Source organism: Triturus cristatus, chromosome 2_2 (assembly GCF_964204655.1).
Source record: "Triturus cristatus chromosome 2_2, aTriCri1.1, whole genome shotgun sequence".
Classification (NCBI taxonomy): Eukaryota; Metazoa; Chordata; class Amphibia; order Caudata; family Salamandridae; genus Triturus; species Triturus cristatus.
Window position 1 is genome coordinate 1,260,584,457 of NC_140582.1, and position 288,358 is coordinate 1,260,872,814.

Sequence of the window (288,358 nt, forward strand, 5' to 3'; positions counted from 1 at the left end):
AGCAGGTACGTCGGTGTAAACACAATATCCGACAGCCTTGTACCTCCCGGTTCCTCCCTTTATAGGGCGTGTTTTCCTTGAGTTATGTAACAGCTCTCCTGTTTACATAAGGGCGTGTTTCCCTTGAGTTATGTAACAGCTCTCCTGTTTACATAAGGGCGTGTTTCCCTTGAGTTATGTAACAGCTCTCCTGTTTACATAAGGGCGTGTTTCCCTTGAGTTATGTAACAGCTCTCCTGTTTACATAACCTCTCAACCGCTAAGCATCCTGGGAGATGTAGTCCGTTTTCGCTGGTTACCGTTTTCCTCCCCTCGTATGACAGGAATTCTTGACAGAACTTGAATTTTGGATTTTGAACACCATTTTCTAGAGGAGACTCCCCAGAAGTTTCCACAAAGCTAAACTTTGATCTAAGTCAGAACCCGTTTGATCAATTAAGTCCACTAGGTGGTGAAGCGGTTGAACATGTATTCTGGCTCGCATAAGATCTTGGACAATAACATAAAGCAAAAATAAGAGAGCTAGATAAGAAGCAAATAGATGTATAGTGACTGTAATTTTTCAATCTCTTATGTGCATCACGATAATATGTATCAGCTTAATACTACATGCTATTTTTCCTCCTATTGCCTCACTCTTATACTCCTCCACTAATGATACCATAAAGCACACATTTAGTGATCTGCCATCCTATGAGCTATCATATCGACTTGCCTTACGCAACAATACCTTTATTCAGATGCTGCACCATTCACATCAGACTAGCAATGCTACAGACTGCTGGGTCTGTGGCCGACTCCCCCCCTATCAGAACTATAAGGGAGTTTTGCCCCTCTTTCTCTATCCGTTCACACACAATGGCTCCTGTGGAGCATGGTTTAGTTTGATTAATTCCCTAGATTCGAATTCCGCAGTTTATCAAGACAACTGGGTATGGGGAAACCTGAACTTAGTTTTGCTTAAAGTCTGCTACCCTAACAAGGAGGGACTTCCCAAAAGAACAGGAACTGATCTAAGAAATGAAGTATATGGATTAGGTAATTTTACACTCAACCTCATGATCCTGAACGTTGAATCTGAAGCTACACCAATCTTGCCCGCCATGTCCGTATTCCCAGTAAAAGGGGAATTATGTATAAGAAAGAATGGCTCCATACACATGGGCCATAGTAAATGCACCACTGTAATAAAATTCAGTGATCAAGGCAAGTCTACATTTAGAGCTTCTCGTCATTCCTACTTTATATGTGGCCAGACCGCATATATACGCCTACCTCTAGATTGGGATGGTACCTGTTACATAGCATTCCTCCTACCACCTGTTTTCCTAGCTCCTCCTGATTATCATAGAAATACTCATTTAGTACACAATAGACAGCAGAGAGATCTCCCAATTGTCGATTACACTGAAACAGCATGGGAAAAATACACAGATTTCAATAAAGGTTTCTTTCCCTATATAGGTACAGTTACCAATAGTAAGCTGATACGTAGATTAACCAGAACCCTTGAAGCAGTAGTGAACGAAACTATTTCCGCCTTAGGCAATTTAACAGAAGAGCAGTCTGCTATGCGGATTGTTGTGCTTCAAAATAGTCTTGTCCTTGACGTTATCCTGGCCGATAGGGGCGGAGCTTGTAGGGTCATCAAATCAAGCTGTTGCATTTTTCATACCAGAAAATTCGCCATCTGTATATAAAGCCATAACTCGCCTTCATAAGATTGTAAGCCAGATACACCAGAATCCAGGCACCTGGACTTGGTCCGGTTGGTTTTGGAGTGTATTATCTACCTTTGGATGGAAGGTCCTATCTTTCCTAGGTATTGGCCTTCTCATACTATTCAGTTGCTGTCTATGTCTACAATGTGGACCAGCGATCTGTGGTCTGTGTGCCACATCGTGCATTCCACATCAAGATTTTCATTCAAGATCCCGGAAGAAGAAAGAAGAACAAATGATGCTATATGAACAGATCAATGGATTAATGAAGATTGATATCTCTTGACGGGCAAGTAGGGGACAAGGAGGGAATGTGGAAATATGGATTTTTCTGATCAGTTATGTCCCCTATCTTGGACCCCAACGGTTTCATGTATGAATCACAAGTACATGTATGTTCCCTCCAGTTCCAGTTATGAAGACGCAAACACATGTGCGTCCACCGTCAACATGTCCTCTGTCAGATCCGCCATGAATAGGCCGGATATTCCATTCCTAAGTATGAAAGGCCACCGGCTTTATATGGTTCACTTATGCCATTTTACCATCCAGGCAAGTAGGCCCTGATTCTGTCATCGAACTCTTCTTGCCTTCTGCCTCTGAAAGCTCCAGTCTGAGCCTGCATCTGTGACCATGAACTTTGTCTCATTCTCTGCGCGGCTCACGAAGCCTGACATCAGCCTATTCTCTGCCAAGAACTGTATTTCACCTTCGAATTATCTGCTTCCCCCTCAGCCGATGCATTCCTGCCTAGTAGTTTAAGTAAACATTCTTTCCAGTTACCGAGCAAAAGGCCCGACTTCTCTGTCTTTATGCAAGTAATTCATAGCCCTGTTACCATGGAATATTCCTACCCCCTCGCATTTAGTGTAGACACTTAGACGCTTGTACACGCACTCACAGTCAGTATAGAATAGATTTTGTCCGAGAGCCCTTCCCTTGTGGATAACATAGTTCTTTAAACATAGGATGTTAGATATGATTTGGGATTAGGTTGACTTGACCCCCCAGACTTTTTGTCTCCACATGTAGAGCTAAATGTCAAGTCCCCTTCACCCTCTAGTTGCGCGTCAATCACACGTCATGCTGCTGCGCGCGCATCTCTGCCAAGTATTTCTGCTGACATTGCGAAATCATCTCCAGGTATCCACCCACACATGACAAATTACCCATTATCATCAAGTGGACGCCCACATGGACGCCCACCTTCACGCCTACTTACACGCCCACATGCTCTTATCTCATTCTCTCTTGCTCTTTTGCTTACGTACAATTGAGAAATGTATATATACTGTACTCTGTGAATAATGTTTTGAGAATATTGAGAATACTTTTCAGCCCCGTCCAGATCCAATTTTGGTGATGGAAATATTCTCCCTTTGACTCGAGTTATTGGAATAAAGCCCTTTATGAATCTGATACCACAGACTCAGCCTCTTGCTTTATGCATGATCTTATTGATATCTGAAAAATTATGACAGCGTGATATTTTATTTACCACAAGGTTGTTAGAAGACTGCATGCATAGTGGATAGGGGTTTGAAGCAGTCCATGTGCTAAGGCCTGGGTCACTCGATGCGTATTTGGGGACTGACTAAATGATTAGACTACTGCAAGGAGAGTGCCGAGGTTAATTTATAAGTGTTTGGGTTTTGGCGCAGTGAATGGATTAGTACATGGTGCTGAATGGGTCACTAGAGGAGTGCAAGGGGAGTGACAGGGTGTTTTCTGGAAGTGTATATATACTGACTGGGGAATTGAAAGTGTGAAAGACAAGTGTGTAGGTGGTTAGAGGACTGCATGCATAGTGGATAGTTGTTTGAAGCAGTCCATGTGCTAAGACCTGGCTCAGTGCATGAGTACTTGGGTACTGACTGAATGATTAGAGTACTGCAAGGAGAGTGCCTGGGTGAATTTATAAGTGTTTGGTTTTGGCGCAGTGAATGGATTAGTACATGGTGCTGAATGGGTCACTAGAGGAGTGCAAGGAGAGTGACAGGGTGATTGCTGGAAGTATATGTATGCTGACTGGAGCATTGAAGGTATGTACCTAGTGGACTACTTGGACCCTAGGGACACTCAGGATTGAAGTGGAATTATTTCCCCATCTTAAAACCCACCACAAGGCATGTTTGCACACATCACCTCAGGCCCCATCTGTGAGAAAGTGCCATCTTTCTTGTATAGTATGCCCCCACTTTTTTCTGATTTGCTGATATGCTTTGACTGAGTGTGCCCAGGGCCTGTGTTCCTTCCCTAAAACTGTATTGAAGCTAAAACCCAATTGGCATCTCTGGCCACATCGGTACAAAAGGGGGTGGTGATGGACGGAGCATCAGAACCAATCAAACACTCACACCCAGTCAACAGATCTGGGTTTGATCCATCACCGTTCTTTAGCCCACTCTGCAACCCCAGTTCAGACATGGCCATATGCAAATCAGTCTGACCCTGTGCCTCATGGGAACAGTCCAGCCCGAACTGCCAAGCCATGCCTTCCCTGGACCGGAAAAAAGCTTCCTAGGACCGGTTTCTGGCATTTCAGCCGTCTTCAGCCAGGCTTGCTTGAATCCAGTGGCAAAGTGAGCAAGGGACTCACGTCTGAGCATACCCTGCCAACTTATGGCGAACAAAGCGGTACAAAAGGGGGTGGTGATGGACGGAGCATCAGAACCAATCAAACACTCACACCCAGTCAACAGATCTGGGTTTGATCCATCACCGTTCTTTAGCCCACTCTGCAACCCCAGTTCAGACATGGCCATATGCAAATCAGTCTGACTCTGTGCCTCATGGGAACAGTCCAGCCCGAACTGCCAAGCCATGCCTTCTCTGGACCGGAAAAAAGCTTCCTAGGACCGGTTTCTGGCATTTCAGCCATCTTCAGCCAGGCTTGCTTGAATCCAGTGGCAAAGTGAGCAAAGGACTCACGTCTGAGCATACCCTGCCAACTTATGGCGAACAAAGCGGTACAAAAGGGGGTGGTGATGGACGGAGCATCAGAACCAATCAAACACTCACACCCAGTCAACAGATCTGGGTTTGATCCATCACCGTTCTTTAGCCCACTCTGCCACCCCAGTTCAGACATGGCCATATGCAAATCAGTCTGACCCTGTGCCTCATGGGAACAGTCCAGCCCGAACTGCCAAGCCATCCCTTCCCTGGACCGGAAAAAAGCTTCCTAGGACCGGTTTCTGGCATTTCAGCCGTCTTCAGCCAGGCTTGCTTGAATCCAGTGGCAAAGTGAGCAAGGGACTCACGTCTGAGCATACCCTGCCAACTTATGGCGAACAAAGCGGTACAAAAGGGGGTGGTGATGGACGGAGCATCAGAACCAATCAAACACTCACACCCAGTCAACAGATCTGGGTTTGATCCATCACCGTTCTTTAGCCCACTCTGCCACTGCAGTTCAGACATGGTCATATGCAAATCAGTCTGACCCTGTGCCTCATGGGAACAGTCCAGCCCGAACTGCCAAGCTATGCCTTCCCTGGACCGGAAAAAAGCTTCCTAGGACCGGTTTCTGGCATTTCAGCCGTCTTCAGCCAGGCTTGCTTGAATCCAGTGGCAAAGTGAGCAAGGGACTCACGTCTGAGCATACCCTGCCAACTTATGGCGAACAAAGCGGTACAAAAGGGGGTGGTGATGGACAGAGCATCAGAACCAATCAAACACTCACACCCAGTCAACAGATCTGGATTTGATCCATCACCGTTCTTTAGCCCACTCTGCCACCCCAGTTCAGACATGGCCATATGCAAATCAGTCTGACCCTGTTCCTCATGGGAACAGTCCAGCCCGAACTGCCAAGCCATGCCTTCCCTGGACCGGAAAAAAGCTTCCTAGGACCGGTTTCTGGCATTTCAGCCGTCTTCAGCCAGGCTTGCTTGAATCCAGTGGCAAAGTGAGCAAGGGACTCATGTCTGAGCATTCCCTGCCAACTTATGGCGAACAAAGCGGTACAAAAGGGGGTGGTGATGGACGGAGCATCAGAACCAATCGAACGCTCACACCCAGTCAACAGATCTGGGTTTGATCCATCACCGTTCTTTTGCCCACTCTGCCACCCCAGCTCAGACATGGCCATATGCAAATCAGTCTGACCCTGTGCCTCATGGGAACAGTCCAGCCCGAACTGCCAAGCCATGCCTTCCCTGGACCGGAAAAAAGCTTCCTAGGACCGGTTTCTGGCATTTCAGCCGTCTTCAGCCAGGCTTGCTTGAATCCAGTGGCAAAGTGAGCAAGGGACTCACGTCTGAGCATACCCTGCCAACTTATGGCGAACAAAGCGGTACAAAAGGGGGTGGTGATGGACGGAGCATCAGAACCAATCAAACACTCACACCCAGTCAACAGATCTGGGTTTGATCCATCACCGTTCTTTAGCCCACTCTGCCACTGCAGTTCAGACATGGTCATATGCAAATCAGTCTGACCCTGTGCCTTATGGGAACAGTCCAGCCCGAACTGCCAAGCCATGCCTTCCCTGGACCGGAAAAAAGCTTCCTAGGACCGGTTTCTGGCATTTCAGCCGTCTTCAGCCAGGCTTGCTTGAATCCAGTGGCAAAGTGAGCAAGGGACTCACGTCTGAGCATACCCTGCCAACTTATGGCGAACAAAGCGGTACAAAAGGGGGTGGTGATGGACAGAGCATCAGAACCAATCAAACACTCACACCCAGTCAACAGATCTGGATTTGATCCATCACCGTTCTTTAGCCCACTCTGCCACCCCAGTTCAGACATGGCCATATGCAAATCAGTCTGACCCTGTTCCTCATGGGAACAGTCCAGCCCGAACTGCCAAGCCATGCCTTCCCTGGACCGGAAAAAAGCTTCCTAGGACCGGTTTCTGGCATTTCAGCCGTCTTCAGCCAGGCTTGCTTGAATCCAGTGGCAAAGTGAGCAAGGGACTCATGTCTGAGCATTCCCTGCCAACTTATGGCGAACAAAGCGGTACAAAAGGGGGTGGTGATGGACGGAGCATCAGAACCAATCGAACGCTCACACCCAGTCAACAGATCTGGGTTTGATCCATCACCGTTCTTTTGCCCACTCTGCCACCCCAGCTCAGACATGGCCATATGCAAATCAGTCTGACCCTGTGCCTCATGGGAACAGTCCAGCCCGAACTGCCAAGCCACGCCTTCCCTGGACCGGAAAAAAGCTTCCTAGGACCGGTTTCTGGCATTTCAGCCGTCTTCAGCCAGGCTTGCTTGAATCCAGTGGCAAAGTGAGCAAGGGACTCACGTCTGAGCATACCCTGCCAACTTATGGCGAACAAAGCGGTAGAAAAGGGGGTGGTGATGGACGGAGCATCAGAACCAATCAAACACTCACACCCAGTCAACTGATCTGGGTTTGATCCATCACCGTTCTTTAGCCCACTCTGCCACCCCAGTTCAGACATGGCCATATGCAAATCAGTCTGACCCTGTGCCTCATGGGAACAGTCCAGCCCGAACTGCCAAGCCATGCCTTCCCTGGACCGGAAAAAAGCTTCTTAGGACCGGTTTCTGGAATTTCAGCCGTCTTCAGCCAGGCTTGCTTGAATCCAGTGGCAAAGTGAGCAAGGGACTCACGTCTGAGTATACCCTGCCAACTTATGGCGAATAAAGTGGTACAAAAGGGGGTGGTGATGGACGGAGCATCAGAACCAATCAAACACTCACACCCAGTCAACTGATCTGGGTTTGATCCATCACCATTCTTTAGCCCACTCTGCCACCCCAGTTCAGACATGGCCATATGAAAATCAGTCTGACCCTATGCCTCATGGGAACAGTCCAGCCCGAACTGCCAAGCCATGCCCTCCCTGGACCGGAAAAAAGCTTCCTAGGACCGGTTTCTGGCATTTCAGCCGTCTTCAGCCAGGCTTGCTTGAATCCAGTGGCAAAGTGAGCAAGGGAATCACGTCTGAGCATACCCTGCCAACTTATGGCGAACAAAGCGGTACAAAAGGGGGTGGTGATGGACGGAGCATCAGAACCAATCAAACACTCACACCCAGTCAACAGATCTGGGTTTGATCCATCACCGTTCTTTAGACCACTCTGCCACCCCAGTTCAGACATGGCCATATGCAAATCAGTCTGACCCTGTGCCTCATGGGAACAGTCCAGCCCGAACTGCCAAGCCATGCCTTCCCTGGACCGGAAAAAAGCTTCCTAGGACCGGTTTCTGGCATTTCAGCCGTCTTCAGCCAGGCTTGCTTGAATCCAGTGGCAAAGTGAGCAAGGGACTCACGTCTGAGCATACCCTGCCAACTTATGGCGAACAAAGCGGTACAAAAGGGGGTGGTGATGGACGGAGCATCAGAACCAATCAAACACTCACACCCAGTCAACAGATCTGGGTTTGATCCATCACCGTTCTTTAGCCCACTCTGCCACCCCAGTTCAGACATGGCCATATGCAAATCAGTCTGACCCTGTCCCTCATGGGAACAGTCCAGCCCGAACTGCCAAGCCATGCCTTCCCTGGACCGGAAAAAAGCTTCTTAGGACCGTTCTCTGGCATTTCAGCCATCTTCAGCCAGGCTTGCTTGAATCCAGTGGCAAAGTGAGCAAGGGACTCATGTCTGAGCATTCCCTGCCAACTTATGGCGAACAAAGCGGTACAAAAGGGGGTGGTGATGGACGGAGCATCAGAACCAATCAAACACTCACACCCAGTCAACAGATCTGGGTTTGATCCATCACCGTTCTTTAGCCCACTCTGCCACCCCAGTTCAGAAATGGCCATATGCAAATCAGTCTGACCCTGTGCCTCATGGGAACAGTCCAGCCCGAACTGCCAAACCATGCCTTCCCTGGACCGGAAAAAAGCTTCCTAGGACCGGTTTCTGTCATTTCAGCCGTCTTCAGCCAGGCTTGCTTGAATCCAGTGGCAAAGTGAGCAAGGGACTCACGTCTGAGCATACCCTGCCAACTCATGGATTCAAGCATGTTCACAGAAGTACTATTAAACAGGGTGCTTCATCCACGAGCTCGTCAGCTCAATAACTCATGGGAGTACTATTAAACAGGAACAGGGGTGGGAGCACACTGCTTCACCTCCCAGCAAAGTTCGCCCCTGGCATTGTGGTAAATGAAGTTCCAGTTACTTGCTTGCTTCAAGAGTGTTCAAGTATTTCGCCACAGTTGGCACAGATAGTGCTGATCTCTAGACACGCGTTTCTGGTTCTTTAACCGTCATCAGTAGACATTACAGTCTTTGAAATTTTGGGTTTGCTGAGTAGGCTGCCAACCTCTTTCTCAGGTCAGGTACCTCTCACAGGCATGCAGGTGCTTCACCCACAAGCTCGTCAGCTAAATGACTCAAGGGAGTACTATTAAACAGGAACAGGGGTGGGAGCCCACCGCTTCACCTCTCAGCAAGGTTCGCCCCTGGCATTGTGGTAAATGTAGTTTCAGTTGCTTGCTTCAAGAGTGTTCGAGTGTTTCGCCACAGTTGACACAGATAGTGCTGATCTCTAGACACGTGTTTCTGGTTCTTTAACTGTCATCAGTAGAGAATACAGTCTTTCAAATTAGGGGTTTGGTGAGGAGCCTGCTGTTGGACTTGGCCCTTTTTGCATTGTCATCCATGAACGTTTTGCCTTCCTCCTATATTTGTTCTGACCTGTTGTTGGCTGTTTCAGCCAGGCTTGCTTGAATCCAGTGGCAAAGTGAGCAAGGGACTCATGTCTGAGCATTCCCTGCCAACTTATGGCGAACAAAGCGGTACAAAAGGGGGTGGTGATGGACGGAGCATCAGAACCAATCGAACGCTCACACCCAGTCAACAGATCTGGGTTTGATCCATCACCGTTCTTTTGCCCACCCTGCCACCCCAGCTCAGACATGGCCATATGCAAATCAGTCTGACCCTGTGCCTCATGGGAACAGTCCAGCCCGAACTGCCAAGCCACGCCTTCCCTGGACCGGAAAAAAGCTTCCTAGGACCGGTTTCTGGCATTTCAGCCGTCTTCAGCCAGGCTTGCTTGAATCCAGTGGCAAAGTGAGCAAGGGACTCACGTCTGAGCATACCCTGCCAACTTATGGCGAACAAAGCGGTAGAAAAGGGGGTGGTGATGGACGGAGCATCAGAACCAATCAAACACTCACACCCAGTCAACTGATCTGGGTTTGATCCATCACCGTTCTTTAGCCCACTCTGCCACCCCAGTTCAGACATGGCCATATGCAAATCAGTCTGACCCTGTGCCTCATGGGAACAGTCCAGCCCGAACTGCCAAGCCATGCCTTCCCTGGACCGGAAAAAAGCTTCTTAGGACCGGTTTCTGGAATTTCAGCCGTCTTCAGCCAGGCTTGCTTGAATCCAGTGGCAAAGTGAGCAAGGGACTCACGTCTGAGTATACCCTGCCAACTTATGGCGAATAAAGTGGTACAAAAGGGGGTGGTGATGGACGGAGCATCAGAACCAATCAAACACTCACACCCAGTCAACTGATCTGGGTTTGATCCATCACCATTCTTTAGCCCACTCTGCCACCCCAGTTCAGACATGGCCATATGAAAATCAGTCTGACCCTATGCCTCATGGGAACAGTCCAGCCCGAACTGCCAAGCCATGCCCTCCCTGGACCGGAAAAAAGCTTCCTAGGACCGGTTTCTGGCATTTCAGCCGTCTTCAGCCAGGCTTGCTTGAATCCAGTGGCAAAGTGAGCAAGGGAATCACGTCTGAGCATACCCTGCCAACTTATGGCGAACAAAGCGGTACAAAAGGGGGTGGTGATGGACGGAGCATCAGAACCAATCAAACACTCACACCCAGTCAACAGATCTGGGTTTGATCCATCACCGTTCTTTAGACCACTCTGCCACCCCAGTTCAGACATGGCCATATGCAAATCAGTCTGACCCTGTGCCTCATGGGAACAGTCCAGCCCGAACTGCCAAGCCATGCCTTCCCTGGACCGGAAAAAAGCTTCCTAGGACCGGTTTCTGGCATTTCAGCCGTCTTCAGCCAGGCTTGCTTGAATCCAGTGGCAAAGTGAGCAAGGGACTCACGTCTGAGCATACCCTGCCAACTTATGGCGAACAAAGCGGTACAAAAGGGGGTGGTGATGGACGGAGCATCAGAACCAATCAAACACTCACACCCAGTCAACAGATCTGGGTTTGATCCATCACCGTTCTTTAGCCCACTCTGCCACCCCAGTTCAGACATGGCCATATGCAAATCAGTCTGACCCTGTCCCTCATGGGAACAGTCCAGCCCGAACTGCCAAGCCATGCCTTCCCTGGACCGGAAAAAAGCTTCTTAGGACCGTTCTCTGGCATTTCAGCCATCTTCAGCCAGGCTTGCTTGAATCCAGTGGCAAAGTGAGCAAGGGACTCATGTCTGAGCATTCCCTGCCAACTTATGGCGAACAAAGCGGTACAAAAGGGGGTGGTGATGGACGGAGCATCAGAACCAATCAAACACTCACACCCAGTCAACAGATCTGGGTTTGATCCATCACCGTTCTTTAGCCCACTCTGCCACCCCAGTTCAGAAATGGCCATATGCAAATCAGTCTGACCCTGTGCCTCATGGGAACAGTCCAGCCCGAACTGCCAAACCATGCCTTCCCTGGACCGGAAAAAAGCTTCCTAGGACCGGTTTCTGTCATTTCAGCCGTCTTCAGCCAGGCTTGCTTGAATCCAGTGGCAAAGTGAGCAAGGGACTCACGTCTGAGCATACCCTGCCAACTCATGGATTCAAGCATGTTCACAGAAGTACTATTAAACAGGGTGCTTCATCCACGAGCTCGTCAGCTCAATAACTCATGGGAGTACTATTAAACAGGAACAGGGGTGGGAGCACACTGCTTCACCTCCCAGCAAAGTTCGCCCCTGGCATTGTGGTAAATGAAGTTCCAGTTACTTGCTTGCTTCAAGAGTGTTCAAGTATTTCGCCACAGTTGGCACAGATAGTGCTGATCTCTAGACACGCGTTTCTGGTTCTTTAACCGTCATCAGTAGACATTACAGTCTTTGAAATTTTGGGTTTGCTGAGTAGGCTGCCAACCTCTTTCTCAGGTCAGGTACCTCTCACAGGCATGCAGGTGCTTCACCCACAAGCTCGTCAGCTAAATGACTCAAGGGAGTACTATTAAACAGGAACAGGGGTGGGAGCCCACCGCTTCACCTCTCAGCAAGGTTCGCCCCTGGCATTGTGGTAAATGTAGTTTCAGTTGCTTGCTTCAAGAGTGTTCGAGTGTTTCGCCACAGTTGACACAGATAGTGCTGATCTCTAGACACGTGTTTCTGGTTCTTTAACTGTCATCAGTAGAGAATACAGTCTTTCAAATTAGGGGTTTGGTGAGGAGCCTGCTGTTGGACTTGGCCCTTTTTGCATTGTCATCCATGAACGTTTTGCCTTCCTCCTATATTTGTTCTGACCTGTTGTTGGCTGTTTCAGCCAGGCTTGCTTGAATCCAGTGGCAAAGTGAGCAAGGGACTCATGTCTGAGCATTCCCTGCCAACTTATGGCGAACAAAGCGGTACAAAAGGGGGTGGTGATGGACGGAGCATCAGAACCAATCGAACGCTCACACCCAGTCAACAGATCTGGGTTTGATCCATCACCGTTCTTTAGCCCACTCTGCCACCCCAGTTCAGACATGGCCATATGCAAATCAGTCTGACCCTGTGCCTCATGGGAACAGTCCAGCCCGAACTGCCAAGCCATGCCTTCCCTGGACCGGAAAAAAGCTTCTTAGGACCGGTTTCTGGAATTTCAGCCGTCTTCAGCCAGGCTTGCTTGAATCCAGTGGCAAAGTGAGCAAGGGACTCACGTCTGAGTATACCCTGCCAACTTATGGCGAATAAAGTGGTACAAAAGGGGGTGGTGATGGACGGAGCATCAGAACCAATCAAACACTCACACCCAGTCAACTGATCTGGGTTTGATCCATCACCATTCTTCAGCCCACTCTGCCACCCCAGTTCAGACATGGCCATATGAAAATCAGTCTGACCCTATGCCTCATGGGAACAGTCCAGCCCGAACTGCCAAGCCATGCCCTCCCTGGACCGGAAAAAAGCTTCCTAGGACCGGTTTCTGGCATTTCAGCCGTCTTCAGCCAGGCTTGCTTGAATCCAGTGGCAAAGTGAGCAAGGGAATCACGTCTGAGCATACCCTGCCAACTTATGGCGAACAAAGCGGTACAAAAGGGGGTGGTGATGGACGGAGCATCAGAACCAATCAAACACTCACACCCAGTCAACAGATCTGGGTTTGATCCATCACCGTTCTTTAGACCACTCTGCCACCCCAGTTCAGACATGGCCATATGCAAATCAGTCTGACCCTGTGCCTCATGGGAACAGTCCAGCCCGAACTGCCAAGCCATGCCTTCCCTGGACCGGAAAAAAGCTTCCTAGGACCGGTTTCTGGCATTTCAGCCGTCTTCAGCCAGGCTTGCTTGAATCCAGTGGCAAAGTGAGCAAGGGACTCACGTCTGAGCATACCCTGCCAACTTATGGCGAACAAAGCGGTACAAAAGGGGGTGGTGATGGACGGAGCATCAGAACCAATCAAACACTCACACCCAGTCAACAGATCTGGGTTTGATCCATCACCGTTCTTTAGCCCACTCTGCCACCCCAGTTCAGACATGGCCATATGCAAATCAGTCTGACCCTGTCCCTCATGGGAACAGTCCAGCCCGAACTGCCAAGCCATGCCTTCCCTGGACCGGAAAAAAGCTTCTTAGGACCGTTCTCTGGCATTTCAGCCATCTTCAGCCAGGCTTGCTTGAATCCAGTGGCAAAGTGAGCAAGGGACTCATGTCTGAGCATTCCCTGCCAACTTATGGCGAACAAAGCGGTACAAAAGGGGGTGGTGATGGACGGAGCATCAGAACCAATCAAACACTCACACCCAGTCAACAGATCTGGGTTTGATCCATCACCGTTCTTTAGCCCACTCTGCCACCCCAGTTCAGAAATGGCCATATGCAAATCAGTCTGACCCTGTGCCTCATGGGAACAGTCCAGCCCGAACTGCCAAACCATGCCTTCCCTGGACCGGAAAAAAGCTTCCTAGGACCGGTTTCTGTCATTTCAGCCGTCTTCAGCCAGGCTTGCTTGAATCCAGTGGCAAAGTGAGCAAGGGACTCACGTCTGAGCATACCCTGCCAACTCATGGATTCAAGCATGTTCACAGAAGTACTATTAAACAGGGTGCTTCATCCACGAGCTCGTCAGCTCAATAACTCATGGGAGTACTATTAAACAGGAACAGGGGTGGGAGCACACTGCTTCACCTCCCAGCAAAGTTCGCCCCTGGCATTGTGGTAAATGAAGTTCCAGTTACTTGCTTGCTTCAAGAGTGTTCAAGTATTTCGCCACAGTTGGCACAGATAGTGCTGATCTCTAGACACGCGTTTCTGGTTCTTTAACCGTCATCAGTAGACATTACAGTCTTTGAAATTTTGGGTTTGCTGAGTAGGCTGCCAACCTCTTTCTCAGGTCAGGTACCTCTCACAGGCATGCAGGTGCTTCACCCACAAGCTCGTCAGCTAAATGACTCAAGGGAGTACTATTAAACAGGAACAGGGGTGGGAGCCCACCGCTTCACCTCTCAGCAAGGTTCGCCCCTGGCATTGTGGTAAATGTAGTTTCAGTTGCTTGCTTCAAGAGTGTTCGAGTGTTTCGCCACAGTTGGCACAGATAGTGCTGATCTCTAGACACGTGTTTCTGGTTCTTTAACTGTCATCAGTAGAGAATACAGTCTTTCAAATTAGGGGTTTGGTGAGGAGCCTGCTGTTGGACTTGGCCCTTTTTGCATTGTCATCCATGAACGTTTTGCCTTCCTCCTATATTTGTTCTGACCTGTTGTTGGCTGTTTTATGACTCTGGGCACTTTACCACTGCTGATGAGTGCTAAAGTGAATATGCTCTCCCTATTGTAAATTGATGTATAATTTGTGATTCCATGATTGGTTGGTTTGGTTTAGTTGTCAGACCCTAGTACAGTGCACCAGGAGTGCCCAGGGCTTGTAATCCAAATGCTGCTGGTGGGTTTGCAGCACTAGTTGTGCCACCCACAGAAGCAGCCTTTAAAAATGTGTCTAAGTTCTGCCATTGCAGAGCCTGCATGCAGTCTGGTACTTTCATGCTGACTGGGCAAGTGCACCCACTTGCCAGTCCCAAAACCATCCCTTTTCTTCATATCAGACACCCCTATGGTAGGCCCAAGGACAGGGTGCATTGTAAGGATAAGGTAGGACATGCCCTGGTGTGTGTGGCATGTTCTAATGGTGAATTACAGCCATTTTTCGTTTTTTACTATTGCAAGGCTACCTGTTCTCCATAGGCCAGAATGGGCAGATTGGTTATCACATTTTATAATCCTAACTGACTCAGAGAACATGGTAGAAATTCGAATTTAGTATGCCAGAACTCAGGATGATAAAATACATCTTTTAGTGAAGTTGGTTTTAACATTTTGTGTTTGAAAATGCCACTTTTAGAAAGTAGGCATTTTTTTGTCAATCCATTCAAATCTGCCTCTGCTAGGCTGTGTGTATTCCTTTGTCTGGAGTTTGAGTGACAGGGATGGGGAATTCCAAGAGGCAGGGTGAGGTGCCCCTGTGGTGAATAGAGAGATCTGCATCTAGATGGGTGGGAGGAGTTGCACCTAGGACCTGAATAGGGCTGTGTCTGCCTTCCACAATGCCGGCTCCACCTCCTGGGGAGCGGCTGATGTCTCTGCCCTGCACAGTGAATGAAGAGAAGGAATCCTGTATACAAAGTGCTCCAGAGCTGTACTTGCCTTCCACAATGCTGGCTCCATCTCCTGTGGGGCGTCTAATGTTTATGCCCTGCACTGTGAAAGGAAAGGAGAAGTCTGGTAAACAGAGTGCTCAGGAACTAGTTTGGACTGGGCAAAGGCCCCTCTGCCTTCAGAGGACAAAGGATTTCTGGGTATAAATATTGGGACCCTGATCCCAAGAATTTAGATCACTTTGGAAAAACAAGAAGAACCTCTGCTGAGGGAGGAACCAGAAGAAGCTGAGGAGGAAACTATCCCTGAACCTGGGGGATTGGCCTGCAGTGGTTGCCTTACTGCCAAAGAGAGGAGAAAGGAACTTTGTGTGTACTTTTGCTCAACTTATGAAGGATCTCCAAGGGTTTGGAAAAGAGCTTGCCTCCTGCTGAAGTCTCAGGAACAACAGACTTCACCCCCCAGCTCCACATAGTTCTTTGGAAGTGCCTGCTGCTGTTGTTGGGCCTTCTGAGGGACTGCGTGTCACAAGGATCTGGTAGCGCGACTCAAGAGGGAGAAGCATTCCGTCGTCGGAGCTGTTGTCATCGCATCTCGCAAAGTGTGTCGCCGCTGCAGCATTGCATCGAGCAGAAGCATCTCGCATCATCCAGGAAGTGTCTCGCAACGCCGAAGAAGCGTGTCGCCATCGCAGCCATCGTAGCTGATGCATTGCACCGCATCAAGAGAAGAGTCTCGCATCGAGGAAGAAGCGTGTCGCCATCGCAGTCATCGTAGTTGGCGCATTGCACCACATCAAGAAAAGCGCCTCGCATCCCCGGAGAAGCGTACAACCGTCGGAGCTGCTGTCGTCGCATTGCGTAAAGGGGTGTCGCCGCTGCAACATCACATCGAGTGGAAGCATCTCGCAAACGTCGGAGAAGAGTGCCGCTGCCAAGGCCACTGTCACCAAAGGGTGACGTCGCTGTAGCTGAAGCATCGAGTCGAGTCTTCTCGCAACATCGGAGAAGCGTATCGCATCTGGAAGATCTTCACATCTTTATTTCTTTGCACCATAACTTCATTGCATCAACATCGTTGCAATACTTTCATTGCCCTGCGTGTCGCATCTAAGAGGTACATTGACTTAAAGTGTCGCATTTAAGAACTTAAGAGAGCTAAGCAAAATTCTACCATCTAAAGTAACAGTATTGTGTGTTTTTGGCATTTAATGGTCTTGTGGTAAATCTATATAAAGAATACTTATTTTTAATATAAAACCTGTGTGGTGTCCATCTGTAGTGTTGTCACTTGGTTACTGTATGTGTTCACAAATGCTTTACACACTGCCTCTGAGATAAGCCTGTCTGCTCGTGCCAAGCTACCAAGGGGGTGAGCAGGGGTTATTTTAGGAGTGTACCACCTTACCATGACTAGAGGAGAGGGTCCCTATTTATCACAAGTGCATACCTGTGCCAACTAGAGATCCCCAAGTCTAACAGCTTCCAACATCTTTCTCAAGTTAGCTACCTCTCAAAGGCATGCAGGTGCTTCATCCACGAGCTCGTCAGCTCAATGACTCACGGCAGTACTATTAAACAGGAACAGGGGTGGGAGCACACCGCTTCACCTCCCAGCAAGGTTCGCCCCTGGCATTGTGGTAAATGCAGTTTCAGTTACTTGCTTACATCAAGAGTGTTCTAGTGTTTCGCCAGATGGTGCTGATCTTTACACACGTGTTTCTGGTTCTTTAACAGACATCAGTAGAGATTACAGTCTTTGAAATTTGGGGTTTGCTGAGTAGGCTGCCAACATCTTTGTCAGGTCAGGTACCTATCACAGGCATGGGGGTGCTTCATCCACGAGCTCGTCAGCTCAATGACTCACGGGAGTACTATTAAACAGGAACATGGATGGGAAGACACCGCTTCACCACCCAGCAATGTTCGCCCCTGGCATTGTGGTAAATACGGTTTCGAATACTTGCTTGCTTCAAGAGTGTTCGAGTGTTTCGCCAAAGTTGGTGCAGATAGTGCTGATCTCTAGACACGTGTTTCTGGTTCTTTAACAGACATCAGTAGAGATTACAGTCTTTGAAATTTGGGGTTTGCTGAGTAGGCTGCCAACATCTTTGTCAGGACAGGTGCCTATCACAGGCATGCGGGTGCTTCATCCACGAGCTCCTCAGCCAGCGGCGTCACTATGGGGGTGCGGGGGGTGCGGACCTCACCGGGTGACACCCTCACATGGGGTGACACCAACAGGGCCGGTGTGCGCAGAGCAACCTAACCTTTTAGGAGGAGGAGGTGCCTGTGCGCAGTGCGCACTGTCTCCTCTCCTTTCTTTTATTTGCTTCCCTGTGAAATGGATCCAAAAAAGAAAAGCACTTTTGCTGGAAATCAATGTCATATTTTTCTGACATTTAATTCCAAATTCAGCATCGGGAATAAAAGTTTAAAAAAATGAAAAATAAATAACTAAATAAAGTAATACAGAGTGGTAGAAAACTGTCCAGATTGATTTTATTCACACCCAAACACATTAGCGCCACTTTTACAGAGTTTGCCAGTGAAGCGCTATTTTTGTTGTCTTGGCTTTGTTTTCCCTGGGCTTGGAACTAGTGCACCAATCCTGGAGGTACTGCAATGTGAGGATTGAAAAACAAAATTTGTACTGCTGCTCTGTATCTAGGGATGTTGTCTTTTTTTACCATACTGCTTACGTTTTGTAAGGATATAAGCAATGGCCATTGAAATGGGTCCATTCAGGGCCCTGTTGTCATGTCCTTAACTTTTCAGGCAAAAGCACTCACTGATTTCAGAACAGTGAGTGTAAAAGTGTTAAGGTAACCATGTTGTTCCTGCTTACATTTCACATGGTTTGCAAAATTTTGCATTCCCCATGATTGTTTGCTTTTTCCAGGATGCTGTCACTTTTTTTTGTAGGCCACACATTGCTCTTGCCCAGTGCGTAATTTAAATTGAGCCGCATCCAGATGCTTATAGCTGGCAACAATTGGGTTGTAGTTGAAGGCAGTCTGAGTTTTTCTCAGTGGGGCAGTATGGTGTTCAGTGGGGGAGAGGATGTGGCACTATGGCCAGAGATGCTGAATTTGGAACTGGGGAACCAGGTTCAGCCTTAATAACCAGTCTGCCAGACCACTCTCCTGAGAGAGCACTATCTCATGCTAGACCTTAGAAGGCTTCGCAAGACATTAGAAGCCCCGGTGTCGTAGCACCAGCAGGTGGATCCTAGCATGACAAGTGTAGGTTAACCTTCAAGGCTTGTCCACCACTATTCATACTGAAGTTCACCTCCAGTCTTGCGGGCAGGTCTATGAAGCAGTACACCCTAGAACAGTGACCCTGTCACTGAGATCACAGGACCCTTGAGAAGGGCCAGCTCTAGGGCGGTGCAACCGGTGTGACCGCACCAGGTGCTCACTTTAGCTGGAGGCATCATTTTTGCAAGTATATTATGGTTCTAAAAGCGCTTGCTGCCTCCTTCCTGGCCTCCAGTAATTTTCGGTAACAATAAAAATGTCATGATGATGCTGGTGATTAATGTTCTTCCTAGAGAGAGATCGGAATTTTGTCTTATGGAAGATTTGACTCATGGAAAGGTAGCTCAGAGGGTTAATGTACCTGCTGCAAATAACGTGTACCATGCAGATCACAAAGTGCACATAGTGTAAATAGGCCAGTGGGCTACGGCTTTTGTCAGAGAGATCCCTTTGTTACTTGCAGTTTATAAGTTAAAATCCTAACATAGAACATTGAGCTATTAACTGTCATCTACTCTGCAGCAACACAAGTCACATTTTTTAATAACTTTTGATACGTTTGAGCTACAAACAATTTATTAGTTTAAATGGTCAGATCATGCTGCAGATCTTGCATTATGAGGCAAATATGGCAGAGCCATTATTATTTAGAAAACATTTGCAAACTAGGATTTTTAGCCATTCATGTTTGAAGTGCTGTTTTGGAAAAGGGAGAAGTGCTGATGACAGAAACTCCATGGCTCGGAGACAAATGGCTTGTGCTTCCACATTTTATCGTATTTGGGGACATTCTGTGATTAGAAGCATATCCCACTTTGTGAACACATTTTACTGTCAATAACTCATTATAATTTTAAATAATCATGTGTATCCATTGGTTGATAAAACTGGGCAGTGAAACCAAACAAATACAAAAAATTGGGATGTTTGCGCATTCTGGCCACGCCTCTGGCTCTGCCCACTGATCCAACCCTTGGGTTATTCCCGCCCTCTGATTCTCCGCCCAAAGTTCCCCTACTTTTATTCCCCCACTTCGACCACTGATATATCGTGTTGCTGGAGAGTGGGAACACCACACCAGTAAAAAGTACCATACCTATGATATTATAAATTCCAATAAACTGTTGACTAGCAGGTAGCCCACTGTACAACCTGATTAATGAATCATTATCACACTGTTGTTAACAGGCACATTTTGTAAATATAGGACCTACATTTACAAACGTTACTAAGGATTCTGTATGGTCCCGTTATTTGCCAACTGTGTCCACTGGCGGACTCGGGCGGAGGAGGTCCATGCGGTAAGTCGTGAGGGGGTGACACCATGAGTTACCCGCACCGGGTGACACCAACCCTAGTGACGCCACTGTCCTCAGCTCAATGACTCACGGGAGTACTATTAAACAGGAACAGGGGTGGGAGCACACCGCTTCAACTCCCAGCATGGTTCACCCCTGGCATTGTGGTAAATGCAGGTTCAGTTACTTGCTTGCTTCAAGAGTGTTTGAGTGTTTCGCCCCAGTTGGCGCAGATAGTGCTGATCTCTAGACATGTGTTTCTGGTTCTTTAACTGTCATCAGTAGAGATTACAGTATTCCAAATGTGAGGTTTGCTGGGTAGGCTGCCAACATCTTTGTCAGGTCAGGTACCTCTCACAGGCATGCGGATGCTTCATCCACAAGATCGTCAGCTCAATGATTCACGGGAGTACTATTAAACAGGAACAGAGGTGGGAGCACACCGCTTCCCCTCCAGCAAGGTTCGCCCCTGGAATTGTGGTAAATCTAATTTATTTACTTGCTTGCTTCAAGAGTGTTCGAGTGTTTCGCCACAGTTGGCGCAGATAGTGCTGATCTCTAGACATGTGTTTCTGGTTCTTTAACCATCATCAGTAGAGATTACAGTCTTTGAAATTTGGAGTTTGCTGAGTAGGCTGCCAACATCTTTCTCAGGTCAGGTACCTCTCACAGGCATGCTGGTGCTTCATTCATGATCTCGTCAGCTCAACGACTCACGGGAGTACTATTAAACAGAAACAGGGGTGGGAGCACACCGCTTCACCTCCCAGCAAGGCTCGCCCCTGGCATTGTTGTAAATGCAGTTTCAGTTACTTGCTTGCTTCAAGAGTGCTTGAGTATTTCGCCACAGTTGGCGCAGATAGTGCTGATCTCTAGACATGTGTTTCTGGTTCTTTAATTGTCATCAGTAGAGATTACAGAGTTTGAAATTTTGGTTTTGCTGAGTAGGCTGCCAACATCTTTCTCAGGTCAGGTACCTCTCACATGCATGCAGGTGCTTCATCCACAAGCTCGTCAGCTCAATGACTCACGGGAGTACAATTAAACAGGAACAGAGGTGGGAGCACACCGCTTCAGCTCCCAGCATGGTTCACCCCTGGCATTGTGGTAAATGCAGTTTCAGTTACTTGCATGATTCAAGAGTGTTTGAGTGTTTTGCCACAGTTGACGCAGATAGTGTTGATCTCTAGAAACATGTTTCTGGTTCTTTAACCGTCATCAGTAGAGATTACAGTCTTACAAATGTGGGGTTTGCTGAGTAGGCTGTCAACATCTTTCTCAGGTCAGGTACCTCTCACAGGCATGCGGGTGCTTCATCCACGAGCTCGTCAGCTCAATGATTCACGGGAGTACTATTAAACAGGAACAGGAGTGGGAGCACACCGCTTTCCCTCCCAGCAAGGTTCGCCCCTGGCACTGTGGTAAATGCAGTTTTAGTTACTTGCTTGCTTCAAGAGTGTGTGAGTGTTTCACCACAGTTGGCGCAGATAGCGCTGATCTCTAGACACGTGTTTCTGGTTCTTTAACCGTCACCAGTAAAGATTACAGTGTTTGACATTTAGGATTTGCTGAGTAGGCTGCCAACATCTTTCTCAGGTCAGGTACCTCTCACATGCATGCGGGTGCTTCACCCACAAGCTCGTCAGCTCAGTGACTCACGGGAGTACTATTAAACAGGAACAGGTGTGGGAGCACAGCGCTTCAGCTCCCAGCATGGTTCACCCCTGGCATTGTGGTAAATGAAGTTTCAGTTACTTGCTTGCTTCAAGAGTGTTTGAGTGTTTCGCCACAGTTGGCGCAAATAGTGCTGATCTCTAGACATGTGTTTCTGGTTCTTTAACCGTCATCAGTAGAGATTACAGTATTCCAAATGTGAGGTTTGCTGGGTAGGCTGCCAACATCTTTGTCAGGTCAGATACCTATCACAGGCATGCGGGTGCTTCATTCACGATCTCGTCAGCTCAGTGACTCACGGGAGTACTATTAAACAGAAACAGGGGTGGGAGCACACCGCTTCACCTCCCAGCAAGGTTCGCCCCTGGCATTGTTGTAAATGCAGTTTCAGTTACTTGCTTGCTTCAAGAGTGTTCGAGTGTTTCGCCACAGTTGGCGCAGATAGTGCTGATCTCTAGACATGTGTTTCTGGTTCTTTAATTGTCATCAGTAGAGATTACAGTATTTCAAATTTGGGGGTTGCTGAGTAGGCTACCAACATATTTCTCAGGTCAGGTACCTCTCACAGGCATGCGGGTGCTTCATCCACAAGATCGTCAGCTCAATGATTCACGGGAGTACTATTAAACAGGAACAGAGGTGGGAGCACACCGCTTTTCCTCCCAGCAAGGTTCGCCCCTGGCATTGTGGTAAATCTAGTTTTAGTTACTTGCTTGCTTCAAGAGTGTTCGAGTGTTTCACCACAGTTGGCGCAGATAGTGCTGATCTCTAGACACGTGTTTCTGGTTCTTTAACCGTCATCAGTAGAGATTACAGTGTTTGAAATTTGGGTTTTCCTGAGTTGGCTACCAACATCTTTCTCAGGTCAGGTACCTCTCACATGCATGCGGGTGCTTCATCCACGAGTTCGTCAGCTCAATGACTCACAGGAGTACTATTAAACAGGAACAGGGGTGGGAGCACACCGCTTCAGCTCCCAGCATGGTTCACCCGTGGCATTGTGGTAAATGCGGTTTCAGTTACTTGCATGATTCAAGAGTGTTTGAGTGTTTTGCCACAGTTGACGCAGATAGTGTTGATCTCTAGACACGTGTTTCTGGTTCGTTAACCGTCATCAGTAGAGATTACAGTCTTTGAAATCTGGGGTTTGCTGAGTAGGCTGCCAACATCTTTCTCAGGTCAGTTACCTCTCAAAGGCATGCGGGTGCTTTATCCACGAGCTTGTCATCTCAATCACTCACGGGAGTACTATTAAATAGGAACAGGGTCGGGAGCACACCGCTTCACCTCCCAGCAAGGTTCGCCCCTGGCATTGTGGTAAATGCGGTTTCGGTTACTTGCTTGCTTTAAGAGTGTTTGAGTGTTTCGCCACAGTTGGCACAGATAGTGCTGATCTGTAGACAAGTGTTTCTGGTTCTTTAACCATCGTCAGTAGAGATTATAGTCTTTCAAATTTGGGGTTTGCTGAGTATGCTGCCAACATCTTTGTCAGGTCAGGTACCTCTCACAGGCATGCGGGTGCTTCATTCACGATCTCGTCAGCTCAATGACTCACGGGAGTACTATTAAACAGGTATAGTCGCTAATATATTCCTAGGCAATCACATAAGGATGAATATCACAATAGATGTATTTTTCAAAAAACAGAAAACAAAAATGATCTAATAAAGCACAGTGTACCACTTAATGATTATAAATAAGCTTTTTTCTTTATTATAAAGAAGAACTAATTTGTTATATAAAAAAACATTAGACCATTTATAATCACAGGTTAAAAAAAGGAACACATTTTTCCAATACATCAAATAAATAAATCTAATTTTCTCTGGTTATTTCCTAAATGGTTGAATTCATACACCATATATTGTGTGTATAATAACCACAAAAAATGAAATACATATACAATAAAACAATATAGATCAACAATTCATTAAAATCCAATGCGGCAGTGAATCATCTTCGACGCGCGTTTCGGCGCACTAGCGCCTTCGTCAGGAAAGCCACACAATTTTTCCTGAAATTAAGAGGTAGACTGGATTTGTATTTGCATTACCATAATCTTTTGATTTACAACAACATATTTAAGATAAAATCAGCTCTTCCAAGAACAACAACAACACTTTTCAGCTATATCTGACGATGATAAGGTAGAAGGAATAAAGAGAGAAGATAGTGGCCTCTACAATAGACCTTATACCACAGAAAAAATATATGAAAGATATAGACCCTTTACATAGGAATTAACGGAAACAGTATATACACCGTGAAAAAAGGGGGGGTACAAATGATAAGTAAAAAGCAGAAATACACAAGAAAGATATATTGAAACAAGAATTGAAAGAAGAAAAGTGAAGAATAAAGATTAAACACCTAGAAGATGAACACGAATGATTCTTTGACTTACTGGTAACTGAAGAGTAAATACTTGTATTTATGAAGAATTCTATTAAGAAAATGTGTATAATCACTAAAAAGAAAAAAGAAAAAAGATGAATAAATTGATGAATTATGATTTATAAGTTCATAAAAATAAGGCCTCCAAATAGATACCTTATGATAGCATAATTATTTGCCGATCATCCTTGGCGTATGCGATTTTATATTTATAGAGGGAACCGATGAGGCGGCGAAAAGGACCAATATTGTCTAAAAGATATACATATAATATATAAGTAACTTGAAAAATGTATTATTCATTTTATTGGTCATCATCAAAGATTATATTTAATCTATGGAATTCGGACTGATAAAAAAGTGCACAATATTACCTACCTAACTATAATGTCAATGGATTTGACATAAATTCATAATAATCTTTTCTTGGATTGATAGGAGAGGAGTTTTATTCTTTTCCTCGATTTAAGTCTGTCGATTATAAAACAGAGAAGCATCATATACATTTCGAAATTATTGATTACGATTAGTTTAAAAGCAAATTACAAAACATTCAACTCAAGTGAACGATTACATGGGCAGACTCCTAGTATTTTAGCATTGAAGTTTAAACTCTTTCACTGGTGAATTCAGTTAACTTATTCCCTACATCTAAACACGTCTCAAAGTCTTCAAACGTGGTGAGCAATCATAATTAGATGCGTTGTTAGTGCAATAATAGAGGGTAGCAGTTTGTGTTTACCAACCTAATGATAAAAGACCACCGTACAGAAAGGGCGCGCCTCAATGTTCTCTTCTGTTCCTGAAAGATTTCCTCAAAACGTTGGTACCCGCGCTACCGTGCGGATTTAAATCATTGTGTGCGTACGTAAACTGGTCATGTGTTACTACGCGATGACGCAGATACGTGTAGAAAGACAGAACGTAATTGACGCGCATCACGTGTTGCTATGCTGACGTGAAGAGGAGATATTTCACGTAAGGGTGAAGCTTTTTTTGTATCCAAATGAAACTTTATTGTTTTACTTCTACAAATACGAATGTTTTATATACTGACAAAATTGAAAATCTCCCGTTATATGTGTCATGAAGGAAAGTATATTAAAATAAAATAAAACTGTATTGTTTTACTTCTATAAGCTTGAATTCTTTGTATTGACATTATTAAGAGCCTCCCCTTATACATTCCAAAAAGGAAAATATAAACTAACATATTTCAGGACCCATTCATATCAATATGCAATGGATGTTTTTCTTTAAAAGTATACAATTTCTGAATCCATGGTGTCCACCGATATTTATTTATGTGATATGGTTATAATAAGGAATATATATGGGTCCAGAAAAAATGAGTATCCTCTACTTACAGATGGCATATCAGAGAGCATTCTCCCATGGCAGTTCGTTGTTTAGCCCACAGTGGAATGTGTTAAGGACAAAAATCCCAAAAACTTCTCTTTTTTTGCGGACTTTACATCCACCATTATTTTCTGCAATATGGATTTTCTCAAGCACGCGCCACTGGATATCTTCTGGCTTGTGCCCCACATCCAAATAATGTTTAACTAGAGGTGCAGACATTTTTGCCATACAGATGGCAGAACGATGTTCTGCCATTCGAGTATGTACTGCTCTAGATGTCTCGCCAACATAACCTAATTTGCATGGACACAAGATAAGATAGATAACGTTCTGTGTCTTGCGATTCCATAGCTGTTGCGCTTGGATAGCGTAGCCATTATGTATAAGGGTTTCACCTTCTAAAACTTGATCACATGATTTACAAGCAGAACATCTAACCGTACCTTTAATGGGCTTTTACTATTAAACAGGAACAGGGGTGGGAGCACACCGCTTCACCTCCCAGCAAGGTTTGCCCCTGGCATTGTGGTAAATGCAGGTTCAGTTACTTGCTTACTTCAAGAGTGTTTGAGTGTTTCGCCACAGTTGACGCAGATAGTGCTGATCTCTAGACACGTGTTTCTGGTTCTTTAACCGTCATCAGTAGAGATTACAGTCTTTCAAATTTGGGGGTTGCTGAGTAGGCTACCAACATATTTCTGAGGTCAGATACCTCTCACAGGCATGCGGGTGCTTCATCCATGAGCTCGTCAGCTCAATGACTCACAGGAGTACTATTACTCAGGAACAGGGGTGGGAGCACACCACTTCACCTCCCAGCAAGGTTTGCCCCTGGCATTGTGGTAAATGCAGTTTCAGTTACTTGCTTGCTTGAAGAGTGTTTGAGTGTTTCGCCAAAGTTGGCGCAGATAGTGCTGATCTCTAGACACGTGTTTCTGGTTCTTTAACCGTCATCAGTAGAGATTACAGTCTTTCAAATTTGGGGATTGCTGAGTAGGCTACTGTGAGAAGTTGGCCTGGCATATGCTCTCTCCTAGTTATAGGGGACACCTGGCACCAGTCCAATATAGGTGATAGGTTAAAGACAACCTTTAAAGAAAGCTATCCTAGTGGTAGCTGTGGAGAGCAGCCTTCAGGCTAAGTCTTGAAGGAGTGTTAAGCATATTGTTTTACCATAGATAACCTCTTGAATGACCAAATGAAAGAGTAGTCCACACAAGTATATATATAAAATATATGTATTTATTCTAGACAGAATCCCACAAGTCTCTTTATGAGGCTAGAGGTAAAGTTACAATTCAAACAAGAATTTATAGATACAATAAATAGCACTGGAATCACAGGGCCCCAGGGGGGGACCAAACCATATACTAAAAAAGTGGTATAACAACCACGACAATTCTACAGACAATGCCTAGGGCATTTAGGATCGCTGGCCCCTTTAGAATCCACCCCAGGTTATAAGGAAGGGGACCCATGGGAGGCGCGTGCAGTGCAAATAGCTGCTATCGGGATCTCTATTATAGCCTATGGAGAATGTCGCGGTTTGATTTTAAAAGATCAAGGACACTTCTAGCAGGAGTTCAAAGTCAAGGGCTTAGAGTTAAGCTTTTGAGGAGCCCACTACCACGCGAGTACCGAGGTACCACTGTTACCTGCCCCAGGGAAGCCGGGTGCATAGGTCGTTTTCGATGTCGGGTCGCGGGCTGATTTTCAATGGGAAAATGTACAAAACTGCTGCTAGCCAAAAGCGTTGATGATGTTGTGAAGAATGAAGTTGTAGATCTTGTAGAGAAGAACCTGAAAGCAGAGGGGACAGAGTCTGGGTCACGGCACAGTGAGGATCCGTGTTCGGGCCGTTTTTTCGTTTGTTTCCAAACCGCGTACCCTCTACAAGTTGGCGGGCATTCGTACGTAAACTGACCTTATCCCTGAGGCGATGACAGCCTTGCATTTACCACGTAGCTAAGCCATGTTAACTCTAATTACAAGAGTTTCTTGCTCGTAGCTCATCAGACCGTGGGGCAGCTGCACCTATTTGGATTTCTCTGATCCCCCTGAAGTGACGATCATTGCGCATTTGCTACATGATTTAGCTCCGCTTATGATATGGGCTTGCTCATTCCCCATCCAGGATCAGCCATTTTTCTTTACTCCACCCCGTTATATCTTCGTAATCTGCAGTCACTGTCGAAGCTGCCCCTTAGGAGTATCTCCTTAACTGGCTCCGTTACTTTTTGTCCCTACCAACTGGTCCCTTGGAATTTTGATAGCTACTCTCCTGCCCAGCGGAAGCCGTCTGAGTTTGCTCTGGGTTGCCAAGAAGCCCTGTCTCTAAGCCCTGTTTTCAACGTGGTCTTAATGTACTAAAAAGACTCTATTGATGAGAACATAGATCACTGTTCTGTTTATCTTCTATTGTGCCCTGACGAAGGATTTAGTGGACTTTGTGGTCCACCCCGAAACGCGGGTCGGCGCTTGTGGTGTTCTTATTATTGATATGTATAACTTGTGCTACTTTTGAGATTTGTTTTTTTCTTTTCAGGTGGCTTGTCTTTATGTTGTTTTTTGTATATGTCTCATATGTAGTATTGTGATATATGAAGTGCACTTTGTGCCATTTTTATACTATAACATTTTTTTTCTTGGTCCCATCATTGTTCTCTGTGGGCTCGACTTGGCATTTTGTCAGTGCTAAATATTGAAACTATGTTCATTGTACTAGTCTCTTTTTTACATTTTTGCTTATATAAAAATAAAATTGTTTAAAAAGTTATTTCTCTATGGTTCTGTGATTGAATGAGGCATTAATTATTGGTGGGAGTTGTTACCGACTAAGAAACATATGGGGGAGGTTCTGTTATTTCTAATGTTGATTTTCCCCTGCCTTCCTCCCCTATCATTTAGCTTTTCAGGGGCCCTCTAATGTTTATTCTTTGTTCACCACTGTTACCTGCCCCAGGTCAGCCGGGTGCATGGGTCGTTTTCGATGTCGGGTCGCGGGCTGATTTTCAATGGGAAAATGTACAAAACTGCTGCTAGCCAAAAGCGTCCATGATGTCGTGAAGAATGAAGTTGTAGATCTTGTAGAGAAGAACCTGAAAGCAGAGGGGACAGAGTCTGGGTCACAGTGACCAGGGAGCTCAAAGGAAAGAGCACTTCAATGTCGGGTGCTTCAAGTGGAAAGAGGTGTAGCTTGGATCTGCAGCCACGGGCTCCGGGAGGCTTCAAGGAAGGCCAGCTTCTGAAGGGCAACTTTCCCATGTCGGATGAGGGTCGCTGCGGTGTTAGTGTCCGTATTGGATCCAGTAAGCCTTGGCAACCGCAACCCACGCAAGATAAACAAATCAGCTACTGGTGCAGACCCACGAGGTCTATGAGAGGTCTCCTTTGGAGAGACTATAGAGCAGGCCTAGAGCAACCAGGGGAACTCTTAAATGTTGAGATTGACCTCTGCTAGGGTCCACAAGTCAAGAGACAAGGGACTGCGGGAGGCAGCAAATTGGAGTGCATAAAAGGGAGCCCACGGGCCACCGGAGGGGACTAGGGCACTGATCTGTGGCACAATTGCTGCTTGGTTGTTGGCTCAATAATGGGCCAAAGCACAACTTCCCCACTGGTTAGGGTCATGTGCTATGCAAGAGGTGGCTGGTGTCCTGGGGTATTGGGGATCTCGGCACCCACACGGTCCACAGTGCTCAGACTTGCTGTGCACACTCACTGGCCTCTGGGATGCTTAGGAAACTCACCACAATGTTGCTGGAAGTCGACGAAGTCCATAGGAGCAGCGAAGTTCCAACCGGGTCACTTGCAGTGTTTCAGGTGCCTGCCAAGCAGGGGGATAACTCCTTTATCCCAAGGGAGATATCTTCAGTCACCTGGGCAGCAGCTCATTGAAGGTGAAGTCTATAAAGTCCAAGATTAATCTGAGGCTCTGGGGACACACTATTCACCTTTATCCCCAAGATTAGGGGAGGGTCCAGATCGGAGCCTACCAATGAGAGTTGAGGCGGGAAAGGGTGGCTACACCCACTCCCATTTGTGTGTTTCCCGCCTGGGCACGGGGCAGGATGCCCCTGAACCAGTTCCAGGTAGTGTATGCAGAATGTAGGCACTGTAGCAGCCTACGTGCAACTCTGAAAGGCAACATATGGTGCACCCACCCAGTTCCAATCCACATATCCTGTCTGGGGAGGTACTAGCACCTCCCTGCCACAGGAGCCCTATTGTCCAGCTGGCGAGGCTGGGATTTTCCCAGCAACAGCCAGCCAGAGTCATGTGGGTGGCGGGTAGTAGCCATTTTGTACTACGTGTGCACTTTTAAATTGGTGTCTAAATGTTGCCGCTTTTCCCATATCGCCCCTCTAGCAGGGGGAATCGTGCCCTCATGCCCATGGCTGGACTGGGGGTATGATTCCTACATGTTTGAAACCAAACACAATATGGTTCTGTGTAGCCATTATCAAGTTATCACGCTATCGCGATATACTTATAATGCGGTTAAGAGTATATGGTATGGCTACACTACAAACAACCCAGCAATGATTTTACGAAGGTTGCAGAGGGGCCCTACTCAGGTAGGTGTCCCCCCTCACACATACCTCAGCACCCTGCCTTGTAGGATTAGCAAGGCCTGCTATAGGGGTGACCTATGAGAGTATATGTGTTGTAATGGGGTGGGATATAGGGTACCTATATCCCTGTAAGGGGTGCTAGCACCACCTTACCCAGACTACAGTAGTGGCCTGGTGGTGTCAGTTTGTATGGCTGTCCCTGGGTGGCACAATAAGTGCTGCAGCCCTGGTAGGCCTACTGAGGGACCCATGTCCTGGGTACCTAGGGTACCATCTACAAGGGACTGTCAGGGCATCCTCAGCATCCAATTGGTTTGGACCTAGGGTACTCACATCGATTAAGAGAGAAAGCAGATAGGCTGGGGTCCTGGATAGCAGGGCCACAGCCTGGCTAGAGTCATAAAACAGTCAAAACATCAGCAAAAAGTTGGGGGCAACTATGCAGTCGATGCCACTCTCCTACAGCTACCAACATATTTCTCAGGTCAGGTACCTCTCACAGGCATGCGAGTGCTTCATCCACGAGCTCGTCAGCTCAATTACTAAAGGGAGTACTATTACTCAGGAACAGGGGTGGGAGCCCACCGCTTCACCTCCCAGCAAGGTTTGCCCCTGGCATTGTGGTAAATGCAGTTTCAGTTACTTGCTTGCTTCAAGAGTGTTCGAATGTTTCGCCAAAGTTGGTGCAGATAGTGCTGATCTCTAGACACGTGTTTTTGGAACTTTAACCGTCATCAGTAGAGATGACAGTCTTTGAAAATTGGAGTTTTCTGAGTAGGCTGCCAACATCTTTCTCAGCTCAAGTACCTCTCACAGGCATGCGGGTGCTTCATCCACGAGCTCGTCAGCTCAATGACTCACAGGAGTACTATTAAACAAGAAAAGGGTTCGGAGCACACCGCTTCACCTCCCAGCAAGGTTCGCCCCTGCATTGGGGTAAATGCATGTTTCAGTTAGTTGCTTGCTTCAAGAATGTTCGAGTGTTTCGCCACAGATGGCGCAGATAGTGCTGATCTCTAGACATGTGTTTCTGGTTCTTTAACCGTCATCAGTTGAGATTACAGTCTTTGAAATTTGGGGTTTGCTGAGTAGGCTGCCAACATCTTTCTCAGGTCAGGTACCTCTCACAGGCATGTGGGTGCTTCATCCACGAGCTTGTAAGCTCAATGACTCAAGCAGTACTATTAAACAGGAACAGGGGTTTGTGCACACCGCATCACATCTCAGCAAGTTTCAACCCTGGCATTGTGGTCAATGCAGTTTCAGTTGCTTGCTTGCTTCAAGAGTATTCAAGTGTTTCGCCACAGTTGGCGCAGATAGTGCTGATCTCTAGAAACGTGTTTCTGGTTCTTTAACCGTTATCAGTAGAGATTACTGTCTTTCAAATGTGGGGTTTACTGAGTAGGCTGCCAACATCTTTGTCCGGTCGGTTAACTCTCACAGGCATGTGGGTGCTTCATCCACGAGCTTGTCAGCTCAATGACTCACAGGAGTACTATTGTCAGAGCTCACCTTCAGCTTCTCGCTGGTACTGTTGTCTTGCACAGGAACAGAAGCTGCTAGCTTCCCGACTCCCACTACTAATCACTCAGCCCCAAGAAATGTCTTTGGCTCTAACTAATCAGCAAGGGGGAAGGGGGAAATTGGATAAAATAACAAACGAGAGAAGAGACTGGTTCTGGACCTTCTGGTTTTCCTATCTGGAATTCTTCTTCAGCTATCACTCTGCTACTGAAGATTCCTGAGGTAACTAAGCACACAACATAATTATTATTCCTCCTCTACTCTACTCTGTCTCTTTTTCTTCTCTTCTCTAATGGTGTTTTCTACCTACCCAGTATCCTGAACTCTGTGCCTCTCTTCTTGTTCAACTCTGCTTTTTTGTCTTTCTTGTTATTGATGTCACTAATTATCTGTAAAACATATATTCGTTTAATTATACCTATTTATCTTTGTAGTTTTTATATCTTCTAACTCTTTCTCTTTTAACCTACCATCAATCTTTCGATAGTTGCCTTCTCTTTCTTCTCGTGGTTTCTCTTCTTTCTTTTCTTGCTTCTAGCTATACTATAACTGTTGTCTTTTAGATGATTCTCTTGTGCTTTAACTACTCCAGTTGCTTTCTCTCCTTAGGTTACTGCGAACCGTTTATAGCTCAGGCAAGTCTTTCTCCTTACTTTCCTATTTGACTGTTCTTATTGTCTTTTTATTTTTTCCCTTAGTAACCTCTTCAGTATATACTACAATATACTTCTTTTCTTCTACAGGACTCGGTATGCTGGGCTCTGCTGACCCTGGTAAGTCTTTCCTTATTGCGTCACCCAACACTACATATCATTTTAATGTGACCTTAAAAATCTATCAGTAATTCACTTAGCTTTCTTCTGTCTTCTTTTCAGGTGCTGCAGAAGTCGTATCTCGTTTCCTGGAATGACGAGGAAAAACTCCGAACTCGACTCTCAGTAAGTTGCCTCTACGGACTCTGCGGCTTTTTCTGTCCTCCACAGTGAGTATCGGTTCCTAAACTCTACACAACTCTCTTGCGTTACTCTGGAAAACTTCTTACACGTGATATTCTCTTCAGAACTGGGAACTCTCTCGAACACGTCTTCTCTGAGGAAAAGTCTTGGTGAAGTGCGCACTACCTCAGGCGCGAGCGCGTCACATCGTCTCTCTCTGGATCTGTTAGCAACTAGACCGCCGACCCCAGCGTCTGCGCGGCCATCTTGGAAATGCGGGCATGCCACAAACATGACCATTGAAACCCATTCAAGACTGAAACGCCCATTGAACTTAATTCCTTGCGCTTCGTTTTGGAACTAACATTAGGAATACTTACAACTATTAAACAGGAACAGGGATGGGAGTACACCGCTTTACCAACCACCAATGTTCGCCCCTGGCATTGTGGTAAATACGGTTTTGGTTACTTGCATGCTTCAAGAGTGTTTGAGTGTTTCGCCAAAGTTGGTGCAGATAGTGCTGATCTCTAGACATGTGTTTCTGGTTCTTTAACCATCATCAGTAGAGATTACACTCTTTGAAATTTGGAGTTTGCTGAGTAAGCTGCCAAAATCTTTCTCAGGTCAGGTACCTCTCACAGGCATGCGGGTGCTTCATTCACGATCTCGTCAGCTCAATGACTCACGGGAGTACTATTAAACAGAAACAGGGGTGGGAGCACACCACTTCACCTCCCAGCAAGGTTCGCCCCTGGCATTGTGATAAATGCAGTTTCAGTTACTTGCTTGCTTCAAGAGTGATCGAGTGTTTCGGCCACAGTTGGAGCAGATAGTGCTGATCTCTAGACATGTGTTTCTGGTTCTTTAACCGTCATCAGTTGAGATTACAGTCTTTGAAATTTGGGGTTTGCTGAGTAGGCTGCCAACATCTTTCTCAGGTCAGGTACCTCTCACAGGCATGTGGGTGCTTCATCCACGAGCTCGTCAGCTCAATGACTCACGCAGTACTAATAAACAGGAACAGTGGTGGGAGCACACCGCATCACAACCTAGCAAGGTTCACCCCTGGCATTGTGATAAATGCAGTTTCAGTTACTTGCTTGCTTCAAGAGTGATCGAGTGTTTCGGCCACAGTTGGCGCAGATAGTGCTGTTCTCTAGACTTGTGTTTCTGGTTCTTTAACTGTCATCAGTTGAGATTACAGTCTTTGAAATTTGGGTTTGGCTGAGTAGGCTGCCAACATCTTTCTCAGGTCAGGTACCTCTCACAGGCATGCGGGTGCTTCATCCACGAGCTCGTCAGCTCAATGACTCAAGCAGTACTATTAAACAGGAACAGGGGTGGGTGCACACCGCATCACATCCCAGCAAGGTTCACCCCTGGCATTGTGGTATATGCAGTTCAGTTACTTGCTTGCTTCGAGAGTGTTCAAGTGTTTCTCCACAGTTAGCGCAGATATTGCTGATCTCTAGACATGTGTTTCTGGTTCTTTAATTGTCATCAGTAAATATTACAGTCTTTCAAATTTGGGGGTTGCTGACTAGGCTACCAACATATTTCTCAGGTCAGGTAACTCTCACAGGCATGCGGGTGCTTCATCCACGAGTTCGTCAGCTCAATGACTCAACGGAGTACTATTAAACAGAAACAGGGGTGGGAGCACACCGCTTCACCTCCCAGCAAGGTTCGCCCCTAGCATTGTGGTAAATGCAGTTTCAGTTACTTGCTTGCTTCAAGAGTGTTTGAGTGTTTCGCCACAGTTGGCACAGAGAGTGCTGATTTATAGACTCGTGTTTCTGGTTCTTTAACTGTCATCAGTTGAGATTACAGTCTTTGAAATTTTGGGTTTGCTGAGTAGGCTTCCAACATCTTTCTCAGGTCAGGTCCCTCTCACAGGCATGCTGGTGCTTCATCCCCGATCTCGTCAGCTCAATGACTCACTGGAGTACTAAAAAACAGAAACAGGGCTGGGAGCACACCGCTTCGTCTCCCAGCAAGGTTCGCCCGTGGCATCGTGGTAAATACAGTTTTGGTTACTTGCTTGCTTCAAGAGTGTTCGAGTGTTTCGCCACAGAGAGTGCTGATTTATAGACTCGTGTTTCTGGTTCTTTAACCATCATCAGAAGAGATTACAGTCTTTGAAATTTGGGGTTTGCTGAGTAGGCTGCAACATCTTTCTCAGGTCAGGTACCTCTCACAGGCATGCGGGTGCTTCATCCTCGAGCTTGTCAGCTCAATAACTCACGCAGAACTATTAAACAGTAACAGGGGTGGTAGCACACCGCTTCACCTCCCAGCAAGGTTCACCCCTGGCATTGTGGTAAATGCAGTTTCAGTTTCTTGCTTGCTTCAAGAGTGCTCGAGTGTTTCGCCACAGTTGGCGCAGATAGTGCTGATCTCTAGACACGTGTTTCTGGTTCTTTAACCATCATCAGTAGAAATTACAGTCTTTCAAATGTGAGGTTCGCTGAGTAGGCTGCCAACATCTTTGTCAGGTCAGGTACCTCTCACAGGCATGTGGTTGCTTCATCCACGAGCTCGTCAGCTCAATGACTCACAGGAGTACTATTAAACAGGAACAGGGGTGGGAGCACACAGCTTCACCTCCCAGCAAGGTTCGCCCCTGGCATTATGGTAAATGCAGTTTCTGTTACTTGCTTGCTTCGAGAGTGTTCAAGTGTTTCGCCACAGTTGGCGCAGATATTGCTGATCTCTAGACATGTGTCTCTGGTTCTTTAATTGTCATCAGTAAATATTACAGTCTTCCAAATTTGGGGGTTGCTGAGTAGACTACCAACATTTTTCTCAGGTCAGGTACCTCTCACAGGCATGCGGGTGCTTCATCCACGAGTTCGTCAGCTCAATGACTCAAGGGAGTACTATTAAACAGGAACAGGGGTGGGAGCACACCACTTCACCTCCCAGCAAGGTTCGCCCCTGTAATTGTGATAAATGCAGTTTCAGTTACTTGCTTGCTTCAAGAGTGTTCGAGTGTTTCGCCACAGTTGGCGCAGATAGTGCTGATCTCTAGACGTGTGTTTCTGGTTCTTTAACCATCATCACAAGAGATTACAGTCTTTGAAATTTGGAGTTTGCTGAGTAGGCTGCCAACATCTTTCTCAGGTCAGGTACCTCTCACAGACATGCGGGTGCTTCATCTACGAGCTCGTCAGCTCAATGACTCACAGGAGTACTAGTAAACAGGAACAGGGGTGGGAGCACACCACTTCACCTCCCAGCAGTGTTCGCCCCTGGCATTGTGGTAAATGCAGTTTCAGTTTCTTGCTTGCTTCAAGAGTGCTCGAGTGTTTCACCACAGTTGGGCAGATAGTGCTGATCTCTAGACACATGTTTCTGGTTCTTTAACCGTCAACAGTAGAGATTAGAGTCTTTGAAATTTGGGGTTTGCTGAGCAGGTTGCCAACATCTTTCTCAGGTCAGGTACCTCTCACAGACATGCGGGTGCTTCATCTACGAGCTCGTCAGCTCAATGACTCACAGGAGTACTAGTAAACAGGAACAGGGGTGGGAGCACACCGCTTCAGCTCTCAGCAAGGTTCACCCCTGGCATTGTGGTAAATGCAGTTTCAGTTACTTGCTTGCATCAAGAGTGTTCGAGTGTTTCGCCACAGTTCAGTTGGTGCAGATAGTGCTGATCTCTAGACATGTGTTTCTGGTTCTTTATCCATCATCAGTAGAAATTACAGTCTTTCAAATGTGAGGTTTGCTGAGTAGGCTGCCAACATCTTTGTCAGGTCAGGTACCTCTCACAGGCATGCGGGTGCTACATCCACGAGCTCGTCAGCTCAATGACTCACAGGAGTACTATTAAACAGGAACAGGGGTGGGAGCAAACCGCTTCACCTCCCAGCAAGGTTCGCCCCTGGCATTGTGGTAAATGCAGTTTCAGTTACTTGCTTGTTTCAAGAGTGTTCAAGTGTTTCGCCACAGTTGGCGCATATGGTGCTGATCTCTAGACACGTGTTTCTGGTTCTTTAACCGTCATCAGTAGAGATAACAGTCTTTGAAATTTGGGGATTGCTGAGTAGGCTGCCAACATCTTTCTCAGGTCGGTACCTCTCACAGGCATGCGGGTGCTTCATTCACGAGCTCGTCAGCCCAATGACTCACAGGAGTACTATTATGCAGGAACAGGGGTGGGAGCACACCGCTTCACCTCCCAGCAGGGTTTGCCCCTGGCATTGTGATAAATTCAGTTTCAGTTACTTGCTTGCTTCAAGAATGTTCGAGTATTTCGCCACAGTTGGCGCAGATAGTGCTGATCTCTAGACACGTGTTTCTGGCTCTTTAACCGTCATCAGTAGAGATTACAGTCTTTCAAATGTGGGGTTTGCTGAGTAGGATGCCAACATCTTTCTCAGGTCAGGTAGCTCTCACTGGCATGCAGGTTCTTCATCCACGAGCTTGTCAGCTCAATGACTCATGGGAGTACTTTTAAACAGGAACAGGGGTGGGAGCACACCGCTTCACCTCCCAGCAAGGTTTACTGCTGGCATTGTGGTAAATGCAGTTTCAGTTACTTACTTGCTTCAAGAGTGTTCGAGTGTTTCGCCACAGTTGGCGCAGATAGTGCTGATCTCTAGATACGTGTTTCTGGTTCTTTAACCATCATCAGTAGAAATTACAGTCTTTCAAATCTGAGGTTTGCTGAGTAGGCTGCCAACATCTTTCTCAGGTCAGGTACCTCTCACAGGCATTAGGGTGCTTCATCTGCCAGCTCGTCAGCTCAATGACTAACGGGAGTACTATTGAACTATTAAACAAGAACAGGGGTGGGAGGCAATGATATCCTATGGAAGGAAACTCAAGTTACGGGTAAGTGCAGTTAGAATTACTTTTCAGGATCAGTACTGGGCTCAAAGATGCAGCGCTGAGGTCTGTCCTGATGACATGTGAGTAAATTGGAATTCGTAGTTCTTCTGATTTTAGATTAATATTTGTAAGTTCCAAAACTCCACACTTAGAAGAATTTCCAAGTGAAACCAGTCAATGTTAGCCTATGGAAGGAAATTCAAGTTACTGTTAAGTACGGTTAGAATTACTTTTCAGGATCAGTACTGGGCTTAAAGATGCAGCACTGAGGTCTCTTGTGATAACAGGTGAGTAAATCGGAATTCGTAGTTCGGCTGATTTTAGAGGAATATTTGTAAATTCCAAAACTCCACACTTAGAAGAATTTCCAAGTGAAACCAGTCAATGTTAGCCTATGGAAGGAGATTCAAGTTACTGGTAAGTACGGATAGAATTACTTTTCAGGATCAGTACTGGCCTTAAATATGCAGCACTGAAGTCTCTCCTGATAACAGGTGAGTAAATCGGAATTCTTAGTTCGGCTGATTTTAGAGGAATATTTGTAAATTCCAAAACTCCACACTTAGAAGAATTTCCAAGTGAAACCAGTCAATGTTAGCCTATTGAAGGAAATTCAAGTTACTGGTAAGTACGGTTAGAATTACTTTTCAGGATCAGTACTGGGCTCAAAGTTGCAGCACTGAGGTCTCTCCTGATAACATGTGAGTAATTCGGAATTCGTAGTTCGGCTGATTTTGGATGAATATTTTAAAGTTCCAAAACTCCACACTTAGAAGAATTTCCAAGTGAAACCAGTCAATGTTAGCCTATGGAAGGAAATTCAAGTTACTGGTAAGTACGGTTATAATTACTTTTCAGGATCAGTACTGAGCTCAAAGATGCAGCACTGAGGTCTCTCCTGATAATAGGTGATTAAATCGGAATTCGTAGTTCGACTGATTTTACTTCGGTCCAGTATATATAGAGCCACTTTCCTACTCCATACCCTCCCTTCACCGCTGTGGCGGTGAAGGGAGGGGGCCCTGTGGCGCATTTTAAGTTGGGGAAATAATTCCCCTTCAATCCTGAGGCTCTGTAGAGTCCAACTAACCCATTAGGTACATCCATAAAGCGCCTCAGAGCTGCGTAGCAGAGAGATGTAAAAAGGCGCACAGCGTGAACCACCTCTCTGCAACGCAGCGCAGTGGCACTTCCTGGAAGCACCTGGTGGGCTACTTGGCCCCCAGGGTCCCTCAGGATTGAAGAGGAATTTTTTTCCCAACTTAAAACGCGCCACAGGGTGTGTTTGCACACGTCACCTCAGGCCCCATCCCCTCGCTTCACCAGTGTGTAAACACGCCCCATGGCGCGTTTTAAGTTGGGAGATTAAGTTCCCTTGAATCGTGAGGGTCTCTAGGGTAAAACTAGCCCACTAGGTACCTCCAGTAAGTGCCACAGATCTGCATTGCAGACAGGTGTAAAAATGGGCGTGGTCTCTGAACACCTCTCTGCAACGCAGCTCCCTGGCGCATACTGGAGGTACCTGATGGGCTAGTTGGCCCCCAGGGACCCTCAAGATTGAAAAGGAATTAATTCCTCAACTTAAAACGCACCACAGGGTGCGTTTGCACAATGGTGAAGGAAGGTGGCCGGCCTGAGGTGACATGTCTGCAAACACGCCCTGTGGCGCGTTTTAAGTTGGGGAATTAATTCCTCTTCAATCCTGAGGTCCCCTGGGGGCCAACTAGCCCACCAGGTACCTCCAGTATGCGCCAGGGAGCTGCATTGCAGAGAGGTGTTCAGAGGCCAAGCCCCTTTTTACAACACTCTGCAACACAGCTCCGTGGCGCTTACTGGAGGTACCTGGTGGGATATTTGGCCCGGGGACCCCATCCCCCGGGGTATGGCTAAATGTTTTAATATTTTATGGAGGGGGGCTGCGTAACCCCCCTCCTCAGGCCACTTAAGGCCCCGGGGACCCCATCCCCATTGTTTTTCTTTATTTTTGTTTTTTTCCTAATGGGGAGGGGGCCGCATGGCCCCCCTCCCGGGCCACTTATGGCCCCGGGGACCCCATCCCCTGGGGCCTGGCCTCTCGTTGGGGGCCGTGGGGGGGTCCCCAATTCCCCCACGGTCCCAGCCGGCTCCCCACCTCCTACGGGAGCCGGCATTTGTTTTCCACATGGGGAGCAGCTAACATGCTGCTCTCCATATGGAAAAGCAATCTGCTTTGCTTCATTGAAGTGAAAGCAGGTTTACTTGCTCTCGCTTCAATGAACCAAAGCAGTTTGCAATGGCAGGGTGGAGCCGCAAGGCTCCCACCCTGCCATTGCAAACAGCAGTGTCCCGGGGTGGGCACCCCGGGACACTGCAGGAGCCGGCCCTAGGTTGTGGTAAATAAAATAAATATTACCGGACTGAATTTCATGCGGAATCTTAAATTAAAGTAAATAGCTCAAAATAACAAGAGGCAGAATCCGTGGTATAAGAGGTTTTCTAATGGGCTTTATTCCATTCAAAATGGCCGACTCGAGTCGCGGCCCTCAGGTTCCGTCACCACGAAGGTTCAGGAAGTGAAGTACAATAATTTATTAACAGACATGTATTTTTATAATAAGTTCATTACAATGAAACGAATGTAGAAGGCGTAACATTTGATAAGAAAAGTGACAAAACAGTGACATAATCGAAACTAGGCGTAATAAGGAATAAAAGAAACATGATTGGTTAGAATTATCAGACATAGGTGGATCTATAAGATAATACTTGGCATAGATGCGCGCGCGGCAGCATGACGTGTAATTGACGTGCAGCTAGGGGGTGAAGGGGACTTGACATTTAGCTCTACATGTGGAGACGAGAAGTCTGGGGTCAAGTCATCCTTATCCCAAATCATATCTAACATCCTATGTTTAAAGAACTATGTTATCCACAAGGAAGAGACTCTCGGACAGAATCTATTCTATACTGACTGTGTGCGTATACAAGCGTCTAAGTGTCTATATGAGATGCGAGGGGCAGAAAACTTTCCATGGCAACAGGGCTATGAATCACTTGCAGGAGGACGGAAAGGCTAAGTCCCTTGCTTGTGAGCTAAAGGAAATGTTTACCTAAATCACTGGACAGGAATGCATCGGCTGAAGAGCAAAATAGATAATTCGAAGGTGAAATACAACTTCTTGGCAGATAGGCGAAAACTGGCCGAGGCAGGCACCGTTAGCTGCACAGGGAGTAGGACAAAGTTCATGGATACAGATGCGAGCTCAAGCTGAAGCTGTCAGAGACAGAGAGCAGGGAAAGGCTTTGAGGACAGAATCGGGCCTACTCGCCTGAACTGTAAAAATGAAGTAACTTAGCCATATAAAGTCGGTGGCCTTTCATACTTAGGAATCGAATATCCAGCCCATTGATGGCGGATCTGACAGAGAACATGTTTGACGGTAGACACACATATGTTTGCGTCTTAGAAACTGGAACTGGAGGGAACATACATGTACTTGTAACATGCATATAGAACCGTTGGGGTCCAAGATAGGGGACATAACTGATCAGGAAAATCCATATTTCCACATTCCCTCCTTGTCCCCTTCTTGCCCTTCACGAGACATCAATCTTCATCATTCCATTGATTTGCTCATGGAGCATCATTTCTTCTTCCTTCTTCTTCCGGTATTTTGAACGAGAATTGTGATATGGAATGCATGATGTGGCACACAGACCACAAATCGCTGGTCCACATTGCAGGCATAGACAACAACTGAAGAGCATAAGAAGGCCAATACCTAGGAAGGATAAAACTCTCCATCCCCAGGCTGATATCACACTCCAAAACCACCCGGACCACGTCCAAGTGCCTGGATTCTCGTGTATCTGGCTTACAATCTTATGAAGGCGTGTTATAGCTTTATATACAGATGGCGAATTCTCTGGTATGAATATACAGCAGCTGGATCCGATGACCCTACAAGCTCCGCCCCTATCGGCCAGGATGACGTCAAGGACAAGACGATTCTGGAGAACAACAATTCTCATCACTGATTGTTCCTCTGTCAGATTGCCTAGGGCGGCTATAGTCTCGTTTACTACAGCTTCAAGAGTCTTGGTGAGTCTGCGTATCAGCTTACTATTTGATATTGTACCTATATAGGGAAAGATACCTTTATTGAAATCTACATACTTGTCCCATGCTGTCTCAGTATAATCGACAACTGGGAGATCTCTTTGCTCTCTATTGTGTACTAAATGAACATCTCGATAATAATCAGGAGGAGCTAGGAAAACAGGTGGCAAAAGGAATGCTATGTAACAGGTACCATCCCAATCTAGAGGCAGACGCATATATGCCGTCTGACCACATATGAAGTAAGAATGGCGAGAAGCTCTAAATGAAGATTTGCCTCGATCACTATATTCTACTGTAGTAACGCATTGGCTATGGCCCATATGTATGGAACCAACTTTTCTTACACATAATTCACCCTTAACTGGAAATACTGACATAGTGGGCAGAATTAGTTCAACTTCGGATTTGACATTCAGAATCATAAGATTAGGCGTAAAATTACCTAATTTATACACTTCATTTTCTAAATCAGTTCCTGTTCTACTGGGGTGACCCTCCTTATTAGGGTGACAGACTTTGAATAAAACTAGATTCAGATTTCCCCATATCCAATGTTGTTGATAAACTGCTGTGTCTGGGTCTATGGAATTTAATAAACTAAACCATGCTCCACAGGAGCCATTGTGTGTGAATGGATGTGGAAAGAAAGGCAGAACTCCTTTGTTATTCTGATAGGGAGGAAGTCGGCCACACACCCAACAATTGGTCGCATTACTAGTCTGATGGGAATGATGTAACATACTAATGAATGTGTTATTGCGCAGCGCAAGTCTATAAGATAATTCATGTGGCGGTAGGTCACTAAAAGAATGTTCATCAGTTATATTGAAAACACGTTTAGAAACAGGATAATACATATGCAACAATATACTTGCAGTAACTATTAAAAAACTCAAGGAAGACAAAATTAATAAAGTCACAATACAGTGGTTACGCAGTAATTTACAATAAGCATGTCGTTTCATTATGATTCTGGACTCTACATGATTCAGACCTAAGGGGTACATGTCGGGACAGATTCAACCGCTTCACCTTGGAGAGGACTTAAACAATCAAATCGTCCGACAGTTTAGATCTGGACCTGAGTTTCTGTTTATAGCACTGAGAGTCATTCTGTTCAACAAAAGGAAGTTTTGAATCAGTCTGTGAGGGAGTGCAGGGCACAGTGTCTATATCTGAAGGTAGTCCATGAAATTTTTTGACGTGACTGGAATGAATCCACCCTTTTCGTCCCTCGATCTTCACGGCTGTTCTTGTGGTCAACAGGACCAACTTGGGTGCTTTCCACCTGGGCTCCAATTGACTTTTCCTGTCGAAGTTTCTCACAAAGACAAGATTACCCGGAACAACGTCATGGGGTTTCGCCTCAGTGTTGTCGGGAAAGGCTGCAGCTACCTGTGAACGAGAAGATTGTAGTGCAGACATCAAGGAAGCCAGGTAATCTGTCAGCATATTACAGTCAACATCAGTTATTTTACGTGGTATAGGCGTCCCCCACATATTCGGTGGTCTACCAAAGATCACCTCATACGGGGATAGCCCTGTTCTAGAGTGTGCTACCATTCTCATGTAAAAGAGTGCAACTGGTAATGCTACTATCCAGTCGACACCTTTCTCTCTACATATTTTGGACAATCTGATTTTCAGTGTCTGGTTATGTCTTTCTACGAGACCTGCTGCCTCGGGATGTCGGACACAGTGGAACTTCCACTGATATCCCAACAAGAGTGAGACATGTTTCATTAATTCGGATGAGAAAGGCTGACCGTTATCTGAATATACAACACGTGGTAAACCGTACCGTGGGAAGAATTCTCGAACTAGCTGCTTGGCAGTAGTCGGGGCAGTGTAATCTGATACGGGATACGCCTCTGTCCAACGGGAGAGAGCGCAGACAACTACGAGGACATATTTGAATCCTCGACAACGTTCCATCTGAATATAATCCATCTGGAGGACTTCAAAAGGATGGTCAGGAGGCTGAAATCCACCCTGCTCTACGGGAACACTCTTTCCTGGATTAAACTGACAACATATCATACAGGTACGAACTTTTTGTTTAGCTGCTGCTCGTAAATGTTTGTTGAACCAAATGTGCTGAATGCTGTCTAGCATAGCCTTCTCTCCTAAATGTGCTGGACTGTGAACTGTAGCTATAATGGCTTGAACCATGGAATCAGGGAGAAACCAAACAGATTTCTCCTTCGTCATCCATCCTTGATCTGTCTGGATCCCTCCTAGTTCAGTCCACTTCTTTATTTCTTCTGCTGTGGCATGTGTCTGTATGTCAATTACGTCAAGTGTGGGATCCTTAATCGTCATACACTGTGTTGGGGTCTGAACTATTGGCTTTGTCATGTCTAATGTGCGATTCTGAGCAGTCTGTTTAGCTGTTCTGTCAGCTAAATCATTGCCTTGAGAAATGGTATCAGTAACCTTCGTGTGTGCTTTACATTTCATAATTGATATAGCAGTGGGTAGATGTATTGCGTCTAACAAGGCATGAATGAGGGGTCCGTGCTGAATGTGGGCACCATGGGACGTTAGATAACCTCTCTCTCGCCACAGCACGCCGAAGTCGTGTACAACTCCGAATGCATAACGTGAGTCAGTGTATACATTAACTTTTTTATTTGTGGCTTGAATACAGGCTTGCGTTAGAGCAATAAGTTCTGCTGCTTGGGCTGACAGAGTATCTATACAATGTGTCTCAATAACTTCAGTGTCTGTTGTGACTGCATACGCGGCCACTAAATCTCCTGTACTTGCTCTCATGCATGATCCGTCTACATACAACGTCAGGTCTGGATCTAACAATGGAACGTCTGTCAAGTCTTGTCTAGGTTTCGTCTTTATTTCAATGATTTCAACACAATCATGAGCTAGTGGGTCTGTTCCAATTACAGGTAATAGTGTAGCAGGATTCAATGTATTACACCGTCGGATCTCTATGTGTGGTTGAAACAATGTTAGTTCATAACCGGTAAGTCTTGCTATGGTCAAGTGTTGTGTTTGTGTTCGGTTCACAAGAACCTCTACTGCATGTGGTACTTGTACTGTCAATGGGTGTCCTAATACTATGGCATCGCTTTGTCTGATTGCTAAAGCTGTCGCTGCCACTGATTTCAGGCACGCAGGCAAAGCCTGAGCTACGGGATCTAATGTACTGGAAAAATAAGCACATGGCTTGCGTGATCCTGCTTGATCCTGAGTGAGTACTGACAAGGCAGTACCTTCGCGTTCTGTAACAAAGAGTGTAAAAGGTTTGCTATAACATGGTGTTGCTAAAACAGGTGCTTGACATAAAGCTTCCTTTAGGCTTTCAAAAGCTTGTGTATGTTCCTGAGTCCAAGGGAGAACAGTCGATGTGACTGCCTCCTGTGTGGTTAACTGAATGAGTGGTTTTGCTAGAAATGCGTACTGAGGGATCCACTGCCTACAATATGAAGTGAGGCCTATGAAAGCCCGCACTTCCTTTTGTGTCTGGGGTATTGACATGTTAGCAATTAACTGGATGCGATCTGGTGTAAGCTGCCTTCCCTCCTTGGACAGCGAGTGACCAAGATAAATAACTCGCTGAACACAGAATTGCAGCTTAGAAGGGGACACCTTGTGCCCCTTGTCGGCTAGGAAATGTAAAACTGTCAGAGAAGCTTTTTCACATTCTGGCTCGCTTCTCGCGGTGATCAGCAGATCATCGACATATTGAAGCAGTGCAGTATTGACTGGCATGTGTATACTGTCAAGTTCTCGTTTCAATGCTTGGCTGTAGATGCTGGGGCTTTCTGTAAATCCTTGGGGAGCGCGTGAGAATTTAAAGCTGCGCCCATTTAAACTGAATCCGAACAAGTATTGGCTTTCCGGATCTATTGGGACGCTGAAAAAGGCATTCTTGAGATCAATTACAGTAAAAAATGTTGCTTCGGAATCAATTGCTGTCAACAATGATGATATATCGGGGACCACAGGGAATTGTGGTACAATACACTTGTTTAGTTCACGCAAATCAATAACCAATCGGTACACTGGTGGAGCAGTAGGATCAGTTCGTTTAAGAATCGGAATTATCGGTGAATTACATACATTGGAGTCTGTTTCTACAACTACTCCCTGGGCAATTAGCTCATCAATGATTTTCAACAAAGCCACTACAGCATCATGCGGTAACTTGTATTGTCGCATCCGTGGTAGTACCACTCCTGCTTTCAATGTAACTCGATAGGGTGTAATGTTCATGCAGCCAACGTCCGTAGGGCCTTGTGCCCATAGATGTACTGGTAAAGTCTGTAGTCGGGGATCCATGTCTCTAGACACATAGTGACCTTTAAAATCACGCAAAAACAACCTTACTCCTTCCGGAGAACAACATATTATGGCTCCTAGTGCTTTCAGAGTTTTAATTCCTAACAGATTTTCTGGGCATGATTTAGTAAGCAATAAATCTGTAGTTCGTGTCAAAGGTCCTATCGTAAGTGGTAGAGGCTGTGATACTTCATTAACAATAGGTTTTCCTGAAAAACCAAGGGAAACATTTTGAGAGCCTGAGAGGGGTGCCCCTGGAACTTCACTACGTTTTATGGTTGTTCGACTTGCCCCTGTATCGAGTAAGAATTTTCTATCTTGACCTAATAATTCACTATGTACATAAGGTCCTTCTTGATCTACCGGAATCTCGATAAGCGGTAAGTCAACTTCCCTCTCTAGGCTGGTTCATGCGTAACGCTGATACTCAGGGTATTCATACTGTGCAGTCTGATACATTTGTTGTGTTGTGGTTTGTGTGGCAGTAGCAGGCAACGGTGGTGCAGCTGGCACAAACTGTATGGGTTGCTGTGAGGCTGGCATAGACTGTTGCTGAACTGGCACGGACTGTCCATGCTGCATAGCTCCTTTTTCATTCTGATCTTGTCTAACTAATCGTGGTCTCTCTTTTGCAATACCTGTAGCTATATTTCGTTTCAGGACTTGACAATCATGTACATAATGGCCTAGTTGTTTACAGTAATTGCAGGTTCCTTTTACAGGAACTGCAGAATCACCAGAATGTGTCACACCCTTTTTGTGACCATCTGCTGGTACTGTCTGAGAAACTAGCATTTTCATTTTTGTATCCTTCATGCGTCTATGCTCGTGTTCTTGTTCATCCCTAATTCTATTGTGATGATACTGTAACATTTGTAGCATTTGCGACGGAGTGTTACTTTGCCAGGTACTCTCGAATTTCAATATTCTATTCTTCACTGGAGGCAATGCATTTTCCACTAATTTTGTCACAAATAAATGTGGATATGAGTCACTACTTGCTTTTATACCACTATTTATACCAAAACATTTTTCAAATCGAGCATAATAATCGCTTGTGTCTTCATCTTGCTTTTGTTTACAGGCTGTGATTGCACCCCAATCTTCCTTTTTTGTAGTTAATAAACGTGGCAGTACCTGTACTAGTAAACCTGGTAATAGTTTAACTTTATCCCCGAGCCCTGAACCTGCAGCTCGGCCCCTTTCTTCCTCTGCTAATGCTGTCCAGTCTATCTTTTGGTCTCCCACTTCCCACTCTTTTTCTTTCAGTTTTTCATATATGCCAGCAGGCAAAAGCACCTTTAATATCGTCATAATATCAGGAAAGGTGTACTCTCCCATCAGTAACATGTCTTTAATTTCTCGGTGGAAACCCGCTGGGTCTTTGTCATGACTAGGTACTACTTTCTTCATTTCTAATAATTCCATTTTTGATATGGGTGTGTAAACAAATACACGGTGAAACTCATTGTCTTCGCCTTTTATTGGGTGCACTTCCCGTAAAGGATTTTGTCTATCCATGTAGTACGGTGCTCTTTCTCTGGGGGGCAGGGAGAGCGAATCTGGATTTACAAAAAGGACGTACTGTTTACGTGACACTAATATCTCTTTAATTAGCTTGTTGCTAGAACCTCTCCATCTGTTCGTGAGTAGTTCCGTTAATATATCAGGTAAAGGACCAGGGTCAGCATGTTGGCTCTTATATAATATGAGGAGTTGCTGAATCATATAGATTCCAGCTAAACGTTGTTCATCTGTACTGAGGTTGAGAAACGTGTGTGCTACGGTCTCATCACCGTATTTTTCAGGACTAACAATCCAGTGAACGGCTGATCTGGCTAATTCTTGCTCATCCATGGAATCGAGGAGGTGGTAACCTCTTCGTTCTCGTAGTATTTTATCTGCGGCTTGAAACGAATGTTCAGGAGACTTCAGATTCATTACAGGCGTCGGATACGTTCTGCTATTATTTGGACATACAGAGTGTATTGGATCAGAAAAACATCTAGTATTTTCACAAGATCTTCCTCTGCCTACATAGGCTATGGTCTCTGACTGTCTTGCAGAATTCCCTGATTCGGACACTTCATCTTGCTCAAACTCGTCTGTTCCCAATCTCTCTTCATGAATACGCTCTATTTCTTTACGTATTTTTCGGCACATGGCTATTATACAATTTTGCTTATCGTGTCTCCCTTCTGATATATTCTGACTCCATCTTGTAAGAATAAGCATTGCATTCCGGTCTACCCCCGGACGATCTTGATTTCTGATCACACAGTTTATGAGGAAACGTAACAGTTCCCCCTGTATTTCTACTTTCTGGAATTCCATAGCTCTGTTAATACATCCTGGATCTCGTCCTGTTTGAACAAAATGATATATGTTATCCAGATGCGTAGTCATCCCTGGTAACCTTGCTAAATACTCTGCGGCTCGTCTGATACGTAATGATGCCAGGACCATTTCGTCCTCTTTACCGACCACGGGGTCATATCTACAATTTACAAGGAGTTCCTTAAGCGTACGTTCATTTACGAACTTAGGTGTACGTGAATGTGCTGACTCTTGAAAAACAAGTTTATTTATTCTAGGTGGTGTGAAAGTACTGCTAGCACCTCCCGTGGCCCCATCTGGGGCGTCGGGTGTGAATGGGTTCGTCGAACGTGACACAGCAACTATGGGTGTCGATACCCCTGTAGAGTCGACTGCGGAGACAGATGCGGAAACAGATGTGATTGCCGATGCTTGTATCGGGACTTGCTGTTGCACGGGGACAGATACCTGATCCTGACGTTGAACCCCTCCGCCAGACGGTCTATGTGGTGCAGCGTTAGCATACTCGGGAGCTGCGTCATCTAGATATGAGGAAAGAAAAACATCTTCTGCGGTTCTGGGATGCCCCTTTGGATGTACCTTAATTGGAAATAACGGGGGTGGCAAGTCTTTTGGTATCTCTGGAGCAGCCTTAGGTAGTCCTTCGGCTAGAAGGGGATACATACCATTCATAAGAGCATTTCTTTGTCTATTCACTTGTTCTGATTTCACTCGGATACCTTCCTCAATTAATAGATTTTCTTGAACTTTCTTTGAACTTTCTTTACTCCTCTCTTCTTGTCTACGTGCTTTTTCTGTTCGTCTATGAGATTCTTTACGCCATAACTCAACAGCGTCTTTCTGTGACTGTCTGACCTTTCTTTTCCATAACTCTTCCTCCACTTTCATGATGCACTCTGCATCCCAGGTTCCCGCTATGGGCCACCTTTGACTTTCCGGTAATCCTTTGGTATAATCTACCCATAGATCAAGAAACAATATGGCGTCTAAGCCATGTTTATGATACATGAAATGTCCTGGAGTGTCTCTAGGAGGAATAGGGACTGCTTCTTCAAGCACCCCTTTTCTGGTAGTAATCTGTCTTAACTTCGAGAAGAGCGGCATATTGACAACTGATCTGATACTTACTCTTGAACTTGCTTAATACGAGAAACACAATAATGAACAGTGAACAATGAACAGTCATTCATACCACAATATGCAAGACATTTTCTGAATACTTTAAACATTAAACATTAAACATTATAACAATGATCGACAATGATGACAGTCTGCTTAACTAATCACCACGCTGAATTCTTGACAATAACTGAATACTTCGGAATACTTGATATACTGCTAAACAGTACATATACACTGCTAAACAGTGCAGACCGGATTTGTGTACCCAAATCCGTCTTGACCGGCACAACCTATGTGCGCGTCAACACGCCTCCTCGGCGATGGTACTCACCGAGTAGCTCCTTGAAACGGAAGGCCTCAGAGAATGGACAGGACTCGATAACTGCGGACATCGGACCCTCTGCACGTCGGGATTTCGGAAAACCTGGTGGGCCTCTGTATACCTCGGATCTTGCTCTCTCAGCTAGGCTCTGGTCGGGATACTTCGCACTTCTCACCGCCTCGTCTGGGTTGATCGCAGCCTCAGTCGCCCCCGCTTGACCGGAGGGAGCTTACAGGAAATCCTGCTGGTACGCGTTTATGGTCCGTCCAGCTGTGGCAGGAGACCGGGCCTGCAACGCACCGCCGGCGCGTGAGATGAGAAAGTGTCCCTGTTCGGGCGCCATTATGTGGTAAATAAAATAAATATTACCGGACTGAATTTCATGCGGAATCTTAAATTAAAGTAAATAGCTCAAAATAACAAGAGGCAGAATCCGTGGTATAAGAGGTTTTCTAATGGGCTTTATTCCATTCAAAATGGCCGACTCGAGTCGCGGCCCTCAGGTTCCGTCACCACGAAGGTTCAGGAAGTGAAGTACAATAATTTATTAACAGACATGTATTTTTATAATAAGTTCATTACAATGAAACGAATGTAGAAGGCGTAACATTTGATAAGAAAAGTGACAAAACAGTGACATAATCGAAACTAGGCGTAATAAGGAATAAAAGAAACATGATTGGTTAGAATTATCAGACATAGGTGGATCTATAAGATAATACTTGGCATAGATGCGCGCGCGGCAGCATGACGTGTAATTGACGTGCAGCTAGGGGGTGAAGGGGACTTGACATTTAGCTCTACATGTGGAGACGAGAAGTCTGGGGTCAAGTCATCCTTTTCCCAAATCATATCTAACATCCTATGTTTAAAGAACTATGTTATCCACAAGGAAGAGACTCTCGGACAGAATCTATTCTATACTGACTGTGTGCGTATACAAGCGTCTAAGTGTCTATATGAGATGCGAGGGGCAGAAAACTTTCCATGGCAACAGGGCTATGAATCACTTGCAGGAGGACGGAAAGGCTAAGTCCCTTGCTTGTGAGCTAAAGGAAATGTTTACCTAAATCACTGGACAGGAATGCATCGGCTGAAGAGCAAAATAGATAATTCGAAGGTGAAATACAACTTCTTGGCAGATAGGCGAAAACTGGCCGAGGCAGGCACCGTTAGCTGCACAGGGAGTAGGACAAAGTTCATGGATACAGATGCGAGCTCAAGCTGAAGCTGTCAGAGACAGAGAGCAGGGAAAGGCTTTGAGGACAGAATCGGGCCTACTCGCCTGAACTGTAAAAATGAAGTAACTTAGCCATATAAAGTCGGTGGCCTTTCATACTTAGGAATCGAATATCCAGCCCATTGATGGCGGATCTGACAGAGAACATGTTTGACGGTAGACACACATATGTTTGCGTCTTAGAAACTGGAACTGGAGGGAACATACATGTACTTGTAACATGCATATAGAACCATTGGGGTCCAAGATAGGGGACATAACTGATCAGGAAAATCCATATTTCCACAAGGTGGTGGCGGTCCCCAGGGCCATCGAGGGCTCCATTAGGGGGGCGACGCGGCCCCCTCCCGCTTAATTTAAAGCCTCGGGTGGTGGTGGTCCCCGGGGCATGGGGGTCCATAACGGACCCACTATTTTAAATAATTAGTGCCCCGGTTAGGTGGCGGTCCCCGGGGCGTGTGAGGGGGCTCAAGCCCCCCCACACAAGTTTTATTTTTTTTAAAAAAAAACACAGGGGGGCTGCAGTCCCCAGGGCTGCGGGGGTGCAGAGAGCCTCCCGCATATATTATCACAAAGCCCCGGGGGGTGGCAGTCCCTCGGGCTTGGGGGGCCTTTGAGCCCCTCCACCCTTGTATATTAAAGCCCCGGGGGATGGTGATCCTTGGAGCTGGGGGGGCTAAGAGCCCCCCCATAATTCAGATAAGCTCCGGGTGGTGGCTGTCCCCGGGGCTGGGGGGCCCCTCTGGGCCCCCCATTATAATATACAAATTGCCCCTGGGACTTGGCTAAATTGAAACAAAGCGCGGGATGCACGGATCCTAAGCGCATCTCGCGATTTAAAAAAAAATATATATATATTTTTGGGCCCCCTGAGCAGGCCTAAGGGGTCAGGGTGTTTTTACCCTGCCCCCTTTTTGCGTTTTTGTGTTTTTTTCACAGCTTTTTTGTGCCTCGGTTACCGAAATTCCATGGGGAAAACATGTTTTGGGACCCCCCTTTTTTCTCAGCCAGCGCTACACGAATCATCCCGAGACTTTCAGGATAGGAGCGGACCGGAGCTGGCCAAATGTTTTGCAAATTTGACGAAGATTCGTCAATCGGCGCCAAAGTTATTCCAAATAGAATGCTGCGGATTTCCTATGGAAAATAGGTCCTAACTATAACTATCTATTGGCCACTGCCAGTAGATAATATATATATATATATTTTTTCTACCTACTGGTGGGCGTCGGTAGGTAGCTATAGATAGGTCATTGTTTGCATAGGAAGAGCATCTTTTCTTTTGCCACTAACTTTGGCACCGTTTGACGAATCCTGGCAAACATTTTAAAATTAGTGTGACGTTCACTTCAGCTACTGACTTGAAAGTATTGGAGTGATCCATCTAGCGGAGGCCGTGAAAAATTGAGGTCCCAAAATGCGTTTGCTCCACGCAATTACACACAGGGATTTTAGACACAGTTACAGCCTGAACTGCTGAAAAGAAATTACAGCAAAATTGGCAGAAAAGGAGCTGTTATTGAAGAAAGTAACCTTTTTGTAAATTGGTGTAAATCCATTCAGCAGTTTGGGAGATATTAAAGAAAAAACTAATTTGTGTATATAGGGACGCGGAGGCTTCGTGAACCACCCCAATCTCATCCTGAGATCTGATTGGCTGCCAACACTTCAACTAGGAAGTTTTGGCAGCCATCTTGGGACTCTGCTTTTTTATAAAGGAAATGGGGGCAGGGTAGGAATACCCTGAACCCCTATATCTGGTCCATGTGCCCATCACAATGCACGGTCGTGGGGAGTTAGATGAAGGGCCTGACCTGGCATTGTGCAGCCCACACAGGCTTGCTGCTCCTGCCACCCTCCTCCTTACCATCTATCTTTTTCCAAGTCCATGTCCCTGCTCCCTAATTATAGCCCAGTGTGGCTGTTGTTTTGCCAACTCCCTTCCCGCCTACCATGAACAGTTATCTTGCTGCCCCATCTACCTCCCTACCATCTGTTTCCTGAGTCACAGCACCAGTCCCCTCCCTTTAGCTTGATGTCCCTGCCCACTTCTCCTGACCTCTTTTGCCCTCCTGCTTAGCCTTTGTGCTTAATTGCTGCTCCAACCCTGTTTCCCCATCCTCCGATGTCTGTGTGCTTGCCCCTGCTCCCTCTTTTCTTCTCATCATGTTCCATGGACCTGTTACTGCCACACCTGTCTTCTCTAAATGTTCTGTTGAGCTGCAACCCCCCTCCCACATGCCTATCATGGTCAGTTAACTGCAGCCTGCCTCTGCCATCTCCTCCCTGCTTGTCCGAGTTCCATTACCCTATCCCCTCCTTCCTGTCCTCCAATGTACATTTTGCTGCCACTCCCTTCTGCCCTCCATGCTCTGTGGTGCTGCACCTCCTCCTCCTCCCTACCTGGTGTGGTCTTTTGTTAAGCTCATTTCCCTGCTCTCTCTTGCCTGTGTCCAGACCCTACCCTCCTGCTGTCCTCCATGATCCTTTGTGCATGCCCCTGCCCCCCCCTCTTGCCCACCATGACCATTGTGCTGCCACTAACCTTCCCACTTTCATGGACTTCTGTGCCAACCACAGCCCCTCCCACCTGCCCTGTGCGGTTAGCTTGCTGCCCCTGACAAATCCCCACTCTCCCACCACCCCTCTGTTGTCTGTGTGTATGCCATTATATTCTCACTGTTGCCCTCCATGGAGTGTTGTGCTTCCAGTGCCCATCCCCCTAGCCCTTCATGGTCAGCTTGCTGCTCCTGCCCTGCCTCCGCCTCTGTCCCTGCTCTCCATTTTCCATGTGGAGACCCCTATCCCCTCCCTCCTGCCTTGCCTGGTACTTTGTTGTGCACCTGCACCCCCCTGTCATTCATGGTCTGTTAGGCTGCAACTGTCCCTCCTGTCTGTCCAGTATGGTCAGCTTGCTACCCTTGCCTCTTTCCCCTCTGCTCTCTGTTGTCAATGTGCATGGCCCTGTCCCCTCCCTGTTGCTTGCTATGATCCGTTGTGCTGCTCTGGCATCCCGCTTTCTCTGTGTGGTGTATTGTGCTGCTGCAACTGCTGACACCTGCCCACTTTCCTCCTGTCCTCTGTTATTCAAGTCCACGTCCCTACCCCATTCCGCTTGCCATCAGTGATCAAATGTACCATACTTGCCAATATTTGAACTTGGTAAGAGGATGATTTTTTAAAACAAACCTGGGGAATTGATTTCTTTCATTGACTTACATTGAAAAGAGGAGATTTTAGGCAGGAACTAAAATGAGGACACATTTTCTGAGATTTCAAATTGCGACAATTCACTTTTAAATTATTTACTATCTCGTTTTTTTATCCAGTTGATCACGTGAGTATATGTTGCACTTAGGGGAGAGAATGTAGCATTATGGCCAGAGCTGCAGACTTTGCAACTAGGGAACCAGGTTGGAATTTGGGCATCAGCTCGACATCCTGTGATTCTGGGCAAATCATTTAATCTCCCAGTGCCTCCGGAACATTACTTTTTGGGATGTTCCGTGGCGCAGAAGCCTGTGTGATATTTATCAGGCAGCACTAAGCCACTTTTTTTGACTTAATTCTGCCTTTCAAATATCAGTCCCTTTAACTCAGTGTTCTGCGTTAAAGGGGCGGGCATTGGGTGTTGCTGGGGGCGTTCCCAGAAACATCCATGGCCTTTTGAAACTGCCCCAGATTTACGAGAAATCGTAAGTCTGAGGCAGTGCCAAAAGCTTACGCCTCCCCAGGGGAGGCGTAAGGGAGGCACAACGAGGAGAAATATGAAAAAAGTCTGTGTGATTATTTTTGTACAGAAAGCCTTCCCTTCCTGTACAAAAATAATCATCCCGCAACGCAGGCACCCTTGCACCATGGTGCAAAGGTGCCTTTGTTGGCGCACGGCAGCCCATTGTGCGCCGGTGCAGGGGAAAAGGACAGGAATGCTCCATATCTTATAGATACGGCGCATTCCTGCCCTTTTCTTGTGCCGTAGGGAAAACTTCATAAATGAGGTCCCCCATGCCTAAAGCACAAAAGGAATGTGTCCTTGAGTGATGTAACTGATGCTCATGCATCCCCAGAGGTGGATTTCCAGACTTCCCCGAGGCTACCCTGAGTCCACAGCAAAGCTGAGGCCCGTGGCTATCGTGGGTGACGTGGAACTGTGACCCCTGAACACCGTGATCTTTTGCTGATCCATCATCTTCCTGGTCTTCCTCGAAGTTGTGCTTTGGGCTCTGAGTAGCCACAGCCTTGAGCACCTCCTGCACCGAAGATTTCTGGCCTCCACTCCACGAGTGAACCGTGGGCCTGTTTCCAGTGCGACCGCTCAAGGCTCCTTTGAAATCGCTAGCCCGTTGGCTAGCAGGTCCCCATGAAGGCAACTCCTCTTCTGGTTGGGCTTTCCTGGTTGCTCCAGACGTGCACCGACTTACCCTCGCTGGGTGAGTCCCCCAGACCTTGCTGGTCTGCACCGACGTCCTTTCTCTGTTTCCAAGTGACTTGCCATTGCAAGGCTTGTTGGGTCCAATCTGGACGCTGACACCGCAGCACTCGACAGACTTCATGGGACAGCTCGAATCCAGCTCCTGGTCATCGTCAACACCTCCTGGACCTCGTGGCTGAAGAGTCAACTCACCTAAAGCACCCGACATATGTGGGCATTGGACTATTGTGCCCTTGGTCACTGGTAAGTGACCCAGACTCTGTCCCCTCTGCTTTCAGGTTCCTTCCATCCTAGATCCAGTCTTGGATCTCTCCAGACACTTCTCCTCTTCACAGCAGCAGCACTTCCTGAGCAGCTTCCATTGAAAACAGCGACGCGACCGAACACCATTTGACACCTATGTCAAATGGTAACTCGAGTACTCCGGTGCTCCCATGGGTGTTGGGCTTAGACACCTCTAAGTCTAAATAGGTTCACTCGTAGTCACCCTCTAAGTGTCCTTAAACTCTTAGGGACATATTAACAAGGACATGCGTTATTTTCCGGGCGTTTGTTTTTTATCTCCGCCTATCGCCTGATAATTGATGGAAGGAATGCTGGACAATGCAAACATACACCCCTAGTCACAAGGATCTGGGTTAAACCCATCATTCTTTTGCTCACCACACCACCCCAGTTTGGACCCAGCCATATACATATCAGTCTTAACGCTGCTCCTTGTGGGAACAGTCCAGCCAGAAGTACCAAGCCAGGTCATCCCTGGGCCGAAAACAAGCATCCTGAGATCAGTTTCAGGGCATCACCCTTCATCAGCCAGGCTAGCTTTAATCCAGTGGAGTATTTTGCACAGGACCCACGTCTGGGCATACCTTTCCCACTTAGGGTGACATATGCAAAAGAAACAATTGATGGACGGAATGCTGGACAATTCAAACATTCACCCCCAGTCACAAGGAACTGGGTTAAATCCATCATATTTTGCTCACCAACCCATCCCAGTTTGGACCCAGCCAAATGCAAATTAGTCTTGACCCTGTTCCTTCTGGGAACAGACCAGCCCGAACTGCCAAGCCAGGTCCTTCCTGGACCAGAAATAAGCAGCCTGGGACTGGGTTCAGGGCATCACCCTTCATCAGCCAGGCTAGCTTGAATCCAGTGGTGTAGTGAGCACGGGACCCACGTCTGGGCATACCCTTCCCACTTAGGGCAGCAAATGCAAAAGAAACAATTGATGGCCGGAATGCTGGACAATGCAAACATTCACCCCCAATCACAAAGATCTGGGTTAAACCCATCATTCTTTTGTTCACCACACCCCCCCCAGTTTCGCCCCAGCAATATGCAAATCAGTCTTGACCCTGTTCCTTGTGGGAACAGTCCAGCACAAACTGCCAAGCCTGGTTGTCCTGGACTGGAAACAAGGAGCCTGGGACTGGGATCAGGGCATCACCCTTCATCAGTCAGTCCAGCTTCAATCCAGTAGGTGGTGTAGTGAGCACAGGACCCACGTCTGGGCAAACCCTTCCCACTTAGGGCAACAAATGCAAAAGAAACAATTGATGGACGGAATGCTGGACAATGCAAATCTTAAAATCCTAACTTAAGTTTAACTTAAGTTTAACTTAAGTTAGGATTTTTTCTTAAGAGCAAAACGTAAGACAAACTTAAAACAAAATGTTAACTGTACTACTCCTAAATGCCTTTTGTGAATACTGAAAGTCGTAAAGTTAGGATTTTGTCTCAGATTACTTTTGTGAATTGGGCCCAATACAGTTGTTCTTTGGTTTTTGGAACTGGAGCGTTTACAACAGCTTGCACATAATTTTGTTTAGACTTGATCCTATTTTTAGAAATGCTGTGTCCACTTCATTGCAATTAAACTTGCATTTAGAAACTCTGAGTGTTAACCCCTTTGTCGCAGCCTTTGAAGAAAAACTCTTAGTTTAGCATTATGATCCTTACCTTCCTTTCCATAAACTAGAATGTCATCTTGAAAAGCTATAGCTCCATACACTCCTTCTAAAGTTTTTTTCGTCAGCTTCTGGAAAACCGACGCAACACTAGCTAATCCGAAAGGCATCCTGCTAAACTGAAACATTACCTCAGGTGTAACGAATACAGTCAGATGACATGATTCTTCCATAAGCTCAATCTGATGCTATGTGCTTGCCAAATCAAGAAAGGAATATACTTTTGTGCCTGACAAAGTAGAAACTAATTCATGTAGATTAAGTAACAGATGTTTCTCTACCCATATTTCATTGTTAATACTTCTAAGGTCAACACATATGGGCCGATTCCGATGGCCGGTCGGACAGCTGTCCATAGCCTTACCCTGCGACCGACACGCACCCAGAGCCGGTCCATCCTGTAGAGTAAGTACGATGCGCATAACTGCCAAAAACACGACCGACATGTAGGCTGTGAATCAAGCCCCATTCTCCGTCCGAGCCGTAACTCCAAAAGAGGAACCGTGTCGCCCGGAAGCAGTATCCATAGCAGTTTCCGGCATGACAAGAACGATGCGTACTTCCTACGCACCAGACGGGTCGTCACGTACTGCACGTCACAGCATCCGGAAAACAAGTATATCAGCTACGATTCGTGCCACAAATCAATACACGGCTACGAGACGGAACAGCTTGCAGCGGGTACGAGACGGAGCAACAAGCAGCGTGTATGACATGAACAAATCATGAATCCCATCGCGCAGGTCATACCAGTACTCTACATCTGTGACCAGATCAGGGACCGACGCCGACGGAGCAGGTGGTAAGTCAGACACCTACCACATAAACAAACGACACGTACCCGCAAAGTGGCACACACACACAGGGGATCTATATCCTGGCCTCTAACAACAGCCCACCATAGGGGTTGCATGGCCAGCACCACTAACACCCCCACCCATAGGGGCCCTGTTGCCCATCACTACTGCCACCCCCACCCATAGGGACTATGTTGCCCATCACCTCTGCCACCCCCAGCCATAGGGTTTATGTTGCCCATCACCCCTGCCACCCCCACTCACAGGGCTTATGTTGCCCATCACCCCTGCCACCCCCACTCACAGGGGACCTGTTGCCCATCACCCCTGCCACCCCCACTCACAGGGCTTATGTTGCCCATCACCCCTGCCATCCCCAGCCATAGGGCTTATGTTGCCCATCACCCCTGCACACCCACTCACAGGGGACCTGTTGCCCATCAACCCTGCTACCCCCACTCACAGGGCTTATGTTGCCCATCACCCCTGCCACCCCCACTCACAGGGCTTATGTTGCCCATCACCCCTGCCACCCCCACTCACAGGGGACCTGTTGCCCATCCACCCTGCCACCCCCACTCACAGGGGACCTGTTGCCCATCACCCCTGCACCCACACTCACAGGGCTTATGTTGCCCATCACCCTGCCACCCCCAACCATAGGGCTTATGTTGCCCATCACCCCTGCCACCCACACCCATAGTGGACCTGTTTCCCATCACCCCTGCACCCCCACTCACAGGGGACCTGTTGTCCATCACCCCTGCCACCCCCACACACAGGGCTTATGTTGCCCATCACCCCTGCCACCCCCACTCACAGGGGACCTGTTGCCCATCACCCCTGCCACCCCCACTCACAGGGGACCTATTTCCCATCACCCCTGCCACCCCCACTCACAGGGCTTATAATGCCCATCACCCCTGCCACCCCTAGCCATAGGGCTTATGTTGCCCATCACCCCTGCCACCCACACCCATAGTGAACCTGTTGCCCATCAACCCTGCCACCCCCACTCACAGGGCTTATGTTGCCCATCACCCCTGCCACCCCCACTCGCAGGGCTGATGTTGCCCATCACTCCTGCCACCCCCACTCACAGGAGACCTGTTGCCCATCACCCCTGCACCCCCACTCACAGGGGACCTGTTGCACATCACCCCTGCCACCCCCACTCACAGGGCTTATGTTGCCCATCACCCCTGCCACCCCCAGCCATAGGGCTTATGTTGCCCATCACCCCTGCCACCCCACTCACAGGGGACCTGTTGCCCATCACCCTTGCCACCCCCACTCACAGGGGACCTGTTGCACATCACCCCTGCCACCCCAGCCATAGGATGGGTGATGCGCAACACATCCAGCATACGCAAACATCAGGTATGTCTGCAAAATACATCCCCCATGACATCATGACAACAGTGTTTAGTCTATGACAAATGCCCACAACAGTGATTATGGCTATGAGCATCCAATGTAAGTAACAGCACATGTGTGACCAACACATGAGTGTGACATGCACAAGGCAAGCATCACCATAGCACTGTGGCAATGTAAAAAGAACACCCCCTCACTGTGTAGAGCAGAAGTTAAGTGGGGGCTCACAAAATGCAGCAGATGTGGAGCATTGTGGTGATGGGGACCAAACCCCCCTCAACACAGTGACCAAAAGGTAAGTGTCATCATGGTCAAAGCTGCAAATAACAAACAGCATGTATGATCCCTGCTCCCAACACATCAAACACTTCTGGGGCAAACTAGTGGTTGTGTCCCATACACACAGAGATGTGGGGAGGCTAACAGTGCTGTGAAAACATAACACTCTCGGTCATGTGCAGACAAGCACCACACATGGGGGCTGACAATGCACACAGCGTGCAGTGACACAACAGCAGAAGTGAGCATCACCACCAATGCACACATCTCGAAAATAGACACACCAATCAAAACAACATGTGTAGACTGTAGGTGTCAGCTCACAAACTCACATTCCATGCCAGCAATGGCACCCAATAACCAGGATGAATGTGTACAAAATGTGAAATGTTTATCTCTTGAGTATGGCAGCTCCATTCCTTGGATAAATTATATTAAGAACTTATCCAGAGAATTAGGTATCCAGAATTATTCGATTTACCTGGCAACTTAACTAAGGGGGACCTAAAATGGGTGAAAGCTGAATACAAACAGCGGATAACTTTAGAAAGAGAAGATAAGGAGCTACTTAAACCTTCAGTCAGGGCTCATCAGATGGTAATTACTTCCAACAGTATTGAACCCTACTTGGTCATTGTTAACAACATGAACCATCGTTTTTTACTGACCAAGTTTAGACTGAACAAATTTCATCTTTTGCTCACCGATTCCCCAGGGTGGTCTAGGGTGAAGGACTTGGGAATCTGTTCTTGTGACGGATTTTCCCTCAAAGATACAGTGCACTTTATCTTCTTTTGTAAACACCTCTCTCCCATTCGCAAAAAACATATCATCCCCCTTATTAAGGAGAAAGGTTTTAGGCAGGTTAAACCTGCCCTTTTATATTTACAATTGCTGGGATCTACGTGGGAGATTTTTAATATTGCCAAATTTTTAGCAATCTCAATGAGACTAAGGAAGAAAATTTCTTGGACATAATAATTATTCGGGTAACTCATGAATTGAAACCAAGTACCTTGTATGCCTTTTTAAATCATTTGTAGTGTTTATTGTTAAATATTATTTATATTGTATGTTTTTCATATTTATATGCTTTTATGGTTTTTGTTATGAACCGAATAAAGTAATTTTGACTGACTGACTGACTCACAGGGACAGCATGCAAAATCACAGAAACAGCATCCAGACCAAGGCCCACAACAGCAATACCAATGCACTGGTGCAGATGAACAAACAGCCAAACTCACACTGTACATCGGACACAACATGTGTGTGTGTGTGTGTCACAGTATCCCCAGGCAACTACACAACACATGAGAGGGGCTGAACCACAGTGACACAGATGTGGACACAGTGCCATACAAAAGTAAACCATCATTGGGACACCCTCAGTGGGTAATCAGGCGTTGGGAGATGAGAGGAAGCACAACAGACACATGTGACACAAGCTGGAATGAACACCAACTAACACATCAAGAGACTGACACACAACACCACTACCCCCAGGGAACAGACGGTGGGGTGACACAAGCATGCATGACACCTCCACTGTGATGACAAAGGCAGATGTCGTACAAACTGGGAAACCCAGACATGTGTCCTGTGCCACAAACGTACATCACACATACACAAACACAAATCACTCAGCATGGCCCCTCATCCATGGACAAACGGGAGCTAGGGGACCATCCATGCAAACATTCACATCAGTCCACCATCAACACCACACACCTGAACTGCAACTATGTGTATCTGTGAAGTCCACATGGACAGGTGACATTGCACATGCACCCATGACAAACACAGGAATGTTGGCAGGAACTAAGGTGCACACACACATCACACAAGGACTGTTTACAACCCTGGGGAATGACAGACACACTGCACAGTATGCGGTACATGGCCATGACCTCAAAGGTCATGTGACCTTCCGAATCCCTGCCACAGTCCCAGGACTATGCAGATGCCAAAGAGGAACACAAGGCCCCCATGCTGACACCTGCCAGCATCGCTGCCGTGATCCCAACAAGTGGGAGCAGTCACACACACATACAAATGTCTCAATCACTGAAAACTACCACCTAGGGACAACTATATGATATTGCGAACAAACAAGTGCCTTGAGGAACCCTGACTGCGTCCCATCTGTGTCTGACAACATCATCAACACTCAGAACTGACAAATCACAATGATGATACACCAATTAACAGTAGTGGGATTAACCCAGTACCACTCAGCAAGCATCAACAACAGGAACATATCAAGGGATCACTGTCTGTGTATGAACAGGGATGTGGACACACACATATGCACATAAAACACACACCATGGGCCCAGGCCATATCACTGGACAACACACTAACTTGAGGGGACACAACTCCTGTGGGAGCCCAGTTGTGCCAAACATATTCCCCGCAAGTCCCACTCATGTCTGCAGAACACTTGGTCAGTCAGCCATCAGTTACCACACAATGAAGGCTCTGGTCACAACAGTCTGGGTATGGGAGTCTCCCCTAAGTCAGCTGCACATACCCCAAACATATGTCTAGCAAGTTGCACAGAGGACCCATTTGCTCCTATTACAATGATGCCCACACCTGTAGGGCCAGTAGTGATGAGCATGAAGTATGTTGAAGAAACAATTTGGACAATGGTAAGCACATCATATGTGCAGGGGTGCGAGCCACAGATGTGACCATGGCAATGAAATGCTCACAGAGAGATGTACACAAATAGTTGATCCAGACACACCCAGGTAGCTGCAAAGGATGACATGGATACCCACCAGAATAGGATACATATCCCATGGACCACAGGGAGTACATCACATCAACACATCAGTATGCAACATTGTAAACCAAGCATTACAGGTGCAAGGGCATGTAAAACAACCTCAACATGATGTACAGCTAAATCAAGTTCACAGGGACAAAGTAAAAAGCTTTATTCAGCATATGAAAAGTGAAACGTCTGTTCCAACAAAAGGCCAATGGCCAGTCCATGTCCAAATGGCAAGGAGTGAACTAGAGTGACAAATTCAGTATATGAAATTCGAAACGTCTGTGCAACCAAAAGGCCAATGGCCAGTCCATGACCAAATGGCAAGAAGTGAACTAGAGTGACAAATTCAGTATCTGAAATTCGAAACGTCTGTGCAACCAAAAGGCCAATGGCCAGTCCATGTCAAAATGCCAAGGAGTGAACTAGAGTGACAACTGTCACACCTTGCTTGCCTGCACTGCTAAGGACCGGGGTCATCCCCTCGGAGTGGCATACATGGGGGCAGGCCAGGCACCACAGGGACAGGATCAGGGCGCAGCCGAAGGAGGCAGTGAAGAGGTGGGGGATGCAGGTGAGACTTTTGCAACTGCAGTGGAGATGACTGAAGTGGTGGGTGCTGTCACAACTGTGGGGCACAAGTCAGATAAGGTGGGTGCCGGCACAACTCCAGTGGGCAGGTCAGATGGAGTGGATTGGCTCACCACTGCAGTGCCCAAGTCAGACGGGGTGGGCGTGGACTCCAAAGCAGTGCCTACATCCATGGGAGCGGAATGGGGGACAGGTGAGGTCTGCAGGGCAGGGGGTGGGGACACAGTCCCCACATCAGTGGCACCAACTGTCTGACCAGGTGTGGAGGAGCAAGTGCTAGGGGGGATGGCCTTAGCATTTTGGGGATGGTGTATCTGTGTGTGGGGGAACCCGGGGCAGGGAGTGGCGGGGGAACCTCTAGAGTGGTGGCCTGGGGGATGGAGGATGGAGACTTTGCCTTGGAGCTGCGTGCTGGTGGGGATCTTGCTCTCCTTGCGCCGGGGGGACTTGCGGTTGGGCGGTTCTGTCTTACCGTGCCTGGGGGAGGGTGACCGGATGTGATGGGCACTCGCTTCTGTGTGTGGGGACTTCCTCTTCCCCTTGTAATCAGGATCTTCTGGGACGGTGGGGAAGAGGCCAAGGTCACAGAGGAAGAGCTTCGGGGGGATGGCGTTGCAGGTGAGGCAAGGGAAGGGAGCTGGGAGGGAGAGGTCTCGGAGGACTGTGGAGTGGTTGTGGATGACTGTGTGTGTCAGCAAACCATCCCCTGTGAGTGTGGAATCAGTCCCCTGCGCTTGCTTGTGTGCACGTCTAGCCCTTGGTTTGGGGGTTTCTGTGCTTTGGACAGGTAGTGTGCTAGGAATCGTGGGTGCTGCAGGGGTACGAGGGGTGTGGGACTGTTGGATGACGGACACTGCTGCCGTCAGGGAGGAGGCCAGCCTCACTAGCTGGTGTTTGGTGGCTGCTGACACCCGCCTCCACAGGGGAGTCATCCTCAGAGCTGCTGTGGCCTTCAGCTGAGGGGGATGGTGCTGACAACTCCTCTGTGTGGCTCAACTCACCGTCCGTGCCACTGGGTCCACCTGACTCCTCTCCTTCTGTCCCTGTAAGGCTCTGTGGCTCCTCCTGGTCCGTGGAGCTGTCCCCTCCTGTGGACGTGGATGTATCTGGATAGGAATAGGAAGTAACAGAACAACATCAGTCACCTGCACCAACTACACACACCACAGTGAGTGCATCACATCACAGGGCAAGCCCTGGCATCATCAGCTGAACACAGCTCAAAGTGCCAACACTGTTTAGGATGAGACAAATGTCATTCTCAATATCAAACATGGCACACATATCTCTCCTTGACTTTCACACATATGTCCGTTGCATGTTGGATGCTAACACACCAATGTGCCAACATGCACCACCCACACATTAGTTGTACATGCAAGTGAACATGTAGGAGTATGTCACTAGACCCACAGCACATCTCTTGCGACTGACTCAGTACAGGTGTCCAGATGAAGGGATGGGCAGAGACTCATGTCACATGCTTGGGATGCATGTCAGCAACACACGCTATGATGTACTCATGTCCTGATGGGCAAGGCCACAATGGGGTGCATGGTGCACACTTGAACACAAAGCAGGCTCACTCATAGCAAGTTCAATGCCGTGGCACTGGGATGCCCTGAAAGTCAGTCAACACTGTCTCCTGTCACAGGGGCAGGGCATCCAGACAACAACAATATGCTCTGACTCACAATCCTAGCTCAGGGGTATATCTGACTCTGCAGATGACCGGCGCACTTTCCCATCCCATGCAAACAACATATCCAGGACCCAGAAGGTCCCACATCATGCAAATCATTCATATGAGTCTCAGCAAACAGAAATCCATGTACATTAACACATTACAGTCTGCCATGCATATAACCCAGCTGCATGAGGGACAGAGTTGCATACACCATTTTGCGCTGTCAGATGATCACACACCTATATGTCACACAGGTCTTGTCTCCCAGAGTCACATTGCAGATGTCATGCTGACCCTCTGAATCATGGACACCCCAGTTGTACGTAGCAACAAGCCACACCCTAATGACACAGAGGCACACACCTGAGGGCACATGTCACAAAGCACAACCTGCAATTTCATACACAGGAGTGGGATTACAGAGTGTTTCTGAATGCCCTTGAGGGGGCAGGACTGGGCAGGACTAAGTGAAACAGTGTTTTGCCCCGGACAGTAGTCAGGTGGCTAAGCAATTGTGGCATACTTGATACACATACTCCTGATGCCCCAAAATTGGAGTCCCCTGCTGCATGGTTTTGTTTTCAACCGGCTTGTGTTTGTTTGTTTTGAATACCCCAGAACCATGTTGCGAGTCAGACCAGCAATTGGTACACATCTTAAGGGCACACACAGTTCACATGTCAGATCTCAGGCATTGTGTAAACAATTTAACCACCCATGAAACACACAACAGAGTCACGGGAACTGATGCTGACTGGTACCTGATACATAGCTGATTGCAGGGACACAGTGCCCTAGTGACACAAGCAAAAGACTGTATTGGCCACACCTGTGGAACAGATGAGGAGGGTGCATCACACAGATGAGGGACGTGATTTTGGGACTACAAGACCTACGTAATGTGGAAGTGTGACCTGGACAAAAGACTGCTATTTGCATGTCAGACATAGTACACAGATCAGGCATGGACTTACCCCCTTTCTGCTGCTGTCTGGCCTTCAGCTGCCTATCTAGGTCCGGGAAGACTACCACCAGTATCCGGAGCATGTGGAGTGTCATGGTCCGGTGTCCGCCCCTCCTGCGTGGAGGTGACAGCTTCAGCTGGACTCTAGCTATCCTCTGGGTCCAGCCCCGAAGGTCCTGCCACCTCTTCTGGCAGTTGCGGATGCAGCGCTTGTAGACCCCCACAGAACGAACAGCCCGGGCAATGATCAGCCATATCTCCTGCTTCTGGTGGGCATCAACCTGTGAGGATGCCAAAGTGAAAATTACATTAACACACATGGGAAATAAATTACACAGGTAGTGCAACCATGGGGGATGAAAACTCACATGCATGTCTGACAGGTTAACAATGCCTGGATAGTTTAAGCTGGCAATAATGCGCTTTAGCAGCAGGAAAACTATTCATTACATGTACCTACACACTTTGGTGGATGAAAGTAGTCATTGAGAATGCTTGCCACTGCTGTACACACTGCTAGTACTGCTAGTCAGACAACATGCATAATTAGGAAGGCAGTGGACAGCACACTCACCTGCTCCCCTGGTGTCCCATAGAGCTTTCTGTACTCTGGAAGGAGCCCGTCCAGCAGGGCCTGGTTCTCCTCCTCAGTGAAGGCAGGGGTCCTCTCCAGTGTACGTGCCATAGCAGGAGCCAGAGGATGCAGAGACAGCAGCAGTGGTAGCAGGGATGTGGTCCAGTAGCATGTAGTGCAGGCAAGTGAGCTCCCTGGGGTCCAGCCAGACCTATATCTGTGCTGCAGATTCAGACTCTGTGCCATGTGTCCCAAGTGATAGGTCCAACACGGTTGCATTCTATGAATCTGGCCAATCCATTTAAAAGTACGACTCGTACATGCCTTCCGCATCGTTCAAATCTTCACCTTCATTGAACACTTGAAATTGCAACATTGTTGTAGGCATCCAACTGAATTTCCAGTGCACAACTCGTACAAGTTTTGAATCCACATCTGTCTCCATGACAGTCCTGAGCCAATGGGTGCGCCCAGCTCGTTCAACTGACTGTACAACGCGTATTTTGAAAATACACATGCACCCGTCTCCATATGATTCAATGGCCAAGGCGTACGCCTGTCTTGGACCATGCCTGTCCGACGCGTATGCATGATAGTCACCCGCGTCGGACCTCATAGCATTCAATGACAAAGCGTCCGCACGGCTCGGACATGGCCCGTGCAATGCATACGCATTGTCACCTGCGTCGGACCTCATTGCATTCAATGACAAAGCGTACGCACGGCTCGGACATGACCCGTTCAATGCGTACGCATTGTCACCCGCATTGGACCTAATTGCATTCAATGACAAAGCGTACGCACGGCTCGGACATGACCCATGCAATGCGTATGCATTGTCACCCGCATCGGACCTCATTGCATTCAATGACAAAGCGTACGCACGGCTCGGACATGACCCGTGCAATACGTACGCATTGTCACCCGCGTCGGACCTCATTGTATTCAATGACAAAGCGTAAGCATGGCTCGGACAAGACCCGTGCAATGCGTACGCATTGTCACCCGCGTCAGACCTTATTGCATTCAATGACAAATCGTACACACGGCTCGGACATGACCCGTGCAATGCGTACGCATTGTCACCCGCGTCGGACCTCATTGCATTCAGTGACACCCCTCAGGAACTCTGTGACACCAGCCGAGCTGCGCTACAATGAGGCACATGGTGGAAGCAGGAGGGTGATTGAGCAGACATTCGGCCTCCTGAAAAGCCGCTTTCGCTGCCTGGACAAGACCGGAGGGGCCCTCCCATATGAGCCTGCAAAGGTGTGCAAAATAATACTGGTCTGCTGCATGCTACACAACATGGCGGTGCGGAAGGAGGTGCCTCTCATCCAGGATGAGGATGACGACGACCAACGTCCGGCACCTGTGGAGGATCCCGGCCTGGGCCAAGATGCCAGTGATGATGAAGATGATGGTAACGTCTGCTCCCAGCTCATCAACAACTTCTTCACCTGAATGTGAGTTTCCAGTGTTGTTATGTGAATGTATGGAGGTAGCCTAGAATGTGTTGAGCCAGCTCTGTTGCTGTCTGAGTGTGTCTGTGTGCCACTTGACTGGATGCGTGCTGTGATGTGTCCATTCAGGTGGTGTGTACTCCACAATAGGGTAGTACTGCTAACTAGTGTTTGTGTAGGTGTTTTGCAACATGTTTTGTGCATGTGTATTGCATTTCTCTCCTGTTCGTCTGTGCTTTTGACTCTATCTTGTCTGTCCTTCCCAGGGTCCTTTGCCTGTTGTGTGGTCAACACTGACCCCCAACACCCAGAAGCCAACACCAGTGTTGAAGTTGACAATTCCCATCAACTGATGTACCACACATCCCTGGACTTCCATTTTCCAACACATTGTGAGCGTGTGTCCACTGTTACATAGAATTACCGTGCAACTATTGTGAAATAAACGTGTTGCTGATGTGTAATAAACCTGTGCAACGCTTTGTTATGTGCATTGTCTGTCTTCCCACATCTGAGTGACATCTGCTTACCTCACCTGTGGACTTGTTACCACTGACTGTGCTTGGTGTTGTGTCTGTGCATGCCAATGTGTTTCAGGTCAACATCATTGTGTGTGATGAGTAACATGGCCATGGTGAGTATGTTTTGTGTTGCCATAGTGGTGTGTCTCCTTCATATGTGTCACATCCCCATGACTCACCTTATGTTGGTCACATTGTTGCAGTATTTGGCATGCACTGTGTTGTGTAGCAGATCGACTTCGCCCTGAACATGACAAGTTGGAATCACAACAGAGGCAAGTATAGTGTACTGGTGGGTTTATTTACAAACATGTGTGAGTGAAGTGCACAGGATGGTGGGTGCTGTACAGTGGTTTGGGAATCCAAAGTTCACATTGGAGTTGGAAGTGCTGGTAGATGAAATGTCCAGAGTAAAGTCCACAGTCGTCTGCTACATTGGCCCAACATGAACCCTCCATGTCATGTGGGTGAGTTGTGTGCGATTGGACAAGGTTAATGGGTTGCGCACAAAGAGCATTGTCCAGAACAGGTTTAGAGGCCCTGGGGGATGTGCTGGGACATCTGCCTCTCACATGTCCTTCTTCGGACGACCCCTCTTCTTCCGGGGGGGGGGGGGATCCTCATGTCCATACCTTCCTGAACATTGTTTCACAGCTATCTCAAACACATCCAAATCGCTTGGATTTTCAAGAGGAGGTAATGTCATAAACACTTTAAGGCCCGCTCCCCTCCCCCTAAAATGTGTTTCAATAGAGCTAACTTCTTTTGAAGGGTACAATTTTCCCCTTCCAGCACATCAACATAAGCTAGAAATACGGGAAACCATAACTCCCATTCCATAGGATGATCTCCTTTGCACTGCAAGAATGAAGTAGGTGGCAAAATACTGGACATGGTGATACCGCCAAACAACTAACTTCCTAGAATGCATGGAAGATATAATGGATAAAAATAATCTAGAGTCACAACTTGCAAGAAGAAGATGCTCACTTAAAGCACATGTAAAAAAATGCAAATGCATGCATTAATATAAATTCCAGACCACACACAGTAGAGAGTTCCATTCTTGATTGTACCAAAATCCCTACTGGTGAGTAGGGGTGGGCGGAATTTGCGTAATCGCGTTACGCAAATCTCCGCGAAACGGTAAAAAATCTCCGCGAACATGCAGAAATTCCGCGAACACGCGGAATTGCATGTTCGCGATGCTTTTTTCCTGTTCACAGTTGCTGTTTGCGTGCTCGGGGAGACATATCTCGCGAACACGCATTTTGAGAACGCGAACAAGAAAAAATGTCGCGAAGTCGCGGAAAAGAGAATTTTGGGCAATTTCGCGTTCTCCGCGGAACGCGAAATTACCGAAATTCCGCAAATTCCGCGAGCGGAACGGAATTTACTGCCCAGGCCTACTGGTGAGTAGGGGTGGGCGGAATTTGCGTAATCGCGTTACGCAAATCTCCGCGAAACGGTAAAAAATCTCCGCGAACACGCAAAAATTCCGCGAACACGCGGAATTGCTTGTTCGCGATACTTTTTTCCTGTTCGCTAACGCTGTTTGCGTGCTCGGGGTGAAATATCTCGCGAACACGCATATTGAGAACGCGAACAAGCAAAAAATTTCGCGAAGTCGCGGAACGCAGATTTTTGGGCAATTTCGCGTTCTCCGCAGAACGCGAAATTACCCAAATTCCGCAAATTCCGCGAACGGAACGGAATTTACCGCCCAGGCTTACTGGTGAGTGTATCACTGTAAAATTAGGGAGGAAACGCTCATGACAGGGAGAATATATCACCGTTTTGGTGTATCCACAGTGAACACACTATAAGAGGTGTATGTATCACCGTGCTGACTATACAACAATGCTGCCAAATTCATTCATTTGCTTGTTCTGCCTGTTTGCGATGCTTTTTTCCTGTTCGCGAACTCTGTTTGCATGATCGGGGAGAAATATCTTGCGAACACGCATTTTTTACAGCGCGAACAAGCAAAAAAATCCGTGAAGCTGCGGTTCGTGGAATGTTTGGCAATTCCGTGTTCTCTCCGCAGAACGTGAAATTACCCAAATTCCGCAAATTCCGCGAGCGGAGCAGAATTTACCGCCCAGGCCTACCTCTCTCCCAGTCATCACCAACAGAATGTAGTAATGAAGCACGTTGGTATGTGAAAACTCATAAAATGTATTCATAAATATAGCAGCTACAATGCACGCAGGCGTGTAATTAACCGGTCTCTCTAACTGGCCCCCTGGCCAAACCACACTTACATTCTAGACTCTACATTCATAGAACATTCTATGACCAAGGAATGATGTAAACACAGCAGCTACCTCCCTGGGGCTAATTACAATTATGTGGGGGGCTCGCGGAACCCACCTGTCCCCGGGGATAGCCACCTCCCCGGAGCTAATTGAAACAGTATGGGGGGGACCTCGTGCAACTCCCATTCCTCGGGGACCGTCACCTCCCCAGGGCTAATTTTAATAATTATGCCACATCCCTGGGCAAAATGCAATAACTAAGGGGGACCAGGGACCTGCAACTCCCTGGGGCAAATGTGAGCAAAGGAAGGGGGCTGCCCCAGGGACTACCACTTGCCAAGGGCCATTTACAATTTTGTGGAGTGGGCCTCATGGACATCACCTACTCTGGAGACCGCTACCTCCCCTGGTTTAATTGAAACAATATGGGGGGCCTCGCAGACCCCGGCTTGCCCCGGGGATGGCCACCTCCCCAGAGCTAATTTCAATAAGAATGGGAGGCCTCAAGGATCCCCCTACCTCTGGGACTGCCACCTCCCCGGAGCACATTTGTTTTTTAAAGTAATGCGGGGGAGGCCGGAAGGTCCCCGGGTACCTCCACCTTCCCGGGGAACATACTTTAATAAAAAAAATACACAAGAGTCCTTGATGTCACTGACCATGTCATGAGTGATGTTACATGTGAGGTCATAAGCAGTGCATTGTAGGCGCGCATGTTATAGTTAGCTCAGCTAACTATAACTGCTGAATTTCTTTGGTTTTGAACAAGTCAAACCGGAACCTAACTATAACGTCTCTGTAACCTTTCGTTTTTCTGTGAATTTCTAATGTTTTTTTAATTCCATTTCCTAACTATAGCGTCTCTGATATATATAAATATATATAGATCACTGAAAAAAACATAGGTTTCAGGCACGGTAAGTTAGAAAATAGCATTCAAAAAACCTTAGAAATTTACTGAAAAAACAATAGGTTTCAGGGACATTATAGTTGGATGGACATTTCACTCGTACAAAACCATAGACATTCCCCTGTTATAGTTAGTTCAGCTAATCACTGATGACATTACTGATGACACTCAAATGACATCACTGATCATGTCATAAATGATTTAATATGTTACATCATCAAAAAAAGAAAAATCTAAACGGGAAGGGGACCGCGTGGGCCCCCCTCCCGTGGCCAATCCCGGCCCTGAAGACCCCATCCCCCGGGGCATGGCCACATTTTCTTTTTATTCAAGGAGAGGCGCTACGAGGCCCCCCTACTGAGGCCTCTATTGGCCCCGGGGACCCCAGCCCATCCACTGGGCCGGCCTTTATTTATTTATTTTTGGGGGGATGGGGGCCACGTGGCCCTCTCCCTGTCACTTCTGGTCCCGGGGACCCCATCCCACGGGGCTGGCCCTATCCGTTGGGGACCATGGGGGGCAAGGCTCAATACCCCCAGGTACCGCCGGCTCCCCACCTCCTGCCCTAGATATCAACATTTTTATTTTTTGAATTTCTCAGCAACTACTGAATGGATTTACACCATTTAAAAAAAGGTCGCTTTCTCATCCAAGCACTACTGATGTGCCAAATGTGGGGTAATTCCGTTCAGTAGTTTCGGCTGTAGGCTTGCCCAAAGTTTTCTATGGGAAATTGATTTTTTGACTCTTATTTTTTGAATGTATCAAAAACTACAGAACAAATTTACACCGTTTAAAAAAAAGGTTGCTTTCTGAACCAAGCTCAACCTTTTTGCCAAATTTGGGGTAATTCCGTTCAGCAGTTCTGGCTGTAGCCCGTCTCCAAATTTCCTATGAAAATTAACATGGAGAAAACGCATTTTGGGACCCCCCTTTTTTTCAGTCCCTGCTTGACGAATCACCCCCTAACTAAATTTCCGTTCCGCTCGCGGAAAATGCGATAATTTGACATTTTCACGTTCCGCGGAGAGCGCGAAAATGTCAAAATTTCCGCATTCCGCAGCTTAGCGATAATTTGTTTCTTGCTCGCGCTGTAAAATAATACATTCTCGCGCGCGCGCAATCGCCTTACCTGAATCCCCGCGTTCGCCAACAAGTTTTCCCCATCCGGTCGAGTTCTCCACAAGATGCTGGATTGTTGGTAGCCATTTGCGCTGTCTCGCGACAGTTCGCGCCCGCAGTAATGTCATTGGTCGCGCGATCACGTCTTTCTTCTCGCGATCATGCACCGCGAGAAGAATGAAAACAAGATGGCCGCGCCCGCGAGCAACCGCATGGGTAAGTTGGCGAGCCGCGACCATGCAGAAAATACCCCGAACAGGCAGGAAAAAAACTTCCACATCTTCGCGATATTTCCGACTGTTTGCGGAGAATTTTAACATTTTCGCGATAATTTGCGAAAGTCACTTTCGCAAATTCCGCCCACCCCTACCCCTAACTTCCAAGACTGGAGCTGACCTGAAAAGTGCAACTTTTTGGAAAATTTAATAAAGATTCGTTAAACGACACCAAAGTTAAAAGCAAATCACAAAAATGCTTTACCTATGGAAACTAGGTTCTAACTATAACTACCTACTGGCGACAACCATGAGGTAATATATATATATATATATATTATCTACTGGCAGTCGCCAGTAGATAGTAATAGTTAGGACCTAGTTTCCACTGGAAAAGCATTTTTTCTTTTCCCAATAACACTGGCACCGGTTGATGAGTCTTTGCGAAATTTTCAAAACTTGTGACCCTCTCCAGTCAGCTCCTATCCTGAAAGTTTCAGGGTGATTCGCCAAGTGGGGGCTGAGAAAAAAAGGGAGGTCCCAAAAAACATGTTTTCTCCATGTTATTTCCCATAGGAAAATTTAGACACGACTACAGACCGAACTGCTGAACGGAATTAGACCAAATTTGGCAAGAAGGTAGTCCTTGGTTCAGAAAGAGACCTTTTTTTAAATGGTGTAAATCCGTTCAGTAGTTCCTGAGAAGTTAAAAAAATAGAGGTCAAAAAATCAATTTCCCGTAGGACAATTCAGACACGGTTACAGCTGAAACTGCTGAACGGAATTACACCAAATTTGTCAAAAAGGTTGTGCTTGGTTCATAAAGTGACTTTTTTTTAAATGGTGTAAATCCATTCAGTAGTTTTCGAGATATTAAAGGAAAAAAATCTTTCAATATCTGGGCGGGACCTAACTACACAAGCACAAGCTTGGCTTTAATCGGCTGCCAACACTTCAATCCAGGAAGTGTTGGCAGCCATCTTGGTGCAATGCTTTTTAGGTCTCGCCTAGCAACGCAGTGCATGCGCTGAACACTGCACGAACACCACAGCACTGACCTAAACCCTACAAAACTACCCCAGCACGACCCCTACACTGCCCGAACACCACTGCACTGCCCTAAACCCTAAAACACTACCCAAGCATGACCCCCTACACTGCCCGAACACCACTGCACTTCCCTAAACCCTGAAACACCACCCCCAGCATGACCCCCTACACTGCACGAACACCACTGCACTGCCCTAAAACCTGATACACCACCCCAGGCATGTCCCCTACACTGCCCGAACACCACTGCACTGCCCTAAACCCTAAAACACAACACCCAGCACCACCCCCTACATTGTCCATATACCACTGCACTGCCCTAAACCCTAAAATACCATCCCCAGCACCACCCCCTACACTACCCGAACAACACTGCACTGCCCTAAACCCTAAAACACTATCCCCAGCGCGACCCCCTTCACTACCCAAACACCACTGCACTACCCTAAACCCTAAAACACTACCCAAAAGCACAACCCCCTACATTACCCAAACACCACTGCACTACTCTAAACCCTAAAACACTCCCCCAGCATGACTCCCTACACTACTCAAACACCACTGCACTACCGTAAACCCTAAATCTATCCCCAGCACGACCCCCTACACTACCCAGACACAACTGCACTACCCTAAACCCTAAATCTACCCCAGCATGACCCCAACACTAACCAAACACCACTGCCTTCCCTAAACCCTAAAACACAACCCCCAGCATGACACCCTACACTACAACAACCCCACTACACTACCCGAAACCCTTAAACACTACCCCAGCACGACCCCCTATACTACCCAAACACCACTGCACTACGCTAAAGCCTATATCACTACCCCCTACACTACACAAACACCACTGCACTGCCCTAAACCCTAAAACACTACCCCCAACACGACCCCCTACACTACACAAACACCACTGCACTACCCTAAACCCTAATTCTACCCCCAGCATGACCCCCTACACTACACAAACATCACTGCACTACCCTAAACCCTAAAACACTACCCCCAGCACCACACCCTACACTACACAAACAACACTGCACTACCCAAAATCCTAAAACACTACCCCAGCACGACCCCCTACACTACACAAACATCACTGCACTACCCTAAACCCTAGAACACTACCCCCAGCACGACCCCCTACACTACACAAACACCACTGCACTACCCAAAATCCTAAAACACTGCACCCAGCACGACCCCTACACTACACAAATACCACTGCACTACCCTAAACCCTAAAGCACTACCCTCAGCATGACCCCCTACGCTACACAAACACCACTGCACTACCCTGAACCCTAAAACACTACCCTCAGCACGACCCCCTAAACTACCCAAACACCACTGCACTACCGTAAACCCAGAAAAGTAACCACCACCCCATGCCCAATCCCCCTTATCCCTCACTCATCGTGGTTCCTGCTTCATGTCGTCTCTTAGGGGCGGTGCACATCGTTGTGAGGAAACGGAACAGCCTCTCTTTCCTTACAACAACGTGGATCGTCTACATTTTTTTATAACTCATGGTCATTTACCATACATACCTTTACAACAAAATTCGTTGTAAAGGCATGCGTGGTAAATGATCATGCGTTCTAAAAAAATGCGTTGTGATGACTTCGCGATGTACAACGCATGTGTGGTAATTCATGCATTGAAATGGTTACGCGAAGTAAAAAAGTCATTGTAATGGCTGTTTACCGATCGAAGCTGGCCCCTGTTCTTCAGTGAATCATTTATTTCATAAATTAGGAGCAAGGAATGTGTTCTTTTTACCAAAAAGTGCATTCCCGGCTGTTGTATTGTGAAAGTGTCCGCGTGGCCTGTTTTCACTTCCGGTGAGAGAGTGGAAGAGTCTGTTTGGTTCTAAAGGGGTTCTGCTGCTGGAAGGGGCCGGCGCGACATGTCATCAGAAAACACAGCTAATGCAAGAAGTGTGGAGCAGTGCCATGAGAGGTCAACGAGTGTGCGTCCCACCACAGTATGACTGTACCGCGTGGCCCATGTGCCACCTCCAGTGTACGGAAGGCAGAAGCGGCATCCATTGCAGGTCCTCTTGAAGACCGTTGTTGCACTAATTCTACATTTTGGAACTAGGGCATTTTAACTTTGTTGTTCCTGCCAAAAACAAAGAGAAGATCCTGTGTTATTCAGTGCCCTCGTTACCTTTTCTGTGGGAAGTGGTGCTTGTCACTTCGCTGCCCCGCCGGTGCACACGACTGGGCTCCCCACCTCGTGTGCCATCTGCAGGGCCTCTGTCCTCGGATCACTGGTTTTTGGTTTCTGGAGTGGCAATATAAACAGTTGCTCCCAAAGGACTAGCCTGAACACTTAGGTTAATATCCCCTGCAGCAGCATTTCGTGGAAATTCTTTCCTTGCTCTCCCACATCGACGACGATGTCATAATAGCAAGGCTCCGCTCGCGACAACGTATGACGTCATAGGAGCCATAAGAGGACCTCGTTGGCATGCTGACTTGAGTTCCACCCATTTTTTCTGTGCCACCGAGGTAAACAGGTGGACCGACACATTTTCACATGTATACATAGTATACTAAATATATATATATATATATAGACAAATGCATAACCAATAAAGGCATAAAGAAATAGCAACAGATCAAGCATTTCTCACTATTAAAACATTAGCATGATTAAGGCATATTAAAAACATTCATGCCAAACAGTAAAAGCATCTTTTTGGTAGAAACAGGTGGGCATCCTAATGTTTTTTTTGTTTTATATTTCTTTTTAATATATTTATATTATTTTCTTTATTGTTTTTTTTCATTTTTTTTTGGGGCGTCACGCGCCCAAAGCTTACCTTTCCCGATCACTGCGCGGAACCTAGCCGGCATTTTGGGATTGTTGTGTAGGATCCGCGTAGGATGTGCGATGGGTGCGTATTTTCATGCGCGAACGCTATGCGACCGGTACGCGACTCCAGGCACATACGTAACACATACGTATTACTTTACGCGACACTCGCTTACTTGCGCATGGAAAGCCCTGGTGGGTGGTGGTCCCTGGGACTTGGGGGGGGCATTTGAGCCCCCAACCCATGAATATTGAAGCCCCGGGGGGTGGCAGTCCCCAGGGCTGGGGGGGCTGTGAGCCCCCATGCATAATTTTATAAAGCCCCGGGGGTGGCAGTCCCCAGGGCTCACATAATAATATTGCCCCTGGGGCTTGGCCCCCCGGGGGCTAATTACCAACTAAATACTTTGTTTTGTTTTTTAATCGGTAGGATCAGCGCACCCTGAGAAAAAGGATTTCTCGTGCCCTGGTTCTACCGAGGCACAAAATGGCTGCCAACTCTTCCTGGTTTGGAGAGTTGACAGCAAGTTGACAGCCAATTAACATGCAGCTCGTGATCGGGAGGATGCGCGCAGTGTGCGCTCAGGGTGCGCAGATCCACCGCGCCCATAGATATATATGTGATTTTACTTTTGATTTTCTCAGGAACTTCTGGACGTATTTACACCTTAACCAAAAGGCATGACTCTGAACCAAGGGCTACCTTTTTGCCAAATTTGGTGTAATTCCGTTCAGCAGTTCGGGCTGTAGCTGCGACTAAAGGTTCCTTGGGAAAATTGCATAGGGAAAACAAGTTTTGGGACCCCCTTTTTTCTCAGCCCCTGCTTGACGAATCACCCCGAGAGTTTCAGTATAGGAGTGGACCGGAGCTGGCCAAAAGTTTTGAAAAATTCTGCAAGATTCGTCAACCGGCACCAAAGTTATTGGGAATAGAATGTTGCGGATTTCCTATGGAAAATAGGTCCTAACTATAACTACCTACTGGCGACCGCCAGTAGGTAATGTATTTGCATGTATATGTGTAACTATTTGTATATGTTATGCCAATATGCCATCAACATAAAGGTTGACAACACACAAGAAGAGCATGTTCTTCATGGTATACATTTTGCACATGGTGTAGGATGATGTGTTTTGTCAATAATTTGCTGAACAACGATACCAATAACTTTCTGATCACTACCAAATGACTGTTGTGAGCAGACACATGCCTACCTAAATAATATTTATACATGTGTTTGTTTTATGTTATAAGGGACAGTTGTACCAAACAGGCCAAAATGTATAATTGTGTCAGGTGTGATGCTCCATCACAATTGTGAATGATGTTACGGTAGCCCTATTACAGGTGACATAGCATAAAATGCATTTATAATACAGTGGATGTTCCAAATGTTACATTTGTGAGTTGGTAACATAAACAAAAAATAGTGAGCATGTGAGCCAAAGTGACTAGAAACAAAGGACAAAATAGCTACTTTTTTGTTAATAACACAAGTGACAGATTTGCATGATGTCTTACTCATTCACAAATGTGCATGTAAGCTAGTCTGTTTTTTTGAAAAATTAATTTGATAGGCATACACTTTTTTTTTTAAAACAGACAGGAATGTAAACACATTGGTGACAGAGTAACACATACCGCAAAACATCTTTTTTATGTCCTTTGTTATTTCAGATTGATAAATTAATATTGATCAAAAATAGATTAAGGAGACTTTTGCAGATGTGATGATCCGTCATGTATATGTTGGAGTATTCCACCTGGAAAACTCCACATGAGGCACAAAAAATGACTCATTATCTAGGACATTTTAGAAATATATCAGGGTTTAATCTTTTTCATAAGGTGATTTTCATTTTTATTTCAAAGAATACATCTAAACCAGGGTCTTTTAAATGTACTGTAATATTGTGCCAAGTTTTTTCACAATGGAAAATGACACTAAAAATAGCTTAAGATATTTTGGAGTCAAATGTGAATTTCTTTTGCTCTGTACTAAAGTGGATTAGAAATGTATAAAGCCCTTTATATGTACTTATGCTGTGGAAGTAATTTGAAAATACCAACAAATTAATTTTTGAATTTCTTCAACAACTTAACCCCTTCAGTGCCACGCCCTTTCCCCCTCCTGTGCCGGGCGTTGCACTAGTGGGTGGGGTTCATGACGAGATAGTCTCGTCATGGGCACAGCGCAACCGTGCTCCATGACGAGACTATCTCGTCATGGGCACTGAAGAGGTTAAGTGAACACTTAGGACGTGATACTTTATTAAGCAACTTAAGTACTTGGGGCCTCATTTATGAAAAGTCACGCATCGCTGTACGAAAACAGCGATGCATCACTTTTCACTGCGTCCTCCCTGCGACACCAATGATGCGTCATATATACAGTATGACGCATCATGTCGCAAGGAGTTACAGATACGTCAGTATTTCTGATGTATCTGTAGGCACAAAAGTGACGCATTGCTGGAGTGTGTCACAAAAGTGACGCAACTCCAGCAATGTGTCCTTTCACATGGGCAAGTCCCATGTTGATAGTGTCTGTGTCAGTCTTACGCCTGCCATGAGGCAGGCGTAAGATATTGACGCATCAGCGTCCAAGCAATGGCGCAGTTAATCATATAGATTTCACTGCGTCACTTCTACGACTCTTTTTTGGCCAAAACGCCCCCCTTGCATACATTATACCTGGCGCAGGTATAATGTGGCGCAGGGGTTTACAAAGTGACACATGTACCTAGATGCGTCACTTTGTAAATATGACGCAACAAGGCGCATTTTTTACGCCGCTGGGGCGTCACAAAAAGTGACGCACCGGCATCGCAAAAGTGATGCAAGGCCTCATAAATAAGGCCCTGGATCCATAAAATTATTTTTAACCCTTGAAAAATACTGAAGTTAGTTGAAGTTAGTGTTGCCATTGTGAAATGCCCAAACAAAATAAACAGGGTTTCAGTTTATACATATATTGGTACAACATTGCAGTAAATATTAACACATGTTGATTCAAATTTTTACTTTTTAAAATAGAAACACATCAACTTTTTTTGCACACACAATGTTCAAAGGAATTTCTGCTTTATATTGACTTCTGTGACATAAGTTCAGTATTCAAAACAACCAAAGCGAACCACTCAGAGGTGTTAAACAGTTCCCAGGGAGAATTGAAAATGATTAGGAGAAATGATCAAAAATAAGATAGGAGCAATAAAGGAAATTACAAAACTGTGACCAAATGGTTTCTGAAGATGTTCCCTACATGCATGAGATAATGATAATATTAAATCAAAGTTTCAAAGCCTTTAAGCAGGTAAAACATGACATTTTGGGAAATGTTTTTGAGAAAAAGTTCACGATCAGTTCTATTTACACAGATACAATAAAACTATTCTATATGTCTTTTCAGCATCTTCAAGAGCAGGTGAACGGGACATTGGCCAAGAAGGCAGGGAGGCAGCTGGGTCCTGTGTTTCAGGTGGTGAGATATCGGACACAGATGGACACAGTGGCATTGAGTTTGAGGGGACTGAAATGGAGGCCACCACCTCGTCATCATCTTTGAAGGCCGCCACAAGCGAACAGTCCCAAGTGGTGATGGATCCTACAGCAACTGTACCAACCACATCTTTGTCTGCCACCCAGAGATCATTTCCACCATCTCTCTTGCTCCCCCCAGTAGGCCAAACCTGACCCCCCAAAAGGGCTGGGATCTCCTTCGCCACAGGCACCTCAACCATTGCCCCTGTCACCCCGGATGTGCTGAGTGAGGAGGCCATTGACCTCTTACGCGGCATCTCTGTAGACCACACTGCAATTGTGAATGACATCCAGGGCCTTAGTTACCAAATGCAATAAATGCTTCCATAGCTGGTCGAAACTCACAGTCCAATGTCTGGAAGGCAGGGATCACTTGCGTAAATAGCCTCCTCACTCACCACAGCCTCCCAAGCAACCCAACCTTGTACACCAACTCAGGTCCCTCCTTCTACCCAAATCTCAAGCCCCATCCCAATCTGAAGTACAACCTTTTTCTTTGCAGACACACATAAACACAGACACACAAAGAAATACACAAGCAACATGCACACACTAGTGATACTGCACTCACCTTCATCAAAACCACCACCACATCCACATCCACCACAATACCCACAAACACCAGCACCCCCACAAGCACCACAACCACCTCCACACCTACAGCCAGTAGCACACCCACAAACACCACAACCACCACAATACCCACAATCCCCACCACATCCCACAACCACACAAACCACCTCAACAGCACACTCATCCAAACCAACACACTCACACAAAAGCACACCTACACGCAAAACAACACAAACCAAACACACTAATTCATCAGAATACCAAACACCAGCCAAACCACACACATCCAAACATACACAACATGCACCAGATCCACATATAACTGCAAAACATACAGACACACGCACTACAACCACACCAACCACCTCAACAGCACACTCATCCCAATTAACATATTCACACTAAAGCACACCTATGTCCAAATCACCCACCAAATTCAAACGCACACACTCTTCCAAAAACCAAACACCAGCCAAAAATTACACATCTAAACATACACCAGACCCACATACAACTGCAAAGCATACAGACACACGCACATCACACACTCCAGCTCCCTCTGCCTCCAAAACACAATCCTCTCCCACCCCTCCTACCTGTATTCCTCCTTTTGAATTCACATCCTACCTGTCCCTAACCCTTGTCAAACCCAAACCCACCCCGCAAAAAAGATCCTCGAAGTCCATTCTCTGTGCCCAATAGCTGCCACTTCTTGAGGAGGTTAACCTTTGGCAGTATATCTACGAGGCATGTTTTGAGCCACACTACAACTGCCTGTTGTGAAGATAAATACTTTTTGTTACCCTTTTATGTAAAATAAATATGAGAGAAGTATCTTATTTGTTAATAAAAAAATTATTTGGCAAAGTTTGTCCTAACATTATTTTTCATTTACAATTTGTTAATTCCTAGAAATGTAATGATAAAAATGTGAATTCCATATTTTTACTTGCAACTATGGGGCACATGCATCAAAAGTAGAAATAGCGATTCCTTCATTGCAAAAAATAAGGATTCACAATGAAAAAATCACTATCTGGAATGCATGAAGGGAATCGGTAAAAATAGCGATCCGCTAATATTCGCTAAAATGATACAGAGGACACAAATGCGACTCGCTAAGCCAGGGAATCGCAAAATGTGAGCTCGCTATTAGCGATTTCGGTATTTGCGAAATCGCTATTAGCAAATTCGCAAATAGCGTGTCACACTGGAAGCAGGCTGATGACATCACAATCAGGAAGTCATCCAGTCCATGCTTCATTCAGTGCCCTGAGGAGCTCAGAGGAGGAGGCAGAGTACTGAAGCTGACCTGAGACACCTAACAATCGGTATCCAACAACTGTTTACAGACCTAGGATGGCCAAACCAACAGCAGGGGAGAGTGCCACGCCCAGGAAAAGGAAGCTGAAGTTGTCAGAGAGGGAACTTGAACATCTGATTGAGAAGGTCAGCAGTACCAGGATAATTTATTTGGGAAACTGTCCCTGAAGGTGCCAGAGGCAGTAAAGCGTAGAATATGGCTGCGCATCAAGGAAAAAGTACATGCTGTGGGAGTCACACACCGCAGCATTAATGATTTGAGGAGAAGGTGGTACGACCTGAGTAAACATGCCAAGGAGCGCATAGCCGAAAGGGTGAAGGAAGCAGGTGGTACAGGAGGGGGACCATCGAATGCACCCACCAACACAGCCCTGGAGGACCTTGTTGAGGCGACCATCAAGCCTGAGGCGGTCGTTGGAGTCACACAATTGGACATATCCGGCACAGAAAGTACCCCACAAGGTAAGATGCATGCAAGCGTTAATCCTTTGCGTACAGTATATTCGTGCACATACCCCCAGACAAATCACAGTGTACAGGTAAAACTCCATGACACATTTCCCCTCATACAAAAAATGCATCATGGGAGTAGTAGTCATGTCAACCAAGTGGGCATTCAAAATCAACAATGGTTAACAAAACATACCAACACTGCATGTCAGCCAGTGTGTTTAAATCTGTCATTTAATCTGAACATAGTATGCCAAATGATAAACAGAAGTAGGATCAAACAAAATTAACACTGCACTGTTTGACATCACAGATGCAGCTGAGGCAGACTCCGAGGATAGTGATCGGCTCCACATCTCAGAGACACCTGCAGAGACGTATGTAGAGACTCCAGTGGTCCCAGCACGCACACCACCCAGACCACCAAAACGCAGGGTACATGTACCCTCACTGCAGCCAATGGAAGCCGAGCTGACTTCAGCACCCACTACAGGCTCCAGCCAGCAACGTGTTGCATCACCAACTCCAACACAAGCACAGGTCCAACCAGGAAAACGGTGCAGATCCAGGGCCCGTATTGCGGAACGTGATGAGCAGACTCCAAATGTGTATGGCAGAGTGGAGTCACAGATGCTCTGCGTGCAGTGTCTGCATGGGAGACACATGGGTACAATAAATATGCAGATCTCAAAGTTGGCTAAGAACATCAGCACAATGGCAGACAGTGTGCGTGAGCTAAAAACAGTGGTTACTGAGGGGAATCGGCAGACAAACTTGAGCCTATAGGAGCTCACACGGGCCGTGCTTGCAGGACAAAGCACTAAGCGGAGAAGGCATCTCCAGAGCTTGATCCACACGTCAGCGAATACAAGGGCCATCAAAAAGCCCAGCAACACCACCGCGCTACTAGCACAGCGCTCCGTGTCAATGCATATTGATCTTGGACATTTATGTGGGGATGTTGCCAGGGCCTTAGAACAAGTGACCACTGCTGTGGAACACATCCATTCCGGGACTGTGAGTGCTATCAACTTGGAAGGGAAGGAGGGGATTAAGGAGGCATCGAGCCTGAGTAGCCTGTCGGTGCCAGTGAACACTACTAGGAGGCGCAGTTCGTACAGCTCCACATACACAGGCACACATCAGGGTGATGTTGCAGAGGCAGGCGACAGGAGTCTGGGGTACGTGGAAAGAGGCGCTAGCCATGCATATTGTCCTTTTTGGCCATGGTGGTGTAACCTAGGTCAATTACAACGTAGTGATTGCCCTCCAGTGATTAGAACTATTTTATTTTGAATTTAGAGCCCAATGCAATCACCTTCCTAATTTGCAAAATAGTCTTCTTTAGTTTGACATGTGCTCATGTTAATAAAACATTGACGTTCAACATTGAGTTGTAATGGCTCATTATTACCTACCTCAGAAATGATGTTGTGTGATGTGCGCACGTCTCCTCTGCCCTTCTGCTGTCGGTGTTGTGAGGGTGGTTGGTCGTCACCATCAGAGTCACTGTCGGACATCTCAATGTGTATGCCTCTTCTGGTGGCAATGTTGTGCAACATGGCACATACAGCCACAATCCTGCAGCAGGTCTCGGAGCTGTACTGCAACGCTCCACCAGTGTTATGAAGAATGCGGAAACGACTTTTGAGTATACCGAAGGTCCGTTCAATCACATTACTGGTGCTTATGTGTGCCGCATTGTACTTCTGCTCCTGTGGTGTGGCTGGGTTGAGGTATGGTGTCAAGATGTATTCACGCACGGCATATGCGCTGTCACCTACAGGGTGGAAAGCAAAGGGTTAGCCACAGTTATGCAATAACATTTGGTTGAATGATGCAGCAAATAGCTATATGTACGTACCAAGTAGGTGTCCTTCGCCAAATGTACCCCCGAGCAGACGCATGTGGATGCCACTGTGGCAGAATATATACGAGTCATGGGTGCTTCCTGGAAATTGTGGCACGATGTCTGGTATTATATGCTTTGCTTTGCACACGGCCTGCACATTGATGGAGTGGTACGACTTCCTGTTCCAGAAGATGTACTTGTTGGCTGCTGGGGGACATATGGGGACATGCGTGCAGTCTATGCATCCGATCACATGGGGGAATTGGGCCACCTGGTAGAACTCCAGTTTTGTCTGATTCTCCTCCTGTGGGGTTGTGGGGAAGGTGATGTGTGTATGGATCCTTGTCATCATGGCATCAAGGAATTTATGGAAGAAGCGTGAGAGTGTGCTTTGGGATACACCACCGGCTATGGCTACTACCCCCTGGAAACTGCCTGACGCTAGTAGGTGCAGGCTACATAGGAGGACCTGTACGTGTGCAGGGGTGGAATGGGGCCTACGGGTCTGGTGCTGCAATAGGGGTCCCAAATCTACAATTAGGCACATGATCATTGCACGGTTCAGCCTGCACTCATCATAGATTTCGTCATCAGTCTGTCCCAGCAATGTTATGTGCACTCAGAATATCCTCTCCTGTATCCTCCTCCTGCGCTGGGCTGCTGCATTGATCCTCATCCTCCTTGCAAGCACGTAGAGGGCTGCCATTGTGAAAGGCTTACGGGGTCTCCTGAGGCATTTTAACGGCTTTCAGATTGCTAGCACCTGTGTTTTGTTTTAAAAAAAATGTTTTTTTAACTTTACCTCCTGGTTGAGATTCCCCTTATTCTGCTCTTGCTAAATAACGATTTTCATGATATTTGCTATTTGCGATTTTACGTGCATTGCATTGCGATACTTTAATTGCTAATCGCTATTTGCGGTTGCAGATTTATGTTTCGCTATTAGGGATTCACTATTTTGCTAATTGCTAATTTTGCGGAAGCTTTTTTTGCGAATTTCATGTATTTTCGGTATTTTGGTTGCTGCATTGGAAAGTGTTGTTTTGCGGTCGCTAACGGGCTATTTTCACGATTTGCAATTTTTGCGAGTGTGTTTTTGCTTGATGCATGTGTCAGTATGAGAGGAAATACAACAGTTTTTTAAACACATTTCTAATGCAAGAGTCCATACACTAGTAAACAAAGAATTTGATGTTTATTAAAATTTTGGTGAAAGCCTTCCTCATGATAATGGACACTTACACCAACAAAAAATATTCATTTTTTTTAAGTGTTAATAAAGGTGCATTTATTTGAACCTGATGCGAGATATAAATAAACACATATGCATTACACCTTAAAAAATAAAATTAACATTTTATAAAATACAGAAAACAAACTAGACATGGGGAAATGTTACATTAATACATATAAAAAATTATTTAAATTTAGGACAAACATTGATTTTACAATTAATTTTAAAAAATCTCCTTGTCTAGTGCAATTTCTACAATATATTAAATGTAATTATTCCAAAAATGTGTAATGCATATGTTTAGAATTTGATAGTTTTCGAAAAATAATGAAACACACTTGTATAAAAAAATCATCTTTGATTGATGTCAATTTTTGTGTAAGTGTCCATTATCATGAAGCCAGCCTGCACCAAATTTGAAAATAAAATTAAATTATACAGTTGTGTTTCTTTAAATTTCTTAAACAACAACATTACACACATATGTATTATACATCAGTAAAACAATACTGTAAGACAGATTTAAAATTGCACGAGTCCAGAGTTAATATAAACAGACAATTCAAAAGGAAACAAACTTACTTTCGATTCTGGCAACTACAGGGTTGATTTGCTTTGTGGTCAAATAGCAGCAGCAAAGGAAGGACTTGTACGATTGGTTTCATGATGGGAAGGGAAGTGGAAAAAAGAAAAAGGTAAGTTTCTGACTAATATTCCTTATGAACCGCCAATCAAGTGTGGATGTCTCCACATCACAGTTCTGTCGGTAGGAAGGCACATCATGATTGGCCGGCAGAAAAACTGCCTGTAGTCGCTCTGACAGCCGCTTTTACCAAGGAGGCCATTAACGCAGGAGGACAAATATGGCAGAGACTGTGTCGCTCAGATAGGCTATCGTCCATCGACCCACCAGCATCTATATAGAGCTGGCGGACCTCCTAATAGGTGGCTAGAGAAGCCAATGGAAAATCGATGATGGGACTAGATCTGCCAATATCTAAATCAGGCCGTGAATCTACACATGTAGAGCTACATCAGTGAATTGGCCCTTAAGCGTCATAGTTTCTCAAAATACTTCAATTGTAGGTGAGAGTCCACACAAGAGTACACTTGGGTTCCTTTAATCGTTTGTAGTGAAAACATGCTTTGTGAAGAGGAATTTTGTTTGGTAGAATTGTTCATCAAAAATATCAAAACATGTTTACTTGGAGGAGATATATAATTCATAGGAGATTCAATATGAGGTAATAACTGAATACTGTGTGTCACACACTGTCTGCTCTCTTTGGTATTTCTGTTCTTAGGTGGTGCTGATAAGATCCGTTTGGTGAATTCTGGAGATGCATGCAGGGGCAGAGTGGAAGTGAAACATGACAATCTATGGGGAGCTATCTGTTTTGATTACTGGGATATAAAGGATGCACAGGTGGTCTGCAGACAGCTGGGATGTGGGTCAACAAAAGGAGCAACCTTTGAAACTGTACGCTTTGGAAAAGGAGAGCTCCCAGTCTTGCTGAGTGATGTAAAATGTACAGGAGAAGAAACCTCACTCTATGATTGTCAGCACTCTTCCTGGGGATTCAGTAGCTGCACGAACAGAAGGGACCCAGGAGTCATCTGTCCAGGTAAGAGATCAATGTGGAATCCTTAGGGGGAGGAGACATGGCCTAAGGGCCAGAGCTTCCAAATTTTGAACTGGCAAACTTGGTTCGAGTCCTGACCATCACTTAATATCCTGTGGATCTAGGTGAATCACTTAAGCCCAGATTTACAAATGCTTTACTAACAAGTGTTGGGGTGGGATGCACTATGCAATGCAAACCAGGGTTTGTGCTATAATTTATTGCAAAGTAGCAAAAGCCAAAAGTGCACCAGCACAGGGGGAGAGACAAAATGTGCCAAGTCCTAATTAATATGGCAGATTTGTCTCTATCCCTTTGACACAAGGCTTCACAGCAATTTAGCTTCAATTGTCAGTAAATATGGACCTTAATCTGCCTGCGCCTAAACAAAGTGTAAAGTAATCTCGTTCTCATGTGAAGTACTACACTGCCCTTGAACCAAGTTTGTATGGTAACAACACCTGCTAAATCCTTGAGATACTTGTGTTATATTGTAATAATATACTTAGGAAGCAACACTGGCTAGCAGTCAATATCCTGTTAGTTCTAAAAGATATTTGGTTATATTCATTTTTTAAGGCATAGAGTTAACTATTAGATGAATGAATGAATGTGAGAAGTTGGCCTGGCATATGCTGGTCACTAGTTATAGTGGCCACCTTGCACCAGTCCAATTCGACTCTTATGGTAGATAGGTTTAAGACAACCTTTTAAGGAAAGCTATCCTAGTGGCAGCTGTGGAGAGCATCCTTAAGGCTAAGTCTCAGAGGAATGTAAAGCAGCTTGTTTTACCTTATAATCTCTTGAATTACCAAATGAAAGGGCACCACACAGGTATATATATCAAATATATATGTATTTATTTCTAGACACACTCTACTAATCTCTTTCTGAGATTAGAAACCAGGTACACATTAAAATTCAACGTTTCTCAATAAATTAAGCACAAATAGGGCTGGGGCCCTAGGTGCGTACCAGACCATATACTAAAAAAGTGGTATAAGAAAGTCGATTTGCAAAATGACATGGCCTAGGGCCTGTAGAATCGCTGGGGCTTCACTACTGCAGTGTAAGCAGGTAAGTAACAGGCCCACGGGAGACGCGTGCAGTGTGTGAACACAACCACGGGTTCCCTATTGATAATAATGGTGCAAGTCACGGTTTGGTTTTTAAAGTTTTAGGGTACTTCGAGGAAGCCTACAAGCAACCCACTTACAAGGTAAGTATTTTGAGGGCCAACACACACTTGAGCACTGGAGTGCACGAGTTACCTCACTCACGGAAGCCGGGTGCATAGATTTCTTTTGGTGTCGGGTCGCGTCGCTGTTTTCTATGGAGACCAGAGAAGACTTGCTGCTTGCGTCGGCTGAAGAAGTGTACGGTGGAATCCGAAGGTGGATTCAAGATGGAGAGGACCTGAAAATTGAGGGTACAGTGTTCAAAGTCACTTGCCAGTGACCGGTGGCCAGGAAGATGGTTGAACACGGATGTTGGGTGATTTCAGGACATCAATGGTGTTTTGACTCTTCACTCACGAGGTCCAGGAGGGATCAATGATGACCAGCAGCTGGATTCTGAGGGTCCCATGATGTCTGCAGCTGACTGCATTGTCAGCCACTGGATTGGAGCCAACAAGCCTTAGCAACTGCAAGTCATGTGTAGACTAAAGAAAGTCAATGGTGCAGACCAGCAAGCTGTGAGGGACTCACTCAGCAAGGGTGAGTGAGGGCAGACCTGGAGCAACCAGGGGAGCCCTTTTAGTTGATAGGAAATCCTTCGGGGGACTCACTAGCTAACAGGCAAGTGATCGCAAAGACGCCTCTTCAGGAAATGCTTCACAGGAGTCCACGGTCACTCGTGACAGGGTAGGCCACTGATTTTCACTGCAAGTCCTGCTGGAGGCTTGGGCCACAAATGGTCCAAAGCACAAGTTCTTAGAATGTTGCGAAGGGATTGCACTTGACAATAGTGCAAGGTCCCTGGGTATTGCTGTTCCTCATCACTCGTGGGATCCACTCGCCTTAGCTCTGCTGAGGACTCACAGTGACTGTCTAGAAGTCAGGAAATCTACTTCTGGGGCAGCAGGGACTTTGAACTCTAGCGGGAGTGGGAAAGTTTGCATCCGTTGATTGAGGTGCCTGCCAAGCAGGGGAGTCACTCCTTCACTCCAAGGGAGATTCTTCTGTCTTCCAAAGGTAGTGGAACGTTGAAGGGCCAGGATTCTTCTTTGTAGAGCGTTGTCCAGGGTTATCTGCTTTGCAATGGCAATGCTTGCAATCTTATAGTGAAGATAGGGGAGGGACTAGCTCTATGACCACTCCTCTAGGAGGGTCAGGGTAGGGGGTGGTTACACCCACTTCCCTTTGTCCAGTTTCATGCCAGAGCAGGGACAGGTAGTCCCTGAACCGGTTTGAGCCGGCATATGCACAGAGGAGCCTACTGCTCCCCCAGTGCAGGACTTCAAAGCACACTAGGAGTGCACCCACCAGCTCCAATACACTAAATCCTGTCTGGAAGTTGGTGACACCTCCCTGTGACAGGATGCCTTTTGTTGGGCTTCCTCCACTGCGAGTTTCAGTCAGCAGCAGGAGGGCAGCCCAGTGTCTGTGCTGGTGGCATCCATTTTGTAATGCCATGGCTCTATAGGATTTCTGTCGTTTTTCATGTCGTCCCCTCTAGAAGTTTGGGATCATGCTCCCACATCATGGACTGATGTGGGGGTATGATTCCAAGTTGTTTGACACCAAACACGACATGTTCTGATGCAGTTATTCCAAAGTTACCATTTTAATACACTTAAGAGTATATGGTTTAACCGCATCCACAAACAGTCATAGAGAATAGACTCTGGTATCTGCAGAGGGGCCCTGCTCATGCAGAGGCACCCCCCCACATTGTAAACGCACCCTGCCATCAGGATTGATAGGGCCTGCCATAGGGGTGGCTGATAGGTTTACATGTGTGTGTATGGTGAGATATAGGAACCTTTATCTCTGTGAGGAGTGCTAACATTACCTCACCCAGGCTGAAGTAGCAGACCTGTGGTGTCAGATTGAGTCTGCTTCCCAGGGGTGGCATAATACATGCTGCAGCCCCTGGTAGGCCTGTGAGGTACCAATACCCTTGGTACCTAAGGTACCATATACTAGGGGCTCATAGGGTACCACAGTATCCAATCACTAGTGCATCTAATATGCACACCAAGTCGTTTAGAGAGAACAGAGAGACTGGGGCCCTGATTAGCAAGGACCCAGCCAGACTATAGCCAGAAACCAGTGTATACATCAGAAAAAAGTGGGGGCAACATATGTGCAGATCCTCCTCTCCTACAATGAATGAATGAATGAATGTACTTTTGTAGTGCACAGTAGAAAGTCCAAGATAGGAGAACTCTGGTGTAGAGACAGCAGACCTAAGAAAAGGCCAAGAAAGTTAACGCGATTTTAAGAGCCACGTTTTCAGCCTCTTGAGAAACATTCTTTCAGATCCGGAATGAAGCAAGCCATGAGGGAGGGTGTTCCATTGTCTGGCTCGCAGGCAGCCAAAGGAGTGACCACCCAATCTAGAAAAGTAGATATGAGGAACCTTTTAAAAATATGAGATGTACAAAGGTGGCATATTATGTGGTGATGCTGGTTAGGCCTCTCTATGTAATACTCTCACAATACCCCAAAGATGGCCATTGGATTCACAATAATAGATCCTTAGCTCAGTCCTGGTAGTGCGGCAAAGAGCAGTCAGTCTTCATTAGAGGAACATGTAGTGCCTAATTTTAGCCGGTGGATTCCGGTGCTCGGCACTAGCACTTAATTGGATTTCGGTGCTTGGCACTGGCACTCAATTGTCAACACCACACTTATTACAGTCTGCCACATGGTGGTGCTGCTCATCAAATTTAGAGATGAACAAAACAACGGTTGTTTATTGAATACAATATACATCAACAATTACTAATACCTGTCTCCCCAGGCATTTCTTTAGGTTTAGGGGCCTGGAATAATCTGCACTGTCGCACTTGCATGCAAGAGAAATGGGCAGTAGTTGTTTTGGTGTCATTGGCAGGGATGGGTGGTGCAAGCTGCAGTGGCCTCCTGGTCAGGGCCCTGGCACTTTTTAATTAGTAAATTAAGCACTGGGAACATGTGTTAAGCATTTTGGAGTACCAACATGGACGATAAGTAATTGACACGACTTGAAGGAAAACCAACACCAATTTATAAATATAAAGCAGATTTTTAAATTTAATTCAGACACCAAAATGAATACAATCAGATGAGTATAACCGGTTTTATTGATTTTAGAAGCAATTGTGAATCAGTGCGATTCTCTAAGGTAAAACGTTACTAATGCGGTGAATGGGAAAAAACACTAGTAACAATCGGTCACTTGCAGGTCGAGTTACCTGGAACCCACGGGAGGTTAAGGTGATGCTGGTCTCAGGACCAAACCACACAGTCAGTTTAATTTGACCTAGCCTGAGAGGCCTGGGTGCAGTGTTGTCCTGGCTATCCTAGGTGATGAAGCAGGAGCCACGGGACCGCATAGACGGTACTGGGGAGGAAATGGATGAAAAAGATCGACAAGGTGGCCACTGCTGTATTTGATTGAATGTGCTGCAAAGATCCCTCATGTTATAGTGTTGAGTAAAGATGGTGGTAATGAGATGGTTACCTACAAGCCACTTTGGCTGTAGAGTCAGCAAGATGATACTTTGATGTGCAGAGGTCCAGGGAAAACAGTAGGTACCTGAAACTTGCTGTAGGTAGGGAGCTTGTTTCCCACAATGCACTGGACCATCTAATCTTGAGCGATCACTCAGGAGGCCAATGGCAAGTGATTCTTTGCTTCTGGGAGCCTGTTCATACCTGCAGGCATCAGGGAACTAGTGCCACTATCCAAGGGAGTCTGGAGTTGCCTTTGGCGCACAAAGGGGTCCCTCTGAGATGGGTAGTCAGTCTTTGGTCCAGGATGAGTTGCAGTCATGCAAGTGAAGGGTGGTCGCCAGAAGTGCAGGTTTTTACGCCTTTGCTTTGCGCAGGTCCTGAAGTCGCAGTCTTGGGTTTCCATGGCGGTAAACGTTTAAAGGGACCTGTCAAAGCAAATACTCTACAAAAGGGGGACTTGCGGACAAGTCAGGCTGAACCCAATGTGGGGATGTGCTCATGGGGACTCCTGGGCCGAAAGGACTCAGGCAGAATTTATGTGCTTGAGCTGTGGGGCTCGGGTGCAGAGGTGCTGGCTGGCTGGCTACCTAGAGTTGGAGGCTATCATGGTTCTTGGTCTACCTGTAGAGGGAGGAAAACCAAAACAGTAGGGTGACTCAGGATATGGAGCTAATCTGTCCTAAAGTCCTTCGACATGTAGTTAAGTTTTAGCACTGTGATGGCCGGACTGGACACTAACAAGCCTTGGTGGGTGCAAATGTCCCGGTAGTCAGGGAATTGGTGAAAGGGAGCTCCTGGAGTGTCTAGCATCCCAAAACTCACCAGAGAGATTGGGCTGACCTCCTAGATCCTTGAGAACCTCCTCCTGTCATACTGCTTCTTTGGTGAGCCAGATGGCCAACAACACAGATTACTGGACAGATGCAGGGGGATGGCTCCTTCACCCCAAGGGAGCTGCTGCTTGGTTGTAGAAGTCCTGGGCAGTCTTCCACAACTTTGGGAGAATGCACAGCTTTTGGATGAGTCAGGTCATACATTTGTCGAGGTTTCAGCAGCAGGGTTTGGTGTCAAGTGGTGGTTAAATCCTCTGTTCTCCCTGTGACTGCTCTTCTTTTACCCTTCTTCATTCTATACAGACAAATATGCATCCTGGAGTCAGGGGACCCCATAAATACTGTGTTTAGGGACGGTTAGGGGAATATAGGGTGGTACCCAATGGGCTACTTACCCCTGGGATAACTACACACCCGACATGACCACTTCCTATGGAGAGTGGTCATAAACCTGACCCAGATATCCTAGTTTCATCAATTTAAAAATGGTGAAAACCCTTTCTTGGTTGTCCACTTCAGGTGTCCCACCTCAGGGGTGTGCCTGGCCTGTAAGTGTACACAAGGAGATGATAGACGGAGTGCTAAAAATTTTCAGACACTCACCCCTAGTCAAAGATCGTGGTAGAATCCATCATCATTCTTTTTCCCACTACGCTACCCCAGTTTGGACCCAGCCATATGCAAATCAGTCCTGACCCTGTGCCTCATGGGAACAGTCCAGCCCGAACTGCCAGACCACGTCCTCCCTGGACCGGAAACAAGCATCCTGGGACCGGTTTCAGGGTAACACCCCTCATCAGCCAGGCTAGCTTGAATCCAGTGGCAAAGTGAGCAAGGGACCCACGCCTGGGCATATCCTGCCAACTTAGGGCGAACAAAGCAAACACAAAGAGATGATGGACGTAGTGCTGAAACTTTTCAGACACTCACCCCCAGTTACAGATCTGGGTTAAATCCATCATAGGTTGATAGCTCACTTCACCACCCTAGTTTGGACCCAGCCATATGCAAATCAGTCGTGATCCTGTGCCTCATGGGAACAGTCCAGCCCGAACTGCCAGGCTAGCTTGAATCCAGTCTCAAAGTGAGCAAGGGACCCACAAGACAATTTGCCAGTACCCTGATGTCAAACTGAAAGTACATAAATTGTACTGATCCCTGCCTGTCAATCCGTTGATCAGCTCTTGGGATAGGGTGTGCATCTGTATTAGGGACAGCATTGAAATCTCTATGGTCCAAAAAGAACCTCAGCTCTGTTTTTCCACCCTTGGAGTGAGGTTTGGGGAGTAAGACCAGTGGGCTAGTCCTGGAACTTTCAGATGGCCAAATCACCTCTAGCTCCATCATCCTGCTGATTTCAGCTCTGCTGCATTCTTTAACTAGGTCAGATTGTCTATAAATGTTCTTTTCAACAGACTGACTGTCCCTAGTGTCCACTTTCAGGGTACACCAGGTTGTCTGACCAGGGGTTAAAGAAAAGAGCTCAGCATACTGCCCGAGGACTGCCTGCAGCCAGGTTCCTGCTGGGCAGAGAGGATGACTGAGAGGACAACTCGTTCAACTGGCCTTTCTTTCGGGTTGTGGGAGAGGAGGTCAGAGAGAGGTTCACCCTCTTCTTCCTGATTCTTATCAGTGACTATCAACATGATCACATTAGCCTTGTCATGAAGAGGTTTTAGGCACCCCCGTTAAGGCGTCTGCAAGTGCCTAGGTCACCCAAGTAGGTGACCTCTCCTTTTCTCTCTAGGATAGGGTAGGGCCACTCCATTAGTCCTGGAGGGCCCTTGGTCTCAAAACTGTACGTCTAAGATTAATCAACTTGGGGCACACACATACTATATGTACTAGAGTTTCCTATGGCCGTCCACAAAATCTACAGTTAGAATCCGGCCAGAGCTTGATCCAAGATTGCGTGCCCTCCTTTGTTGGGTTTATTCCCATACGTAACCTTAAAAACTTATTTTTATACTTTGCTGAAAAGAAAACATTCAGATACGACTCAACACACAGGGATTGGTATGAATTAATCACATACCATGCATAATTTGTCTCTGCTAATGCATTTTTATCCAATTTAAACAATTCAGCTTTGATAAGGTTATTTAAAATTAACTTATAATTGGGCATTTTCAGATCTTGCAGTGAGTGTACTTTGCAGGCCGATATCTCTTAGGGAAGTTCAAATATAAGATCACCATTTAGCCGCATAGACAGACTTGTCTATTTCTTGCCAACAAATATTCCCTAAAGATACAGGGGCTGATGTTGACAATGCGACCATACATTTTAAAAACACTCCTTTTGATACCAGGCTCTGTCTCTGGAGACCAAACTCCAGTCTTAATCCTGTTTGACTCACTGACTTGGCAACCCCAAAAGTTGCTTTGAAGACCTTGACAACCAATAGGGCAAGCACCTTTGCATCTTTCCCTCTAGTAATGTGAGAACCATATATTAGGGTGGGTTGTAACTTGCCTTTGATTACTTTAAGAATAAACTCATATGATTAACAGTTCAGTGATTTTTTTAAACATTTAAAAGCATGGATCAAGGTCACAGCCTTGGCCCTTCGATCCTTAGAATAAAATTTAAAAGACACATGATTGTCAAACATCACCCCTAAGTATCTATACATTTTAACAATGTCAATTGTACCTGCTCTGGCCTTCCAGGAATTAAACTTCTGTTTAACCATGCCAATTGTCATCACTTTGTTTTTTTTGACATTCAGTTTAATGTCATTCTGTTGTATATAGTCATCGAAGGCAGTAATGAGTCTATGTAGGCCGATAGGAGTATGACTCACGAGGATAGTATCATCGGCATACTGGAGGTAACTCATTTGCACCCCCCCATCCTAGGAACATGCCCATTAACAACATCCAAATGCTGAGCAAGATCTGATAAAAATAAATTAAATAAACAGGGGGCAAGGACTCAACCCTGCTTTAGGCCATTATATGTTCTAATCTTCCTTGATAAGGAATTGCCATCATTCAACTTAACTTGAACCCAAGTGTCGGTATACAGAAGAATAATAGCCTTCAACAATTTCCTTGAAATGCCCTGATCTGACAGTTTTCTCCATAACAAGTTTCATGCACAGAGTCGAAGGCTGCCTTAAGATCAATAAAAGCAATATTCAATTTCCAATCTTTATTCAACCAAATTAAAATGATCATAAAAGCACAGGTAAAAAAACATAATTTCTTAAAAGAAGAATTTTCCCCTCTAGTTCATCATAAATTCTAAGATAAAAAGAAGCCTAATACAATAAAATTATCTCATATGTTAAAAATGCTATACAATTGGATTAACATGAAGTAAGCTCAGAGAACTTAACACCCCACCCTTCCTCTTCCTCATGCAGGCCCATAGGAATGTCGCTACCGAATGACAAGTCAACGGATCGGGTAATGATTTTAAAAATTATAGTGCCACCCGACACTGGTTAAAATTCCTTTGTTTTAAAATTGGGGTTCGGTAGTCATTCCTTTCTTTCTTATAGAGCCTGCGGAATAGAACTAAATGTAGCTCTGTTTGTAGTGAGAAATTGTCACATGGGCATATACTTAAGTCTGAGTGATTGTACGTTTTTTCTGGGTACCCTAGCATCAATGGAATCATGTTCAAGTGGAATCTCAGCAATATAAATCTATGTTGCGGCCAAGTAACAATTGCATAATATAAAAACCCCTCCTCTAGGAATGGGGGATTTTGACGGTATAGGCAGAACGCTTGTTTCTCTTTATAATGTTCCTTTCGCTTATACTCAGATATCCATAAAAATATGTTTCCAACCTTTTGTTTGGAGACCTTTCGGCAAGCCAGTGAATTATTAAACAATTCAGGGAGGCCAATCTGCTTCAGAGCAGATTTTACACAGCTGAGCCTTCTTGAAGTCTTCCACTTATCCATGCTTAGACAACTCTTTATAATTGTTTGGGTGAGTGTCAATGTATCTCTCCGCCAGATTGAGTGCCAAAGGAGAATTGGGGCTAGCTGTATGGAATCAGAAATGTAGGGTAAGCCCAAATCCGAATGTAAAATACAGTTTGAAGTCGAAGGAGGAAGGCCCACTATGGATTTGAAAAAACAGTTTTCAGTGGATTGCAATGGTGTCGATGTTACCGTACCACACACCCGCCCCATAGGTCGCTGCTGCCTTTACCTTGGCCTGATAAATATTTTTCATGGGTAGAATAGGTTTAGCGCCCAGTTTCCGAGTGAAAGATTCAACAGCAGCGATGCCACTATCCATTTCCAACTTCGTTCCTTCCATCAACTTTGACCATGAAAGGTCTTTATCAAAGAGGACCCCGAGGTAAGGGAAGGAATCCACCACCTCTATCCTTTTGGCATTCGCTTGCAGATACAGCCTTTTATCTCTTTTTTTTGCCCCCACTTTTATTACAAAGGACTTGGTTTTGTTTACTTTCAATTGAGGTGAATCCATGAAGGAAACATATGCATTTATCAATTGTTGTCAGCCAAGTCCTGTTCTGGTGTTTAACACCGCGCCATCCGCGTAATCCAATTTTGGTAACGGTTGGTAGTCAAAAACAAGGACATCTTGAGAGGCCATAGTGAGTGCTTTCTCGACTTCATTAGTGTATAGGGAAAAGAGGGATGGGGCGAGGACGCAGCCCTGCCTTACTCCCCAAGCAATTATAAAATGGCGTGTACAGTCTCCGTCCTTGGTATAACAGACTGTTGCCACAGCGTTTAGGTACGATTGTCTAATGAAGTCTAGTATGGGTTGGTCAACCCCCATCACCTCCATTATGTTCCATAGCTTAACATGGACCACACAATCGAATGCAGCCGTCAGGTCCATGAAAGCAATAGAAATCCTTTCGCCCTTCATTCTAGTGTATTTTTCTATGATCAGTGCTAAGTTTAAGCACTGTTCCACTGTACCCCTTCCCTGCTGAAATCCATACTGGGCCTGGATCAAGATGTTATTTTCCTTAGCCCACCCCTCTAGCCTAGAGAGGAGGAGGCAGCCCATCAAGTTAGATGTTGTATACAATAAGGAAATCGGTCTATAATTCTTTGGATTATCCCTGTGTCCTTTTTTGTGGATTAGTACAATCACACCTGTTGAGCACAATGGAGGGGGACCTACCAGGGCTATACTATTCATAACATTCGTCAGGAGCGGTGCCCATAAATCTAGATTTTCTTGGAAGAAATCGATTGGGACACCATCTGGTCCTGGAGCCTTTCCCATACTACAAGACTCTAGTCCTACCTTGACTTCGTTGAGTGAGCATGCAAGGGGGATCATACGAGTTTTGCTCTACAGTCATGGAAGTAATTGGAGAATAAGGTTTTAAAGCAAAGATATTCTCAAAATAAGAGACCCATGTTTCCTCATCTATGTTTGTGTCAATTGTGGGGTCACTATCATTTTTGAAGTAAGGTGCATTTACAAGCTTTCAGATATCTTGGCTGTTTCCTGTACTAGTCGCCTTGTCTAGATCTGCCCATAAATCCACCTTAATGGCCCTTTCTCTATTTTTCCATGCCTGTTTATACGAGGCCCATAATGTTTTTATTTCTTCAATCAATCAATCAATCAGTCATTTGTAAAGCGCACTACATACCCGCGAGGGTCTCAAGGCGCTGGGGGAGGGAGCTACTGATCGAACAGCCAGGTCTTGAGCATCTTCCTGAAGGTCAGCAGGTCTTGGGTCTGTCGTAGGCTCAGTGGGAGGGTGTTTCATGTCGTGGCGCTGAGGTGGGAGAAGGATCTCCCGCCTGTGGTTGTTCTTCGGATGCGTGGGACGGTGGCGAGTAAGAGGTCGGCGGAGCGTAGCTGGCGGTTGGGGATGTAGAAGGAGAGCCGTCTGTTGAGGTAGGCTGGGCCTATCTTGTGGAGTGCCTTGTGTGCGTGGATGAGGAGCTTGAAGCATATCCTCTTGCTGACAGGGAGCCAGTTCAGGTCCCTCAGGTGGGGGGTGATGTGGCCATGGCGTAGTATGTCGAGGATCAGTTGTGCCGAAGCGTTTTGGATGCGTTTTAGTTGTTTGATGAGCTTGGTCGGGGCTCCCCCGTAGAGGGTTTTCCGTAGTCGAGTCTGCTGCTGACAAGGGCCTGGGTGACTGTCTTTTATCTGTCGGGATCCATCTGTAGATCTTGCGGAGCATGCAGAGGGTGTTGAAGCAGGAGGAGGAGACGGCGTTGACCTGCTTGGTCATTGAGAGCGTTGAGTCGAGGATGATTCCCAGGTTGTGTGCGTGGTCGTGGGTGTCGGGGCTGCTCCCAGTCTCGTCGGCCACCAGGAGTCGTCCCAGGCTGAAGGGTTGGAGCCGAGGATAAGGACCTCCGTCTTGTCCGAGTTCAGCTTCAGACGGCTGGTCTTCATCCAATTGGCGACGGCCTTCATTCCTTCGTGGAGGTTGGCTTTGGCGGTGATGGGGTCCTTGGTGAGGGAGAGGATCAGTTGAGTGTCGTCGGCGTAGGAGATTATGTTGAGGTCGTGCTGTCGGGCGACGTGTGCGAGCGGGCCATGTAAATGTTGAACAGTGTCGGGCTGAGGGAGGATCCCTGGGGTACGCCGCAGAAGATCTTGGAGGCTTCGGACCGGAATGGGGGAAGGCGGACGCTCTGGGTTCTGTTCGGTAACTCTAGCCCTAAATTTCAGTGTTCATGTCAGTGCCTTCCTTGCTTTAGAGCATGGTGAGTCAAACCAGCCCCTGTCCTTTTCTTTATTCGACTTTGTTTGCGAGTGAGGGCCAGTTTTACCTTCTCTAGGATATCACAAAAAGCCAGCACCACTCCCCTGCATCAGCCCCTGGAGCTAGACACAGTAATATGTTATCTTGTGTATTTGTTATAACATCTGGAATCATCTTTAATCTATCGATGTGTGCCAATTTCGATTGGACTCCATTTTTCCTTGCCACTGTTGGAGTTCCAACTTGCTTATAGTTGTGTATGTCCCATATAGATACTTTCATCTCCATGGATAAAATCGAATGATCACTAAAAGTTGTAAAACAGTTTCCTTCCCTGGAAACCCTTAATCTGAGTGAGGTCGTTAAAAGTATATAATCGATTGTTGACTCCTGCCCGTTTTGGTGGAAAGATCCCCCTGAGTTTTCTGTATCGAGATCTGTATCACAGACTACTTCCATATTTAGAGAGGTTAATGACCTGTTTAGGGAGTTACCATACTCATTTTGAGTAAAATGATATAGGGTTACCACCCATGTCCTCTAGTCCACAGACGGGGAGTGCGTTATAATCGCAGGGGTGTATATTAAAGTCACCCATCCAAATAATATTAACATTCACACCCTTAAGGTTGTGCACGATGCTTTCTATTGCCTTAAGGACCTCAACCACAATTAGGTGCATGTTTGGGCCAAATCTCTTATTATAAAAATGTACTAATAGCCATATCCCTTCCTGTTGTATCTCCAGCATCAGGATATGGAAGTTTGGATTTGTACAGTCACACTTTTTCACATTAACTTTTAGGTTATTTCTAATTAATGTCAAGATGCCTCCCTTTGCCCTCCCCGAAATAGATGGTGTTGCTTTTAGTCTGGAAGGAGTGGTAGCCTTGATGTGCACTGGCCCCACAGCCCATGTTTCCTGGAAACATACTATTTCGTACTCTTGCCATACACTTAGCCAGTTGTTGTAGCTCAGCTTGGAAACATTACCAGCTACGTTCTATGATGCTATTTTTAAGACTGCATCCCCTGTTGTCTTATTGGTGATTGTGGTCTATCACCGGTAACAGGGGCCGAGATGGCCTGGCTCTCTGTGTAATTTGGTTTCACTAGCTGTAGTCAGTCACAAGCTTTTAGGTCAGAGAGGGGTGCAAATCTATTTTCAAGTCTCAAGTCTGTTAACCTAGGGATCAGGTATGAGGCCCCCCCTTGTCTGTATCTCCATATATTGGGAGCAACTCCCTTTTGCTTGTCGGAAGAGTGGTCTAAAGAAAAAACCAAAGGCCACACAGTTATTTTGGAATTTCTATCAAAGTCGATACCCAAATTGTCCAAAAGGAATCTGGCAATAAAACCTTTATTAAAGTTTAGGATCACACAATCTCTCCACATTTCTTTCCTTGTGGGCCCTACCCAAGTAACTCTTCTAGTCATAATCATTTGACTTTGTAGGTTCCCACCCAGACCCCCACCCCCTTTAAATTTTGGACCACCCAATGCATTGCTTTAAACAGTAGTTGAGTTGTTGTGGAGGCACATTTCCCAACACCACCACCAGGGGAGCAGCCGCTGGGGGCAAATTTAAAGACTGAGTTCCATCCATCAATGATCCACAGGCCGGTCTTTCATTCTTCTTGTTAACTCCTAGACTGCCCTTCCCTGGTGATATTCTGCTTTGCCCGGTTGTTGCACTATTGAAGTTATCCATTAATGGATTGATTTTATCAACCGCTTTATTCAGTTCATTAGCACAGGATAGACTCGGGTAGCTTTGGGCAAATTCACTAGATATGTTGGCTGTCAGTATGACAGTCTCATCAGTGCTAGTGGTGGAGTTAGTATCTATGGGGTGTGCCAAATTTTGGGGTACGGTCATCATCCTTTTTGGTTTTGTAGGTTTTGTACTGGGGGCTATTTTGCTTGCCTCTTGGATAATTTGGGGTTCTCCATCTGGCGTTGACCCGTTCCGTACTAATAATGCCTCTAGTGCGATAAAATAGATCTTGGCCTGAGATTCAAGGCTATTTATTTTATCTTCAATACGTCTCAGTCTCAATGTAATGGGGTTTAACATGGTAGAGACCAAGGTTTCTAATCTCTGCCACATAGCCTCATTCGTTGCCGGACATGGGGCAGGGTCCAGTGTTTCCAAGTTGCTTGAGTCACCTAAATCTGGGTCTGTTGTGTCCACTCCCTCTTTTTTATTCGGTCTCGAGGTCTTTGCTGGTTTCGGTCTATGGGCCCCCCCCTCTTTTTCTTTACAGCAGTGTCAGGAATAGATACCGTAGATTTTTATAGTACTGCTGCCCTGGTGGAGGCTCTTTGTGTATTAGAAATCAGTTCCGGTTCGTGGTATAACGATCCCATGAGTGTTTCTGGGTCTGGATCTATTTCTATCATTTTGTCTGAAAGCAAAGATTGGTCAGGGGTAATGTGGTGTGCCATACCCCCCAATGAGGATCTTTTATAGGCAAAATGCTCTAAAGATAGGCGTTTCTCCCTTCTTTCAATCTTGTGTGCAAGAACAGAGGTTGCCCTAGTTAGAATTTGGTCAAGTGTCCCCACAATACTTCCACCTTGGTTGTACACTCTTTCCCTTTCATTTGCTCATCTTGTTACTGGCTGTCTACAGCAAAGTTGGCGTGCAGGAAGTCAATGCCAATACCCCAGAGTTATTAAAGTTAATAGTTAAGGACAGACCACTATACCTTCAGTTAGCGCAGATCACAGGGGGGGGGGCAGCCAAGTCTCCTCAGGGCTCCGACGGGCGTGGACAGGCCCACCCTTTGCTTACATGGAGCGGCTTCGAGGTGCCCCGGGCCGGCATGCTGGTTAAATAGCTTGTCCGCGCGCTAAGGCTGCTGGTCCTTGTGGTTCTGGCAGGGCAAAACTGAGGACGAAAACAGCGAGGTTCCAGGAAGCCGCCAAAATATATAAATGTTGTTTATTTAAGACAACCCTCTCTCCAAGTAGGGTTAGAGCCAACAAGTTTGTAGCAGTGGATTTTCCTTTCTGGAAACCAGTCTGTTCTGGGGATATTAGTTCTTTCAGTCACCATGGTGACACTTGCTCGTGTATCCCTCAGTGCTTCCACGTCATCCCAATTGATCTGCCGCATTTGTCTGTTTTTGTCCAGGTTACTGGGCCAGACAGACAAGATAGCTATATCCACCACGCCCTTTGAGATTAAAATAGCTTTATTGTGCTGTCTGACCTGGCTAGGGCATACCAAGGATACCATCTGGAGACTAACAACCCCTGAACGTTTTGGACTAATTTGACTTGGATGACCCAATGGTCCGCCTTTTTCCACAACTCCCGGGGAGTGTCCAACCCTAGATCCACTAAAGTACTGATGCAATTTAGCAGAATTACATTTACTTAACAGATACTCCTTCATAATCAAATTATAGAGACCCTCATTATCTTGCATCTTAATCCCTTCTAACCAGCCACCTAGTGTTTTCCAGGGCTGACTTGGGTTCTTGTGAGTCTCCCTGAACTATATCCTGTACCTTTCAGTGGTGAGTCCAAAGGCCTCAGTCAGGGTTGACGTCATGAGGTCAGAGGACTCAGCATCATCCTCATCTAGTGTCAGGAGTCTGTCCCTGCACTTTCCTGAGAACAACTCCCAAAGCAGAGAGCCCCAGTATTTCTGCTGTGACATTCTCAATTTACAAGCCCTCTCAAAGGTTGTAAATCACTTGGTAATGTCATCAAATTCAACATATTTGGGGACTATCCCAGAATGGACACAAACAAGCCTTTGTGCGCACAAGGGGGGTACTGGACAGTATAGCATCTCAAAACGAAGCAGAGAGAAGGGGCTGACCTCCAGGAGACTCAAGAACCTCCTCCTGTTGTGCTGCTATTTTGGTGGGCCAGATGGACAACAGCATGGGTTACCAGACACATGTGGTCAGTTCCTGCAAATGCAGACGATGGCTCCTACACCCCAAGGCAGATGCTGCTTGGCTGTTGAAATGCTGGAGAATCCTCCACAGCTTTGGAAGGATTCAAAGCTTTAGGATGAGTCAGGTCGGTGCAATTGTCAAGATTCCAGTAGGAGGGCAGGGTTTGGTGCCAAGTGGTGACTAAGTGCTCTGTTCTTGCAGTGACTGCTCTTCTTTTGCCATTCCTGGGTTCCCAAAAGACACACCAATGAAGGACAAAATGCAGAACAAATCAAACATTCAACCCCATTTAAGAGATCTGGGGTAAATCCATTGTTCTTTTGCTCACCAGGCTAGCTGGAATCCAGTGTCACTGTGAGCCGGGAATCATGTCTGGGCATACCCAGCGTACTTAGGGCAAGAAAGCAAAAGACAAACAAATGATGGACAGAATGTGGAACAAAACAAACATTCACTCCCAGTCGAGAGAATAGTCCAGCCCGAACTGCCAAGCCAGGCCAGCTCTGGACCAGAAACAATCAATCAATCAGGGTTCTTTTAAAGCACAACTACTCACCCATTAGGGTCTCAAAGCGCTGAGTTGGGGGGTGGATCTGTGGTTCAGTCGAAGAGCCAGGTCTTCAGGTCCTTCCTGAATTGAGGCAGAGACAGTGATTGTCTCAGATGTAGAGGCAGGGAGTTCGAGGTCCTAGCAGCGAAGTAGGAGAAGGATCTTCCTCCAGCCGTGGTCTTGCAGATCCGTGGGGTGTCCATGTATGAGATTTATAGAGTGCGACTGTTACTCCGAAGAGTGTCCTGGTGCTACTGCAGTAGGACCATCAGCAAGAAGAAAGAAGGACAGGACTAGAGGCAGGAGAAAAGCCAGGTCTTACGTTTTTTCCGGAACGCAGGTGTCGCCTTAACGCACCTGAGAGTCAGTGGAAGTTTGTTCTAGAGAGAATGTCCCAGGAATGAGAGAGATCCGCCCCCTGACCTTGACTTTCTAATCAGCAGAACTATGGCTAGAAAGAGATTTTCAGAGCAAAGGTTGCTCTGGGGAGTATACAACTTAATTCTATCTTGTAGGAAGTCCGGGCCAGTTCTGTGGAGAGCTTTCTGGGTGACAAGCAGTATCTTAGAAATTATCCTCATCCTAACCGGGAGCCAATGAAGGTTCTGAAGAAGGCAAGTGGCATGGGAATTGCGTGGGAGCCTAAAGATGGTACGTGCCGCTCCGTTCTGGACTAACTGCAGCCTATTGATCAGGTATTTGGGCAGTCCTATGTACAGACCGTTCCCGTATTCAAGCCACGAGATTATCAAGGCTTGCATCACTTGTTGTCTAGCCTTAAAGGATAAGAAGTAAAAGAATCGCCTAAATACGCAAAGGAGGGCAAAACAAGAGCCCACCACCAAATTAACTTGGGAACAAAATAACAGTTGTCCATCAAATTTGAAGCCCAGATGTTTTACCACCTGATTTAGAGATAACGGTGGGGGGGGGTCATCCTCAGGCCAGAATGTCTGCATCGGTGTCTCAGCCTCTGACCAAAGAAGAGGAACTCAGTCTTCCCGGCATTACATTTAAGTTGGTTACTGGATAGCCAACTGAACGTTGCTGTAAGACAGCTACGGACTTTCTCACCTGGGAAAGCCTCGCCCTTCCCCCAGGAGAAACGCAGTTGGGTGTCATTGGTACATGACACAATTTTTGCCCCTAAGGATTCTACCAAGATGGCCAAGGGAGTGAGATCGACTATCAATCACAAGAATAACCCGGATTCCCAATTGCTCAAGGTCAGTTTACATCAAGTCAAATCCAACTGTTTCACAATTTTAAAACAGGGTGATGTATTAAGATAAATGCCTAAAGTGCTAAGAGAGAAGAAAAAATCAGGAAGGAGGAATTAAAACTCAAGGCCAGTAGGGCAGAGCAGAGGTGTGTGGTAGGTGTGTGGAAGGAGAGGTGGTGTTTGAGGTATGCAGGTCTGGCGTTGTGGAGGGCTTCGTAGGTGTGTGTGAGGAGCTTGAAGGTAATTCTTTTGTTGATCGGAACCAGTGGAGGTCTCTCAGGTGACCAGTGATGTGGCTGTGATGGGGGGGGATGTTCAGGAAGAGTGTGACAGAGGCGTTCTAGATGTTCTGCAATTATTTTGGAGTTTTTGTTGGTGACAGCATAGAGTGCATTACGGTAGTCTAGTCTGTTGCTGATGAGCGCAAGGGTGACTGTTTTCCAGGACTCAGTGGGGATCCACTAGAAAATCTTCCGAAGCAGGTGTTGCATGTGGAAGCAGGAGGATGAGACGGCATTGATTTGGCGCATCATAGAAAGCGAGGAATCCAGGATGATGCAGAGGTTCTGTGTATGGTCCGTGGGTGCAATGGGATTTCCGGCACTTTGGGCCACCAGATGTCATTCCATGTAGAGGGGGTGGAGCCCAGAATTTGGACTTCAGTCTTGTCTGAGTTGAGCTTGAGGCAGCTGTCCTTCATCCAGGTGGCGACTGCCTTCCTCCCATTGTGGAAGTTGCTCTTGGCGGCTGTGGGTTCATCTGTGAGGAAGAGAATCAACGGGTTGTCGTCGGCGTAGGAGATGATGTTGAGTCCATGGCTTGTGAAAATGGCTGCAAGCGGGACCATGTAGAAGTTGAAGAGGGTGGGGCTCAGTGTGGGCCTTGGGGCACTCCGCAGCTGATCTCTCTGGGTTCTGAGTAGAACAGTGAAAGTCTGACTCTCTGTGTTCGGCCAGTGAGGAAGGAGCAGATCCATTCTAGGGCTTTGTTACAGATGCCGGCGTCATGGAGTCTTGCACAGAGGGTGTGCTGGGAGACGGTGTCCAAGGCATCCGAGAGATCCAGGAGGATGAGGGCTTCGGTTTTGCCTCAATCGAGGAGGATGTGGATGTCGTCTGCAGCAGCAAGGAGTGAGGTCTTGGTGTTGTGCTTACTTCTGAAGTCCGACTGGGAGGGGTTCAGGATGTGGTTCATTTTGATGAACTCACAGAGTTTTTCTGAGGGATGTGGTGAGCTGGTCTTCTGTGACTTTGTGTCAGCTTCTGCTAGGATGGTGGTGGGCGTGGTGGTGTGTGGTGGATTTGGTGAAGGAGAAGTGGACGCACTGGTGGTCGGTCCGCTGTAGCTCAGAGGAGTGTCTGGCAGAGATGTTGTTGCTTGCGGAGAAGATGGGGTTGAGCTTGTGTCCTGCTTAGTGGGTTTGAGAGGTGACCAATTGATTGAGTCAGATGGTGGCGAAGTTCTCCAGGAGGGATGAGGTGTTGTGTCAACAAGGTTGTTCAGGTAGAAATTAAGGTCGATGAGGAGGATGTAGTTCCTTAAGGTGAGAGCCTGGTGAGCCATGAAGTCGGCTGTGGCTTATCTGAAGGTGGGGTGGAGTCCGAGGGGTCTGTAGACAACGGTGATGCAGAGGGTGGTGTTCAGGTTGGTCTTGATCTGGAAGTGGAGGTGTTCCATGTCGGGTGAGTGGTCGTTGGAGCTGATTGTGAGGCAAAGGGTGTTTTTGTGTATGATGGTGATGCCTCCTCCCGGCCGGTTGGGCCAGTCCTTATGGATGATTTTTTAGCCGTCGGGGATGGCAGTTGCAATGTCCAGGGCTGAGGTGGGGTTCATCCATGGTTCCGTGAAGAAGGTGACATGGGGGAGATGGAGTCAAGCAGGTCCCAGATCTCTGCTGATTGTGTTTTGAGGGAGCGGTTGTAGAGTAGGATGCAGCTGAGTTGGTTAGGTCCGGTACTCGAGGGTTTGGCAAGCAGGGAGTCTGGTGTGTGGAGGCAGGAGAAGTTGCAGTTTCAGCAGGTAAACGGACCTTGGGTGTCCTTCAGAGTCGCAAGATGGCAGCAGGCTGTAGAACGTCTGAGGTTGAGTGCATGGAGAGTGTTGCCGTCATAGCAGTGGGGGCTGCAGGAACCAGAGGCCGTGGCACTGGGTGCAGTCCAGGTGCGGACGGGTGCTGAAGGGCTTGTCTTTGGCACACCTTTGGTGCACCTTTGGTGTGCCAGTGGCATGCCTGCTGCACACGGGCGAACAGCAGCCGCCATTCAGCAGTACTGGGGAGGTGGTGGTGCTGGTCAGCTGGGAGGTGGGAAGCAGTGCTGAGAGGGGGCGGTGCCGCAGAGGCAGGCAGCAGCAAGATTGGGAAGCACGAAGGGGGCACAAAGAACAGCGCAGAAGGAAAAGGGCACAGAAGGAGAAATAAAGCAAGAGAAATAGCACAGAAAGAAAAATACAGTAGAGAAATACAAAAAATACAGGTGACAGAAAGGAAATACAGAAATCAGAAAGACAGACAATACTCACCACTGGACAACCTGGGATGAGGTGCAGGCAGGAGCCTGTGGGTGGAGGAGGGCCTCAAACTCAAAACCTGGGCCCAGGAGGGAAGTCCACTACTACGTGGAGCTGTACGGTGGGGGAGCAATGCACACTGACAAGGTCAGTGAGGTTGTCCTGGGACTGGTTTTGGGGTATCATCCCCTCATAAACCAGGCTAGCTTGAATACAGTGGCACAGTGAGCCTGGGACCCACATCTGAGCAGGGACAAAATGCCTTGAGTGTGGGGAGGTGTTGTTCCTTTCACAGAATGTTCGGTTGCCTGGGCCCAGAAACTTCATTAACATCAAAGAGGCCTACCTTGTTGCAAGCTAGTGGAGGTAACACTTCAGTCAGGCAGGAACCTGGTTTAGAGTGACCACAGAGGAGGGGCTGGTTATTTTCATGGCCACATGTCTGGGGTGGGCACAGGGGAAGAATTATTCTATCATCTTGGTTTAAGTAGAGGGGGCACTGTAGAATTATTTGCATTATGGCACACAGGAAATGCCGTAAAAGTGATCATTTTAACCCCATTGCTTAGAGAGCGGCTGGAGTGGCTAGGAGTTTCAACCACCCATAGTCTGATGCCTGGCAGGAAGGTAGCACCCCCAGTATGCTCCTCAGAACAGAAGAGGACTGGACCTGCTACTTGTGACCTAGAAAACTGGACCTGCTATCTCCCTTGTATCCAGGACAAAAAACTGGACTCCAAGGGTCATATGGCTGACCTACAGTTCAAGCTACAGGGACTCGACGAGCTACAAGAGCTCTTTTTCTGCAACTGCCTAGATGACCTATTTCGTCTGCACCAGCCCTAGACCCTTTGCTGGCCTCTGCCGGAGTAACCCTCAAGTGCTATTCCCTGACCCTTGGTAGATGTCCAAGTGTACGCCTCCTCCTGTCAGATCCTGAAACGTGGTACTTAGAAACGTTTTGGCTACAAGAACTAGGACTAGGTCTATTCAAGTGTAATCACATGACCACATTTTGCACTTAATTTTTTGGGCACAATTTTTATATTTAAACTTTCAAAATTCATAACTTTGGGTTCCTTTGTTGTATTTCTGTTGCTCTGGTGTCACTTAATTTATTACAGTTTATTCGAATTTGTCTTATTTTGTTAGGGATTTTTCTTGTGTTGTGTTTTGACTTTATTATTCTTTCGGTCCTGCGTATATAGTTTACACATTGCTTCTAAACTAAACCTGTCTGTTCTGTGCCATTGCTACCAGGAGGTGGAGCTCAGGTTTATGTGAACACTTTAGTGGTTTACCCTTATTTTAGGTGGGTAATGCTTTCCTACATTTCCCCTGTATCAGTTTAGTATGGCATTGTAGGAAGGTGGAATCTGACTGCATGGTTGCCCCCACTTTTTTCCTGGTATTTGAATGGTTTTTGACTAGTCTGGCTGGGATCCTGCTATCCAGGACCCCAGCCTATCTGCTTACTCCCTAAAATGACTGGAGTGCATATTAGATGCACTAGTGATTGGATTCTGTGGTACCTTATGAGCCCCTAGCATATGGTACCTTAGGTATCCAGGGCATAGGTACTTCACAGGCCTACCAGGGGCTGAAGCACGCATTATGCCACCCCTGGGAAGCAGACTAAATCTGACACTACAGGCCTGCTACTGCAGCCTGGGTGAGGTAGTGTTAGCACTCCTCACTGAGCTATAGGTTCCCTATATCTCACCATACACACACATATAAACCTATCAGTCACCCCTAAGGCAGGCCCTATCAATCCTGAGGGCAGGGTGCTTGGTTTATTTATTTTATTTTATTTATTTTATTTTATTTATTTAGTAGTTTGTAGGGCGCTCAGCTACCTCCAGCGGAGGTGTCCCGGCGCTGAAGATATTACCTCTCAAAGGGTCCGTGAGATGATGTGGGGATTAGATGATTTAGAGGAGGGAGAAGAGCCAGGTCTTAAGTTTTTTTCAGAATAGGGGCTCTGACGTCAAGAATCTTAGCTCTGTGGGAAGCTGGTTCCACAGTTTGGAGGTGGTCAATGCAAAGCCTCTACCTCCTGTGCGGGCCAGGCGAAAACGGGGGCTGATCATCAGGCGGAGGTGGTTGGATCTAAGGTTTCGGGAGGATTGTGAGAGTTTAATTCTATGGCGCAGGTAAAGAGGGCCTCGATCATTCATAGCTCTGAAAGCCAGGATTAAGGCTTTAAATTGAATGCGGAGTGTCACTGGAAGCCAATGAAGCTTGATCAAATGGGGGGAAATGGAGTGATGGTAGGGAATGTTGCAGATCAGCCTGGCTGCTGTGTTCTGAATTCTCTGAAGTTGGTTTATGAGGTACGCCGGGGCACCTACATATAGACTCTTTGCGTAGTCCAAGTGAGCTGTGATAAGAGAATGGACAACCGTTTTACGAGAGTCTATAGGTAAGTATGGGGTGAATTTTTTAATCATGCGAAGCTTTCCAAAGCAAGCTGAGGTAACTTTATTAATTTGTGTCTTGCAGGAGAGGGCAGTGTCAAATTGGAAGCCCAGGTTACGGGCAGTTTGAACTGGGACCGGGGAGGGTTGAGCTCAGTCGGCCACCAGAGGGTGGGAGGTGTGGGGGACTTTTGATTAAAAAATAGGACCTCAGTCTTGTCCGTATTAAGTTTTAAGTTATTAGCCGACATCCAAGAAGCAATATTCACCATGCATTGGCGTAAGTTATGGAAAGATTTTTCGGAGTGGTCTTTGATGGAGAACACTAGTTGGGTGTCGTCGGCATAAAAGGTTACTTTGACACCCCATGATTCGATCACTTTTGCTAGAGGTTTTAAATATAAATTGAATAAAAGCGGACTGAGAGCAGAACCTTGCGGAATGCCCCAGATCAGTGGTTTCTTGGTAGAGAGGAAAGAACCCAGCATCACCTGTTGGAATCTGTTCGTGAGGAAAGATTTGATCCAGGTGAGGGGAGTTCCGCTGACACCTACCTCTTGCAGATGAGTCAGTAGTGTGGGATGGGAGATGGTGTCGAATGCTGCGGATAGGTCGAGGAGGATCAGTATGGCCTCCTCTCCCCTATCCGTGCATTCTCGAATCAGCTCGGATACCTCAAGAAGAGCTGACTCTGTACTAAAGTCCGGTCTGAATCCAGATTGGCAATCATGAAATAAAGAGTTGGGTTCAAGGTAGTAGGATAGTTGCTCTTGGACTGCTTTCTCAAGCACTTTAGCGGGCTTGGGCAGGAGTGAGATTAGCCGGTAATTGCTTAAGCAGAAGGGGTCGATGCCAGTTTTTTTGGGGATTGGAATAAGCATAGCATGTTTCCAAGCGGAAGGGACCATACCTGAGAGAAGGGAAGAATTCCATATTTCAAGAAGGGGATCGATAATTAGAGGGGCTATTTCGTTCATAATTAAGGCCGGGGCTGGATCCAAAGGAGAGCCGGATTTACATTTCACGAATAGGTTCAGGGCATGCTCCTTAGTGAGAGGGTGGAAAACGGTACAATGTGAGGGGGTGCCTCTGCATGAGCAGGGACCCTCTGCAGCTGGCAGAATCTATTCTCTGTGGCTGTTTGTGGATGCGGTTAAACCATATACTCTTAAGTGCATTATAACCTCCCGGTAAATGCTAACTTTGGAATGACTGCATCAAAACATGTCGTGTTTGATGTCAAACAACTTGGAATCATACCCCCACACCAGTAACTGCTGTGGGGGTATGATACCACCCTTCTAGAGGGGACGACATGTACCCACTGTGGAAGCACAGTAGAAATCTGAAAGAGCCCTGGCATCAAAAAATGGATGCCACCAGCACAGACACTGGGCTGCCCTCCTGCTGCTGACCGAAACTCGCAGTGGAGGAGGCCCAACAATAGGCATCCTGTCACAGGGAGGTGTCACCACCTTCCAGACAGGATTTAGTGTATTGCGGCTGGGTGGGTGCACTCCTAGAGTGCTTTGAAGTCCTGCACTGGGGAGCAGTAGGCTCCTCTGTGCATATGCCAGCTCAAACCGGTTCAGGGGCTACCTGCCCCTGCTTTGGCATGAAACTGGACAAAGGGAAGTGGGTGTAACCACCCACTACCCTGACCCTCCCATAGGAGTGGTCATAGAGCTAGTCCCTCCCCTACCTTTAGTATAAGATAGGGAAACCTTGCCATTGCAAATCAGATATCCCTCGTCAGTGCTGGTCGCTCTACCCGCCGCGTGGCCCCTCCAGGAAATCACCGGCTCCCTACTGCTGCCGCCGCCGCTCACATCGCTGCCCTGATTGTGCCCCCACTGTGGTCTGTACTTTCGCCCTGATTTGTTTCATTTGTTTTGTGCTGTTGTCCTGATTGTCCTGTTCAGCCTGCCCCATGTACTGCCCTGCCCCCGTTCGCCGTAGTGTTGCCCTGTTGGTATTGTGCCCTGTTGTTATTGTCTCTGTTCTGTTCCCCTAGCGCTTCCGTCCCCGCTGCTCCCCCGCGGCCCCGCCCCCACTCCTGCTGATTCCATCGACCCTCCCCACTCGCCACCCCGCTCCCGCCTCCCAGCTGCTCCTCCCTCCCATGGAGTACTTAGGGGAGAGACCGGGGGACGGGGAGCTGTGACCCAGTCTGACCTCGTCAGTGCTGGTCGCTCTACCCGCCGCGTGGCCCCTCCAGGAAGTCACCGGCTCCCTGCTGCTGCCACTCACATCGCTGCCCTGATTGTGCCCCCACTGTGGTCTGTACTTTCGCCCTGATTTGTTTCATTTGTTTTGTGCTGTTGTCCTGATTGTCCTGTTCAGCCTGCCCCGTGTACTGCCCTGCCCCCGTTCGCCGTAGTGTTGCCCTGTTGGTTTTGTGCCCTGTTGTTATTGTCTCTGTTCTGTTCCCCTAGCGCTTCCGTCCCCGCTGCTCCCCCGCGGCCCCGCCCCCACTCCTGCTGGTTCCCTCGACCCTCCCCACTCGCCACCCCGCTCCCACCTCCCAGCTGCTCCTCCCTCGCTCCGCCCCTGCCACTACGCCATTTATGGCGGAGTCCACGCGTCCGCGCAGCGTCCGCGCACTGCGGGCGCACTGATTGTGCGATGAAGGTGCGCCAAAGGTAAGCCCGCCTGCGCCCGTCCGTGCCTGCACCGCGCCCAGCGCCAGACCCCCTGGCCCCCGCAGATGCCAGCCTACCCGCCAGACTTACGACGCAGCCACCCTCAACGCACTCAACACCGGCCAGATCCCCGGCTGCCACCGAGCCACCCCAGGACGCACCCACGGACCCTTCACCTGCCAATCCTGCAAGTTCACCTGCATCCGGACGTGTACCGCACCCGCCAAGACGAGCACCAGCAACAACCACCTGAAGTGCATCCTGCTCAACACCCGCTCCGTCCACAGACACGCCGTGGAACTCTGGAACCTGCTCGACACCACAGCTCCAGACGTCGCCTTCCTCACGGAAACATGGATGAACGCCTCCTCAGCGCCCGACATCGCCATCGCCATCCCGGACGGATACAAGATCACCCGGAGGGACCGCGCCAACCAGATGGGAGGAGGTATCGCCATCGTCCACAAGAACACCATCCGCATCACGACCAACTCCGACGACACCCTCACAGCCGCCGAACACCTACACTTCCAAATCCACACCGACCCCAAGACTACACTCAGAGGCACCCTCATCTACAGACCCCCGGGACCACGCACACAATTCAGCGAAGACTTCGCCGACTTCATCAGCCCGCACGCCCTCCCCTCCGCTGACTACATCCTCCTCGGGGACCTCAACTTCCACCTGGAGAACAACAACGACCGCAACACCACCACCCTGCACGACAACCTCTCCAACCTCGGACTCAAGCAACAGGTGACCACCCCCACCCACTACGCCGGCCACACGCTCGACCCCGTCTTCTCCTCCAGCAAGAACATCTCCTTCAGCCTCGCCACCTGACTCCACTGGACGGACCACAGCTGCGTCCACTTCAGCTTCAAAAGGACCACGCTCCACCACCACCAGAAACAGGGCCCCCGCAGAAGCTGGAACAAGATCACAGCCAACCAGCTCGACGCATCCCTGAGCCAGAACCCTCCCGCCAGCTCAGCGAACCCTAACCAAGCCGCCAACAGCCTCACGAGGTGGATCAGCAACTGCGCAGACGACCTCGCCCCACTGAAGACCCCTCCCAGCAGACCCGGCAGCAAGAAAGCAGCCTGGTTCACCGACGAACTCAAGTGCTCCAAGAAGACCTGCCGAACCCTCAAGAAAGCCTGGCGCAGAGACCCAACACCAGACAACATGACCACCCTCAAGCTCGCCACTCGAAAACACCACCAACTGATCCACGCCACCAAGAAAACCGCATTCAAGGAACGACTGGACAACAATGCCCACAACAGCAAGGAACTCCTCAACGTCGTCAAAGAGCACTCCAACCCCAGCACCGGAAACAACGACATCACCCCATCGCAAGACCTCTGCAACTCGCTCGCCTCGTTCTTCCACAACAAGATCGCAGACATCCATAACAGATTCAGCACACAGCCGACGCACCCTACGACCGCACCAGCGCCCCCCACCACCACCCTCCGCGCCTGGACCCCGATCAACACCGAAGACACCATCCGCACGATGAACTCCATCCACTCCGGATCACCTACCGACCCCTGCCCTCACCACGTCTTCAACAAGGCCGACTCCGCCATCGCTCCCCATCTACGGGACATCATCAACGCCTCCTTCGACACCGCCACCTTCCCAGAGAGCTGGAAGCATGCCGAACTCAGCGCCCTACTGAAGAAACCATCAGCGGACCCCACCGACCTCAAAAACTACCGCCCCATCTCGCTCCTCCCGTTCCCGGCCAAAGTCATCGAGAAGACCATCAACAGACAGCTGGCCGCCTTCCTCGAGACGAATGGATCACTCGACTACTCGCAGTCCGGCTTCTAGGCCAACCACAGTACCGAGACCGCCCTCATTGCAGCCACCGACGACATCCGAACCCTGCTCGACAACGGGGAAACAGCGGCCCTCATCCTCTTGGACCTCTCCGCGGCGTTCGACACAGTCTGCCACCGCACCCTAGTGCAGCGCCTCAACAACGTCGGAATCCAAGAGAAGGCACTGGAATGGATCATCTCCTTCCTCGCTGGAAGGACACAGAGAGTCCGCCTCCCCCCGTTCAGATCAGAAGCCACCGAAGTCATCTGCGGCGTACCTCAAGGATCTTCACTCAGCCCCACGCTGTTCAACATCTACATGATCCCCCTCGCGGCCATCGCACGCCAACACAACCTCAACATCATCTCCTACGCCGACAACACCCAGCTGATCCTCTCCCTCACCAACGACCCCGCCACCGCCAGAACCAACCTACACGAAGGGATGAAAGACGTAGCCGAGTGGATGATGATCAGCCACCTGAAACTGAACTCAGACAAGACGGAAGTCCTCATCCTGGGATCGTCGCCCGCCGCCTGGGACGACTCCTGGTGGCCCCCTGCCCTGGGCAGCGCACCCAAACCTACAGACCACGCACGCAACCTGGGCTTCATCCTGGACTCCTCCCTCTCCATGACCAGACAAGTCAACGCCATCTCCTCATCATGCTTGAACATCCTACGCAAGCTACGTAAGATCTTCCGGTGGATCCCCACCGAAACCAGGAAGACGGTCACCCAGGCCCTCGTCACCAGCCGACTGGACTACGGCAACTCCCTCTACGCCGGAACCACCGCAAAACTCCAGAAAAGACTCCAGCGCATTCAGAATGCCTCAGCACGACTCATCCTGGACATCCCCCGACACAGCCACATCTCCGCACACCTGAGAAACCTGCACTGGCTCCCCGTCAGCAAGAGAATCACGTTCCGACTCCTCACCCACGCACACAAAGCTCTCCACAACCAAGGCCCAAGATACCTCAACGACCGCCTGAACGTCTACACTCCCACCCGCCGGCTTCGCTCGACCAGCCACGCCGTCGCCGCCGTCCCCCACATCCGAAGAGCCACAACGGGAGGAAGATCCTTCTCCTACCTGGCCGCCAAGACGTGGAACTCCCTTCCCACCCACCTCCGCCTGACCCAAGACCACCTCGCCTTCAGGAGGCAACTCAAGACATGGCTGTTCGAGCAGTAGCGGACCCCCCTACCCCAAGCGCCTTGAGACCCTCCGGGTGAGTAGCGCGCTATACAAATGCTTGATTGATTGATTGATATCCCTGGACGACACTCTTCAAGAAGAATCCTGGCCCTTCGACGTTCTACTACCTTTGGAAGACAGAAGAATCTCCCTTGGAGTTAAGGAGTGACTCCCCTGCTTGGCAGGCACCAAAAACTCTAATCAACTGTCGCAAACTTTCCCACTCCTGCCAGAGTCCGAAGTCCCTGCAGCCCCGGAAATGGATTTCCTGACTTCTTGATGGCCATTGTGAGTCCCCATCAGAGCTGAGGCGAATGCACCCCAGGAGTGACGAGGAACGGCAATACCCGGGTACCATGCACTATTGTTGAGTGCAGCTCCTTCTCGATGTTCTATGTACTTGTGCATTGGACCACATGTGGCCCAATCTTCCAGCAGGTTTTGCACCAAAAATCAGAGACCTACCCCATCCTGAGTGACCGTGGGCTCCTGTAAAGCATTTCCTCATGAGGTGTCATTGTGGTCCCTTGCCCATTGGCTTGTGGGTCCCCTGAAGACTTTCTTATCAAACCAAAGGGCTCCCGTAGTTGCTCCAGGCCTGCCCTCTCTTACCCACACCGGGTGAGTCTCTCAGACCTTGCTGGTCTGCACCGCTAACTTTCTTCATATTACACAAGACTTACTGTTGCCAAGGCTTGTTGGCTCTAATCCGGCTGCCAACACCTCAGTCAGCTGCAGACGTTGTGTGACACTTCGAATACAGCTGCTGGTCATCGTCGATTCCTCCTGGTCCTCGTGAGTGAAGAGTCAAAACACCCTTGATCCCCTGAAATCACCCGACTTCCGTGGACATCCATCTTCCTGGCCCCAGGTCACTGGCAAGTGACTGTGAACACTGTCCCTTCTGCTGTCAGGTCATCTTCACCTTTAGAATCCAGACTTGGATTCCACCAGACACTTCCACAGACTCCACAAGCAGCAAATCTTCTTTGGTCTCCATTGAAAACTACGACGTAACCTGACACCAAAAGACACCTATGCACCCGGCTTTCCTGGGTGAGGTAACTCGTGCACTCCGGTGCTCTAGTGTGTGTTGGTCCTCGAATTACTTACCTTGTAAGAGGCTTGCTTGTAGACTTCCTCGAAGTACCCTAGAACCTTAAAAATCCAACCGCGACTTGCTCCATTGAAATCAATAGGGAACCCGCGGCTGTGTTCTCACACTGCACGCGTCTCCTGTGGGTCCTTTACTTACCTGCCTTGGGTGGAATAGTGAAGCCCCAGGGATTCTACAGGCCCTAGGCCTTGTCCCCTTGGAAGTCGACTTTCCTAAACCTCTTTTTTAGTATACGGTCTGGTACACCCCGAGGCCCCCAGCCATATTTGTGCTTAACTTATTGTGAAACGTTGATATTTGAATGTGTTCCTGATTTCTAATCTCATAAAGAGATTAGTAGAGTGTGTCTAGTAATAAATACATATATATTTGATATATATACCTGTGTGGTGTCCTTTCATTTGGTAATTCAAGAGATTATAAGGTAAAACAAGCTGCTTTACATTCCTCTGAGACTTAGCCTGAAGGCTTCTCTCCACAGCTACCACTAGGATAGCTTTCTTTAACAGGTTGTCTTAAACCTATCTACCATAAGAGTCGAATTGGACTGGTGCAAGGTGGCCACTTTAACTAGTGAACGGCATATACCAGGCCAACTTCTCACAGGCATTGACCCTGCCATTACCACCTTGCACTTAGTCTCTCCTCTCTCAATGTATGATGGCCTTGGGCCTGTGATCACCACATAACATAGATTCTTTTATCTCAGTTTATGATGGCCTTGGGCCTGGGACCCCCATGCACCTGGCCTCTCGTATCTCCATTTATTATGGCCTTGGGCTATGACCACAGTGCCCATAGCCTTACTTATGCGTGTCTGCAATGGAGAAAGTTTCTGATCCCACAACATATAACTCCTCCCATTGGACTGTCATTGAGAAGGTATAGGTTTGTGTCCACTGCCCTCACAGGCTCTCTCCTGCCTGCTTGTCTCATGTTATATTTTCAAGTGGGTGTTTTCGTGTTTGTCATCTTCACCTGAAAGTGCTGTCTCGCAAACAGGCCTCGGTGAAACAGATCCACATCAAATACCCTTCCATGAGATCACCCAAACCACCCTTCTTTTCAGATTCCAAGCGATGATAACTGTTGGACTGGGAGAGAGTACTGTACTCTCCTAATAATATATACACCCTGCAGGAAAAGCCACATTGTGCAGAGTGCTTTAGGCCATGTAGGTCAGGGCAGTACACAGCAGTGCAGAGTAGTTTAAGTGAAAGCACAGAAAGCCCCTCGCTGGGCGTGCTTTTACCCCCTCGTAAGGGTTTCTTTCTCATGGTGTGCTTTAGTATACAGGATGATGTCAATTTTACATGGTACACAATTGTAAGGTATATAATTATCCATACAAACTACCTCGCTCTTACAGTATGACCCTAATAATTTATTTTTAATCTGTGCACCTGTTTCCATAAGGTTTGTTCTTCCTATAAAAAAAACTATTAATACAACTTTTGGTCTTTCTGCAGCAGCGTGAGCTGTTTAGGGAGAGATTTTAGAAAGGTTTACTACAGGGGAGTAGGACTGTGTGAAAATTTCCACTCCGCAGATGGAGTTTGCAGAGTTTTTGCCACTCCGCGCTCCACGTAGCAGAGTTTTTTCCTCGCTCGCCAATATTAAGTTGGCGAGCGAGGAAAATCTTACCCCAGCCCACCTCCCAGCAAGATTTCTCAACGTGGGCGGTCACAGATGCTCCCTACCGCTCGCTTAGAGAAACCTTCCATTCACATTGAGGAAGCTGCCGCTCGAGTAGAACATCTACTTGAATGGCAGAAAGAAGCAGAGCCCTCTTGCGCTGCGCATGGTGCCGTTTGCACTGATTTTACAGTACGGGACAAACAACTGATGCTGATAATCAGCACAAACCGTGCTAGCTAATGCAATCGGCCACTTGCAGAACTCTACATGGCGCAGCAGAGTTTACGCATAACTCTGTCAACTCTGCCCAGGTCTACAAGGGAGGTCTTCTGTTTCTTCTCCCTTATCTTTGTCTCGCTTTGACAGTCTCACATGAAGAAGGTATAGCTCTGCGATGACATTACCCATAGACCCTCTTGTGCCAGTCTGACCTTATGAAGACATAGATCTGTGTCCACCACTGCCATTGACCCTCTTGTGCCAGTCTGACCTGAAGAAGACATAGGTCTGTGTCCACCACTGCCATAGACGCTCTTGTGCCAGTCTGACCTGAAGAAGACATTGGTCAGTGTCAACAACTGCAATAGACGCTCTTGTGCCAGTCTGACCTGAAGAAGACATTGGTCAGTGTCCACAACTGCAATAGACGCTCTTGTGCCAGTCTGACATGATGAAGACATAGGTCTGTGTCCACCACTGCTATAGATGCTCTTGTGCCAGTCTGACCTGATGAAGACATAGGTCTGTGTCCACCACTGCCATAGACCGTCTTGTACCAGCCTGACCTGAAGAAGACATAGGTCTGTGTCCACCGCTGCCATAGACCATCTTATGCCAGCCTGACCTGATGAAGATATAGGTCTGTGTCCACAACTGCCATAGACCCTCTTGTGCCAGTCTGACCTGAAGAAGACATAGGTCTGTGTCCACCAATGTCATAGATGCTCTTGTGCCAGTCTGACCTGATGAAGACATAGGTCTGTGTCCACCACTGCCATAGACTGTCTTGTGCCAGTCTGATATGCAGAAGATATAGGTCTGTGTCCACCTCTGCCATACACCCTCTTGTGCCAGTCTGACCTGATAAAGACATAGGTCTGTGTCTACCACTGCCATACACCCTCGTGTGCCAGTCTGACCTGATAAAGACATAGGTCTGTTTCCACCACTGCCATAGACCCTCTTGTGCCAGTCTGACCTGATGAAGCCATAGGTCTGTTTCCACCACTGCCATAGACCCTCTTGTGCCAGTCTGACATGATGAAGACATAGGTCTGTGTCCACCATTGCCATGGACCCTCTTGTGCCAGTCTGACCTGATGAAGACATAGGTCTGTGTCCACCACTGCCATAGACCCTCTTGTGCCAGTCTGACCTAATGAAGACATAGGCCTGTGTCCACCACTGCCATAGACCCTCTTGTGCCAGTCTGACCTGAAGAAGTCATTGGTCTGTGTCCACTGGTCACATAGACCCTCTTGTGCCAGTCTGACCTGATGAAGACATAGGTCTGTGTCCACCACTGCCATAGACCCTCTTGTACCAGTCTGACCTGAAGAAGGCATATGTGTGTGTCCACCACTGCCATAGACCCTCTTGTGCCAGTCTGACCTGATGAAGACATAGGTCAGTGTCCACCACTGCCATAGACGCTCTTGTGCCAGTCTGACCTGATGAAGACATAGGTCTGTGTCCACCACTGCCATAGACCCTCTTGTGCCAGTCTGACCTGATGAAGACATAGGTCTGTGTCCACCACTGTCATAGACCCTCTTGGGCCAGTCTGACCCGAAGAAGGCATTAGTCTGTGTCCACTGGTCACATAGACGCTCTTGTGCCATTCTGACCTGATGAAGGCACTAATCTGTGTCCACTGCTCGGACAGAGGCTCTCATGATAGTCTGCTCTAAATAAGGTACTGACCCATGTCCACTGCTCACCCAGAGCCTCTTGTGCCAGTCTGATCTAATGATTGAAAGAGCTTAAGTATGTTCACAGCTTACACAGACCCTTTTGTGCCAGTCTGACCTAAAGATGGCATTGATGCCCATTCGTAACTGGAGTGTCAGGCACTTGGAGCGGTGGCACTTTGTACTTTAATCTGCATTCTCATTGTGGTGACTGAACAGCAAAAGGAAAAAACAATATTCTGAGAGTGAAGGTTTCTCCATTTATTAATCATTATTCATTTATCCATGCCAGTCTGCCCATACATACATACATACCAAAAATAATAACAATAACAAGAGGCAATTGAGAGGCACTTCTGAGGAAAAGCACTTCCTGATGTATTAGGCAAAGAGTTTGTTATTCCGTAACTTGCAGCATGTTTCCCCAGCCTGCATTCATGCCAACATTTTAAAAGAAGTAAGAGGGAGATTTAAATATTCAGGAGAATGTGTTTTACCCATTGACGTCTATTGAAGCAGAGGTAATTTCAGGCGAGAGATAGATAAAATATGATTGCCATAGACCCTCTTGTACCAGTCTGACCTGAAGAAGGCATAGGTCTGTGTCCAGCACTGCCATACACCCTCTTGTGCCAGTCTGACCTGACGAAGACATAGGTCTGTGTCCACTACTGCTATAGATGCTCTTGTGCCAGTCTGACCTGATGAAGACATAGGTCTGTGTCCACCACTGCCATACACTGTCTTGTACCAGTCTGACCTGAAGAAGACATAGGTCTGATTCCACCGCTGCCATAGACCATCTTGTGCCAGCCTGACCTGATGAAGATATAAGTCTGTGTCCACCACTGCCATAGACCCTCTTGTGCCAGTCTGACCTGAAGAAGACATAGGTCTGTTTCCACCACTGCCATAGATGCTCTTGTGCCAGTCTGACCTGATGAAGACATAGAACTGTGTCCACCACTGCCATAGACTGTCTTGTGCCAGTCTGATCTGCAGAAGATATAGGTCTGTGTCCACCTCTGCCATACACCCTCTTGTGCCAGTCTGACCTGATAAAGACATTGGTCTGTGTCCACCACTGCCATACACCCACTTGTGCCAGTCTCACCTGATAAAGGCATAGGTCTGTTTGCACCACTGCCATAGACCCTCTTGTGCCAGTCTGACCTGATGAATACATAGGTCTGTTTCCACCACTGCCATAGACCCTCTTGTGCCAGTCTGACCTGATGAAGACATAGGTCAGTGTCCACCATTGCCATGGACCCTCTTGTGCCAGGCTGACCTGATGAAGACATAGGTCTTTGTCCACCATTGCCATGGACCCTCTTGTGCCAGTCTGACCTGATGAAGACATAGGTCTGTGTCCACCACTGCCATAGACCCTCTTTTGCCAGTCTGACCTGATGAAGACATAGGTCTGAGTCCACCACTGCCATGGACCCTCTTGTGCCAGTCTGACCTGATGAAGACATAGGTCTGTTTCCACCACTGCCACAGACCCTCTTGTGCCAGTCTGACATGATGAAGACATAGGTATGTGTCCACCATTGCCATGGACCCTCTTGTGCCAGTCTGACCTGATGAAGACATATGTCTGTGTCCACCACTGCCATAGACCCTCTTGTGCCAGTCTGACCTGATGAAGACATAGGTCTGTGTCCACCACTGCCATAGACCCTCTTGTGCCAGTCTGACCAGAAGAAGGCATTGGTCTGTGTCCACCACTGCCATAGAAACTCTTGTGCCAGTCTAACCTGATGAACACAGGTCTGTGCCACCACTGCCATAGACCCTCTTGTGCCAGTGTGACCTGACAAAGACATAGGTCTGTGTCCACCTCTGCCATACACCCTCTTGTGCCAGTGTGACCTGACAAAGACATAGGTCTGTGTCCACCTCTGCCATACACCCTCTTGTGCCAGTCTGACCTGATAAAGACATAGGTCTGTGTCCACCACTGCCATACACCCTCTTGTGCCAGTCTGACCTGATGAAGACAAAGGTCTGTGTCCACCATTGCCATGGACCCTCTTGTGCCAGTCTGACCTGATGAAGACATATGTCTGTGTCCACCACTGCCATAGACCCTCTTGTGCCAGTCTGACCTGATGAAGACATAGGTCTGTGTCCACCACTGCCATAGACCCTCTTGTGCCAGTCTGACCTGAAGAAGGCATTGGTCTGTGTCCACCACTGCCATAGAAATTCTTGTGCCAGTCTAACCTGATGAACACAGGTCTGTGCCACCACTGCCATAGACCCTCTTGTGCCAGTGTGACCTGACAAAGACATAGGTCTGTGTCCACCTCTGCCATACACCCTCTTGTGCCAGTCTGACCTGATAAAGACATAGGTCTGTGTCCACCACTGCCATACACCCTCTTGTGCCAGTCTGACCTGATGAAGACAAAGGTCTGTGTCCACCATTGCCATGGACCCTCTTGTGCCAGTCTGACCTGATGAAGACATAGGTCTGTGTCCACCACTGCCATAGATCCTCTTGTGCCAGTGTGACCTGACAAAGACATAGGTCTGTGTCCACCTCTGCCATACACCCTCTTGTGCCAGTCTGACCTGATAAAGACATAGGTCTGTGTCCACCACTGCCATACACCCTCTTGTGCCAGTCTGACCTGATGAAGACAAAGGTCTGTGTCCACCATTGCCATGGACCCTCTTGTGTCAGTCTGACCTGATGAAGACATATGTCTGTGTCCACCACTGCCATAGACCCTCTTGTGCCAGTCTGACCTGATGAAGACATATGTCTGTGTCCACCACTGCCATAGACCCTCTTGTGCCAGTCTGACCTGATGAAGACATTGGTCTCTGTCCACCACTGCCATAGACCCTCTTGTGCCAGTCTGACCTGATGAAGACAGGTCTGTGTCCACGACTGCCATTGACCCTCTTGTGCCAATCTGACCTGATGAAGACATAGGTCTGTGTCCACCACTGCCATAGACCCTCTTGGGCCAGTCTGACCTGAAGAAGGCATTGGTCTCTGTCCACTGGTCACATAGACCCTCTTGTGCCAGTCTGACCTGATGAAGGCACTAATCTGTGTCCACTGCTCGGACAGAGGCTCTCATGATAGTCTGCTCTAAATAAGGTACTGACACATGTCCACTGCTCACCCAGAGCCTCTTGTGCCAGTCTGATCTAATGATTGAAAGAGCTTAAGTATGTTCACAGCTTACACAGACCCTTTTGTGCCAGTCTGACCTAAAGATGGCATTGATATCCATTCGTAACTGGAGTGTCAGGCACTTGGAGCGGTGGCACTTTGTGCTTTAATCTGTATTCTCATTGTGGTGGCTGAACAGCAAAAGCAGAAAACAATATTCTGAGAGTGAAGGTTTCTCCATTTATTTATCATTATTCATTTATCCATGCCAGTCTGCCCATACATACAAAAAATAATAACAATAACAAGAGGCAATTGAGAGGCACTTCTGAGGAAAAGCACTTCCTGATGTATTAGGCAGAGAGTTTGTTATTCCATAACTTGCAGCATGTTTCCCCAGCCTGCATTCCTGCCAAATTTTTAGAAGATGTAAGAGGGAGATTTAAAAATCAAATAATCAGGAGAATGTGTTTTACCCATTGACGTCTATTGAAGCAGAGGTAATTTCAGGCGAGAGATAGACAAAATATTATTTTTTTTGTTTAAAAAATCGAGATCCTCCTACCATATTCGGGTCTAATGACCTGTACGAGCCAGGCCTCTCATTAGTAACCAAGACCACCTCTTTGTGCTGCAGCCACTATGTTTAGTAAAGAGATATTGTTCCAGCTATGTTCTAAAAAATACTATTGACCCAGCGTGAGACACAGAGAAATCCTTTACATGCATTAGGGCAGAGAACATCAGGAAATACTTTTTTGGGGGCATCAGTAGTATGTAGCAGCAACACCATTTAACATGGCCGCAATCTTGTCCTAAAGTTATTGCCTGTCTTTTGTGCCTCTGTTTTTCAAGTACCACAAGAGGGATGGGTAACCCAATGACCCCAGGGGAGCCAGGGTGTCAGTAATGCCAGCAAGGGTACCACCTTCTTTGAGGGCATGTTCATGTCTTCTGGGGGGTGAAATGACATAGGTGAGATGGCAATGGAAATACATCAAACTAAAGAGCCCCACTAATCCCCGGCAGGAGATTGGGGTAAATACATAAAGTTATAAAGAGCCCCACTAATCCCAGGCAAGAGACTGGAGTAAATACATCAAACTTTAAAGAGCCCCACTAATCCCCAGCTGGAGACTGGAGTAAATACATCAAGTTATAAAGAGCCCCACTAATCCCAGGCAAGAGACTGGAGTAAATACATCAAACTTTAAAGAGCCCCACTAATCCCCAGCTGGAGACTGGAGTAAATACATCAAGTTATAAAGAGCCCCACTAATCCCCAGCTGGAGATTGGGGTAAATACATAAAGTTATAAAGAGTCCCACTAATCCCAGGCAGGAGATTGGGGTAAATACATAAAGTTATAAAGAGTCCCACTAATCCCAGGCAGGAGATTGGGGTAAATACATAAAGTTATAAAGAGCCCCACTAATTTCCGCCAGGAGACTGGAGTAAATACATCAAGTTATAAAGAGCTCCACTAATCCCCGGCAGGAGATTGGGGTAAATACATCAAGTTATAAAGAGCTCCACTAATCCCAGGCAGGAGATTGGGATAAATACATAAAGTTATAAAGAGCCCCACTTATCCGCGGCAGGAGATTGGGGTAAATACATCAAGTTATAAAGAGCCCCACTAATTCCAGGTGGGAGACTGGGACAAATATATCTTCTGTGAAACATTATATCCACGATTACTGATAAAGTTCACATTTTCTGCAGTTTACCTTTTCTTTGCTCTGTAGCACCATGTAGTGTAAAAGCCCTGACCTTTCACATATCTTCTCTCCCCAGAAACACGGAAGTTGAACCCAACCATCTACAAAGGTAAGTTCCATTTCCTCAGTGAAAAGAATGCATTGAGTAATTAAAATATGTTATGTTGAAGTTGGGTGGATAAGAGTGCCTTAAAATTTGAAGTAAGGATTACTCTTTATGCCTATCATTATATAAACCATGAAAATGAATTTCTTCTTAAACAAAAACAATTACAACTTTTACAAACAGCATCTTTGTCCTGAAGATTACTGAGTAAACTTCTGGGTGCTCTGGTAAGTACTATTGTGTACACTGGATGTATCCAAGAGGGATTCAAAATAGGTGCTCATGGCCCACAGGAGAGCTTTACTCATGAAGGAGTCACAATGTGATGAACTAAAGAAAATAAACAAATCATATACAAAACATGGGCTGATATTATTGTATCATTTCCTGAATCAGATAACAGTTGTGTGTTGTAGGGTCAAAAATCCCATCCCTAGAAGAAATATGCTTGCCTGCTCCTCATTTTATCATTCTGACAGACCTGGTGTGTGTTCCTGTACATGAGTCTCGTATCACAAACCCCTTGGCAGGTGCTCGATAATACCTTTGAATGTTGTTAATCAAAGATTTGGGAGACTTTGCTGGAGGGCATGGCCACCCAAAGAGGTACTACTTTTATCAGGGGTAACTCCCAATCCTGTGACCTGATTGTTAGAAGGTCATGTTTGGTCTATAGCCATGGTGTATGAGCCTTTTTTCTTGCACCCCTTCCTGTGTAAATGTCTGTTGCCTGTCGTGTGTCATGACTGGACCCCTCCACATTCTCCTAATGTATGCACAAACTAGTGTTTGGATACATGAGCATTGGTGCAGCCCCAATGAGCGTCCACCAGTATGCATCTAGCACCTGAGGTTTTAGGGTGTTCATTGGATGTAATGGCTGTCAGAGCTGCTGTCTGGCATTCTGTGCTTGTCCTCGTCCACTCATGGCCTCCACTCCCTCCCACCACAGCCTTTATGAAGGCGCAGTACATGTCTTTATTGGGTTCACCGAAGAAGTCAAGATTATGGGCCAGATGTTTTAAACTTTCATGCGAGGCAGAAAGACGAGGAGACGAGAAGACTTCGAGGTAAGTAAAAGTGGATTTATTTTCAATCAGTGAGATACCCACGACCGGGCACTCCCACCGCGTACCAGGATCATTGCCAACTGATTAACGTTTGCAGAATCCTGGCACGCAAAGAACAGAGCCGGATTGTGGAACCATATTCAAACAACAATATAGAGAGAGACACCCTTGCGCTGGCTACAGAGCGAGGATGCCTCCAAGCAAAGTAAGTAAGAAGCTACTTTTCCCGCCCCCCAAAGAACAGAAGGAAAAGAACAAGGAGGCAGAAGAAAAATATTTGGCAAAAAACATGGTAAGCATAACTTTAAAGTGAATGCAAAAGGAGTAACGAAAAGTCCTAGTTACAAATTCATGACAAAAAATAATCATTGAACCTGGAGGGTAATCTTCTACTACGAGATACCAAATCATCAGATCGTGCATGAAAACCTGCGACATCAAAACAGCCTCAGGGACAGGACTTTCATGCTGACTGACATATGAGGGTGAACATTGAGAGGGGAAACCTCCCCCAGTATCACGTTCTCGCACAGGTTGTGAAACACAAAAAGTGGGATCACGCAACCAACCAGTCCAGTCACAATGTTCAAACTCTTGTTTAGACAACTGCATTAAAGACTTAACCTGTGATTCAGAAAGATGAACAAGCGATCTTTTATTCCACCAACCCCTTACTACCAAGGAGTGCTGAACCTTTGCTTACCCCGGTGACATGAACAGGGGCAGAAAATGTAGACAAACCCTTAGGAACTTTTTGGGGATTTTTGATAAGAACCCAATAATTGACTTTCACCTCCATATTATTAAACTTTTTACCTGAATCGTGTTAAGACTTCATGAGATTTTGCTTATTCAACACTCGAGACACAACACCTTTGTTACAGGGGCCACCCTTATCATGCTTGGTTTGTGGCCAATTGGGACACAAATTGCTGTGGGCGTTTCTGCCCCTCAAAAGGGTAAGAGGAGGAACTCCTGTAGTGCAGTGAAGCAAAATATTCTAAGACCATTATTTAGCCTCAACACAATCTTGAATGTCTTGACCAGACGAAAGGGTTGCTTGAATGGCGTCCTTAACTAACCTGTTCACCCTTTCGACCAAACCATTGGACGCTGGAGAATAAAAAGTAACTTTATAATGAGTAACATGGATTTCATCTAAAAATGTACACATCTTGTGCGAGACAAAAAGTGTACCATTGTCAGTTACAATAATAGATGGGGAACCTTCTACAGAAAAAAACATTTTTCAAACATTTGATGGTGTTAGAAATGGGATTTCTGGCTGGCTAAGGCGTGCACCAAAGCCAGGCAGAAACCACCACACTAGTCAGGGCAAGGAAGTTACACGCCAAAGATAACCCCTGCTCACCCCCTTGGTAGCTTGGCACGAGCAGTCAGGCAATGTGTAAAGCATTTGCGCACGCACACAGCAACAACATCCCAGGCCCATCACAAAAGAAACTACACACAAGGTTATATATGAAAATAGCCTTTGTATTTTCATAACACATTAAAATAGTAAGCACATATTATACAGGGTGCCACCTGGCACTAGGTCATATTTACAAGGGATTATTTACACCTGGCAGGGCCCCCTGGACCACTGTCAGTACCATCACAAAGTGAACATAGTAAATGTAGGACTTATCATAATCATAGAACACCACCAGTGACTACTGGTAATCACTGTACTTAGCATAAGCCTGTGAGATAAAGTACATTATGCACAGCATCACACCAGGCACAAATTACCTTCGGCGCCAACCTCACCATCATCAACACATGAGGCAATCATCTCACCAGTCTAAACGCATTGGACCCTGACCTCCTAAGTATAACTACATTAGGGAATAACTCTCACTAGCATAAACCGTAATATGCGAACCAACCCCATAATCATAAACACATTTAGAGGCATCAACACAGGTGCGTAAATCATTCTACAGGAATCACATTTCCTAGCACCCAAAATCACAGTAGGGCCTGGCACCCTATAAACCTAACAATCCCCCTGGCCAACTGGCCATCCCAAAGGGGCTCACATGCCCTCTGTCCAAAAGTCAGGGCTGCTGCCTAGGCAGCAAAGGTCAAGAGTGCGCAATCTGCACAGGCCTAAACATTGCAGCTGGCACTAAGTGTTGCGCAGCTGTGAATGTCAGGGGTAAAGGAGTGCATCTCACTCCTAACTCAGGCATGTCCCCCAAAGTTAAAAAAAGAAAGACCTAAACGGTGCAGCTGCCCACTACTTGCTGGGCAGCCGGGATATCAATGACAGGCCTGGGATCTCACGGGCCCTTAAAACAAATGTGCCAAAACTGCCGGGATCACGAGCACCGACAACATGCTCCAATCTGGGAGCCCCCACAGGGCTCTAGAATCACCTCATCATTGCAGTTTGCCCACTGCCATGCGGGGCAACTGAAAGAAAAAAATGCCACCTGGGGATAACCATGGGCCCCTCTGGGCCTTTTAACACTAATTATGCCCCTCGTTGCAGCTGCCGTCTAGCAAGCAGAGCAGCTGGAGAATATGGCGAATGTTGGAGCCACACGGGATATATCCTGGGCCCCTCTGGGCCCCCCAAGCAAATGTGCTGATAACGTGGGAGCGGCCCGCTGCCAGGCGGGGCCGCTCGAAATGCAGGTGTGTCCCTGTGCCTCCCTCGGCACCCTCAACATGGGAGATAGCCCCTACTCACCGGGGCTGTGGGATCGGACTCCTCCGGTCTCTTCTCCCTCTCCCTCTCAGCATGCGGCGATCTCTGGCTTTGCCCGGTCCCTCTTCTGGGACCAGGACTTCAATGTGGAGCCCACGGGGCTCCGGACACCTCCTGGCCACAGACTTCTCTTCACTTCACCCGGGCCCCCTCATGGGACCCGGGACTTTACCATGGAGCCTGCTAGGCTCCGGGTGAATCTCCGGTGCTTCCAGCTTCCCCCGAGGCTCCGCCCACGTCCGGGCATCTCTTGCCTGGCTTCCTGTTTTCGCCCGGGCCGCAGGGTGATTCTCGCAGTAGAATGCGGGGTGGGCTCCCACCGTTAACAGAAACCCAGAATGCGGCAATACTGCGGGGTAGGCACCCGCTAAAGCACACGAACAGCAGGGTGGGCACCCGTGATATTAGAAAAACGTGGGGTGGGCACCCGCAGTAAAAGCACAACGGGGTGGGGATTGCTCCAGCAAGGGCTGCAGCGCGGTGCAGCGCAGCCCCCAAGCTCTCCTTCTCATTCAGGGAAAGTCCAAGTCCAGGTCCTTTCAAGAATTAAAGCAAAGCGCTCACAGGGCGCTGGGAACACAAGAGGTCCTGGAATCCAAGCAAGGCAGAAGGGTCCCAAGAAGCAGTCCTCCAGGCATCCAGGCATCCAGGGGCAGGGCAGAGCCCAGGGAAGCAAGCCTTCCCCTGGGCCCCAGCAGCAGCACGCCCCTGGTAGATTCAAGTCCACAACAAGAACATTTTCATGGGGTCACAGCCCCTTCTTTTATACAGCATTTTCCTTTGTTCTGCAACTGTAGGACAAGGGGAGAACCAGATACAACTGGTTCAGGAGCACTTTGTTTTGCTCAGCTCCCCTCTCTATTCACGGGACAGGCCAGGGACATCAGATGCACCACAGGAGGTGGAGCCAGCATTGTGAAGGGAAGGCCCAGCCCCATTCAGGTCCCAGGTGCAACTCCTCCCTCCCATCTACATGCAGATCTCTCCATTCACCACCGGGCAGACTCACCCTGGCTCCTGGAATTCCCCAGCCCTCTCAGCTCCTGTCAATCACAAGCCAGACAGGCAATTCACATCACACAGCACACAGAAATGCCAACTTCTAGAAGTGGCACTTCTCCACCAGTCACAATAAATCTGCGCACACCATTGCGCAGCCTTTATTCTCACGAGTTTGCACATACCAAACTCGCCCCTGCACTCCTCTCACATCAGGAACTACCATGGACACACATATCCCCCATGCATTCCTATGGGAGGGCAGGCCAGTCTCACTAAATGTAACACATAGCGCACGCACTTTACACTGGGACACAGTGCTAAAGTGCCTAGAGGCCTAAATCTACTAACACTACATAGGGAAAAAGGCAAAAAAGTTAAGGGGTGAACCTCCCAAAAGGGCCAGGTCCTACAGATAGAGGTCCGGGCTGAGTCACAGAACATATGATAAATCCATTTAGAATGGTAGTCAACCATGAGAATGAGAAACTTAATGTTATGCGGTAAAACATCATACGGTCCAGAAAAATCTAAGCCAACCTTGTCCCAAGGTCTGTTGGGAAAAGGAACAGGGTGCAATGGTGTACTCATCAATTTCCATTTTTATCTGATAAAAGACATTCAATGCATGAATGAACACAAACTTTGACCTGGGATTCCAAGGATGGCCACCAATAGTACAATTTGATTAGTTGAGAGGTTTTGGTAACACCTAAATGACCATGGTGTGCAGATTTGAGGATGTCCTTCCTGGGACTTGACGGAGGAAGAAAGGAATCGTGTTGCATGACCATACCATTGACAAGGGATAACTCAGATGCCACCATGGCAAAAGCTTTAAACTCAAAAGAAAGTTTTCAGCTCTCGATCCACCCCTTGACAATGTACTCCATAACCTGTTTGAGAATTTCTTCTTTGCTGTAAGCCTCTGACCATGACTGTTCAGTAATGTTGGGGCATTCTTTGACAGCGTCTAAAGCTGCCACAACACATTCTGGGGCTGATTCCAATCCTGGCAAAAGGCTTTACGAATCGTTGAATGGAGCGTTTTCTCCGTACGACTCGTACCTGGTAAACTTTTCTTACAACCTCGGAAGTACGATTCGTACTGAAAGCCTTTTTCCGTACGAATCATACAAAAGACCATACGGGTAAAAAACAACAACGATTCTGATCCAGAATAGCTTGTACGCGACGTCCGGACGTATTTAAGCAGCGGTTTCCGGCCCAGCAAGTACGATTCGTCCCTACGGCACTCCGTACGGCTCTCTTCTTACGTGAGCCAAACACAGCCGGAAAAGCAGCGTCCTACGTGAACTGCTACGCAATGCAGCCCCGGTACGCAACGTACACGCCATGAACCCCATCGTACGTGTCATCCCGATCCTCTTAGCCTACGACCTGGTGCACCGGACCCGACGCACACGCCGCAGAAGGTGAGAACAACACCCAGGGGCCAGGGTGGGGGTGAGGGGCAGGAAACATACCCCATACCTAAATCCAAACCTATAATATGGAGCCCATACATTACCACCAGGGTCTGGTCACTTGGGGGGGCGTGTCCAGCAACCCCTGTGTACCGCAACAACGAGAGTGGACGTGTATGGTGCGTTGCACACGTACCCCTATGGCACCATTAGAATAGTGATACGGACTGTACACACGCAATGAATGTGTGGGTACGGTGCGTTGCACACGTACTCCTACGGCACCAGTAGAATAGTGATACGGACCGTACACACACAAAGAATGCGTGGGTACGGTGCGTTGCACACATACTCCTACGGCACCAGTAGAACAGTGATACGGACCGTACACACGCAATGAATGCGTGGGTACGGTGCATTGCACACGTACTCCTACGGCACCAGTAGAATAGTGATACGGACCATACATACGCAATGAATTCCTGGGTACGGTGCGTTGCACACGTACTCCTACGGCACCAGTAGAATAGTGATACGGAACGTACACACGCAATGAATGCGTGGGTACGGTGCATTGCACACGTACTCCTACGGCACCAGTAGAACAGTGATACGGACCATACACACGCAATGAATGCGTGGGTACGGTGTGTTGCACACATACTCCTACGGCACCAGTAGAACAGTGATACGGACCGTACACATGCAATGAATGCGTGGGTATGGTGCGTTTCACATCTACCCCTACGGCACCAGTAGAACAGTGATACGGACCGTACACACGCAATGAATGCTTGGGTACAGTGCGTTGCACACGTACTCCTACGGCACCAGTAGAATAGTGATACGGACCGTACACACGCAATGAATCCGTGGGTATGGTGTGTTGCCCACGTACTCCTACGGCACCAGTAGAATAGTGATACGGACCGTACACACACAATGAATGCGTGGGTACGGTGCGTTGCACACGTACTCCTACGGCACCAGTAGAAAAGTGATACGGACCGTACACATGCAATGAATGTGTGGGTACGGTGCGTTGCACACGTACTCCTACGGCACCAGTAGAATAGTGATATCGACCATACACACGCAATGAATGTGTGGGTACGGTGCGTTTCACACGTACCCCTACGGCACCAGTAGAACAGTGATACGGACCGTACACATGCAATGAATGCGTGGGTACGGTGCGTTTCACACGTACCCCTACGGCACCAGTAGAATAGTGATACGGACCGTACACACGCAATGAATGCGTGGGTACGGTGCGTTTCACCCGTACACCATTAGGCCACCAGTTGTACGGTGTGTTTCACAAGTACCCCTACAGCACCAGTTGTACAGTGCATTTCACACGTACCCCTACGGCACTAGTTGTACAGTGTGTTTCACACGTACAGGTACGGCACTAGTTGTACAGTGCGTTTCACACGTACCCCTACGGCACTAGTTGTACGGTGCGTTTCACACATACCCCTACAGCACCAGTTGTACAGTGCGTTTCACACGTACAGGTACGGCACTAGTTGTACAGTGCGTTTCACACATACCCCTACGGCACTAGTTGTATGGTGCGTTTCACACATACCCCTACAGCACCAGTTGTACAGTGCGTTTCACACGTACCCCTACGGCACCAGTTGTATGGTGTGTTTCACACGTACCCCTACGGCACCAGTTGTACAGTGCGTTTCACACGTACCCCTACGGCACTAGTTGTACAGTGCGTTTCACACGTACAGGTACGGCACTAGTTGTACAGTGCGTTTCACACATACCCCTACGGCACTAGTTGTACAGTGCGTTTCACACATACCCCTACAGCACCAGTTGTACAGTGCGTTTCACACGTACCCCTACGGCACCAGTTGTATGGTGTGTTTCACACGTACCCCTACGGCACCAGTTGTACAGTGCGTTTCACACGTACCCCTACGGCACTAGTTGTACAGTGCGTTTCACACGTACAGGTACGGCACTAGTTGTATGGTGCATTTCACACGTACCCCTACGGCACTAGTTGTACAGTGCGTTTCACACGTACCCCTACGGCACTAGTTGTACAGCGTGTTTCACATGTACAGGTACGGCGCTAGTTGTACGGTGCGTTTCACACGTACCCCTACGGCACTAGTTGTACAGTGCATTTCACACGTACAGGTGCGGCACTAGTTGTACGGTGTGTTTCACACGTACCCCTATGGCACTAGTTGTACAGTGCGTTTCACACGTACCCCTACGGCACCAGTTGTATGGTGTTTTTCACACATACCCCTACGGCACCAGTTGTACAGTGCGTTTCACACATACCCCTACGGCACTAGCTGTACAGTGCATTTCACACGTACAGGTACGGCACTAGTTGTACGGTGCATTTCACACGTACCCCTACGGCACTAGTTGTACAGTGCGTTTCACACGTACCCCTACAGCACTAGTTGTACGGTGCATTTCACACGTACCCCTACGGCACCAGTTGTACAGTGCGTTTCACACGTACAGGTACGGTACTAGTTGTACGGTGTGTTTAACACGTACCCCTACAGCACTCGTTGTACAGTGTGTTTCACACGTACCCCTACAGCACCAGTTGTACGGTGCATTTCACACGTACCCCTATGGCACTAGTTGTACAGTGCATTTCACACATACCCCTATGGCACTAGTTGTACAGTGCGTTTCACACGTACAGCTACGGCACTAGTTGTACGGTGCGTTACACACATACCCCTACGGCACCAGTTGTATAGCGCGTTTCACACGTACCCCTACGGCACCAGTTGTACAGTGCGTTTCACACATACCCCTACGGCACCAGTTGTATAGTGCGTTTCACACATACCCCTACGGCACTAGATGTACAGTGCATTTCACACGTACCCCTACAGCACCAGTTGTACGGTGCATTTCACACGTACCCCTATGGCACCAGTTGTACAGTGCGTTTCACACGTACCCCTACAGCACTAGTTGTACAGTGCATTTCACACGTACAGGTACAGCACTAGTTGTACGCTGCGTTTCACACGTACCCCTACGGCACTTGTTGTACAGTGCGTTTCACACGTACAGGTAAGGCGCTAGTTGTACGGTGCGTTTCACACGTATCCCTATGGCACTAGTTGTACAGTGAGTTTCACACATACAGGTACGGCACTAGTTGTACAGTGCGTTTCACACGTACCCCTACGGCACCAGTTGTACAGTGCGTTTCACACATACCCCTACGGCACTAGTTGTACAGTGCGTTTCACACGTACCCCTATAGCACCAGTTGTACAGTGCCTTTCACATGCTTATAATGGTAATACAGGCATACACATGCCAGGAATGGAGGGCTACGAGTTGCACAAGGATGTCCATCAAGTACTTGTCATTGCATACTTTCATGTGCAGGCCCTAGGTGTGGCAGCCAGTGATATTGCACAGGTCATCTCATCTAGTTGCACAATTGATGTGTGATGACCTATGGACATGTCATGTGTGATGGGGCACTATCTGGCACACATCACCTGGACACTTGCCACATGTGTGTCTGTAGTCCAACTGTGTCATGCACAGCAGCAGTGGGATGGCACAGTCATCAAAACCCGCACCTGTCTCCTGATGCCAGGGACAGGGACACTCTATCAACTGACATGTCACGATCAGCGTGCCCCTATGTGACTATGTCAGGTGTGTGCCATGTGTTCCCATGAGCTTGCTGTTAGAGTTCCGTCAACTGCATCTGCTGTTGGTGCATCCAACATGGGTCTGTGTGGAGATGGGCATGGCACACATCTACGCACACCATGCCACATGTGGATTCCCACGGCTGTAGGGTCTGTGTGCATCGGACATCATATTTTCCCAGGCATACATGTCTGCGTTGTCTCAATGGCTGTGTTTTTCTGTTGTCACGTGTACCCCTTCATTGCAATGTGTTTGATATGTACATTTGACATTCCATGTGACCTGTGCGTGCGCCTTGCAGTCAGCTGTCTGGATGAGAAGACATCCTTCCAATGCAGCTATGTGGATGTGTGTCACTCCGGTGATATCTCTGGCTGTTCACTCAGACTGGCCCTCAGCTCATTTCAGGGCATGTCATGTAGACTTGACAATCAACAGGTGTATGTGGCTTTTCGTAGGAGTGCCAGCAAGCTGGCATATGTGTCCTGGATGTATTGCACACACCCGACTCCATAGTTACCTGATGTGTAGTAGCAGTTTAGCATGTGCTATGTTCATTGACATTGATGTTGGCAGACTCTCAATCTTCATTTTTCCAAACAATATCCTGCAGGGCACCGCCTGTCCCAAGACCAATGCCAGACTTGGCTGCCATGAGGGAAAGTGCCTGCATCTGCCGTTACAGTTTCACTCGACAGTTGATTGAGGACTTGTCAAACAAGCTGGCACCACACCTCCAACCGCGACACAGGTATCCTACTGCGCTGACCCCCAAGATGAAGATGATGGCAGCCCTACATTTTTTTGCCACAGGTACGTTTCAATTGACCATAGCTGATTTTGGTTGGATGTCACAGACAATGTTCAGCCGTGTCCTGCGTGATGTTTTGGCAGCCATGTTGGAGCACCTTGATGAATTCATTAAACTTCCTACTCCTGAGGAGTTGACAGACGTCAAGGGTGATTTCTATGCCCTGGGAGGGATGCCCCATGTCATTAGGTCCATTGATGGGACACATATGGCTTTGGTACCACCACAGGCACAGGAGCAAGCCTATCGCAACCGAAAACATTACCACTTAATAAATGCCCTTGTGGTGTGTCTTGCTAACATGCTTATTTCCCATGTCTGTGCACGTTTTCCAGGATCAGCACACAAAGCCTACATCATGAGGCGTAGCAGGGTGCCACAAATGATGCTGCGGCTGCACAACGAACGAGCATGTCTTGTTGGTGGGTAAACTCTGTTTGTCCTGTGTGTTGCGGTATCTTTGGCTCTTACGGCATCTCCTGACCCACTTATTTACATGATGTTTCCATGTGGGGGACTCTGGATATCCCAACATGCCATGGCTGCTGACACCTCTCCGCAACCCAAGAACAGCTGCAGATCACCGGTACAACAATGCACACGGGTAGACCAGGCGAGTGATTGAGAGGACGTTTGGACTCCTGAAGAGCCGATTCCGGTGCCTTGACAAGACAGACGGGTCCCTCCCATATGCACCGGAGAAGGTCTGCCAAATCTTCCTCGTGTGCTGCATGCTGCACAACAGTGCAGTTCAGAACACAGTGCCACTCATCCTGGATCCCGATGAGCAGGAACATCCACCCATGGAGGATCAAGGGCTTGGTCACGAGGCTAGTGATGAGGAGGAGGAGGATGATATCCGGAGTCAGCTCATACGCAAATTCTTCTCATGATGGTGAGTCACTAGGTATGAGTGTGCAAGCTTGTAGCATTGAGTGGCATGTGTTGCAATGTGTGTGTCCAGCTGACTGAAAGCAAAGTGACTTTGATGTGTGTTCTGATGTGTCACTCGAGTGATGATGTCATGCCACACAGTTTTCCGGAGAGACTTTCTTTGAAATTTGCATGTGTCCAACATTGTTCATGTTTCGTAAATGACCATGTGTGTGACGAGAATTGTTTTAGGTGACTTCTTGTGTGTCTGTCATTCCCAGGTTTTTGCGCCTGTTGTCTGCTCGTGTCATCATTGTCCTCCTGCTATTCCTCATGACATTGCAACGTATGCTGAATCCGCGTTCCATGCAGGGACATGTGGAAATGTCAGTTTGGGTAAGTATTGCAGCAAGGCTTTTTGGTGGTGGTACGGGTTGGGAATGTGTGGGGACTGCTTCTGTGCATGTTATGGTACCATGCATACATGTCTTCTCACCATGGAGCATATAACATTTAGCATCACTCCCATGACATGATAGTCACCCTTCTTGACAGTCATCTGTATTGGAGTGTGGAGTCTGATGAAGGCATCAATGTGTGTAAGCCTTGCCTCTGAAACATTGCGGATGCTACGGGTGGACATAGTGTGGGACATCACAACAACAGGCTCTATGGGGAATTGCAGCCTCTCCGTGTGCAGCAGGATGTGTTTGGCTCATCCCCTTAACTTGTGTGCCAGTCATTTGGATTTACATCATCCGTGTTGTGAAGGGGGCGTCCAGCGTATGTCCCACATGTTATGTCAACTGACCTGTGGGTCTGTTCATATGGATGCATTTCCCTTTGTGTGAGTTTGTGGAATAAAGGTGATCAGCACAATCCAAAGTGCCTCATCTCTGTCACTGCAGATCTCTTGCGTCATCTATGGCATAATTGACAAAGATTTAGCATATGGGTGTATGTGTACTTCGGCAACATGCATGTAGCTCTTCATGGCTAATAATATCTATTGTGCATGAAGTACCTGGTTGTGTATGTATTTGTGCAGGTTGCTCCCCACAACGGGACGTGAACGCCTGCTGATGGTGTGTCTCCTGTGCGCAGCTCTGCATTTTGTTGCCTGATCCTGTGGGCGTCATTTTTGGTGATTGTTCATACATTTTCTCGGAGTGACCCAAGAGTAACCTGACACTCCTTCCATTACATACACCTGTTGCACTGTGCCTTTCTGACCTCCTTGTCTTTGTGTGCTACTTTTTGCCTAGTTTCTCACCCCTTCCGCCTGCTGCTGCCTCACCTGCGGCACCGCCCCAACGAGTGCCCTGATTCTGCAACCCACACGCCTCCAAAATGCTTCTCCCTTCCCTCTCCACCCATTCTAAATGCAGCCAGCAGCTTGCCTGTGCCACTGTTGTGCCAACGCCATGCCAAAGGCAGGACCGTCTGCGCCTGCAACGTGCACAGTGCAAGACCCTCTGGTCCTTGCATGACCAACGTCACACAAAAGGCTCATGCTGCAGCCACCCTCCAAGTAATGTCCTCCAGACAATCAACCAGCTGCTATCAGGCAACCCCTAAGCACACACACGACACCTTCGCATGCTGAGTGTGCAACTCCAACTGCCTACACAGCGCTGCCCCGCCTACCAGACCCTGTTAGAACATCAAGGTCATGTGCCTCCTACGCCACACCCGCTCCGTCCACCAGCATGCCATTGGACTCTGTTACCTCCTCAACACAACAGCCCCACACATCACCTTCTTGACAGTAACCTGGACAAAAGCATCCTCAGCACACAACTTCTTCATTGGCATCTCAGACGGATACAAGATCACCCGCAGGGATGCCACCAACAATCCCGGAGGATGAATTGCAATTTATTCCCAAGTACACCCTCAGAGTCCCAAATCCAGTTTTGCACCAACCCCCTGGCAACCCTCAGAGTAACACTCATCTGCAGATCTCCAGGCCTACATCCACAATTCCGTTAAGCCATCAACACGTAAATCTGCATGCACGCCCTCACCTCCACAAGCTACATGTGGCTGGGGGCAGTAACTTCTTGCTGGAGGAGAACCACACCCTCATCCATCATTGGTCCATCAACATTTGCATCCACGTCTCTGACAAGCAACACACTGCCCCACACCCCGCTACCGATCCCCCAAAGATGCTTGATGTAAGTCACCACAGACAAACTGTGTGGGACACTCAAAACAACACCACCGCCACACCCTGCAACCTCACACACTGGATCAGCAACTGATCCAACAATCTTGCCACATTGACGGACTTTTCTGTGAAGCACAACAACAGTTAAGCCAGCTGGGACAAGGCAGACCTACTGGACTCATACAGATCTTGCCGGACTCTTGTGCAAACCTTGCAACACAAAGAACCATCATTTACCTTACAGCCCTGGAAAATGCCACACACAGCCATCACCATATCATCAGCAAGGACAAGTGGAGATCCTTCAGATAGGGCCGAGGCACCAAAACACACGACATCAAGGAGCTCATCAGCATTGTGAGTGAACTGACAGCAGATCTCCATCCAAAAGACACCCCACCCTTGCAAGGCAGATCAAATCCCTTGCAACTTTCTACCACTGCAAGCTCATGGCCATACACAACAGCCTTGGCACACAGAGGTAGACAGCACTATTATCCGCAGGACAAACCCCCCTCAGGTTCTGGACTCCCGTCAGCAGCAAATACACTACCTGGCTCATGTGCACCATCCATTTTGGCTCTCCATCAGGGCCCTTCCCACACAACATCTCAACCACATCATTCCCCATCCTTGAAGCCCACCTCCAGCGCGTCATGAATGTCTCCTTCGAGTTTGCCACATTTCATGGCAGCTGGAGGCATGCAGAGACCCAGGCCCTTCTTAAACAACGGACGGCAGTACCGCAGGATCTCCTGGAACATCACCCTGCTTCCCTACCCAGCAAATGTCATCAGGAAGACACTCAACGAGCAACTGACAAACTTTGTCCATGCAAACAGCTCCAGGCAACCGGCACAAGGCCATCTTCCGCAGTAATCACACCACTGCAACCGTCATCATTGCCACCAACAACGACAACTTTGCCCTGCTCAACAATGGTGAGACCACCCCCCTTGACCTCTCAACGGCATTCTACACCATGTGCTACCACACTGTCAGCTCACACATCTCCTACACTGGTATCCAGAGGAGGACCCAGGATTAAATCAACAAGTAGCTCACCAGCAAGGCCCAGGGAGTCGGCCTCCACCCTTCGGCATGTAGTACACTGGGGTCATCTGGCCCATGCCCCAGGGCTCATCTCTCAGCGTGACGATCTTCAATGTCTCCATGACCCCCCTCTCCACCATCACATGCGCACACGACCTCATCATCATCTCGTATGCCATTGACACCCAGCTGCTCCTCAACCTCACCAAAGACCCAGCCATTGCCAGATCCAACCTTCAAGAAGGCATGAGATCCGTTGACAAATGGCTGAACATCAGCCACCTGAGGCTGGACTTGGACAGGACTGAGGTCATCATCTGAGGATTGTCCCCTTATGGGTGGGTCAACTCCTTGTGTCCCACCAGCCTGGGCACCGCACAAGCACCCAGTGGCCACGCACGCAAGCTGGTGTTCATCATGGACTCATTGCTCACAATTACCATGCAACTCACCACCATCTGTACCTCATGCTGCAACACCCTCCGCATGCTGCAAATGATCCACTCCAAGCCCCCCAGGTCCACGACACCAGCCGGGTCAACTACAGCACCGCCCTCTACGGAGGAACAACAGCAAAACTGCAGGAGAACTTGTCCACATCCAGGGTTCATCCGCACACCTCATCTTCAACATCCCCAGCCACATCACCGTCCACCTGAGATAGCTACAATGGCTCACTGTCTGCTGCAGGATCACCTTCAGACTCCTCAACTACACTCAGGAGTCAGTCCACAACCCCAGACACAAAACCGACCTTGGACGTCTGTCATCCAACATCCCGTTGGCCCAACTCCCTGCAGCCCACCTTGCCCTGGCCACCATTCATTACATCCACAGAACAACTGCATGCAGGAGATAGTTCTCCCACCTCGCCAAACAGACCTGGGACTCCCTCCCCGGGCACCTCCACATGACCCATGACCTCTACGCCTTCCTGATACTCTTCCAAATTGGTCTGTCTGAGCAGTAATGCAAGCCCCCCCCTCAGCAGCTTGAGGCCATCACTTCTGAATATTGGGCTCCATGTCTGTATTTGATGATACATTGTGACCCATGTGTGTCCTCGACTGGACTCAGATCCAAGTGTATGAATGGCTGGAGTTAGTTCCATACTCAGGCATACTTTGACATATCCCCACACGTATGTTGTGGACTCATGCTAAATGACTGCAACATAAAATTTCAATTGTTAATTTTTTTATTATAGCTCTGGGGCGTGATTTGTGCACAGAAAAAGGTGCAATGCAGGGACCATACAATCCAAAGTTCACAGGGGGAGATGGGATCCTTGGCATTTGAAGCCAGCAGAGTCCAGACCACAGTGTTTGGCATAATTGGTCAGACTGTGACCAGCAAGTCCATGTGGCAGATGATGTCAGTCAATGAGGTGATGCTGTCGTGACCTGGGAGATGTGGATGTGCCGCTGCCTCTCATGGTCTTTTCCGTGGATGACCCAGCTTCGTCGGGGGACCCTCAGATGCAGGCCTTGACGATGCTTGGGACGCTCCGTCGGATGAATCCTTCTCCCCCTCCCTCCCTGTGGCTGGTGGTGGTCTTTGCCTGGTGGCACAGGGAGGGTTGCCCATGTTGTCTGCGATCCGACGGAGTGAATGGCTTATGTCCCTTTGCACCGCCAGGAGTTCAACCAGTCTTGCCTCCATCCGTCCTTGGTGTTCTTGTTGACTGGCGTGTTGCTCGGCCTGCTGGTTTTTCATCTCTGTGATGGTCCCCTTTATCTCTGTGAGGGTCTCGACTACCTGGCTGAACTCCCTGGTGTCACGCCGGTATGCATCCATGATGTTGTCTATGTGTGACATACCGGTCCCTTCAGCTGGCTGGTCAGGATCTCGCCTCCGTCTGCCTACACTCCCACCACCCCTGCCCACACGAGCCTGGCCTGCCGTTGTTGGCACATCGGGTCTATGGGACCCCTGAGGTATGGCAGTGGCGGTGCTGTCTGCCTCCTCCTGGATGCCCGGCGCGGTGGAGTGGTGTGGCTCACTGGTTAGAGGCGGCAGACCCGGGAGCAGAAGTCGGCCCGGGACCAGGGTTTGATTCCCGATGCGGCAGGGTCTTGGACCAAGGTCAGCGGACTCGACAATTCTCGCCTCAGTGCCTACTCTAACCATGGATCCCACTCAGCAACTCTGGGCAACAGCTTGCTTAATCTCCACTTACGGCCCCATCAGCGCCGGGGATGCTTGTCTTCACCTTGGAGATGCCCGGTAGGGACCATCTCACAGGGAAAGCCAGGATGGGTTCCCCAGCGGTTTACAGCGCCGGGACGCCCCGTTCCCGGGGCAGCTGTGCGCTTTACAAGTCTACAACATTTACATTTACATTTACCTTGTCCCTCCTGGTCAGACTGGCTCAGTTGTTCACTGCGGGCAGGGCTCCTCGGTGTCTCCTGGGATGTGGCAGGAATGGGGGTGGTGGTTGGCACAGATGTTCCTGAACCAGGTGCTGCAGGGGCTTGGACAGCAGGGGGTCCAGGTCGGTCGGGGTCATCCACGGAGTGTTGAGAGGGGTCACTGCCGGTGGGATCATGTTCCTCCCGAGCCTGGGACTGTGATTCTTCACCCCCATTGTTGGGGGAGATTCATCACGTTACCCTGTGTGTGAGAGACAGACAATGTTAATGCTGTTTCATGCACCATCCATGTTTCATACACATTCAAGTTGGCACTGTTCCTCCAGGTAGTTGTATGTGCCTAGCATTCTCCTCAATGTTCACTTGTGGATGGGTATGTTGCGGGGGACAGATTGATATGTGCTCCTGAGTCTTTGACATGTAGATTTTTGCCTTGGATACTTCTTCGGCTATGTATTGGTCTTGTTGTGTTACATGTCCATTGTGACAGTGGGTAAATCCATTGCCTGTCCCGGGGGTGTCTGCTTGTGTAAGGGGTGTGTGTGACAGGGCCTGCTGGTGGGAGTAGTGTGATTTTGCACTGGGGCTCCCCAGGTGATGTAGCTGTCCCCCCATGGAGCATGCTGCCATGACAGTGAGTGTGAGTTCCTGTCCTAGATATCTGACATTGTTGTCTTGGTGTTTGTGTTTGCACTGGTCGAAGGAGGGCCTTGTGCTGCCTACACCCGAACCAAGTGTCAGCTATCTTGTCAGTACTTTCCCACTCCCTGTGCATTGCGCATGGTGCATGGGTAAGTACCTGGGCCATATGGGATGAGGGCAATTGTGTCTGATTTGGAGTTCAACAATGCGTTTTGTGACACCCACCCTCCCAGCATACCGGACATCCATTCTTGGGTTGGTGCTTCGTGTAGCATGGGACATAGCATGGCCTTGCTTTCTCAATGGGGCATACACATGTTAGTGGCATTAGCGTTATTTTTGACTGTGGTTCTGGCCGGTGAGGGCTTGGGGGTAGCTGCATGCATTTGGTGTAGTTGGGGTGTGGATGCCATTACCCCCATGTTACATAAGTTGTTTGTGTACTCACCAGGCTCTTGAACTCCTTGAAGTCCATGTACTCCCACCGGCGGAAGCAGGGCCATCACCTTCTCCTCCCAGGGATGGAAATGTACTGGTCTGCGGGGCCCACTACCTCCAGTGATGTCACTCTGAGCGTAGACGTCATTCATTTTTCGCTTGACCGACCTCCGCAGATCGTACCACCTGGCTTGGCATTCAGTCCTGGTCCTTCTGATGGGTGCAACAGCATTCACCCTATCGACGATCCTCTGCCACAGGCGTGATTTTTCGGCTATGCTGGTCTGTCTGACCAATGTTCCAAACAGCTGTGGCTCGACTCTGATGGCTTCATTGACAAGGATCTCCAGCTCCTCCCTTGTGAACTTTGGATTCTTGTCTGTGGGCATGGTGTGGGGTGAGGGTGTGGATGGTTGTAGGTGTGTGGGTCTGAATGTGAAGGTGTGGGTCTGAATGTGAAGAGGGGGTATGTGTGAAGGAGGTTGTGTGAAGCTGTATATGTTAAGGTGGATGTGTGCAGTTGTTGGTGCGTGCTCTCTAGCTGCAGTGAGTCTGTTGCAAAGGCTCATGGTTTGTGTGTGTAGGCCCTTTTTATTGGTCCATTTGTGGGTGGGCCTCAGTTTGAATTTTTGGTGGGTGTGTTATAAGGGGTGGTTGTGAGTTTGTCCCTCTGTTTGCCTGTCTGGATGTGGCCAGGTCAGTCATTTCCATTTTTTGTGCACTGTAGACGTGTTTTGTGGTGTTGTGAGAGTCGAATAGACCCTCCTTGTGCTGTTTTACAGTGTCCGTGGTTCAGTACGGTACAGGGGTACGAGTCGTACAGGCACACACCCCCATGCATTGCGCATGTACGGTGCGTACACCGACATTGCTTTATGTACGGTGCGTACACCGACATTGCGTATGTACGGTGCGTACAACAACATTGGTGCGTACAACATTGCGCATGTGCGGTGAGTACACCGACATTGCGTATGTACGGTGTGTACACCGACATTGCGTATGTACGGTGCGTACAACAACATTGGTGCATACAACATTGCGTATGTACGGTGCATACAACAACATTGGTGCGTACAACAACATTGCGTATGTACCGTGCGTACACCGACATTGCGTATGAACGGTGTGTACACTGACATTGCGTATGTACGGTGCGTACAACAACATTGGTGCATACAACAACATTGGTGCATACAACAACATTGCGTATGTACGGTGCCTACACCGACATTGCGTATGTACAAGTCATTCCCCGTGTACGGGACGTTTTCCGTACAATTCGTAAATCGGAAAGCGATCGGACTTTTACGGTCGGACTGTATTTTTAGGATTCGTACGGAAAAGTGTCCGGGTCCGTCTCGTACAACTTTTCCCGATCTGATTCGTACGGATAGGGCAGATCCGTATGTATTTTTCCCATACGAATCGTACTTCATGGGTCGGGCGGGACTTGTACGATTCGTACGGAAAAATTTACGGATACAAGTCGTACGGGAAGAAAAAAATACAGGATCGGAATCGACCCCTCTGTGTCTTCAAAATCCTCAAGATCAGAATCATTGAGATAAGCCATGCTTGAGAGACAGTCAGCCCTGAAGTTCTTACCACCAGCATTGTGCTTAATGGAAAAGTGAAATTCATGTAAACGCGAAAGTAATCTAACCAATCTGGTGGAAGCCGTGATAAGCCTTGTACCATTGAGTAAATGAGTAAGGGATTTATGGCCAGTAAAAAGGTCAAATTCACGTCCGAAAATGTAATTTTTAAACTTATCAATTACCCAAACACATACGAGGGACTTGTGTTCAATAGTACTGTTATGAGTCTCAAAGGGTTTGAACCTTCTTGAAGAAAAAGCTATGTTGTGTTCCTTTCCAGACACCCATTGACCTAGGAATGTACCCAACCCTGTGAGACTGGCATCCACCATGATGAAAGATTTATAGCCATCTTGAAAAGTGTGTAAAGCAGGTGCCTCAACAGTGAATTTCTTGACTTGGTTGAAGGAGGAGGAGACTTGGTCAGACCAAATAAATTTTGAACCCTTGCGCAGGAGAGCACGCAATGGTTCAACTGTTTGAGCATAACCCTTAACAAACCGTGCATAATATTCTGCTAATCTCAAAAATGACCGAAGGGTATCTTTTTCTTTGGGAGGAACAGAATGACTAATGGCCTTGATATGGGAGAACTTGGGTTTGATGTCCTTGGTTGACAAGGTATGACCTAAGTAATCCAGTTATTGGGTACCAAAATGCCTGCTTCATCTAATTTCCTTAAAACTTTAGTCAAATTGTTCAAGTGTTTTTTCCAAATTTTCTGCAAACACTAGGATATCATCCTGATAGGCCTGGATACCCGGCATGTCTTTGAAAAGATTACCCATCAACTTCTTAAAGACACTAGCTGCGGTGGCCTGGCCAAAAGGTAACCTGAGATACTTGTAAACCCCGAAAGGTGTGACAAAAGTAGTCAACTCTTGAGAATCCACTATAAGGGATATTTGGTGATAAACTGAACCAAGGTCAATGATAAAAAAAAACTTTGCCCCACCCAAACTGGCAAGAAGCTCATAAATCTTGGGAAGGGGATGGCAGCCAATCAAGATGTTTTTATTCAAAGTGCGTAACTCGGCACATAACCTGACCTCCCAGATTTTTTTCTGAAAATAACAATGGGAGATACCCATTCTGAGGAGTCACCAGGTGCGATAACCCCTTCATCACAAAATGACTTGAGGACTGACTTAAGCTCACTTCTAGCACTAAGTGCGCAAGGATGAACCCTGTGAACAATGGGTTGGGCATCTGGCTTAAGTCTAATCTGATGTTGAAAACATTTAACAGACGTCCAGGGGAGACTTCTGTAGTCCTCTGGTGATTGGGGTTTTCTTTACTTTACTTTTAAGTTCATGGTCTTTTTTCCCACACTTGGGTCTTATTTAGTATTATGGACGTGGTCGCTGAAGAGTTGGTGGGCTTCTGTAAAGGTGGTCCACTTCAGTGACTCAATTGCAGACCTGTTGGAATATAGCTGTTGTTTGTGGGTTAGTTCAGAAAACATTTGCATCCCTACATGTGAGTTGTATGACGGAATCACGCACTCTTAAACCACACATGGCTTAACAACACAGTCACTATCATGACTGCGTTGTTGCCGCGCATTGCTTTAGCACACAAGTCGTTACAACGACTCGCTTTAGTGGGGCACTGAACTATGGAATAGTATTATTTTGTATTCCAACTCCAGTCGGTGTATTAATAGGGAAGGTGTTGGACTTTATTCCAACACTAGTCCAACACCGTATTCACTAAGCAAGTCATTGTAGCGACTTGCGTTCTAAAGTAATGTGTGGGAACTATGTTTTCAATGTAGTGTCCATGCTGTAAAGGCACTATGTGGTTTAAACTGCGTGGTAAATGGTGTTTGCCCTACATGTGTCTTCATAAATCTGCAGTGGAGGTTCCTGTGTCTTTCTTTTTGGGGTGTGCTTTTTACATACATTTGTGCAATTTTAACAGTGAGTGATTATTCATGGATCGCCTTAATTTTTACTTATAGGTCGTTGGTTGACTCTCCTCACCATGACAGAAAAGGATACAAGGGGGTGTTACATCAATGTGGGTTTTGTCTTTTGACTTACACAGGCATGGGGTGACATATAAAGAGGGGGTATGTCGCAAATGGGTGTTGTTGACCATCACAATGTGCCCTGAGGTCACATGTGTACCCCTCCAGTCTCGATACGCGTCATGCAGTGTGATTCTCCCTAGTGGGGCCAGTTGACTTGACTAGGCCCTTTTTCTAGAGGCTTCTATTTGTGCTGGTTTGAGGGTTCTCTTTATGGATCTTAGGGCCCTTCCCTATGTCTTCATCTGATTTGCTGTCTCCATGGCTGTGCACTGGAAGGGGTCAAAAAGCTGTTCCACATCCCCCGTGTGTTTCTGATGTGGTACTGTCTGAGATTGGGCTTATCACCTCTCCCAGACGGTGTGTTTAAGGCCTTCTGAGATGGTGTAGCAGGCACCATTCAGTGGTGAGTGTGTTTCTGAGTATATAACATGAAGTTGTGATAAAATTTAGCAGATTCTGTTCTTCCTAGCATCCCCCTCTACCTTGGACCAGAACTTATCCAAGATTTTTTGGGCCTGCTTCCCCGGCTCTGGACAGGGACTTTTAACTGGCAGAATTATATTTTTGCTGCTTTGGAAGGACATGACCTGGTGAGCAGGCTTTTGGATGTTTGAAAAACCTTGAGGGAAAGAAGGAGGCAGAATATTGCTACAATGAGGGTCCAGTGCACCATGCAGTGCTTTGTAATCTGTCAGACTCTGTGCACGTGCTATGGAGGTTATGGTGTCTTCATCATCCCAAGTGTGCAAGAAACATGGCTCCCGACACTAGAACATTACTTCATTTTGGAACTGAAAGGGGCCGCCATTTGGCTAGAGGCTGCTTTCCTGTCGGTGCTACATGCCTTGAAGGAATTTTGGTCACCCGGTGAGAGGCCCGAGAATTGGGTCCTTTTGATTTGGTTATTGGAATCCATCCCAATTAGACATGTGTGGACAGGGAGTGGCTCTGCCCCCTTTTCAGACTGCCTTCCCCCCCCTGGGTGTGGCTAGCCAACCCCACCCTGGGGGATCAACAGCAGAGTGAGGCCAAGGCTCCTGCAGGTCCTAAATGGTGGACTCTAGTGCAGATTCCTGGTCGACAAATCATACAACAGCCCTGAGTTTTCCTAAAAGCAAGTAAAAGGCATGAATTCCTAATGTTATCTCACTGCTTTCTGTTTTTGAAACAGATTTTGAAGTGTGCGTGGAGTGGATGTTTTTCATTGGGGTTTGAACTTAGTTTGTATTTGGGTTTTGCGACTGTGTAAGGCCTTTGTCTGACAAGACAGTTGCCCCTCCCTCCGGTGGCTGTGGCCCCAGTCTTTGTTGGGCCGGGCTTTCTATCTGTGGTTGCTGTTGCCCTGTGTTCATCCAACTACCTGATCCTTGTTGCAGTGGTACAGTGGTTGTCTGACTTCACTGTAGATGAATGTAAGGGGCATTTGGGTTATCCTGGGATTGGTTTTGTGGATGGGGATTTTGCAGCGGTAGGCACAGAGCAACTCACTCTCCACCTGAGAAGAGCAGAGGTAGGCACAGAGTGCCGCTCAGAGATGAGTCCGAGCCAGAACTAGAGCGGAGGTTTCTGCCTGAGACTCAAGCCTCACTAGATTGGCAGGGCAGGAGAGGGGCTGACCAGAAAATAAGAGATCAAGGTAGCCTGCTGAAAATTCAATTAAGATGCAGGAGAAGAAACTTGGCACCTTTGCGGGCACAAAAGGGAGCAGTGACAAAGACGTCCGCTAATCCCCCCGGACGTGCGGGATAGACAAACCGGCCCCAAGGGAGATAGTGACCAGAAATGAAAGTGCGATCTTCGAGTGACCAGTTTGTCACCTGCTAGCCAGATGGACCAAAAGGGAGGGTCGGTATGATAGACCCTGGTCGAAAGAGTGATCCTTTGAACCAGAGGACATGGCCATTTTGGAAGACTGTATCCGGTGGGGATGGGGAGATCCCAAGTGTAAATTCTCCAACATGCAGAATTGCCTAAGAAGATGTGAGCTTTAAGTTAAGGAGAAAGTTAAGCCTGGGCAGAGTTCCGCATCCGCTATGCGGAACTCCGCAAAGTGACCAAAAAACTCCACCGTGCTATGCCGAGCTCCGCTAGCTGCAGACTCCATTAGGTTGTGCCATTCACGCCAATCTTTAGCGCTGGGTGTTTGTCCCGTGCTGTAAAATCAGTGCAAACTGCACCATGCGCAGTGCAAGACGGCACTGATTCTTTCTGCTGCCCGAGTAGATGTTCTACTTGAGTGGTTGCTTCCTCAACGCAAACAGAAGGTTTCTCAATGTGAGCGGTCACGGCCATCTCCGACCGCCCGTGTTGAGAAATCTCTCTGAAGGGTGGTCTGGAATCCATTTTTTTGGAACTCTGTGTGCTCCGCGGAGTGTGGAAAACACTGCATACTCTGCAAATGGAGTGAAGGTTGCTGCCCAGACCTAGAGAAAGCAGAGCTACCCAAAGCCAAAATATGCCCGCTATTGCAGGAGGGCACGTCAAGTACCATCTATAGGGAGGAAATGCCTGTACACAGTCACAAGAGTTCATCAACTCAAGGGGAATTCCTCCCAATCAATGTTCCCTTTAAATGATTTATGAGGACTAATTTAATTTTTGATGTGTTGATCCCCAGGCCACGTGTGGAACAAAACTCTCAAAGCAAGTCAAAAGTTTCTGTTGTCTGCTCTATGTCTTGAACATCAACAAAGTGTCATTCATGAATAAATGGATCGTTACTTTAGTTTCTGCCAAGAGCGAAGCGTCCGTGTCTTCCTGGGTTAGGAAGGGGACTGTTTCACTAATGAATAACAAAAACAATGTGGGCACCAGTAAGCAGCCCTGGCTCACAGATCTAGAAACAGATATCCTATTTGTCAACTGGTCTTGATCTCTACACCTGACATGCGCATAGCTATCCTTGTGTAGGCGTATCACTAGGGAAAAATATTGGGAGTCATTGCCATGTCTGGGAGAGCCTTCCATAGACCAGTCTGAGAAACTAAGTCAAAAGCTGACTTTAAATCTACAAAGGCAACATAAAGGTTGCCCTTGCCAATTGTGACCATTCTCCAGTATAACAACAAAAATCAAAAAACGTAATCTGTTATGGACATTTTCCTGTGAAATCCAGCTTGAAACTGGCTAAGGATGTCATGATCATACGTCCAGTCCTGATTTCACCCAGAAAACATTGGAAAAAAACCTTTCTGTAGGCAATTTATTAGACCGATTGGCCTATAGTTGCTCGGTAAGGATCTGTCTCCCTTTCTAGGTCTCGCTGGCGTTGCAGCGCGAAGCGCTGCCGCCAACGAGTACTATTGTTGCCTAGTTGCTTCCCAAGGGAGACAGACCGGGGCACGCGCAGCGATCGGGGTCTGTGGACGCGCAGACGCACACACAGACACACGCGCGCGCACACACCCCGCCACTGCCGACCCCGGCTGCCTAACGCGCGCGCACACACCTCGTTGCTGACTTGCTCCACGGAGACAGCTTGTTGGGAGAGTGACGTCGTTTCCCAGGCCTGCAGACTCTGTCAGCCCGAGTTTCTGGACCACAGTCAGCCATGGACTTCGTTACCCTTTCCAAAGAACTTCTCAAACGGTCGGTAAATTTAATAAATGTGCTTTTTACAGTACTTTTACGTGTGTGTGTGCACGTTTGTTTCCAGTTCATTGCAGTTGGTGTACTTTTTTCACAGTTTCCCCTAGTGTACTCGTTCCTAGCCTCTCTAACTTACTCTCTCCCTTCTTTTACCCTCCAAACTACGCCTCACTCTTTAGATAAGAGGAATGCTTGTTAACGAGCTGAGGGGACGTCTGGGCCAAAGTTAATGACTTCAGTCACTGTCTTCCCCAATTACAAGGAGTCATGAGTTATTGGGTCCAAAATCGGGGAAATCATGCTTGATATGGAATTACCAAGTTCAATTTTACATGTGTCCCGATTCAACAGAAAGAAATTTGTTTTTTACCATTTGCATTTCTGCACCCAGTAAAGCTGGAGAACAATATCCCATCTAACATGAAATGGGCCCCTTAGTCTTCCTGAGAGCAGGAGCAAAATATCATATCAAGATCACAGCGTGTTATTCGGTACATGTTTATGATTCAAGAAACCTCATCAATGGTTTTTTTCGTCTCTAAAGGTGAAGATGTTCAGCCTAGCTGTGAATAAATGATGCTTGCTCATCCTGCCTCAGTTTGTTCTTTATCAGCTATTGAGCGGATGATAGTTTGTCTGGATTTAAAAACAATATATGAAAAAACCTGTTCCGGTGGGCACCACTCGACTCACTTGGATGTGGCAGGGCGAAAATATTTGATGCCGTTTTGTAGATCTGTATCTGAAGGAGTCTCAACTGACTTTCTTACCTGTTCTGTCACTTTTTCACCTATTTCACCTGTCTTCCACCTCTCTTATAACCCCTTATCTGTCTCTTTCGCACCAGTCTTATTTCAGGTCCATACCTCTCACCTTTCCTCATTCCTGCCTCTCCCCCAGCTGTTTTTTCTAACCTGTGTCTTCTTATCACCAGTTTCTCTTTTTCTTTCTCTCTCATTATAAACGACATAACCTGTCTGTTACTTTATCACCACACTCTCAATTGTCTCCCTTCTTTCATCTGTACTTTCTCACCTGTCCACCACCCCGCCCTTTCAGCGGTCTTTATAATCTCTCTTTATCGCACCTCTCTCACATCTGTCTCTCCTCTCTTCCTGTCTCTCTTCGGCATCTGCCTCTGTAGATCACAACTCTCATACTGTCATCCAATATCGCCACTTTTCCTCTCTCTCGGATTCTTGACTGTCTCTTTGTCACCTTTCGCTGTCACCTGCCTCATTCTTTTTCACATGTCTATCTTCAATTTACACCTGTCACCCTTCTCTTATGTATTTAATCCCTCTCTCTATCACACCCCTATCTTTCAGTCTCTCACCTGTCTCTCTTTAGTGTCCTCTTCATGCTCTTCCTTCCGTATTTGTCCCCTCATAGTTTTTCTCTTTTACCCATTTCTCCCCCTCTGCTGTACTTCTTATTTCTTGCTCCCTTTACGCACTCAGGGGGTGGAGGAGTGACCGAGACCACCTTTTACTAGGGTTGGTTCCACTTTCAGAAATAAATAATTGTTTTGCAAGTGTGTATCTTAGCTTACAACCTGCTACTGGTTAGAACTTTCATGACTTTACTTTCAAATGATGTAGGTGAGAGGTACAGAAAGTAAACAAGGCTCATTAGAGCTTGGTATCACTCCTGTTTCTGACCCCATCCTTACTCCGCTGAGACCAGGGGGTCACCGTTGCACCCATAAATGATGCCCATGACAAAACCTTGAAAGTTCAAGAACACTTCTGCTTGGAATTCTATGTCAAGGGATTTGCGCTCCAGGTTTCCAAGTACTGTGGGTGGGAGTGCTGCTCACATGGCTATTTCCTTCAACAACATCACAGTTTTATCATTTAGGCCGGATGCATGTCAAATAAGGTCGTGTTTCTGGTTGAGAACTGTGGGCAAAGACAGTTGGAGCTCTCTGGGGGGTGGCCACCCGCAGAACAAGCATTGGCATAGCCAATAGGTCTCGCCTTTGGGACCTTATAAGTGTTTAACCATGCAACAGTTAATGTTGTTGCACCAAAGATATTGTGCTGCATAACTAAATACTTATAAGGTCCTAAAGGCGAGACCTATTGGCTATGCCAATGCTTGTTATATATTGGTACAACAATAGCACCCTTCCAGATCTCAGGGATTGGGGCCCCTGCTGCAGTAGTGTTAGCAATTAAGAGGATGTAACTAGACCAGGCTTCCCGATCACTTATAAACAAGTCAGCCGAGACACCGTCCAGACCGGGGGCCCTGCCACACGTGACAGTGTCGAGTGATTGAGCAACATCAGAGGGTGCAAACATTTGGGTAGAAGAGGGACTAGGCCAGATGCATGGAACAGGATGCGATTCATGAGCAAGGCTAGTAAAATCAGCAGAATACAATTGACTAAACTAGTCTGCTCAGTCTGCAGGAGCGATGTTCATAGAAATGCCCAGTTCAGTCATAGCTGAACCAAGGGCAACCAATGACCAGAATTTAGAGCATTCCTTAGCAAAACATTCATCCTTTCAGGCTCTCCACCTCTGGTCGTCTCAATTCCACTTAGCTTTAAAGATGGCCGTCTTCTAGGCTTTCATAAGTATGGAAATTTGAGCTGTGTTCTTAGATTTTATATCTTTAACCAGTGAAAGATTTAATGCGCGACATTCCTTGGTATATCAGTAATGTTCCCCTCTAGTTCTATTGCTTCTAGGTGGATTGGTGATAGAAAAGTGCACAACTACTCTTTCAAATAAGTCAGTGCGAGATGATATCAGCTGATTGGCGATGATAAGGTGGCCTTCCTCAAACGTGTATGAAAAGATTTGAGGTCAACATTCACTGCAGACACTATATCAGGAAGAGCAGCCCCCTGGTGCCATTTTAAGTGGCGTTTGTCAGTAGTCAAAATGATATCCCTAGTGTATGTGATGGGCCAGTGTCTGAAAAGATCTTAGTACATAATGTTTGCATAGACACAGAAAGAGGATTGTGGTCACTTTCTGTTCGCTCTACTGCGGTCCTATCAATGACCGTTGGCCGCAGAAAGTAGTCTATTCTATTTGTATGATCGTCTTTATTGTACGTGTGACATCCTTTTGGGTCAGATTGTGTCCTTCCATTAGGGACCCTTAACCCAACCTCAACTGTTAATGCTTTTAGTTGAAGGGCTACCTGTGACCACCTATTAATAGGTGGGATACCCAAAGGAGGGGCAGACCACACACTATCCTCTTTGTGGCTATATAAAAGTCATCCAAGTCATGGGGCACAAATTGTCCAGCCATGATAAGATGGAAAGGCCAAGGTCACTGCTCAAGGAAACTTTCACGCATGTCCTTTGGGTGGGTGTCCGTTGGGATCCAAAGGTGGATTCTTGTTGAGAAGTACCTGAAAGCATAAGGGGCAGAGTCTGGGTCACTTGGGAGTGACCAGGAGATCGGTAGACAAATGCCCACCGATGTCGGGTGCTTCAGGTTGGTTGATGGAGTCCTTGACTCTGCCGTTGCGGGGACCAGGAGATGTCGAGAACAACCAGGAGCCAGATGCAAGCTGTCTCACAAAGGATGTCGAGTGCTGAGGGATCGGTGTCTGGCGGGAGCACCAAAACACCATGGCAATAGCAGCCCATGCAGAATGGCAAGGAAGGGTACGGTGAGGACAAGCAAGGTACAGGAGACTCACAAATTGCAGGGGAGTCAGGGCATGCCTGGAGCAACCAGGGGAGCACAATAAAAGAACATTTTACCTTCAAGTGGACCCACAGGCCGGAGGCACAGGAGCCGTGAGAGGACCAAGAGCGATTTCACCAAACAACAGTCCATAGAGCACTCCATGCGAGGAGGTCCGAGATCTTGGTAGAAAATGGCACCAGCATTTGGGGCTATCAGTAGCCCAATGTACTTGTTCAGGAACGGCCAGCAAGCACTTGCACTTGCAAATGTACACAGTGCACAGGGGCTCAGGTTTTGCAGCCCCCACAAGGGATTCTGTCCTCAAACTTGGTAAGAGGTCAGCTCGGGCCTCAAGAGATGTAAAATCCCACCTCCTGTGTTGATGATTCCTTCAGAGTCCGCAGGAGCTCAGGATAAGTAGACCAATCAGCAGTATTGAGGTGCCTGTGAATGCAGGGGAGTGACTCCTTCACTCCAAGTGAGATATCTTTGGTTGTCCTGATGCTCCACAGGACCTACACAGATCCTGTATGGTGCATGGGCTCATTCGATACAGCAGACTGAGTGGGAGATGAAGTAGGGCCCAAACGAAGTCCAGCAAAGTCCAGAGTGTCCAGCCTGTCGAATTTCAGTGGTTTCTGGTTCAGAATCTTGTCCACGTCGAATCTAGAGACCTACAGCAAGGTAACCCCTTAAGTACCCACGGGAGAGGGTTAGACAGATTCAGGGGACCTCCTAGGGGAGGGTCTGGACAGTGGGGAGGTTACTCTCATGTCCTTTGTCCAGTTTTGTGCCAGAGCAGGAGCCAACGGCTGCGAGGACTGGTTTGAACTAGACTATGCAGAGGGACACCAAATGTGCCCCTCATGCAGACTTTCGGTCACTGGCAAGTGCACCCAGCCAACCCTAATACACTAAATCCTGTCTGAGAGGTGGTCACATCTCCCTGTGACAGGATGGCTATTGTTCTGCCTTTCCCTGCTCGAGCTTTGCTCAGCAGTAGGATAGCGGAATTGTGTCTCTGGTCGGCAGCAACCATTTTGTGCTGTCTGGGACTAGAAGGCTGTTACCAGGAACACCAGGCACTCCATGAAGATCCCTTCTGAGGGGTGGAATCATACCTCCCACACCGGGTAGCGGTGTGGGGGTATGAGCCCAACATGTTTGACACCAAAAACAATAGGGTTTGTTTCAGTCGTTTTAGAGTTGATCATCATGCAGTCGCATAATGACGCTCTATTGGCCAGATGAATCAAGCAAAATTGCGATCGCAAACGGTGACATTCGCAGAATTTAAACATTTGAGATCGCAAAATCGTAGTGTGCAATGTAGGGAACAAAAAACCCACTTGAAAAATAAAGAATCGCAAAATTTGCGATTCCCTATTTTGCGCACGCATTTACAGGATCCCAATTTTCAAATACCTAAATGCTATGTGTAGGAGAGTAGGATCTGCACTTATGTTGCCACCACTTTTTTTTTCTGATGTATACACTGGTTTCTGGCTATAGTCTGGCTGGGTCCCTGCTAATCAGGGCCCCAGCCTCTCTGTTCTCTCTAAACAACTTGGAGTGCATATTAGATGCACTAGTGATTGGATACTGTGGTACCTTATGAGCCCCTAGTATATGGTACCTTAGGTGCTAAGGTCATAGGTACTTCACAGGCCTACCAGGGGCTGAAGCATGTATTATGCCACCCCTTGGAAGCAGACTAAATCTGAAACCACAGGCCTGCTACTGCAGCCTGGGTGAGGTAGTGTTAGCACTCCTCACTGAGATATAGGTTCCCTATATCTCACCATACACACACATATAAACCTATCAGTCACCCCTAAGGCAGGCCCTATCAATCCTGAGGGCAGGGTGCTTGGTTTCCATGTGAGGGGGTACCCCTGCCTGAGCAGGGCCCCTCTGCAGCTGGCAGAGTCTATTCTCTGTGGCTGGTTGTGGATGCGGTTAAACCATATACTCTTAAGTGCATTATAACCTCGCGGTAAATGCTAACTCTGGGATGACTGCATCAAAACATGTCAACGCTTTGGAATCATACCCCCACACCAGTAACTGGTGTGGGAGTATGATCCCACCCTTCTAGAGGGGAAGACATGTACCTACTGTGGAAACACGGTAGAAATCTGAAAGAGCCCTGGCATCACAAAATGGATGCCACCAGCACAGACACTGGGCTGCCCTCCTACTGCTGACTGAAACTCACAGTGGAGGAGGCCCAACAATAGGCATCCTGTCACAGGGAGTTGTCTGTCACCACCTTCCAGACAGGATTTAGTGTAGTGGGGCTGGTTAGGTGCACTCCTAGAGTGCTTTGAAGTCCTGCACTGGGGGAGCAGTAGGCTCCTCTGTGTATATGCCAGCTCAAACCGGTTCAGGGGCTACCTGCCCCTGCTCTGGTGCGAAACTGGACAAAGGGAAGTGGGTGTAACCCCCCACTTTCCTGACCCTCCCATAGGAGGGGTCATAGAGCTAGTCCCTCTCTTTCCTTTAGTATAAGTTGGGGAACCCTTGCCATTGCAAGCTAGATATCCATGGATGATGCTCTACAAGAAGAATCCTGGCCCTTCGATGTTCCACTACCTTTAGAAGACTAAAGAATCTCCCTTGGAGTCAAAGAGTGACTCCCCTGCTTGGCAGGCACCAAAAACTTGAATCAACGGTTGCAAACTTTCCCGCTCCTGTCAGAGTCCGAAGTCCCTGCAGCCCCAGAGGTAGATTTCCTGACTTCTCGACGGTCATTGTGAGTCCCCAGCAGAGCTGAGGTGAGTGGACCCCACGAGTGACGAGGAACAGCATTACCTGGGGTAAATGCACTATTATCAAGTGGAATCCCTTCACGACATTCTACAAACTTGTGCATTGGACCACATGTGGTCCAATCCTCCAGCAGGATTTCCTTCGAAGATCAGTGTCCTACCTTGTCCTGAGTGACCGTGGGCTCCTGTGAAGTGAATCTTTATGAGGCATCTTTGCGATCCCTTGCTGGCTGGCTGGTGGGTCCCCTGAAGACTTTCTCTTCAAATCAAAGGGCTCCTCTGGTTGCTCCAGGCCTGCCCTGACTTAACTTTGCTGGGTGAGTCCTTCAGACCTTGATGGTCTGCACCACTGACTGTCTTCACATTCCACAAGACTTGCTGTTGCCAAGGCTTGTTGACTCCAATCCAGTTGTTGACACCTCAGTAAGCTGCAGACTTTGTGGGACACCCTGAATCTTGCTCCTGGTCATTGTCGACACCTCCTGGACCTCGTGGTTGAACAGTCAAAACACCCTTGATCACCTGAAATCACCCAACTTCCGTGGGCATCCATCTTCCTGGCCCCGGGTCACGGCCAAGTGACTGTGAACACTGTCCCTTCTGCTTTCAGGTCTTCTTCAACTTGAATCCAGCCTTGGATTCTACCGGACTCTTCTGTAGTCTTCACAAGCAGCAAAACTTCTTCGGCTTCCCTTGAAAACGACGACGCGACCCAAAACCAAAATACACTTATGCACCCGGCTTCCTTGGGTGAGGTAACTCGTGCACTCTGGTGCTCCTGTGGGTGTTGGCCCTCGAACTACTTACCTTGTAAGTGGCTTGCTTGTAGACTCTCTAGAAGTACCCTAAAACTTTAAAATCCAACCGCAACTTACTCCATAGAAATCAATAGGGAACCCGCGACTGTGTTCTCACACTGCACGCGTCTCCCGTGGGTCCTTTACTTACCTGCCTTGGGTGCATTAGTGAAGCCCCAGCGATTCTACAGGCCCTAGGACTTGTCCCCTTGCAAGTCGACATTCCTAAACCTCTTTTTTAGTATATGGTCTGGTACGCCCCTAGGGCCCCAGCCATATTTGTGCTTAACTTATTGTGAAACGTTGATATTTGCATATGTTCCTGACTTCTAATCTCATAAAGAGATTAGTAGAGTGTGTCTAGTAATAAATACATATATATTTGATATATACACCTGTGTGGTGTACTTTCATTTGTTAATTCAAGAGATTATAAGGTAAAACAAGCTGCTTTACATTCCTCTGAGACTTAGCCTGAAGGCTTCTCTCCACAGCTACCACTAGGATAGCTTTCTTTAACAGGTTGTCTTAAACCTATCTACCATAAGAGTCGAATTGGACTGGTGCAAGGTGGCCACTTTAACTAGTGACCAGCATATGCCAGGCCAACTTCTCACATTGGTGGGCAGCGTGTGGGATTCCAGCTTGACATTGGTTTACCAGTAAATCTCTATTTGAATTACTAACTGAAAACCATTAAAGGTACTCAAGGTATATATAAAAGTCAAGATTAGTATCAATAAGTTCTACTGAACTTAGAGCTGTTTGTGAAGGGATAGCACACCCTTGCTACAGCTCAAGCTAGGATCAGTAGGCCACAAACTAGTGTAGGTAGTACAACACTGCACAACACTAGAATGTCTTCAAAGGGTGGAGCCAGTGGGTCCACTCAGCTTCAGTATAAGGACATGACCTTCTTTGACTTGAAGGCCATGTGTGTTGCAAGACACCTGAAGCTAGGACAGAGTCCCTCTACACTAGAACTGATAAATCTGCTGACAGCAGTTGAACTGAGGTTAGCTCTAGGAGCTGACCGATCTGAATCAGGTTGTGGGTCAATTACAGTGTCTGGGTCAGATGATGAGAATCAAGATGACCAGGACTCTGTGGTTGAAGTGCCAGACCCATGTGGGTCTGAAAGGGACAAAGGAATTCTCCCTAAGAGAACTGACAGAGTGGAGGAGAGGCCTAGGTCCCTTTCTAAGGAATCTGACCCCTCATATCTCTCTGGCAGAGAATCTGTCCAGCAGAGGAGCTCATCCTTTAATCAAAGAGAGACCTTCACTGAAAAAATGTACAAACTGCTGCAGTTTGAGGAAGCCAGAGTTGCCATTAAGGCCGAGCAGTTGGCATTAGACAAAGAAGCCTATGAGCTCCAAAGAGCTTCTAGAAGAGAGGGTTTAGATACCCCTGGTGGCAGCAACAGTGTCCCTAGAGGCAGAGATTACATTCCAGACCATAGAAACCTGTCCAAGTTTGTTCCTCCCTACCAAAGTGGGGATGATATCCACAAATGGATAACTACTATGGAGAGGGCCTGTAAAGTACAACAGGTCCCCCAGAAACAGTGGGCAGCAATCTTGTGGCTCACCTTTTCTGATAAAGGTAGAGACAAGCTCCTCACTGTTAGAGAAGAGGATGCTGATGATTATGAAGTCCTGACGAGTGCACTGATAGATGGCTTTGGCTTAACCACTGAACAGTACAGGTTGAAGTTCAGAGACACCCAGAAAGCACAGACTCAGGACTGGACTGACTTTGTTGATTGTGCAACCAAGGCTCTGGAGGGTTGGCTGGTTGGTAGTAGAGTTACTGATTTTAAGGGATTGTATAATCTTATGATGAGAGAACAGATCCTTAATAATTGCCAAAACCAGTTGTTGCATCAATACTTGGTGGACTCTGATCTGACCTCTCCCCAAGAATTGGGAAAGAAGGCAAACAAATGGGTCAGAACCAGGGTGAGGCAGAAAACCAGGAACCAAGGGGGTGACACTCAGAAGCAGGATTCTAAGGGTCCTGAGAAAGGTGGGGATAAGTCAAAAGACCAGAAGTCTTCACAAGGGCCCCACAAATCTGCATCTAGTGGGGATTCACAGTCCAACAAAGGGAAAGGCCAAAAGAAGCCCTGGTGCAAATTCTGTAAACTGAAAGGGCACTGGACTTCTAATTGTACCAAGTCCAAAGACCAAACCACCACCACTCCTGCCCCTAAGGCAACTGTTCCCCCTAGTACAGCTACTGGTAGAGGTGGTAATCAGAATAAGGGCGTAGTAGGGTTGACCCTGGGTTCTGAAGTAGACTCTGGCCTAGTCAGAGTACCCACTCAGGCATTGCTGATTTGTGATGGAGACATTGATATGTCATTCCTAGTGAGCCCCAGTAATCTGGGAAAATACAAACAGCAGCCTGTAATAAATGGCAAACAGGCTTTGGCATTCAGGGACACAGGTGCTAGTGTCACCATGGTGGCAGAGGATCTTGTGGACCTTGGACAGATCATCCCGGGTGAAATGTACCAGGTTACCAATGCAAGCAATGTCAGGACCAACCATAGTCTGGCAGTTGTGAATTTCTCCTGGGGAGGGGTAACTCGCCTCAAGAAAGTAGTAGTCAGTGCAGACCTCCCTGTCGAATGTCTATTGGGCAATAATCTAGAGACTTCAGCCTGGTCTGAAGTAGAGTTATGGACTCATGCTGAGATGTTGGGCATACCTGCAGAGGTATTTGCTGTGACCAGGTCACAGGCCAAAATACATAACACTGAACCAGATCTGTATCCTGAAACTATGGACCAGATGCTACCCAAGAGGAGGAGCAGTAGGGTTAAGGCAGTGCCTTCCCCTCTGTCTCAGATCTCAGATTCCCCTCCTGAGGGAGGAGAAGCAGATCCTGAATAAGGAACTGCCCCAGAGGGACTTGAGCCTGATCAAGTTGAGTTCTAGGGGGCAGGGGGATCTTCCAGGGAAGATCTGAGTAAGGAGCAACAGTGCTGCCCCTCTCTTGAACCCGTCAGACAGCAGGCTGCTGCTGAGGCTGCTGGGAGTGTTAGTGGGTCCCATAAAGTTTATTGGGATGAGGGACTCCTATATTCTGAGGCTAGAGATCCTACCCCTGGAGCCACCAGGAGGTTGGTAATACCTCAGATATTTAGGGGGTTCCTCTTGACCCTAGCACATGACATCCCATTGGCAGGACACTTGGGCCAAAACAAGACCTGGGACAGGCTTGTTCCAGATTTTCATTGGCCTCACATGTCAGAGGACACAAAGGAGTTTTGTCGCTCCTGTTTTACTTGCCAAGCCAGTGGCAAGTCAGGTGGCACAACAAAGGCCCCCCTGATACCACTACCTGTGGTGGGGGTACCCTTTGAAAGGGTAGGAATTGACATTGTTGGTCCCCTTGACCCTCCAACAGAATCTGGGCACAGGTTTATCCTGGTGGTAGTGGATCATGCCACCAGGTACCCAGAAGCAATTCCCCTGAGGACCACCACAGCCCCTGTGGTGGCAAGAGCCCTCATATGAGTCTTCTCCAGAGTGGGTTTCCCAAAGGAGGTTATGTCTGACAGAGGTACCAACTTCATGTCAGGGTATCTAAAAGCAATGTGGAAGGAGTGTGGTGTAAACTATAAATTCACTACTCCCTATCACCCACAATGCAATAGGTTAGTAGAAAGGTTCAACAAAACCCTAAAGGGAATGATTAAAGGCCTACCAGAAAAGCTTAGGCAAAAATGGGACCTTTTACTTCCCTGCCTTCTGTTTGCATACAGAGAGGTCCCACAGAAGGGGGTTGGCTACAGCCCTTTTGAACTTCTGTTTGGGCATCCTGTAAGAGGTCCATTATGTTTGGTGAAGGAGGGATGGGAGTTACCTCCCAAACCTCTTTAACAGGATGTGATGGACTATGTACTTGGTCTCCGCTCCCGGATGGCTGAATACGCGAAGAAGGCAACTAAAAACCTGGAGGCTAGCCAAAAACTACAAAAAAACTTGGCATGACCAAAAGGCTGTACTGACTGTCTACCAGCCAGGACATAACGTGTGGGCGGTGGAGCCTGTGGCCCCAGCAGCTCTCCAAGACAAGTGGAGTGGCCCCCATACAATTGTTGAGAAAAAGGGAGAAGTCACCTACTTGGTGAATCTTGGAACTCCCAGGAGCCCCCTTAGGGTGCTCCATGTCAATAGATTGAAACCATATGTTGACAGGGCTGACATGGGCTTGCTCATAGCAACTGATGAGGACCAGGAGGAGGAGAGTGACCCTCTCCCTGACCTGCTCTCACAGAACCCTGACGAAGGGTCAGTAGATGGTGTTGCTTTGGCAAGCAGCCTCACTGATCATCAACAAACTGAATGCAGGCAAGTCCTGCAGCAGTTTAGACATATGTTTAGCCTGACCCCAAGTCAGACTTCCTGGTGCACCCATGAGGTGGACACTGGAGACAGTCTTCCTGTCAAGAGTAAAATCTACAGGCAACCTGACCATGTCAGGGACTGTATCAGGACTGAAGTCCAGAAAATGTTGGAGCTAGGTGTGATTGAGCCTTCAAATAGCCCTTGGGCTAATCCAGTAGTCCTAGTGCCAAAACCTCATACCAATGGTGGTAATAAAGAAATGAGGTTTTGTGTAGACTACAGAGGCCTCAATGCAGTCACCAGGACTGATTCCTATCCAATTCCCAGGGCAGATGAACTGATAGATACTTTGGCCTCTGCCAAGTACCTTAGTACATTTGACCTAACAGCTGGCTACTGGCAAATCAAGTTAGCTGATAATGCCAAGGCCAAGACAGCATTTTCATCCCCTGGTGGGCACTACCACTTTGTGGAGATGCCGTTTGGTTTGAAGAGTGCACCTGCCACTTTTACTTTTCAGAGGTTGGTGAACAAAGTTCTGACAGGCATTGAAACTTATTGCTCAGCTTATCTAGATGATATTGCTGTCTTTAGTTCCACCTGGCAGGATCACCTGGTCCACCTCGGAAATGTTTTCGAGGTCCTGCAAAAAGCAGGCCTCACTATCAAGGCCACTAAGTGCCAGATAGGGCAGAGTCAGGTTGTGTACCTGGGCCACCTTGTAGGTGGAGGCCAGGTTCAATCATTGCAGAGCAAGATCCAGACCATAATGGAATAGGTAGCTCCAACAACCCAGACACAGGTGAGAGCCTTTTTGGGCCTGACTGGGTACTATAGGAGGTTTGTTAAGGGATATGGATCTATAGTGACCCCCTTAAATGATCTTACCTCAAAGAAAATGCCAAAAAACGGTCAGTGGACAGCTAGCTGTCAAAAGGCATTTGAAGACCTAAAGGAAGCCGTGTGCACTGCCCCCATCTTACAGAGTCCAGACTACACCAAAAAGTTAATTGTCCAAACAGATGCTTCTGAGCAGGGTGTGGGAGCTGTACTGTCTCAACTGAATGATGAAGGTCAAGACCAGCCAGTAGCTTTTATAAGCAGAAGGGTGACCCCTAGAGAGAAACGCTGGTCAGCTAAAGAGAGGGAGGCCTTTGCTGTGGTGTGGGCCCTGAAGAAGCTTAGGCCATACTTGTTTGGCACTCACATCATAGTTCAGACTGACCACAAGCCCCTCCTATGGCTCAAACAGATGAAAGGGGACAACTCAAAACTCTTAAGGTGGTCAATTTCCCTACAGGGGATGGACTATACAGTGGAACATAGACCTGGTACCCAACATGCCAATGCAGATGGACTCTCAAGGTATTTCCACTTAGAACACGAAGACTCAACTGGTCAAGGTTAGTTTAGTGTCCCTGCGTTTGGGGGGGATGTTGTGTGGGAGAGTAGGATCTGCACTTATGTTGCCCCCACTTTTTTTCTGATGTATACACTGGTTTCTGGCCATAGTCTGGCTGGGTCCCTGCTAATCAGGGCCCCAGCCTCTCTGTTCTCTCTAAACAACTTGGAGTGCATATTAGATGCACTAGTGATTGGATACTGTGGTACCTTATGAGCCCCTAGTATATGGTACCTTAGGTGCTAAGGGCATAGGTACTTCACAGGCCTACCAGGGGCTGAAGCATGTATTATGCCACCCCTTGGAAGCAGACTAAATCTGACACCACAGGCCTGCTACTGCAGCCTGGGTGAGGTAGTGTTAGCACTCCTCACTGAGATATAGGTTCCCTATATCTCACCATACACACACATATGAACCTATCAGTCACCCCTAAGGCAGGCCCTATCAATCCTGAGGTCAGGGAGCTTGGTTTCCATGTGAGGAGGTACCCCTGCCTGAGCAGGGCCCCTCTGCAGCTGGCAGAGTCTATTCACTGTGACTGTTTGTGGATGCGGTTAAACCATATACTCTTAAGTGCATTATAACCTCGCGGTAAATGCTAACTCTGGGATGACTGCATCAAAACATGTCATGTTTGGTGTCAAATGCTTTGGAATCATACCCCCACACCAGTAACTGGTGTGGGAGAATGATCCCACCCTTCTAGAGGGGAAGACATGTACCTAATGTGGAAACACGGTAGAAATCTGAGAGAGCCCTGGCATCACAAAATGGATGCCACCAGCACAGACACTGGGCTGCCCTCCTGCTGCTGACTGAAACTCGCAGTGGAGTAGGCCCAACAATAGGCATCCTGACACAGGGAGGTGTCACCACCTTCCAGACAGGATTTAGTGTATTGGGGCTGGGTGGGTGCACTCCTAGAGTGCTTTGAAGTCCTGCACTGGGGGTGCAGTAGGCTCCTCTGTGCATATACCAGCTCAAACCGGTTCAGGGGCTACCTGCCCCTGCTCTGGCATGAAATTGGACAAAGGGAAGTGGGTGTAACCACCCACTCCCCTGACCCTCCCATAGGAGGGGTCATAGAGCTAGTCCCTCCCTTTCCTTTAGTATAAGTTAGGGAACCCTTGCCATTGCAAGTTAAATATCCCTGGAGAATGCTCTACAAGAAGAATCCTAGCCCTTCGATGTTCTACTACCTTTGGAAGACTGAAGAATCTCCCTTGGAGTCAAGGAGTGACTCCCCTGCTTGGCAGGCACCAAAAACTTGAATCAACAGTTGCAATCTTTCCCTCTCCCACCGGAGTCCGAAGTCCCTGCAGCCCCAGAAGTGGACTTCCTGACTTCTTAACAGCCATTGTGAGTCCCCAGCAGAGCTGAGGTGAGTGGACCCACGAGTGACGAGAAACAGCAATACCCAGGAACCATGCACTATTATCAAGTGCAATCCCTTCACGATGTTCTATGAACTTGTGCATTGGACCACGTGTGGTCCAATCCTCCAGCAGGATTTCCACCAAAGATCAGAGGCCTGCCTTGTCCCGAGTGACCATGGGCTCCTGTGAAGTGAATCCTCATGAGGTGTCTTTGTGATCCATTGCCAGCTGGATGGTGGGTACCCTGAAGACTTTCTCATTAAACCAAAGGGCTCCCCTGGTTGCTCCAGGCCTGCCCTGACTTATCCTTGTGGGGTGAGTCCCTCAGATCTTGCTGGTCTGCACCGCTGACTTTCTTCATATTCCACAAGACTTGCTGTTGCCAAGGCTTGTTGGCTCTAATCCGGTTGCTGACACCTCAGTAAACTGTAGACTTTGTACAGCACTCCAAATCCAGCTCCTGGTGTTCGTAAACGCCTCCTGGACCTCGTGGCTGAAGAGTCAAAACACCCTTGATCACCTGAAATCACCCAACTACCGTGGGCATCCATCTTCCTGGCCCCGGGTCACTGACAAGTGACTGTGAACACTGTCCCTTCTGCTTTCAGGTCTTCTTCATCTTGAATCCAGCCTTGGATTCCACCGTACACTTCTGCAGTCTTCCCAAGCAGTAAAACTTCTTTGGCTTCCATTGAAAACGACGATGCAACCCGACACCAAAAGACACCTATGAACCCGGCTTCCCTGGGTGAGGTAACTCGTGCACTCCGGTGCTCTTGTGGGTGTTGGCCCTCGAACTACTTACCTTGTAAGTGGCTTGCTTGTAAACTCTCTAGAAGTACCCTAAAACTTTAAAAATCCAACCGCGACTTGCTCCGTTGAAATCAATAGGGAAAGCGCGGCTGTGTTCTCACACTGCACGCGTCTCCCGTGGGTCTTTTATTTACCTGCCTTGGGTTGATTAGTGAAGCCCCAGCGATTCTACAGGCCCTAGGCATTGTCCCCTTGCAAGTCGACATTTCAAAACCTCTTTTTTAGTATATGGTCTGGTACGCCCCTAGGGCCCCAGCCATATTTGTGCTTAACTTACTTTGAAACGTTGATATTTGCATATGTTCCTGACTTCTAATCTCATAAAGAGATTAGTAGAGTGTGTCTAGTAATAAATACATATATATTTGATAGATATACCTGTGTGATGTCCTTTCATTTGGTAATTCAAGAGATTATAAGGTAAAACAAGCTGCTTTACATTCCTCTGAGACTTAGCCTGAAGGCTTCTCTCCACAGCTACCACTAGGATAGCTTTCTTTAAAAGGTTGTCTTAAACCTATCTACCATAAGAGTCGAATTGGACTGGTGCAAGGTGGCCACTTTAACTAGTGACCAGCATATGCCAGGCCAACTTCTCACATTGGTGGGCAGCGTGTGGGATTCCAGCTTGCCATTGTTTTACCAGTAAATCTCTATTTGAATTACTATCTGAAAACCACTAAAGGTACTCAAGGTATATATAAAAGTCAAGCTTAGTATCAATAAGTTCTAGTGAACTTAGAGCTGTTTGTGAAGGGATAGCACACCCTTGCTACAGCTCAAGCTAGGATCAGTAGGCCACAAACTAGTGTAGGCAGTACAACACTGCACACCACTAGAATGTCCTCAAAGGGTGGAGCCAGTGGGTCCACTCAGCTTCAGTATAAGGACATGACCTTCTTTGACTTGAAGGCCATGTGTGTTGCAAGACACCTGAAGCTAGGACAGAGTCCCTCTACACTAGGCCTGATAGATCTGCTGACAGCAGATGAACTGAGGTTAGCTCTAGGAGCTGACCGATCTGAATCAGGGTGTGGGTCAATTACAGTGTCTGGGTCAGATGATGAGAATCAAGATGACCAGGACTCTGTGGTTGAAGTGCCAGACCCATGTGGGTCTGAAAGGGACAAAGGAATTCTTCCTAAGAGAACTGACAGAGTGGAGGAGAGGCCTAGGTCCCTTTCTAAGGAATCTGACCCCTCATATCTCTCTGGCAGAGAATCTGTCAAGCAGAGGAGCTCATACTTTAATCAAAGAGAGACCTTCACTGAAAGAATGTACAAACTGCTGCAGTTTGAGGAAGCCAGAGTTGCCCTTAAGGCCGAGCAGTTGGCATTAGACAAAGAAGCCTATGAGCTCCAAAGAGCTTCTAGAAGAGAGGGTTTAGATACCCCTGGTGGCAGCAACAGTGTCCCTAGAGTCAGAGATTACATTCCAGACCATAGAAACCTGTCCAAGTTTGTTCCTCCCTACCAAAGTGGGGATGATATCCACAAATGGATAACTGCTATGGAGAGGGCCTGTAAAGTACAACAGGTCCCCCAGAAACAGTGGGCAGCAATCTTGTGGCTCTCCTTTTCTGATAAAGGTAGAGACAAGCTCCTCACTGTTAGAGAAGAGGATGCTGATGATTATGAAGTCCTGACGAGTGCACTGATAGATGGCTTTGGCTTAACCACTGAACAGTACAGGTTGAAGTTCAGAGACACCCAGAAAGCACAGACTCAGGACTGGACTGACTTTGTTGATTGTTCAACCAAAGCTCTGGAGGGTTGGCTGGTTGGTAGTAGAGTTACTGATTTTAAGGGATTGTATAATCTTATGATGAGAGAACAGATCATTAATAATTGCCAAAACCAGTTGTTGCATCAATACTTGGTGGACTCTGATCTGACCTCTCCCCAAGAATTGGGAAAGAAGGCAAACAAATGGGTCAGAACCAGGGTGAGGCAGAAAACCAGGAACCAAGGGGGTGACACTCAGAAGCAGGATTCTAAGGGTCCTGAGAAAGGTGGGGATAAGTCAAAAGACCAGAAGTCTTCACAAGGGCCCCAAAAATCTGCATCTGGTGGGGATTCACAGTCCAACAAAGGGAAAGGCCAAAAGAAGCCCTGGTGCAAATTCTGTAAACAGAAAGGGCACTGTACTTCTAATTGTACCAAGTCCAAAGACCAAACCACCACCACTCCTGCCCCTAAGGCAACTGTTCCCCCTAGTACAGCTACTGGTAGAGGTGGTAATCAGAATATGGGCGTAGTAGGGTTGACCCTGGGTTCTGAAGTGGACTCTGGCCTAGTCAGAGTACCCACTCAGGCATTGCTGATTTGTGATGGAGACATTGATATGTCATTCCTAGTGAGCCCCAGTAATCTGGGAAAATACACACAGCAGCCTGTAATAAATGGCAAACAGGCTTTGGCATTCAGGGACACAGGTGCTAGTGTCACCATGGTGGCAGAGGATCTTGTGGACCCTGGACAGATCATCCTGGGTGAAATGTACCAGGTTACCAATGCAAGCAATGTCAGGACCAACCATAGTCTGGCAGTTGTGAATTTCTCCTGGGGAGGGGTAACTGGCCTCAAGAAAGTAGTAGTCAGTGCAGACCTCCCTGTCGAATGTCTATTGGGCAATAATCTAGAGACTTCAGCCTGGTCTGAAGTAGAGTTATGGACTCCTGCTGAGATGTTGGGCATACCTGCAGAGGTATTTGCTGTGACCAGGTCACAGGCCAAAATACATAACACTGAACCAGCTCTGTATCCTGTAACTATGGACCAGATGCTACCCAAGAGGAGGAGCAGTATGGTTAAGGCAGTGCCTTCCCCTCTGTCTCAGATCTCAGATTCCCCTCCTGAGGGAGGAGAAGCAGATCCTGAAGAAGGAACTGCCCCAGAGGGACTTGAGCATGATCAGCTTGAGTTCTAGGGGCAGGGGGATCTTCCAGGGAAGATCTGAGTAAGGAGCAACAGTGCTGCCCCTCTCTTGAACCCGTCAGACAGCAGGCTGCTGCTGAGGCTGCTGGGAGTGCTAGTTTGGTCCCATAAAGTTTATTGGGATGAGGGACTCCTATATTCTGAGGCTAGAGATCCTACACCTGGAGCCACCAGGAGGTTGGTAATACCTCAGACATTTAGGGGGTTCCTCTTTACCCTAGCACATGACATCCCATAGGCAGGACACTTGGGCCAAAACAAGACCTGGGACATGCTTGTTCCAGATTTTCATTGGCCTCACATGTCAGAGGACACAAAGGAGTTTTGTCGCTCCTGTTTTACTTGCCAAGCCAGTGGCAAGTCAGGTGGCACAACAAAGGCCCCCCTGATACCACTGCCTGTGGTGGGGGTACCCTTTGAAAGGGTAGGAATTGACATTGTTGGTCCCCTTGACCCTCCAACAGCATCTGGGCACAGGTTTATCCTGGTGGTAGTGGATCATGCCACCAGGTACCCAGAAGCAATTTCCCTGAGGACCACCACAGCCCCTGTGGTGGCAAGAGCCCTCATAGGAGTCTTCTCCAGAGTGGGTTTCCCAAAGGAGGTTATGTCTGACAGAGGAACCAACTTCATGTCTGGGTATCTAAAAGCAATGTGGAAGGAGTGTGGTGTAAACTATAAATTCACTACTCCCTATCACCCACAATGCAATAGGTTAGTTGAAAGGTTCAACAAAACCCTAAAGGGAATGATTAAAGGCCTCCCAGAAAAGCTTAGGCAAAAATGGGACCTTTTACTTCCCTGCCTTCTGTTTGCATACAGAGAGGTCCCACAGAAGGGGGTTGGCTACAGCCCCTTTGAACTTCTGTTTGGGCATCCTGTAAGAGGTCCATTATGTTTGGTGAAGGAGGGATGGGAGTTACCTCCCAAACCTCTTTAACAGGATGTGATGGACTATGTACTTGGTCTCCGCTCCCGGATGGCTGAATACATGAAGAAGGCAACTAAAAACCTGGAGGCTAGCCAAAAACTATAAAAAAACTTGGCATGACCAAAAGGCTGTACTGACTGTCTACCAGCCAGGACATAACGTGTGGGTGCTGGAGCCTGTGGCCCCAGCAGCTCTCCAAGACAAGTGGAGTGGCCTCCATACAATTGTTGAGAAAAAGGGAGAAGTCACCTACTTGGTGAATCTTGGAACTCCCAGGAGCCCCCTTAGGGTGCTCCATGTCAACAGATTGAAACCATATGTTGACAGGGCTGACATGGGCTTGCTCATGGCAACTGATGAGGACCAGGAGGAGTAGAGTGACCCTCTCCCTTTACCTGCTCTCACAGAACCCTGACGAAGGGTCAGTAGATGGTGTTGCTTTGGCAAGCAGCCTCACTGATCATCAACAAACTGAATGCAGGCAAGTCCTGCAGCAGTTTAGACATATGTTTAGCCTGAACCCCAGTCAGACTTCCTGGTGCACCCATGAGGTGGACACTGGAGACAGTCTTCCTGTCAAGAGTAAAATCTACAGGCAACCTGACCATGTTAGGGACTGTATCAGGACTGAAGTCCAGAAAATGTTGGAGCTAGGTGTGATTGAGCCTTCAAATAGCCCTTGGGCTTGTCCAGTAGTCCTAGTGCCAAAACCTCATGCCAAGGGTGGTAATAAAGAAATGAGGTTTTGTGTAGACTACAGAGGCCTCAATGCAGTCACCAGGACTGATGCCTATCCAATTCCCAGGGCAGATGAACTGATAGATACTTTGGCCTCTGCCAAGTACCTTAGTACATTTGACCTAACAGCTGGCTACTGGCAAATCAAGTTAGCTGATGATGCCAAGGCCAAGACAGCATTTTCATCCCCTGGTGGGCACTACCACTTTGTGGTGATGCCGTTTGGTATGAAGAGTGCACCTGCCACTTTTACTTTTCAGAGGTTGGTGGACAAAGTTCTGACAGGCATTGAAACTTATTGCTCAGCTTATCTAGATGATATTGCTGTCTTTAGTTCCACCTGGCAGTGTAGAAAATAGGCCTCAGCTAGGCCTACCAGTGCAAGGGGTTCGCCCTTCTCTGCACAAAGTCCTCAGACTATTAGAAAGAAGTTGGCACAGAAACTGAAATAGAAAATACACAGTTTATTAAACCTCAGGAGGTGGAACCACATTCACCCAGCACCCTGTGGTGCTGAATGAAGGTAGCACACAGAGTAGAAGAACCATGGGTCTTTTATACCCACACAGGGGCTCAGAAAGAGGGCGGTACAAGCATACATGAGAAGAGTTACATACATAGATGGTCATACAGAAATGCACCGTCAATAGCAAAGGAGGAGCTAGCAGTTGCTGACTCTGGTAGAAACAACCTGATAGTTACAGACTAAAAACAGATGCATGGACAGTTAGATATTCCTGCGCATGTGCAGGGTAGCAGAGTCCAAGTATAGCCAGTCCTTTAAACAGAGCACAAGGGAAGACAAAATGGCTGCCAGAAATACAAAATGGATTCCACAAAATGTACAGGATAGCCTCTAAATACCATGGATTCTGCTAACGCTAATTTAATCGCAGCCAATTTAAGACAGCAGGATCACCTGGTCCACCTCAGAAATGTTTTCGAGCCCTGCAAAAAGCAGGCCTCACTATCAAGGCCACTAAGTGCCAGATAGGGCAGAGTCAGGTTGTGTACCTGGGCCACCTTGTAGGTGGAGGCCAGGTTCAATCATTGCAGAGCAAGATCCAGACCATAATGGAATAGGTAGCTCCAACAACCCAGACACAGGTGAGAGCCTTTTTGGGCCTGACTGGGTACTATAGGAGGTTTGTTAAGGGATATGGATCTATAGTGACCTCCTTAAATGATCTTACCTCAAAGAAAATGCCAAAAAAGGTTCAGTGGACAGCTAGCTGTCAAAAGGCATTTGAAGACCTAAAGGAGGCCGTGTGCACTGCCCCCATCTTACAGAGTCCAGACTACACCAAAAAGTTCATTGTCCAAACAGATACTTCTGAGCAGGGTGTGGGAGCTGTACTGTCTCAACTGAATGATGAAGGTCAAGACCAGCCAGTAGCTTTTATAAGCAGAAGGGTGACCTCTAGAGAGAAACGCTGGTCAGCTAAAGAGAGGGAGGCCTTTGCTGTGGTGTGGGCCCTGAAGAAGCTGAGGCCATACTTGTTTGGCACTCACATCAAAGTTCAGACTGACCACAAGCCCCTCCTATGGCTCAAACAGATGAAAGGGGACAACCCTAAACTCTTAAGGTGGTCAATTTCCCTACAGGGGATGGACTATACAGTGGAACATAGACCTGGTACCCAACATGCCAATGCAGATGGACTCTCAAGGTATTTCCACTTAGAACACGAAGACTCAACTGGTCAAGGTTAGTTTAGTGTCCCTGCATTGGGGGGGGGGGGTGTTGTGTAGGAGAGTAGGTTCTGCACTTATGTTGCCCCCACTTTTTTTCTGATGTATACACTGGTTTCTGGCTATAGTCTGGCTGGGTCCCTGCTAATCAGGGCCCCAGCCTCTCTGTTCTCTCTAAACAACTTGGAGTGCATATTAGATGCACTAGTGATTGGATACTGTGGTACGTTATGAGCCCCTAGTATATGGTACCTTAGGTGCTAAGGGCATAGGTACTTCACAGGCCTACCAGGGGCTGAAGCATGTATTATGCCACCCCTTGGAAGCAGACTAAATCTGACACCAAAGGCCTGCTACTGCAGCCTGGGTGAGGTAGTGTTAACACTCCTCACTGAGATATAGGTTCCCTATATCTCACCATACACACACATATAAACCTATCAGTCACCCCTAAGGCAGGCCCTATTAATCCTCAGGGCAGGGTGCTTGGTTTCCATGTGAGGGGGTACCCCTGCCTGAGCAGGGCCCCTCTGCAGCTGGCAGAGTCTATTCACTGTGGCTGTTTGTGGATGCGGTTACACCATATACTCTTAAGTGCATTATAACCTCGCGGTAAATGCTAACTCTGGGATGACTGCATCAAAACATGTAATGTTTGGTGTCAAACGCTTTGGAATCATACCCCCACACCAGTAACTGGTGTGGGAGTATGATCCCACCCTTCTAGAGGGGAAGACATGTACCTAATGTGGAAACACGGTAGAAATCTGAGAGAGCCCTGGCATCACAAAATGGATGCCACCATCACAGACACTGGGCTGCCCTCCTGCTGCTGACTGAAACTCGCAGTGGAGGAGGCCCAACAATAGGCATCCTGTCACAGGGAGGTGTCACCACCTTCCAGACAGGATTTAGTGTATTGGGGCTGGGTGGGTGCACTCCTAGAGTGCTTTGAAGTCCTGCACTGGGGGTGCAGTAGGCTCCTCTGTGCATATGCCAGCTCAAACCGGTTCAGGGCTACCTGCCCCTGCTCTGGCATGAAATTGGACAAAGGGAAGTGGGTGTAACCACCCACTCCCCTGACCCTCCCATAGGAGGGGTCATAGAGCTAGTCCCTCCCTTTCCTTTAGTATAAGTTAGGGAACCCTTGCCATTGCAAGTTAAATATCCCTGGAGAATGCTCTACAAGAAGAATCCTAGCCCTTCGATGATCCACTACCTTTGGAAGACTGAAGAATCTCCCTTGGAGTCAAGGAGTGACTCCCCTGCTTGGCAGGCACCAAAAACTTGAATCAACAGTTGCAATCTTTCCCTCTCCCACCGGAGTCCGAAGTCCCTGAAGCCCCGGAAGTGGACTTCCTGACTTCTTAACAGCCATTGTGAGTCCCCAGCAGAGCTGAGGTGAGTGGACCCACGAGTGACAAGGAACAGCAATACCCAGGAACCATGCACTATTATCAAGTGCAATCCCTTCACGACGTTCTATGAACTTGTGCATTGGACCACGTGTGGTCCAATCCTCCAGCAGGATTTCCTCCAAAGATCAGAGGCCTACCTTGTCCTGAGTGACCGTGGGCTCCTGTGAAGTGAATCCTCATGAGGTGTCTTTGTGATCCATTGCCAGCTGGATGGTGGGTACCCTGAAGACTTTCTCATTAAACCAAAGGGCTCCCCTGGTTGCTCCAGGCCTGCCCTGACTTACCGTTGTGGGGTGAGTCCCTCAGATCTTGCTGGTCTGCACCGCGGACTTTCTTCATATTCCACAAGACTTGCTGTTGCCAAGGCTTGTTGGCTCTAATCCGGTTGCTGACACCTCAGTAAACTGTAGACTTTGTACAGCACTCCAAATCCAGCTCCTGGTGTTCGTAAACACCTCCTGGATCTCGTGGCTGAAGAGTCAAAACACCCTTGATCACCTGAAATCACCCGACTACCGTGGGCATCCATCTTCCTGGCCCCGGGTCACTGGCAAGTGACTGTGAACACTGTCCCTTCTGCTTTCAGGTCTTCTTCATCTTGAATCCAGCCTTGGATTCCACCGTACACTTCTGCAGTCTTCACAAGCAGTAAAACTTCTTTGGCTTCCATTGAAAACGACGATGCAACCCAAAACCAAAAGACACCTATGAACCCGGCTTCCCTGGGTGACGTAACTCATGCACTCCGGTGCTCTTGTGGGTGTTGGCCCTCGAACTACTTACCTTGTAAGTGGCTTGCTTGTAGACTCTCTAGAAGTACCCTAAAACTTTACAAATCCAACCGCGACTTGCTCCATTGAAATCAATAGGGAACCCGCGGCTGTGTTCTCACACTGCACGCGTCTCCCGTGGGTCCTTTACTTACCTGTCTTGGGTGGATTGGTGAAGCCCCAGCGATTCTACAGGCCCTAGGCCTTGTCCCCTTGCAAGTCGACATTTCAAAACCTCTTTTTTAGGATATGGTCTGGTACGCCCCTAGGACCCCAGCCATATTTGTGCTTAACTTATTGTGAAACGTTGATATTTGCATATGTTCCTGACTTTTAATCTCATAAAGAGATTAGTAGAGTGTGTCTAGTAATAAATACATATATATTTGATAGATATACCTGTGTGATGTCCTTTAATTTGGTAATTCAAGAGATTATAAGGTAAAACAAGCTGCTTTACATTCCTCTGAGACTTAGCCTGAAGGCTTCTCTCCACAGCTACCACTAGGATAGCTTTCTTTAAAAGGTTGTCTTAAACCTATCTACCATAAGAGTCGAATTGGACTGGTGCAAGGTGGCCACTTTAACTAGTGAAAACCAAAGGAAATGATGGACGGAGTGTTGAACATTGCAAGCACTCACCCCCAGTCAACTGATCTGGGTTTAATCCATCACTGTTCTTTAGTCCACTCTGCCACCCCAGTTCAGACATGGCCATATGCAAATCAGTCTGACCCTGTGCCTCATGGGAACAGTCCAGCCCGAACTGCCAAGCCATGTCTTCCCTGGACCGGAAACAAGCTTCCTAGGACCGGTTTCTGGCATTTCAGCCGTTTTCAGCCAGGCTTGCTTGAATCCAGTGGCAAAGTGAGCAAGGGACTCACGTCTGAGCATACCCTGCCAACTTATGGCGAACAAAGCAAAAACCAAAGGAAATGATGGACGGAGTGTTGAACATTGCAAGCACTCACCCCCAGTCAACTGATCTGGGTTTAATCCATCACTGTTCTTTAGCCCACTCTGCCACCCCAGTTTAGACATGGCCATATGCAAATCAGTCTGACCCTGTGCCTCATGGGAACAGTCCAGCCCAAACTGCCAAGCCATGTCTTCCCTGGACCAGAAACAAGCTTCCTAGGACCGGTTTCTGGCATTTCAGCCGTTTTCAGCCAGGCTTGCTTGAATCCAGTGGCAAAGTGAGCAAGGGACTCACGTCTGAGCATACCCTGCCAACTTATGGCGAACAAAGCAAAAACCAAAGGAAATGATGGACGAAGTGTTGAACATTGCAAGCACTCACCCCAAGTCAACTGATCTGGGTTTAATCCATCACTGTTCTTTAGCCCACTCTGCCACCCCAGTTCAGACATGGCCATATGCAAATCAGTCTGACCCTGTGCCTCATGGGAACAGTCAAGCCCGAACTGCCAAGCCATGTCTTCCCTTGACCGGAAACAAGCTTCCTAGGACCGGTTTCTGGCATTTCAGCTGTTTTCAGCCAGGCTTGCTTGAATCCAGTGGCAAAGTGAGCAAGGGACTCACGTCTGAGCATACCCTGCCAACTTATGGCGAACAAAGCAAAAACCAAAGGAAATGATGGACGGAGTGTTGGACATTGCAAGCACTCACCCCCAGTCAACTGATCTGGGTTTAATCCATCACTGTTCTTTAGCCCACTCTGCCACCCCAGTTCAGACATGGCCATATGCAAATCAGTCTGACCCTGTGCCTCATGGGAACAGTCCAGTCCGAACTGCCAAGCCATGTCTTCCCTGGACCGGAAACAAGCTTCCCCCCAGATCAGTTGACTGGGGGTGAGTGCTTGCAATGTTCAACACTTCGTCCATTATTTCCTTTGGTTTTTGCTTTGTTCGCCATAAGTTGGCAGGGTATGCTCAGACGTGAGTCCCTTGCTCACTTTGCCACTGGATTCAGGCAAGCCTGGCTGAAGACGGCCGAAATGCCAGAAACCGGTCCTAGGAAGCTTGTTTCCGGTCCAGGGAAGACATGGCTTTGCAGTTTGGGCTGGACTGTTCCCATGAGGCACAGGGTGAGACTGATTTGCATATAGCCATGTCTGAACTGGGGTGGCAGAGTGGGCTAAAGAAAGGTGATGGATTAAACCCAGATCAGTTGACTGGGGGTGAGTGTTTGCAGTGTTCAACACTCCGTCCATCATTTCCTTTGGTTTTAGCTTTGTTCGCCATAAGTTGGCAGGGTATGCTCAGACGTGAGTCCCTTGCTCACTTTGCCACTGGATTCAGGCAAGCCTGACTGAAGACGGCTGAAATGCCAGAAACCGGTCCTAGGAAGCTTGTTTCCGGTCCAGGGAAGACATCGCTTTGCAGTTTGGGCTGGACTGTTCCCATGAGGCACAGGGTCAGACTGATTTGCATATAGCCATGTCTGAACTTGGGTAGCAGAGTGGGCTAAAGAAAGGTGATGGATTAAACCCAGATCAGTTGACTGGGGGTGAGTGCTTGCAATGTTCAACACTCCGTCCATCATTTCCTTTGGTTTTCACTTTAACTAGTGACCAGCATATGCCAGGCCAACTTCTCACATTGGTGGGCAGCGTGTGGGATTCCAGCTTGCCATTGTTTTACCAGTGAATCTCTATTTGAATTACTAACTGAAAACCACCAAAGGTACTCAAGGTATATATAAAAGTCAAGCTTAGTATCAATAAGTTCTACTGAACTTAGAGCTGTTTGTGAAGGGATAGCACATCCTTGCTACAGCTCAAGCTAGGATCAGTAGGCCACAAACTAGTGTAGGTAGTACAACACTGCACAACACTAGAATGTCCTCAAAGGGTGGAGCCAGTGGGTCCACTCAGCTTCAGTATAAGGACATGACCTTCTTTGACTTGAAGGCCATGTGTGTTGCAAGACACCTGAAGCTAGGACAGAGTCCCTCTACACTAGGCCTGATAGATCTGCTGACAGCAGATGAACTGAGGTTAGCTCTAGGAGCTGACCGATCTGAATCAGGGTGTGGGTCAATTATAGTGTCTGGGTCAGATGATGAGAATCAAGATGACCAGGACTCTGTGGTTGAAGTGCCAGACCCATGTGGGTCTGAAAGGGACAAAGGAATTCTCCCTAAGAGAACTGACAGAGTGGAGGAGAGGCCTAGGTCCCTTTCTAAGGAATCTGACCCCTCATATCTCTCTGGCAGAGAATCTGTCCAGCAGAGGAGCTCATACTTTAATCAAAGAGAGACCTTCACTGAAAGTATGTACAAACTGCTGCAGTTTGAGGAAGCCAGAGTTGCCCTTAAGGCCGAGCAGTTGGCATTAGACAAAGAAGCCTATGAGCTCCAAAGAGCTTCTAGAAGAGAGGGTTTAGATACCCCTGGTGGCAGCAACAGTGTCCCTAGAGTCAGAGATTACATTCCAGACCATAGAAGCCTGTCCAAGTTTGTTCCTCCCTACCAAAGTGGGGATGATATCCACAAATGGATAACTGCTATGGAGAGGGCCTGTAAAGTACAACAGGTCCCCCAGAAACAGTGGGCAGCAATCTTGTGGCTCTCTTTTTCTGATAAAGGTAGAGACAAGCTCCTCACTGTTAGAGAAGAGGATGCTGATGATTATGAAGTCCTGACGAGTGCACTGATAGATGGCTTTAGCTTAACCACTGGACAGTACAGGTTGAAGTTCAGAGACACCCAGAAAGCACAGACTCAGGACTGGACTGACTTTGTTGATTGTGCAACCAAGGCTCTGGAGGGTTGGCTGGTTGGTAGTAGAGTTACTGATTTTAAGGGATTGTATAATCTTATGATGAGAGAACAGATCCTTAATAATTGCCAAAACCAGTTGTTGCATCAATACTTGGTGGACTCTGATCTGACCTCTCCCCAAGAATTGGGAAAGAAGGCAAACAAATGGGTCAGAACCAGGGTGAGGCAGAAAACCAGGAACCAAGGGGGTGACACTCAGAAGCAGGATTCTAAGGGTCCTGAGAAAGGTGGGGATAAGTCAAAAGACGAGAAGTCTTCACAAGGGCCCCAAAAATCTGCATCTGGTGGTGATTCACAGTCCAACAAAGGGAAAGGCCAAAAGAAGCCCTGGTGCAAATTCTGTAAACAGAAAGGGCACTGGACTTCTAATTGTACCAAGTCCAAAGACCAAACCACCACCACTCCTGCCCCAAAGGCAACTGTTCCCCCTAGTACAGCTACTGGTAGAGGTGGTAATCAGAATAAGGGCGTAGTAGGGTTGACCCTGGGTTCTGAAGTGGACTCTGGGCTAGTCAGAGTACCCACTCAGGCATTGCTGATTTGTGATGGAGACATTGATATGTCATTCCTAGTGAGCCCCAGTAATCTGGGAAAATACAAACAGCAGCCTGTAATAAATGGCAAACAGGCTTTGGCATTCAGGGACACAGGTGCTAGTGTCACCATGGTGGCAGAGGATCTTGTGGACCCTGGACAGATCATCCTGGGTGAAATGTACCAGGTTACCAATGCAAGCAATGTCAGGACCAACCATAGTCTGGCAGTTGTGAATTTCTTCTGGGGAGGGGTAACTGGCCTCAAGAAAGTAGTAGTCAGTGCAGACCTCCCTGTTGAATGTCTATTGGGCAATAATCTAGAGACTTCCGCCTGGTCTGAAGTAGAGTTATGGACTCATGCTGAGATGTTGGGCATACCTGCAGAGGTATTTGCTGTGACCAGGTCACAGGCCAAAATACATAACACTGAACCAGCTCTGTATCCTGAAACTATGGACCAGATGCTACCCAAGAGGAGGAGCAGTAGGGTTAAGGCAGTGCCTTCCCCTCTGTCTCAGATCTCAGATTCCCCTCCTGAGGGAGGAGAAGCAGATCCTGAAGAATGAACTGCCCCAGAGGGACTTGAGCCTGATCAGGTTGAGTTCTAGGGGGCAGGGGGATCTTCAAGGGAAGATCTGAGTAAGGAGCAACAGTGCTGCCCCTCTCTTGAACCCGTCAGACAGCAGGCTGCTGCTGAGGCTGCTGGGAGTGCTAGTGGGCCCCATAAAGTTTATTGGGATGAGGGACTCCTATATTCTGAGGCTAGAGATCCTACCCCTGGAGCCACCAGGAGGTTGGTAATACCTCAGACATTTAGGGGGTTCCTCTTGACCCTAGCACATGACATCCCATTGGCAGGACACTTGGGCCAAAACAAGACCTGGGACAGGCTTGTTCCAGATTTTCATTGGCCTCCCATGTCAGAGGACACAAAGGAGTTTTGTCGCTCCTGTTTTACTTGCCAAGCCAGTGGCAAGTCAGGTGGCACAACAAAGGCCCCCCTGATACCACTACCTGTGGTGGGGGTACCCTTTGAAAGGGTAGGAATTGACATTGTTGGTCCCCTTGACCCTCCAACAGCATCTGGGCACAGGTTTATCCTGGTGGTAGTGGATCATGCCACCAGGTACCCAGAAGCAATTCCCCTGAGGACCACCACAGCCCCTGTGGTGGTAAGAGCCCTCATAGGAGTCTTCTCCAGAGTGGGTTTCCCAAAGGAGGTTATGTCTGACAGAGGTACCAACTTCATGTCAGGGTATCTAAAAGCAATGTGGAAGGAGTGTGGTGTAAACTATAAATTCACTACTCCCTATCACCCACAATGCAATAGGTTAGTTGAAAGGTTCAACAAAACCCTAAAGGGAATGATTAAAGGCCTCCCAGAAAAGCTTATGCAAAAATGGGACCGTTAACTTCCCTGCCTTCTGTTTGCATACAGAGAGGTCCCACAGAAGGGGGTTGGCTACAGCCCTTTTGAACTTCTGTTTGGGCATCCTGTAAGAGGTCCATTATGTTTGGTGAAGGAGGGATGGGAGTCACCTCCCAATCCTCTTTAACAGGATGTGATGGACTATGTACTTGGTCTCCGCTCCCGGATGGCTGAATACATGAAGAAGGCAACTAAAAACCTGGAGGCTAGCCAAAAACTACAAAAAAAACTTGGCATGACCAAAAGGCTGTACTGACTGTCTACCAGCCAGGACATAACGTGTGGGTGCTGGAGCCTGTGGCCCCAGCAGCTCTCCAAGACAAGTGGAGTGGCCCCCATACAATTGTTGAGAAAAAGGGAGAAGTCACCTACTTGGTGAATCTTGGAACTCCCAGGAGCCCCCTTAGGGTGCTCCATGTCAACAGATTGAAACCATATGTTGACAGGGCTGACATGGGCTTGCTCATGGCAACTGATGAGGACCAGGAGGAGGAGAGTGACCCTCTCCCTGACCTGCTCTCACAGAACCCTGACGAAGGGTCAGTAGATGGTGTTGCTTTGGCAAGCAGCCTCACTGATCATCAACAAACTGAATGCAGGCAAGTCATGCAGCAGTTTAGACATAGGTTTAGCCTGACCCCAAGTCAGACTTCCTGGTGCATCCATGAGGTGGACACTGGAGACAGTCTTCCTGTCAAGAGTAAAATCTACAGGCAACCTGACCATGTCAGGGACTGTATCAGGACTGAAGTCCAGAAAATGTTGGAGCTAGGTGTGATTGAGCCTTCAAATAGCCCTTGGGCTAGTCCAGTAGTCCTAGTGCCAAAACCTCATACCAAGGGTGGTAATAAAGAAATGAGGTTTTGTGTAGACTACAGAGGCCTCAATGCAGTCACCAGGACTAATTCCTATCCAATTCCCAGGGCAGATGACCTGATAGATACTTTGGCCTCTGCCAAGTACCTTAGTACATTTCACCTAACAGCTGGCTACTGGCAAATCAAGATAGCTGATGATGCCAAGGCCAAGACAGCATTTTCATCCCCTGCTGGGCACTACCACTTTGTGGTGATGCTCTTTGGTTTGAAGAGTGCACCTGCCACTTTTACTTTTCAGAGGTTGGTGAACAAAGTTCTGACAGGCATTGGAACTTATTGCTCAGCTTATCTAGATGATATTGCTGTCTTTAGTTTCACCTGGCAGGATCACCTGGTCCACCTCAGAAATGTTTTCGAGGCCCTGCAAAAACAGGCCTCACTATAAAGGCCACTAAGTGCCAGATAGGGCAGAGTCAGGTTGTGTACCTGGGCCACCTTGTAGGTGGAGGCCAGGTTCAATCATTGCAGAGCAAGATCCAGACCATAATGGAATAGGTAGCTCCAACAACCCAGACACAGGTGAGAGCCTTTTTGGGCCTGACTGGGTACTATAGGAGGTTTGTTAAGGGATATGGATCTATAGTGAACCCCTTAAATGATCTTACCTCAAAGAAAATGCCAAAAAAGGTTCAGTGGACAGCTAGCTGTCAAAAGGCATTTGAAGACCTAAACGGGGCCGTGTGCACTGCCCCCATCTTACAGAGTCCAGACTACACCAAAAAGTTCATTGTCCAAACAGATGCTTCTGAGCAGGGTGTGAGAGCTGTACTGTCTCAACTGAATGATGAAGGTCAAGACCAGCCAGTAGCTTTTATAAGCAGAAGGGTGACCCCCAGAGAGAAACGCTGGTCAGCTAAAGAGAGGGAGGCCTTTGCTGTGGTGTGGGCCCTGAAGAAGCTGAGGCCATACTTGTTTGGCACTCACTTCATAGTTCAGACTGACCACAAGCCCCTCCTATGGCTCAAACAGATGAAAGGGGACAACCCTAAACTCTTAAGGTGGTCAATTTCCCTACAGGGGTTGGACTATACAGTGGAACATAGACCTGGTACCCAACATGCCAATGCAGATGGACTCTCAAGGTATTTCCACTTAGAACACGAAGACTCAACTGGTCAAGGTTAGTTTAGTGTCCCTGCGTTTAGGGGGGGTGTTGTGTAGGAGAGTAGGATCTGCACTTATGTTGCCCCCACTTTTTTTCTGATGTATACACTGGTTTCTGGCTATAGTCTGGCTGGGTCCCTGCTAATCAGGGCCCCAGCCTCTCTGTTCTCTCTAAACAACTTGGAGTGCATATTAGATGCACTAGTGATTGGATACTGTGGTACGTTATGAGCCCCTAGTATATGGTACCTTAGGTGCTAACTAAGGGCATAGGTACTTCACAGGCCTACCAGGGGCTGAAGCATGTATTATGCCACCCCTTGGAAGCAGACTAAATCTGAAACCACAGGCCTGCTACTGCAGCCTGGGTGAGGTAGTGTTAGCACTCCTCACTGAGACATAGGTTCCCTATATCTCACCATACACACACATATAAACCTATCAGTCACCCCTAAGGCAGGCCCTATCAATCCTGAGGGCAGGGTGCTTGGTTTCCATGTGAGGGGGTACCCCTGCCTGAGCAGGGCCCCTCTGCAGCTGGCAGAGTCTATTCTCTGTGGCTGGTTGTGGATGCGGTTAAACCATATACTCTTAAGTGCATTATAACCTCGCGGTAAATGCTAACTCTGGGATGACTGCATCAAAACATGTCATGTTTGGTGTCAAACGCTTTGGAATCATACCCCCACACCAGTACCTGGTGTGGGAGTATGATCCCACCCTTCTAGAGGGGAAGACATGTACCTACTGTGGAAACACGGTAGAAATCTGAAAGAGCCCTGCCATCACAAAATGGATGCCACCAGCACAGACACTGGGCTGCCCTCCTACTGCTGACTGAAACTCACAGTGGAGGAGGCCCAACAATAGGCATCCTGTCACAGGGAGTTGTCTGTCACCACCTTCCAGACAGGATTTAGTGTATTGGGGCTGGTTAGGTGCACTCCTAGAGTGCTTTGAAGTCCTGCACTGGGGGAGCAGTAGGCTCCTCTGTGTATATGCCAGCTCAAACCGGTTCAGGGGCTACCTGCCCCTGCTCTGGTGCGAAACTGGACAAAGGGAAGTGGGTGTAACCCCCCACTTTCCTGACCCTCCCATAGGAGGGGTCATAGAGCTAGTCCCTCTCTTTCCTTTAGTATAAGTTGGGGAACCCTTGCCATTGCAAGCTAGATATCCATGGATGATGCTCTACAAGAAGAATCCTGGCCCTTCGATGTTCCACTACCTTTAGAAGACTAAAGAATCTTCCTTGGAGTCAAAGAGTGACTCCCCTGCTTGGCAGGCACCAAAAACTTGAATCAACGGTTGCAAACTTTCCCGCTCCTGTCAGAGTCCGAAGTCCCTGCAGCCCCAGAGGTAGATTTCCTGACTTCTCGACGGTCATTGTGAGTCCCCAGCAGAGCTGAGGTGAGTGGACCCCACGAGTGACGAGGAACAGCATTACCTGGGGTAAATGCACTATTATCAAGTGGAATCCCTTCACGACATTCTACAAACTTGTGCATTGGACCACATGTGGTCCAATCCTCCAGCAGGATTTCCTTCGAAGATCAGTGTCCTACCTTGTCCTGAGTGACCGTGGGCTCCTGTGAAGTGAATCCTTATGAGGCATCTTTGCGATCCCTTGCTGGCCGGCTGGTGGGTCCCCTGAAGACTTTCTCTTCAAATCAAAGGGCTCCTCTGGTTGCTCCAGGCCTGCCCTGACTTAACTTTGCTGGGTGAGTCCTTCAGACCTTGATGGTCTGCACCACTGACTGTCTTCACATTCCACAAGACTTGCTGTTGCCAAGGCTTGTTGACTCCAATCCAGTTGTTGACACCTCAGTAAGCTGCAGACTTTGTGGGACACCCTGAATCTTGCTCCTGGTCATTGTCGACACCTCCTGGACCTCGTGGTTGAACAGTCAAAACACCCTTGATCACCTGAAATCACCCAACTTCCGTGGGCATCCATCTTCCTGACCCCGGGTCACTGCCAAGTGACTGTGAACACTGTCCCTTCTGCTTTCAGGTCTTCTTCAACTTGAATCCAGCCTTGGATTCTACCGGACTCTTCTGTAGTCTTCACAAGCAGCAAAACTTCTTCGGCTTCCCTTGAAAACGACGACGCGACCCAACACCAAAATACACTTATGCACCCGGCTTCCCTGGGTGAGGTAACTCGTGCACTCTGGTGCTCCTGTGGGTGTTGGCCCTCGAACTACTTACCTTGTAAGTGGCTTGCTTGTAGACTCTCTAGAAGTACCCTAAAACTTTAAAAATCCAACCGCGACTTACTCCATAGAAATCAATAGGGAACCCGCGGCTGTGTTCTCACACTGCACGCGTCTCCCGTGGGTCCTTTACTTACCTGCCTTGGGTGGATTAGTGAAGCCCCAGCGATTCTACAGGCCCTAGGCCTTGTCCCCTTGCAAGTCGACATTCCTAAACCTCTTTTTTAGTATATGGTCTGGTACGCCCCTAGGGCCCCAGCCATATTTGTGCTTAACTTATTGTGAAACGTTGATATTTGCATATGTTCCTGACTTCTAATCTCATAAAGAGATTAGTAGAGTGTGTCTAGTAATAAATACATATATATTTGATATATAAACCTGTGTGGTGTACTTTCATTTGTTAATTCAAGAGATTATAAGGTAAAACAAGCTGCTTTACATTCCTCTGAGACTTAGCCTGAAGGCTGCTCTCCACAGCTACCACTAGGATAGCTTTCTTTAACAGGTTGTCTTAAACCTATCTACCATAAGAGTCGAATTGGACTGGTGCAAGGTGTCCACTTTAACTAGTGAACAGCATATACCAGGCCAACTTCTCACGCTATTCTAGTAGCCATCGCAAATTGCGATAATGCTTTAGGAATCATAAATTACCACCAACTTGAAGTTGGTGGTAATTTGCGATTTCCTATAAAAATGCATTTTTGCATTTTTTCAAAGTGCCATGTGGCTCACATACATGCCCTCAGGGCATGTATGTGCGCCACATGTGCACACATGCACATTTCAGGGGTGCATCAGGGTGTCCTTTGAATCCCTTGCATCCTTGAAATTGCGCACGCAATTTCTGTCATTTCTATGGACCTCTAGGCCCTAGAAATGAATGGGAAGCCATTCCTTATTTGTGACTCGCAAATTGAGTAATGTGTAGGAATTGCAAAATATTGACAGATTCCTACATACATTGGGGCATATTTATAATAACTGACGCATCCCTGCATATCAGCAGGGATGCGCCAGTTATTTTGCGCCCCAGCTCCGCCACCATGGATGCGCCGCATTTATAATGCGGCGCACCATGGGGCAAAAACGGCACAGATGCGTCACGCATCTGTGCCGTAAAAGTGGCGGATTGCTGGAGTTGCGTCGCAAGCGCGATGCTGCTCCAGCAATGCTCTGGGGGGCCCTATCTTCACAATGCTGCGTCAATCCTTACGCCTGCTTCAAGCAGGCGCAGGGTTTTGACGCAGCATGGGCTCAAAAGTGACTGAGTGAAATCTTGTAGATTTCACTCAGCCACTTTTAGGAGGCGTTCCTGTGCCGGAACGCCCCCAACTGCCCTGGAACGCCTACATGTGGCGCAGGGCTTTACAACGTGACGCATCTCCCAGATGCGTCTCGTTGTAAATACCCCGCACCATGGCGCAGGATTTGTGCCGCTGCTGCGTCACAAAAGTGACGCAACGGCGGCGTAAATGAGGCGCAAGTCAAACATAAATCTGCCCCTTCGCATTTTGCGAGTCTATAATAGCGAATCTGTAAAATTTGCTATTATGGACTCACAAAATGTAATTTTGATACATCTGGCCCTATATGTCATAAATGGCTGCGCCACTAACAACCCGGGAGCATGGACTCTGTAGGCTGCAGGTGTGCCCTGCTCATGCAGTGGCACCCTCTCACTTAGATCCAAGCCCCCTGCCTTCAGGATTGTTAAGGCATGCTATAGGGGTGACTTATAGGTTTTAAGTGCAGTGACACTTAGATATAGTAAACCTATATCTTAAGTAAGTGGTGCAAGCACCAACTTACATAGGCTGCAATGGCAGACCTGTAGATCCATTTTGCATGGCCTCTCTTGGGTGGCATAATACATGCTTCAGCCCATGGGAGGTCTCTAAGGTACCTATGCCCTGGGAACATGGGTACCATATACTAGGACTGACAAGGGTACCCCAGTATCCAATCTGGAGAGTACCTAGTACATGACATTACCAATTTAGGGAGAAAGCAGATAGACTGGGGTCCTGATTAGCAGGATCCCAGTCAGACTAGTCAAAAACAGTATTACATTCAGCAAAAAGTGGGGGTAACCATAAGAAGCAGATCCTACTTTCCTACAATATTATTCTTCAATTTATGCATCAGTGTTGCAAGCCACACCTGACCAAATTGGCCCTGCTGTGCCTTCCCTCGACAGGCGTACATGGAGGAGGTGTTTACAGAGGAAGGGGTGGCTGAAGCCATCTCAGCATTACCAACTGGAGAGGACGGCTATAAGACAGGAAATCCCCTCCTGGTCCCTCTTCTGACAACTGATACCACGAGGAGGAGATGGACTCCTTGGGGCCCATGTCTAACCAACCTACCAACACTATACTTTCTAAAGAAAAAAAATACCCACTTGGGTGCACTATCACCTCATCTCATTGGCTAATGCTGACCTTAACTCCTTCGCTGCTAGGCCTTTTCCCCCTGTGCTAAAAAGTTTTTCACCTAATTGGCGTAGTTCACGCTTAGGCCCTCGGTAACTTTTGTCCACATAAGGTGTCCATGCCAAATTTGCCTCCTTTGCTGTCAACATCCTGGGGATTGTAAAGGTACCCAGAGTTTGTGGATTCCCCTGAAGGGGACTGAGAAATTATTCAAAATACAGCTAACTTTTGTTTTTGCTAGAAAAATTGTAAAAAGTGCTGCTATTTTTATCTCTGCAAATGTTATCAACAAAGGGTTTGCAGTGCTAAAATCATAATCTTCCCAGATTTCAGGAACAGGCAGACTTTTGTCAGATAACCAACATTTTCTACCACTCCCCCTATCCAGAGTAACAAAGAATGCTTAATACAGAACTGTGCCCAAGGAGTTCCCTAACCTCGGAATTTGCATTATGAAATGACTGTATCAATGGTGGAAAACAATCTCCTCCCATTTAAAGAGCAGTCTAAACAAATTTTATAAAATGGTAACTCCTGTGTCTTTTGCTCTGGGGAAAATGACAAATGCTTAAAATGACTGTGGCACTCATATTTAATGATATCTTTATTCTGCTGCTGATGATTCTCCAGAAGGTCCTACTGGGGATAGAGTCAGATATGAGAGCCTATATTTGGAGACTTCAGCTCCCGAGAATCTGAGCTTTAAGACTGTGGCCAGACACAATGTGGCACCACGAATAACAGGCAAACCGTTCTACTTGGACCCCTGGTACGTAAAGGGGGTACAATACATGGATCAGATGTTTGCATTATAATTGCTTAGAAACAAATTTAGCCTCCTTCCAACTGACTGCAGGAAATTTCACTAACTGACACATTTTCTCCTAGCAGCGCTTGACCTCCACCTGCAAAGTTGATGGTATGCCCCCTTCTGGAGTATCTGCAAATATAGTGTAAATGTAGGGGTATCGCGTCCAGTCTATCTGAAGTTCTGATCAAGATTATACATTCCGGGTCTAGTCCTACTTTGACCAGGCTGACCTGACAGACCACCTCCGGCAGGGAATACTCTCCTAAATGCTGGGAGGTGATGATGCTTCTCGACCATGATTGAGTCCTCAGGGAATCCTGCTTGAAATATTTGTAATTTAATGTCCTCCATGAATGGCATTGGAACCCGCAGCGGGCATGTCTTCTGCCATTCAAATATTGCAGGAAGTTCAGTGGGTCCTTTGGGTTGGTCCAGACCAGAGATCATGATGGATGTTTGCCTGGCACCACCTTCAAAGCTGTACCCACCTTGCCGTCCTCCTGTCTGCGCATCTAGCGCTATTCATTGACATCTCTGATCTTCCTGGATTAGACACTCATACACACTGCTGACTAGCTATGTCTTTGGCAGTAGCTAAAGTATGTATTCTACCTCACTGGGGCAAACCACGAGTCTCACTGAGCTCCACAGAGTGGCATTTCATGAGCAGACTACCTACCGACTGAATGATAGAACCAAAGCACTTGAGAGAATCTGGGGAAGCTTCATGGCTACAGAGAAAGAAAGTACTTAAACTAGCCTTTTCCCCCCTTCCCAACCTCACTGCCATGGGTCCTCTTCCCTTACTCATATGGCGTCCCTCCTATGTCCTGCCGAGTTTTCTCAATGTTGGCCTGACTGTACCATCCATGGATGGCTTAGCCTTCACTTGGATATGCATAGGAAATAATGACCCTGCACCATAGTTGTGTCTCAGGAAGATCTCGCCTCCCTACTCCCAGCTGTCACCTCCTTCACCCATAGGATTCTAACATTCACCTTATACAGATACGTCCTGCACCCACCCTCGCCCAGGGCACACTTCCCCACCCACTCCCTTTATCCAGCTAGATTCTTCTGCTCATCGATTCAATTCTTCCCGTGGGGCATAGAGTTGTGGGAAGGGCCTTGAATATTTACTGTCACTGTTGTTGCTTGGAGACACCCAACCCTTTCTCCCCAGCATGTCTTTTGACCACATGCAGAACAAAACTATGCCACAGTGTAAATGAAGTGCACAATATGCACAGCTTTGCAATAATAGCCCCTCCTATTGGGGATGAGGCATATATGGTGTTAGAAATGGGGGTCTCCAGTTGGCCATGGCTAGCGGTACTGTCCAAATAGGAACCCTTCTTCCTAAGTCAGGGCAAGTGGACTACCCCCTTCGACAGCCCCTGCTCAACCCTGTGGTAACGTAGCACGAGCAACTAGGCCTATCTCAGAGGCAGTGTGTGAAGCATTTATGATCACATACAACAAGGCAGTAATAACACCACAAAAGGACACAACTCAGGTAGGTATAAAAAAATAATATCTTTATCCAACAGTTTAACTCAAAACTCTCCAAACGTTTCAACAACTGTAAGTCACATCAACCCGTAGGGACTCAAAAAAACAACAACATATTCACCAAGGTGTGACACTAACTGAGTTTAGGGCCGGGGCCTACGCTACCCGCTGCGCACCAGATACCTGTCGTTGAAAGGGGGCACAGCACGCAGCTTCTCAAAGAAGCAAAGATGGTGACAGGCGGACTCTGAGCGACCACAAGACTTGGCTGCGGAGGTCCGCAGCGTGCACCCACAATGATTCGGGGACTCGGTGACAGGCGGGCGCTCAGCGGCAGTAGCACACGGCTGCGGCAGCCCAGACTGGTGGGGGCGCTGACTCTCGTTGTGTAGTTCCATGGTGGGCTCACAGCGGCAGCAGCTCTCTCTTAGCTACGGTGGCCCACGAGATGATAGCGACAATCCTCAACAAGGGGGGACAGGGAGCGGGAGCACAGCGGCAGCAGATCTCTCTCTGAGCTGCGGCGGCCCACAGGACAAATCTCGATGATGCAAAGTTGCCAAAGGTGCAGGCGCGCAGCGGCCTCAGCTCTCTCTTAGCTGCGACGGCCCACGGGACAAATCACGATGTTGCAAAGTGGACAAGGGGTGTGGGCACTCAGCAGTCACAGCTCTCTTAGCTGCGGCGGCCCTCGAGACAAATCACGATGATGCAAAGTTGCCAAGGCTACGGGCCCTCAGCGGCCACAGCTCCCTCTTAGCTGCGGCGGCCCACGGGACAGGTCACGATGTTGCAAAGTTGAAAAAGGGTGCGGGCACTCAGCGGAAGCAGCTTTCTCTTAGCTACAGTGGCCCATGACATAGGTCACGATGATGCAAAAGTGGCAAAGGGTGCGGGCACGCAGTGACGGCAGCGCTCTCCCAGCTGCAGCAGCCCACAGGATGAACCACAAGGATGCAGAAGTTGGTAAGTGTGCGGGCATGCAGCGGCAGCAGCTCACTCTCGGGTGTGGCGGCCCACACAGCAGATCACGGCAATGCCCAGTGGCCACGGATGCGGGCACTCAGTGGCGGCAGCTGTCTCTTAGCTGCAGCGGCCAACAGGACGAACCACAAGGATGCAGATGTTGCAGTACCACCAGCACTCGGGCTGACCCAGGCTCAGCAACCTTAAGGCTCGTTGTAAAGGAGGTCATTCTCCCAATAGATCCAGTGTGACCCTGTCTGATCACCTGCTGCCTGGGCGGCGGCCTGTTGCCCCACTCCCTCAAGAGAAGGGCAGGTTCTCTGTTGCTCACAAAATTCCTTCCTGGAGGGCCCCCCTTCTTGCTGCCAATGGGTCAGCTCTGGTAGGTCCTCCAGTTCAGCCACTTGTTTCCCTGTAGGTTCTAGTGCATCCCCCTCAGGGTCTGCTCCCTCCGGGACGGTGGGAACCGCGGGGGGCGGTTTCCCACGCCCCCTAGCCCTTCTCTTTAAGGCAGGGTCCTGGGCCATAATTTCAGGATCCAAGCCCTCCTGAACATCCTTCTGAGCCGTCATGGACCGAGTGGTCGCACACGTCCACTCAGGCAGGCCCAACATTTCCAAATTAGACTTTCTCTCCATCGTAGCCCATGGGGAGTTCTCAAGATAATTGCCCAACAGACAGTCTACAGGCATGGCGGGCCTCACAGCCACTTGAAGAGTTCCTGAGACCCCCCCACTCGAAGTGAACCTGAGTCACCTCACACTGGCTCTCTGTGTTGCCTGCTGACACTATGGGATAGAACGCATGGGGGACAAACTACTCTTTGGACACCAACCTGGAGCTGACAGCAGTCACACTGGCACCTGTGTCCCTGAAAGCCTCCACCCCATGGTCATTGATGGTCACCCACTGCCGGTACTTCTTAGGTTATTAGGCAGTGTGGGGTTAGGGACCTTCTCAAAATCTCCTAGCGAGACAAGGGTTAACTCTATGGGATCCCACCCAACTTGGACCTCTATCTCCTCCCCTCCCAGGGCGACACTGGCAATCTGGCGGGATGGTGCACGGGGTGGTGCACGAGGGGGTGCATTGGGGTCCCTCTGGGGACACTGGGGATCATAATACCGGTGGCCCACTTGACCACACTTGAAACAAGTATATGGTCCCCTCTGAACAGGCCTACCTGTCGGGGACACTGGCTTCTTTTCAGGGGGACGCTGGGACACCACTGCTTGGTTCCCTGGGGAATTTCTTTGGGGCCCTTTCTGGAACTCCCTCGGTTTACCCTTGTCCCCCCCACTTCTCTGCTGGGGACCCTGCCCATCTCTGGTGAAGTCTCCCACAAAACCTTTGCAGACCCGGGGGCTCACCCAGCAGTCTGCCTCCTCAGCAAGCTTCCTAGGGTTAGTCAGCTTGCTATCAATCTGGTGCTAGCGTAGCTCTGGAAAACAGTTACTTGAAAAATGCTCCCACGCAAACAAATCATACAATTTCTCAAAAGTTTCCACTTTGCTACCTTTTACCCAGTGATCCATTGCTCTGCAGAAAAAAGACACATATTCAACCCACGTGGTACCCTCTAACTTCTTACAGGTTCTAAACTTCTGCCTGTACATTTCTGGGGTCAAACCATAACAGGTCATCAAAGCTTCCTTCATAGGGGCATACACCATCCTGCTCTCGTCAGGCACGTCCAACAGGGTATCCCTACCATCACTCACAAAATATCCCCACAACCCCGATCCCCAATCCTTCTCAGGGACCCGGTGGGACACCATGACTATCTCATATGCAGCAAGCAATTGCCCAATATCATCACTCTTGTGAAAATCCTTAATGGCATCTTTAGGAATATAAACTCTACTCTCAGGAGTTACTAAAGGTATGCTGCCACCAGAGGGGGAGACCGGGACACTCCTCACCCTGATCTCTATCTCCCTCAACATTCTCTCATGCTCCATTCTCATTTTCTCAAGCTCAATTGACAATTGATTCTTCTCAATATCTAACTTCTTACTCTCAAGGTCCTTCTGAACTGCCAATTTAGCCATCTCCAAACTATGCCTCCTATCTCTCTCCCTGTCCTCCAGCTCTTCTGGGGTCAGGCTCCTTTGGGATACACTAGTACCTGGATTGGAGGATGTTCAAGCTCCACACTCCTCTACTGCATTATCCTGCTGCCCCCAGCGTTCTCTTCCTCTTTCCCAGTAGACTCTCTTGCTTCCCACCAGGCCTTCAGTGCCTTCTGGTACTCCTCCTTCCTAGAGAGACCTATCACGGGGACTTACAAAATGACTTCAGCTGTCTGCCAGTATAGGTATCTAGTCTTTCCTCCTCAAAGGTGAGATCCTCCAAAGCATTGGATGTTGGCCTTCCTCTTCTAGAAGTACTCATGGCTGCTATCAACAATTCACTACTAAGACAACCAACCAAACAGGGACCCTTCTTCCAAAGTCAGGGCAAGTTGGCTACCCCCTTCGACAACCCCTGCTCAACCCTGTGGTAACATAGCACAAGCAGCTAGGCCTATCTCACAGGCAGTGTGTCAAGCATTTATGAACACATACAATAAGGCAGTAATAACACCACAAAAGGACACAACTCAGGTAGGTATAGAAAAATAATATCTTTAGCCAACAGTTTAACTCAAAACTCTCCAAAAGTTTCAACAACTGTAAGTCACGTCAAAACATAGGGACTCAAAAACACAACAACATATTCACCAAGGTGTGACACTAACTGAGTTTAGGGCCGGGGCCTACGCTACCCGTCGCGCACCAGATACCTGTCGTTGAAAGAGAGCACAGAATGCAGCTTCTCAAAGAAGCGGAGATGGTGACAGGCGGACTTCCAGCGACCACAAGATTCAGCTGCGGAGGTCCGCAGAGTGCACCCACAATGATTCAGGCACTCGGGGACAGGCGGGCGCTCAGCGGCAGCAGCAGGCGGCTGCAGCAGCCCAGATTGGTGGGGACGCTGACTCTCGTTGTGCAGTTCCATGGCGGGCTCACAGCGACAGCAGCTCTCTCTTAGCTACGGCAGCCCACAAGACGATAGCAACAATCCTCAACAAGGGGGGACAAGGTACGGGCACACAGCGGCCGCAGCTCTCTCTTAGCTGCAGCGGCCCACGGGACAAATCACGATGATGCAAAGTTGCCAAAGGTGCAGGCGCTCAGCGGCCACAGCTCTCTCTTAGCTGAGGCGGCCCACGAAACAAATCACGATGTTGCAAAGTTGAAAAAGGGTGCGGGCACTCAGCGGAAGCAGCTCTCTCTTAGCCGCGGCAGCCCACAGGACAATCACAATGAGGCAAAGGGGCAAAGGGTGCGGGCACTCAGCGGCAGCAGCTCTCTTTTAGCTGCAGCGGCCCACGGGACAGGTCACGATGATGCAAAAGTGGCAAAGGGTGCAGGCACACAGCGGTGGCAGCTCTCTCCTAGCTGCAGCGGCCCACAGGACGAACCACAAGAATGCAGAAGTTGACAAGGGTGTGGGCACGCAGCGGCAGCAGCTCTCTCTTAGGTGCGGCGGCCCACACAGAAGATTACGTCGATGCCCAGTGGCCACGGGTGCGGCCACTCAGGGGCGGCAGCTCTCTCTTAGCTGCAGCGGCCCACAAGAAGCGCCACAAGGATGCAGAATTTGACAAGGGTGCGGGCACGCAGCGGCAGCAGCTCTCTCTTAGCGGCGGTGGCCCACACAGCAGATCACGGTCTCGACCAAGCTGGCACAACGGTGGCCACTCAGTGGCTACAGCTCTCTCTGAGCTGCAGCGTCCCACCCGAGTTCAGCGGAAGGCTCGAAGGTGCAAATTCTGGTGGGCTCTCGCGGCGGCAGCTCTCTCTCAGCTGCAGCATCCCACACAGACTTAGCAATAGTTTCAAAGGTTCGGATTTAGGCGGGCTCTCAGCGGTGGCAGCTCTCTATTAGCTGCAGCGGCCCACACGGGTTTAGCAAGAGTTGCAAAGGTTTAGACCCAGGCGGGCTCTCAGCGGTGGCAGCTCTCTCTTAGCTGCAGTGGCCCACACAGGGTTAGCAAGGATTTCAACAATGTCCAGTCCGCGATCCTCACAGTAGAACTACAGGCTCCGGATTACTCCACGGAGGCCTCACTTGCAAGTAGGATTCCTTGCACAGGATTTTTGGAGGCTGACAAGGTGAAGTCTAATGTCCCTGAGACTTCTGCAGGAGGCGCTCCCGATTTTAGGCCTTCAGGTAGTTTCTTTGGCAAGCTTGGTGAAAGTTTCAAAGTCCTTTTCTCTGTTCACTCGGACAGAGTTTCGTCTTGACATCCAGAAGGAACACACCCGGACAAAGTTCCAGCGCAGCATTTTATACCTAAAAAGTCTTTGTTCTCTAAGGTCACAAATCACTTGAATCCAGTCAGAACCAGTTTGGTGGGGTCGGGGAGCACTTGGTTTATGAGGTGACATCCTGCCCTTTCAGAAAGAGGGGATCTGCTATCAGACACCTAGTGGGAGGTGGAGCCATCATTCACCTTGCCAGGCACGGCCCTGCTCGGATCAAAGAGTCACCCCTCCCCATGCTCTGAATGCTCTCTCTCTCCAGCCAGAGTGGGCTAAAGAATGGTGATGGATCAAACCCAGATCTGTTGACTGGGTGTGAGTTTATGATTGGTTCTGATGCTCCGTCCATCACCACCCCCTTTTGTACCACTTTGTTCGCCATAAGTTGGCAGGGTATGCTCAGACGTGAGTCCTTTGCTGACTTTGCCACTGGATTCAAGCAAGCCTGGCTGAAGGCGGCTGAAATGCCAGAAACCGGTCCTAGGAAGCTTGTTTCCGGTCCAGGGAAGGCATGGCTTGGCAGTTCGGGCTGGACTGTTCCCATGAGGCACAAGGTCAGACTGATTTGCATATGGCCATGTCTGAACTGGGGTGGCAGAGTGGGCTAATGAATGGTGATGGATCAAACCCAGATCTGTTGACTGGGTGTGAGTGTTTGATTGGTTCTGATGCTCCGTCCATCACCACCCCCTCTTGTACCACTTTGTTTGCCATAAGTTGGCAGGGTATGCTCAGACGTGAGTCCCTTGCTCACTTTGCCACTGGATTCAAGCAAGCCTGGCTGAAGACGGCTGAAATGCCAGAAACCGGTGCTAGGAAGCTTGTTTCCGGTCCAGGGAAGGCATTGCTTGACAGTTCGGGCTGGACTGTTCCCATGAGGCACAGGGTCAGACTGATTTGCATATGGCCATGTCTGAACTGGGGTGGCAGAGTGGGCTAAAGAATGGTGATGGATCAAACCCAGATCTGTTGACTGGGTGTGAGTGTTTGATTTGTTCTGATGCTCCGTCCATCACCACCCCCTTTTGTACCACTTTGTTCGCCATAAGTTGGCAGGGTATGCTCAGACGTGAGTCCCTTGCTCACTTTGCCACTGGATTCAAGCAAGCCTGGCTGAAGACGGCTGAAATGCCAGAAACCGGTCCTAGGAAGCTTGTTTCCGGTCCACGGAAGGCATGGCTTGGCAGTTCAGGCTGGACTGTTCCCATGAGGCACAGGGTCAGACTGATTTGCAAATGTCCATATCTGAACTGGGGTTGCAGAGTGGGCTAAAGAATGGTGATGGATCAAACCCAGATCTGTTGACGGGGTGTGAGTTTATGATTGGTTCTGATGCTCCGTCCATCACCACCCCCTTTTGTACCACTTTGTTTGCCATAAGTTGGCAGGGTATGCTCAGACGTGAGTCCTTTGCTCACTTTGCCACTGGATTCAAGCAAGCCTGGCTGAAGACGGCTGAAATGCCAGAAACCGGTCCTAGGAAGCTTGTTTCCGGTCCAGGGAAGGCATGGCTTGGCAGTTCGGGCTGGACTGTTCCCATGAGGCACAGGGTCAGACTGATTTGCATATGGCCATGTCTGAACTGGGGTGGCAGAGTGGGCTAAAGAATGGTGATGGATCAAACCCAGATCTGTTGACTGGGTGTGTCGTACTTTGATATTCGGGACCGCGTAGGGGACAGGGCCCTACCCCTGTCTATCTTGGTATTAGCGGACCGCAAATGGTAAATGCGGCATGTACGAGTGCTTTATTTATCGTTCTAGCTATGAATGCACTGTGTACACGTTATTCTGCTTCACTACGCGGGTTCCATTTTGGAAGCAGTGGCCATCTTGTCATTGCCCTCACATAGGCTATGATGGAGTTAATACGGGCCTCACAGTACATGGGCTTTCCCTCTGACTTCTCTGTGACCTGGGCAGCTGGCTCTGCTGCCCCGGGTCAAACCGGTCTCACGAGCTCCCCTTCCTCCGTCCACCTGTGATTAGCATCAGGGTTTGACCCGTCATAAAACCCTTTCATTCTACACCATCCCCCGGCTAATCTCTTCTACACCTGCTTGTTCCTGCTTTATGACTTGTTTCCCAAAACAGGAGATGCTCATGTTTATTGGGGGGTCTATTTACTTCAAACGTGGGATCTGAACCTTACTGTGTAAATCATTGTGGGCTGGCCGAACTGGAATGTGGGATGGTCATCATGACTCTGCTTTTTCGTTTGTAATGTATGCCTTTATATGGCCATATCGTAAACTAGGAATGTATGCCTGAAGCAGGATATTTTGTATTTAAGGAGAAGTCCGTTCCTATGATTTCCAGCAGTCTCCTGAGAACATACACGCTGTTGTACTTCTAGGATACCTGTCATTGGTCTGCAGCCAATAAACGATTCTTTGACTTCACCCAGAAGACTCTGTGTTTCTGTAGGTCCGGAACAGGGTGAACCCAGAAGTCATAGGGTGTGTGCCCCTGCACCGCTGGGTCTAAATTACCCAGTACTTCAGTTTGGCGCCCAACTCGGGACGATTTCAGCGGTACCAGTCCAATCCAGAGGTTCGTGAGGAGCTTCGTGTGGAAATTCCGGAGGAAGGCCGCCACTTCATCGACCCCTGCATGTCGACTAAGGGTGGGCGTAGTTCGCGAAGTAGCACTTCGCGAAGCTACGCAAAGTGAAGTTCGCACTACGCGAGCTACGCGTAGCACTTCACGAACTGCGAAGTAACATGTTCGCACTGTGCAAGATGTTGTTTTCAATGATTGCACAGTGCGGACAAGCAACCGGCACTGTGCAATCATTGAAAATGGCATCTTGCACAGTGCGAGCTGTAGTTTTCTGCTGCTCGAGTAGATTTTTACTCGAGCTGCAGCTTTCTCAACGCGAACTGGTAGTTTCTCATCGCGAGCGGTCGCGAGCATACGCGACCCCTCGCAATGAGAAACCTGACCTTCTCGCGTTGGGAATCTCGCCGGGAGGTTTATTTTCCATGCTCGCGATCGCGAACAAGGAAAAAGTCTCGCCAGGATGTCATTTTGCTTGCTCGCGGTCGCCAACTTGACGTTGAGGACCGCGAGCAAGCAAAAAATGACCGCAGCACTACGCAACACTACGCTACGCGTGTTCGCACTGTGCTACGTGCAGTTCGCGTAGCGCAAAGTAGCGCGAACTTCGCAAACTACGCGAGCGTAGCGTAGTGCTTCGCCCAGGCCTAATGTCGACGTGGTCCGAAAGTCTTTTCTGCGAGGTTCTCCGCGTCCCGACGGCTACGAAGGACTGCTGCCCTGATTAATCGACCTGTTTTGGACCCTTGACGAGTTTGAGAGAGCGAAACAATCGAGAGAGTCTTCTGGTGACGCCATCGATCAGCAATATTCAGTTAAGTATAAGTGGAGCGTCTCCCATTTGTTTTGGTATCCTTCAGGATCATTTGAATTGGTACTTTGGAGTTTGCAAACGCCAAAACCAGAGGACTCGTGTATTCACGAGGCTATCGTAATCGATAATCCTTTGACGTTTGGATCTAGACTAGTGAGCGAAGATGCCTGGTTCTGGACTATTTGGTAGATTATTCTGTTTGGGTTGTGGAAAAGATTTCCAGCTAGAGGAATCATGTCCGGTTCCTCCGGTTGGAACTCCAACTTATGAGCTCTATGTAAAACATGGCGTAGGCCCCATTGCATATAACGAAGTATGGATCCACTACACCAGGAAAGATGGTGTTTTAAAATGGCCCCAAAATGGTAGTTTTGATACTGATATTTTAGATAATTTAGAAATTAAATTGTTTAAGAAGAAAGCCCGGCCGGCGATGTTATACTCTTTCCGCTTATGGCGAAAGGAAGCCAAACAGAAGGAAATTAAGTTAGCGAAAAAGAATAAGAGAGAGAGAGGTATGTCAGTAATGCAAGCAGCTGTACAATTTAAAGACAATGAAGAGGAGCAAATGAATGAGCAATTGCACAGGCAGCGTAAGTTAGGGATTGACAAATGTTACCCAGCTTTGCCACATTCTAAGCAGGATGAGTCCGAAGAAAAGGAGAAAGATCCCCTGATGTCACATTTGTTGAGTTCGCCACCCCCGTATGCTCAAACTGCCACGGCGCATCCCCAGCTTGTAAATATGCCGCCTCCAGTGCATGTACTGCAAGCCTTGCCGCTACCGCCAGTTGCTTTGCAGCCAGTTCCTATTCCAGTAGCGCAGCCCTCTCAAGCGCCGCCAGTTGTGCTTCCAACTGCCCCCGCACTTCCTGCGACTTTGCCTAATACAGCAGCTGCCTCCCCTGACACTCTTCCTTCCACCACTCCAGTACCTGTCTCTACATCCTCTTTTCTTCCCTCTGTTTTTCCCCCTGTTCTTGCCTCAGCTTCTCCTTCAGCGCGACAGCGCTTAGCTAATGTGGTTACTACATTAATGTCTCCTCTCTTTGGGTCATCTGGTGCAACTCCTGGTTTACAGCGTAAGCAGTTGCGCAGCCAATTGCCTAACCCCGATGAGAAAAAGGTAATAGATCACATGGCGCGTAGATGGATCGTTTTCCCTTCACTGTATGATGTGGAATCAGTTGTCAACACTTTCCATCAATGGGATGCCCCTAAACAGAGATATGTGTTTGAGAAAATGTGCGAAATTCTCTGTGAAGAATTGGAGGATAGTGGTAGAAATCCGAATCCGCAGGAATTGTGTAGAGTGAGGTTCGATTTTGAAACTGGTATAATTGTGGACCGCGAAGTAGATAAAGCAGTTGCGGTTGTATTGTCCTTAAGGAATGACGATTGCCAACAGTCATTGTTTGAGCAAGAGGTCCTTGTGGGGAAGAAGGCAAAAGCGCGACAATACCCTATGAGAGAAGTTCCCCCGGTATGGAAGGAAGCGGTTGCAGCTGCCGGTGGTAACCCCGCTGTGGCAGCGCATTTCCAGCGTGTTTGGGTGCATGTTCCATGGAAGCGCTCTGAGGTGTTAGCACTTAAGCAGTCCTTGCCTGATCCCCGTAAAAACCCAGCAGGTTATTATAAAGAGTTGTCACAGACGGCAGGGTCATGCATTATGAATCTGGCCGATATAGACATGTTGTTTGGTAATGTTGTTCCACAGCCTCTATGGGGATCAATTCGTAATGTAGATCACAATGCAGAACTAGGGGATACATGGACTAACATTGTTGCTGCTGATGCGAGACAAACTGGTGGTGCGAAACCAGAACCTTTAGTAGCTGAATTGCCTGGTAGAATCATCACGTATATGAAGACAATAATGCCTGCGATGCGCGTAAATTGGGATAAGTTATCTGCATGCAAGCAGAAGAAAGATGAGACAGTGTCAGACTTCTTTACTAGGTTTGAAGAAACGTTTATTGATCACAGTGGGCAGGATATGAGTACTGAGGGTGGCCAACGGCTGTTTGTGGATAAGTTCGTGCAGAATTTACTCCCCGACCTGTGTAAAAAGTTAAAAGATTCAGAAAGTTCTTGGGCTGTTTCTTTTTCAGCGCAAATACTGGCTACTGCACAGTATTATGAAAATAGAGATAAAGACGAGAAAGATAGAACGGAGAAGAAAACGAAGGAACTAAAGACAAAGGTCCTTTTACAGCAGGCCTATCCGCCACGTGGAGGTGGTAATAATTATAGACAACCCCAAGGTGTCTATCACCAACCCCAACAGTTTCAGACAAATCAGCAAATGAACGGGTATTACCAACCACGTGTCCATGTAGGTCCCAACCAATGTTCATACTGTAAAGAGGAAGGTCATTTTAAATACAGTTGCCCTAAATTAATGCAGCGGAACGGTAATATGTATGGCGCAAGAGGTAGGGGTGGTCAGCAAGCTCCTAGAGGCCGAGGGCGTGGAAGTGTTCCCCAGAACGCGCGTCCTCTGCCGCCTCAAAGTACCATCAATAGTTTTGATCAGAAAGCTAACGTGACTAGTAATACGGAACAGTATTATAATAATGATTATTATGCAGAAGACGGTGATGCAGAGAATAATGATTACTAGGACAGCCATAGACAGAGAGAGGGAGTTGTTTCAGTGCCAGTGGATCAGAGTGGACCGTATGTTGAAGTGACTACAGCGAATGTAACGGAGCCTTTTCTGCTAGACACTGGTGCTGCAAAGAGTTCAATCATGCATTCAAAACTCCCTGGCGCACCTTTGTCTGGCGATATAAATGTTTCAGTAGGTTTTTCTGGCGCCCCGATTAGGAACCCGATTTCCAGTCCCATGTCACTTTCTGTTGGACCTTGCGAGCTGAAAGCACCCCTGATCCTGACAACAGGTTGTGGTGAGAATTTGCTGGGATTAGATTTGTTGAAAAGATTGCACGCTACACTGTATTGTTCTCCTTCAGGAGTACAACTTACATTAGGTAAGAAAGTGATTTCCCCAATGTATTTGTCTAAAAACACGATGCCACCTGAATTGTCATCCCTTCCGGATGCCCTTTGGGCTACTGGTCCCAATGATGTGGGCCTCTTGGAGATACCGCCATATGTGGTGACTCTAAAGGCTAATGTCAGACTGCCACGTATTCCCCAGTACAAGATCTCTAATGAAGGGCAGAAAGCATTGTTAGACATTGTCAGCGACTTGATTAATAAGGGTGTGATCGAAGAGACAAGAGGCAACGTTTGCAATAGTCTGATTTTACCTGTCTTAAAACGAACGGACCCTTCACAGCCACCTGTTTACAGATTTGTGATTGATCTCAGAGAGGTTAATAAGATTGTTGTGCCACAGTTTCCGGTTGTCCCTGATATAACTGCCTTGTTAACGATGATTCCAGCCTCTGCTGCATGGTTTTCAGTGATCGATTTAAAGAATGCTTTCTTTAGTATCCCAATTGCAGAAGAGAGCAGAGATATTTTTGGTTTTAGTCTGGGAGGCCGAAGCTTCCGCTTCAAACGCGCTCCCCAGGGCTACTGTGAGAGTCCATCCATATACAGTCAGGCTTTAAAAGCGCAGCTTGATGCACTTGTTTTACCTAGTGGCGCTATCCTGATTCAGTACGTGGACGATTTACTGATCGCTGCGGATACTGAAAAGATCTGTAAAGAAGCCACATTGTCACTGTTGCGCCATTTATCCGCTTTCCATCACAAAGTGTCTCTCTCTAAGCTGCAATATTGTCGACAAGAAGTGACCTACTTAGGTCATCTCTTATCGAAGGAGGGAAGGAAACTGACCCCAGAAAGAATTCAAGCTATTGCACAGTTGAGTGTGCCAAGAACACAGAGAGAAGTGCGTGCTTTCTTGGGCATCACTTCATACTGTAGGCATTGGATCCCTAGTTTTTCCTTATTGGCAAAACCTTTGTTAGCCTTAACATGCAAAGACACACCGAATCCTATCCCATGGTCTGAAGAGTGCCAGAAAAGTTTTGTGGAATTGCGTAATGCATTATGTTCAGCACCTGTGTTGGGTACTCCCGACTACAGTAAGCCTTTTACATTGTATGTTCACGAGAAAGATGGATGTGCGTTATCAGTGTTAACACAGCCTTTTGGCGACAGACCGCGCCCATGCGCATATTTTTCATCCACCTTGGACCCTGTAGCGAGGGCATTGCCAAGCTGTCTGAGAGCGACAGCTGCTGCAGCAATGTCTATCCGACAATCTGCTGGTTTGGTAATGGACAACACATTGATTGTCATGGTTCCACATGCTGTAGACACATTATTAAATAGGACCAAGACACAACACTTGACTAGTGCGCGGCTATCAGGTTATGAACTTACACTGTTAGCTAATCACATACACATAAAAAGATGTAATACGCTGAATCCAGCTACATTGTTGCCTATTCCAGCAGACTCAGATGAGATTGAGCAACATGACTGTCTGTTCAGAACAGAAGAAGAAACGAAAGGGAGAGTAGATCTCAAAGATACTCCCCTGACTGAGTGTGATGGCACTTTATGGGTAGATGGGTCCTGTTTCAAGCTCCCTAATGGTGACACGACTGCTGCATATGCTATCACGACTTTGCACACGGTCGTGGAAACTGCACGAGTGCCACATAATTCGGCCCAAGCAGCAGAATTAATCGCCCTCACAAGAGCATGTGTGTTGTCTGAAGGAATGAGAGTGAACATATACACAGATAGCCAGTACGCCTTTGGCGTGGCTCATAATTTTGGGCGTTTGTGGAAGGAGCGTGGGTTCCTGACGTCGCATGGAGCTAAAATTCAGAATGGCAAGTTGGTGAATGATCTCCTTGAGTCACTGACCCTACCGTTGCAAGTTGCGATCATGAAATGTAGTGCGCACCGGAAAGTCACAGATGATGTTGGACGTGGGAATGCGTTTGCTGATGAGACCGCGAGAGAAACGGCACAGAATGTGAAGACTAGAATGTATGTTGCAGGTCCCGCAAGATGGGTTAATGATGTGGGAATGTGTGAGAACACAATAGAGAGTGTGAAGTTGCTTCAAGCTGAAGCCACAGAGGAAGAGTTAAGCAAGTGGAGAGAAAGTATGGGTAAGTTGGATGAGAATGGTTGTTGGATTGATCCGACAGAACATAGGCGATGGTTGTTGCCTGATGCATATGTGCTTCCAGTGGTTACTATGGCACATGGAATGGCACATATCAGTACGAAAGGTATATGCAAGTTGTTGGCTCCAGTATGGCAGAATGCTGGGATTCCCAAGTGTGCAGAGAACGTGGTCAAGAATTGCATAGTATGCTTGAAGTACAACCCTGGTAGGGGAACCCCAACTCCGGCTGGTCACTTTGCACCCCCATCATGTCCATTTGAAGTTTTGCAGCTGGACTTTATTCATATGGAAAGATGCAACAACCTGAAATATGTACTGGTAGTTGTTTGTGCTTTCTCAAAATGGATTGAGGCTTATCCTCTGAAAGATAACACTGCCCTATCCACAGCCAAAGCCCTTGTGAAAGAGTTTTTCCCTAGGTTTGGGATGCCAAGAATGGTGTGGTGTGATAACGGAAGTGAGTTTGTGGGTAAAGTGATGAAGAATGTATGTGAAGGGCTAGGAATAAAGCAGAAGTTCCACGCTGCAAATCACCCCCAATCAGCTGGATTAGTAGAACGCTACAATGGAGCCTTAAAGCTCAAGCTGGCTAAAATCCAGGCGAGCACCGGTCTTAAATGGCCTGACGCTCTGCCTCTAGCACTCCTGTCCACCAGAATAACCATACACTCACGAGTGGGGCTTAGCCCTTATGAGGTCGTCTTTGGCCGCCCGGCTAATGTATGGGGCGTGCCAAGACCGGCGAAATTTAGCGAAATAGAGCATCCAGTACTGCTCGATTACCTGTATGATTTGACTGTTAAACTGCGTGTTTTGCACCAACAGGTACATGATACTCTTCCCCAAGCCTCTGAACCTCCCGGACACCCCATCAACCCTGGTACGTGGGTGCTGGTCCGAAACTTCCAGCGCAAGAGCAACGACGAGCCCCGCTGGATCGGCCCCCATCTTGTTCTTCTTTCAACAAGATCAGCAGTGCGAGTGAAAGGGAAGAAGCACTGGATTCATGGTACTCACTGCAAAATAGTCCCTTTGCCTCTGCCATATGACCAGTGGGTCAAGGAGGGTATCGCCGACTCAGAGACAGAAATTGTACCTCGCTTTGTACCATTCAGTGACGCACGCTTAAGAGACACAGTTTCAGACCAAGAGAGTGACAATATTCTGCAGGAAGCTGTGCCACCATCAAGTCGACTGGACACCACTGAGCCTGAACTTTTGTTCCGAGACCAAACAGCACCTGGCTGTCTCCGCTATAATTTGAGACCTAGGCCCATGGACAAATAAAGATTTCCTCACTATTTTCCCTTTTGACATTTTTTGCTCTCCCATCTTAAGGACTTTCTTGATTTTTGTTTTTCGAACCACCATCCGGGTTCTGCCGCAGGGTCGCGGTGCCAAGACTTTGGGGTACAGGCCGAAGACGCTAGGTCAACGGTTCTGGTTGGTCTAGGGCGTTTCCCTGGACTGACAGGCGTACTCCTTAGCAGAAGAAACTCATCCACCGCGAGCGGCCCGAGTAGAGGATGGAGTTTTTTAAGATGGAGAGACCGATTGAGGAAATGAACTTTAACGCAAGGATGTGTAGAATTGTAAAAAGTAAATGTTTTGTCTTTTTGTGCCTTTTTACACTGTGTAGTATAATAATGTTTATTGTAGGATTTGTGTTTTTCTCCGCTCAGAAGCCCATTGAACCCACTCAACAGCCTATACTTCCTTCTACTGCCTCCTCTCACTCTTTTCACCCTTTGCCTGAGCACGAACAGACCAGATGATCAGAGTTCGTAAATAACTCATTTATCCAGCTCTTGCACCAGCACCAACTGGTAATGAATACGACCAATTGCTGGGTGTGTGGGTTAATGCCCCATACCATTAACAAAGGTATTCCCTACCTGGTGCTGCCGTACAGTTACAATGGATTGTCATGGGCATTCCAAACCATGTTTCTCTATGCTCTAGATACATACTCCCCTCGCCAACCGCGTTCCATCAGACCTATCACCAATAATAAGGCTTTGATGAAAGGAGTTGCCGATATGAGTAGGGATATCGATGCATACTCATCCATTCCCAAAGAAGAGTTGAGACCTTATGTAGGATGGAACGCGACGGGGTATAGTATTAGTCTGGGTGAAAGACAGCGGAAAATCTCATCTCCAATCTGGGTCGTACCCCACATGGGTCGGTTCTGCTTACAGGGTAATGGTCAGAATCCTAGAGCTCAACTGGGAAGAAGTGACTGTACTGAAACGTACACTTTCCCGTCACAGTTTTCCCCTGCGTTTTTGGCTGCTAAGGGCACATATTTCATCTGTCATGAACGAGCATATACATGGCTGCCCCCTGATTTCTCGGGCACATGTTATATTGCGAACTTGCTACCGCCGACATTTACTGCTGCCTCTGACTATCACAAGACCAGAGTTGTGAGAGGTGTGATTAGTAAGGAGGACACTGCCGGTCAGGAAGCAGGAGACTTCTTCTTGGGTTTCCTGCCGTTTTGGGGACCTATGGTCAATAGTAGGAACCTGAGACAGCTGACTCGTGTGGTTGAATCCACTGTCAATGTAACGGCTGGTGCCCTTAGTAATCTGACAGCTGAGCTCCAAGCGGATCGCCTTATGACTCTGCAGAACCGCATGGTTCTAGACGTTATTCTTGCAGACCGCGGTGGGGTATGCAAGGTCATCCAATCCAGTTGCTGCATTTTCATACCAGATAATGCTCCAACAGTGTATCAAGCCATCTCCAAACTCCATAAAATATCTGAAGCCATACACGTGGATAAGGGAGATTGGTCACTGATGGGGTGGTTCTGGGAATTGATATCTGCCTGGGGTTGGAAAGTTCTGATGGTCATTGGAATGATCTTAGCCATTCTTTTCCTGTTCTGCCTGTGTATACAGTGTGCTCCCGCGATATGTGGTCTCTGTGCTACCTTATGTGTAAGGAAACCTGTATCGAGGGATGAGCTAAGTAATAGGATGATGCTACAGCAACATCTCCATGACTTCGTGAACATTGACCTAGACTCGGATTAAGATGAGTATAGTGATTGCCTATGTAAGGGCAAAAGGAGGGTCTGTCGTACTTTGATATTCGGGACCGCGTAGGGGACAGGGCCCTACCCCTGTCTATCTTGGTATTAGCGGACCGCAAATGGTAAATGCGGCATGTACGAGTGCTTTATATATCGTTCTAGCTATGAATGCACTGTGTACACGTTATTCTGCTTCACTATGCGGGTTCCATTTTGGAAGCAGTGGCCATCTTGTCATTGCCCTCACATAGGCTATGATGGAGTTAATACGGGCCTCACAGTACATGGGCTTTCCCTCTGACTTCTCTGTGACCTGGGCAGCTGGCTCTGCTGCCCCGGGTCAAACCGGTCTCACGAGCTCCCCTTCCTCCGTCCACCTGTGATTAGCATCAGGGTTTGACCCGTCATAAAACCCTTTCATTCTACACCATCCCCCGGCTAATCTCTTCTACACCTGCTTGTTCCTGCTTTATGACTTGTTTCCCAAAACAGGAGATGCTCATGTTTATTGGGGGGTCTATTTACTTCAAACGTGGGATCTGAACCTTACTGTGTAAATCATTGTGGGCTGGCCGAACTGGAATGTGGGATGGTCATCATGACTCTGCTTTTTCGTTTGTAATGTATGCCTTTATATGGCCATATCGTAAACTAGGAATGTATGCCTGAAGCAGGATATTTTGTATTTAAGGAGAAGTCCGTTCCTATGATTTCCAGCAGTCTCCTGAGAACATACACGCTGTTGTACTTCTAGGATACCTGTCATTGGTCTGCAGCCAATAAACGATTCTTTGACTTCACCCAGAAGACTCTGTGTTTCTGTAGGTCCGGAACAGGGTGAACCCAGAAGTCATAGGGTGTGTGCCCCTGCACCGCTGGGTCTAAATTACCCAGTACTTCAGGTGGGAGTGTTTGATTGGTTCTGATGCTCCGTCCATCACCACCCTCTCTTGTACCACTTTGTTTGCCATAAGTTGGCAGGGTATGCTCAGACGTGAGTCCCTTGCTCACTTTGCCACTGGATTCAAGCAAGCCTGGCTGAAGACGGCTGAAATGCCAGAAACCGGTCCTAGGAAGCTTGTTTCCGGTCCAGGGAAGGCATTGCTTGACAGTTCGGGCTGGACTGTTCCCATGAGGCACAGGGTCAGACTGATTTGCATATGGCCATGTCTGAACTGGGGTGGCAGAGTGGGCTAAAGAATGGTGATGGATCAAACCGAGATCTGTTGACTGGGTGTGAGTGTTTGATTTGTTCTGATGCTCCGTCCATCACCACCCCCTTTTGTACCACTTTGTTCGCCATAAGTTGGCAGGGTATGCTCAGACGTGAGTCCCTTGCTCACTTTGCCACTGGATTCAAGCAAGCCTGGCTGAAGACGGCTGAAGTGCCAGAAACCGGTCCTAGGAAGCTTGTTTCCGGTCCACGGAAGGCATGGCTTGGCAGTTCAGGCTGGACTGTTCCCATGAGGCACAGGGTCAGACTGATTTGCAAATGTCCATATCTGAACTGGGGTTGCAGAGTGGGCTAAAGAATGGTGATGGATCAAACCCAGATCTGTTGACGGGATGTGAGTGTATGATTGGTTCTGATGCTCTGTCCATCACCACCCCCTTTTGTACCACTTTGTTTGCCGTAAGTTGGCAGGGTATGCTCAGACGTGAGTCCTTTGCTCACTTTGCCACTGGATTCAAGCAAGCCTGGCTGAAGACGGCTGAAATGCCAGAAACCGGTCCTAGGAAGCTTGTTTCCGGTCCAGGGAAGGCATGGCTTGGCAGTTCGGGCTGGACTGTTCCCATGAGGCACAGGGTCAGACTGATTTTTCATATTGCCATGTCTGAACTGGGGTGGCGGAGTGGGCTAAAGAATGGTGATGGATCAAACCCAGATCTGTTGACTGGGTGTGAGTGTTTGATTGGTTCTGATGCTCCGTCCATCACCACCCACTTTTGTACCACTTTGTTCGCCATAAGTTGGCAGGGTATGCTCAGACGTGAGTCCCTTGCTCACTTTGCCACTGGATTCAAGCAAGCCTGGCTGAAGACGGCTAAAATGCCAGAAACCGGTCCTAGGAAGCTTGTTTCCGGTCCAGGGAAGGCATGGCTTGGCAGTTCGGGCTGGACTGTTCTCATGAGGCACAGGGTCAGACTGATTTGCATATGGCCATGTCTGAACTGGGGTGGCAGAGTGGGCTAAAGAATGGTGATGGATCAAACCCAGATTTGTTGACTGGGTGTGAGTGTTTGATTAGTTCTGATGCTCCGTCCATCACCACCCCCTTTTGTACCAAAGAGTAATTTGGGGCACAAATCCAACGGCAGGCAGACATGTACAATAAACTTAGAGAGCGTAAGTGGTTGCAGCTGTTCTTCTCCTGTTGCATTAAATGATATTGTCATTCTCCGACCCATTTTGTACACAAAGGTGCATTTTGGTGTAAGAAAATAGTGCTAGAGGCTGGATTGTTAGACCTGACAGCCTTAGGGTAGTCTTCCCCCAAACCTTTTTCCTTGTTTCTCTTCATTTTTGCTCACTTTGGTTTTGCTGGTATTAGGACTCTGTGCAATTCACCACTACTAACTAGTGCTAAAGTGTTTGTCCTCTCTCCCTTAAACATGGTAATATTGGTTCATCCTCAAATATTATATTTAATTTACTTGTACGTCCCTAGTAAAGTGGTACACCCTGTACCCAGGGACTGTGAATTAAATGCTTCTAGTGGGCCTGCAGCACCCATTGTGCCACTCACTTAAAGTATCCCTTTAACCATGCCTTGGGCCTGCCACTGCAGAGCCTGTGGGTAAAAAATACTTTTATTTGATTTCTTTAAAATCATAAAAGGGTGGAACGAACCATTTTGGAGCGTATATTAAGCATCAAACAATTGTTCTGGTTTAAAAATTGCAATAAACTCATTTGTATAAGTGGTAAAATAGTGTTGGGATTATTTCTGTGTAAAATCCGGCCCTGTTAGGGAAGCAAACTTCTAGATGAGTTAATTAAAACTGTACACTGGCATCCAGATTTCTCTGGGATATAATAAAGTGCTAGTGCTGAGGGGGTATGGACTGCAGAGTTTAAAAATAGATCAACAAAACGATTTTGTATAGTCAAGTTCAGTTCATCTTTTATTCTTGTCTAATTCTTTTGCCGCTAGGCTCAAAACCTTTATTGCCTTGCAAGACAATTGGAGAGACGAGCCTCCCAGGCATTTTATAACGGCCTCTCTGAAGGTCCTTATTTGTTCTCTCCTCATTGTTGGCCATAAGAGAGTTTTCCGAGCGTTTAGCAGGGCAGAACAAATGCATAATATGTGGAGTAGTGACTCATCTCTGTGACCACAAAGACGGCATTCCTTTGTCGACCAAGTCCGTTTCCATTTTGGGGTGAGGTCTTTCGAGGGGAAGGATCCCAGTCTCAGTAGGGTCAGATTCTGCTTATATTGTTCTGGGAAGTGTTCTGACAAATACGGTTGAGATTTCAATGATTTGTAAGATGGCAGCACCGCCCACGCGTGTGTTTTGTGGATTGAGAAGGATCTGTCTATTAACAGCAATTTTTGCTTGATGGCTTTGTTAGCTGTTTGTTGACCCGGTCACTCCACTACCGCACGGCCCCCGTGTGTCCGGATTCTGCTGCTGCTGCCTGCTTGGCCTCTCTTGCTGCCGCCTCTCCTTAGGGCCTTTGCTCTCTAGGCTTGCCCTCGCTCTCCAGGCTTGCCCTCGCACTCCAGGCTTGTCCAGGCTTGCCCTCGCTCTCCCCCGCTCCGCTTTCCCGCTCTTTCCAACCGCCCCTCCGCTCCCCGCCGCTGCTCTCCTGCGGCCCCGCCCCCTTCTCCTGTCTCCGGCTCCCCATTCGCCGCCCCGCTCCTGTCTCCCAGCTGCTCCTCCCTCCCACTTCGCCATAAATAGCAGGGACCGCGCGTATGCGCCCATCTGCGCCCGTCCGCGCCTGGACCGCGCCCAGCGCCAGAACCCCTGGACCTCGCCAGAGCCAACCAACTCGACTGAGCTACGGCGCTGCCACTCTCCATGCACTCAACACCGGCCGACAGCCAGCCTGCTACCAAGCCACCCCGAAACGCACCGACGGACCCTTCACCTGCCATGCCTGCTACTTCACCTGCACTCAGTCCTGCACCGCGCCAGCCAAAACAGCCGCCAACAACAACCACCTCAAGTGCATCCTGCTCAACACACCCGCTCCATCCACAGGCACGCAGTCGAACTATGGGACCTCCTGGACAAAACGGCACCAGATGTCGCCTTCTTCACGGAAACCTGGATGAACGCCTCCTCAGCCCCCGACATCGCCATCGCCATCCCGGGCGGCTACAAGATCATCCGGCGGGACCGCGTCAACCAGACCGGAGGAGGCATCGCCATCGCCCACAGAAACACTATCCGCATCACGACCAACACCGACGACACCCTCGCCACCGCAGAGCACCTGCGCTTCCAGATTCACACCGACCCCAAGACCACCCTCAGAGGAACCCTCATCTACAGACCCCCGGGACCACGCTCACACTTCAGCGAGGCCATTGCAGACTTCATCAGCCCGCTCGCCCTCGCCTCCCCCGACTACATCCTCCTAGGAGACCTCAACTTCCACCTGCAGAACGACCAGGACAACAACACCACCGGCCTACTAGACAACCTCGCCAACCTCGGATTCAAGCAACTGGTCAACACCCCCACCCATTATGCCAGCCACACGCTCGACCCCGTCTTCTCCTCCAGCAACCACATCTCCTTCAGCCACACCACCGAGCTCCACTGGACCGACCACAGCTGCGTACACTTCAACTTCAGGAAAACTACGACTCACCACCGCCCTCAACAAACCCCCAGAAGATGCTGGAGCAAGATCACCACCGACCGACTCACCACCTCCTTGAGCCTAAACCCTCCCACCAACACCACGGACCCCAACGAAGGAGCCCGCAACCTCACACAGTGGATCACCAACTGCGCCGACGCCCTTGTGGAGAAGTGTGGCTCAATGATTAGAGCGGCAGACCCTGATGCAGAGGTCTAGCCCGGGACCAGGGTTCAATTCCCTGCCTCGGCGGGTCTTGGGCTCAAAAATTCCACGGACCTGATAATTCTCGCCTCGGTGCCATTCCAATCATGGAGTCCCACTCTGCAACTCTGGGCAATAGCTTGCTTAATTTCCACAACGGCCCCCACAACGCTAAGGATGCCTGGCCTCCACCTTGGGGGGGGCCAAGAAGTGGAAGCCTCACAGGGAAAGCCAGGATGGGTTCCACAGCGGTATTCGTACAAGTGCCTTGAGACCCTTGCGGGTGAGTAGTGCGCTATACAAGTATCAATTTACATTTGCTCCACTGAAAAACCCTCCTAGCAACCTCAACAGCAAGAAAGCCGCATGGTTCACCAACGATCTCAAAGACTCCAAGAAATCCTGCCGTGACCTCGAGACCAGTCAAAGGAAAACATGACAGCCCTCAAGAACGCCACCTGCAAACACCACCAGCTGATCCGCACCACGAAAAGGTCATCCTTCAGAGAACGACTGGACAACAACACCCACAACAGCAAGGAACTCTTCAACATTGTGAAAGAGCTCTCCAACCCCAACGCCAGCAACAACGACATCACGCCTTCACAAGACCTCTGCAACTCTCTCGCCACCTTTTTTCACCGTAAGATCGTCGACATACACAACAGCTGCGGCGCTCAGAACTCATACCCCAACACTGAACCTACACCCCCCACCACCACCCTGTGCGCCTGGACCCAGGTCAGCACGGAAGACACCACCCACACGATGAACACCATTCACTCGGGCTCCCCAGCCGATCCCTGCCCACACCACATCTTCAACAAAGCCGACTCCATCATCGCACCCAAACTTCGGGACATCATCAACAACTCCTTCATTTCCGCCACCTTCCCGGAGAGCTGGAAGAATGCAGAGATCAGCGCCCTCCTGAAGAAACCCACCGCAGACCCCTCAGACCTCAAGAACTTCCACCCCATCTCGCTCCTCCCCTTCCCTGCAAAACTCAACGAGAAAACCGTCAACAAACAGCTGACAGCCTTCCTGGAGACGAACGGCTCCCTCGACCCATCACAGTCCGGATTCCGAGCGAACCACAGCACCGAGACCACCCTCATCGCGGCCACCGACGACATCCAGACCCTGCTGGACAACGGAGAAACCGCCACCCTCATCCTGCTCGACCTTTCGGCTGCGTTCGACACGGTCTGCCACCGCACCCTGACAACCCGCCTCCGCCACGCCGGGATCCAAGGAAAGGCCCTGGAATTGATCACCTCCTTCCTCTCCGACAGAACCCAAAGAGTTTGTCTCCCGCCCTTCCTCGCAGAAGCCACCAAGATCATCTGCGGCATACTTCAAGGCTCCTCGCTCAGCCCCACCCTCTTCAATGTCTACATGAGCCCCCTCTCAGCCATCGCACGCAAGCACAACCTCAACATCATCTCCTACGCCGACGATACCCAACTGATCCTCTCCCTCACCAACGACCCCACCTCCGCCAGAGCTAGCTTCCAGGATGGAATGAAAGACATCGCAGACTGGATGAAGCTCAGCCGCCTGAAACTGAACTCAGACAAGACGGAAGTCCTCATCCTCGGCCCGTCCATCTCTGCCTGGGACAACTCCTGGTGGCCCCCTGCTCTGGGCCCCCCACCCAAGCCCACGGACCACGCACGCAACCTGGGCTTCATCCTTGACTCCTCCCTCACGATGGCCAGGCAAGTTAACGCCGTTACCTCCTCCTGCTTCAACGCACTCCGCATGCTCCATAAGATCTTCCGCTGGATCCCCACTGGAACCAAGAAAACGGTCACCCAGGCCCTCGTCACCAGCCGTCTGGACTACGGGAACGCCCTCTACGCTGGGACCACTGCCAAACTACAGAAAAGACTCCAGCGCATCCAGAACGCCTCAGCACGACTCATCTTGGACATCCCCGACACAGCCACATCGCCGCCCACCTGAGGGACCTGCACTGGCTCCCCGTCAGCAAGAGGATCACGTTCAGACTCCTCACCCACGCACACAAGGCTCTCCATGACTTGGGCCCCGAATACCTCAACAACCGCCTCACGTTCTACATGCCAACCCGCCAGCTTCGATCCGCCAGCCTCGCCCTCGCCACCGTCCCACGGATCCGCAGAACCACCACCGGAGCAAGATCCTTCACCTACCTGGCATCCAAGACCTGGAACACCCTCCCCACCCACCTACGACTCACCCAGGACCATCTCTCCTTCAGGAAGCAACTCAAGACCTGGCTTTTCGAGCAGTAGCACTACTTTGAGGCCCCCCCCCAGCGCCTTGAGACCCTAGCGGGTGAGTAGTGCGCTTTACAAATGTTCTTGATTGATTGATTGATTGATTGATTTAGACTCGGAGTAGGCCGTTATTGTGAGTCAAGAAACCTCTAGCTTTAGTGTTGAAAGTGGTTGCTTTAAAACTCGTAATACTGACTTACTCAGCCTGGATTGTTTTTCGACCTCCTTCCAGCTGTGGTGGGCTAAAGTGTTTTCCTCTGCTGCTCTCATTCTCCAATAATATTTGATGATGGCTCCTTGTCTGGCTGGTATCTGTCTTTTTTTAATCCATATTCCAGTCGTATCTGGGCTTGAGGAGTGTGGCGTGGAATTGAGAACAATTTCTTGAGGAGACTAGATTGTGCTGTGTTTAAGACTGTCGTGTCCTTAGTGTTTATCATTTCCGATCCCTATGAGATGGATGGCAGGAATTTTGCTGCTATGACCTTTAGTGATGGTTTGTTGAACAACTGCTGAGTTTTTTCTGCAGGATTTTAAATGCAAAAAGCAGTTGTTTGGCTTTTACTTGCCCTAGGTCCAGATGTTGCTTGAAATTGAGCTGGCAATATAGATGTGCCCCCAAATATTTGTATGTATCCACCTGGGACAGAGAGTTGTTGTTTAACATACAGGTGAATTTATGACATTTTTTATGGGCTCTGGGAAAGCACATGACCTTTGATTTTTGGAGGTTGATTACTAATTGAGCTGAGGTGGTATATTCTGCGAATTGGCTAATTAACAGCTGCAAGTCTCGATGCGTTTGAGAGAGTAGGACAATGTCGTCTGCGTTTTGGAGACTTACTATTGGGACGTTGGTGATGAACGAAGGTTGTTCTCTAAGTCAGCTGTGTAGATGTTGAATAAACAGGGAGCCAGAAAGCACACCTGTTTTAAGCTGCTGATGTTTGAAATGTTATTAGTTAGACTTCGCCCGTCCACCTTTTATATTTGGACCCATGTTTGTGAGTAAAGATTGATGATTGCCTCTAATAATTTTGTAGGAACTCCCCAAGATTTCATTTTCGCCCCTAGCTTGGATCTGGGCACTTTATCGAAGGCTACTTTGAGGCCTACAAAGCAGGCATAGAGGATGTTTGATTTGGCGATGGCTTGATTGGCCAGGAGGGTGACTGCCGATATGTTCGTTAAAGTGCCGATCCCTGCCCTAAATCCTGTTAGTGTTTTCGGAATCAGGTTTGTGCTGCTGGCCCAATCCTCAAGGTCTGCCCACAAGCTTGATGTGTAGATGTTTGACTCAACGTCAATGAGCGCAATCAGTCTGTAATTGGATGGGTCGGAATGCGCCCCTGATTTGTATATGGGTTGTAGGATGCTTCCTCGCCAGGAATCAGGAATGATACAAGACTTTAAGATGTGTGTAAACAGAGAAGTTAGGTGGCCATACCGAAGGGATGGATCTTTTGTAAATAATGCGTTTGGCAGGCCATTTGCCCCCAGGGCCCCGTCCGGTCTCAGATGTTTTATGGTGTTCAGTGCCTGCTTTTGTGTAATCTGTAGGTGGTGTTCCGTTGATTCAAACCTTGTTGTTTCCCAAGCTTCTGGATGTAGTTTGTCCGCTGTTTGGTTTTTTGGGTGGTAGAGTGGATTTTTATGTAGCGATTTGCAGATTTTAGCATCCGTTTTCTGGGTGGTTCTGGGTTTTTGGGCCTTAGGACTTGTTTTCTGACTGGCGCCCATCCCAATCGCTTTTAAAGGTTTGATAATATTTCCCACGCCTGGGAGTGAGGTCGTATTGTATGTGACTGCAATGTAAGTTCTCCATGTATGTTCCATTATGTCTGAATTGAAATGTCGGTTTTTGCCATTTAATTAGAAGTTGATGTTTGCCCAAAACAGTTTGGAGTTTCTTTGCTCGCCGGCGTGGAGTAATTTCATCCAGTATTAATCGTTATATGTTTGCTTTGCCGCCTTGATTTCTTTTTTTTAGTCTCTTTTCATTTTTGCTATTACTGTAAGCGTCTGTTGTGTCGGTTCTGATCCCTGGGTTCGCAGTGATCTTAGGTACTTGTTTAGGTGGGTTTTTTTGTCCTTCGGTTGTGTGTGTACCAGGCTGCCCTGACAGTTCTGGGGACTTTATGGCTGTTTTTAACAACTCCCAGGCCTCTATACGCTGTGGCTCTGCTTCCGTTGAGGCCAATAACGAGAAACATGCCCCCATGATGTTATCCATGTTGCTTTTGTTCCATGTGAGTCGTTTTAAATTGTAGGATTGAGTTGATGCTGAAGGAGCCTTGGCTTGCCCACACCTTTTCAGAATGGTGGTTAATGTAAAGGTTTAGAATAGTGATCGCTTTCTGCTCTTTTCTTCATTTGGAAGTCAGGAATGAAAGGAAAAAGATCAAGGTCCGCCATAGGTGAAATCGATGGTTATGCCTGTTTTATACATCACTCTAGTGAATGCTGTGGGACTGTCCATATGGCCTCGTCCGTTTAGCGTGTACAGTGAGAGTTCGTCCAGAAAAGCAACTCATTTTTTGCCCAGGGTGTCATGTCTGCTTGTGTTGCCCTGTCTTGCCTGTATGAGGCCTGATGTTTTTTTCTCACCTTGCAGTAAGTTCATATTAAAATCCCAGGTCAATATTATGTTGCCCTGTGGATGAGTGAGTTTTAGAATTTTAAGTGCGGAAATCAGTTGCTGAATTCTGTGCCCCTTTTGCTTGTCGGCTGTATGGATATAAATGTTCAAAATTAACAAGCTTGTCGAGGGCAAAGCTACGTGTTGGACTTGGCCCTTTTTGCAGGGTCATTCCTAAACTTTTTGCCTTCCTCCTGTATTTTTTCTGACCTGTTGTTGGCTGTTTTATGACTCTGGGCACCTTACCACTGCTGATCAGTGCTAAGGTGCATATGCTCTCTCTATGGTAAAATGTATACATTGATTGGTGTCCATGTTTGGCTTATTTGGTTTACTATCAGCCCCAAGTAAAGTGCACCAGGAGTGCCAGGGCTTGTAAATACAAATGCTGCTGGTGGGCTTGCAGCACTGGTTGTGCCACCCACAGAAGCGGCCTAGTAAAAATATGTCTAAGGTCTGCCATTGCAGGACCTGCGTGCAGTCTGATACTGTCATGCCGACTGCGCAAGTGCACCTACTTGCCAGTCCCTAAACCTTCCCTTAACTACATATTAGTCACACCTCTGGTAGGCCCAAGGGCAGGGTGCATTGTAGGCATAAGGTAGGACATGCCCTGATGTGTGTGGCATGTCCTAATAGTGAATTACAGCCATTTGTTTTGTTTTTCACTATTGAAGGCTACCTGCTCTCCATTGGCCAGAATGGGCTGCTGGAATTATTACACTCTATAATCCCAGCGGACTCAGAGAGCATGGTACAAAGTCAAGTTTAGTATGCCTGAACTCAGAATAATAAAATACTTCTTTTAGTAAAGTTTATTTTAATATCCTGTGTTTGTAAATACTACTTTTAGAAAGTTAGTATTTACTTGCCTGGCCATTTCAGTCCGCCTCTGCTGTGTGTGTGTGTGCTGCCTAGTTTCAGTGAGGGGCAGGGCTGGGGAATTCCAGGAGACAGGCTTGCTGCCAGGTGGTGGGTAGAGAGATTACACCAGGATGGGTGGGAGGAGTACACCTTGACTCTGAATAGGCCTGTGCTCTGCCACCAAAATGCTGGCTCCGCCCCCTGTGGAGCGGCTGATGTCTCTGCCCTGTGCACTGAAAGGAAAGAGCAGAGTCACCATAACAAAATGCTCCAAAACCGGACTGAGCCAGGCACAGGCCCCCTGGTAACATAGAACAAAAGAAACTGTATATAAAAGAAAGAGCCCTGCTCCTAAGAAATCAGATCCTGTTTGCGCCAAGAAGAAACTCTGCCTGAAGAGAAGGACCTGGGAAAGCTGCATGGAGGAGTACTGTCTCTAAGCCTGAGAGACTGGCCTGTGGTGGATGCCTTGCTGCTGGAAGGAGAGGAAAAGACTGAAGAAAAGACTTTTAAATTAACTTGTGCTTTACAAACAATCTCCAAGGGCTTGCTTGTGAACTTGCCCCCTGAACTGCGCCCCAGGAACAGTGGGCGCTACCCCTCCCTGGAAGAGAAGGAAGCTGCTGTGGGTGGATTTCTGCCGCTGACCCCTGAGGACCTGTGTGCCCCCACCTCGCTGAGCAACGCGACTTCTGGCTGCCCGGGCTGCTGTGAGCACCGTGAAGACCAGCCCGCCTGGACTGACCAAAGCAAACAACTGCCCCCTAGAGCCGTAGCTCGCAAAGTGACGTGAGACTGTCTGTGCCCAGGCGCCGAGCCTCTGCGACCCTGAGCCGCCGAGACCACTGTGAGGACCCACGACACCCTGCTCACCGATCCTGGCCGATGCCGACAGCGCGACGCGCTGAGAAATCATCCCACCGCTGCCACCAATGTTAGAATCCGGGGTCTCTGGTTGGCGCAGGTATGCACTTGCGACAAGCAGGGACCCTTTCCTCTTAAGTCAGGGCGTAGGATTACCTCCATTGCATCCAGGTGGTATCAAGCTCGATGACTACATCTTTCCAGGGAATATCCGTTGAGATGAAGGTCTATAGGCTGCCTTTTGCCAATCCGTACTTTGCGTCCTTTATGGCTGGGTTGAGGTATTCTTTATAGCCTGCTAATGGTGAGTTTATGGTCTGCCAGGTTTCTTGGAATAAAAGTATGTCATACTGTAGGATGAACTCTACAAAGTCAGCATCTTCGAATTTTGAACTTAAGCCGTTCACATTCCATGAGCAGATCTTGCAACCCTGAGCTTTTTTGGAATCCTTGTGCACTGTTGTTCATGCAGCTCCGTGGTTTATGATTAAGGCGATCACCTGCGAGTTGTCCTCGGGTTTGGCAGCTTCGGAGTGTGGTATTGGGATTGTGATTTTTCTAATTGTTTGGCCATTGCCTTTCATTGTACTGAACTCATCAGGGCCTTTTGCTTCTTTTAGGACGCCCACTGTTCGGTTGGGCTGTTTGAATGGGCTTGGGTAGCGGAGATGCTCCGCCGTATTTTGCTCAATACCCCATTTAGAAAAGGACTCCCTATGCCGTCAGATCTGTTCTACAAAGGAGTACTGTCCAGGTTGCTGTTGTGATTTCTAGACCGGTTCGACAGGGATTGGATTTTAACTCGATTCTTTCCAGATCTCTAGATTTGATGTGGCTAATGGCTGGGAGGACTTCAAGTAGTCTTAATATTGAGCTCCCCTCGAGATGTAATGTGGAACTAGCTTCATCTTTTTATGGCATGTTCTGGGAAAATCAGTATGTTGTTTAGCTCGGTCACTTAGGGGCATATTATCAAGACAAGCGATAAAATTATCGCCGTTTTAGCGGCTGAAAACTGCAGCTAAAAGGGCTATAATGGGCTTGATAATATGCTCTATGGAATTCCAATTGAAGCCAATGTTAGACGTCCTTCACATCTAACATGGGCTTCAATTTGAATTCCATAGAGCATATTATCAAGCCCATTATCTCCGTTTTACCGGCAGTTTTCTGCCGCTAAAGCGGCGATCATTTTAACGCCTCTCTTGATAATATGCCCCTTGGAGTCTCTATGAATGCCTCGGTGGGCTCTGAGTACTGTAGGTCTGAGTTTGGATGGTATTGTGCTCCGTTTTGTTGAGTGCTTTGGAGGTTCGTGGCAGATTTGACCTCCGTGACTTCTTTATTGTTGCGCCTCTCCTCAGAGACCAGAAAACAATCTAGGGTTTTGGCTTAAAGGCAGCAAGGCCAAGCCTAACACCATCAAGAAACAAAAGAAGCGCCAATGCTGCACTTTTTTTCAAGCTTAATCACAGTGGATCGAATGAAACAATAACACAGCCAACCACTGTTTCAGTTGGATTTAATCCAAAAAAGCTTTTCACAAACTACATTAGTTCTCTATCAAAAAAATTATTTATCCATAAATACAAACCGACATCTTTAAACCAAAATGAGCCACCTTTTATTTCTTCTCACACGCACCACAACAAATATTGATTGGAATCTCTATACATTCTTCATAACCCATTCATTCTATCAGTGCCCCCATTCACATCTTTCAATCATCCCACATTTTCTCACTGCACGCTCCACTCACTAACCAATCACACTATATACACAACATTTATATCATATTAACATATCAAATGTTGAATTCAAAGATTGAACAAAAAGGCCATCAAAAACATCAATTTATCCCAAATGAGAAAAATATCCACCATTTGTTTTTGTTTTTTTTATATATAGATTGGCCTAAGGCAACAAGGTCTATGCGTTTCGAATCCCTCCTCTTGCGGGGATTCTCATCAGGACCAGATTCACTGAAAAGACATAAACATAACTTTGTCTTACTAAGTGACCGCAAAACACCTTAACTGCAGCCGCAGCTCATGCGCTTGGATCCTTACCTGCATCAAAATGCTTACAAAGGCACTACTGGTGATTCACAAGAACACTTGACCTAAAAACATAATTATAATAACGTCAACAAAACCTCTCTCACAGGAATTAACTATGTCATAGTCATGTCAGATGGACTTTTAAGAGTCTTACTTGGAACCACTAAAGGTGGTGCAGAACCGATTCTTTGTGTTAAATGAGTATATCTGCAACGATATAAAGGCTTGTTTTAGCATAAGCTCATAGGACTATTTGAAGGGATTTGTAATAGCTTAAAACTATAAAATACCTTTTGTAATGATCTGTCTTCCTCGATAGAACTTGATTTCAGACCACGGAGCAAGCTCGCCTCAAAAGTCTGGGGGGAGAGAGAGACGCCGATATTTATATTTAATGGCGAGTTTGTTTGCCTTACTATTTACTTGCTACATGACCGCTGGAGTGAAGAATGTTGCCCGGCTGTTTGATTTAGTGCGAACATGGCTGGCATTCTTTTTACGTGAGGCGCGTCATGAACGCGACTCTCCAGAATCATGGGAGATGTAGTATAAATCACCTGTCTTGATGAATGGGAGTCGAACCCGGATCTTTTTCTAATTGGGGTGAATGTTGTTAATACTGTGACACTTTATTAAATCCTAGAAACAAGTCAAATAGGTAGTTCTTCTTTATTGAAGATAGCACGGCAGTACATCCATCCAGCTGCAGGGTGACTTACAACTGACACCACCACTGGCCAGAAATGTCCCTTGTTCCATACTGGAACTTGGAACACATGCAAAACATAACACAGCGCATGCCACTGCCAACTCTGTACATTACTTAAAGATACATACACATTTAAAATACAACATATCCCCCTCCTTCAAACAAAACAAAACAAGAAAATAAACATAACTAAAATAAATAAATAAAACAACAATTAGAACAACAAAAGAGAATTAAACATAATCATACAACTTCTTGGGAGAAAACTTTACCCGGTCAGAGGTCCTGTTCTTAGTGTTCTTAGAACAACCAGAATCATTTCCCTTCACACCTCCTGATTCTGCCATAGGACCAACTTCACATTCATTGGTACGTATTGATTCATCAGACACATCATTTAAAGTACCATGCCTAACATTGAGAGGACACTTTGCAACTCTTCTAGTGTTCCAGACTTTCCCATCTTGAGTAGCAACTGAGTTCCTAAAAACTATTTTGACTTGGATTGCTTTACCATATCTACTCTAACCTTCCAGGTTTTCGAATTCTCACCCAATCCCCAACTCTAAAGCTAGGTACACAAGTCCTCCACTTCTTATCAAACCACAAACAAGTTTTCATCTGTTTATTCTTCACCCTTGAAGCAACATCCTCAACACACTCATTGCTCTTAATTTGCTTCACACACTTATCTCGAAACCACCAAGGACATATTTTAGAAGCAGGCTCTCTTCCTTTCAACAATCTGAACGGACTCACTTCAGTGGTAGTGTGAGGGGTTAATCTGTACAACCATAATTTTTCTCTTACTATATTCAACCAATTCTCCCCTTCTTTCATGGACTCAACAATAAAATCCTTCAAAACTCTGTTAAACCTTTCTACCTGTCCATTTTCATGCGGTCCATACAAAGAAGTAAGAATATGTTTAATCCCACACTCTTTCACAAAATCTTTCATTTCCATTGAAGTAAATTGCACTCCGTTGTCAGTAACTAAACAAGAGGGACAACCTTCTCGTGCAAAAACTTCTTTTAAAAAATTCAAAACCACATCTGTGGTAACTTTGTTCACAAATTTCACTTCCGGCCATTTCGAATGATAGTCTACAAGCACTAATGCAAATTTACATCTTTCCGGTAGCATGTTGAAAGGACCTGAAATATCAAAAGCTAACCTTTGCCATGGTTCCTTTGGCCACTCTACCATCCTTAAAGGAGGAGTTTTAACACTGAGCATCCTTTCACTTGAAACACATTGTTCACATTCCCTTACTTCTCGATCAACCAATCTATCAACGCCAGGCCACCAAAAAAAATTCCTAATCAGACGTTTCATGGATGAAATCCCTGGATGTGTTCTGTGAGCAATCTTAAGAATAACCACTTGCATATCTTTTGGGGGAATGCACTTACCACTCTTAAACATGAAATGTCCTTCTACTTCTAATTCACCTGCAACTTTGAACCAAGGTAGTAACTCCGGTCTGATTAAATGTTTTTTAGGCCATCCTTCCAACACAAACCTCTTGATGTTTAACCAATCTTCATCCTTATTGACGCTTTCTTCCCAAAAAGCTTCACTAATATCCTGAAACTGTGCAGGGATCATTTCATTAATATTTAAAACAAAATCAATCTCCCTTACTACATTCACCACACTAGAACTACATGGGAGCCTTGAAAGAAAATCGGCTGTAACGTTCCTCTTTCCTGGAACATACTCTGTCTTAAAATTATACTCCTGAAGCCTAGAAGAAAGCCTCGCAATTCTTGCAGTGGAATTCCACCCACCACCCGAAGACAAAATATTGACTAACGGCTTGTGATCAGTTCTTAACACAAATTTTCCTCCCCAAACATACAACTTGTAATGCTCTATAGCCCAAACACACGCCAGTAGCTCTTTCTCAATCACAGCATATTTTCTCTCTGACTCATTGAGAGTACGCGAAGCAAACGCCACATTCCATTCGTCTCTACCGTACCTCTGTGAAAGTACACCACCGATGCCATATAAACTGGCATCAACTGTGATGATACACTCTTTATTAACACAAAATGGCTTCAAAGTGGGTGCACGCACTATATCCTGCTTAATATTCTCAAACGCTTTCTCCTGGTCACTACCCCAAATGTACTCAGTGTTCTTCCGTAGTAAAACTCTCAGAGGTTCCATTTTGCTTGCAAAATTGCTCACAAATTTTCTATAATATTCACACATCCCTGCAAAACTCAACAATTGTTCTTTGTTTTTAGGAGATGGGGCATTTGTGATGGCATCCACATTAGATTTCTTTGGTACAACCCCATCACCTGAAAGAGTGTGGCCAAGATACTCAACAGATTTTCTGTACAATTTACACTTACTTTCCTTCAGCGTAAGACCATTTCTCTCCAATCTACTACAGACTTCTCTAAGATGAGCTCCATGTTCCTCCTCATTTTTTGAGAAAACTAATATGTCATCCTGAAAACATTTCACAAAAACATCTACATCTCTGAATATCCTAAACATAATCCTCTGAAAAACCGATGCAGCTGAAGCCAAACCAAACGGCATTCTGGTGTAACGATACAGGCCTTGTGGAGTGATAAACGCTGTGAGATTCTTTGACTCTTCAGCCAGACCAATTTGATGATACGCAGACCTTAGATCTAATGTAGAAAAAACCTTTGCTCCCTCTAGCATTGACACCACTTCATTTATGTTCGGAAGAGGATGACAGTCAATCACAATGTTTGAATTTAAAGACCTCAAATCAACACACACTCTCAAATTTTTGTCTGCCTTGCGTACCAAAACGATGGGAGAAACCCACTCTGAAGACTCAATTTCCTCAATAATGCCTTCCTCCGTAAGCTGTCTCAACATTTCTCTCAGCTCCTCTCTAACGTTGATAGGTACACCTCTCAACCTTTGTACTACAGGACGTGCCTGAGGTTTCAAAACTATTTTGTGTTCAAAATCTTTCAGCTTACCCAACTTCTCACTGAAAACATGTTTATACTTGTCTACTAACCTTTTCACTTTCTCATTATTGTCTAGCACTGCCACCTTCCATTTGAATATTGATCCCCAAGTATAACTGGTTCATCTGCTCGTGGATTTAGCATTATGCCTAGTTTCCACTGGTCTCGCCATCCTAGCACATTTACTCCTTTTTTGGCAATGTACAATTTAATCTCTACACATCTACCCTTAAACCACAACTTGACGGTAAAATACCCTTCCATATCAATCCTAGAACCATCAAAACTCTCTGCAATGACATCACTAGCATGCAATTTTTCCCCAACACTTGCTTTCTTCAGCTTCTCTTCAAAATATTCTTTGGATATTATAGTCCACGGCGATCCAGAATCAGCCATGAGCATTAGATCAACACCCCACACCTTGACCAAACATTTGGGAGACTCCAAAATAATCTCTTTACCCACACTCTTATTTACAATAGAAACCACAAAACCTCTCTCGCAAACTGCATTGACTTCATTTCCTTCCCCTCCTGACTCACAGTTATTAACTTCATTCCCACAAATAGTTGAAATTGACCGGGAAGGAGGGGTAAACGTAGAAGGACCACTCCTTCTAATATCTCTGCACACCATGCTGAAATGACCCCATCTTCCATACTTCCTACACTCCCTGCTTATAGCAGGACACCCTCTGAATGATGCCAAATGTGTCTTGCTCCCGCATCTATAACACATGTTTTGACCACCCTGGTGCACATTACCCCTGAATGTATTACCACTGTTGAACTTGTTACTTAAATATTTTTTCCCAGAAACCTCCTGCATGTTGCTTCCACCCTTTACGCTACTTTCCACGTTATTTTTTATAACACATACTTCCTCTACGCTTTCACTTTTTTTACTATTCTGCCTGACTGTCTGCATCCAACTCTCAGACTGTTCCACTGCTTTTGCATTAGCAATAGCTTCTGTCAGGCTAGGATCCCCCATTACCCACAAGTTCTCTTGAACCTTCTTGTTCCTCACATGCACGATAATCTGATCCCTTATCATCTCATCTGCCATCATTCCAAATTTGCAATGTACACACAGTGCTCTTAACGCCGTTAAAAAGTCATCAAACGATTCTTCTTCCTTTTGCTTTCTTGTATAAAATTTGAATCTGTTCAGTGCAATACTTGTAGCAGGTTTGAATCTTTTTTCTAGTCTCTGTAACGCTTCACTGTACACATTAAGGTTCTCTTCTCCTACTTGAGGTGTCACTTGTGGTAATGCTCTGAAAACGTCTTGTCCTTCCGAACCCAAACAATGCAGTAAAATGCTTTTTTTCCTTTCCGCACCCATTCTCTCTCCGTCAATCGCTTTCATGTACGTTAAAAACTCTTCTTTCCACCTTGACCATGGTAGAGGTGGATCTCCCTTATTCTGTAAAAACTTTCCTGGAGGATCAAATTGCATCTTTTTTTTACTCTTTTCCTTCGAACCCTAGTACTTCCTTGTTCTTTACCTTTACTGTCCTTGACTCTCTTCTTACATGTGACTTTACTGAATACCTCACTACTGTGCGAAAATATTACTTCATCCAATAATAACTCTGTCTTTGCTTGCACAACGCACACCTTCTTTTATTTTCTCCTCATGTGGAATAAACCTTTGCACATTAAATTCTCTTTTTTTTTAAATATATATACATATAGATCTCCTCCGATGATCCTCCTTTTTTTTTTAATATGCTGCTTATCTGGCTAATTTACCTTCTCTTTTGCCAAAATGCTCTATACCATGCGAAAAACGAGAAAAAATAAATAAATGATGAAAGTACTTCCCACCTTTTAAAACTGACACAGCTCTTCACTTCATATTTCCCTCTCAAAATGTAGGTCTCCTTTGCTTCCTTTTTAACCCAGAACTCGTAATGCTTCACTCGTACCACTTCTCTTCTTCATCGCGTACTACGTCCTGCTTCGCCCTCGATAGACCCCGTTGCTAGGAAACGATGTTTCTTCCTCACGCTCCACACGTCTCTGCGTGATGACGATCACTGTTCGTCAGTACCTTCCTCCTCCTGTGTCCAAGACGCGATCGCAGAACGCTTCCTCCGTCCACGTTCTGGTCCTCGCTCCCCGCACAGAGATGGCGGTAACTTTATTTTTTTTTTTAAGTTTTCTTCAAATACCGCTTGTACTTCGCTTCAAATGTAGAAAACGCTTCTCCAACGCCGCCTTACTTCCTCTTCAATACCGCTTCCATCGCCATAACCTTGTTAATTTTTCTTTTCCTTCTTGCTTAAAATTGCATTCCGCTTCGCTCTCATCTAGCGTGGATCCATTTAATCTCAGTTCCCGTGCTTCCCTGACATGAGAGATTTTCCGCTCGTCGCCAATATTAAATCCTAGAAACAAGTCAAATAGGTAGTTCTTCTTTAATGAAGATAGCACGACAGTACATCCATCCAGCTGCAGGGTGACTTACAACTGACTCCACCACTGGCCAGAAACGTCCCTTGTTCCATACTGGAACTTGGAACACATGCAAAACATAACACAGCGCATGCCACTGCCAACTCTGTACATTACTTAAAGATACATACACATTTAAAATACAACACACTTCATTCACAATTCAATCGCAAGGCTTTTTTGTGTCAGAATTGGCCCGCTTTTTAAAAAACAATATATGCGCTCGTTGTCATCTTGTAAGAGATGTACCATGACTGAAATGGAAGAGGAAGCGGAATCACTCCTCTAGTTAATACAATATATATAATAATACTTGAAGCTTATAAATAGCCTAAAGTAATATCAAACCAGGTTTAAAAATGTTTGAATGTCCGTTCCACGTCATTAAAATGCATTTATTATAAAGTGATCATGAATAGATCACAAAGAATTTCCATAATAAAATACATACATCTATATGGTGTGCGCAAATTGACATTCTGTGAGTAGTATTGTTCTCTTGGGTTTGTAGAGAATGAAAATATGAACAAGTTATTCTCCTGGTTTTGACACATCCAAATGACCTGAAAGTGGTGCAAATTAAAGTTTATACATATCTGAAAGTTCATTCAGCCCATTGACGGCCGTACTGAATTTTATAATGGGCATCACTTCACGTTTCAATAATTTCAAATCAAGGTCTCCACCTCGGTATTCTTGTTCTACTTTTGAAATGATGGTCCATCTTAGCTCCTTTTCTGTATGGGTCTTCGAATGCCAATGATTCTCTAGTGGTGCAGTTTGCACATTTTTACGAATTCTTAATTTATGTTGCTGAATTCTGTAATGTACTTCCTGATTGGATTTCTGAAGTATAATTCCTTACACGGACAGAAAATCCCGTAAACAACATGCTTAGATTTACAATTTGAGAATGTTTCATGTTTCCAATGATTTCCATTATGTGTGAAGAGATCGCCTTCTATCGATGACTCGCAACAGACACAAGTGCCACATTTGTGATGCCCTTATATTGGAGGCAAGCCTAGAAAGCCGCTGATTGCCAATCCTTTTGGTTTGCAAAAAAAACAATTGATGGCCAGAATGCAGAACAATGTCATACATTCACCCCAGTACAGAGATCTGGGCCTAAATCCATCGTTTTTTTGCTCACCATGCCATTCCAGTTTGAACCCAGCCATATGCAAATCAGTCTTGACCCTGTGCCCCATGGGAACAGTCCAGCCCGAACTGCCAAGCCAGGTCCTCCCTGGACTGGAAACAAGCATCCTAGGACCGGTTTCGGGCTTTCAGCCCTCGTCAGCCAGGATAGCTTGATTCCAGTGGCATGGAGAGCAAGGGACTCACGTCTGAGCATACCCTTCCCACTCGGGGTGACAAATGCAAAAACAACAATTGATGGACAGAATGCAGAACAATGTCATACATTCACCCCAGTACAGAGATCTGGGCCTAAATCCATCGTTTTTTTGCTCACCATGCCATTCCAGTTTGAACCCAGCCATATGCAAATCAGTCTTGACCCTGTGCCCCATGGGAACAGTCCAGCCCGAACTGCCAAGCCAGGTCCTCCCTGGACTGGAAACAAGCATCCTAGGACCGGTTTCGGGCTTTCAGCCCTCGTCAGCCAGGATAGCTTGATTCCAGTGGCATGGAGAGCAAGGGACTCACGTCTGAGCATACCCTTCCCACTCGGGGTGACAAATGCAAAAACAACAATTGATGGACAGAATGCAGAACAATGTCATACATTCACCCCAGTACAGAGATCTGGGCCTAAATCCATCGTTTTTTTGCTCACCATGCCGTTCCAGTTTGAACCCAGCCATATGCAAATCAGTCTTGACCCTGTGCCTCATGGGAACAGTCCAGCCCGAACTGCCAAGCCAGGTCCTCCCTGGACTGGAAACAAGCATCCTAGGACCGGTTTCGGGCTTTCAGCCCTCGTCAGCCAGGATAGCTTGATTCCAGTGGCATGGAGAGCAAGGGACTCACGTCTGAGCATACCCTTCCCACTCGGCGTGACAAATGCAAAAACAACAATTGATGGACAGAATGCAGAACAATGTCATACATTCACCCCAGTACAGAGATCTGGGCCTAAATCCATCGTTTTTTTGCTCACCATGCCATTCCAGTTTGAACCCAGCCATATGCAAATCAGTCTTGACCCTGTGCCCCATGGGAACAGTCCAGCCCGAACTGCCAAGCCAGGTCCTCCCTGGACTGGAAACAAGCATCCTAGGACCGGTTTCGGGCTTTCAGCCCTCGTCAGCCAGGATAGCTTGATTCCAGTGGCATGGAGAGCAAGGGACTCACGTCTGAGCATACCCTTCCCACTCGGGGTGACAAATTCAAAAACACCAATTGATGGACAGAATGCAGAACAATGTCATACATTCACCCCAGTACAGAGATCTGGGCCTAAATCCATCGTTTTTTTGCTCACCATGCCATTCCAGTTTGAACCCAGCCATATGCAAATCAGTCTTGACCCTGTGCCCCATGGGAACAGTCCAGCCCGAACTGCCAAGCCAGGTCCTCCCTGGACTGGAAACAAGCATCCTAGGACCGGTTTCGGGCTTTCAGCCCTCGTCAGCCAGGATAGCTTGATTCCAGTGGCATGGAGAGCAAGGGACTCACGTCTGAGCATACCCTTCCCACTCGGGGTGACAAATGCAAAAACAACAATTGATGGACAGAATGCAGAACAATGTCATACATTCACCCCAGTACAGAGATCTGGGCCTAAATCCATCGTTTTTTTGCTCACCATGCCATTCCAGTTTGAACCCAGCCATATGCAAATCAGTCTTGACCCTGTGCCCCATGGGAACAGTCCAGCCCGAACTGCCAAGCCAGGTCCTCCCTGGACTGGAAACAAGCATCCTAGGACCGGTTTTGGGCTTTCAGCCCTCGTCAGCCAGGATAGCTTGATTCCAGTGGCATGGAGAGCAAGGGACTCACGTCTCAGCATACCCTTCCCACTCGGGGTGACAAATGCAAAAACAACAATTGATGGACAGAATGCAGAACAATGTCATACATTCACCCCAGTACAGAGATCTGGGCCTAAATCCATCGTTTTTTTGCTCACCATGCCGTTCCAGTTTGAACCCAGCCATATGCAAATCAGTCTTGACCCTGTGCCCCATGGGAACAGTCCAGCCCGAACTGCCAAGCCAGGTCCTCCCTGGACTGGAAACAAGCATCCTAGGACCGGTTTCGGGCTTTCAGCCCTCGTCAGCCAGGATAGCTTGATTCCAGTGGCATGGAGAGCAAGGGACTCACGTCTGAGCATACCCTTCCCACTCGGGGTGACAAATGCAAAAACAACAATTGATGGACAGAATGCAGAACAATGTCATACATTCACCCCAGTACAGAGATCTGGGCCTAAATCCATCGTTTTTTTGCTCACCATGCCATTCCAGTTTGAACCCAGCCATATGCAAATCAGTCTTGACCCTGTGCCCCATGGGAACAGTTCAGCCCGAACTGCCAAGCCAGGTCCTCCCTGGACTGGAAACAAGCATCCTAGGACCGGTTTCGGGCTTTCAGCCCTCGTCAGCCAGGATAGCTTGATTCCAGTGGCATGGAGAGCAAGGGACTCACGTCTGAGCATACCCTTCCCACTCGGGGTGACAAATGCAAAAACAACAATTGATGGACAGAATGCAGAACAATGTCATACATTCACCACAGTACAGAGATCTGGGCCTAAATCCATCGTTTTTTTGCTCACCATGCCATTCCAGTTTGAACCCAGCCATATGCAAATCAGTCTTGACCCTGCGCCCCATGGGAACAGTCCAGCCCGAACTGCCAAGCCAGGTCCTCCCTGGACTGGAAACAAGCATCCTAGGACCGGTTTCGGGCTTTCAGCCCTCGTCAGCCAGGATAGCTTGATTCCAGTGGCATGGAGAGCAAGGGACTCACGTCTGAGCATACCCTTCCCACTCGGGGTGACAAATGCAAAATCAACAATTGATGGACAGAATGCAGAACAATGTCATACATTCACCCCAGTACAGAGATCTGGGCCTAAATCCATCGTTTTTTTGCTCACCATGCCATTCCAGTTTGAACCCAGCCATATGCAAATCAGTCTTGACCCTGTGCCCCATGGGAACAGTCCAGCCCGAACTGCCAAGCCAGGTCCTCCCTGGACTGGAAACAAGCATCCTAGGACCGGTTTCGGGCTTTCAGCCCTCGTCAGCCAGGATAGCTTGATTCCAGTGGCATGGAGAGCAAGGGACTCACGTCTGAGCATACCCTTCCCACTCGGGGTGACAAATGCAAAAACAACAATTGATGGACAGAATGCAGAACAATGTCATACATTCACCCCAGTACAGAGATCTGGGCCTAAATCCATCGTTTTTTTGATCACCTGCCATTCCAGTTTGAACCCAGCCATATGCAAATCAGCCTTGACCCTGTGCCCCATGGGAACAGTCCAGCCCGAACTGCCAAGCCAGGTTCTCCCTGGACTGGAAACAAGCATCCTAGGACCGGTTTCGGGCTTTCAGCCCTCATCAGCCAGGATAGCTTGATTCCAGTGGCATGGAGAGCAAGGGACTCACGTCTGAGCATGCCCTTCCCACTCGGGGTGACAAATGCAAAAACAACAATTGATGGACAGAATGCAGAACAATGTCATACATTCACCCCAGTACAGAGATCTGGGCCTAAATCCGTCGTTTTTTTGCTCACCATGCCATTCCAGTTTGAACCCAGCCATATGCAAATCAGTCTTGACCCTGTGCCCCATGGGAACAGTCCAGCCCGAACTGCCAAGCCAGGTCCTCCCTGGACTGGAAACAAGCATCCTAGGACCAGTTTCGGGCTTTCAGCCCTCGTCAGCCAGGATAGCTTGATTCCAGTGGCATGGAGAGCAAGGGACTCACGTCTGAGCATACCCTTCCCACTCGGGGTGACAAATGCAAAAACAACAATTGATGGACAGAATGCAGAACAATGTCATACATTCACCCCAGTACAGAGATCTGGGCCTAAATCCATCGTTTTTTTGCTCACCATGCCATTCCAGTTTGAACCCAGCCATATGCAAATCAGTCTTGACCCTGTGCCCCATGGGAACAGTCCAGCCCGAACTGCCAAGCCAGGTCCTCCCTGGACTGGAAACAAGCATCCTAGGACCGGTTTCGGGCTTTCAGCCCTCGTCAGCCAGGATAGCTTGATTCCAGTGGCATGGAGAGCAAGGGACTCACGTCTGAGCATACCCTTCCCACTCGGGGTGACAAATGCAAAAACAACAATTGATGGACAGAATGCAGAACAATGTCATACATTCACCCCAGTACAGAGATCTGGGCCTAAATCCATCGTTTTTTTGCTCACCATGCCATTCCAGTTTGAACCCAGCCATATGCAAATCAGTCTTGACCCTGTGCCCCATGGGAACAGTCCAGCCCGAACTGCCAAGCCAGGTCCTCCCTGGACTGGAAACAAGCATCCTAGGACCGGTTTCGGGCTTTCAGCCCTCGTCAGCCAGGATAGCTTGATTCCAGTGGCATGGAGAGCAAGGGACTCACGTCTGAGCATACCCTTCCCACTCGGGGTGACAAATGCAAAAACAACAATTGATGGACAGAATGCAGAACAATGTCATACATTCACCCCAGTACAGAGATCTGGGCCTAAATCCATCGTTTTTTTGCTCACCATGCCATTCCAGTTTGAACCCAGCCATATGCAAATCAGTCTTGACCCTGTGCCCCATGGGAACAGTCCAGCCCGAACTGCCAAGCCAGGTCCTCCCTGGACTGGAAACAAGCATCCTAGGACCGGTTTCGGGCTTTCAGCCCTCGTCAGCCAGGATAGCTTGATTCCAGTGGCATGGAGAGCAAGGGACTCACGTCTGAGCATACCCTTCCCACTCGGGGTGACAAATGCAAAAACAACAATTGATGGACAGAATGCAGAACAATGTCATACATTCACCCCAGTACAGAGATCTGGGCCTAAATCCATCGTTTTTTTGCTCACCATGCCATTCCAGTTTGAACCCAGGCATATGCAAATCAGTCTTGACCCTGTGCCCCATGGGAACAGTCCAGCCCGAACTGCCAAGCCAGGTCCTCCCTGGACTGGAAACAAGCATCCTAGGACCGGTTTCGGGCTTTCAGCCCTCGTCAGCCAGGATAGCTTGATTCCAGTGGCATGGAGAGCAAGGGACTCACGTCTGAGCATACCCTTCCCACTCGGGGTGACAAATGCAAAAACAACAATTGATGGACAGAATGCAGAACAATGTCATACATTCACCCCAGTACAGAGATCTGGGCCTAAATCCATCGTTTTTTTGCTCACCATGCCATTCCAGTTTGAACCCAGCCATATGCAAATCAGTCTTGACCCTGTGCCCCATGGGAACAGTCCAGCCCGAACTGCCAAGAGAGGTCCTCCCTGGACTGGAAACAAGCATCCTAGGACCAGTTTCGGGCTTTCAGCGCTCGTCAGCCAGGATAGCTTGATTCCAGTGGCATGGAGAGCAAGGGACTCACGTCTGAGCATACCCTTCCCACTCGGGGTGACAAATGCAAAAACAACAATTGATGGACAGAATGCAGAACAATGTCATACATTCACCCCAGTACAGAGATCTGGGCCTAAATCCATCGTTTTTTTGCTTACCATGCCATTCCAGTTTGAACCCAGCCATATGCAAATCAGTCTTGACCCTGTGCCCCATGGGAACAGTCCAGCCCGAACTGCCAAGCCAGGTCCTCCCTGGACTGGAACCAAGCATCCTAGGACCGGTTTCGGGCTTTCAGCCCTCGTCAGCCAGGATAGCTTGATTCCAGTGGCATGGAGAGCAAGGGACTCACGTCTGAGCATACCCTTCCCACTCGGGGTGACAAATGCAAAAACAACAATTGATGGACAGAATGCAGAACAATGTCATACATTCACCCCAGTACAGAGATCTGGGCCTAAATCCATCGTTTTTTTGCTCACCATGCCATTCCAGTTTGAACCCAGCCATATGCAAATCAGTCTTGACCCTGTGCCCCATGGGAACAGTCCAGCCCGAACTGCCAAGCCAGGTCCTCCCTGGACTGGAAACAAGCATCCTAGGACCGGTTTCGGGCTTTCAGCCCTCGTCAGCCAGGATAGCTTGATTCCAGTGGCATGGAGAGCAAGGGACTCACGTCTGAGCATACCCTTCCCACTCGGGGTGACAAATGCAAAAACAACAATTGATGGACAGAATGCAGAACAATGTCATACATTCACCCCAGTACAGAGATCTGGGCCTAAATCCATCGTTTTTTTGCTCACCATGCCATTCCAGTTTGAACCCAGCCATATGCAAATCAGTCTTGACCCTGTGCCCCATGGGAACAGTCCAGCCCGAACTGCCAAGCCAGGTCCTCCCTGGACTGGAAACAAGCATCCTAGGACCGGTTTCGGGCTTTCAGCCCTCGTCAGCCAGGATAGCTTGATTCCAGTGGCATGGAGAGCAAGGGACTCACTTCTGAGCATACCCTTCCCACTCGGGGTGACAAATGCAAAAACAACAATTGATGGACAGAATGCTGAACAATGTCATACATTCACCCCAGTACAGAGATCTGGGCCTAAATCCATCGTTTTTTTGCTCACCATGCCATTCCAGTTTAAACCCAGCCATATGCAAATCAGTCTTGACCCTGTGCCCCATGGGAACAGTCCAGCCCGAACTGCCAAGCCAGGTCCTCCCTGGACTGGAAACAAGCATCCTAGGACCGGTTTCGGGCTTTCAGCCCTCGTCAGCCAGGATAGCTTGATTCCAGTGGCATGGAGAGCAAGGGACTCACGTCTGAGCATACCCTTCCCACTCGGGGTGACAAATGTAAAAACAACAATTGATGGACAGAATGCAGAACAATGTCATACATTCACCCCAGTACAGAGATCTGGGCCTAAATCCATCGTTTTTTTGCTTACCATGCCATTCCAGTTTGAACCCAGCCATATGCAAATCAGTCTTGACCCTGTGCCCCATGGGAACAGTCCAGCCCGAACTGCCAAGAGAGGTCCTCCCTGGACTGGAAACAAGCATCCTAGGACCAGTTTCGGGCTTTCAGCGCTCGTCAGCCAGGATAGCTTGATTCCAGTGGCATGGAGAGCAAGGGACTCACGTCTGAGCATACCCTTCCCACTCGGGGTGACAAATGCAAAAACAACAATTGATGGACAGAATGCAGTGACTGGGGGTGAATGTTTTGCCATTGTGCAACATTCCGTCCATCATCTTGTGTGTTTTGCTGTTCACCCTATGTGGGAAGGGTATGCCCAGACGTGGGTCCCGTGCTCACTACACCACTGGAGTCAAGCTATCCTGGCTGATGACGGCTGATAGCCAGAAACCGGTCCTAGGATGCTTGATTCCGGTCCAGGGAAGACATGGCTTGGCATTTCGGGCTGGACTGTTCCCATGAGGCACAGGGTCAAGACTGATTTGCATATGGCCATGTCTGAACTGGGGTGGTGTGGTGAGCAAAATAACGATGGATTAAACCCAGATCTGTGACTGGGGGTGAATGTTTTGCCATTGTGCAACATTCCGTCCATCATCTTGTGTGTTTTGCCAATCCTTTTGGTTTGGGCAGAGCAGCTCGCACAATCTGATTTGCAATGTTTTTGTCTTTCTTGAACGCAAATAATGGGGCTTCTTTCAGTGTTTTATCAACATTTTTCACCAAATGCCAATTTTGGTTGATTACCTTTTACAACCAATTTGATGTGGGACAGAATGTTGACACACAAACAATCCTATCCGTCTTGTATTTAACATTTCTCTCAAGTAAACTTTCTCGTGGAATCCACCACGCTCTCTTCATTGCTTTTTTAAAAAGCGTTTTAAGATATCCTCGAACGAGGAGTCTATCCTTTAAATTGTTCGCATGAAAAAAATACTCATCTTTGAATGAACAATTACGTCTAATTCGTAGAAATTGCTCATAGGGTAAATTCTCCTTTAGACTGCGTGGGTGGTTGCTCGAGAAATGCAGGGCTTTATTTCTATCCATTTTTTTCTTGAATAATGTTGTTGCTAATCACCCATCTGTGGCATAGACTTCAACGTCAAGAAATCGCATTTTAGATTTCGAATAGTTCATACTAAATATAATGTTGAGTGTTCTATTGTTTAACCAAACGAAAAAGGCCTGTAATTTTTATTCTTCACCTGTCCAAATCATAAAAATATCGTCAATATAGCGGACCCAGCTTCCGATCCACTCTGCAAACGGATTGTTATTATGCACAAATCTGTCCTCATATTTTGACATGTAGAGTAGTGCTAACTCTGGGGCGAAGGGACACCCCATCGCAACTCCTTTCATTTGGTAAAAGAATTCATCTTTAAAACTAAAATAGTTCTTTTTTAGAGCAAAGCTGGCTAGCTCCATGATAAATCTGTGGGAATTTTTACTGGTTTTGGTCTACTGTCTAAGAATGTTTCTAGTACTGCCAATGTCAACAATCGGGCTTCCTGTATCCTTTTTAGGTCTGAGACCAGTCCACAAACTACAATTCCCAGAGGGCCTTGCGATGGCTATCGCAGTGTATGCCTTCCCATGCTGTCTTAGGTTAGGTCAGGTGACTTGTTTTGGAAATATAGGCAGCAAGCTCCCTGTATCAGGTGCTTGGCCTTATTTCCTGTTTAGGACCACGTCCCTTTCCTGTTTTGCCCGTTCCTTGAAGTTCGAGTTACAACATCGACATTCTGTGTACCTGTTTCACTTCATCAAAGAAAGATTCCACCGTACCTGCTTCGTTTTGGAAGACTTCCCTGCTCCTCCGTTGTTACCGCTGGAATTCCGAATCCCTAGGAAGCGCTGCTGCGCGAGGACGCACCGGTAACGAACTACCCCTTTTTCCCATCAGCCTCTGGAAGGATACGAGACTGTTTTCGTGTTGTGCCTGCAAGCGCGAAGTAGCGCTAAAGGACTGCCTTCTCTTGCAGTTGACTCCGTGTGAGTGAGAGCGAGAGACCTTTTTTTTGCACAGTGCGTAGAGCGCTATTCAGAGCATTTTGCCAAATGATTCATACGTTTTTTGATTTAGCCCGCGCTGACGAGCGCTATCAAGTGCTGTTGAGCGCTGGAGATATACGGGAGTGAGAAAACACTCCAGTTGAGAGTTACGCTTTTGTTTTACATTGCCATTACACTGTATTAGCGAGTAAAAGCTAATTGTGCCACTTAGTTGGGGGCATTCATAATCAGCGCTATGTAAGACACTTCTGTTTAAGTTGAATCCAGTTGGAACTGCTGCACTCAGAGGACTCCTGTCTTGTTCCACTGTCTTCCTGACAACTATTGGATGCAAGGAATTGCACATCTTTTATGCTGGATTACTAATCACTTTGTAATCATTTGGAGAGACCTATGTAAAGAGTCCTACTGGCAATGTACCTGTGAGTATGGGAGGGCATATAATGTAAAGGTTTATCACTTGCCTCTGTGGTATAGGAATATGTCTCCTTAATCTTTCCCCTTTCTGTTTCCCTGTTTCTTGTAAGAGCCCTGTGATACCTTTGAGAAGTCCTGGTGGTCCTTTCTGGTCTCTTCACTCTCTGAGGGGGCATCAGTCTACCTGTGGTGTGTCTATTGGCCTAGAGGTGACTATACCCTGTGAGAGTGAAAAGACATTGTCTTCACTCCCGTGGATCTTGGACTATCAGTCTTTGAAACAGCACCCGGACAGCCAAGCCTTCGTCTTGCGGTAGTTGAGTATATAATGATACCACATCTAAAGTGACTAAAAAGTGTGTATTTTCTTCAAACTCCATTGTCTCCAATTTGTTGATAAAATCTGTAGTATCTTGTAAAAATGATTTAACATCTTCCATAAAGGGTTTGAGAAAATAGTCCACAAATTTTGAAATTGGTTCTGTAAGTGATTCGCATCCAGAAACTATTGGTCTTCCAGACGGGCAGTTTTCATCTTTATGTACTTTAGGAAGTACATAGAATATTGGTGTTCGTGGATGTTTATTCTGAAGAAACTCATATTCCTTTTTGCCTAGAAAACCTTGGTCAAAGCCTGCCTGTAAAATGCTAAAAAGTTGACCTTGTAGTTTCCACGTGAGGTCTTTTGGTATCTTTTTGTAACATTGTTCATCTCCAAGTTGTTTATTTACTTCTGCTGTGTATCGTTCTGTTCCCCAGACAACAATTGATCCACCGTTATCGGCTTGTTTGATTATTATAGATGGATAATTTTTCAAATCACACAAAGCTTCTTTTTGTATTTTCGTGATATTTGGTTTTAAGAACCTTTTTTTCAATTTTAGCGATAGCTGATAGTATCACTTTCTCAAACATGATCACCTCTTTTGGAATTTTGCCTGATGATGGACAAAACGTTGACTTTTTTCTAAGTCCAGTTGTTTCAAAATTATCTTTTAGTGGATTCTCTAACAAGAAGGTTTTTAGACAAATTTTTCTGCAAAATTCAATAAATTCTGCCTTCATTTGGACACAATTTGTGTCTCTTGTTGCAAGAAAGGACAAACCTTTTTCCAAAATACCCAATTCTGCACCAGTCAAGATTTTAGCTGATAAATTGTAAATAGATTATTTATTTAATTCTTGTAATTGTGTCGCCTTGTCGACATTTCCCATGGCTGATTGTTGTATCTGGTTCTGCCTCGCGGTTTTTGTTGGCCTCTCCCTAGAAAAGACGGCTGCTGTGGATGTTGAAAATTTTGTTGAAAGTTGCCTCGTCTGTTGAAATCTGGGTGGCTGTTACTATTTTCTGTTTCACTTCCGCTAGATGAGGACGATGTTTCAGAGAAGGTGATGTAATTATTCCTGGATCTCCCTTGGTATTCAGGGAGAAACTTCAGTGATTCTGGTCTAGAATAGAAGTCTGTTTGAAGATAGGGATAAAATTTGTCTAATGAAAAATTATTTTTGTCCTTTTCAAATTTTGTCCCTTTTTGGTTAATTGTGTAATCTTTGAATTCAAGAATTTCTTTTTCCACTTTTTCAAGGAGTGCTTTTGAATCCATGATAAATTGATTTGTTTTAATTTCAGCTTCTAGAATGGCAATCTCTTCCAATTGTTGTTTAGAAAGTCTTTGTGCTGTCTCAACAGTGAGAACCATAAGGTCTCTGCTACACTTGGTTTCAATGAAGCTGTATCCTTTTTTGTAAAGGGGTTCATTGGTGAATATCACTGGTACGTTACGTATCTGTAGTCCTCCCGGGATAGTTCCTGCTCTCAAATGTTCGACTAGAAAATGGCCATGAAGGTCTGTCCTATTTTGTTTCTTTTTTAATCTTATGAGTCTGTCAGATTCATTAGTGACTTTTGCCATTGCGCTCAGTTCAGCTGAAGCAAATAGTGGAGGGTCATTTATTAGTTTTAAAATATGTTGTTCGCTATAAGCGAACGTGTCACGTTCTGTCATAATTTTTAAGAAATGCACACACCACTTCTTTTATCTAAACTCAACTAACACCTGGTTTGCCTCCAATAAAAGAGCATCACAAATGTGGCACTTGTGTCGGTTGCGAGTCAACGATAGAAGGCGATCTCTTCACACATAATGGAAATCATTGGAAACATGAAACATGCTCAAATTGTAAATCTAAGTATGTTGTTTACGGGATTTTCTGTCCGTGTAAGAAATTATACATCGGAAAAACCAATCAGGAAGTACATTACAGAATTCAGCAATATAAATCAAGAATTTGAAAAAATGTGCAAACTGCACCACTAGTGAATCATTGGCATTCGAAGACCCATACAGAAAAGGAGCTAAGATGGACCATCATTTCAAAAATAGAACAAGAATACCGAGGTGGAGACCTTGATTTGAAATTATTGAAACGTGAAGTGATGCCCATTATAAAATTCAATACGGCAGTCAATGGGCCGAATGAACTTTCAGAAATGTATAAACTTTAATTTGCACCACTTTTGGGTCATTTGGATGTGTCAAAACCAGAATAATAACTTGTTCATATTTTCATTCTCTACAAACCCAAGAGAACAATACTACTCACAGAATGTCAATTTGCGCACACCATATAGATATATGTATTTTAATATGGAAATTCTTTGTGATCTATTCATGATCACTTTATAATAAATGCATTTTAATGACGTGGAACAGACATTCAAAATTTTTTAAACCTGGTTTGATATTACTTTAGGCTATTTATAAGCTTCAAGTATTATTATATATATTGTAATAACTAGAGGAGTGATTCCGCTTCCTCTTCCATTTCAGTCATGGTACATCTCTTACAAAATGACAACGAGCGCATATATTTTTTAAAAAGCGGGCCAATTCTAACACAAAAATGCCTTGCGATCGAATTGTGAATGAAGTGTCACAGTATTAACAACATCCACCCCAATTAGAAAAAGATCCGGGTTCGAGTCACATTCATCAAGACAGGTGCTTTATACTACATCTCCCATGATTCTAGAGAGTCGCGTTCATGACGCGCCTCACGTAAATAGAATGCAGGCCATGTTCGCACTAAACCATACGGCCGGGCAACATTTGCGATTCCCTGGTGCCGCGAGTGATTAGTTCTCTGCGAAGGTAAGAATTCTTCACTCCAGCGGTCATGTAGCAAGTGAATAGTGAGGCAAACAAACTCGCCATTAAATATAAATATCGGCGTCTCTCTCTTACCCCAGACTTTTGAGGCGAGCTTGCTCCGTGCTCTTAAATCAAGTTCTATAGAGGAAGACAGATTATTACAAAAGGTATTTTATAGTTTTAAGCTATTACGAATCCCTTCAAATAGTCCTATGAGTTTATGCTAAAACAAGCCTTTATATCGTTGCAGATATAATCATTTAACACAAAGAATCGGTTCTGCACCACCTTTAGTGGTTCCAAGTAAGACTATTAAAAGTCCATCTGACATGACTATGACATAGTTAATTCCTGTGAGAGAGGTTTTGTTGACGTTATTATAATTATGTTTTTAGGTCAAGTGTTCTTGTGAATCACCAGTAGTGCATTTTGATGCAGGTAAGGATTCCAGCGCATGAGCTGCGGCTGCAGTTAAGGGGGCATATTTACAATAACTGGCGCATCCCTGCATATCAGCAGGGATGCGCCAGTTATCGTGCGCCACAGCTCGCCACCATGGATGCGCCGCATTTACAATGCGGCGCACCATGGGGCAAAAACGGCACAGATGCGTGACACATCTGTGCAGTAAAAGTGGCGCATTGCTGGAGTTGCGTCGCAGGTGCAGGGTTTTGACGCAGCATGGGCACAAAGTTCTGCATTCCCCCTTGTATTGTTTCTGGAACCAGGGCAGGAAGGGCAGGGTCTCTGCGCACGTCAAGGGCATGTATTTGAAGTCTCCCCCACTTCAAAGGCACTGCTGGGTATAAGTACTGGACCTCTGATACCGCCACTTCAGTACACTTCTGGATCTGTGAAGACTCTGCCAAGAAAAAGAACTGCTGTACTGCTGAAGAACTGCCAGTCTGCTGAACTGTTGTTCTGCTGAACTCCTTCTATGTTGTGTTGCCCTTCAGCCTGCAATCATCTTGCCGTGTTGGGGGGACTGGAACTGCATCACTTGAACCCAGAGTAACTCCAAGGGCTAAACTTCCAACCACCCCGCCTCTACACCTGAACTCTGCCATCTGTGTGCCTACCCTGCCAAATGGAGCCACCCTAGTCCTGGACTCTTGGAAGTGGGCCTCAGCTGTTTGCTCCAGCGGAACAGGCGCATTCCTTGCTGAACCAACGCATCACTGAGTTGTGGGGATCGGATCTGATGCACCCCTGCCACCGCATGGATATGAACCCACACAGCGCCACTACTGCAAGGATTGAACACAAAACACTGCACAAGGCTCCTCCCGCTGCAGGGTCCTCACATTCCCATCAATGGCAGCCTTGATGACAGTGATAAATCTCTATATTGGAACCTTCCCTTTCACCGCAGCTGACACATTGCCTTGATTGCTCTACATATCCTTGACACTGGTCTTTGCCTTGCAAGCCCCACTGACAGGATACTCAACGCATTTTTCAACTTTAATCCACACAACGCTCCGCAACCTAGGATTAAGGTATTTTTGTTCAGTGGACCAAACTGGGACCTTGTATCCAGTCTGCGCTCCATTTTGGTCGGCCTGAACTTTTGACTTTGTCCTGATCCGACATGACCAGATATCTTATTTCGCTATTTTTACTTAAAACCATTAAAAATTAATACTTCAAGTCGTTTTGGACTTCTTTAATTTATTAAAGTCAGTACAATTTTTCTAACTTGTGTGGTATCTTTTTGAGTGGTGCTTTCACTGTTTTACTGTTTAAAATGTTGCACAAATACTTTACACTCTAAGTTAAGCCTGACTGATGTGTGCCAAGCTACTAGAAGGTGAGCACAGTTAATTTAGGCGTTGCCCGACACTTAACCTGACTAGAAGTGTGGTTTCTGTTTGATTAAGGTTCATACTCCAGTCTCCACCAACCCAATTTCTAATAATCCTCCCCTTAATTACATGTAATGTCCTGTATTTACATCTAATTAGGCTAGAGGCAATTACACAAGGTACATCCAACCCTACTGTAGACCCTGTTAATTCAAATGTTGTACATCATGGATTTTTTGATATTTTTACATATATTTGTCTGCCAGTCCAATATGTAATGCTTAATGCTTTTTTGCTTGTTTCGTTAACAAATAGATGTTGTTATCGTGCAATGGATGAGTGTTTATGAGCCCTATGAACCAAATAAATACATTTTTAGTGATGTAGTTGATAAAACACAGAGTGGACTCTTCATGAAGGAGCCTTCAGAGACCAAGCTAAGATTGGTCCATTCAACAGGCCTCTTAAAGCAGCAATGAGGGATGGTCCTCATCTAGAACAAACACCATGTCACTTCCAGAGAGATATATTTACACTGAGGTAGATGCCACAAAGAGTGGTTTGAGTCGGGAGGAAAGTTCTGGCTGCATCAAAATTCCCACCCAGTCTCTTGGTGAATGGGTGAAGCTAGAAGAGAGGGAGCCCCTTCTAACGGAGCTCCACAGTGGTCTTCAGCACATGTGCATCTCAAAGTTCAAAAGTCTTCACTTCTCTCCTGGTGGGAGTATTACATTTAGTGAACCCTCCAATTTATATATCTGCAGTGTTTATGCAATTGTGTCTACTTGTCTGCTGGTGGTGCTTGTAAAGTTCAAATTAAAGACCGTTTAACCCCCTTCTTCTCTTTCTAGAGTCTCTCTCCTTTGATCCAGAGACAGCACACTCTTCCCTCGGCATCTCTGCAGATAGAAAGAGTGTCACCCTGCGTGATACGCCAAACAAAGTTACTATCAATGACAAGAGGTTTCTACATTTCCAATGTGTCCTGACATCACAGGGCTTCACGTCAGGACTTCACTACTGGGAGGTAACCCTGCCTCCAAGAATACCCAGAGGGCTCTTTCATATATTCTCCATGTCTTTCGGAATCGCTCTTCTGTCTGCTACACAAAAGCCCTCCCGTGACATATGGACCCCTGGTAATGATATCTGGTACTTTGCACATTATGGGACTTATTGGAATGTGAAGCCAAGTCCACCACTAACACCGAAAGAAATGATGGCAATACGAAGGTTTGGGGTTTACCTGGACTATGAGGAGAGGGTTCTGTCATTTTATGATGCTGAGACTCAGCAGCACCTCTACACATACACCATCACCTTCACTGAGAAAGTGTTTCCTTGTGTGTGTGTTTACAGAAAATCAACTATAACACTGAATTAGGAAATTAGGAGATAGGCTTGTAGAAATATGTCTGCCTAATACAGCTGATAATAATTTGGCAATATTACAGGGATGGTGATGCTGTACATTTTAAAGGAGCTGCTTCAGTAGCAAGTAGAAATATAAACATGTTTGATGCATCCCTACACCTCCCTCCTACTCTCTCTTCCTCCCTCTGGCTCGCTTTTACTCTCCTAGCTTTCTGTCTGACTCTCTTTGACTCCCTCTGACTCTCTTTGCATCCCTCTGGCTCGCTTTTACTCTCCTAGCTTTCTGTCTGACTCTCTTTGACTCCCTCTGACTCTCTTTGCCTCCCTCTGGCTCTCTTTAACTCTCCTAGCTAACCGTCTAACTCTGTTTGCGTCCTCTGGCTCTCTTTGCCTCCCTCTTCTCTCTTTGACTTTCCTTGCCTCCCTCTGACTTTCTCTGTCTACCTCTGACTCTCCTTGCCTCCCTCTGAGGCTCTTTGTCTCCCGCTGACTCTCTTCGACTCTTCGACTCTCCTAGTCTCCCTTCTGACTCTCCTTGCCTCCTTATGACTCTCTGTGACTCTCTCTGGCTCTCTGTGACTCTCCTAGCTTCCCGTCTAACTCTGTTTGCGTCCTCTGGCTCTCTTTGCCTCCCTCTTTTCTCTTTGACTTTCCTTGCCTCCCTCTGACTTTCTCTGTCTCCCTCTGACTCTCCGTGCCTCCCTCTGAGGCTCTTTGTCTCCCGCTGACTCTCTTGGACTCTCCTAGTCTCCCTTCTGACTCTCCTTGCCTCCTTGTGACTCTCTGTGACTCTCTCAGGCTCTCTTTGCCTCCCTCTGGCTCTCTTTAACTCTCCTAGCTACCCGTCTAACTCTGTTTGCGTCCTCTGGCTCTCTTTGCCTCCCTCTTCTCTCTTTGACTTTCCTTGCCTCCCTCTGACTTTCTCTGTCTCCCTCTGACTCTCCGTGCCTCCCTCTGAGGCTCTTTGTCTCCCGCTGACTCTCTTGGACTCTCCTAGTCTCCCTTCTGACTCTCCTTGCCTCCTTGTGACTCTCTGTGACTCTCTCTGGCTCTCTGTGACTCTCTTTGACTCCCTCTGACTCTCCTCGCCTCCCTCTGACTCTGCCTGACTCTCCTTGCCTCCTCTGGCTCCCTTTGACTATCCAAGCCTTCCTTCCCCCTTCAGACTTTCTTTACCTTCCTGACTCTCTTTTCCTCCCTTTGACTATTTTTTAATCCCTTTTGCTCTCGCTGACTCTCCTTGACTTCCTTTGCCTCATTTGACTCTCTTTGCCTCTCCGTGCCCCTCTGCTTCTGTTTGCATACCTTTCCCTCCTTCTGGGGATCTTTGCTTCCCTCACTCTGTTTGACTCTCCTTGCCTCCCTCTGACTCTGTTTGACTCTCCTTGTCTTCCTCTGCCGCTCTTTGACTCCTATTGCCTCCTGTGGCTCTCATTGACCCTCCTAGCCTTTCTTCCCACCCTTCAGAGTTTCTTTACCTTCCTGACTCTCTTTTCCTCCCTTTGCCTCCCTCTGGCTCTTTTTCACTCTCCTTGCCTCCTTCTGACTTTCTTTTACTCCCTCTTGCTGTCTCTGACTCTCCCTAGCTCTCTCTGGCTCTTTTTGACTCACTTTGCCTCCTCTGACTCTCTTTGAATCTCCTAGCCTTCCTTTCCCTCCTTATGAGGTTGTTTTCCTCCCTGACTCTCTTTTCCGCCCTTTGCATCCTCTGGCTCTCTTTGACTCTCCTTGCCTCCTTCTGACTCTCTTTGATTCTCCCTGGCTCTCTGACTCTCCACGCATCCCTCTGACTCACTGTGAAACCCTTTGCCTCCCATTGCCTCTCTCTGGCTCTCTGTGACTCCCTTTGCCTCCCTCAGGCTCTCTTTGACTCTCCTTGCCTCCCTCTGACTCTCTTTGACTCACCTCACCTCCCATTGTGTCCCTCTGTCTCCCTCTGACTGGCCTTGCCTCTCTCTGCCTCTCTTTGAGTCCCATTGCCTTCTCTGACTCTGTTTGACTCCCTTTGCCTCCCATTGCCTCCCTCTGGCTCTCTTTGTTGGTTGTTATGGATTGACAATAGCTGGATCTAAAGCAATGAGGAAAGTTTTTCTAGTTGGAGCAAGTCCTTATGTTGTGCTTAAGGCTTGTGTATCTTTGGGGTGGTCTATAGTGCAGACATTGGCTGCAGAACGTTCTACACAGAACAAGCAATGCATCAGGAGGTGTGCTAGCTTTCAGAATAGGTAAAGGCTAAAGCCATAAATATAATTAAGCGTGTTTATAAGTGTTTGGGGATGTCACTTGAGGATAAGTGCAATATAGATGATAAGTGATGCCCTGCGGTATGTAAGGAGGACCTTGTAAGTCTGTGTGGATTTCTGTTAGAAAATAGTAGAACAAGACCTTTATCATGTTAGCTCTGAGGAAACTCCCTCTGTCCTTATGTGTGGTAATGGATTTATTGTGTTCCTTCTATTTCTTCCACACAACCACATGTTAAATCCACGGTCTCCATCCCACTGATAAAAAGGATCTGAATGCAGAAATGAATGTGGAATTTGTATTCTTTAAAGAGTTGCAATGAATAAACACTTCATTATAAACAAATAATGAATGTGCATTTAGAGGAAATTAAGTTAATAAAAACGTGTCTCTAATTTTGTCTACTCTCAGTGCTCAGTGATCTGCGTTTCTGTGTCTTTCAGTCCTAACAGAAGGCAATGTGATGTGTTACTGTAGACTGGCTATGCCATTTTCCTATTACAAGTGGCTGGTGGTGTCAGACGTACAGTGTAATACCAATATTACAGAGCAGACTTTCATTAGGCAGTGCAAGCTACCAGAACTTATACAAACAGACAGATAACAAGCTGAAGTTGGATTGGTGGTCGAATAGAAAATGGGTCAAACAAAGATCTTCCCCCTATGAAGAGGAGGATTATTTCAGAGCTGGGCCCTTAGGAGGAGATGGCCACCCTACTTGCTGTGGAGATCCAGATTCATGAGAGGGCTCGGTCTAAAAGGAACGGTTTCTCAGCTAAGTGAGCAGAGTAGTGGTGTGGAGGGCCTTGCAGAGAGTATCCTGAAGGGAGAGCTAGTAATGATCCTGGCAGGTGAGGGTGATTTGCAAGAGCTGCTTGCAGGATGGCCTCGGAGGCAGAGTGGGGTGTTGGGTTCTCCCCATAAATTGAGTGAATGCCTGCAGTGGCACGGTCAGTGGAATGTATGCTCTTGTTAGGAGAATGGATTTAGAGTGGTCCATGCTCCATTAATCCTCATAGATGGCACCGCTCTCAGTCAACTCTGGGGTACTCGATTCGATGGTCTGTATAGTCAATGCCTGGATGTCAGTGCACAACATATAGCAATCAATTAATCAGGGATTTGTGAGCGTTTCAAGGCGCTGGGGGGGGGGGGGTGCAGCTCCAAATCAGCCAAAGAACCAGGTCTTGAGGCTCTTCCTGAAGGTGTGCAGAGTGGGGGAACGTCTGATGTTCAGCGGGAGTTTGTTCCAGGTTTGGAAATGTAGGAGTAGTCTCTTCCACCTGTTCCGGCTCTGGGGATGCATGGGGTTTCGGTGAGGGTAAGGTCGGCGGTGCGGAGGTTTCTCTTGGGTGCGTGGAAGGAGCCTCTTTCATTGAGGCTATTGGGGTCCGGTGTTGTGGATGGTTTTGCAGGCATGAGTAAGTAGCTTGAAGGTTACGCTCTTCTCAACGGGGAGCCTGTGGAGGTCTCGTAGGTGCTGGGTGATGTGTTCATGTTGTGGGATGCAGAGGACGAGCCAGGCAGCGGAGTTCTGGGTGGTCTGGAGTTTCCGGAGCAGGGATTTGTTAGTTCCAGCGTAGAGGGTGGTTCCGGAGTCCAGTCTGCTGGTTATGAGTTTGTGGGTGACAGTCTTTCTGGATTCTGAGGGGATCCACTTAAAGGTCTTGCGAAGGATGCATAGGGTGTTGAAGCACATGGAGGAGACAGCGTTGATCTGTCGAGTCATGGTGAAGGAGGAGTCGAGTATGAGGCAGAGGTTTCAGGTGTGGTCCGTGGGGGTGGGGGGATTTGCCGAGGGCAGTGGGCCACCAAGTATTGTCCATGCTGAGGGGGTGGGCCAAGGACTAGGACTTCTGTCTTCTCTGAGTTGAGCTTCAGACCGGATCTAGTCGACGGCAGTTACCTGTATTCCACCGTCGTGCAGTCTGGCGATGAGTGTGCGGTGGGAGACAATGTTGAAGGCCTCAGAGAGGTCCTTTAAGATGAGGGCCACTGCGTGGCCCTGGTTGAGGAGAGTGCGCATGTCATCTGTGGCAGCGAGGAAGGTGGTCTCGATGCTGTAGTCACTGCAGAATCCAGATTGGGATGAGTCAATGCTTGAGGTTGCTTCAATGAAGTCCGTAAACTGGATGTTGACGATCTTCTCAGGGACTTTATCCGCGAAGGGGAGGAGAGAAATGGGTCTGTAGTTTTTGAGGTCCGTAAGGTCTGCGGAGGGCTTCTTGAGGAGGGACATTTCCAGTCAACAGGGAACATATAAGATGGTAATTGATGGGTTGAAGAATGCAAATGAGTCAAAGTGTTTCTACAGGAAAGGTTCTGTCTAAGGAAGTGTTGCCTGTACAATAGCATAAACCTGGGGAAGATATTGAGGAGGCAATGCCCACATTGCGCAGGAGAACGCTTAGGCAGGTTACATCCCTCCAGTCCATTCCTCCCTAAAACAAGTGTGTTGTACCCGTCAGCAGTGTGAAAGACATTACGCCACTCTTATAATGACTATGTGAGTCCATAGTCCACAAGGGTTAGAGTGAGTGTAATCTCTCTGGGAAGGCCCCCACTGCTCTGGTGTGTGTTTAAATATGTGTATCACAGTCATAGACTGTAACCTTTAACAAAGCAGAGCTGGTACACATGTAACAGGTAAAACCCAAACAGACGAGGGAGGGTCCAAGGGAGAATGTTTAAAGACCTGCTCAGGTTACTCCCCTTATCAAACTCTAGCAAAACAACATTTTATCCGCGGGTCTGGCAGGCTTCAAAAAGCACTAAAGAAAAGTGGCACAATCAAGATCTATTTCCTACATAGTGGGGGAATCCTTTAATAAGGATAGAATCCCATCACCCACCGAGGTGGCATGCTTCATAAATTGGGATTTCTCCTCTCAGTTGCAACTCCTAGTGCATATTAGTGCAGGCAAAATGCATGTAGGAAGGAAGAATCTGACTATATGGTTGCCCCCACTTGTTTCCAGGTGTTTTGCTGGTTTATGACTTAGTTGGACTGGGATCCTGCTATTCAGTGCCCCAGTCTATCTGCTTTCTCTGTAAAATGGTTTCCATATACATTAGGTACATATCTATTTGGATTCTGGAGTGCCTTATAAGCCCCTAGTATATGGTATACTATGTATCTAGGACATAGGTACATCAGAGGCCTACCAGGGGCTGCAGCATGTAATATGACACCCCTTTGAAGCACTCCAAAATGGCACCACAGGTCTGCTACTGCAGCCTGGGTAAGGGTGCGCTTGCACCCCTTACAGCGGTATAGGCTACCTATATCCACACATATTTACAGACACATATAAACCTATAAGCCACTCCTATGGCAGTCCTTGACAATCATGAAGGCAGAGTGCTTAGTTGTGTGTGAGAGGGTGCCCAAGCATGAGCTGAGCCCCTCTGCAGCTTTCAGAAATACTTCCTTATGGCTGTTCTGTGATACAGCCAAACCATATACTCTTAAGTGCATTATAACCTCGCGGTAAATGCTAACTTTGGAATGGCTGCATCAAAACATGTCGTGTTTGGTGTCAAATGCTTTGGAATACTACCCCGCCACCAGTCCTGGTGGCGAGGGTAGCATTCCACCCTTCTAGAGGGAAATACATGTTCACACTGGTCAAACCCGGTAGGACTTTCCTGAGCCCTGGCATCACAAAATGGATGCCTCTGGCACAGACATGGGTCTGACCTCCTGCTGCTGGCCTAAACTCCGGCCGGGACAATAGGTTTCATATCGAAGGGAGGTGTGACCACCTCTCCAGACAGGCATTTGTGTTTTGGGGCTGGGCGGGAGCACTCTCTGGTGATTTGAAGTCCTGCACTGGGGGCACGTTTGCTGTCCCTGTGCATAGCCCAGTCCAAACCGGTTGCAGAGGCTACCTGCTCCTGCTCTGGCATGAAACTGGACAAAGGAAATGGGTGTAACCACCCCTCTTTCCAAGCCCACCCATAGGTGGGGCCTTAGAGTTAGTCCATCCCCTAAACTTAGTATAAGTATAGGAATCCAGTCCCTAGGACTTTAGATTACCCTGGACGAAACTCTGCAACATATATCCTGGACCTTCGAAATTCTATCCTGACTAGAAGACTGAAGAAATCTCCCTTGGGGTCAAGGAGTGACTCCCCTGCTTGGCAGGCACCAAAGAAGCAACTTGATCGGTCTGCATTGCTGAAGCTCCAGCCAGACGCTGAAGTCTTTGCATCACCAGAGGTAGATTTCCAGACTTCCCCGAGGCTACCCTGAGTCCACAGCAAAGCTGCGGACCGTGACTTTCGTGGGTGACTTGGGACCGTGACCCCTGGACACCGTGAACTTATGCAGCAACACTATCTTCCTGGTCCTCCTCAAAGTTGTGCTTTGGTCTCCGATAAGCCCCAGCTTTGAGCACCTCCTGCCCCGAAGATTGTTGGCCTCCACTCCACCAGCGAGCCGTGGGCCAGCTTCAAGTGTGACCGCTTGAGGCTCCTTCGCGATCACTAGCCCATTGGCTAGCAGGTCCCCACGAAGGCAACTCATTTTCTAATTGGGCTTTCCTGGCTGCTCCAGACGTGCCCTGACTTACCCTCTCTGGGTGAGTCCTCCAGACCTTGCTGGTCTGCACCGCAATCCTTTCTCTGAATTCCAGTAACTTGCCGTTGCCAAGGCTTGTTGGGTCCAATCTGGTCGCCAACAGAACAGCACTCGACAGACTTCGTGGGACAGCTCGAATATGGCTCGTGGACTTCATCGACGCCTCCTGGACCTCGTGGCTGAAGAGTCAAGACACCCATCCCCTCACCTGAAGCACCCGACATCTGTGGGCATTGGTCCATCCTGCCCTTGGTCACTGGCTAGTGACCCAGACTCTGTCCCCTCTGCTTTCAGGTTCCTTCCATCCTAGATCCAGGCTTGGATCCCTTCGGACACTTCTCCTCTTCACGGCAGCAGCAGTTCTTTGCAGGCTTCCATTGAAATCGACGACGCGACCCGACACCAAAAGACACCTATGCAGCCGGCTTCCCTGGGTGAGGTAACTCGAGCACTCCAGTGCTCCCATGGGTGCTATCCCTAGAGCTTCCTAAGTCCAAAAGGGTTTGGTCCTGACTTGATTCTAAGTGTCCCTAATCTTTAAATTTCCAACCGCGTCATTGCGGTTGTGTTTACACATTGCATACAGTCCCCGTAGGTCCCCTGTGTCACTATCTTGGGTGGTTCCTTGGGGTCCCAGCGATTCCACAGACTCTAGGCCTTGTGTCTAGTTCAGTCGTGGTTCTTATACCACTTTTTTGGTATACGGTTTAGTACGCCCCTAGGGCCCAAGCATGTATTTGTGCTATTACTGATGATTGCTCACTTGTAACTTAAGTACTTCGAACTCCAGTCTCATAAAGAGACTAGAGGGGTGTGTTTTATCTCAAATACATATATTTTGAATATATACCTGGTGTGGTTGTCCTTTCATTTGATCATTCAAGAGATTATAGACTGGTAAAACAAGCTGCTTTACATTCCTTCAAGACGTAGCCTGAAGGCTGCTCTCCATAGCTACCACTAGGATAGCTTTCAATAAAGGTTGTCTTTAATCATTCACCATAAGAGGTTGTTTGGACTGATACAAGGTGCCCACTATAATTAGTGGACAGCATATATCAGGCCACCTTCTCACAATGCATACAACCAGTTTCCTTAGTTTCGGTTCGGTCACAGCTTCTGAAGATCCGAGGTACCGACGGACAGAGCCATGCCTCCCATTCTGAGCTGCTGCCAGGTGAGGTGAGGTGTCTTACTCATTATCTACTGGTATGATCAAGATATCGCAACATCACCAGAACTAAGGAAACTGGTTGTATGCGTTTTGCCTGCACTAATATATGCATTGTTAGTATCTCATTGTATCACTATTCATCACGCAATAGCAATATCCATCTAGGTCCTGAAGAAGGCCATGATCTCACTGATCACTCAGGCTGAAACATATAGACCTATTTACTAGATAGAAGCAGTTCATATTTCTAAACTGCATTTGCACTGTTTTTAACGTTGACACCGAGAGTTAACTAATAAAAGTATTTTTCTCTTGGTAGCCAATTTTAGAACATACCGCACATTTTTGTCTAGCACTACGCCCATCACCCGAACACCAACATTTTTCACATTGTTTGGATTTTAGTAGATCTAATACTCATATAGCATCTCAAAGAATACATCCCTGAGCTCCTCCCTCACAGTGAGGGGTCGTAGCCCTCAGATGCACTAGGAGTTACAACTGAGAGAGGAGTTACAACTGAGAGGAGAAATCCCAAATGATGAAGTATGCCAGCTCAGTGAGTGATGGGATTCGGTCCTTCTTAAATGATTCCCCACTATGTAGGAAAGAGATTTTGCTTGTGTCACTTGTCTTTAGTGCTTTTTGAAGCCTGCCAGACCTATGGATAAAATGTTTCTTGACACACATGCACCTAAGCAGCAATTTGTCAGAACTTATATGCACATCCACATTAGTCTTATTCCTCAGTTTTAGTTTCACGATAATTATCAATATGTTTTTTTGAAATTTCCTTCCTATTCAGCCTATAGTGCTCTCAAACCTAACCTCCTCCTCTGCTCGTAGAAGGAAAAATAGACCCGTAGAGAAGTCCAAAGGCTATTCCACTAAGGTCACACACTAATTACACTTCAGTTGAGGCACATTATAGGTATTAGTCCTACAAGAATTTCATATAGCAATAAAGTCAAAGAGAGTTTTGAAGTCCACAAACAATTCAGAGAATTTCGTTAGTTATCATTTGTTTATTATTCTTTTCTTGGATTGTCCAAATTTCATTATAACACATAACAGCCGACACGTCTTTCGTCCATCCGGACATTTTCAAGGCTGTAACAAATGGATACAAATATACAATATTACAAAACACACATAAAAACAATGGCTATACAAAGTGCTGATGTTAAAAAACAATTTTGCTTTAAAAAGGTCCTATTACTCAAAGACAAATTTACATACATTTAAATGGTATCGATTCCTTATATATTGACACTCAATACAGATCAGGGGCTGGTGTCAATAAATACAACGAAAAAGAAGGCCATAAGTATACAGCTGATAAAAAAGATGTTAGCAATAGAGTAAAGAGAGCCACCACCAGAAGAAACATCAAGATCCTGTTGGAGTATAAGATACATTATAGTGTGATAGCAGATTAGTGTGTGCTAATAGCATAGTAGCGTGGAACTGACCTCATTGGAAAGTAAAGTCTCTCTCCATAGACATGTAATCAGAAATAGATGACCACTCCTTATTTGCATTGGTCAGTCCTGGCATTAAACGGTCAGTGTTCCATGTGATAATTTTCTAATGCCTTGAACACTCCCCACGCTAGTGATCAAATTGTCATGGCCAGGGAGACATCATAACGCTAAGGTACCGATATATCTGTATACCAAAGAACACATGTTTCAATAAAAAAAGTCTCAAACTCTATGTATAAAAAATATATATATATGGTCATATATGTGGCCCGAATGCTACTGATTAAACAAGTGTTCATGCTAGTGGAGGTACCTAGAAAATAACCATTATGACGAATAAAAAAACCCATTTACTTATAGGTAACAGGCTATTAATCTATCTGCTCTATCCAATAAATAATTTCAGACTGACTGTTATTTAGACAGAAACCAAAACAAAAACGCTCCTATTGCTCGGTATAAGCGTAACCAAGCATTCTTACCAGAACGTCTGTGTTCCTTTCCAATGTCTTATGAAGGACCCCTGTCACCATCAGTGATGTTGGACCCCACTTGTATTCTTATAATTATCCCATCATAGTCCTTGTCGAAAGTATCCCCCAAAAAGGGTTGCCTTCCAAGCAAAAAGTTTACCGAACAGGTCGTGATAAACCTAAAGTAAATTTAAAAGATCATGTGTAATGAACTATGATTCTGAAGTATTGTGAACAGCGCATAAAGAAGAACTTCAACGTACAAAGTTTAGCATTAGACGGTCGCGTGGGACACTTCTTGCGAATAATTGAGCGGTATAGCTCATATATTAAAAACAAGTCCTTGTTATGGGGAATAAATGTGCAAGACACGTAGAGTAAATATCCCACACTTACAGCGGTTAAATACAAGGGAACGACCTAGAGTGAATAGCACGTATCCCAACCAGAAATATCTAGTTTTCCCTCATAGTTGGAGCATAATAAAATTAGACTCTGTTAGTAAATGGCAGAGTCATTACTACATTCAAGTATTGCAGTATTTAGGAACTAAACGCCGTATAGGTTGTGGTAGACCTATGTCAAAAAACTGGCTGCATTTAGAATTGGAGACTCTGCTTTCTAAATGAATACAACCCGACATACCTGTCGACGGCATCCGTAACCTCGTCTTCACTTTCGTAGGAGAATCGGCCAATGAGCTGCCCCTTAGTCCTTTTTCACTTTATCAGAGAGAGAGTCCGGCGTGTCAACGTAAGTAAACTAGGCATAGAGAGCGGACTGGGTATAAACTCTACAACGAGTTCTAGATCGCGCCATTTTGCCGCAGTCTAAGTGTGTTAACGTGATGAAGGCAATATTATTGAATAGTTATTTTATATTATAATTTAAGGGACACAGCGGAGAAAAAATTGCCTAACCAACCCCAGATAACAGGAAGACCGTATAAATGAATTGTTTTCCTATGTACAGATTTACCCAGTATATGTAGTCCCGTGAGTAGATTATAAAAGAGAAAGAGGTGTGGAAAAATATGTTTTTAAGTATCAGAAGAGTTACAATACATAATAGTCCCCTACTATCACTATTACTGGTTGGTGATAACGTTCAACACATTTGTTTATACAGTAAATAGTGCTAGAACATTCTTGCTCATGGTTTTGAGACGTGTTGTTAAAAACTGTAAACCTATTATAGCATATTCACAAACATTAGTTTATAAATTATTGCGCATGGAGGCCAATTTAGCAAAAACTATTGCGCAGTGGATAAAATGTTGTTTTGCGACACATGTAACAGGTACCAGGTCTTTGAGGTGAACAAGAATGCACTGAGCACATTTTTTGGAATAGAAGAGATATAGATACCTATAGAATCTTAGCTATATGTAAGGGCTATTGGGACTGCAGCTTGAGAACTCTGGCCTTGACACTGGACACAGTAGGTAAGTATATTCACCAACGGTACAGCAAGGCCCTGCAAAGAGTGGGGGCGTCCCCCTTGTGACGGCACCGGGTGCAGCCATATCTGTAGGTGAATATTGTTACCACACATTTGGAAAAAGTAGAGTGTGAGAAAGTGAATTATTAGTTGGGTGAATGGGAGTCCACCACAAGTAAAAGAGTCACAAACTTGTTATATCCAGTTAAAGGTCACAGTAATGTTCAATTGAACTCAGCTCTTGGTAGCTATTGCACGGAGCAGACTTAAATTAGAGAAAATATGTAAAGAATTTAGAAGAATCATAACAGTTAAAAAGTCAAATTCACAATGCAATAAAAATCCCATTACATAGAAATAATTAATAAGCAAAATGACATAGAAAACATGAATAATCAGTAAGGGGAACCAGAGATTTGAATTTTTTAAAATGTGAGTGAAAATAGCACCAACATGTGCCAACTGCCAGTTGTAGTCAATGGTTAACGTGAACAGAGACCTAGGAGCAATTTGAGGATGGGCCCAATTGAGGCCTGGACAGATAAACCAAGTAGATTGGTCCACATGAAAGTATGGGAGTCAAAAATGTTGAAAAACTTTCAGATCCCAATCCAAAAAGCAACTTTGCTTTTTTTTCAGAAAACATTTTCCTTTGTCTAAAACGTAATTGATTCGGAAGCATTGGGGTTAAAGTGGGGACTGTCACTAGTGTGTAGAGTTTGTGCGTGTGATGGAAGAACAGAAAGAAAAAAGCAGTCACTATACCAATCCAAAAGACTAGGAACAGTAGACCAATTGTAATCCAGAGCTGTAGCCAGGGAAAAACAAAGTATTTTCAGCCAAAGGTAAAATCACAAATGTGTTGTTTGTAGGGAACTGCAGTGGCGGTAACTTGGGTTCACTTGGACCCGATGAGAAATTGTGTAAATCGATGAAGTAGCAAGACGCCGTCCGATCCATCTTTGGTAGCTCAGCAGTTTTGTGGAAATGGCAGATGCCTCCATTCAAGACATATTCACATAGACAACGGCATTTGGCCAAATTGAGGTCTGTGTGTCATTTGTAGTTTGATGTTGCTCATTTTCAACAGGTAAAAGTTGTATTCCGTTTGTTGGTAACTCCTTCACTTCGCGGAGTGGAGTCGTCAAAAGGTATTAGTCTTTCGACCTGAACTTCCTGTATGGTAGCAAGAGGAGATCAGTGGCTACCCAGGAGCCCATGCAGCCTACTATTGAGTATCGCCCACATAGTGTGGTTTGATCAGATCAATTGAGACAAATCTCTTGCCTTTGCAGCCGGCAAAGGGCAGAAGAAGTACTATTCTTGTTCCTTAGACAGCCAGGACATGTACAGATGCTCTGTATAATAATCTTTTCTCTGACCAGGTCTCCAACTTTTGGGATCCAGGCAGGTCTTGCCGCAACAGCTTTCACTTCTCCAGTGGCAGTGTGTTTCACTTGGACATTGCTTTCTACTGCCCAGAATTCATTGTGTTTCTGTAAAGCAGCCATACAATCATTGACGTCAAATGGTTTTCACCTGCCACTGTGCTGCCACCATCTAGGTCAGGTACCCACATTCTTATCCCGAACATGACTTCATATGGAGTACAGCCCCCAGGGATTTTCTTGGCATGTTGTAAAGATCCCTCTGGTTAAAGCTCCGGCACTTTACCGCAATCATGTAGAGTGGGATGCTGAGTCACCTCACCATGAAATACCATTAAAATCTACTCCATTTCCAAAGAGGCAGTACCCAATAAAACATGATGCAAAGAAACTAGTCAGGGTGATCTTAGATCAACTTGAATATCAAGGACTGATTGGAAACTGCACCTCTTCCGGTAACGAAACCTGACAATTCATACCATCTAGTTTTAGACAACAGACATTTGAACACATGAACTTTTGCAGTACAAAATGCACACAGTGCCTCGTTAATGAATAACATTGTGTGCCAAAAATACAAAAACAACAATAGATATCTCAAATGGATTCTTCTGTCAAAATATAGCACCTGAAAGCAGTTATTTGACAGTATTTTCGACCCTAGGCACTCAACGCCAGTTCTGTAGACTGCCCCAAAGGTATAAGAATAGCCCTGGGTTGTTCTCCGCAAGAGTATCAGAGTTGCTTCAAAATTGAGATGAGGAGGCATTGCCCTATGAAGATGATATTTATCTGACAGACAATGAGTTATTGGAGCACTTGAACACGGTGAACCACATAATTTAGGGGATCGCCACTGTGAACTACAAATTTAACTATCACAAATCGAAAATTGCCCACCTCGATGTTCTATTTTTGGGATATAAGTTATCAAGTGAAGGGAAAAGACTGAGAGCAACTCTTTTAGAAAAATGTGCACTGCTCCAAACTCTAAAAACTCTGAAAGGTTTACAATTTAAATCTGAATCTGTGTATTTAAAGCGCAAACTACTCACCCTTACAGGTCTCAAGGCCCTGGGGGTCGTTGTGGAAATTAAGCAATATTGCCCAGAGTCACATGGTGCTGAGCTGCGCTGCAGCCGGTGATCAAACCATGAGCCCTGTGCTCTGAAGTCAGCTGCCCTGGCCGCTGCACCACACCTCTCCACAATCCGTTTTAGTATTCCTTCATTTTGGCCAAACATATATTTTGATTTACGCAGAAATGGTAAAACCATTCTATGAGCAAATCCAACCTGATTTTTCAGTTCAAATATTGGACACAAGAACACACAGAAATTCTCTGTTCCGTACAAGATGATATGATAGCTTCTAAACACTTACACACACATGTAAATTCCATGAACCTGGTGATTTGTGTGTCATGGATGAAGCAGGGTATACCTATATCACTTTCAATGAAGATGAAACTATAACCATTGCATACAAATAACATTTGTACAAGAATGCTGAAATGCGTTATACATCCACTGGAAAGATACTCACAGACGTACAGACTGCTGTAGTGAGAGAAAGAGCACTATCACAGGGAAAACACATAATTGTTGTGACTTCAATCCCAACCGTAGAGGCTGTTACCAAAGCAAGTATTCCAAACGAAAAGCACTTCACTCATGATGGATACAATGGCCTAATTCTCCCACTGCGACAGATGTAGAATATAGATATGATCCTACACTGAAAACACAAGCATTTCTGCATTAAGAACAAGAATATCCTTTCCCAAATGAAATCCTGCCTCTCTATCAGTATGAATGGATCATTTATAGTGACAGTTCTGCTCAACCTGCCGTAGGAAGTAAACAGCCATACAGTGCAGCATGTGCGATTGTGAAGGGACATATGCAGGATGGCAAGTTACGTCCTAGCAATACACAGCCGCAGTCTCTTGGAGACTGCACAGCACAACTGGCAAAACTATAAGCCCTGATAATGGCACTGAAAAATACGGATCGGGAATTAACCACACTCATTGTGTGCGATTTTTTAATTGTGTCCAGTCATATAATACATTTCTTCACTACTGGGGCCAGAATGGCTTTAGAGATAGGTAGGTAAAGAACTATAGCAAGTGGATATAACTCCAAAATAATATAAACACAAAATAAATCAAGAGATGTAACCATTATGGTGCTAATCATATAGACAAAAAACTTTGATAGAGAAAATACTTTTATTTCTTCATTTGGTGTTATTATTTTTATATATTATTCAATCTGGGTTTTATATAACAATTAATATTTAAATGTATAACAATATATACAAATCAACAGATAGAACACAGTGAAGTTAATTCAGAAAAAGAATAAAAGAAAATACACACAATATGTATAAATTGAAATCAGACAACAAAAAACACAAAAACTCAATAGACATATAAATGATAAAGACAATGCGGTAGATGGGAACTACGCGCGTTTCGGCACGACTGCCTTCATCAGGAAAACAGTCTATTGTGCTGACACTGAAAAACACATATACATAAGAACAACATAAGAGAAAGTGGTTACATTCCAGTGATTAATGTACATGTACAAAGTAATTATAGACAATTAATATACAATATTTACAAAAATTGAAACTATACAGTTTGAAACAGAACAGACCAAATACAAGACATAATATATGTAACATTCAGATGGACACCTTAAGATCATGATTTCTTGTCTAATAATGCATGAAAAAGAAAGAGAGATATACACGATCTATAAAGGATACAGTATATCTTGACAAAAATGCATTCCAATAATTATATACATATGTACAATCTATCTTATTATTCTCGTTTAGCTAATTACATTTACTATACTATAATAGTCCTGTCTATACAAGGCCAGTTATATACAAAAATAAGAAATACACAATAAAGTGAAAAAAGAAAAGATAAAGAAGATTTAATAGAGAAAAAACAATGAAAAATGGTAGAGAGTGAATAAAGATCAACGACTTATATCGCTCAACGGACCCAACTAAAGCAGTTACAGATTACTTGTACATACAAAGGGTGAAAAAAGATGGTACATGCACTTACTAAGTAACTGGGTGTAAGATGTAGGGTAAATCTTGGCCTGGGTAGAACGTCAATTCGAAGACTACAGGCAGGGGTAGCGTAGTCAAAGACTATAAATTTCAGAAGTTCTTACTAATTAAAGGAGACAGAGGATACAGATAGAAGGGTAACTAAATATATACTGTTGTATTAATTAAGTCTGGAAAGACCTCCTACTATACTTACTTAAATAAAAATCATATACGATGATGTATGGCAAGACGCTCCACGGCTGATAGTGTGTACGTCTCTTCCCGAATCAGCTATTTAAGTACAAATCAAGTCCACAGACAGCAAAAAACTAAAACTAGAAATGAAGAAAAGAAATCAAACAAGAATGATAGTCAAAAAGCTACCCATGTATCTGATATCTCGGTAAATGGCCAACTAGTGACAACGATTTAAAAAGTCAATGACTACTTACTAAAGATACGTTTAGTTTCGATTCCTAAATGATACTAGTGAGTGCTGACTGAAAAAGCGTCAATCCGCCTAAACTCGTGCGGGGGTCAAGGATGTAGACAATCACGCATGCGTTGCCCAAATGGGTCTAAAAAATGAAGTAAAGTGAAAATAAACAAGCTATAAGTCATAAGAGTAGTGCTAATGATAGGGTTCTCATTCATCGCGAGGGCCATGTAAACATACCTGATATACGCATGAATTGGTGCTGTAGATGGCTGCCAAACTCGAATACGGACGGCGCTGTCAACTATTACTATGTCGTCAGATCATATATATACCGGTCGATAAGCGCGCCAAACACTCAAATGGGTTTGGGCTAATGAGAGGCAGGTGGCAAAGCTCCTCGACACAAGTACCAATACTTCAGGTCAGAGAAATAGACATAAAAAGCGGACCATCGCACAAAGAAGCTACACTGATGTATTCAAGATGGCGCTGCCCATATAGAGTCCCGATAGTGAATTAAACGAGGGACAACAATTCAAATTTAGAATTAAAAGATAAGGTAAAAGGCGCAACCACAGCAAGGACCAAGAATTGAAGGTGCCCAACATAAATAGGTCTCAACTTATAACAATGTCGATAAAGTACATTGCCAGAATGATGAAAATACTTTTAAAGAGTGGATACTCAACCGTATATGGTAAGTCCCACAGATACGGGTGCCATCTTAAAAGGGAAAGAGTATCAAGAAGCTTATGTGGGATTTCATAGAAAAAGGGGGGGGGGGTTTATCTCTACAGGCAATAAAAAATTCAAAATCATGTGAACACTCTAATAGACCCCACTGCGTATAAGATATTTAATTATACGTACGTAAAAAAAGTCCATGTATGAGGACTCAAAAGTAGAGGGGAGGAAGCAGAAACTACCAGAAAGGTGCAATATACCCACCTATAAAGGTTATTAAATATCAGGATAACTGGGAAGGTATTGGGGGCTAGAATTAAATAATAGCCCTGTCCCAAGGTATTTCCAAGTTCATACCCTTTTTAACAGTATCCAGACTGAAAATCCAAAATACTTCGCGTTTCTTTCTTATCCTCTCTGAGTTCATGCCTTCTTTAGCAAGGATTTTTTCCAGGATAAACCATTGTATATCATCTTCAGTATGGTTGTTATCCAAGAAATGTGAAACCAGCGGACCTATGTTCCGTAAGTCTGATGTTAAGGGACCTAGATGTTTCACACACATATCCTTTATCGCAGGGGCATATTAGTAAATAAATGATATTTTTCGATGTACAGTTATTTATACCCTTTGACACAGTGGTTTGTCCATTGAAAACGAGTTGTTTCGTTTCAATCGCTAAAGGGCAGACTTTACAAGTTCCGCACTTAAAGTTGCCCTCTATGGGGAGCATGTCTTCAATACTTCTCTGTATTGGCTCTTTTCGTATAGGCATGCGGGATCTGACAATATGGTCTTTGAGGTTTCTATTTTTGCGATAAGCAAAAAGAGGTTTCTGTATACAATTTACCTTTGTTCTGTTCACATTTAAAAGGTGCCAATTTGAACAAATAATCTGACGAATTTGTTCGTTCAGGAGTGAGTGACGAGTAACAAACACTAAGTCTTCTTCCTGTTTTTGTTTGGTACCTTGTAGTAGGTGTTGACGATCGTAGAACCTCGCTCTTTTATATGACTCTCTAACGAGTCTGTGAGGATAACCTCTATCCAGAAACTTCCTTCTCATGATTATAGATCTTTTGTCAAAATCTTCCAACTTGGTGCAGTTCCGCCTAAGGCGCAGGAACTGCCCGAAGGGGATGATGTTTTTGTGTTTCGTGGGATGAAAACTTTCATAGTGCAATAAAGTGTTGCGAGCAGTACTTTTAGTAAACAGATCGACATATAGATGACTGAGTTTGTGTTTGATGAATATATCTAGGAACTCTATTTGTGTATTGCTTATATGGGATGTGAATTTTAAATTAACATCACAAAGGTTGAGCCACATGATGAATTCATTCAGATTGTCTTCATTGTCATCCCATATAAACACAATGTCATCTATATATCGTGACCAGTGTAGAACAGATTCAAAGAATGGTGCCATCTCGTTAAAAATGAATTTTTGTTCGAAGTGAGCCATATATAGGTTCGCTACTGTAGGGGCGCAAGAAGCGCCCATACTAACTCCTTTGGTTTGCTTATAGAGCTCACCCCGAAATTCAAAGATGTTTTCATCGAGGATAATTTTCAGGCAGTCAGTAATAAAATTGGTACTACACTCAATGTCATAGAGTTCAATGAACCATTTCACAGCTGTGATGGCTCCTTCACCAGGTATATTGGAGTACAGACTTTCAACATCCAGGGTAACAAGCCATTGTCTGCTAGAGTTGAACGAAGTGCCTTCCAAAAGATTGATTATATGTCCAGTATCCTGGACATATCCAGGAATAGCATGAATATATGGACGTAGCATGGAGTCCAAATATTTTGAGACCGGCTCAGTAATGGATCCGATGGTGGTTACAATCGGTCGAAAAGGTGGATCAATCTCATCCTTATGTACTTTGGGGGTGCCATATAGGCTTGCCAATCTGGGATTATCTATGTTCAATAGTTAAATTCTTTTTCACAAATGAAACCATTTTGTAAGGCATTAGTTGTTAGCCTGGAGATTTTAAGTTTGATATTTTGAGTGGGATTTCGAGTTATTTTGGTGTAAAACCTACTGTCCATCAACATTTCCTCAATTTTACTTATATATTGGGCTGTATCCAATATTGCTATACCACCTCCTTTATCACACATTTTTATGGTGAATTCAGGTGAGTTTTTAAGTATATTCAAAGCCTCATATTCGTCAGTAGTCAAATTGAAGGGAGTTTTTGGGACATATTTGGTAGCGATGGTAAGTTTATCAAATACCACTTTTTCAAAAATCCTAACCTCAGATGCAACTTGTTCTAGATTCGGGGTGAACGTTGATTTAGGGGCTAAACCGGAGTGGTTAGTCTCTGAGGCCACATTTTCTATATCAGAGAAAAAGAATTTTAACCAAATCTTTCGGAAGAAAGCATTGAGGTCATTGAATAACTCAAACTTATTTAGGCCTGAATGTGGAACATAGAATAATCCTTTTGAGAGAAGAGAAAATGATGCCTCGCTGAGGCTAGATGTGCTTAGGTTAAAAATGGGAATATTGTTCATTGTCTCCAATACCGAGCATTCCGGGTTTCTAGGTATTGGTTCTGATTTGCTTGTTGATGGCCCCGAAATGGGGTCTGATATTGCACACAAGGTTGATACTGTTGTGGAGGTTGGTAGTGTGATTGATATTGTTGCTGGTATTGAGGTCGCCAATTGCCTCTGCTCTGGTGTCGTCTCCCTAAAAAAGGAGAACGATAGCCTTGATAGGAACGTGGGGCAAACCTATTTCCTCTGTTCTCGGATGTTGAACTAGTTCCCTCATTGTCAGAGTCTGATGTGTCAGAGAAGGTAGTGACTTTCTTCTTAAATGATCTATATGGTTGTTGATAAAGTTGAGGATCTGAACCTGTGAGATCAGATTGAGAATAGTAGCCATCCGCAAGATATGGATAGATGTGTTCCCTATTGAAATATCTAATATCTTTTTTCAGTTTATCGGTCTTGCGTTTCAAAAGATATTCATTATATGAGCTTAGTTCATTTTCCAGTTCTTCAAGTTTCTTTTTAGCGTCTTCAATCACTGTAGACGATTTTATTTTGTTCTCTAACTCTGAGATTTCATTCAATAGCTGTGTGAATATCTTTTTTGCGGTTTCAACTATAAGCCTCATTAGGTCTCTCGAACAGCGATTGGCAATGAGGGACCATTTTTCCAAAAACTCCTTGATATGAACAAACAAGCCAGGTATATTCTTAATCTGTAATCCTTGTGGGATAATTCCTGCCCTTAAATACTCCAGCATGAATAGACCATGAAGTTCTATTCTTTTGTTTTTTTTACGGAGGGCTAAGAGTTTTTGAAGGTCTTCATTTTGGTCAGAATTAGTTATAGGTCTATTATCAAAATTAATACTGGCTCCAACCATCGATGCAAAATCATCGTGACATGGTGGTAACCCCGTCCCGGAAGGTGCACTATATGCAAAGATAGACACAACTTAGCTAAACAGAAGAAAGTATCGAGCTATAGATCACTGAACAGGCCCATTATGCTCAAATTAGTAGGGGAACAATATAACAATTACAGCAAAGAGTAAGTATGTATAATCAAGTCATAGAAAATAAGAAAGGATGAAAAGAGGAAATATACATTAGATTATGAGAAGAAAAAAGAGGAAAAAGCCAAAAGTACGACAGGACCAAGTGCAATAGCAAAAAGAATTAATAATGTATAATTAGTAAAGACACAGAATCTATGTACAGAGCTTATCAGTTAAAGCATTTAGAACAATTGCCTGTAACAAACTCTATGTAGGTCATTGCTCAGTTATGTAGACTAGTGCAAAATTCCCCTCATAGACAGGCTATGAGAATTACTCTTTGGAAAGAAGGGGACCCCTCCAGCTAATAAACTTGCTATACGTAGGGAAAGAAACAGGTAGGTAAAGAACTATAGCAAGTGGATATAACTCCAAAATAATATAAACACAAAATAAATCAAGAGATGTAACCACGATGGTGCTAATCATACAGACAAAAACCTTTGATAGAGAAAATACTTTTATTTCTTCATTTGGTGTTATGATTTTGATATATTATTCAATCTGGGTTTTATATAACAATTAATATTTAAATGTATAACAATATATACAAATCAACAGATAGAACACAGTGAAGTTAATTCAGAAAAAGAATAAAAGAAAATACACACAATATGTATAAATTTATATCAGACAACAAAAAACACAAAAACTCAATAGACATATAAATCATAAAGACAATGCGGTAGATGGGAACTCCAAAGGTTGCACAATAAAGTACAAGCTGCTTTGGGAACAAGTGGCAAAGCTGAAGGAATGCTTGCCACAGGCTCATGTAATTCATGCATTAATTCATCAGCGGGTTGACGTGTAGGTTGAAGGGAATTTATTTGCTGATGAAGCCGCCAAGGTGACAGTGCAAACTGCTGCAGTTGCTGCAATCACTCGTTCTAGCACAAGAATAGACAGACAGATAATGATAGCTGTAAACGCCATTTGTAAAAGCTCTGCCTTGCCAAAAGGTTTTCCACTCATGTACTCCCACAAGTTAGATGCGCAAAACATTCCATATACTTAAATTCCAGGAGTGAGGGATAGAGTAATACCAAACATGGGTCACAGATTAGGATTGATTCAAGCTGCACACAAGGGTCTGGCTACACCACACGCAGGATTCGCTGTGGCTATTCCACTACTAAAACAGCATTATTAGTGAGCAGGACTTGCAAATCAGACCTAGAGCTTTGTCCTTAAGTACAATATCTGTCAGCAGATAAAGGGTTTCACCGCAGCATGTCCACCACAAACACCATTACTGATATCAGACAGACCTCTCGCTTGTGTCTATTTGGACCACTGCGGCCCCCCACAAACTGACTGGGTTTACAAATACATCTTGGTGGCAGTGGATTCATACTCTACATTCCTGTGGGTTTAGCCTCAGCGCTCGGCTGACGCCCGAAGGTTATAAAGGATTTGCAGGTCTTCATAGGAACAAACATAATTGGCACATTACACTCTGACTGTGGCCCTGCGTTTAGCTGACAGGCTTACAAAGAAACGTTGGGAAGTTTGGGTTTGGCCTCTCAGTACTCCTCCCCATATCATCCCAAAGGAAATTTGATTGTGGAGAGGAAGAACTGGGACATAATGCAATCCTTAACTGCTAGGGTATTAGACTTGGGTGACAGTTCGGTAAATCACCTATTTGGGGTCCAGAGGGCACTTAACAACATGCCAAGAAAATCCCTAGGGGGCCATACTCCATATGAGCTCCTGTTCAGGATAAGAATTTGGGTACCTGACCTCAATAGTGACAGCACAGTGGCGGATGAAAAACCATTTGACATCAATGATTGTTTGGCTGCTTCACAGGAACTGAATGAATTCCTGGCATTACAAAGCAACTTCCAAGTAAAACGCACCGACAATGGAGAAGTGAAACCTGCTCCGGCAAGGCCTGCCTGCATCCCAAAAGTTGGGGATCTGGTCAGAGAAAAGATTGTGGTCAGAAAGAATTTGGGTCATCATACAGAGCGCCTGTACGTTTCCTGGCTGTGGAAGAAACAATAACAGTACTTCTTCCGCCCTTAACAGGCTGCAAAGACAAGAGATTTGCCTCAACTGATCTGATCAAAGCACACTATGTGGCTGATTCTCAACAGTAGGCTGCGTGGGACCCTGGATAGCCACCGATTTCCTCTCACTACCTAACAGGATGTCAGATTTAAAGACTAATAACTTTTGACGACTCCACTCTGCAAAGTGAAGGAGTTACCAACAACAGAATGCAACTTGGGCCAGTTGAAACTGAACAACAGCAAGTTACAAATGACACACAGATCTCAATTTTGAACAAATACTGCAGTCTATGTGAATATGTCTAGAAACGAGTCATCTGCCAGTTCCACAAAACCTGCTGAGCTCCCAAAGATAGATCGGACGGCTTTTGCTTGCTTCACTAACTTTTGCGACTTCTCATCGGATCCAAATGAACCCGAGTCAACGCCACCGCCTGTTCCCTACAACAACATATTTGTAGGTTCTGCCTGAAAAAGACTTTCTTTGTTTTTCCCTGGCTACAGCTCTGGATTGCAATTGGTCTACTGTTCCTAGTCCTTTGGATTGGTATAGTGACTGTATTTGTCTTGCTCCTGAATGGACATTACCTCCCAGAACGCTCTGTAGTACAACATGTGAACTTGGTCTTGAAACCACATACATCATCACACCGTGAATAGAGGGATCTGTTGCTAGTGATCATTTCAGCAGTTACAGTCACTGAAGGAATAGTTGGGGACAGAGTTTCTTATGATGAGTATGGTCCAACTGAACTTTTAAAAATTCCACACTCATTTAAAATGTCTCTAAATGATTTCATCAGCTCTAGAACACTCTCTGATGATTGAGACATTAAAACTGTGCATACCATGATGTCCGATTTAGAAGAATCTGCCGCATTTCAAAATGATGAATTGTATAATTGGACACCTAATTTTGACACCATGTTTGGTTACCAGGACTATGGTTCCCATTTATTGCACAAAGCAAGTATCCCACAAAATGTTTTCACTTACCATCAGTGGGAACATTGCCCAACATCACCAAAATGCAGTAGAACAATGTTTGCACAGAAGTGTGCTTAGTTTTCTGGGTTTAACATTTCACACCCGGCTTCTTATTCCTATAGGCTTGCACAAACACATGCAAAGAAAAATATGCTCACTAGCACCAAGCTGATATACTCAGAATCTTTTATTTCCCAGCTGTCTTTACAGGGTTTCGGCTTTTGGAGGAACACTATAGACACAAAATCTGTCTGGGGGACAAAGGATTGGCAGGTTCAAGAAGCTGAGCCTTTATTTAGAGCTTGCCTCATACCACATCAGATAACCTTCCTGAACAAAACTGCATAACAGACTTCCTGTCTTGGGTTAGCCAAGATTTAGGACTTGAACAAACCTCAAATTCTCTCACCTACACACTTTGAGGGTTGGCAAAATGATATACTACACAATGAGGATACACTAGAAGCGGTGATGCATAATGGATCTTACAATTCATCATACCCCAATTGGAAGGGATGGCTGATTTGGCCAATGGACGCAAATAGGTGCCAGTCAAGATTCAGGGATACCACCGAAGGGTTTAGTGTTCATAGGCCAGACCCACGCTATGTACATTCAGAACACTTGGGGAGGTGACATCTTACAGTGTTGGTAAGCTATGCCTAGAGTGACTAAAAACCTTGACGCTGTCTCAGGTGAAGCAACACTTCTCCCTTCTATCAGACAACATGGATCTCAGGGTTTTTTTGTTTGGTCTTCAGAAGCAACGTCGTAAGCACTTCTCGTATGCTATTTACAACTAGCTATGTAAAATCTCCCAGCAGGAGGCTGCTGAGAGATTCTATGAAATAGATAGGGCTAACCTAGGAAAGGCTTTGGCTGTGGTCGGCAATGGTATGACACACTATTGTCCAGAATGTATTCACTGGGCAACATTTTGTCTTCTGCAATAGATATGAAGGAACAAGATTTCTATATTTTACAACTTGGGCAGTCTCAATTGCGGTCCAATTATATTCCTAAACTGGACACTACAATCCTTGGGATCTGGCCACATGCCCTGGCGTTACATCAACAGGATGACTCTGTTTTCTGCATACAATCTAACAGAGAGACTGATGGCAAAGGCACAAAGAGATGCAAAGTACACCATGTTGCAAATTGAAACAGTGGAATTTCACAGTGGCTGTTAATCCCTGGCTATATCACTCTACCAGTAACGACTCTCCAATTTAAATTCTGTCTCCAGTACCATCCAGTAGGCAGGTATGAAGTGCTGGGAGAAGGGTACATACAAGATTACTGGAAATTACCTACAGATTTAGGTACATGAATGGGGACAAAAAGGTTTTTCTCAGCGGTTCAAACTGTGAAAGTGCTTTAAGTGGATCTCTTGTTTGCAAAGAGATTACACTCCACGGAGCCTTCAACGCTTTGGTTGCAAACTTGGCCTGTTATTTGAAGGGCTCCCCAGCTGCCGTGATTCATCCGGTGTTCGAGCTGGAGTTACTTGATGCTGAATGATCAAGGCTGCTGTGGGATGCGACCGGGCATCGCATATCTTGTCACAGTAAGCTCCAGCGTTACTTGTTGTATGGAAGTATTGTTTCCACCAGCCCATACAGTTAGGGAGGCAACACTATGGCATATGTTGAAAGTTTCCTTTGTACAGTTTGATTCTCTGAGCAGACTGAAAGCCATGCTTTTTCAGAAAGATGTGGCCTTAACCTCAGCCGTAGAGACTTTTGATCTCCAGGTTGCATAGCCTTCATCTGACATGCAAGCACTAGTCCGTACAATTTTTCCACTCCATTTCGGGGTAATGTTTCATCATATCTTTAACATATCTGATGCTGGGGGGGAGTATCGTGAACCTATTTAAACGTAGAAGGTTCTGGACTGGTTAGCAACTTTCAGACGATCTTCTGAGTAATTCCAGCATTTACACAGTCCGTATTGGGAAGCGTTTTTGGAGGGTTCCTACTGGTCCTACTACTTGTAGTGGGCATCCTGATTTACATTTTTCTGCTTCACAATTGATGTCCTTGTTCATCGAGAAATAAAAAGAGCCCTACTGGTGCAACATTGTCGTGCATGCATGGTGCTCCAACTGGGCACACCTCGGCTTGGGGAGCTCAGTGAGCATTGGTTCCTATTGTTCAGACCTGTCTGGTTTGACTGCATCTTGCCTGTGTTCCTCTGCATATTCTGCAGATACGAATGTATGTTGGACTCGTGTCTGACCCTTCCATCGGTTGCACCGCCAGACATGGACATACTACTGGACCCCTTAAAGGCCCTTGTGTATCTATGTTGATGATGGCATTCTTAGAGCCTCCATGGGATGCTTCAGCTCCTGGCCGAATGGACACTAGCTCTACAACAGGCTCACATGTGTCTAGTGCTTCCTCAGCGACTCTTGTGGGCACCTGAGAAGATCACCTTTGCTCCATTGACCAGATACATGAGGTGCTAGTGGGACCGTTGTCTGCCAATGAGAGAAACAGTGAAGTTGCATCTCCCATACAGGAATCATAAACAATTTGGCTCGCCTTTTGATGGTAGCAATTCAGCCTTTTCCAAAACAAGCCATATTGGAATGTGAAACATCTTTTTGTTTTATTTTTTCTGCTCTCACTGAGCCCCATGGCTTTCGATGTGCTCAGTCAGTCTGATCATATATTGACTTTTAGACCTTTTTGGATTTTTTACAGCATCCTTTTACCGCATTTAAGATTAGCATGTTTTTAGATGGTTTTAGACAATGATTTTATAACAATGTTTTTATGCTTTTTAGCTGGCTTATTTTAGCATTAGCTGACCTTATCCACCTTCGGATAAGGAGTGGGTGTTATATTTCATAAGCTAGGCCTAAGTAGAAAAGCGACCCTTTACCTACATTCGTCCTTCCTTTCTCTATATAACGGTTCTACCGCTGACCTTTTACCTAGTTATGTGCTGTATACATGTTGGGTGGTTTACTTTGAAAACTAGCCTCATTTATTATGCATGAGGATTCTTAGTATCATATCTTAATCCCCTGCACATAAGGTACATAACAGGAATAACATACTCTGTATAACAACTCTGTACAAAACTCACCGCTATCGTCATCGTTGGGCGACAGGCCACATAATTGCAATTATTGATTCAGGTTGATTCACATAATTGCAACCATAACATATCGATCTGGGTAGAACCCCTCAGGGCACCTTTTTGGTATAAAAGAACCACACCTTCTCTGGGTAACCAGAGGAGACGCTTCCACGCTGACACTGGGTCCTGCATGCTGAAACTTCAACGCACAGTAGGCTGACATTCCTTGCCGGGTGTCCAACTTGAGACCAAGACGGGGCCCCTTATTCTCTCCCATTAGGTAATGGGGTTGGGTCTTTCCTAGGGGATTCGTGACTTCACACACATACATGCTTCACACCGACATACATGTTAGGTACGGGAAACATCGTTTACAACGCGGGCATTGTATCGCAATGCCATTACATCACGGTCATTATAACGCAAGTCATTACAATGACTTCCGCTGGATGGCACTCTAACCTAAGGAATAGTATAATTTACTATTCCAACACCTTCCCCACTGTACGTAGACTGGAGTTGGAATATTAAATCATATTATTCCTAAGTCCAGCGCCCTCCAACACAAGTCGTTATAACGACTTGCATTTTAACGAACGTGATGTAAAATACTGCGTTGTAATGGCTTGTGATGAAATGACATACATCCGTTAGGTACATTTAGGTACACTGAGGGTCCGCATCATAGGAGTATGCAGCGATTACTGTTTTATATATTCCTGCATTTATTCATTGTTTTAGCCCAATGGTAGAAATATATCTACTGTTTACTGATGCTTGTAATCTCTTACATTTGCTTCTGTCTAAAGCTTGTTGCAGCACATATGTTTTTTTACTAGAATGACGCTGGTTCAATAAAGGCTTATTTAAAACAACCCAAACGTTTATTCTGTGTATCTCTCTGAGACTAAGTGAGAACGAGTGACTGAGCGAAAAGTACTGTACTGTTTCCACGATCCCTGAGGGGTCAGGGTTGTCATGTTCAGTGGTTGCCAGAAAGTTTTCTCTCCTTGGTAAGGTTATGGGGTTTATGGTGGCACTGTGTGCTAGCAGGTCTATAGGCCAACACATCCTGCTGGGGTGTCTGGAATCAGTCTTGACACCAAGCCCTTAGTTTATATTGACCAACAAACGTGCATATCCTATGTATTTTTAGTAACTCCACAACAAGCCTGTTCCCCGTTCAGAAGCAGAGTCCTCAGTAGCCTGGGCATTTCTTATTTTAAGGCCAGCTACCTTCTTATTTTTAAATTGAGCTTTAGTTTAGGGTTTATCTTCTTGTTTGATAATGTAGTCTGAAGTGCGATGTGTCTCTCTTTTCGACTTGACTCGTTCTTCTGATCTAGGAATGTGTATCAGTATCCTGATACCTGTCAGGTTTTTTTATATTATCGTGGTTATTGGGATTGTATCATTTTTCAGAAGGCTCCTGTTGAGGAGGCACATCCCGTGATTGTGATGCATTCTGCTTATTATTTTATTATTGTTTGTTATCCCATTTCTTTTGAGATGAATCGGGTGCTTGCTTAGAGTTATCCTTTTCAGAATTACCCGCCACTTGTGGTTTCCCAGGTCTGGCTCTCGAATTATCTCTACCTAGTGAAGCATAGGTTTCTTCGATATTCCAAGGCAGTTCTCGCTCCTGTTGCGCAGGAGTGACTTCCCTCAGGTGTTGGCATATATCCGCCGCTGCAGCCTCCCCTTTCATGTTACTTAACATAATTACTGATACCTGGGCAAAACTGCCTATCAGTTTCATCCCTAAATCCAGGTCAGGTCCTGCCCGTACTCATTCTGTATCTGTTTCAATATATCTGGTAAAACTGCTATCGAGGGCGTAGCATGAATTCTGATATAAACAGCAGCGAAAACTGTCCCTAAAGTGGTATAATCCTCTATCGGGGGAGCCATCCCCATTGGAAAGCAAATTGTTCGTATTCTGTGTTTTTCCTGCGGGCTCGTATGGGGAAATACTGTTTAGAGCTGTGCTATTTTCTGTGCTATCCAGAATGGGATTTGCTCCCGATTGGTGGGCATTCTTCCCATAATCACGTTCATCATTTGTCAGCTGATAGCTGGTTCAGTCAATTGAGGTTGACCAGCTTTAGAAATCTTTGCAGATTGAATTGTAAGTGTTTGCATTACAAACTGTGTAAGGTTTCTGTAAAGTTTTACTACTTCTCTGCAAAGTGTATGTAATTTTGCTGCTGACAATGTATCAATGTCTGGATGAGGTGTATAAGCAGCTAGGACCGGCCAAGTCGCTCCTTCTCTGCTGAGTGGTCCAAGTCTCACATTTGCTGTGGTGTGGGGAGGGCACTTTAAACCAATTGATATGCTCTTGGTAAGTAAACCGGACTTTTATTTCCACGTATGGAAAGTATTCTTGAGGTGTGTCATCTTCAATGTGAGTATGAAAGAACTGTGTGCATGCGTGTGTCTGCAAGGGGAAATGTATCCCAAGAATAGAATACCTCTGTTCTGAATGCTTCGTGTGCATCTATCAAGAAGGTAACACTACCACCCATTGCCAGGAGGCCGTATTGCAATAATTTCATAATAACTGCATGTCTGCAATTTTCTGTAACGTTAAGAACGTCTTCCTGCTCTTCTACCCCTGTACCAATACAGCTGTCTTCATAAATAGACATTGTGGGAGGAAGTAGTAATGAAAAGAGATCAGGTTTTGCACAATGTGGGAAGCTATAATCCTTCAAGCTTGATTTAACCTACCACCAATGCATAGGGTGCACCTACTCAGCTGAGGCAGATTTCCCTTCCCATGCCAGACGTCTCTGGTTAAGTGTGAGTCGGGGTCTCTGAGAAAGAACAACAAAACTTCTCAGATTTGACTGTTAAATAAGAACCAAACAAACGTTGGCGGCGCCATGTCGTGTACTTCCTATAAATATATAGGATACACGCATTTGCTGGACAACATAAATGAAGGGCTTGGTGTAAAGCCTGATTCCGGGCACCCCCTAAGTATATGTTGGCCTATAGACCAGCTAGCTCACAGTGACTCTGTAAGCCCTTGAAAGCTACCATGGAGCGAATAGTTTCTGGCAACCACTGACCATGACAACCTTTGACCCTTCAGAGATCGTGGGAACAGTACAGTTCGTTTCGCTCAGTCACTGATGCTCACTTAATCTCAGAGAGATACACAGAATGAACGTTGGGGACGTTTTCAATGAGCACTTATTGAAGCAGTGTCAATCTAGTATAAAATATGTGCCTCTTCCATCCATCTGCCTGCATTCTCTGTCCCTTTATCTCTCTCTTCCAGGTTGTTTTTCATCCATTCTTTCTCCTATTTCTTTTATTTCCCTATCTTTTTGTTCTTCCTTCATTTTCTCCTTCTTATTATTTGCCCTCTTCCTCTGGGTCAAACTTTGTTTACTGAAAATAAGTTCTGGTCCACAAGAATGAGTGCAGGTGGGGCCCACCATGTCCTGCAACCACTGGCTCAGATTCGGCACTGCTGATTCCACAAACTGCAACAGATACACTTAGAACTCTGCATTGACTCCACAAGCGCAGTCAAGAGCACCTGTGGGACATATTTACGGGAATGGTGGCACAGGACAGTGCGGAGAATTACCTTGCGCCACGGTGAACGGGCAGGACTCACCACATTTCTCTGATACGGTGCACTCCTGCCCTTTCCCCCTGCGCTGGTGACATTTCGGCAGCCTAGCGCCAATGCAGGCACCGTTGCACCATGGTGCAAGTGTGCTTGTGTTGTAGGCATGATTCTTTTCGGGCAGCAACGGGCACCTTCCTGTAGGAAAACAATCTATAGAGGCGTTTTCCTCTTTCTATGTGTGCTGCACAATGCAACACACATAGAAAAAGGAGAAATAAAGATATTTCTCCTCGTTTCGCCTCCGCTGGGGAAAAAGTTATGGGAGATGCATGTGAACAGCCACCGCCATGCACATGGAACACCTCCCTTGCGAGTGTAAGGCAACACAGGGACTTGTATTTTGTTGCATTACTCCAAATTTGTGAAGACATCTAAAGCCACCCAAAGTGGCTTTGTGTTGCTTCATGAATATTACTTGGAGCTTTACGTTGTGCATGTACCACATTGAGTGGAGCAACCATGACGCAAAGCTCTCGTAAATATGCACCTGTGTTTTTAAGGGAACCAGGCAGAAAGTAAACACAACGTGGAAATTACAGTATCTTAGTCCTCTTTTTGTGGTGCTGTCTTTGTGATCTCTAAAGCAAGGGGCCGCCAAATCTGTACCAGAAGTTGAAGAGAAGCTAGTGTCACAGGTGCCAGTGATGGTGACCCCTGAATGATGTAGATATGCAGAGCATCTTGTTTGGTTCACATAGACGAACACACTTTTTGTTGATAAGCCATCCAATATACAGAGTCGCCCGGCCGAGTCTTCCTGGTGCAGTTTGGTGCCTCCTTGTAATGGATTTCACTAAATGAGTTTATGCAGCAGACCTCCTGCCCTTCTGTTGCAGTCCATGTTTGAATGCTGCATTTACAGCTTGCTGAGCGTTGACATTTTACTGGGGGATTTGTGGTGGGAGAAAGTCCAGCTAGTGGTGGTGACCGTGTCTAAAGTAGATAACATTTACACATCATGCCTTTTTTGTTTCCACCATTCTTTTGTTTTGCTTTCGAATCACACTGTCCACAGCGTGGCTGTCATGTGGTGTGAACCCTAGAGCAGGAGTGATCTGAAGAAGTAAATAAAGGCTGTTGACATCAATGCACATCCTTGTAGCACAAACGTAAAATGACTTTGGAGAAAAAACGGAGTGTCGGAGCGCTTGTGTTTGTTGTGACTTGCCTTAATCTATATCATGATGACCTCCCTCAGATAGACAGAGGTTTAACGGCTGTATTCACTCCTCATTAGTGACCAATGTCCCCCCTCAGAGAGGCAGAGGTGTAAGGCACTGTGTTCACTCCTCATTAGTGATGTATGACCCCCCTCAGAGAGGCAGAGGTGTAAGGCACTGTGTTCACTCCTCATTAGTGACGTATGAACCTCCCTCAGAGAGGCAGAGGTATAAGGGACTGTGTTCTCATCTCATTAGTGATTTATGAACCTCCCTCAGAGAGGCAGAGGTGTAAGGGGCTGTGTTCCCGCCTCATTAGTGGTGTATTACCCCCCTTCTGTAAACTGAAGTATGTACATAGTGGGAGTATGAAAGCAGGTCCTGTTTCTCCAGTAAACACAGGAGGAGCTCTCCGCGGGCAGCACTCACTGAATGAGCACCCACTGAAGGCATTTGTGGTAAGCAGTATAGGTATCACAGGTCAAAGGTCATTTCTCAACTTTGCGTCCATGCCGTGCCAGGAAGGGGATGAATCTCTTGTTCATTTCGTGTATAGTGGTGTTTATTAAGTATTGAACTAGCTGGCTAGCAAGAGAGCGATGTACATTAATCAGGGACCTGGGAATCTATACATTTGTATACATTAATTTCAAAATTGGAACTGTATCATGATATTATATTCACATATTTTTAGTGCTTACACTTCAATTATCTCTTCGGGTTTTATGTATAGGGAGGGTAAATGTTTTCCCACAGCGCCTCAGGGATATTTCTTTATTTATTTGTGATTTCTTTAAAGTGTGGGTCAGATCCCAGAAGAGCAGCAGGGTGTTTCATTTGTGGGCTTAGACCTTTCCTTTCCGGGTGCTAGTCTCATTGGCACATGGAGCGTTGCCTTCATTGCGACTAAGTGAACTGTGCGGGCGGTGGCCAGAAGTGAGTTTCCATAGTCACTTTGGGAGAGGACCAGGGAGTGTGTCCCAGTTTGAAGTCATGAATGAAAGGTTTAGTTTTTTCAGGTTGTTAATTTGGTTTCAGGTGCTGTTATCTGTTGTGCTGCTGTGCTTGTGTAGATGTGTGTGTCTGTCCAACTTAAAGTGTATAAACCCTTTATTGTATTTTGCAAAAGTCCACCTGCAGCTCCACACAGAGGGCCAGATTGAGACTCTTTTCATACAATGCAGCATGACAAGTTGCTGTGCTGCTTAAAAGGGGGGGGGCAGGAGTTCACCATAAATATCAAGACATTGCACATTCCTGCTCTCTGCCTGCACTGGTGCACAATCTGCAGTCCAGCGCCAACGCAGGCACACTTGCACTATGGAGAAATGGTGCCAGTGTAACAGGCAGGATTTATTTTGCGCAGGCAATGTAGAGACGGGAGGTGGACGTACACTTGGGTGTGAAGTTGATGGTGGCATGTTTGAGATTCTGGGGATTCACTTGGGAGGTTTTTGAGGGAGGCGGGGTGAGTACCCAACTTGATGACAGGAACAGTAGAGGATGTATTTGGTGAATAAGAGAGGGATTGTAGAATGAAGTTGTGTGAAGTCGAGTGAAGCCGACCCTGCGTGGCTTGGTAGACCTGGAATAATGTACGGCAGCAAGTCACTGCCTTGCCTTACTCTGTGTAATGGGGCATTACATGGGCAGGGTGTGGGTGTTCCATGCATTCAGCCATGTATTCTGAAGCATTCCCAGATTTCCCAACACTGGTAGACCTGGGAATGCACCTGAACTGTACATCTCCCCGCCAGAAAAACAACAAGGAGAAATAACTTTAGTTCTTCTTGTTGTTTACTCGTTCTAAGTGTGCTGCATTCTGCAGTATACTTAGAAAGATTAAATTGCCTCAAGGGTTGCTTTTGCTCCGGAAGATGTCCCTTCCTGCACAAAAACAATCCTGCCTGTAACGCAGGCATCCTTTCTCCAAGGAGCAAGGGTGCCTGCATTGGCGACAGGCTGTAGATTGTGCACCAGAGCAGGCACAGAACAGGAATGTGCCTTATCTTGCATTCCTGCCCTCTCCCTTTCATACAGCACAGTCTAGCAAGTTATCTTGCTGCATTGCATAAAAAATGTTAAATCTGGGTCCTGGTCTTGCCTCTCATGTTTGATTTGTTCTTCCCTTTTTGTTTTCCTTTGGTTTTCCCCAGTAGTTTCCTCTGTAGTGTTGTTTCGCTTTGTTAGTGTGTTTTACCTCTTGTTGTTTTGCTATGCCGGCTGATGTGTTTGCCGCAGTGTTCTGGGGCTCATGGCTTGGTTCCTGGTTGGCCCAAGGCTCACCACTGCAACATCCACTGTGGACACAAGTTCCATATGTGTTTTGATATCTTTTGTATGGCCTACGTACCTACTTGACCTATACTGTTTTTTAGCTGGTACAGAGTTCACTTACCTTCTCAATACGGAGGTAGCAGTGTGCCATTCCTCCACAGAAAATTTATCTGGGAGTGAGCTATGGTCTGGTGTTTTTCTCCGCCCTTTTCTCATCCCAGATTTGTCGCTGGCAGCATGTCTCATTGTGCTTCCTAGTGTAGATATAAAGGGATGGCAGAGGTTTTCAGCCTGGCTTCAGTCGTTTCATCCTGACACTCTATAGTAGTGTGGAAAGCGGCTATAAGAATGAAATATTGGTTCATGATTATGAAATATAATTCATGAATTATGAACCAGTCAGTAGCGGCAGCTATCGGACAGGGGTGGTGAGACGGGCTGGAGAGAGGAATGTATTAATTAAAAAATGGACTTACCTTTAATGGCTGGCCAAACCATTCCTCCGCTCTTGTCCTCTTCAACTTCCTGTCCTGGCTGGAAGCAGGAAGCACCTGGGCACACAGACTCCCCTGAGCCAATCATAATGCTGCAATGCAGTGCTGTGATTGGTCTGAGCGCCGTGGTTCGGCGCTCTGATGGGAACAGGGAGCCTGTGCATGTTCCTCACCTGGCTGTGTAATGGAGCCTGTTGGGAACATGCAAAGTGCGCATGAACTGTTTGGTCGGCCCATGTAGGCCAGGCAAACAGTTCATGCGCACTTAGGGTGTGCACACCACTCGTCCCTCTGCTCTGGCCAGCCCCGCCACGCCACTGACTGCAATAGGAAAAATAAAATAATAGTAATGATACTTTATTATCATTCATTTTTCCTTTTGAGCAGTGGTGCGACAATCCTCTGCCTTAGTGAAGAAGCCGCCACTCAAACCGGTTTCATAATGCAGGGACCCGGAGACCCCAGTTGTGTACTCAATCTTTCTGGTGCCAGCTAGAGTGTGGGTATCCCACCAAAAAACTATTTAGAATCCAAAACCACTTGACTTTTTTACATGATTTAGAAAGAGGGGTTCCCACGCCACCCTGTCTCTGGAAGAGTTCAGCCACAAACTCAGAGTATATGACCTATAGGGTGGATACCTCTTCACATGACATGACAAGTCTGCCACGGCAGACGAGAACGATTGAGACCAAAGAACAATGAACTCTTTCTAGATGATGTTGGCTAACATGTCCGCTATAAGGAGTATTACAGACTGTCACTGGTTGAGGGGTGATCTGAATATGCCCATGTCTCTTAAAAGCAGTCTATCTTGTATGTCACTCAGGGAAGCTCTTATAAGTCTCACCTATTTAATGCACAAACACGCTTGCAAGCATCAAAATATCCGAAATGTGATTTGCAATGTCAACGGCCCAGTAGTTCATAGTCTGATCAGTTGGAGCCCATTTTGCTAGATTTTGTTTCTCAGTGTGGCAAGCGGAGGAGAGGACGTGATCAAATGGAAACTGAAAGTAAAAGCTAGCCAGCAGGAGTCTAGCTCTTCTCATGGGAAGAACGGGACATGGTCTTGACGTGTAGATACAGTAAGCTACGGATATAGCCGACCTCACTAGATCAGATGTTCTTATTTGACTATGCCAGTTTCAGGACGAGGCTACACTTACTTGAACAGTCCGGCTAAATCTGCAATGTAGAATTACAAGGTGGCAGTTCATTTAAAATGAGTGTCAATGTGCAATAATGCAAATTCTTTGGTAGTGCTTTAGGCAGGTACGTTAATTTATTTATTTATTTTATGCAATTTTTAAACCGTAAGGGTGTCTCGGCGCTATCGATTGCAGAACTCACTTCTTGCGATGAGGGGGAATTAGGCAGAGAACAGCCATGTTTTAAGGCTCTTTCTGAATGAATTCACAGGTGAATTCACAGGTGTTATTGAAAGAAGCTGTGCACATATAAAAAGTACTACCTCACCATCAGTGTCTGTCTGCCTCCTTTGCGCAGGCTTAAGTCTATGTTTTGTGGATCATTCACACAAGAGGCACCAGGGCCTTCCCTTCTGTGCAGGGCGAGGGGAAGACAAGATATATATTGTGCTGCGTTTACTGAGGAGTCAGGACCTCCCCTTCTTGTTTTTCTTTTTTTTTAAAATATTTTTATTGTGAAGTACATGTCAGTGTATAAACAATACAATAAAAAAGGAGTATAAACAAACCAAATTATGGCCACACAATAAATTACTATGAAATATTAACTTCTCAGATTTCTAAATATAAAAAAGATAATACAGATATCAAGAGATACAATATCTGAGATACTCATAAAACCTGGAAACAAAGGAATAGGAACGGTCGACTAAGGAGGAGATGATAAAGATAGTATGCGATATGTAGTAAACCATGTATTATAGGTAGTTGGAAGATAGTAGCGATAATATCATACAAATATAATATTTCAAGCGAAGATATTCCCGCTAACTAAACAATTTCCAATAGGTGAACAGTAGGTCCTAATTCAAATAACAACGTTACTGGCTAAAGAATCAACAGTCCTAATGATAACATTAACAGCATGAATATAAATAGTGATGGTAATGAATTAATAAGGAAATTTAAAAAAAGAAGTGATTCCCGTATTGTAGTTCCTAATTAGAACAAAAATCAGAAATATTACCAGATATAGAATTTTTATTAGCTAGGAAAGGGTTCAAAATTTGGAAAAAGTTCCAACATTGTCCTGCAATCTATAAATTAGTTTCTCATATGATGCTATTTTATACATTTCAATAAGCCATTCATCATGTGTAGGGGATTTGTGATGCTCTCCAATGTCTTAATATACTCATTTTTCCTACAGTGAGTGCAATAGCTATCAATCGTCTTGGGTGGTTTGTGAGATTTGGGAGATCAGTAACATCATGTAATAGAACACATTTTTCCGTTAAAGGAATATACACTTGTATAGCTCTGTGTAGAGAGGCAGTTATGGAAGACCAATATTCCTCCAAAATTGGGCATCAGAATAAAATGTGAAGTACATCGCAGTCCTCCTGTGGGCACCTCCAACAGGTAGCTTGGCGCAGTAAACCTGCTGACTTGAGCTTTTGTGGTGACCAATACCAGTTATGAAGAATTTGGAAAAGAGTAAATTTCATTCTGGCCTCTCTGATTCCCTTATCCATGTTCATAATAACATCCTCCCATTCCTCATCGGAATAACCTGCAGTAATTAACCCTTGCCATTTGACATGAAGTTGTGCTAGTAATGGGTATGAGTGTAATTTATGTACTATGAGATTATAAACTCCAGAGACTGCGCCTATGAATTTCCCCCACAATTTTTTAGTATTGTAACACTGGGGAATCCTCAACTATCCATGGAAATGGTCATAGTCTACGAAATAGGGCTTGTTTTAGTTGTAAGAATTTCCCCTCTTGAGAGGAAGGGAGTTGAAATTCTATCTGAAGCATTTCAAAAGTTTTAAGCTCACCTTCTAAAGTGAGTAAGTGATCCAATGTTAGAATACCTGCTCTCTCCCATATATCCCAGGATATAGTCTGTTTACCTATTCTAATATCAGTGTTATGCCATATGGGGGCCTTTCCATGCAGTCTTGGGTTACTCTTAAGGAGTTTGTGGGCATGTATCCAAATCTTAAGCATAGATTGAATAATAGGGTTGGAAGTTTGTAAAGCAGGTGATTTATGAGTGGAAAACATGTGGAAACCTGAGGTTGCCTGTACAGTTTGTCTTTCAAAGAGAACCCATAGCGGGGGATCATCCTGTCTGGGCCAAAGATAAACCAATTGAGATAAATGGAGGGCTTTGTACTAATGCTCAATGCACGAAAACTAAGGCTCCCGTATCGCCTGTGAGCAATCAATTTTGAAATTTTAAGTCTTGGTCTCAGAGATCCCCAAAAAAAGGTTTTAATCCCTTTGTCAATATCTCGCAATATTGAGATTTTAACTGTCAAAGGCAACATACCTAAAACATAAGTGAAACGGGGCACTATAATCATTTTCACTGCCTGTACTCTACCCCAAAAAGACAAATTAAGATGGGACCATTTTTCATACTCTGACTTCGTTTTGGCAATAAGTAAATTTAAGTTATCTTGAATCATACGTTCTAAACCTGTGGTGATGTAAATACCTAAATACTTCAGGCGGTCCACTTTCCATTGAAAATCATGGCCCAAAATAGCTGCTTTCGTTGTACCCCTGGACAATGGAGAGTTTCACTCTCATTCCAATTGACTTTGTAGCCAGAAATGATTGAGAAGCGAGAAATGGTAGACATGAGTCTAGGGAGTGAATTAGGCAGATCAGTAAGTGGGAGCAATATGTCATCTGCATAACGAAGTATTTTTGTGATCCCTGCTGGTGTAGGAATGCCTGCTATTTGTGAACACTGTCTTATTGCCGCAGCCAGCGGTTCAAGAGCAAGAAGGAACACAAGGGGCGATAAAGAGCAACCTTGGTGGGTTCCTCTTGCACTAAAAAAGATTTTGAAAGGAGTCCCCACAATCCACTTATGAGGATTGTGTCTCATATAACCATTTGACCTTAGAGATATATTCATTGCCTAACCCCAGCCTATGTAGTGTACTGAACATATAGCTCCATTCAATACGGTTATAGGCCTTCTCGGCATCTAAGGATAAGGCTACTCTGTCTTCTCCAGCATCCTTGGAAAGCCAGGGTATGTGAGCCAAAATGCGTAGATGGTTACGAGAATTTCTGCCTGGCATGAATCCCACTTGAGAATTATGTATGAGTTTAGCGATAACTTGTTTGAGTCTTTTGGCGAGAATGGTGGCTAATATCTTCGAATCTGTATTCAGAGGGAAATTGGACGATAGTTACTGCAGTATAAAGGATCTTTCTCAGGTTTGGGACCGATCATTATGATAGCTTTATTTGTGAGAGAGGAGAGGCTACCAGTTTCCTCTGCTTCTTTATAGGCCTCATAAAGGGCATCTAGTGCTTCTGGTTTTACCCAATGGTAAAATTCCCCAGGAAAACCATCTTCTCCTGGTGCTTTATTGTATGGAAGATTAGAGATTGCTTGTGCAATTTCATCTTTTGTTATTTCGCCTGCCAGTATGAGTCGATCCTGTTCATTGAGGTGGGGGACTGTTATTTTATCAAAAAATTCCTGATCTTTGTGGTGATCATCATCACACTCTGAGCTATATAACTTCTCATAATAATCTGCGAATGTATTCGCTATTTCCTGGGCTCAGTTATTAGCTTACCGTCAGAGTTATAAATAGCTGGAATAGTTGTCATAGCTTCTCTCTGTTTTAGTCGTGCCGCTAGTAAATGGCCAACTTTTTCTCCTTGTTCGTAATTTCGAGCCTTAAGTCTATATAACATATATTCTGCTTTCGAAGTATATAGTGTATTGAGCTCCATTTTAGCCTTTTCCAATCTACGGGACATATCATCAAGGAGGCGGCATTAAATTATCGCCGCTGAGATGCAAATTGGGCGTTCCTTTCGAAAACAACTGGAGAAATGTCGCTAACCGACATTTCTCCAATTATCAATCGGCATGCTAAAAAGCATAGCGATAAGAAAAGTAGCGCTAAACGCGGTTATCGCTACTTTCCTTACGCCTGCTTTTAGTTTGACTTAGCCATGATATCCAATGGAAGGTGGATATCATGGTTAAGAATGCTGTTCCCTATCAACAACGTAGCGCCAAACGTTGTGCGATTATCGCTGAAATCCCAGCGATAATTGCACATTTGGCAGCTAACTCGGGTATTTTTATCGCTCTGGAGATAAGCGTCGCTGATAGCGCTCTATCTCTGCCATAAAAATAAGTGATAGCCGGCGATAATTATCCTAGCGCTAAGTGCGCTTAGCGATCATTATCGCCGGTTGTTGATTATATGCCCCATAGTTACTTAGGTGTCATAATGATATAAATTAATTTTGAATGATGTATGTAAAACGCCGTCTTGTTGTATTAAACATGTATCATTTAAAGATGGCGGATGTCCTAACCACAATACACAATTATCTAGTCCAATATTATGGGCCCTGGTGGCGCAGCCTTGCTCTCCTAATCCCTTTATTTCTGCTGGGTTCCAAACAATACCGTTTATTTATTATATATATGAAAATTGAAGAGTTGCATGATACGTTCAGCTGTTTCCGTTTCAAATGAGATAGGTTAGTTAAAAGTGTGAAACGCGTTTTTAAACACAATTGCAGTGTCCGAGTTCTCTTTTGAAGCGAATGTCTCCTGTTAAATAGTAATAATAAATCAAATAACTTGGGAAAATGAAGAGAGTAAACATTTTTGTGCCCCCAATGCCAACCTCCAAGTGAAATGCGCAGCCTGAGCAGTGCGCGTCAAATGATATTGTAAGCTTCGCACAAAAGATAAACACAACCCTGAAGAAGCAGAGGGTACATCCACATGTTGTGATATAGACTTAAGCCAACCACGGAGAAGACGTAACCGAATTTCCCTCACACTGATCTGCATTGATGGGCATCAGAAGTAGTCCAACACCTTCTGTGTCTTCAGTGAAGACCAAGGCTCAATTCAGCTTTTCACATTTTTACCAAAGACTTTGAAGCTCTGTGACGGTGATGGCTTACCATACTCCCTGACAGGATTCAAAACATGTAGCAGTACCCTGAAAGAAACTCCCTTGCCGCACGGATTAAAAATTGGAATATATACCTTGCGGTAGACCTTTACCTTCATCCAAAAAAACAGTATCTTAATCTTTCAAAAAGATAATTTTGGCAAAATCTGAATACGCTGGGAATGTGAGTAATTCCAAGTTAGTTCACCAAGACCTTCCAAGGATCCCATATGGTTTCTTAAAATAGATATTTAATAAAAGTGCATCATCCAAATATCATTCCAAATATATGTGATACAATATTTCTGAAAAGATTTGAAAAAACGTCTGCGTAAATATGCATTGTATGTGTCCTATAAGGTGTGGTATAATAATGTCATTGTTTTAATATTGACCTGCAATAACATTGACTCCGCATTATCGACTTGCACTGTATAGTTATAGTAAGTATATGTGAGACTAGAATAGTACATTTACACATTATTCTTGTATTTACCATGGCATATTGGTCAATATTGTGGAGTCAGTATTTGTGCAGGTCGATATTTTTGTAGTCGATATGACAAAAAAAGTACTAAATTGGACGAATATTGTTTCATGACTCCCCAATAATATGTCAAATTACTTTTTTAGTCCTGACGCTGGATCACGATTTGACTTCTCTGAACTCCTTTCACTAGTCCTGGCAATGGATTAGGATTCGACTTCTCTGAAGCGATAGGGTTAAGGAACATGGAACACCCAACCGTGGGAGGCATGATTCATACGCACATAGTAGAACATTTATAATTGTTTAGCAGTATGAAAACATCTTGTACATTTTTCCCAGTATACACTCTCTGTGGCCAGTTGACAATTTAACTAGTAGGTCAAAATCTTTCCTAAACTAATTGGATTGAAACTAGCACAGACTCAAACAGAAGCCTACATAGAGCAAAGACTCTTGTTGTGTATTAGACAGCAGTGGGAGCCGGAGGGCAACAATATGCTTTTGAGCCTTTGTCTGTTGGCCATCGCAACACGGCGGCCCTGCTGTTTTCCTTTCTGCACGCCATGTGAGCCGCAATGGCGGACAGTACCAGGCAGTGCAAAAGACTGCACTCATATCCTTATGTTTGTATGGTCCAGTGACACAAGGCGGAGTTTCAGCTTATGGTGGTGCCAGCATTTCGCTGCCGAGGTTCTGAAGCCATAAATCATCACTTTGGCACCTCTCTTTGTCTGTAAGTCCAAAGCCAGACCCTTGCCTTGATTCCCTTCCTTTTCCAAGCATTACATTTTCACTCCTATTTCTGACATTATTGGTGGAGGTCATTTGAAAGGCCCACACTTGAAATTGTAATCAAGAAAGAGACCAGTGAAAATATTTGCTTTGCATATTTGTAGATTTTCATGTTCAGCTCAATATTTCTCCGAGTTGCGAAAAATCTGCGCCACCATGGAAAACCGACTGTTTCACAAACAGAATGCATCATTACAAAACAGGAATTTTGAAGTGGTAATATGCCAGTTCAGCCAGTATTACTACCACCTAAAGAACGTCCACAGGATGTACATGTGCTATAGCCCAAAAAGTGTAATTCATCGAACTAAAAATCGGTTTGAACCCACATTAACCCCTTCGATGCTCATGACGGAGCGGTTCCGTCATGAGCATCGGTTGAGCTGTGCTCATGACGGAACCGCTCCGTCATGAGCACAGCCCCTGGGGGAAGCGCTGGCGCTCCCCCCCTGGGGCATCGATCGTGCCCCCACAGAGTTTCCGCTGCCACCCCCGAGTCCCCCCACGCTTCCTGATGACATCAGCACGCACAGCGCACGCCGGCGCCATCAGGAAGCGTTCGACGTGCTGGAATTCATTTCTTCCAGCGCGTCCAACGGGGAGGGTGAGTTTTTGTTGCGGTGTGGCGGGGGGGGGGGGGTGGAATTCAAAGGCCTTGAGGCATCGGGGGAGAGGAAAGAGTATTTCCTCTCCCCTGATGTCTCAATGCTGGGCATTCCTGTCCCACGATCGCGCACAGCGTCGCGATCGTGGAGCAGGGATGCCCCACTAGACACCAGGGATGTCCATTTAGTCATTTGGGAAGCGACCCCTTGGGCAAGGGTCGCTTCCCTGGGGGATAATTATTGCACAGACTTTTCTGCCCCCCCTGGGGGCAGATCGGTCCACTTTCGGTCCGTTTCTGCCACTAGACACCAGGGATGTCGTTATATTGATATGGGAAGCGACCACTTGGGCAAGGGTCGCTTCCCTTGGGGAATAATTATTGCACAGACTTTTCTGCCCCCCCTGGGGGCAGATCGGTCCACTTTCGGTCCGTTTAAGCCCACTAGAAACCAGGGATGTCGTTTTTTGATATGGGAAGCGACCCCTTGGGCAAGGGTCGCTTCCCTGGGGGAATCATTTATGCTCAGACTTTTCTGCCACCCCTGGGGGCAGATCGGTCCACTTTCGGTCCCTTTCTGCCCCCAGGGGGGGCAGAAAAGCCCACTAGACACCAGGGATGTCGTTTTATTCATTTGGGAAGCGACCCCTTGGGCAAGGGTCGCTTCCCTGGGGGAATCATTTATGCTCAGACTTTTCTGCCCCCCCTGGGGGCAGATCGGTCCACTTTCGGTCCGTTTCTGGCCCCGGGGGTGGGGGGCAGAAAAGCCCACTAGACACCAGGGAATTAGTGTAAATAAAAATGGAAGTGACCCCTTTGGCAAGTGTCGCTTCCAGGGGGCAATTTTTAGGTCTCGCATAGAGCAGCGCATGCGCTGCCTCTACGAGGCATCAAGTAATGAGTATTACAACTGAAACTCCACCCATTGCATCTGCCTTTGTTTTGTCACTTGTCATTGGTGGAATCTGGGATTGCTGTTCTTATCTTGCTCTTTGTTGGCTTGTGGTCTGATACATCACTTCCTTTTTCTTCCATTTTTGGAGGAAGCAGCATGGACCAACTACAGTTAACTTACGCTGCTGGCTGTTTTCTTTTTATTTAGGGACTACTTTTTAGGTCTCGCATAGGGCAGCGCATGCGCTGCCTCTCCGAGGCATTAAGTAATTTGTAAATGTGTTGAATCTCCGCCTACTGCAGCTCTTTGTCAGTAATTGGTTCCTGAGCTTGTCTGTTTTAGTGTGTTGGTTTCTGACAGGCTAATGCCCTTTGTCGATCAGCCTTTACTTTTTTAAGAACGCCCACACAGCACCGCCTAACTACAGTAAACATGCTTTATGTGGCATGAAGTGTTCCAGTTGGAACTCTTTTGTTTCTTTTCGTGGCTATTGCTGAAAGAGTTTAGCTGTGTTTAGTTTGAGGCATTGGAATGAAGTGAATTGGGTCAGTAGCGTGTTTTATTATTATAGCTGTGTTTACTTTGAATTGGGTCCATAGCGTGTTTTATTAGCTGTGTTTTCTTTCAGGCATTGGAATGGAGTGAATTGGCTCCGTACTTTTAGTGTACGATGGTCCGTTTCTGCTATTTATTTTGTTTTCATTTTTTTTTTCAGAACAGTTGCACTGTTATTTAGCGCGTTTTACTTATGTAACTAGAAGGGTTTAGCTGTGTTATTTTGCTGCATTGGAATGGAGTGATTTGGCTCGTACTTTTAGTGTACGATGTTCCTTTTTCTGCTTTTTTGCTTATTTTTATTTATTTTCCCGGGAGAGTTGCATTGCTATTTAGAGCGTTTTGATTTATTTTCCCGGGAGTTTGGCTGTTTTTTTACTTTGTGGCATTGGAATGGAAAAGACCTTTCGCATCACTCTGTGTCTTCATTTGCATCTCTTTGAGGCTGGGAACGAAGAGATTACAATCTATACTGCCCATCTTAATGTACTTCATTATCTTGGCCTGGTTTCGGTTCTCAGCTGTCACAAACAAGTTGACGCTTGACACCATACCAGACTTTCTGTCTTCCGATTTTTTTACCCTTTTCACACATTATTCCCAATTGAAGGGCACTGCGAAGTGGCTGTGTGCGCGTAGCGTGGATGCGGGTAGGAAACCCTTGAATAATAGTGTACATGGGCGCAATGCTTCAGGCTCTTTTATAGTTGTGCCTTGTGCCTTTATGAATATATAACAAATGGCACACCATGTACTGACTTCGTAAGGATAGCAGGATGATTTGATGTGTGAATGAAGTCCCGTAAATATACGATCATACTTGATATCAGCAGCGAGCCTGAAGCGTGTTGATGTGTAAAATGGTATACATTTGCCCAAAACAAACGTTTCTTATTTACAACTGTGCTCGTGTTATAAGGAACATCACTTTAGCCTTTGGTGCTGTTTTGTTGTTGTAACCACATGGGCTCACTGTTTTCGGGTGTTTTATACTTGCAAGCTCTAACTTTATTAATCCCTCTCGAATCTCATCCCATGTTCTAAGTATGTAAAGACGGCAGGATGATTTCATGTTACAATTTCGTGCTGTAACTATACTATCGCAGCTGATGTTAGCAGTGAGCGTGAAAATTCATCATTTTGTAGACAAGCACGCCGTCGTGCATAAAACTAAACATTTGTATTTGAAACTATGCTTGTCTTATAGTGTATATGGGCTCAGTGCTGCAGGCATTTTTTTTAGTTGTAACTTCTGCCCTTATTAATTCTCAATAAATGTCACATTATATTCCAAGTGTGTAAGGATAGCAGGATGAGCTGAGATAACAATTACGTGCTGACATTATACTATCACACCTGATGTAATCTGCGAGTTTTGCGAGCATTGGAATGGAGTGATTTGGCTCGTAATTACTATTGCAGCTGATGTTAGCAGCGAGCGTGAAAATTTCTGATTTTGTAGACAAGCACGCCGTCGTGCTTAAAACTCAGCATTTGTATTTGAAAATATGCTCGTCTTATAGTGTATATGGGCTCAGTGCTGCAGGCAGTTTTTTTAGTTGTAACTTCTGCCCTTATTAATTCTCAATAAATGTCACATTATATTCCAAGTGTGTAAGGATAGCAGGATGAGCTGAGATAACAATTACGTGCTGACATTATACTATCACACCTGATGTAATCTGCGAGTTTTGCGAGCATTGGAATAGAGTTATTTGGGTCGTAATTACTATTGCAGCTGATGTTAGCAGCGAGCGTGAAAATTCCTGATTTTGTAGACAAGCACGGCGTCGTGCTTAAAACTCAGCATTTGTATTTGGGAATATGCTCGTCTTATAGTGTATATGGGCTCAGTGCTGCAGGCAGTTTTTTTTAGTTGTAACTTGTGCCCTTATTAATTCTCAATAAATGTCACATTATATTCCAAGTGTGTAAGGATAGCAGGATGAGCTGAGATAACAATTACGAGCTGACATTATACTATCACACCTGATGTAATCTGCGAGATTTGCGAGCATTGGAATGGAGTGATTTGGGTCGTAATTACTATCGCAGCTGATGTTAGCAGCGAGCGTGAAAATTCCTGATTTTGTAGACAAGCACGCCGTCGTGCTTAAAACGCAGCATTTGTATTTGAAAATATGCTCGTCTTATAGTGTA

At 46.8% G+C, this 288,358-nt stretch overlaps 2 long non-coding RNA genes across 2 annotated transcripts; one reads left to right on the forward strand and one right to left on the reverse strand.

Annotated features, from left to right (window-relative positions):
* Window positions 1-23,444: 23,444 nt before the first annotated feature.
* Window positions 23,445-24,950, reverse strand: LOC146863553 (uncharacterized). The gene is made up of 5 exons (XR_014978617.1): window positions 24,823-24,950; window positions 24,455-24,547; window positions 24,233-24,328; window positions 24,087-24,149; window positions 23,445-23,696 (listed from the first exon to the last, which is right to left on the reverse strand). It is a non-coding gene; the product is annotated as an uncharacterized LOC146863553 (long non-coding RNA).
* Window positions 24,951-86,796: 61,846 nt separating this feature from the next.
* LOC146863554 (uncharacterized) lies at window positions 86,797-242,059 on the forward strand. Its single transcript, XR_014978618.1, has 3 exons — window positions 86,797-87,151; window positions 125,225-125,257; window positions 241,979-242,059. It is a non-coding gene; the product is annotated as an uncharacterized LOC146863554 (long non-coding RNA).
* The last annotated feature ends 46,299 nt before the right edge of the window (window positions 242,060-288,358 follow it).